Source organism: Pinus tabuliformis, chromosome 3_1, assembly GCF_031772625.1.
Source record: "Pinus tabuliformis cultivar Carrire ecotype Pingquan chromosome 3_1, CPIR1, whole genome shotgun sequence".
Taxonomy (NCBI): domain Eukaryota; kingdom Viridiplantae; phylum Streptophyta; class Pinopsida; order Pinales; family Pinaceae; genus Pinus; species Pinus tabuliformis.
Genome location: NC_142301.1, coordinates 563,574,568 through 563,862,925, shown reverse-complemented (window position 1 = coordinate 563,862,925; position 288,358 = coordinate 563,574,568).

Here is a 288,358-nt window from a genome sequence, read left to right as displayed (position 1 = left end):
CCATGGCCTGAGCCAACGCGACCACTTCAGACAATTTATTAATGTAAAAGAAAGAAAATTCACATAAGCTTCTCTCATGAACGATCACCTTATAAATGACCCTCCATGCTCTTTAACTAGAGATCATGGACCAATCAGGTGTTAATCCATGGATAAAGTGTTAGTAATACCGAGGAGAGAATGCACTGTTGGATCACTTCATGTCTAGAACATATCGTGACCGTCGGATTGTAAGTTACAAAAGTATAAAGTAAAGAAACACACTTTACCTAACTCTACACTAGACCAAGTTATTATTTAATTATTTCCTATGTGTCGGAATATCCTAACATCCCACCTTAATAACAAATTGGGATAGGATTGAAGGATGTACAAATAAGACACAATAGGAGAAGGAAGGAAGCATTAGAGCCTATCCCCCCTTAGTGACAACTTCCTAAACTCCAACCATAAATTGAAGTTTAGTAAACTTCACCTCTGTGAGAGCCTTTGTAAAGATGTATACAACTTGATCATCAGTTGAACAATATTTCACTTCAAGAACATGGTCATGAATGAGATTTTTGATGAAGTGCATGTGTAGTTCAATGTGTTTTCTACGTTGATGTTGGACTAGATCTTTGCATAGTTGAATGGCACTTTGATTATCACACCAAAGTGTAGTCTGATGTTGCTGCTAAAAGCCAAACTCTGACAGGATCTGACGAAGCCACAGGGCTTCCTTACTAGCTTCTATGATGCCACGATACTCTACTTCTGCTGAATAAAGAGAAATGAAACTTTGTTTCTTGCAAGCCCATGTAATAGGTCCAGAACTAAGAGTGAAGACATAACCTGTAGTAGACTTCCAATGATCAGGGTCACCAGCCCAATCGGAATTAGTGAAACCAACTAATAGAGGAGATGCTTCAGCACTGTAATGAATCCCAAACTAAACTATACCTCGAACATAATGAAGTATTCTTTTAGCTGATTTCAAATGACTTTGTTATGAAACTAGCTCAAGAAAAGATAGAAAAGATAGATCAACGCCTTAGAATTCAGCCTCTTCGAGGGGGCAACCTCCTTTACATTACATAAATGAACAATTATTGGATTATACAAATGAAAAGACCTCCTTTCTATATATAGGAGTCTAAGGGGTCATAACATAATTAGAGCCGACATAAAAATAATAATTTAAGGGCACAATAATAACAATATTGGGCTTCTATGGGGCACAATAGTAACAATATGGGCACTACATGGGTACATCAATATAATAAGTGGGTAATACTAATAAAAATAAGGGGTTACACTAGTAGTATAGGGGCCTAACATGCCCCTCTCCTTCAAAAAGCGTTGTCCTCAACGCTTGAGTGGTTCTTGATGCTTCTGTATAAAATTCTTGTCCTCCCATGTGGAATATTCAGCGGGTAAGTTCTTCCACTTGACGAGATACTCTGAAATTGATCGATTTCGTAGCTGTCGGGTTCTTGTTTCTGTGACTGCTCCTGGTTCCAATATGATTTTTCTTTCCTCTTCAATTTCTGGAAATATTGTTTGAATTGGGATCTTTTGCAACTTTTGAATAAGTGGCCATACTTCTTCGTCCTTCTTCCATTCATCCCTTGCTTCGTTTATCCAATTTGGTTGGATAATATAAATAGCACAAAACAATGTTTCCACATCCTCATCCTTGAAGAGTCTTCCCATTCAGTAAGGTCGCCATTTTTTAAGTGCATGTAGTATTGCCAACATTTCCTTCTCATAAATAGCTTGCTTGAGATGTAGCAGTAAAAATACCCAATCACCTACATCAAAACATTTTTCACTACGATGTTGATCTACCTGTTGTTTCGTTTGATTTTGCACCGAAGTGGCGTTATCCTTTAAAAGTTGGAGAACTTGTTGTTGATGCTCGATGTGATCCTTCACTGCTTGAACATTTTTCTTCTTGATATGTCCTTCTATCTCTAGAGTTTGAGGAGTGGTAATTTCTTCCAATCCTTTACAAGATATGGTCGGATTCATTTCTTGATGCTCGATGTGATCTTTCACTTCTTGAACATTTTTCTTCTTTATATGTCCTTCTATCTTGATAGTTCGAGGAGTGGTAATTTCGAACAATGAATTACAAGATATGGTTGGATTCATTTCTTCTTTCTCGACGTGATATTTCACTTCTTGCACCTTTTTCTTCTTGATATGTCCTTCTATCTTGAGAGTTTGAGGAGTGGTAATTCTTGCCAATGCTTTACAATATATCATCTGATTCATTTCTTCTTTCTCTGGGGTGGGGTCCTGGCATATATCTTCTTTTTTTGTTGTTTCTTGATCCTTTTCTTCCTCCTCTTCATATTCTATGTAAAATAATTTCTTCTCAGCACACTTATGACCTTTAGTGCATTTGCTATCACAATTGTAACAAAGCCCTTTTTCTCTTTTTTCTTCCAATTGTTGTGGTGTAACCCTTGTAGGTTGTGGAAGGCTAGGAGAAACAACACTTCCATCTTTATAGTTGTGAGGGGTACACTTCTTGGTTTCCATAATTTTGCTTTCCACTATGTCACAATGCCCTTTTACTCTTTCCAATTGTTGTGGTGTTACTTTAAAGAAGGTGTTGCTCTTTGTATCCTCATAATGTGCTATCATTTCCTCCGTGAAAATTGACCACATAACAAGTTGTTTACGAGAACAAAGCCCTTTGTACCATAAAAATTGATCTGGTTCTAAATATGAGGATGCAATACATACCTTTTGTAACAGTTGTACACCATGTAGATCAAAATATTGCTCCATCTAAGGTATCCAATTTACCGGATCCTTGCCATCATACTTCCTCATCTTACTTTTTCTTGATTTTAGGAGCTCGACCTTGAAACGACTGTAACTCTGTACTTTCGGATCTTTAAGTTCTGAAATTGTGATCTATAGTATCCCTCTGTGTTCTCTTTCCAATGCCACCAGTCTGATCCAAATTGGATTCTCCAAGAAATAGTTATGCACATCTCCCAAGATGACCTGATTATAGACTAGTTCAGTAAAGCGAACTTGTACGATGTGCCACGAGTCACTGTTTCAACCTTTGGATCTGAAAAATTCATACAAGAAACTAAAGTCCATCCTCTTTCTGTACCTTCTTACGAAATTTCAATCTGATCCCCAGAGAGAAAGTTATGACGATTTTCCCCAGGTCACCTGTTTTGAATGTAATTCAAGAGTCTGCAAAAAGACCAACTTCCTCTGATCATATCTCCGCAAATATTGCGCGAAAATCTCTGAAATTTGGACCCAAGGTTCAACGCAATTTCTTCTCAAATGGGTTTTTTTTGCAACTTCTGAAATGCCACAAAAAAAAAAGTTATAGCGAAAATGCCACGATGACCTGTTTGGAGCAGCAAAACCCTAGAATCCAAAGCTCTGATACCAAATGTTATGAAACCAGCTCAAGAAAAGATAGAAAAGATAGATCAACGCCTTAGAATTCAGCCTCTTTGAGGGAGCAACCTCCTTTACATTACATAAATGCACAATTATTGGATGATACAAATGAAAAGATCTCCTTTCTATATATAGGAGTCTAAGGGGTCATAACATAATTAGAGCCGACATAACAATAATAATGTAAGGGCATAATAATAACAATATTGGGCTTCTATGGGGCACAATAGTAACAATATGGGCACTACATGGGTACATCAATATAATAAGTGGGTTATACTAATAACAATAAGGGGTTACACTAGTAGTATAGGGGCCTAACAGACTTTCATGTGGGTTTTGCATAAACCGAGAAATAAGGCCAACAACAAAGGAAAGGTCAGGACAGTATGGTTCAAATACAAAAGTTTTCCTACAAGCTGACGGTATAAGGTAGCATCAACTTCAGGGGAAGTACAAGTGACTAAATTTTTGGCTCCAGACTGAAAGGGAGGAGGGGTTGGGTTACAGTCTTCCATGTGAAAGTGGCATATAATATCACAAGCATACTTAGACTAGGAAATGGAAATACCTTCTTTGGATTGCAAGACTTGAAGACCAAGACAATAATGCAAGTGTCCTAATTCCATCATTTCAAACTTATTTTTATGGTTGGAATTCACATGGTTTATAGGGTTGGGATCACTACCAGTAAGGATAAGATCATCAACATAAAGAACAAGAATGATAAGATACTTACCCACTTTCTTGGTGTACACAATATTGTTAGAATGACACCTAGAAAATCCAGTATCTAAAAGAAAGCTATCCATTTTGGCATACCAAGCCTGAGGGGTTTGCTTGATACCATAAAGGGGTTTCTTAAGCCGACATACAAGGCTGGAGTCTATTTGTATAAAGCCAAGAGGTTGTTCCATATAGATTTCTTCATGTAAGTCCCCATGCAAGAAGGTAGATTTAACATCCATCTGATGGACTTCCCATTTGAAAGAGGCAGCAAGGGAAAGAACAAGGCAGATAGAGTACATTTTGGCAACAAGGGTAAGTTCCCTAGATAGAACACCAAGGGACACCGCTCACAAATAGATCATAGATCAATACACTAGTATTCTTGACGTGGTTAAAATCCTCAAAGAGGGAAACAATCCACAACCTAAACCAACACGGCCACTTCAGGAAATTTATTAATGTAAAAGAAAGAAAATTTACATAAGATTCTCTCATGAATGGTCACCTTACAAATGACCCTCCATGATTTTTAAATAGAGATCATGGACCAATCAGGTGTTAAGCCACGAATCAAGTGTCGGTAATATCGAGGAGAGAATGAACCGTCAGATCACTTCATGTATAGAACATATCGTGATCGACGGATTGTAAGTTACAAAAGTATAAAGTAAAGAAACACACTTTACCTAACTCTACACTAGACCAAGTTATACTTAACTATTTCCTATGTGTCAGAATATCCTAACAAAAACTACATTTAAGACTAGACATGGGCTTTATTAATGGTTGGTTATGTTTTTTGGTTTATGCAACACTCCAGCAAAATTTATGAAAGTGATGAATGATGTGTTTCATCCTTTTCTTGATAAGTTTGTTATAGTCTGTCTAGATGATATTCTTATTTTTAGTTCAAGTTTGGAAGAACATGGAAAGCATGTTAAACATGTTTTTGATGTGTTGCAAAGAGAGAAACCGTATCTCAAATTTTCTAATTGTGAATTTGGGAAAACTTCCTTTGTTTATCTTTGTTACATAGTTGGAGGAGATCATCTAAAAATAGATCCAACTAAAATTGATGTAATCATTAAGTGGCCAAGATCTCAAAATGTGACAAAAGTTAGAAGTTTCTTGGATGCAGTTCAGTATTGGAGGAAATGTATTTCTGATTTCTCTTTTATTTCATCACCACTTCATGCTTTAACAAGTTCTAAGGTATCCTTCCCGTGGGGAGGAAAACAACAAAAATCATTTGATACTCTAAAGCAAAAAATTGTGACAGCTCCAATCTTAGCATTACTATACCTTCAACAGCCATTTGAAATATAAATTGATGCTAGTGGGTATGCAATGGGTGCATTGTTATTGCAAAAAGGGAAGCCTTTTTGTTTTCATTTAGAAACATTTTCTAAAGTAGTTGCTAACTATCCAACATATGATAAAGAATTATATGCGTTAGTGGAAAGTGTTAAAAAATGGAAACATTATTTAATGGGAAAAGAAACAATGATTCATACAAATCATCAGCCACTTCAATACCTTCAATCTCAAACTAAGTTGCAGCAGTCTCGACATTATAGATGCATGGGGTTTTTGCAACAATTCCACTTAGTAATTAAATATGAGAAAGGTACCACCAATAAAGTAGTTGATATGTTATCAATACCTTCTTTGAATGATTCAGTTATTCTTCAAAATAGTTCTTTAGCACATGAAGGATACATTGAATAGATATTGACTTCAAAGATGTTTATGAATCACTAACTCATGTTGCTCAAGTGGAAGAAGTGAGTTATCATGTTCATAACAAGTTATTGTACCATCTTGGCAAGCTATGCATACCACAGGGAGAAAGAGTGCTTGTGATCAGGGAATCACATTCTTCTCATATTTGAGGGCAGTTTGGTGTAAGACAGACAATGGCACAGTCATAAAGGTATTGCTATTGGCCTTAAATGAATGAAACAATTGCTAAGTACATCAAAGGTTGTGTCATGTGTTCAACAAGAAAACCAAACAACAGAAAGTTAGGTTTGTATATGCCACTTCTAGTTCCTTCTAGACCATGGGACAATATATCTATGGATTTTGCAGGAGGACTTCCTATGTCTAGAAAAGGGCATGATTATTTGTATGTTGTGGTTGATAGATTTAGAAAAATGTGTATTCTTGTTCCATGTAGAAAGAAAGTTACTACTGAACAGACTGCATAGTTATTCTTTCAAATTGTATGGGTTCATTTTGGGTTGCCTACTTCTATCATTTCAGATTGGGACTCTCATTTCATGGGACAGTTTTGGTCCACTTTGTGGGGACTCATGGACACTAAGTTGAAAAAGAGCACATCTTTTAATCCACAACCTAACGGTCAAACAGAGGTGGTGAACAGAAACGTGGTACATCTTCTTAGAGGCTATTGTAGCAAGCATCCTAAGTTGTGGGATGAATCCTTACATTATGTCCAGCATGCTTACAACCAAGCCTTGCATTCTTCTACAGGTAGATCTCCTTTTGAGACATGTTTTGGGTACCTACCAAAATCACCAATGGACTTCATGTTTGGTGAATAAGATAAGGAGGATGGATATGGGGATGTCGACAAAGCAATCAAGTTCAAAGAATCAAAATTATTCATGAAGCAGTGGATGATCAATTGGATAAAAGTGAGGCCAAGTACAAAATGCGCCATGACAAGCATCGGGTGGATCATCACTTCGAGGTTGGTGATTAAGTATGGCTACACATCAAAAAATAAAGGATGAAATATGAAATTAAAAAGTTGAAACCTATTAGGTATGGCCCATTTAATATTGTTGAAAGATTAGGCACAATCCATTCTAGTTAAATTTACCTCCATACATGCACATGTATTCAGTTGTAAATTTTGAAAATTTGAAGTTGTATGAACCTCCAATGATCATGGATCCAGAGGAAAATGTTAAAATTCCAACTGTAGATGGTTTTGCACCTGAATGTAGGACTGAGTTATAGGAAGATACCATCTTAGACAGGAAGGTATGCACTTCCAAGTGTGGAGATGTTGAGTATCTTCGAGTGGGGCTCAAAAGCATGAATCCAAGCAAGGCAAGGTGGATGGAGATCAAAAGGGTGAGAGAGTTTTACCCTCACCTCATGTTTGCTTAAAACCAAAATTTAGGTGCTCCAAAAGGTTCTAGTGGAGAGGAATGATCCAGGAGGATCCTCAAAGTTCTCAAAGTTAGAAACTCTCTGATTCCCACAAAACTAGCGCCAAGTTGAAGAGCTCCTTGTGTTGATTCCAGTGGTATATTTGGTTTTGAAAATGGCCTCCTTATGAAGGATAAAACACACTATGAAGTTTATGTCAAACAGATAAAAAAAATGAGGCCTTTGTAGGCCATGTGGAAATCTCACATCATGACACTTGGAAATTTAAATTAAACTATGTAGGTCAACTGGCAGGGTCAAGGCTCGAACCCTCAACCTCTGAAAATACACTACAAAACTTTACCAACACACTACCATAGTTTTTTGAATTACATTGGCGTAAATGTTATTTTAATGTTTATTGTATTATGTATTGGGGGGTTAGTTGGTGGAGCCCAACATATCTGGCAGGCCCGCCAACTTAAAAGATATATATATCGGCGATACCAAAGTTGGAGCAGAGTTGTTGAACCATATAATAATTGTATATATATATATATATATATATATATATATACCACTGCGGAGTTCGTTAACCGCCAAGCCAAGGGTCGATGGTTGGAGTTATAACAATGTTATATATGGTATATATTACCCGTTGGGCCTATGTTAAACTGTTGGTTCAAACCAAAACACCACAGGGCGGGTTATGGTTCCAACAATAACATCGTCAGTTGAAAACTATACCAACGATATATGTAGCCACCAGGAAAGTAACCGTTACTCTAGTAATAAAATGCCACAGTCAGATTCCAATTAGCTGCAAACCTAAACTGTTGTTCAACCATTAACAACAAATTCCACGGGGAACAATACAACAAGCACTAGTGTTTGAATATATATCCACTCACCTATGGTTTTAAACCATAGTCTATGTTTATATATTGTAAAACAAATATATGATATATATTCCAATGAATTACTATGTTTTCCATTCAAAATCTCAGTAGGTCCATAGGTTTGACCCCGGGACCTGCCCGTGGCCTTATAAGTTATTTTACATTACACCAGTGTGGAAGGAGTTGTACAATGAGTTTCAGGACATGGTTTTATTGGTGCCTGTAAATGCCTTTTTGGGCATAACTTGGTCATACTTGGGCCTTTTTTAGAATAGAAAGTTGCATTGGAGAGAAGAGGTTGAGGCCATCATTATAAAAATATCCATTGGTGCTTGCATGCACAGTCCAAAATGGCTAAATTTTATGTAAAGAAACTTTTTGAGCATTCCTAATTCAGCAGACGCCCACTTGGAAGCGGACCCAGAGATGTAGTCCAAGAGGGACGAACTCTGCCATCAAATATCTTGAGTTCGATTCTTATTTTCTCTGTTGTTTATGCTTATGTTCAAATTTCAAGCTTATGTTAAAGGCACTTAAAAAATCAATTTCTCTCATTCATTCACATAAAAGCAACCTTAGTTAATATTTGGTGAAATTGAGCAAATAGTCAATCCTGTGTTTTCGGATCAAATTATCACTATGACAAAGGTACATTTAAATCAAGTCTTTTATGGCACGCTAGATTTGGACACTTAAACTATGACATCCTTCGTTTGTTGAAGAAAAATGGTTTTACTGGTTTTCCAACTATTCCTAGGAAACTTAAGCAATGTGATGCTTGTATCTTAGGAAAGCACAACAAACAATATTTTCATGATTCTCATTCCAGAGCACATAGAAAACTTGAACTCATTCATTATGATTTATGTGACCCAATGCATGTTACTTCTACAAATGGTAATAAATATATGATGACATTTATTGATGACCACATCAAAATGTGTTGGGTTTATTTATTGAAGAACAAATCTAAAGCTTTTGAAACATTCAAGAAATTTCATGCATGGATTGAAAATGATGCACAATCTCATATTGGATATATTCATATTAATAATGGAAAAGAATATACATCAAATGAATTTGAAAACTATCTTCACCAACATGGGATCAAACATCAAACAACCTTGCCTTATAATCCCCAATAGAATGAAATAGCTGAAAGAATGAACATGACAATCTTAAATATGGTACGTTCCATGGTGTTTTTCAAGGATGCTAAACTGAAATTTTGGGCTGATGCAATTCTATGTGTTGTGTATATAAAGAATAGGTGTCCATTTAATTCTATAAAAAACAAGACTCCCTATGAAATGTGGTATGGCCACATTCCTTCGATGAGGCATATCAAGGTTTTTGGTTTGACCTATTATGCCTTGATACCAAAGGAACGAAGAAAAAAATTGGTGAAAGGAGTTACAAATGTATCTTCATGGGGTACTCAAATACCTCCAAAGCATACTTTTTCTATGATGAAGTGAATAAGAAGACTATAATATCTAGAGATGAGATCTTTCTTGAATCTTCCAAGACTGAAAATGTTGTTGAGCGACAACTTGATGATTTGGATAGATTCGGTCATGCAAAGTCTTTTCAAGGGTTTTATAATGATATTCCACATCTTGAAGGGGGGATTCCTACACTAGATAAATCAGTGGAATCTTCTTCTGAAGCACTCTCTCCCCTACATGAATCTCTAGACATTGATGACACTTTGAGGGATGTGATTGACAGAATTGGGAGACTAAATCTTGATTTATCCCCATCTTAGTCAACTGAACATCTTGGGCCATCTCAAAAAGGTCCTCCAAAATGGATAACAAAGACACTTGAATGTGTTTGTCCTGATGAGGTTGGAAAGAGAGGAACAAGAATCTCAACTAGACAGAATGGAGGCGATGTAGACAATTATGATTCACCTGTTGATATGGATTTTTCTTATATTGTGAATTGAATTTGTCGACAAAATTCTAGCCAACTTCCTTCAAAGAAGCCACTTCTCATGATGACTACAAATAATTGATGCAGAAAGAATATGATGCTTTGATAAAGAATGGCACCTGGAAGATGGTTCATCCTCCGTTGGGAACCAAACCAATCGATTGCAAGTGGGTCTTCAAAACTAGGTATAGAGTAGATGGCTCACTTAACAAGCACAAAGTCAGGCTTATGGAAAAAGGCTTTTCACAAAAGGAAGGGGTTCTTATGAGGAGACCTTTTCCCCCACAACAAAATGGGCTACCATCACAACACTCTTTGCCTTGGTAGCTCAGAATGGTTGGAAAGTCCATAAAATGGATGTAAAAAGTGCTTTCTTGAATGGATATCTGAAAGTTAATGTTTTTATGTCCCAACCAGAAGGATTTTTTGTGAAGGGTCAGGAACACAAAGTATGCAATATTTTAAAATCCTTGTATGGCCTCAAGCAAGCACCACGAGCCTGGTACGAGAAATTGACTGAGAATATTCTGAAACTCAATTTCAAACATTATGATCTAGATGATGCAACTTTGTTTTTCAAGAAATTTGGAAAAACAGTTGTATATCTTTTGGTTTATGCAGATGATCTTTTGATGACAGGGAACAATGAGAGCTACATTGCATCCATAAAGAAAGAATTGAGGAAAAGTTTTGAAATGACAGATTTGGGCTATGTTCATTACTATCTTGGTATTGAAGCAACTCAACATCCGAAATTTATATTCCTCTCTCAAAAGAAGCACATTGGAGATTTGTTGAACACATTTGGCATGGTTAAGTGCAATCCTTTGACTACTCCAATGGAACGAAACTTAAAGCTCACATCTAATGATTCAGATTTCGAAGGAGATAAGGAAACTGGATTATTTAGTTCTGGTTATATTATGAGTCTTGGATTAGGAACTATATCCTGAAGGTCACGCAAACAACTAGTCCCAACAGATTCCACAATCGAAGCAGAATATGTGGCAGCAGCTAAAGCAACAAAGGAAATTGTGTAGCTCAGGAAAATTCTAGAAGATTCGAAGGAAAGACAAATATATTCAACTCCTCTTGATTAACAACACTTTTGCAATAAAGTTGTCCAAGAACCTAAAGTTCCATGATAAAAAAAGCATATCAATACAAAATACCATCTGATTTGGCATCATGTTGAGGTCAAAACAATCCACCTACGACATTGTTCCACAAATGAGCAGATTGCAGACATCTCGACCAAAGCGCTTGGAAGGGAAAATTTTGAAAGATTCAGAATAATGCTTGGACTCACCAACATCACTTCAGATTAAGGGAGGGAATGTTGAACACCTAATATTTAGGATTAGGAATCCTATGTAAATATTGTAAATATCGAAATAAGAGAATTTGGAAGATAAAGAGACATTGGGATATGAGACCTAATAGTCTCCCTCTTCTTGTATATATTCATATGTTATCTTAATAAAAATGACACAAGTTATTCATAGAATTAATGTTGGTCTAACAAAATATAAAAAGAAACATAGAAATTTACTAAAATACACTTTGAAGATGATTTTGAAGTTTTTAATTTAATTTAATTTAAATTGTTTTTATTTTAAATATAACATTTTAAATTTAAACATTGTAGTCAGTGGCAATGAGTTTTTTAACTAAAATTATGAGCTTTTCAATTTATTTTCTGGAGTATCAAAAATTTTAAATTTATTTAGGTCATATTGACTTCAATGTTTAAAAGAGACTCTCGTTTAGTCATAGGCGGAGAGATTGCCTTTTGATTAACTCTATGCTAGTGTGGTCTTGTACAACCAATACTTTGTGATTACTTTGACCAAAATTGGTATTTTTTTTTTAATTTGACAAGAAAATTGGTATTCCACGTCCTTGTTTAAACGACATTTCATTTATTTAAGAAAGAAAGAAATAAATTTATTTTAACAGACGGGAAGATTTAATTTATCAAAATGGGATCTTCTTTTTTAGAAATTAGCTAATGGGAAGGTCTCCAAAGATTTGTGAGAATGTTTTTTTGATTAATTTTGTGTGATTGTGTTAATTTTCAGCCCAGTGGTGACTAGTTTTACGCCAATACGGTATCAATGATTTTATTGAAATGTAGTATTTTTTTCTTACTTTTGGAGAAAAATGGATATTTACCATCATTGCTTAAATGTCACAGTCTCATTTGTTCCAACATAAAACCAATATTTCTGGCTTTTATTTATGTGTGATCTTCTTTTTGGAAAATTAGTGACCTGAAGATCTCCAAAATATTTGGAAAAGGTTTTTCCTTTTGTTAATGTGATTTTCGTATGTGAATGTTGCTATATAGGTAGACTTAGAACTCCATTTTCTTACTTATCTTGAATCACCAAAGAGATGCAGATTTTTCATTTTGTTGTGTGTATTATGAGAATAGGGTGGCTGGTGGTCTTGCACCAACAAGAGATGGAAAAAAATTGGAAGAATCTTTATGGGTCGTCTTCAATCACGTCTAAAATAGAATGCATTGGTAGAATTGGAAGTTTGAGTGGGTGGGGGCGTGGAATACAGAGATGACAAGAAGGTGCTGGGAAATTGTTAAATAACTTTATTGAAACTTTAATCGCATCATTGTTTAAATTGTTCTTTTATTCAAATTGTTAAATAACTTTATTGAAACTTAAAACCTAAGTATCAATTTGCTCGTACAGAGTTATCAAATGGAAATATGGACAGCTCACGAGGTTGACAGGATCTTAGAGTTTCTGTACATCCCCTTTGTAACCCTCAACTTTCAAAGTCTTTGTTTACCAATTTAATCTCTCTCTCTCATTTTCACCATATACGTTACTGAGAATCTATTCTCTTTTTCCAACTCACATCATTACGCGGACAAAGGATTTGAAGAAAAGAAAACTTTTCGTGGATAACAAAAGAATAAAGATTGGTGATTGTTAGGAAGATGTTGGATAATATTTGGGCTAAGTAACCTCTATCCAAGAGCATTTAAGTCAATGCCAGTCAAAATCACCGAGGGATCACACTCAACCTGGGCCACATCCACACTTAGTGTGGATAGCATGGTTGGATTTTTTCCCACGGGTTTAGAAAGAGTGGTTTTTTTCACTACAAAGCATCTTAATAGAACACCCAACCACTTTCTATTCTATGCCCAATTATCAATATTTTATAAGATGACATATCTCTATATTTCTCATTTATTTAAACAAGATTTGACATTTTGATATCATCCTTACTTGAACCACTAATGATTATGGTTGGAGTTGGAAACAATTTTGAAGAGTATCTTGTCATCCATATCATTTATCTAGTTTAAAACAAACAAACAAAGCACACTTATACCTTTTCAGCCAAACATTTTATCTATTAATTATAATTAAAATGCACACACACACACACATATTCCATAACTATTTGAAGGCACACTCATTTATTTGGAGTTCAATGGGACAACCAATGTTTTTTTATTTGATTTATCTTGGTATGGTCTTCATTTTGGAAAATTAGTCCACATACAAATGATTTCTCCTTTTCCTTAATTTCATTCTATTTTGGTCAATGGTATCAATAGACTAAAAAACTTTATTTTCTTTTTAAATTAAAGAATAAAAATAGTTTTTCTGAAAAAAATTTAAGCTAAAAATAAATAAATATATATGTATGTAAAGTAAGAAATGTCATTTGAAGGATCCCTTGGTCATAAATCATCAAAGGCTCTTATAACAATAGTATGTTTGGAAGGTGGAAGATGATTAAGGGGTCAGAGTAATGGAGGCGATGTAGACCATTTCAAGCCGTGTCTATGGTTAACTGTGTTTTTTACCCTCTGTTTTTACTGTTGGTACTGTCACTCTCTGCTATTTGTTGCCTCCATTTCTCGCCTGTTGCTTCCCCCGTTAGTTACGGTCGCCCCGATCCCACTGTAGCATAGAGGAAATGGAACATGATGCGGTCGACTATTCTGTTGACCCAAACCCTGACCAAAAAATCTTCCAGCGACCTAACCCTTCGTCGGCCCTAACCGTTCACCGTAACCTAGCCGCATCTTATCACACCAGCTCGCCTCCTATGGTTACCTTACCTGGAACTTCCACCTCCCACCTCCATTTCTATAGCCTCTCCATCGATTTACCGGACCTGGATTACCTGCTGCTCTCACCTGTGACCCTCCACCTCCTTGTTACGTGCTCACCCTCCTCTCCAACTTTCGAACCCTCACCTCCCGGTAATTAACTCAGCGCATCTCACCTCCCCTCCCCTTCGGGACCTGCCCCTCCAGATGTGCCCGCACAGCAACCCCCGACATCAGGTTTTCCATCCACCTTAGAGGCGGTAGAATCCATGGCTTTACCTTCAGGGTGCTTCAAAACCTCAGTCATCAAAGTTTGTCACAGTGCACAAGGCCCTCAGCAAGAGACACAGGGTACATATGACCCTCTACTGGACCACCCAACAATGCCCAGATCTGGGAAAAGAAAGACAATGTGTGTGAAGGCCTCCGGGAAGGACTTCACCCTCAAGTTCAGAGAAGGTCTCAACATGGGCGAGGTGGTTAACACGGTCGGGAAAGAATTGGTGGGTAGGGTTAGAGGCTGCTCCTACACTGTTGAACGCCTCAGCCGTTGGGTCAAAGAAATATGGGGTAGTACTTTCAAGGACCTCCCCGAAGTACAGATCCTGCCCTGTGGCTGGTTTTCACTACACTTCTCTCTGGAAGAATACACCACCTTGGCTCTCTCCCGTTATTAGCACATTGAAATGGCCCTGATCTTATTGAAACATTAGAGCCCACGCTTCGACCCTAGTCAGGCTACTTTGGGTCAGATTACTTGGCCTCCCCCTGCAATACTGGTTTGAAGATGTCTTCGTCCGCATTGGAAATGCCCTGGGCACTTATTTGGATTATGACAAGTCCTTCATTCAATCCGAGAACAGAACATTAGCCTACATCTTGGTGCACCTAGACATGAGAGAAGGACTGGAGGAAAAAATCACTCTTCAATGGCGACATTTTACCAGAATACAAATCCTAGATTACGAAGGTGTCCCCTTTAGATGCCGAAGGTGCCACAAAGTGGGGCACCTTTACAAGGAATTCCCTCTAGTGCGTAAGGCCACAAACCCTCCTATGGGCACTGAAGACGCTGCAAGGAAGACCACTGCACCCACCTCGGGCTCGACTCCACCAGCTATTGCAGAAACAATTGGAATGGTAACTCCAACAAACCATGTTGCATCCAATGAACCACGCCCCCCCTCCTTGCCGATGACCAGATCACGGGTTGCTGCAAAGGTTGCTCGCTCCTCGGGTACTCCTCCTTCTCCGATCTTTTCTTTTATTTCTTCACATGCATTTTCTACATCGCATGTGCATTCTGCATCTGCATCGGATGGCACCCTCTCCTCCATCCCCTGTCCCCTTATCCCTCAATTACCAATTTTCTCCACCACCCACCCATCTTTCCCCCTCGACCTTCCTCCTGCCCCCTCATGCACCCCATCTCTCCCCTTTGATACTCCCCATCCCTACAACCTTAGGTCACACCTTCCCTCAATCCAGGACGACAAATCCCCATCTGGACTGGGCCTAACACCCTCTCCTCCCCCCCTCAAGTCCAACAGTGGCAGAAAATCACATCTATCCAAAGCTATTCTGATAGCTGGGGTGGAAGTTGCCTCTGGTATACAAGCCTCTCTTTACCATGTACTTAGAACTTTGAACAACCATGCATAGTTTCCCCCATGAAGTGCCTATCTTTCAACTGTAGGGGCATGGCTAGCTCGCCCAAAAAACTAGCCCTCAGAAGACTATTTGAATCTGAGTCTATTGACATCATCTTTTTACAAGAAACCTTGGGAGAAGCTGACCTTACCTGCCACACTCTCAGCTCCCTAAAGCCTGGCTGGATATTTCAATCCTTGGATGTAATAAGGTGATTAGGCGGTTTGGCCTTGGGATACAAACCTCGCACCATAAACCTGAGGGCCTCTTGGTGAGGGACCGGCTTCATCGGTATGGATATTTTCTCGTCTGAGTTGGGGATGGACATTCGCATTATCAATGTATATGGACCATGTCACAGCAATGAGGCCTTCTGGAATTGATTTCTCAACTTATCGATCACATCCTCGAAAAATCTCATCATCGGAGGTGACCTAAATTTCTCCATTGGATATGGAGAATCCTAGGGGACCAATGCACAAGTGGACATGCTCACTAAAACTATGGAGATGTTGCTCGAACAGCATCATCTGACGGACGATCCTATGATCAAACCTCCTCCTACTTGGAGAAATTGGAGAGTAGGTGAAGTTGCATTAGCTAGGAGGCTGGACAGATTCCTGATCAAGGACTCTCTGGTTCAAAAGCTATCCCTTTACAAACAATTGGTGGGATCAGGATTTCAGACCAATCCCCCATATTCATGGAGATCTTGGGTCCACAAAAAAAACCAGGGGCACCTTTCAAATTCAACTCCACCTGGTTAAAAGACCCATCCTACATCCAAATGGTGAATGATTTCTGGTGACTCCATCCGCCATCCAGAGGTGGAAATTGGGCAGAAGGGTTTTTATCCAACCTCACAATACTTAAAAAACCCTCTATTAAATGTGCCAAGGAAAAAACCAAGAGGGATGACAATACCCTCACTGAAGTGGAGCAATCTCTGGCATCTCTACAGGACGACCAAAATAGAGGTTTTTGCAACTGTTGATGCCAAGGCCCAACTAATCGAACTGGAAAATTAGAAAGCCAAAACACTGAAGGAATGGGAAGAAACTTGGTGACTCTGAAGCCAAGCAATTTGGTTACAAGCAGGGGATGAAAAAACAAAGTTTTTCCAAAATTATGCAAAAGGAAGGAAAATATCCAATACCATCTGGAATATGCCTACGGACGATGGAAGCATGGAAACTACCTTTAGACAACTCTCACATCTAGGGAATTCACATTTCAGACACCTCTTCATGGCCCCCAAGAGGCGACCATTGCTGAAATTGTTCAAATTGTAGGACACTTCCCCAGATTTGTGGATGAGGACTCGACCGAGGATCTCATTTCCCCGGTCACTTAGGCGGAGCTAGAAGGAACGCTGAAATGGTTCAATAAAGACAAGAGTATAGGCCCAGACGGATGGACTATCGAATTTTTCCTTGCCTTCTATGAACTCATTGGACTTGATCTACTTAAGGTGGTGGAAGAATGTAGATCTACTAGGCGTATGTATGAGGCCATTAACTCTACATTCATTGCATTAATCCCTAAATCCAACTCCCCCACATCCTTCAATGACTTTCGCCCTATCTCCCTATGTAAATTCTTGTACAAAATCATAGCCAAGATCATTGCAAATCAACTCTAACCCATCCTATCTCACTGGTGGGCTCCAATATTGTAGCAATAATGCTACAACTCCTGGAGCTTCCTTCTCTAATTTTATCAACCTGGTAGTTCGTACGAACTTGGAAGCGACGGTGCTGTATGCACAAGTACTAGCTCTTGTCGCAGCTGTCACTTGGTTAGCCGGCACAAGTCCGCTAGGGCTCAAGCCAACTTCTATATGCTCTCAGAAGAAGATTTATGAGTGATGGACGAAAGCTATCTCGAAGGAAATTAACCTACTTTGCAAAAATGTACTGAAAGCCAACAAAACATGGAAACCCTAGTAAACCCTAATTTGACTAGCTTAACCCTTACGATGCAAAAATGGGAATGAAACTTCTACCAATGATGCCATTACTTCTAGTGAGTTGGAATGCATGAGTCTAAGCTACTTGCATCTGAAAAGAACATGTTTTTGTATTTTTGCTTAAGTGGTTGGAGTTATTATGATTGTGCTTTTGACTAGGTTTTGACTGTGCAGGGGTGGTTCGAAGGGAAGGAAAGCTTGGGAAAGGTCAGGAGGTCTAGGAGAGGTCCCAGGGGATCCAAAACATCATTCCACAGAATTCCACAATGTTCAGGTGCTCGGCAACCGAGTTTGCAGGCTTCTACAGGATGCCTGCAGGGGATCCTACAGGAAACTCAGGATTTCTACAGGAAGTCTGCTAACTTCTACAGGATGTTCTACCGTGGGTGTTTTGGGTGATGGAGAAGTGAAGGAGCAGTATGGATGGATAAGTGAGATGGAAAGGGAGCTTGTGATGGCTCAGGGGCCAAGAAATAAGATGGAGAAAGAGTGCATGAAGTTGGTTGGTGGATAGAAGGATGGAAGCAACGAAAGGTCAAGAAGATGGAGCTACGTGAATAGTGGAAGAGTTGCAAGGCAAACGAGCTGAACAGAGGTCGAGTAGGTAGCTTTAGGCGTGGTTGAGAAGAAGAAGAAGATAGCAGAGTGATGCAACGCAGTGTAAAGGAAACAAATCTGCACAAAACCGAGGATTCATTCACCTATTCTAACTGTGTTATTAAACCAACGAACAACAATGTAAACTGTGGAGAAAAACTGTGCATGGTGTTGGGACGAAGAAGTATTGGTCAAGATCAGAATGCATGGACGGTTTTATGACTGAAATGACTGTGTTGCAGCTTGCATGAACTTATAAGACTGCTTTTTTTTGGTGGTTGGTACAGGCTGCACCCCAATCTCTAAACAGAGATGGTAGTGAAGGCACTATCAACCTTTTTTCGAAGCTCTTGATGAATGCTGATCCTCCTACTCTAAGCTACGCAACTAAAGGACTTTAACCATAAGCTAATCCTACTCAATCACATAAAATAAATTAATTCAGCAGACTGTGTTTTCGAAATGCATGTCAAAACAAAGAAACAAAGTGCTGAAAAGAAAGGCAAATAACAATACAAAGGAGAGGAGGTCTATTGCTTGGGCCCTAACCTGAGAGCTATAGCTCCCTTAAAAACTCAGAATTAGATCCAAAGCTGTCTGCCTTTATTGAATAATCATGAGTATAATATCATGCCAAAACTGGCTTACAAAAACAAACACCGAGTTGTAGCTCGTACTCAGAAATTGCAACAGTAGTTCAAAAGTTCAAAAAGCTCCTATCAAAGGCTACGGCCTTCATATTTATACATGAGGAGGATCAAGCTGGCTTCCTCAATTAGTGGAGCTTGGCTGTCCAACTGAAAGTTAAACTGTTGTTCCTGTAGAATCCGTTGGCTGCCTCTAAGCTCGGTGGGGAGAGCTGTTGGAGCTCGGAGTTAGGGTGGAAATCACGAGGAAGGTCATCAAGACTGTGGACAACCTCCCTAAAAACCCGCAATGCCACCTTGGCTGTCTCCTTGTCTCCATTTGCGTGGTATTTGCTCCCTTTAATGCCAAAAAACCTGAAATCATCATGTATTAGCCACATAGATATAATGCCTGCCCTTCTTCCTACAAATAACACGAATATACCAAGAAATGAATGCGTAAGTGATAAAAGATGAAGGGTTGAGCAAGGTAAGTAGGCCAAATGAGCCCAAATTGTTACCAAAAATTGGGGCTCATCATCACCCCCCAGCTAAAATATTTGCTCATCCTTGAGCAACTTTGCTCCAGCTCCTTGTCCTTGGCTGAGGACTAGGGCCCGGAACATGCTCTTTCTTTCCTACTCTTGGTGGCTCTGCCTCTTCTGCCCCTGGTGGTGACGAGGGTGGCGCTTCTTCCCTCTTCTCTGTTTCCTTGAGCCGGGATTCTGAAGCCGATTGGCCTATCCTTCATGTCCGGGTAGTTATTTTTGGGCTTCCCCCCTCGTGGGTGACCAATGTTTTAGAGGGGGATCTCTCACTGGGTGAAGTAGGGGCATCCCCTATAGTGAATTGGCTGCTGGGTGGAGGCTGCGGCTTGCTCGTTTTTAGTCTCATACTTCTCCTAGCTTCAAAATGTAGAGGGGTCTCCCTCTCTCTCTTCTCCTTTGGCTTTGGAGGTGTACTGAGGGCGGCCAGCGCAGCTGCTGCCTCCCTTTCAAGAATGCCAGCCTTCTCTTTCTTGCGTTTTGCTTTTTCAGGGCTTCCTGTAGAAGGCCCTTTCCCTTCTGACTTCGGGCTTCCTGTAGAAGACCCTGCTTTAACCACTTTCGGGCTTCCTGTAGAAGACCCTGTTTTAACCAATTTCAGGCTTCCTGTAGAAGACCCTCTTTCTGTTAATTTTGGGCTTCCTGTAGAAGCCGGTTTCACCTTTCCTGTAGACACAGGTGTCACCACCTTGGTTTGATCTACTGCATGAGTTTTGCTTTTTGGTTTGGTTGCAGGTGCTGATGAGGTACTTTTGCTGATGTGGACCTTCTCAGCTTTGTCTGTTCTGCCTTGCGACCTTTTCTCTCTTGCTGTCAAGATGGGTGTGTCATCTTTCTCCTCAGCATCCTTTTTCTCGTGCTTCTTCCTTTGTTCTTTCTTCTGCACTGTGGTCGGGGTCTTCTGGCCTGTTTCTTTCTTTCCCCTGGCCACTGATTCCTTCTCCTCACTGCTGGAGGAAGCACTTCCTTCGGTCAACATCCTTATGTCTCCATCTCTTGTCAAGTTCCTGAATGCTTCCCATGAGAGGGGAACCTTATATGAATGAAGCGCATCCTCCACAAGAAGTTTGATCAATCCATGGTGGAATACCTAATCTGGTATGCCTTCTTTTAACTTTGTGGCACACTCAATTAGAGACTGTAGCAGGAAATAAGGGATGCTCAGTTTATTTTCTACAGGAAGATCAATCTAGTGCCTCAATTCAGTGAGCAACTGAAAGTGATACCCGTACACGATGCTAAAACGGCCTTCACAGGTTATATACTTCATGATTGGCAGGCTAACTTCATTCCATGGTGGCAGCAAACTGGTTCTACGCACCCCATTTTTGTCCTCCGCGAATTCCTCCTCAGGTGGAAAGAATTCTTTCTTGGCCTGCTGGCTCAACTTCCTTTCTTACTTATCCCATGGCAAACCCATTGGAAGTTCAGTAATTCGACTGATATATTGTGGGGTGAGCTTGAGGATTAGGCCCCTGAAGTTCACGGTGGCCAATGTTTTGGATTTCGGCCTCAAAGCTTGTAAAAATTATTCTGCCACTTCGTCGTCATAACCCTGCAACTTGTCACAAAAGGATATCCATTGCACCCGTGTGAAGAGCTCCACCACCTCCTGGTTTTCCCTTAACTTGGTTGAATCAGTGGGTTCCCGTCTAATAAACCCACCCGGCATGATAAAAACTGTTGCTTTAACTAGAGGTGGCAAATGCGGAAGAAATTTGGTCTACTGAGACAGAGCGTAGAATTACGCTTCTGTCATGCACATAATCCACGAAACTTATCCCTGAGGACCTTAACATAGTTTAATTACACTGACATCCTGTAGAACGACAGTCTATGCACAGAAGGCAACAATTGCAACAACTTCTACGACCAGACTGTAGACGACGATTCTGCCGCCTTTAAAAACCAATTGCATGTAGAGTTCAGGGTTACCTTTTTAATCTGCCACCTTTTTACATGAGGAACTCGCCTTCCTGTAGAAACAGCTTTCCTGTAGGAGCAGCGCGCGATTTCTGGGAAAGACTGCAGTCAGTCTGCGCTCTCGGTGTTGCTTCACAGGCGTTCTGATGGCCAAAGGCTCGAAGTTTCGAACTGCAGAGGGATCCGGATGTTCACTTGAGTTTTAAATGGTGGATGATAAATGCATGCAGGCAATCTAGCCGATTAGATTTGAATCGGCGGAATCCGTGGCACAGGGGTGAGCTGTCCTCGCCGGACCATTGGATGACGTTGTTCCATCATTTGTCTGCGAGTTCACTTACTGCCGCATCATCCCCCAGCAGATCCGCCGCCGTCTCTTCTGCTAAATCCGTTTTTCCCGACGGGATTGCTCTCACGTGTGCTGCCCATTCCTTTTGTCACGGCCGCCACCCAAACATCCGACTGGACCATTAACCAGTCGACGTGGCCAGTTAACTGGCCATACAGCCGCTCAACCCATTCACCTCACACTTTGCAAAAAATTCAAAGTAAAATTCATGCAATCTGATGGAAGGAAGGGTCGAGACACTTACCTGCGCGGCTGCAACACGATTTTTCGGCTTTTGGACGATGATGAGTGGATCTATCTGCCGCTAATGAATTTGCACAGGCCCAGAGGTTCATGTTTACAGGTTGCTGACGATGGATTGGATGCTTTGGCTACATGCGCCCGCGTTTCATTGGATATGGCCAGCGCTGTGAATGGTATCCACTCTAGCGGGCTTAACTGTTACAGGACTCCCGCGGGATGTCTTGTAACAGTTCTTCCTCCTTGGGTGCATGCTGCACAACGAAGGATCTAGCCTCACGATCACGCTCCCGGAGCTTCTGGATGACTGGGATGGATATGGTATGAGATCTCAGCGTTTGTTTATCATAAAAATTGCTTTCTCCTTGATAACTCATCGATCTGCTCTGCTGGTGCAGGTAACTCCGTTGCATGTCGACAAGGATGGTGGAACAAGGTGACAACAGTGTGCAAGGGTGACAACAGTAGCTTGCATGCGTCCAAACCGATCCTTAGCCGTTAGATCTCCTCATAAAATGGATTCTGGCCCGTCCTGAACTTCTACAGGAAGTTTCCTGTAGGAATACAGAGCTTCCTGTAGAAAGTTTGCGCTTCCTGTAGAAAATCTGCATCTTCCTGTAGAAAATCTGCATCTTCATGTAGAAAACTCAAGCCGTGATGAAATTGTGCACATACCTTGGAGAAAAGGAGTATTCTTGGAGGAGGTTGTAGTGAGGCCTCCTGACAGCATGATAAGGATCCTTAGCTTTGAGTTGAGAGGCTTCCTCTTCTCCATAGAACACCTGCAACCTGCATGCAATTTTACATAATGAACTTGCTGTCCTTGTCTTCTTTCTTATTGTTTTTTTTTTTTTTTTTCTCTTTTTTTTGAAAGATAACAGGGGCGCCTCAATGAGGTTTTCACCCTTGCCATCTGCCTTAATCACCTCAGAGAGGTTTTCACTCAAGGATCTTTTTCAAATCTCCTTTTTTGAAAGACAATAGGAGCGCCTCAATGAGGTTTTCACCCCTACCACCTGCCTTGGGCGCCTCAGAAAGGTTTTCACCCAAGGATCTTTATTATTTATTATTATTATTATTATTATTATTATTTTAGATATTTCAGGGTATGCCCAAAGGGGAGGCAGAACCCTTCTCTATGACCAATACAGATTTCTCCATAGTTTTGATGAACTCTTGTCTTGAGAGAGGTCTCCTGTAGATCTTCAATCGATGCCCATTGAAAAGCATGGGGATGGCTTCCTCATCATGGTTCGAATAAGAACAGATCCATTGTCATGGCATTTTTCCACTGCATATGGTCCTAGCCATCTGGTTCTCAGCTTCCCCTTGAAATCTTTGTACCTGGAGTCATACAACAAGGCCCAATCTCCCGGCTGGAATTGCTTGTCATGGAGGTGTTGGTCATGCCACACCTTTCTCTGAAGTTGAACCACTTCCGAGTGAAGGAGGGCCTGCATCCAGTGCTCGTCCAGTCCATTCAGCTGCAATAACCTTTCTTTTTGTGCATGGCTGAGATCTAGGTCCAACTAAGCTGCCATCCTCAAAGTATTGTATTCAAATTCAATGGACAGCAAAGATTTCTTCCCATAGACCAGCTCATAAGGTGTGAAGCCGGTGGTGGTCTTCCAGGTTGTGTTGTAAGCCCATGTGGCCTCAACCAGGCGATCTGCCCAGTCCTTTCTGCTGCTGCTCACCACCTTAGTCAAGATCCCTTCTAATGCTCTATTGGTGACTTCCACCTGCCCATTTGCTTGAGGGTGATAGGGGTGGAAGTCCTATTCTTGATCTTGTGATGAGCTAGTAAGTCTTCAACCAAGTTGGATGTGAACTGGCTCCCTTGATCAGTGACCAACTCTCTTGGATAGCCAAACTTGTAGAAGATGTTTTCTCTTAAGAACTCGGCCACCTTTTCTTCTGTTGCTGCTTTGATTGCTTTGGTCTCTGCCCACTTTGTCAGGTAGTCAGTGCACACAATGATGTAAGACCTTTGCCTCGAAGGAGGGTTGATTGGACCCACAAAGTCCATACCCCACTTCTCAAATGGCTCAAGAGTCACTTGAGTTTGGAGAGGCATCTCATCCCTTTGAGTCGGTTTCCCCATTCTTTGGCATTGGTCACATTGGCTGATATATCTTCTGACATCTTGATGAAGTGTGGGCCAATAGTAGCCTGCCTACAGGATCTTGAAGGCATTCCTCTTTGCTGCAAAATGTCCTCCACAAGGCCCATCATGACAGGTGAGGAGGATATCAAAGACTTCCTCCTCCCTTACACAATGCCTTAAGATCTGATCGGGGCCAAGCTTGAACAGATTGCCCCCGATCCAAGTAAATGAGGCACTTTTTCTGATGATTCTGCTCTTCTCTCTTGAAGATAGGTGCGGAGGGAACTGAGCTGAAACAAGGTAGTTTGCTATATCAGCAAACCATGGAGAGAGTGCTGAGATAGCAAACAGATGTTCATCGGGCATCTGATCATCCACTGTTCCATCCTCATCTGCAGACAAATCCAATCTAGATAAAAAGTCAGCAACAACATTTTCTTTACCTTTTTTGTCAACAATGGTCAAATCAAACTGCTGCAACAAAAGTAACCATCTAATAATACGAGCATTCACATCTGGTTTATTCATTAAATATCTAATTACAGCATGGTCAGTATGTACAAATGTTTGATAGCCAGTGATATAATGTCGGAACTTGTTCAATGCATGGACCACAGCCAAAAACTCTTTCTCGGTTACAGTGTAATTCAGTTCAGTTTTGGACAAGTTTTTGCTAACAAAGTAAATGGCATATGGAAGTTTTTGTTCAACTTGTCCTAAAGCTACACCTATGGCTTTGTTCGAGGCATCAGTGTGGATGTGGAAAGGTAGGGCCCAGTTTGGACCTCTCAAGATTGGGGCTGACACCAACTTGTCCTTTAATTCATTCAAAGCCCTCGGACAATCGTCAGTCCATTTAAACTCCACATCTTTTGCCAACAGGCCAAACAATGGTGAGGCTAGCTTGCTGAAGTCTTTAATGAATCTCCTGTAATACCCTGCTAATCCTAAGAAACTCCGAACATCCCTTACCTTTTGAGGAGGTGGAACCTTCTTGATGAGAGCAATTTTGTTAGGATCCACCTGTAACCCTTGGCAAGAAATGGTATGGCCTAGCACGGTCCCTTCAGTCATCAGGAATTCACATTTTTCAGGACTAAGGGACAGGTTCATCTCAATGCATTTGGTTAGGACTTTTCCCAGATTGGACAATGCTTCCTGGAAGTTGGCTCCATAAGGAGTGAAGTCATCCATATAGATTTCCACTTCATCATGGACCAGCTCCGAGAAGATGCTTAAGACAACTCTCTGGAAGGTAGCAAGAGCATTGCATAGCCCAAAGGGAAGAACTCGGTAGGCAAAGGTACCCCAAGGACAAGTGAAGGTTGTCTTATCTTGGTCTTCTGGGCTGATTTGGATTTGATTGTACCCGCTAAACCCATCCAGGAAAGAGAAGAACTTCTTTCCTGCCAGTCCATCCAACACTTGATCTATGAAAGGTAGAGGGAAATGGTCTTTCTTGGTAGCTTTGTTCAGTTCTCGGTAGTCCACACAGATTCTCCATTTCCCATTTTTCTTGGGAACCAACACCAGAGGGGACACCCATTAACTATCTGAGATGGGGTAAATGAATCCGGCATCCAACATTTTTTGCAATTCTTCCTTGACAATGTCCTTAAGGGCTGGATTAATTCTCCTCTGGGGTTGCCTAACCGGTTTACAATCCTCTTTGATGTATATATGATGGGTACAGACCGAAGGATGGACTCCTTTCATCTCCTTATAGCTCCAAGCAAAATCATCTAGGTGACTGGCCAACAGGCTACACAACTCCTTTTCCTGGGAAGGAGATAGGGAGGAGCTGATCTTTAATGCTCTCTCAGGGCCGAACTCCACATTCTTGACTCTGGGAGTGACAGGGTTGGTTGTACAAAGATCCACTAAGGTGCTGGCTTGGGCATCCTCCACCAATTTCTCTAAGGATAGTGCACTGGAAGGTGGATTCTGGATCAAGGTCTCGAGCAAGCCATCCTCGGTTGGGGGGTCTCTTCTAGTGGTATCTAGGGTGTACAGAGGTGCTGAGTACACCTCATCCTCTTCTCCTTCCTCTAACCAAAGTGGTAAGTCATGCTCTAAGGAAGGTTGGGCAGGAGGGTATAGGACTAGCTGCTTGGACATAGGACCATTTTTTATGGTCATATTTCCTGCACGGCAACTGATGTAAGCATCTGCAGTGGCTAACCAAGGCCTTCCCAAAATGAGAGGATATCCAGTAAGCTTTGCCTTGAGTTGTAGAACCAAGAAATCTGCAGGGTACTCCCAAGAGTCGACAGAGACCAAGACATCCTCCACAATCCCTTCGGGAGTCACAGTGGAGCAATCTGCAAGTTGCAGAACTGTCGAAGTCTTCCTCAAGGAACCCTGAAGATTGAGTTTGAGCATGGTATCCCTAGTCATCACATTAATGGCAGCCCCCAGATCAATCAAGGTGTGAGGTATGATGGTGCCATTGATGTGGACATCTACTACAGGACTTCCAGGATCTAGGTACTTTGGGCAGATGACTTGTCCTAACATAAGGTCAGACAGTTGTCCTATGACATTGATCGTTGAAGCATCTCTCTTTCGCCTGCCTGGGTGTTTGAAACACTTTTCCTTAACCAGTTTGTTGTATATTGGCACATCCTTGATGGCTTGGAGAAGTGGTATTTTCACACACAACTGCTTGAGCTCACCCAGAAGCTCATCTTCTTCTGGGTTGGGTTGTGTGGTGGCTGCTAGTATCTCAGGAAAGGGTGGAATAGCCTTTGGTTCACTCTCCTGATTGTCTTCCTTGTCCTCTGGGGGAGGAGGTTGGCGATCTGGAAGAGTCTTTCTAGATCGAAGATTGATCTCCTGGATCTCCACAACATATGTAGGGCATGATGTTTCCCCAATATATACCTACTGGGCCTGTCTATTGTTGGGGTTCGGGTTCGGTTGAGCAAGCATTTGAGGTTGCCTTGGAGGAGCAGGAGGTAATGGTTGTGGTTGAACTGGTGGTGGAGGTAGAATGGCGGGAGGAGTGTTGTACTGGGGCCTCCACCCCGACTGAGGTGCATTCCATTGAGGCTGTGGCTGGGCATGTGAGTGATATGAATGAATAGTGGGTTGAGTAGGGTACTGAGGTGGGTAAGACCATGGAGGAGGCATAGACCAGGAAGGATGAGCAGGGGGACCCCAGGAAGGCATAGGAGTCGATTGGTTGGGGCTGTAATAAGCTTGAGGTGCCCCTTGCATCCCATGCTGGTAAGGTCTAGGTCCTTGTGGCCTCCTTTGGTTGATGAAATAGAGAGGTTCAGTGGGAGCTTCTGTCCCTTGGTACATGGCTTTAAACCCAGGTAAGGTTGGACATTGATTTGTGGGATGGTCCTCCTCACAAACGAAACACACTTCAACCGAATGCAATGGGCATTCGTTCTTAGGGTGTCTCCTTGTGCACCTAGGGCAGAAGATAGCCAAGGCTCTCTCAGCTTCTTCTTTCTTCTGCTGGATCCTGAATGTGTCCAGTTGCATGGAAATGGTCTGTCTCACCTCACTCTTAAGATCTTCTAATTGATTTGCAAACTCATGTTTGGAGAAAGGAATACCAGCTAAGGGGAGGTTTCCTCTACCTCGTTTCCGGGCTGCCCTGGAGTGGTTTCTAAACACAGTCTTGATGTCCTCATAAGGCAGTTGGTAAATATCCCCCCCAGCTAACATGTGAAGGGTATCTAAGAGGTCTTCAGGGACTCCTTGGAGCAGGACCAACTTGAGGGATTCAGGGTCAAGTGTGCACCTGGCCCGCTTATAGCTAAGTTGGAACCTCTCCTCATAATCCTCTAAGGACTCATCATTTCCCATGGTCATCTGAAAGATTTCTCCCTTGGTTTCTTTGGACCTACAGTAGTCCCGGTACTTGGTATTGAAAGCTTGCTGCATCTGAGCCCAAGTGGTGATACTATTCCCAGGTAAGCCCATGAACCAGCGTAATGCTGCATCCTTAAGAGTGGAAGGGAAGAGTTTCAGGTTCTGCTCATCTTCAGTATAGTCATAGGTTCTACAAAGGACAACAAACTCAAACAGGAAGGTGTCAGGATCTTCAGTAGTCAGTCCATGGAAGTGAGGTAAAGCGGAGGGTCTAATTTTCTTCATTTTCATCTCTCCATTGGTCTCTCTGATGGGGAAGGCACCTTCTATTCTCTCATCTTCTCCCCTATTGTCAGCCATAGCTTCAGATGGGATGGTCTCTAACTCTTCTTCTGCTATAGGATCTTTGTATATCTCAGGAGGTTCACCTATAGGTTCTTCTGGATCACTGTCACCAAAGAAGAGAGAAGGGTGACTCAGTGATCTGGTGGGGGTGTTGGGTAGGAATTTGCCTGTTTTATCTCGGTTCCTACGAGGCATGAAATGGAAAGACTTCTTTTTGATTGCTTTTTCTTTTTTTTCTTTGGTACCTGCAAAACTGAAACAGATTGATCTACAACTAACTATCTTACTGAAATAAAGATGCAGAATTGAATTGAAAGCAGGAAAGAACTAATCTACTTTGCTCAAATGAAATTGCAGGAATGGAAATGCTAGTCTACGCTTGCAGAATTGAAATTGCAGAATTGAAATGCTAATCTATGAAAGCAGGAAATGTCTATGCTACTTTTGCAGAATGGAAATGAAATAAACTACTTAGCATAAAGTAGGAGTAGGAAGGGAGAAGAAAAGAAACAATTACTAATACTCTGACGCTTCCCCGGCAACGGTGCCAAAAAGATGGTGGGCTCCAGTATTGTAGCAATAATGCTACAACTCCTGGAGCTTCCTTCTCTAATTTTATCAACCCGGTAGTTCGTACAAACTTGGAAGCGACGGTGCTGTATGCACAAGTACTAGCTCTTGTCGCAGCTGTCACTTGGTCAGCTGGCACAAGTCCGCTAGGGCTCAAGCCAACTTCTATATGCTCTCAGAAGAAGCTTTGTGAGTGATGGATGAAAGCTATCTCGAAGGAAATTAACCTACTTTGAAAAAATGTACTGAAAGCCAACAAAACATGGAAACCCTAGTAAACCCTAATTTGACTAGCTTAACCCTTACGATGCAAAAATGGGAATGAAACTTCTACCAATGATGCCATTACTTCTAGTGAGTTGGAATTCATGAGTCTAAGCTACTTGCATCTGAAAAGAACATGTTTTTGTATTTTTTCTTAAGTGGTTGGAGTTATTATGATTGTGCTTTTGACTAGGTTTTGACTGTGCAGGGGTGGTTCGAAGGGAAGGAAAGCTTGGGAAAGGTCAGGAGGGCTAGGAGAGGTCCCAGGGGATCCAAAACATCATTCCACAGAAGTCCACAACGTTTAGGTGCTCGGAAACCGAGTTTGCAGGCTTCTACAGGATGTCTGCAGGGGATCCTATAGGAAACTCAGGATTTCTATAGGAAGTCTGCTAACTTCTACAGGATGTTCTACCGTGGGAGTTTTGGGTGATGGAGAAGTGAAGGAGCGGTATGGATGGATAGGTGAGATGGAAAGGGAGCTTGTGATGGCTCAGGGGCCGAAAAATAATATGGAGAAAGAGTGCATGAAGTTGGTTGCTGGATAGAAGGATGGAAGCAACGAAAGGTCAAGAAGATGGAGCTACGTGAACAGTGGAAGAGTTGGAAGGCAAACAAGCTGAACAGAGGTTGAGTAGGTGGATTTAGGCATGGTTGAGAAGAAGAAGAAGATAGCAGAGTGATGCAACGCAGTGTAAAGGAAACAAATCTGCACAAAACCGAGGATTCATTCACCTATTCTAACTGTGTTATTAAACCAACGAACAACAATGTAAACTATGGAGAAAAATTGTGCATGGTGTTGGGACGAAGAAGTATTTCTCAAGATCAGAATGCATGGACGGTTTTATGACTGAAATGACTGTGTTGCAGCTTGCATGAACGTATAAGACTGCGTTTTTTTGGTGGTTGGTACAGGCTGCACCCCAATCTCTAAACAGAGATGGCAGTGAAGGCACTATCAACCTTTTTTCGAAGCTCTTGATGAATGCTGATCCTCCTACTCTATGCTACGCAACTAAAATCACTTTAACCATAAGCTAATCCTACTCAATCACATAAAAGAAATTAAATCAGCAGACTGTGTTTTCGAAATGCATGTCAAAACAAAGAAACAAAGTGCTGAAAAGAAAGGAAAATAACAATACAAAGGAGAGGAGGTCTATTGCTCTCAGGTTGGGCCCTAACCTGAGAGCTATAGCTCCCTTAAAAACTCAGAATTAGATCCAAAGCTACCTGCCTTTATTGAATAATCATGAGTCTAACATCATGCCAAAACTGGCTTACAAAAACAAACACCGAGCTGTAGCTCGTACTCAGAAATTGCAACAGTAGTTCAAAAGTTCAAAAAGCTCCTATCAAAGGCTACGGCCTTCATATTTATACATGAGGAGGATCAAACTGGCTTCCTCAATTAGTGGAGCTTGGCTGTCCAACTGAAAGTTAAACTGCTGTTCCTGTAGAATCCGTTGGCTGCCTCTAAGCTCGGTGGGTGTTATAGACATTTTTGTGCCTTACAGCATTAAGCATGAGATGTCCATAATATAAGGGATCCAAAGTCCCTAAAGATGTTGTTCCTACCCCTAGAGGAACAAGGCTAGCAAACTACAACAATTCACAGAAGTTCTCCACCAAGAAACACTCAAAAACATGTCAAATCAGGATCATGTCAAGTGCTCCACTGACCATTTGCACTGAATGTCAACTACTACATTGGCTACCTGCGTTGAATGTCAACTGGAACACTAGCTACCTGCGCTGAGCGAGATTGGACATGTGGCAGGCTCATTCCTCAAGGTGTCAGAACCCAGGAAGCTTCCAAAATGACACTTGCCTCAGGGAATTCGACTGGTGATGAGTAAGAGGTTCCAAATCTCCAAGTGGGAGCAAGAACCTCCAAGTGGAATAAAGAACTGACAGAGGGAGAGGACACTAGTTAGATCTCAAGCTGACTCATCCTCTCTCCAAAAATCTATATATGGATCTCTCCTCCATGAGATCTAGGGGCTGGAATGTTGTGAATGCAAAGAATTGCTGCTAGTTTGAGATTTGAATCATTGGGTGCTTAATGCTTTGAAGGGGGTGAAGATAGGAATTTCATTTGCTGGGAAGAGGCGCTGGATTGGAGCCCTTTGGGTTGTATCTCTTCTCAAACACTTGTTATTCATCAATAAAGCTATCTTGTTTTCTCCTATATGCTGATGTTTTCTTGATGTATGATTGCATTAGTGTATTTGATTTATCTAATCCTGAATCATTTGTGAATATGAATATCTATCTTTGAGTTGTGTTCTTCTCTTGTCGCAAGTAGCTGTTCTCTTGTGATCTCGCAGGTATCAAGTAGCTGTTCTCTTGAAGCTGGGCAAACGAGGAGGCAAGTAGCTGTGAACACCCAAAGAGAAGAGGATCTAGATCGAGGGACAAACGGAAGACATTGGTAAGTCCATTGATCTCTCCTCTCTTTCAATTCATAAAGGAAGAAATACTTAGATAGCTGTCTCTGTTTGTTGCTAAGGCACTGTCACACCTTAGGTGGATAGGATCGTCCTGCATAGGCATTTTTCCCCACAACAAAATGGCGACTCCACTGGGGATATCTGTTTAGTCATTTTATTTGTGTTTCTATCATTGTTTGTTTCATAGACTCAACAGCAACAATCGAACTGCATTCTCGGATGCAAAGTAAATAGTTGCTGCCTTGATCCTTCACTGGATTTTGTCTATGATCTGAACAATGGACTCACAAATGATTTGATGATCCTTTGTGATAGATCTTAGTACCCTCTCAAATCATCCCTTTGATTGTACCTTGCTTGTGTTTCTGATTTGGCCTGAAATAGTTGATTTTTGAGTAATCTCTGACCCAGAACCTGAGGGAAACAAGAGTTTCTCCTTTCAACGCAGACCCAGTGAAGGCAGTCTACATTTCAACGTAGTTCCCGAAGGGGCTACCTGCGCTGAATGTCAAACTCACTGTGTTGAGGTTGCGCTGAACCAGTTTGGCCTTGTGCTACTGGGGTTCTCTGCTCTCTGTTGCCCTGTTTTGATCTCTGTTTTTTGCAGCCTTTAACCAGCATAGGTACTGATCTGAAAACTCCTTTTCTCTGCTTGCATTCCGCCTCCTTTTGTACAAAAAGACTTTGAATGTTTTTATGTGTTTGTGGCGTCATTCAAAGTTTTCCTTTGCAATAGTGAAATAGTCATCCTGTAGCCCTTGATTCAGATCTGATTGTGATCTTAGGAGAGAGTTCATTGGCTGTTTGCAGATTGATTATCCATTTACTTTTGCTTATTGGTTTGAGTTTGTCTCTTTTGAATGTCAAAACAAGTATTCATTTCGAGAATCGTTAAGTGTTGTAATCTCTTATACCCTCTCTGATTTCGAAAAAGTAATCTTGTTTGTATTGATCATTTAAAAGAAAATTCAAAGTTGTACAAAAAGCTTTCTTTGTAGGCATCAATACTAAGAAAGCGGAAAACAAACACCTGCATTGTGCATTTTGCATTTTGATAGTTTGCATGTATGATTTAGGAAAAGTGCATTAGAGTGTGCTGATTGCTCATTGAGAAAGGATGATGTCTTTATTTTCCCTTTGTAGTTAGGATTTTCATCTGTTGAAAAGATTATAAAGCTTGCTTATCATCTTTAGACTGCATTTAGGAAGTTGTATCATACATCTCGTGGTGATCCATAAAGGCAAACTACTAAACAAGATCAACCTTAAAATAAACTGAATGAACTTAACAACGCTTTGTAACATAACGCACAACATAGAGGTCTAGGCTAGAGACGTGTTCCGGCGTCGTAAAACCTGGTATCTTACCGTCGAGTGGTTGGGTGATTCCTCCACGGTGAAGCGATAAGTATCAATACGGATTGTGATCCCACGTACCATCGCATATATATTGGGAGACCCCTATAGGAATAAAGCCTTTATCCATAGGAAGCCGTGTCGGCCGCCCTACGATTCGCAATGCAGTGAACACATCATTCACGAAGATCGACCGCCCGTACCCTAAAAAGTATTCTGTGGTTTTGCGAAAAGTTTGGCACACCCTCTACCTAGAACTCCAGAGCAGTTCCTTTTGGCCTTTTTCAGACTCTATAACAGAAAAAGTCCATCTGAGCATTTGTCACTTCGGGCTCGTTAAAACATCGAAGGAGACTAGAGTCATCTTTAGCTTTTTCTTGACTCTTTAAAACTGAAAAAGCAAGTTGTGTCTAAAGCGTTGTTAATAAAATTTATTTTAAACGGAACAAAATCACCTCCTATTCCTGCATTGATCTTTCGGTCGAGAAAATGGAGCACACCAACCAAGGAGTTCCCCTTGGTGGAAATCCTAGTCCCTTCTCCTCTTGGGGAGATGTTGGTGCGCCCCACATGGCCACATTGTCGCTTCCAGGACTGACAATTGGCCTGCCAGTCTGGCTCTTCTCGACCAATTTAGTTCAGAACACCACCATTCCTGAACAGTCGAATCGACAGCTAGATGAGTCTAAGGTTAACCACCAGCCTTCTACCTCTTCCAACTCTTCCTCTCCTCCTTCCTCTTCGCTTGAGGGAACTGGTAAAGCAAAAAACCAAGTTCCTAAGGAGAAGAAGGAGAAGAAGAAGAAAGAAAAGAAGAAGAAGGAGCCAAAAGTGACTGGGGGCAGACATGAGTCATCTAGAAAAAATCCACACACAGCACTGACCGGGCCTAAATCGCCATGTGCCATATGAAAAGGAGACCACTACCATCAAGATTGTCCCTGTATTCCCCGGATACTAAGGGACTGGTCCCCTCGATTGCACAATACGGTAGCATCAACCTCTGGTAACCATGTTGAATGCATTCCGTCAACTAGCGAGAGTGAAGGACAGAGAGGGAGAGCAAGATCTCCCTACAGACTGTGTGAAGGCAATCACGCCATCCACCGTTGTCCCTTCTTAGACGAAGCGAAGAGAGTTTTGGAAGATCGTCCGGTGTCACCGTTACGACTTCCTCCTGGATATAAAAAACTCGTGCCAAGTCTCTCATTAGTTGAGAATCCAGTTGTCCCGCTCAAGTGGTCAGCTGAAGCGTCAATCATTGAAAATGAACTTACTGAATCCATACCTGACGAAAGTCAAAAGGTTGAAACGGCAGTTGACTCGGTATTGCCTTCAGAAGATTCATCTTCGAATGATTCCATCACTGAAGAGAAAAAGGATGACACCATCCAGATTCTTTTCATCAACACTGACTCCGATGAACAAGGGGGCAACCCTCCCATTCCTTTATCGCAGGAAGGAAGTTCGTCAGAGCGATATCCGGCCGTCTATTCGGTCCCACCACCAAGCAACCTGGTTGTGTCCTTTGACTGGAACCAACTAGGCAGACCCCGCTTGCCAGCAAGCATACCATTCAGAATTATAGTCCAAATATACAGAATGGTTATGGCTGGCACCATCATTGATGAGGGGGTATCTATGAGTATCCTTTCCTCTATTGCTTGGAAAGCGCTTGGTTCGCCAGCGCTTTTGCCTGAGATGAGGAATCTATCAGGCTTTGATAAAGGAACCAGTCGACCTTTAGGGATTCTTCCCAATTGTCCCATAACATTGAGGAAGAAGACAGTTCAAATGAACGTCATGGTCATTCAAGGACCCTTGGATTATAACCTACTCCTTGGACGAGACTATGTATATTGCATGGGAGCCATTGTCTCCTCACTCTTTAGAGTAATGTGTTTTCCACACGAAGGAAAAATGGTCAAGCTCATAGACCAACTTTCATTTTCGGGATCACACATCGCAAATAGTCATATACCAACCCTAAATGGTCTATTCACTCAAGAAATGTCTCCACCCCCAGTTCTGCTTCCCGATGAGTGCGAGTGATTCGGAAAGATATAACTGGAACCCAGGGGGCATGCATCCTGGTCTGCTTTGGGCAGAGAAAACTCTGGGTATAGAGTAGGTTTCCGCGGGAGAATATGACTAGTCCGTACCCCGTCCGTGATTGGAAGAGGGGTTGTTCTAGAATAAGATTCTTTTGTCAAAGTTATGTGTTTGACGGAACAAGGTCACTCACCTTTGTCTATTTCGGTATACATCGCTGAAGAAATGTCTAGTTTGAAAGATTAACAGGACAATCTTTGGGTAACCTGAAGGAGGTAAATCTCTCTTGGTAAAACAATTGTTTTGGCGGAAAAGAAGTAGAGGTAACCTTGAAATCGTACTTTATACCTGGGGGCATGCAAACCTTTTGGAGTGCAAGCAAAGAGCGGTTATTTATCTGTTTTTTGGATTAGTCGTTTCCTAACTTGCATAAAGAAAGGATGCAGGAGCATAGCTTTGTGAGATGAAGCTCCGTAAAAAATAGAATCTCAAGGAGACATTATTATCTTATGACTGGTATATTCAAGCAGTTTTAGCACACAGTTCATGCTCGTTAAAAAATAAACGCAAGATCCGAGCAGTTTTAGCACATAGTTCATGCTTGTTAAAAAATAAACATAAGTTTGAGCAGTGTTTTGGCGCATTCAAGCTCGTTAAAAAATGAACCTATCCCGGTAAATAACCATTGTGAATGTAACCTTATCAACTATAAAAGCCTTGGTCGTGTTTGCACCGTCACCTCCACTTTTCATTCGGCCGATCATCCACCTCCATTTGATTGTTTACCCATTTTGAGGAATAGCTGCGAAGAGTGATTTCACTAAGCCATCCTTGTGACACTGTTGTGATTAGAATATTCCAAGCTGTACCTGGAATCTGCTGCTGCCCTGTTCATCACTCGTTCCTCAAAAGACGAGTCTTCTTTAAGCTCTTTTCAACTGACTCGTAAAATATGAAAAGATTGCCGAGTTTTGGCCTACCAGCTCGTTAAACGACTGGAAGAGCTATCCCTCCTCTAGATTTTAATCTTTTTAGACCTGAGGGATTATTGCACAAAAAGATCGAGCGCTTGTTTAGTTCGGCTCGTTAAAACTATCAAAAATTCATCCCTTTTGTATTGTTTTATACTTTTTCGGACTTAAGGGATTAGATGACGAAAAAGGAACTTTGGAGTTAACTTTATGTACCTTTTTAGACTCTCTAAAATTGAAAAGGACCGAGTTATCTTTGTCATTAGACTCGTTAAATGCATTAAATAGCGACAAACTTGTCTTTAGACGAGAACGAGTTTCCCTATCGCTAGGATCATTAAAACATAGCGATGGGCTTGCCCGAAGGGCAGGTTATAGAACAAGTATATGTTATCCTCCTCAAGCTTGACAAAAGTAAAGAGGTACTGGTCAGAAATGACTGGGGAAAAATTGGGAGAAACAAGAAAACTTTGATGGTAGCAAGTCGCTCTTGAACATGACACTTTTCCTCCGTACCACAATCGGGTTGGGTTGTTTCATTCACCGGTCCCATCACCATGGTCTCGCCATACCATCCACATATTGGGGTAATGCTACCGATCCATCGTATCAGTGTCGCCATATGTTCAAGAGAAGTTGTTTCAGAAAGAGTCAACCGTGTCCCATCCACTGCCATACATTATCCTTCATCCTTTCATGACCGCCACCCTGAATCATATTTCACATATCGTTTTCACCTCATCAAAATCATTAGCTCCGTTCTGTGTCACTGATGTGGGATTCATTAAGGCCCTCCTTTGACGGATCGCTTCTTGTCGACATCAGCTCATTATCCAAGAAGTTGATCTAGGAACAACCCCTTCAGTACTTTGAAGCTTGCATGCCTCAATGGCAAGTTTCTCACTTCCGGCGACAGTTATACATCAATGACCTTCGACCGAGAGATTTTGCGTGGTGTTCGACGCCAAGTCCTTTATTCACACCACGTGAATTGTACTGCAGTACCTTGAGGGTCATCATCCTTATCAGTGATTCCTCTCGCGCTTGTTAACAATTTACATCATTGACTGGTAATCAAGCGATGTCTTTCCATGTTCGACTTCAGCAAATTCTCACATGGATCGACTTGTACATCGAGTGAAGATCGGATGGGATTGAAGACCCCGGATCTAGTTTCATCCATCCGGGCTGCGATATATATTCAGGAAATAAAGACATTGACATGTACAACATTGCAGCAGATAATCATCCTACAGAAAAGGATGATGATTTCATCAAAATCATCAGTCTACCATCAGACGATTGTCTGTTCTATGTATAGAAAAATGAATTTATAAAGCTGAGCATGGGAAATGCCCGACTCAGCTAGATCATGAAAGAAGAATGAAAAATAATGTATTGTATTGTATTGTATTACAGGTCTCCTCCCAGCAATGAATGAACTTCGGATCCCCCTGATAAAGCATTTCGCCCGATAAACAGCCTCATACTTTAGGGGGCAACTGTTATAGACATTTTTGTGCCTTACAGCATTGAGCATGAAATGTCCATAATATAAGGGATCCAAAGTCCCTAAACATGTTGTTCCTACCCCTAGAGGAACAAGGCTAGCAAACTACAAGAATTCACAGAAGTTCTCCACCAAGAAACACTCAAAAACAAGTCAAATCAGGATCATGTCAAGTGCTCCACTGACCATTTGCGCTGAATGTCAACTACTACACTGGCTACCTACGTTGAATTTCAACTGGAACACTAGCTACCTGCGCTGAGCGAGATTGGACATGTGGCAGGCTCATTCCTCAAGGTGTCAGAACCCAGGAAGCTTCCAAAATGACACTTGCCTCAGGGAATTCGACTGGTGATGAGTAAGAGGTTCCAAATCTCCAAGTGGGAGCAAGAACCTCCAAGTGGAATCAAGAACTGACAGAGGGAGAGGACACTAGTCAGATCTCAAGCTGACTCATCCTCTCTCCAAAAATCTATATATGGATCTCTCCTCCATGAGATCTAGGGGCTGGAATGTTGTGAATGCAAAGAATTGCTGCTAGTTTGAGATTTGAATCATTGGGTGCTTAATGCTTTGAAGGGGGTGAAGATAGGAATTTCATTTGCTGGGAAGAGGCGCTGGATTGGAGCCCTTTGGGTTGTATCTCTTCTCAAACCCTTGTTATTCATCAATAAAGCTATCTTGTTTTCTCCTATATGCTGATGTTTTCTTGATGTATGATTGCATTAGTGTATTTGATTTATCTAATCCTGAATCATTTGTGAATATGAATATCTATCTTTGAGTTGTGTTCTTCTCTTGTCACAAGTAGATGTTCTCTTGTGATCTCGCAGGTATCAAGTAGTTGTTCTCTTGAAGCTGGGCAAACGAGGAGGCAAGTAGCTGTGAACACCCAAAGAGAAGAGGATCTAGATCGAGGGACAAATGGAAGACATCGGTAAGTCCATTGATCTCTCCTCTCTTTCAATTCATAAAGGAAGAAATACTTAGATAGCTGTCTCTGTTTGTTGCTAAGAAACTGTCACACCTTAGGTGGATAGGATCGTCCTGCATAGGCATTTTTCCCCACAACAGTGGGAAGAGCTGTTGGAGCTTGGAGTTAGGGTGGAAATCACGAGGAAGGTCATCAAGACTGTGGACAACCTCCCTAAAAACCCGCAATGCCACCTTGGCTGTCTCCTTGTCTCCATTTGCGTGGTCTTTGCTCCCTTTAATGCCAAAAAACCTGAAATCATCATGTATTAGCCACATAGATATAATGCCTACCCTTCTTCCTACAAATAACACGAATATACCAAGAAATGAATGCGTAAGTGATAAAAGATGAAGGGTTGAGCAAGGTAAGTAGGCCAAATGAGCCCAAATTGTTATCAAAAATTGGGGCTCATCACTCGCCACATCTCCTCCGAACAATTTGCATTCCTTTAGAATAGACAAATTCATGAAGCCGTTGGAACCGCTCAAGAAGCCCTCCACTTTATCATGCACAAAAATATTAAAGGAGCCATTCTCAAAATTGATCTTGCCAAAGCATTTGATAAGGTCAGTTGGCTTTATATCAAAATGATCCTTACCCATCTGGGCTTTCCCCCTCCCTTCATCAACTAGATCATGTGCTGCATCAACTCATCATCCTTCAGTGTCCTCATTAATGGCTCTGCCTCACATTTTTTTCATGCTGAGAGAGGCCTTCAGCAAGGATGCCCTCTTTCCCCACTTATCTTCCTGATTATAATGGAGGGCCTCAGCAGACTCATTGCAATAGTCAAGAGGGATGGTCAATTACACGGGATACAAATGAATGACCTCTACTACCTCACCCCTCTTCTTTTTGTTGATGATGTCCTCATTTTCCTCAATGGCAACCAACAGGACTCATCTACTTTCGATGAAATTCTCAAACTCTTTGCTAAGGCCACCGGCATGGAAGCCAATCATACCAAATCCACCATCACACTCTCATATACTCCCCCCTAAGAAGCCAAAATTACACATCAATTTTTTCCTTTCCAACAGCATCACCTTGAGGATGGCCTCAAATACTTGGGGTTCTAGCTCAAGCCCCACTGCTATCGAATTACGGATTGGATGTGGCTTGTAATTAAGATTGAGAAGAGGTTGAAAAACTGGAATCACCATTTCCTCTCAAGAGCAGGTTGCTTTGTCCTCATAAAATCTATCTTGGAAGCCACCCCTGTATACTGGATGACGTTGTCTTGGATCCCTAAAGGAATTCTTGCCCACATACAGAAGATTTGTTGCATATTCCTTTGGAATGGATATAAAGAGGGCAAGCCTTATGCATGGGTAGGATGGAAGCAGATCACTCTACCAAAAAACTGGCGTGGTTGGGGTTTAAAATACCTCTCTACATTTGCTTATGCATTAGAAGCTAAGATGGGATGGCCCCTGCTCACTTCACAGAACCTCTGGACCGAAGTCACATACCACAAATACATCTAGCCACAACATCTCATGGACTGGATTCACATCCTAATCTGGCCTCGCACAAGGATTTCTATTGTTTGGAAAACTATACTTCATTCTATGCCCAGCATCAGAGAGGGTCCAGTGGGGGCACATGCACCAGCTACCTCCAGAACTCATACATTTCCTGAACCAGAGGCACTTTAAGGTGATTGGCCAGATTGCAGACATGGAGAACAGTTCCATTTTTGAACAAGCCTGGTTATCCGCATGACACCTGGGCATTCCCGATCACTAGCACCAGAGCTGGGAAGGATATATAAATTCCCTTAATGAAGCACATGTACGCATTAAGGAGGGACCTGACGAGTTCATATGGACCCCGACTGAACACGGGAAATACTCACCCAAAGCAGGCTATCCAAACCTCCTCTTGGACTGCAAACCTCCTATTCTTCTGGATTGGTGGCGAAAAATTTGGAACCTCAAAGCACCTCCACGAGCTAGACTCTTTATGTGGAATGTTCTCAACAACAAGACACCTGCCGGAGAAAATATTATGCACAGATCTCACTATGGGCCGCATTGGTGTGTCCTATGTACTCATGTGGAGGAGACTAATGAACACCTATTTTTATTACGCCCATTCAATGTTCAGCTGTTGCAACAAGTAATACACCTCCTCTCCAAGCAGGGCAGATGCCACAGCCTCTTGATCACCGAAGCATGGAACAATTGGATTGTTGAGCAACAGGATAAGAAGACTCGGTTCTTACCTCTCCTCATTTGCTGGAAGATCTGGTTGACCATAAATGATATCATTTTCAAAGGATCTCTGACACGTTGGCCACTCATAACAACAAAGATCATTGCCGCCTATCATGAAATTCCTAACGAGCCCTAGACTACTACATCACAATCTCATACCACTGAAACTATTGATCGATCCATCCCATGGGCATACTTTGATGGAGCAGCCCAATCTCATGGATGTGGTGTCGGTATCCTATTATACCTATCTGAACAACACCATTACCAAATTAAGCTGGTTTTGGGGGAGGGTACAAACAATTTTGCAAAATTGATTACACTCAGACACCTATTGCATTTTGCACTGGCACACTCATGCAATAATCTACAGATATTTGGAGACTCCAAAATCATCATAAACTGGTTCAACAATATAAATAATTGTCATGCTCATACACTTAGAAACATTCTAGATGATATTGTGGTATTCAAGGCCCAATTTAACGCTATCATCTATCAACACATTTACAGGGAACATAATGAGTCTGCTGACAAATTATCCAAGGCAGCCTACACAACCCAGAGGCTTGTGGATAATACAAGAAAAACATAGAGCAAAACAATATCAGTATTACCACTGGCCATACATAGATAGAGCATATCCTTGGGTGGACAGGGCCTAAATTTTGAATGGGTATATATTTTTGTTGATACACAATACCATTATATGTATATATTTATTTTTTTAATTGTATCTGCATGCTAGACACGGATCACCCTGCGAGGTGAATATGTACAACTCTCTTTTGGTATGGCTTCGGCAAAACTTTTTATTTTTGATAGATCCTTGAACTCGCTTTGGCCAGCAGTTATGCATATGCCAATGGCATCTACTATATGTAATTTTTCAAAAATTAATGGAAGATTACGATTTTTCCTTGGGAAAAAAATAAATGTCAATTGAGTTTATTTTGGGTTTGGAAGGACTGATTATTATCCTCCCCACTAAAGTTCAATTCCCACAACTGACATGTTGATCTCATAATGAGTATATTATCACAATGAATTTGAGTCTTACAGTTAGATGACCTTGTACTGTAAAGAAGGTTCACATTTTAAAACAATCCTTGAAATGGAGAAAAATGCTCAAGATTTTCCCATACTTGTAACCTAGAAATATAAAAAATATATCCAGGTAAAAATTCTATTATATTTATGGGGTGGCAGGAGGAGGAAAAATTCTATTATATTCCTCGAGGCTTGGAAAAAGGATGAATAATTTGGCTGAAATGTATGAGCTCTTTCTTGGTCTTCAATTTCCCAAGGATGTGGAAATTTCTAGCATAGCAATCCTAAGAGATTCTCTTATTACCATTAAATATTTACAAAATGGCTCTCTCCCTAAGAACAACCATCTAAGTCTTCTAGAGCACATAATTCTTTGTATATTGGATTCCTTCCCTAACAAGGCCTTTTGTCACATTTTAGGAACTCAAAACAAGGAATCTGATAAGCTAGCAAATAAGGCTTGTCTCTTAGAAGCTAGAAATATAGTCATCAACAATAAGTTTGGATAGAAAAATTTTCCTTGAAGAGCCCTATCCAGATCTCTTTTCTTTGCTTCAAAAAAAAGAGTACATGGGTATGTACACTGAGAAATCCATTTTTTGGTGGACTTTATGAATTTCATTTATAAGTCCTTCCCTTCCCTCAACACTGTGAATTATAAATCAGTGGTTATGTGGTGTGGGTCTATTGCCATGGATGAGTTGGATGGAGGTGGGCATGCAGGTCACGTGTCCCTTTAATCCTTGCATGTAGTAATCTCAACTGTAGGATGATAACTCATTTATTTTTCGTCCCTCGTACCAGGATCGATGAAAGCTTTAGGGGGTGCAAGTCCATTGTATTCAAGGTTGATATGATTTATGTGAGTGTGAATTTTTTGGCCTTGAGGTTACATACATGGAGCGAGGGAGGGTGATCAATATGAAGGATTTTGACCTTTGGTGTTTGTATGAGAGTCTCGTGTGCCTTTTTGGATGCCAAATATTCTCCAAAGCTGTAGAGCAATTTTCCATTAACAAGGGATTCTTGTTCTATGTTACGCAACAAGTGTGGTATGGTAATTTAAGATTTGGATCTCCAGAGATTCTCCCACATGGTTTCGACAAGAAAATTTTATATTACTCAAAGGGGATTTGAGAGCTATTATTCATAAGCTTGCAAGTGGTATCTTAAGTGGATCTTGTGGACAATTTTGGGGACCTTCACGACAACTTTATTGTTCTCTCTATTGAAATTGGGGCCCTCTTCCACTCTATGTGTTCCCATCCCTCCTTTCTCTAGATAGAGGAGTTTATCTCATATAGAAGTTGTTGTGTGATAGATTCCATGCCAATTTGGGCTCTCTGGTATTACAAAGGTACCCAACTCTTAATTTTGAATTTCATTTCAATTATGCTCTTTGTGTTGTCCTGCTCTTGCAATTTTTTTAGGGACTTTGCACCTATGTTTCCTCCTATATAAAGCATTTATTGCACTTAAACTATCTTCATTATTCCCCAACTTTGATTATCCCTTCACGACTCTCCCTCACCTCTCATGTTGTTCCTTCAACTGCTTAGGGAGCCTCCCTCTTTTCTTGAGGTCCTTTTGGACAAACACTCTGGAGCCCTTGGTGGGTTGAGTTACTAGTCCTCAAGCCTTGGTTGGACAAACTCTTTGGAGCCAGGTGAAAGCTATGGGTTGAGTTACTAGCCTTGGAGCATTGGTTGGAAAAATGCTCTGGCGCCCTAGAAGGCTTGGATAAAGATTGATCTGGTGATAGTTTTGTGATGCCCAACCGTGAGGTGGAATCAATGTTTGATGGGTTGAGGTGGATGGCCTCTGGAAGCACTAGATGGTTTTTTTATTGATGTGTTCTATGAGATCCCACGTTCATGCTTGTAATATGGCACGAGGGTGAATGGCTGAAGAGATATTTGGCTCGACCATTCTACGGTCAGGCGGAACATGGAAGTCCCATCTTGGGTTTGGATTTTGCTTCATCAACATGAGGTTATTTATCCTTGTATTTATATGAGTATTATACTGGACTATATGTGGTTTATATGGTTGTGATTTCATTGGTATTTCTGCTACTATTATGTTGGTTATGTATGTGTTTTATGATAGTAGCTTAGATCTCGTCATGCTGTTATTTGTAAATTAATGGACAATGTATCTATGACCTAATGTATGAAATGGAAGTTGATGTGTTGATGCATCAATGTTACTTAGCGACTCTCAACTAAGTATGAGAGGTCAAAGCTTAGATTTTTTATTTATACATGTAGATTACATATTCGTGATATGTATGACGAAATACATGTCATGGCTAGTAGGGGTCCAGTCAAGGTGTCATTCAAGTGCTTGCATTTATACTATCATTTCCTTATTATTTTATTGTTCTGAATATGTGATTCAATTTTTGGTAGTGACCTGGGATCTGGGCCTGAAAACTGGCTCAGATCCTAGGGATGTTGGCACAACACTATGCAAAAGAGTCCCTGGATGTTGGCTTGCAGGACTATGCGAGTTTCTAGGGGTCCCTCGACGTTGGCATGCTCATAGCATGAGAATGTCCAGATATCAAGTGTTCCAAAAGCTTAGTGGGACCCAGGGGTTGTTTGGCTGAAAGATGGATTGGTTCCCGAGGGTCCTAATGTTGATGTTGGATGTCTTTATGGTATGTTTCCATTGGCTCCACTTGCTTAACATGACTTAGGATGTCGAATTATATCACAGTGGCCTCTCATCACATGTTTACCCTAGTTGGCATGTTGCTTGGGTATATGTGGGAGGAGGGGGATATAAAGACTATTTATAGCTTATGACATCCAAAACCCTAACTACTAGTAGTCCCTTGCATAACACATTTTAACCACTTTATTTATTAACTATGGCTCATTTATAACTAATTGTGCTCCCTTTTCTATAATGCAAGTCAACCACTTACAATTATTATTAATGCGGATAACCACTTACGGGATTTATTGACTCAACTACCTAACTATGACTCTGACCAGGCCCCTTGGGCTTATTACATAAATAAAGGGGTTAGGGTTGGACCCTAACATTGAAGCACGACTGAGGTTGAGTTCAATGTTACTCGCATGGCTAGCTATGAGGTAGGTTGAAGAAACTCTTTGGAGAGTTATTTTGAACAAATTATGGATGTGACAGTGATACATTATGATGATAAAGAGTGGGATCCAATTCGTAGAGAATCCCATATATATTTGGGACTGAGATATCTTCATATATATAGATAATGTTGCGGTACGAGACAAGCTTAAGCTTTTGGTTGTTGCCTCTGTGAGAGGGAGGATGAATAAGGTATCATTTTCTGATTTATATATTTGTTCTAATATAATATTTGATTTGATGTCCTTCATTAACAAGAGACTGTTTCTATTGAGACATTATGCTTGAAACCTTTAGTGAGTTTTTTAATTTGATACTAGATATTAGCACAATGATATTTTTCTCTTCTATATAAAGTATAACTGATCGAGGATACTGGGCCAAGTCTTCCCTCCTGTCTGAGCTCCCAGGGTAAGGAATTGAGATGGAGGGCTCCTAGAGTCAAGGGATCTATGGACAATAGGTAATCACCCGTATCTATTATCGATCGGGTTAGAGATGTTGCTCCCCTATATTGGTATATGCAAAGTATAACCCAGTTGGCATCATACCCACAAGCTGGACTTGTTGGGATTACCGCTCCATGTTTGGCCAACAAGTTGAGAGAGTGCTTGGAGGTGTGTTACCCAAGTTGATTATGATGCAAGTGTTCTACCACATGACTATTGAGTGTCATGGTTGGGAAGATCAACAAGGAATATGATGGTTGTGATCCTTACCTTGCATAGAAAGTTGTATCTCACCCACTGATTACATCATGGGATGGTTTTGATCGTTGCTTGGTAATTTGTATCTCGCCTATTGCTCGATGAGATGACATGGGGAGAGAGTGTCTAATAAGAATTTCCCCACTGTCATGGACATGAGGTGAGAGTCTCCAATAGGAAATTCCTCACTGTCATTAGATTTCATGTTGAGATGAGCTCCCCAATGCGGTTCCAAGTTGAATAAGGTTCCCCAATGATATGCTCTTTGATGTTTCCTGGGTGGTAGAATTGGGTTCCTCACTGGCAGTGATTCTAGGTGGTAGCAGTGGCACCCTGATGGATAGAGGGTGGTAGCTTGGGCTTCCCTCCAAATTCAAATTCTTCTTCTTTTAGATTGGAGATTGTTCAACATATGAGCAGAGAGAATGAAGAGATAAGAAGGAATAAGCAGAGATGAACTGAGATGAACAATGACGATATTTGATGATGAGATACTTGAGAGAAGACATGATATGATGACATGATTGGAATTTCTCCCTAGCTGAGAGGGAGTGTTAATTTGGAACCTTAGTGACAAATTCTAATCATGGGACTATATTCCTCTTTTCAAGAGGGCCAATTTTGACTATTGAGCTACTCAATTTGGACAAGGGAAAGTGCATTTTTGAATTGAAGCCCACATGTGAACAAAAGGACAAGTCGGCCAAAAAGAGAAATTGGACATCCATGGATGGCTATAAATACAAGTCAAGTGACCCTCATTTAGACATCATCATTATGATGATGATTCTTCTTTCTTTGGGTTTGGTTCACACAGGTCTAAGGCTGGGTCACGAAGGTTGGTTCGTATAAGTATGAGATTGTAGGGTCTAAAGCTTGCACATGTGTTTAGGGTTTTGGTTTCCAGACACATACATGCTTCAGGAAACTTTTGATTGCAACTGCAGGAAGTAAAGCTCATGTGCGTGGTTGGAGGGTTTCAGCTGCATGCACATCACTCTATGCGCATGGTTGGAAGTTAGGTTTTGAATTTTATAGTAGACCAAAGATTTCGTGAGTTGACCACAGATCTCAGTAGTTGACTGTAGACATTGACAGTTGATTGTAGGATTATGAATCATGGTTTTGATCATTAACATTGTTGGATTCATCTCATGGATGTTGTTTAGGTTATTTTTTTGGATAGGATTATGGTTGAAGATATGGATCATTGACTCTGTTTTGTTGAATCATTCAACGACAATCTAATAAGAAGAAGAATTTGAAATGGTTTTCCTTGTAGTGGGCTTTTCCCTAGTCTTTGGCAAATCCTAGTGTCTCTATGTGTGAATGTTTTTCTTCTATTTTTCCCTTATGTTCCATTGCATTGATGATGATATTATTCTTTCTATATAATTGCATATGTTGTTGAATAATGATGTAAATTTGAATAATGATATGATGTTGTGGGGTGAATTTAATATGAAAATGAAATAATGCAATTATCTAAAGCAAAGAACAATATTGCCCTAAGAAAATTTAACACCCTTAAAGGTTGGAAAATGAAATTTTACAAAACTAGGGTAGTCATATAAATTAAATCATTGATAAATGCAGATAGGCATCAATCCATATTCCATAATGAGCATCAAAACAATTACTTTATTATACATCTCACCTTGTTAAAAATAAAAAATACCATAAAAACTAACTAAACTATAAATTTTATTATTATTATTAAAAAATTGATATATAAGTTCCCCCAGGGGTGTAGCTTGTTGGCCATCGAGTGTACTGTTAAGGCATTCATGCCTCTATGCTGTAGGAATTTACAGGGTAAGTTCCTCAGACAGAACACCAAAGGACACCACTCACAAATAGATCGCAGATCAATACACTAGTACTTTTGACGTGGTTAAAACCCTCAAAGAGGGAAACAGTCCATGGCCTGAGCCAATGCGGCCACTTCAGGAAATTTATTAATAAAAGAATGAAAATTTACATAAGCTTCTCTCATGAACGGTTAACCTAAAAATGACCCTCCATGCTCTTTAAATAGAGATCATGGACCAATCGGGTGTTAAGCCATGGATCAAGTGTCGGTAATACTGAGGAGAGAATGAACCGTCGGATCACTACATATCGTGACTGTCGGATTGTAAGTTAAAAAATGTACATAGTAAAGAAACACACTTTACCTAACTCTATACCTAACTCTATACTAGACCAAGTTGTACTTAACTATTTCCTATGTGTCGGAATATCCTAACATCCCCCCTTAAGAACAACTTGGGACAGGATTGAAGGATTTACAAATATGAAACAATAGGAGAAGGAAGGAGGCACTAGAGCCTATCCCCCCTTAGTGACAACTTCCTGAACTCCAACCATAAATCTAAGTTTAGTGAACTTTGTCTCTATGAGAGCCTTTGTAAAGATGTCTGCAACTTGATCATCTATTGAACAATATTGCACTTCAAGAACATGGTCATGAATGAGCTTTTTGATGAAGTGCATGTGCAGTTCAATGTGTTTGCTGAGCTGATGTTGGACTGGATCTTTGCATAGTTGAATGGCACTTTGATTATCACACCAAAGTGTAGTCGGATGCTGCTGCTGAAAGCCAAACTCTGATAGGATCTGACGAAGCCACAAGGCTTCCTTACTAGCTTCTACGACACCACGATACTCTGCTTCTGCTGAAGAAAGAGAAATGGGACCTTGTTTCTTGCAAGCCCATGTAATAGGTCCTAAACCAAGAGTGAACACATAACCTGCAGTAAACTTCCGATCATCAGGGTCACCAGCCCAATCGGAATCAGTGAAACCAACCAATAGAGGAGATGCTTCGGCACTATAATGAATCCCAAACTAAACTGTACATCGAATATAACGAAGTATTCTTTTAGCTGCTTTCGAATGACTTTCATGTGGGTTTTGCATAAACTGAGCAACAATGCCAACAACAAAGGAAAGGTCAGGACGAGTATGGGTTAGATACAAAAGTTTTCCTACAAGTTGACGGTATAAGGTAGCATCAACTTCAGGAGAAGTACAAGTGACTGAAAGTTTGACTCCAGACTGAAAGGGAGAAGGGGCTGGCTTACAGTCTTCCATGTGAAAATGGCATAGAATATCACAGGCATACTTGGATTGGGAAAGGGAAATACCTTCCTTGGATTGCAAGACTTGAAGACCAAGAAAATAATGTAAGTGTCCTAAGTCTGTCATTTCAAACTTCCTTTTAAGGCTAGACTTCACATGGTTTATAAGGTTGGGATCATTACCAGTCAGGATAAGATCATCAACATAAAGAACAAGAATGATAAGAGACTTTCCCACTTTCATGGTGTAGACAGTATTGTCAGAATGACACCTAGAAAAGCCATTTTCTAAAAGAAAGTTATCCATTCTGGCATACCAAGCTCGAGGAGCTTGCTTGAGACCATAAAGGGATTTCTTAAGCCGACATACAAGGATGGAGTCTATTTTTATAAAGCCAATAGGTTGTTCCATATAGATTTCTTCATGCAAGTCCCCATGCAAGAAGGCAGATTTAACATCCATCTAATGGACTTCCCATTTGAAAGAGGAAACAAGGGAAAGAACAAGGCGGATAGAGTTCATTTTGGCAACAAGGGAGAAGGTTTCTGTATAATCAATGCCTTCAACTTGTGAAAAACCATTAGCAACAATACGAGCTTTATGTTTATCAACTTTCCCATCTGGTCCATACTTGGTTCTATAAACCCATTTGCATCTAACAAGTTTTCGTCCCTTTGGTAGAGGAACAAGATCCCATGTATCATTTTCCAATAATGAATGATATTCTTCATTCATAGCTGCTTCCCAATCTGGATGGCTTGAAGCTTCTGCAAAGGTGTCAGGATCATTATTCACTGAAGCTTGAGCCAGTAAAGAAGAGGCTCTCTCGAATTGAGAATGTGTACGTCGCTGATCTGTAGGATCACAGGCAAGATCACCTGCTGCATCCCGAGTAGCACGGACCCATTTTGGAAGCTAAGGAGCTGAAGGAGGATCCTGAGAAGGTGGGGGAGGATTTTCATCCTCGCTTTCATCATCTGAAGAAGAAATATTTTCAAAAGTAGAAGAGATAGGGAGAGGTGGCACATCCGCCGAACTAGGCTCGCAGGCCGATATATTTTCAGCAAACTTTACATCTCTTCTAATGATAACATTTTTGGACTTAAGTGGAATAAGTCTATATCCTTTGACATCTTCAGAATATCCAACAAAAATACATTTTTCACTCTTAAGTTCTAAAGCTTTATGTTTCTCATCTGGAATATGGGCCCATGCTTCACTTCCAAAAACACGAAAGTGACTTACATCCGGTTTGATTGAGCTCCATGCTTCTTCTGGAGTGATATTCTTTAAAACCTTAGTAGGAGTGCGATTTATTATGTAATTTGCACAGTTAATTGCTTCTGCCCAATAATTAAGACTAATTCCTTTAGATTGAAGCATACAATTAGCCATTTCCTTTAAGGTGTGATTCTTCCTTTCAGCTACACCATTTTGTTGTGGAGTATATGGAACAGTATGTTGCATTTGAATTCCATTCTCAGTGCAAAAGTTGATGAATGTGTTTTTAACATATTCTGCACCATTATCAGATCTTAGCTTAAGAATTTGATGTCCAGATTTTTTTTCAACAAAGGCCTTAAAGGCCAAGAACATGTTAAATACTTCACTCTTGAGTTTTAAGAAGTATACCCAAGTGCGTCTGGAGAAATCATCAATGAAAGTTAAGAAATACTTGTAGCCAGAGAATGAAGCAACTGGAAGTGGACCACATAAATCACTAGGCACGAGCTGTAAAGGGGCTGAGGCGTGCCAAGAGGCACGTTTTTCAAAACTATCCCGATGATGTTTTCCGAATACACATCTGGAACAAACACCATCTCTGCAAGATACCATTGGAAGACCTGTCACCATATTTTCTTTACATAGATTATGAAGAGAGCGATAGTTTATGTGACCAAATCGCTCATGCCAAAGTTTGCTCACTTCATCATTATGAGCAACAAATACTGAGGGAAGATTTGATGACCCAAAGTTGTGAAACTTATACAACCTTGTAGAATCATCAGCAATGCCAGTAGCTAAAATCTTTCTAGGATCTCTTAGGTCCTTAATTACAACATCGTGAGGTGAAAATTCAACGATTTTACCTTCACCTAAATGGGTTATCTGATATACAGATAGAAGGTTGCAGGATAAGGTTGGAACACATAATACATCATTAAACTGACCATTGTCTAGATGAATAGTTCCAATCCCTACAACATTAAGAGATCTATCATCACCAACATATATATTTTTGGTGTTACAATCATTTAAAGAAGAAAACATGGCTTTGTTTTTGGCCATGTGATAAGAAGCTCCAGAATCAATGAGCCACTCATGAGAATGAGAAGAAGAAGATACATTTAGTGCATAGCCAGACCGAGATGCTTGACAACCACATACAGAAAGTGCCATTCCTGAAGATGAAGTTGAAGTTGAAGATTGCTCCAAATGGATGTTATGCTTCTTCATTGCTGCTTCCAAGGCTTCCATCTTCTTAAAGCATTTGGATTCTAAGTGGCCATCTCGATTACAAAAGTTGCAATGTTTATTAGTCTTCTTCCATTTGTTTTTATTTGTCTTATCATTTTGTTGAAATGATTTTTCATTTTGAGGCGGAAATTGCTTAGGACCCTTGTTTGGTTTAGGACCATTCCTTTTAGGATATGACTTCTTAGGATTCTTTGAATTTGGTTGCTGCTGGGTGGCTAACGCTTTCTTAGAAGAGTTTCCAAGATGAAGAAGACCAAGGTGTAAGAGTTTTTCTTGTTCTCTTATTAAAGAATCACAAAAGGAATCAAAGGAAGGGGACTTGTAGGCTTGTCCTTGAGAAATGAAGGCTTCTCTTGTAGAATGGACTAGATAAGGCTACTATCTTCTTTCTTAACCTTAACACCTTCCAAGAGAAGTCTAAGGGTCTTGGACTTGGACAAAAAATCTTCAATGCAAGAAAAATTATTGGAGTCCAATGTAAGCAATTCATTTTCAAGTTGATGGGCTTTAAGTTCATTTTTAATTCCAAAGACTTTAGTAATCTGTTTCATTGCTTCATCAGGAGTATCGAGTTCTGCAATATGGAATCTAAGATACGGAGAAATAGACATCCCTATCAACCCACGTGCTTGGTCTTGCCTATTTTCCCATTTAGCTGCCTTGTCTTCATCTTTCGGTTTGGTCTCTTGGCCTATGGCTATTCTGTAAAGACCTTTACTTCTAAGTAAATCCATAATGTAGGACCACCATTGGAAGTAGTTGGTGTTGTCAAGAATAACTTGGCATGGAATTTCCATTTTAAAATAAAAATTGAAGCTATAGATGCTAAAACTAAGTGTTTTAATGGAAAGATCTCGAAAAATTAGGCTGTTTAAAAAAATACGATTCTGAAAATGACTTTCGGATGAAGAAGTTATGGCTTTTTGAAGAAAATTTGATGAAGTCGCTGACGAAGTGCGGGAATGTGCGGAAATGAAAAATCCGCCCCCACAAAATGGAGACTTGAACCCAAGACCTCTACTCTCATAAATTAGCTTTGCACGAGCTATACAAAAAGAGAGAGAGAGAGAGAGAGAGAGAGAGAGAGAGAGAGAGGTGCGGGAATGTGCGGAAATGAAAAATCTGCCCCCACAAAATGGAGACTTGAACCCAAGACCTCTACTCTCATAAATTAGCTTTGCACCAAGTGAGCTATACAAAGAGAGAGAGAGAGAGAGAGAGAGAGAGAGAGAGAGAGAGCTCTTTTTCCTACAAAACAAAAAACACAAAACCCAACACGGACATACAAAAAAAACGAAGTTAGCTTTAGCCGGAAACTAAATATTTTCCTCAATGTTTCTGATTTTCCGAGATCACACTAAGGCGTAGCGAAAAAGAGCATACGCATGAGAAAAATCCTTCCTTTCTGTTTCTGATTTGCCCAGATCGCACAGAGTCGCAGGGCAAAGAGCATACGCAGAAATGAAAGGCATAGATCCGGTAATAGAAAAAGCTAAATAAACCGAAAACCGAAATAAATAGAGAGAAAATAACTGTAAACTGCAAATAAACACTGTATACCTCCAGATCTTAAAAATGACGTAGCTAGGGCTACCAGAAACCTTTTCGCGTGAAAAGAAAGGGGTTCCTCACTGGAACAGATGCTCCCAACACAACAGAGCAGTCCTCTCGGCCCGAAAGCAGTCAAAAACAGTAGATCTAGGAAATGGTAGTCGGATGCAGTTCTACCGGCTTCAGATTTGGATCACCAACAGACACAGCCCTCAAATAGCTCTGATACCATGTAGGAATTTACAGGGTAAGTTCCTCAGACAGAACACCGAAGGACACCGCTCACAAACAGATCGCAGATCAATACACCAGTACTTTTGACGTGGTTAAAACCCTCAAAGAGGGAAATAGTCCACGGCCTGAGCCAACACGGCCACTTTAGGCAATTTATTAATAAAAGAATGAAAATTTACATAAGCTTCTCTCATGAACGGTTAACCTACAAATGACCCTCCATGCTCTTTAAATAGAGATCATGGACCAATCGGGTGTTAAGCCACGAATCAAGTGTCGGTAATACCAAGGAGAGAATGAACCGTCAGATCACTACATATCGTGACCGTCAGATTGTAAGTTATAAAATGTACATAATAAGGAAACACACTTTACCTAACTCTATACTAGACCAAGTTGTACTTAACTATTTCCTATGTGTCGGAATATCCTAACATATGCAAGTCACAAGTTCAAACCTCGCCTTTCTCGTGCACTATACTTGGGAGCGGTGTAGTTGCACCTGGAGGTTATAGTGGTAATCGTCGAGGATTGAGCCTGTATCACGCGAGTATGAGTGTCAGCGCGTTACCAATTCCACCAATCACAAATATATTTATAACTTAATTGATCCTCCTTTCATTTTCAAAGTCTTTTTTTACCAACTTAATCGCTCCTCCTTTTGTTTTCTCCGCATATGCTTTATGAAATCTATTTTTTATTCCAACTCACAGCATTTCATGGACAAAGGATTTGGACAAGAGAAAAAAATTCATGGACAACAAAAGAATAAGAATAAAGGTCTGTTATACTACAATCACGTTATTTGGAAAATTTATCAAAAGAATAAGAATAAATATCTGTTATACCACAATCACACCACAATCACATTATTTGAAAATTTATCAAAATTATATATGACTCTTCTAGAGTTATTCAAAGACTTCAAATTTTAAACATTACAAAAACAATTAAATTATGGTCCTGATGATGAACCACACTAGTTGGTTCAAAATGCATCGGCAAAAATTCCACTATGTGATTTCTACAAAAAGACTCTTCTCAATTACAAAAACATTTAGATTATATTAAAAAAAATATTATATATTTTTACGTAAAAAAAATATTAATAATAAATTAAAATCATTATCAATTCAAATAATAAATGGCTAAATAAATAAATAAACTCTTTATATATATATATATATATATATATATATATATATATATATATATATATATATATATATATATATATATATATATAGATATAGAGAGAGAGAGAGAGAGAGAGAGAGAGAGAGAGAGAATCAATCTTTCACAGAAAGAACGCTTACCTTTTAAAATATATCTATCTATACTTTACACATAAAATACCAAACTTTCTAGACAACATTCTCAACAAAAACATGATTAAGACATTATTATTGTCACTTGGTAGGATTGGATTCTGTTAGCGCTCGAATTTGCCTCAGGCTGAGGAAGGCAAAACTCAAGGCAACATCAAACCATGCTCAGCCTTGTAGCTAGCCCTACGAGGACAGGAGAGGGCTCTCTCCGGTCAATCTCGGCGAAAGGTAATAAAAAAGGCTTGAGATGACTGAATTGATGACTAATTTTAGGCTAGGTATGAAGTACAAGGACTATGGAATTGATTTTTTGAAGTTTTGTTGAATTCAAGGGAAAGGCAATTTTGGGTGCGGGGATGAGGCACAGCTTTTGCAGAGGTCTACTTGGGGAAAGATAGGAGATTGTCTTGATGTCTTTAAAGTGATTGAATGAATAGACCTGACAGGTGAGGAGATAAGGAGATCAAGGAAGTCTCAAGGATTCTCCTTAAACTGAAGAAAACATGGAAAATTAAACAAATTTAAAGGCAGAGCATAGCAAATTTATGGATTCTACCTTAACACTTCATTTGTTTAATTGAAGAAGATTAAATAAGGAAAGTGGTACACATACACAACTTACAAGTACTGAGAGAAACACACCATCAACACATAAGGCCACATGAATCCCAAATAGTGCTGCAAAACCCTGGTCTATCCTTTGCCAAAAATGCAAATAAAATATGTACAATAGTGTATCAAGCTATTCCCAAGAGTCCAACCCTGAAAATGACTAAGAAAATACATAATATAGGCAAGATAACTCATTTCCTTGCCTCTAAGGGTCGAGCTCATCATCCTAGGAGTTGTTTCAACCAATTCTAGACAAAGCACTACAATCTAGGCAGTCAAAACAACTTGCCTCTATAAGCTAGGAAACCAATTCATTCATTAAATTTTTGCTATTTTATGAATGAATCATCTAGAATAGGTAAATAAGTGTCAAGTAAACATAAAGTTCCATTAATTACAGCAAGAAGGGTGAAAAATCCCATCACAAGTCAAAACTGGTCAAACTGGCTACGTTTCCTGAGTTGAAGATGAAAATTGTGCCAAAAAACCCTGATGCGCTGCGCGCCTGAGCCCTATGCGCCGCGCGCCTTTCCACTTGCATTTGGGGCACTTACCGGCATCCAAATTGAGCTCAGGTTGGCTTGTTGGAAAGCCCTGGATGTCTACTTTCCAACCCAAGTGGAATTTTTCAATTTGATGTCCATTGTCCCCTCCAAAAGTGCATTCTCCCAAGGCTGCTTCCTGTGTGTCCAAAAAGGAGCAGTGCGGTCATGTTTTGCATGTTTTTTGACCTTTTGGGGACCCAAACCTTGATGAAATGCCTTGGAAATAGCTGAGTAGGTATATTTCATCATGACAAATCCAAAAATGTAAACCATTTGTGATTTGGACCTCTCAATCTTATGGGTTGCGCGCTACGCGTTGAGCCAAAAAACCTGTTTTTTAGAGCCAAAAATTCAAAATTGACAAAATTTCTTCCAAATTCCTTGAAATTTGGGCTGGGGGTCCCCAATCAAGTACTATGCTCAGCCAAAGAGGCTTCGGCCAAAATTCGAAGACGATCAAGCTCCTTTTGTCTTTTTTGTTTCTTGACCGCTTTTTTCAATTTTGCCTTAAGACTCCTAATTCCGCGCCTTGCAAACTAGGTTCCGGACCTTGTAATGCATAGCCATGTGTTTCAATAATGCATTGTCTCTATTGGCCTTTTTCAGCTGTTCCTCCAAGTAGATGTTGACCCTCTCGAGATTAGCCTCTCGATCCTCATTTACTTGTTGCTCTAGAGAGGTGAACTCAATTTCTTTATGTTGGGCAGCTTGGCGATTCTCACGGATGTTCTGTAGCTCTATGATCATGTGCTGGTCCTCAAGCTGTTTATTCCGCTGCTCTAGATACCTAATATATTGGGTCTTCTTTGATTCTAAAGTTGTCTCATCATCATGAATAGTAACAAAACCTGATGGCTCACCTGAAGGCCTCTCCTCATGCTTGGGCTTCTTGCCCTTATCTTGTACCTGCGGTGCTACTGTCGAAAGCAAGGCCCCTTCCACATGAGGTGGAGATAACACTCGTTGTGCTGATGAAGTCAACGAGACCCCTTCCACCCCGGGTGGAGATAGTACTCGTCGTGTAGATGCAAATAAGGCCCTGTAGCCTCGCTGGTATGTCACATATGGAGGATCACTTATATGCTCAGTCTCGGGAATGTCTGGCTGGTGTGAAGGTCCTCCCTACAAAACCTGATGGCTCACCTGAAGGCCTCTCCTCATGCTTGGGCTTCTTGCCCTTATCCTGTACCTACGGTGCTGCTGTTGAAAGCGAGGCCCCTTCCACATGAGGTGGAGATAACACTCGCTGTGCTGATGAAGTCAACGAGACCCCTTCCACCCCGTGTGGAGATAGTACTCGTCGTGTAGATGCAAATAAGGCCCTGTAGCCTTGCTGGTATGTCACATATGGAGGAGCAGTTATATGCTCAGTCTCGGGAATGTCTGGCTGGTGTGAAGGTCCTCCCTCATCATGAACTATCTCGGGAAGTGGTTGTAATGCTGCAAAGTAATCACGGGAGATGAAATCTTCCCAAGTAATGCCCTACTTTGCCAACTGATGCATCACTACGATTTTAATCAATGCATAATGATAGATGCTCTTATGCTGATGTGATGGGCTCTTCCTTTGTACTGAAGGCACCATCCTTTCTATGTTGCGACACATGAAAAATGGAATGTTCATCATACATACCCTTGTGAAATGCATCAACAAACGAACATGGTATGCATAGAGTCGTGAGAATCTGCCCTCGCAACTGAAATATCGGATGATGAGTTTCATCAATGGTGCATACTCATCCTTTAGGAATCTGAAAGGAAAAACTGCACTCAAATGTCTTATATACCCGGGCTTGATATATGGCTCATAGTAGAATCTGTCTAACTGCTGGCGTTTACTCCATTCCTCCCCTACATTTGGTATCCCAGTGGCCTGAGCAATAGTCTCGGGTGACAAGGTGAAATTCACTCCGGCAAGGTTTACATGACCATCCTGCAAATGTAGAACAAATAAACGGACTAGTTCCCTATGATGCTAGATTTGTGAGATCCGCTCACAGTATTAAAAACATGATTGATACTGAAAACATTCCATTGCAAGTGGACAGGCTTGCAATTGAGCCAAAGAGGTAGGCTCCTCCCTAAAATGCTGTCCACTTTTGCCACATTTGTGATACCTCTGTGGCACATTAGGTACATTTACCTCCGATGTAGTGTCACTATCATAATCCTGCTCATATACTGACTCAGTCTCTGACATGTTCTTTAAAACAAGGTAGCTGGAATATATATATGCTGATATACAACTGTGTGCAAAATTGACTGTAGACTTTTTCTTTTTCTCAAAATGCTGTGACCAAGGGGACACAAATATACAAGGGAATTGTTAAGAAAGGGAAAACATTAGGGAAATGGGGAAAATGGAAATAAAACAAGGAATTTAGGGAAGGGAAGGGGCATGGAAATCTTGAAGTTTTAGGGTTTGGGATGAGGTAGGGAATATATGTTTGTAGTAGAAGGGAGAGGTTAGGATTTGAGGGAGGATAGTGTAGGGTTCTATGAGGAATTATTGGGGAAAATATTGGTGAATATAGGGGGTGGGAAACAAAGGAAATAGGAAAACCTTGGCAACATTTATTTTTGAAAACCCTACAGCAATCTTGGCATTTAAATCCTTACAGCAAATTAATGGACAAGGAGGGTTTTTACACTTGGTTTTTTCATGGCAAATATAGCATAATTTCTTTACATAAACCTTTCAAAACCAAGAATGAGCCATGGATAAAAGCCTACCTGTGATTTGATGCGTGAGAAGAGGTGTTTAAGTGTGTTTTGGACAAAGTCTGGGCATAAACTTCAATGTGCCGCGTGCCTCACCCAACGCGCTGTGCGCTCCTGATGCACCGCGAGTGTGTAAGATAGCACTGGAATTTGCCGCCTGATGCGCCGCGCGCCACTGATGTGCCGCGCGCCCAACCTGATGCGCCGCGCGTCCTGGAAACGGCCCAATTTTCTCACAAACTCACAAAATCGCCTGAGAACAATGCTCTTTGCTCTTGGAATGTGGAATGGGTTTGAAATGAGGAGAAATATCTTCATATAGACTCCTTGTTGATTTTTGCTTAACCCAAAACCCATTTTCTTATGTTTGGTTGTTGACACTTTTTCAAAATTAATAGGCTCTAACCTTTTTGGTTTCCCCTTTAAAATTGGTTGAAATAATGATTTTCTCTGATAATTTTTTGCAGGGATAGCTCTAATATGCTCTGGTAAAGGAGACCAAGGCTGCACTTGAACGATTGAAGAACTGAAAATTTTGACAATTTTTACAAAAATGAGATGGCGACTTATCTTCAAAACAGAGTTTTGAAGAGAAGTCCTAATTCCACTGTACAATGATGAAAATTATTGAAGTGATGATCTATCAAAGACATCCCTCTGGCCTGCTGGTCTTCTAAGACTTTTCAAGACAAAATTGACTCAAACCTAGACCTAAGACCTCAAAATTTAAAACATGATTATAAATGACCTTTGAAGACTTATTTTAATAAACAGGCCTGAACCAGCAGTGCCAAGCACGAGGGGAATGAGTGACACAACCCGCTCCATCAGAGTTATGGCATGCCTAACGAAATGCAACTGATCAAAACTGATGGGACACCTAATCATGAAATGCAAAAGAGCTTTGATCTCTGACGGAGGGATAACTAGACCGACTCTAACATTGGCTCCAATGGGGATGGTAGCTCCTTGGAGATGCCAAGAACCGCAGATCTCTGTAAGAGCTAGACAGTGCCTTCATCCATTGGGCGATGGAGTCATTATTCCGACACAAAATCTTGAGAATTTGACTGAAAAACCAAAAACCGCTTTGACCAAACTAGACTCAAAACTAAAAGATTTAGACAACTGACTTGACAAACTTAGACTAACTAACCTTCATTTTCAGAATTATAGCCTTCACCTCGGGCCCCAGACTGAAGATGATAAGTTAGTTTACATGTGCAATAGAATAAAAGTAAAATGATATGTACAATGATGATGAAATGAGTAGAAAATATTCAGAAGTGGTATCTCTTTAACAGCCGACCATTAATCGGCCCTCCAGGACATTCATCTCCATTCATTTCTTTGAGAAGGAAAGATTTTTGGCCACGATATGCTGCAATCTTGTAAGGACCCTTCCATAAATTTTCAAAATTGCCATGCTTTCCCTTGTCTTCATGTCGAGCATCCCATCTCAAAACTACCTCATCTAGCTGAAATGTGTCCGCCTTTGCTTTCTGGTCATAAATCTTTTTGATGCGCTCCTGCAACTTGCAAGTGTTTTGAAATACCTCCTCCCGTGTCTACTGTGAATGAATCATCTGATTAATCCTTCTCTGCATAGGATCTTCCTCACTACCCGCTTCTTGAAGCAAAATGACTACCGGGACAGCAAGCGAAGTTGGAAAAACCGTGTCTGTTCTGTACACCAACTCGAAAGGAGACATGCCAATAGACTTTTTCTGACTCACGCTATCAGCCCATAGTGCATTTATCAACTTCTTGTGCCAGCCGTTTTTACTGATTTCCAACAATTTCTTAATGATATTGACCAAAGATTTATTAGATGACTCCGCCAATCCATTTCCTTGAGGATGGTATGCGGTTGAATGTCCCAAGCTGATATTGTACTTATAACAAAACTCAACCATCCTTTTTGACTTAAATGCTGCTGCATTATCTGTGATTAACTTACTTGGGCATCCAAAACGTGACAAAATATTGGTTTCAAGAAAAGAGATAATTACCGCATTCGTCGCTTGTCGAGTAGGAATTGCTTCAATCCATTTTGTGAAGTAGTCTGTGGCTGTTAATATCCATTGATGCTGTCCTGATGATGCTGGATGAATTTCCTCGATGAAATCCAATCCCCACTGCTGAAAAGGTGCGTTGACTTCGATTGGTTTGAGAGGCAAAGGTTGTAGTTTCTGCTTCCCTTCGAAAATTTGGCATTCGTGACAATTTTTAACAGCCTTATATACATCTGAAAATAATGAAGGCCAATAATAACCTGCCCGTAGATTCTTGTTCGCTGTGGTTTTCCAAAATAGATGGCCTCCACAATCATCTCTATGAAAGTCTTCCACAACTCTTTTGGCTTCCTCCTCTACCAAACAATTCAATAACATTCCACCAGGATCTTTCCAATACAATGCAGAATTTAGTATGCTGAATTTTGTAGCTTTCAATTTCAATGTTCTACTTTTGTTTCTAGGCATTCCGGGAGGTGAAGACAAATGCTGAAGTACATATAAAATGTCAGCATACCAAGGAGAAGAAAGAAACATTTCGGATACCTGAACGGATGAATTCTCCTCATCTTCATTAGACATGGCAGCAATCAAATTTATGTCTAGAACTTGCAAATTCGTTTCAGCCATTAACTTGGCGAGTCCTTGACCTTTGATTAGCTTGGTTGGTTTAATCTCCACATCATACTCTAACAATGCAGCAATCCACTTACCCCGCCTGCCTTCTGGATCTGCCTGTACTAAAATATCTTTAACTGCTGCATTAGGAACATAAGCTAAAATATGGGAATGTAATATATATACACAGAAATCTTTCGAGGCCTTTACAAGCGCAAGTGCTTGCTTACTCTTTTGGCTTCCTCCTCTACCAAACAATTCAATAACATTCCACCAGGATCTTTCCAATACAATGCAGAATTTAGTATGCAGAATTTTCCAGCTTTCAATTTCAATGTTCTACTTTTGTTTCTAGGCATTCCGGGAGGTGAAGACAAATGCTGAAGTACATATATAATGTCAGCATACCAAGGAGAAGAAAGAAACATTTCGGATACCTGAACGGATGAATTCTCCTCATCTTCATCAGACATGGCAGCAATCAAATTTATGTCTAGAACTTGCAAATTCGTTTCAGCCATTAACTTGGCGAGTCCTTGACCTTTGATCAGCTTGGTTGGTTTAATCTACACATCATACTCTAACAACGCAGCAATCCACTTACCCCGCCTGCCTTTTGGATCTGCTTGTACTAAAATATCTTTAACTACTGCATTAGGAACATAAGCTAAAATATGGGAATGCAATAGATACACACAGAAATCTTTCAAGGCCTTTACAAGCGCAAGTGCTTGCTTCTCAATGATGTTATATTTCAATGCTCCATCTCTTATAATCTGACTGAAAAAAGAAATGGGCTTTTCAACACCTTCCCTCTTCTGCATTAATACAACTGCCAAAGTGTGCTAAGAAGCAAATGAGAACAAAATAAAATCCTGAGGGTAGTATGAGCTGATCAAAATAGGAGCTGAAGAAAGAGCTAGCTTCACTAAATTAAATGATTTCACCGCCTCTTCGGTCCACTTTACCTGACTGTCCTTTTTCAACATGCTCGTGATTTCTCTAAGATGCTCTGCTAGATTTGGAATGAAGCGACGCAGAAAATTCAGTTTACCATTGAAGGACTATATTTCTTTCTTGTTCCGGGGCTGTTCAATTTGTTGAATGGCTTCAACACGTGCAGGGTCAATACGGATGCCATCTTTAGATATGATGTGGCCAAGAAGTTTGCCCTCATCCATGGCGAAAAGACTCTTTTTCGGATTCAGCGAAATGCCATATTTTCTGCACTTTTGGAAAACAATTTTCAAATGATACAAATGTTCCTCATCAGAATTTGAAAACACAGTTAAGTCATCAAGATAAACAACTAAAAATACATCTTTCTCATTGGCGAAAGCCATGTCCATTGCGCGCTGAAAGGTGGCTCCTGCATTTTTCAAACCAAACGACATCTTTGCATAATGAAATGTTCCCCATGGAGTGGTGAATGTTGTCTTGTCACGGTCATCTTCATGTACTAAAATCTGATTGTATCCTGAATAGCCGTCGAGTAGTGACATCCTTGATGCTCCAACTACTCGCTGCAATATATGGTCCATTTTGGGCAGCGGATAATTGTCTTTTAAGGACACCTTATTCAAATTTCTGAAGTCAATACATAAACGGATCTCACCTGTTTTCTTCCTTACTGGTACCAAGTTTGATATCCAATCTGAAAATCGGATAGGCACAATGATTCCTGACTTATACAATATGTTTACCTCTTTTTCAATTGATGGCAGTAGCTTCGGATTGATTCTCCTCAACTTTTGACGAAAAGGCTTCTGATTTGGCTTAATAGGAATAGTATGCTGAATGATATTTGTGTCATATGTTTTTAGATCTGAGTAATCCCATGCAAAAACATCAGAAAATAAAGACAACAATTTCACATAGTCTGCTTTTACCTTTGGTAACAATGACTTTGATAGCTTTACTCGCTTGGGATTCTCAGCTGTCCCAATGTTTACCTCTTCAACACCTTTTTCAGTCGGTCTTAATGTCGGTTTGCGGGCCACATCATCTTGGTCAAACAGCTCCTCTAAAGGAATCAATCCCTTAGGAATAATGTTGTCTTTAAGTTGCAGCACGTCCATTTGATTTACTTGTATATTATCACTACCATCATCATGTTCAGTATCTATTGAGGTATCTTTGAACTTACCCTTATTTTGCAGAAACTAATTGATCTCTTCATCATCTTGAAAGACTTGCCAACATCGCTGATTGTCTGGAATGGTGGGACGATGTTTCACATGAATCTCAAACTTGTTGCTAGAATTCATCGGAATTTTCAAATTGCTTGTTGCCTTAGCAAGTCCATCAGCAACACCATTTTGTATGCGAGGCACACATGTCAAGGTATGATAAGAAAATAACTTCAAAATATCTAAGACTGCATTTCGATATGCCCTCATACGAGGATGCTTGGCCTAAAACTCACCCTTAACTTGCTTTATCACCAACTCGGAATCACCATAGACCGCAATCTTCTTCGCTTTCAGCTTTCTAAGAATCTTAAGGCCAGCAATGAGAGCCTCATATTCCGCCTCATTATTTGAACAGTCAAATGCTAGTTTATAGGAACACACTCTCACCTTGCTTGGAACTTTGTCTTGAGCGGAAAAGGGACTTTGAATCCACACACCAATACCAGCACCATCACTACCTACTGCGCCATCAAAATCCATGGTCCAAAGACCATCTTCATCTTCTTCCAAGTGTTGAAATTGTGTTAGCTCTGTTTTTTCTGTTTGCTGCCCCTTATCTTCAGCTGATTGCTCCATAGTAGCTTGATTTTCTCCTCTTTCCTTTTGCAGAACTTCTCTGAAATTTTCAGTGATCTCTGGTATATCTTCCGCCTGAACTAACTGTATATCTTCCGCCTGAACTAACTGACTATCTAGATCATTAAAACTATCAGCAAATAAAACAAACGACTCCAAATCTGTATGTACATAATTTACAGGATGATTGATTGGCTTCTCTTTGCTGGTTATCATGTATTTCATCTTTTGCTCTCGATATAGCTTTCTCATTTGACCGAAGACTGGAATTGTAGCATAAGAAAAGTCTAACTGTAGAGTACCCTTCAACTTAGCCCCCCAAGATCTTGAAAGTAGCATACCAAAACGTGGAGGAATGTCCGCCACAACCACATCCATCAAGACATTCTTCGCTGGGATTTGGTCTAAGCTAACAACCAAATCTTTGATGAGCCCGATACATCTTACACGGCTGGAATCAAATGAATACAAATCATGATATTTCCTTGTAATGTCTAACCCCAGCTTCTCCATGATCGCCTTTGGCATCAAATTGTGCGAAGCACCCGAATCGAACATAGCATTGTGCAAAACATATTCATGCAATCTCAAACTGATATAAAAGGGAGGAACATCACTATCAGGGGACTCACCATCCAATGCTGGCCCAAATATCAATTCTGGCTGATCATCTTCAACGTTCACCGTGTCAAACATGGGATCAAAATTCAGAATTTTAGATACTTGACCTCGGTAGCTACTGTTTTTCATGATTTCAGTCAAAAGAATAAATACTTTTAATTTGGAAATTTCATTTTCCAAACTAAATGCTGAAACTTTGTTGACTTCTTTGACCGAAACTTCTCTCCTATCTTTGATTATACTTGCCTGATTTTTCCTTTCTGCTGCTGATATCTTGCTAGTTGTGGGATCAATTGTCTCCTTTCCTTTCTTCTGTGGTATCGGTGAATCCGTCTTTGGTGTTGTAGCTTCTTTTCTTTTCTGAATCGGATTGATGGGCACATCTCGGTTTCTCAATGAATACTGCTTCTGTTGAGTGGACAAGGCATTCAAATATCCTCTTTGGTAATCATCTAAATCTGCATCATTAGCTAAGATAAAATCTTCATCTTGCTGGGCGCCTGAACTTTCTCCATACTCTTCTTCTTCAGTGATGTAAATGGGCAGATCATCAGGAGTAAAGAAGTGATTTTGGTCCCCTACTACATCAGCATCTTCATCTGAATCTTGACTCACAAAATTCTGCAAAAGAGGAGTCTTGATCGGTTGCTGGGCTGCCGGCTCTTGTACTCTTTGTTCACGCTGCTTAATTCTGAACTGAGGTTGTTGCTGGCCACGGTAATTTGGATTACGAATCTGCAGTTCTGATTTTTCAAGGTTCATTCTTTTGAACATTTTTTCCATCTCACGAAGCCAAGGTGGTTCTGATGTAGATTCTTCCTTTATAGTCACTCTTTTCTCTGCCTTCAACCGTGCTCTCTTGTCATTCAAATTCGCCACAACATTAACAGCAATCTTTTGCATATCTTCTAAAGTAGGCGGATCTCTATCCCGTAATGAATAAGCCATCTCCAGATCAAAACCATCCAGGAATTTGAGAAGAGCTGATTTTCTAGATGGTCTTAAATCATCCGGAATAGCATTATAAACTGTATTGAACCTGATAATGTAGTCTTGGACAGACTCACCATGATTGCGTTTGATATTATTGTACTCGGCATTGATCTGAAGTGGATCCTTTCTGAGTTCCCAATGATCTAGAAACTGTTTCTGAAGTTCAGCCAACGTAGGTATACTTCTGGCTCCCAAGCCTCTGAACCATTTTCTTACCTCTCCTCCGAATGTTTGCACAAACAATCGCATAGTTACATCCTCTTCATCAATCTCATATAAATCACAAAAATTTTCCATTTTGTCTATGTGCTGCTGAGCGGACACACTTTGAGGAGTGCCATCAAATAAAGGAATATTACTCTGATAATCCGCGGGCATATCACGCAAATCTTGAGGAAGAGCGAGAGGAGAAAACCGAGCAGCCATTGCTCAAGCGAATTTGGTCTGGGAGTATTTGGTGGAGTAGATGTAACTGACGTATGAGGAGTATGAGGAGGTGTATGTGGAGGAGAAGCGACGTGAGATGAGGAAGGAGAATTCACTGCGGACTGTTGATATGTGATTATAGGTTGCAGGGGAATAGTGGGAATGAAAGGCGGTTCAGTGGGATTTTTCGAAGCGGAAGCCGTGACAGCAAATCCAATATTCGTAGATGTAGCTTCTAGGAAATCAGAAAGATTTTCAGCCTGAATGTCACTTTGAAGGTGCCTCAAGATAAAATTTTCAATTAATTTATTATGTTTTTCAACTTTAAGAGCTGCAGCAAAGTCAGGATTTGGAACGAGAGAATCAAGTGCACTTTCGGATTGAGTTTTAAAAAGCGACAATTCAAATTTCTCGTCAAATTCAAGTTCTTCAAGATACTCAAAAATTGCAGGACAAGAATGAGACTTAAACAAAGGGATTATAGAACTTTCTCGTCGGTGTATTCTTGCAATCAGATTTGGATTCTCATATACCGGAGGTGGATCTAGATCAGGATTTAATCTCGTGTATCTTCTAGAAGCCAGTGTGGAATTGTTCGGAACAATCAAAGGGACACAATAAATTTTAGCCTATCAATTTGCTAGACTCAACCATCCAAGGTCTAGAACAAATAAGTGTACTGGGGTAAATTACAAATGAAGTGCTATATTCACAAGCTCACCAGAGATCGACTGAAGCAGCGTTTATCTACTTTCACTTATGCATAGCAAAATCGTTTCGAAGGCTACCTGGCATAACTTCAGACTCCGTCTAAGACTCATGAAACAAACACATCAACCAGAAAACAATAACAATTTTATTTCCCCAGTATGGTCGCCACTATGTTAGCGCTCGAATTTGCCTCAGGCCGAGGAAGGCAAAACTCAAGGCAACATCAAACCACGCTCAGCCTCGTAGCTAGCCCTACGAGGATAGGACAGGGCTCTCTCCGGTCAATATCGGCAAAAGGTAATAAAAAAGGCTCGAGATGACTGAATTGATGACTAATTTTAGGCTAGGTATGAAGTACAAGGACTATGGAATTGATTTTTTTAAGTTTTGTTGAATTCAAGGGAAAGGCAATTTTGGGTGCGGGGATGAGGCACAGCTTTTGCAGAGGTCTACTTGGGGCAAGATAGGCGATTGTCTTGATGCCTTTAAAGTGATTGAATGAATAGAACTGACAGGTGAGGAGCTAAGGAGAGCAAGGAAGTCTCAAGGATTCTCCTTAAACTGAAGAAAACATGGAAAATTAAACAAATTTAAAGTTAGAGCATAGCAAATTTATGGATTCTACCTTAACACTTCATTTGTTTAATTGAAGAAGATTAAATAAGGAAAGTGGTACACATACACAACTTACAAGTACTGAGAGAAACACACCATCAACACATAAGGCCACATGAATCCCAAATAGTGCTGCAAAACCCTGGTCTATCCTTTGCCAAAAATGCAGATAAAATATGTACAATAGTGTATCAAGCTATTCCCAAGAGTCCAACCCTAAAAATGACTAAGAAAATACATAATATAGGCAAGCTAAGTCATTCCCTTGCCTCTAGGGGTCGAGCTCATCATCCTAGGAGCTGTTTCAACCAATTCTAAACAAAGCACTACAATCTAGGCAGTCAAAACAACCTGCCTCTATAAGCTAGGAAACGAATTCATTCATTAAATTTTTGCTATTTTATGAATGAATCATCTAGAATAGGTAAATAAGTGTCAAGTAAACATAAAGTTCCATTAATTACATCAAGAAGGGTGAAAAATCCCATCACAAGTCAAAACTGGTCAAACTGGCTACGTTTCCTTAGCTGAAGATGAAAATTGTGCCAAAAATTCCTAACTATTATTAGGAATTATTTTTAGGTACTAATCGAACATAACTGTTTAATTATTTTTAATATTTTAATTATTTATTAATATTTTTTATCATATTATTATTTTATTTAAAGGACTAGCCCCCCTAGGTTAACTTTTTTAGTAAATAGGGTTTTTGATCCCTGGACCTAGTCAAAAGTAGCTGTTGTCTTTTTAGCCGTTGGAGGCTTTGCTCTGTCTATTTAACCTGCTAAGCTGGATTTATTTCTTCAACTTGTCTTGACGATGAACCACACTGGTTGGTTCGAAACGCGTCGACAAATGATGTCTCATGTGATCTTCACCGAAAAATCCTTTGTAAACCCTGATGCACCGCGCGCCTGAGCCCTATGCGCCGCGCGCCTTTCCACCTGCATTTGGGGCACTTCCCGGCATCCAAAATGAGCTCAGGTTGGCTTGTTGGAAAGCCCTAGATGTCTACTTTCCAACCCAAGTGACATTTTCCAATTTTATGTCCATTTTCCCCTCCAAAAGTTCATTCTCCCAAGGCTTCTTCCTGTGTGTCCAAAAAGGGGCAGTGAGGTCATTTTTTGCATGTTTTTTGACCTTTTGGGGACCCAAACCTTGATGAAATGCCTTGGCAATAGCTGAGCAGGTATATTTCATCGTGAAAAATCCAAAAATACAAACCATTTGTGATTTGGACCTCTCAATCTTATGGGTCGTGCGCTGCGCGCTACGCGTTGAGCCAAAAAACCTGTTTTTTAGAGCCAAAAATTCAAAATTGACAAAATTTCTTCCAAATTCCTTGAAATTTGGGCTGGGGGTCCCCAATCAAGTACTATGCTCAGCCAAAGAGGCTTTGGCCAAAATCCGAAGACGATCAAGCTCCTTTTGTCTTTTTTGTTTCTTGACCGCTTTCTTCAATTTTGCCTTAAGACTCCTAATTCGCGCCTTGCAAACTAGGTTCCGGACCTTGTAATGCATAGCCATGTGTTTCAATAATGCATTGTCTCTATTGGCATTTTTCAGCTCTTCCTCCAAGTAGATGTTGACCCTCTCGAGATTAGCCTCTCGATCCTAATTTACTTGTTGCTCTAGAGAGGTGAACTCAATTTCTCTATGTTGGGCAGCTTGGCGATTCTCACGGATGTTCTGTAGCTCTATGATTACGTGTTGGTCCTCAAGATGTTTATTCTGCTGCTCTAGATACCTGATATATTGGGTCTTCTCTGATTCTGAAGCTGTCTCATCATCATGAATAGTAACAAAACCTGATGGCTCACCTGAAGGCCTCTCCTCATGCTTGGGCTTCTTGCCCTTATCCTGTACCTGCGGTGCTGCTGTCGAAAGCGAGGCCCCTTCCACACGAGGTGGAGATAACACTCGTTGTGTTGATGAAGTCAACGAGACCCCTTCCACCCCGGGTGGAGATAGTACTCGTCGTGTAGATGCAAATAAGGCCCTGTAGCCTCACTGGTATGTCACATATGGAGGAGCACTTATATGCTCAGTCTCGGGAATGTTTGGCTGGTGTGAAGGTCCTCCCTCATCATGAACTATCTCGGGAAGTGGTTGTAATGCTGCAAAGTAATCACGGGAGATGAAATCTTCCCAAATAATGCCCTGCTGTGCCAAGTGATGCATCACTACGATTTTAATCAATGCATAATGATAGATGCTCTTATGTTGATGTGCTGGGCTCTTCCTTTGTACTAAAGGCACCATCCTTTCTATGTTGTGACACATGAAAAACGGAATGTTCATCATACATACCCTTGTGAAATGCATCAACAAACGAACATGGTACGCATAGAGTCGTGAGAATCTGCCCTCGCAACTGAAATATCGGATGATGAGTTTCATCAATGGTGCATACTCATCCTCTAGGAATCTGAAAGGAAAAACTGCACTCAAATGTCTTATATACTCGGGCTTGATATATGGCTCATAGTAGAATCTGTCTAACTGCTGGCGTTTACTCCATTCCTCCCCTACATTTGGTATCCCAGTGGCCTGAGCAATAGTCTCGGGTGACAAGGTGAAATTCACTCCGGCAAGGTTTACATGACCATCCTGCAAATGTAGAACAAATAAACGGACTAGTTCCCGATGATGCTGGATTTGTGAGATCCGCTCACAGTATTCAAAACATGATTGATACCGAAAACAGTCCATTGCAAGTGGACAGGCTTGCAATTGAGCCAAAGAGGTAGGCTCCTCCCTAACATGCTGTCCACTTTTTCCACCTTTGTGATACCTTCGTGGCACATTAGGTACATTTACCTCCAGTGTAGAGTCACTATCATAATCCTGCTCATATACTGACTCGGTCTCTGACATGTTCTTTAAAAACAAGGTAGCTGGAATATATATATGCTGATATACAACTGTGTGCAAAATTGACTGTAGACTTTTTCTTTTTCTCAAAATGCTGTGACCAAGGGGACACAAATATACAAGGCAATTGTTAAGAAAGGGAAAACATTAGGGAAATGGGGAAAATGGAAATAAAACAAGGAATTTAGGGAAGGGAAGGGGCATGGAAATCTTGAAGTTTTAGGGTTTGGGATGAGGTAGGGAATATATGTTTGTAGTAGAAGGGAGGGGTTAGGATTTGAGAGAGGATAGTGTAGGGTTCTATGAGGAATTATTGGGGAAAATATTGGTGAATATAGGGGGTGGGAAACAAAGGAAATAGGAAAACCTTGGCAACATTTATTTTTGAAAACCCTACAGCAATCTTGGCATTTAAATCCTTACAGCAAATTAATGGACCAGGAGGGTTTTTACACTTGGTTTTTTCGTGGAAAATATAGCATAATTTCTTTACATAAACCTTTCAAAACCAAGAATGAGCCGTGGATAAAAGCCTACCTGTGATTTGATGCGTGAGAAGAGGTGTTTAAGTGTGTTTTGGACAAAGTCTGGGCATAAACTTCAATGCGCCGCGCGCCTCACCCAACGTGCTGCGCACTCCTGATGCGCCGCGCGCGTGTAAGATAGCACTGGAATTTGTCGCCTGATGCGCCGCGCGCCACTGGTGTGCCGCGCGCCCAACTTGATGTGTCGCACGCCCTAGAAATGGCCCAATTTGCTCACAAACTCACAAAATTGCCTGAGAACAATGCTCTTTGCTCTTGGAATGTGGAATGGGTTGCAAATGAGGAGAAATATCTTCATATAGACTCCTTGTTGATTTTTGCTTAACCCAAAACCCATTTTCTTATGTTTGGTTGTTGACACTTTTTCAAAATTAATAGGCTCTGACCTTTTTGGTTTCCCATTTAAAATTGGTTGAAATAATGATTTTCTTTGATAATTTTTTGCAGGGATAGCTCTGATATGCTCTGGCAAAGGAGACCAAGGCTGCACTTGAACGATTGAAGAACTGAAAATTTTGACAATTTTTACAAAAATGAGATGGCGACTTATCTTCAAAACAGAGTTTTCAAGAGAAGTCCTAATTCAACTGTACAATGATGAAAATTATTGAAGTGATGATCTATCAAAGACATCCCTCTGACCTGCTGATCTTCTAAGACTTTTCAAGACAAAATTGACTCAACCCTGGACCTAAGACCTCAAAATTTAAAACATGATTGTAAATGACCTTTGAAGACTTATTTTAATAAATAGGCCTGAACCAGCAGTGCCAAGCACGAGGGGAATGAGTGACACAACCCGCTCCATCAGAGTTATGGCATGCCTAACGAAATGCAACTGATCAAAACTGATGGGACACCTAATCATGAAATGCAAAAGAGCTTTGATCTCTGACGGAGGGATAACTAGACCGACTCTAGCAGATTCTCCACGACCACAATGGAGAATTATAATTAACAAAATACCTCAATTTACCAATCAGTAAAACATAAATTGATTGGATTCTAAACCTTAACTCTAACTTGAATTTAGCAATATGTATACATTTCTTAAAAAACTATATTATTCTTTATATATAATAGAATTTTTTGTACACAACGTTTATTAAATATTTTCAAACTTATTTGAATATAACTTGATAATATAACATTCAAGTATATATGGCACTTGCATAAATAATATTTGATGAAAGAATGTGATAGAAGAGATATGGTTACATTCCACACCATTTATCAAAATATATGACATGTTTTTATATAGAGGCTTAATTATACAATTTAATTTTAAAGGGTTATAAGCATTTGACATCATTTGAAACAACCAGAGTTAGAGTTTTAGTTTGATAGACAATTATTTCATACCTACACCCCTTTAAAGGTCAGTAAACGAAATTTTACAAACTAGCATAGCTATATAATTTAAATCGTTCATAAACATAAATACTCATCAATCCATAATATGCATCCAAACACTTACTTCATTATGCATATTGCCGAGGTAAAAATTAAAAATATCATAAAAACTAACTAAATTATAACTTCTTCATTATTATTATTATTATTATTATTATTATTAATTATAAAAAATAATATATAAGTTAAACATTTATACATTTAAATAAACATGGAACCTGATTTCTATATAGAATACTTATCCTCACTTTACTATGGAGATTTTAAATATGTAAATAGGCTTTGTTACAATACCATAGGTCAATACCATGGCCTTTCAATACCAGATACTAAAAAGAACAAACTTATTTAAATTAAATCATTGATAAACATAGATAGTCATCAATCCATAATAAGCATCCAAACACTTACTTCATTATGCATCTACTTATCCTCACTTTACTATGGAGATTCTAAATATGTAAATAGGCTTTGTTACAATACCATAGGTCAATACCATGGCCTTTCAATACCAGATACTAAAAAAACAAACTTATTTAAATTAAATCATTGATAAACATATATAGTCATCAATCCATAATAAACATCCAAACACTTCATTATGCATCTCACCCAGGTAAAAATTAAAAATATCATAAAAACTAACTAAATTATAGCTTCTTCTTCTTCTTCTTCTTCTTATTATTATTATTATTATAGAAGTTAAACATTTACCTTATCCTTACTTTACTATGTAGATTCTTAATATGTAAATAGGCTTTGTTACAATACCATGGGTTAATAGCATGGCCTTTCAATACCATATACTAAAAAAAAAACTTACTTATTTAAACCACATTTTTTTAATTAATCAATTTAATTAAAAGGAAAAAATAGCCTAATTACTTTGGAGATAAATATCAACAGATATTCTAAAATATAACATTAAAGTTATATCCTTGCCACCTCATAATTAAATAAAATTGTGTGTTAGGAAACCAGCTCACAAAAAGATAGAATAGATAGATCAACACCTTAGAATTTAGTCTCTTCGAGGGGGCAACCTCCTTTACATTACACAAATGAACAATTCTCGGATGATAGAAATGACTAAACCTCCCTTCTATATATAGGAGTCTAAGGGGTCACAATATAATCAAGCTGACATAACAGTAATAACATAAGGGCACAAAAATAACAATAGTGGGTTTCTATGGGGCATACTAATAACAATATGGGGACAATAGGGGCACAATAATAACAATAAGGGATACAATGACAATAGTAATGGGGGAATCACTAGTATTATAGGGGCCTAACATGCCTCTCTCCTTCTGAAGAGTGTTGTCCTCAACGCTTGAGTAGTTATGGATGCTTCTGTATAAAATCCTCATCCTCCCATGTGGAATCTTCAGCGGATAAGTTCTTCCACTTGATGAGATACTCCAAAATTGATCGATTTCGTAGTTGTGGAGTTCTTTCTTTCTGTGACTACTTCTGGTTCCAATATGATTTTTCCTTCCTCATCAAGTTCTGGAAATATTGTTTGAACTGGGAGCTTGTCACCTATAACCTTCTTTAAACATGAAACATGGAAAACTGGGTGCACTCGGGAAGCTGTAGGAAGCTCCAATTTGTATGCCATATTACCAATCTTTTGCAACACCTTGTACAGACCATAATACTTTGGTGATAATTTATTATCCTTCTTAGCTTGATTGAGGGACATTTGTTTATATGGTTGTAGCCTTAGGAATACCCAATCACCTACATCAAAACTTCTTTCGCTGCGATGTTGATCTGCCTGTTGTTTCATTCTATTCTGCTCCAACGTGAGGTTATCCTTTAAGAGTTGGAGAACTTGTTGTTGATGCTCGATGTGATGTTCCACTGCTTGAACCTTAGAATTTTCTCTTAAATATGATGTGATGGATGGTGGATGATATCCATAAAGTGCCATAAATGGGGTCATTTTTGCTACAGTACGGAAGGAAGTGTTATACTACCATTTAGCCAGAGGCAACCATTTGACCCATCGTGTCTGTTTATCAGATACAAAGCAACAAAGATATCCTTCCAAACATTTGTTTACTATCTTAGTTTTCCCATTAGATTGAGGATGATAAGATGAGATATGAGCTAATTGAGTACCGAGACAAGAAAGTAATTTTGTCCAAAAATTTCTAGTGAAAATGGGATCTCTGTCGCTTACAATAATCTTTGGGTTTCCATGTAGCTTTTGAATTGTTTCCATAAATATAGTAGAAACTATACTGGCTTTAACTGGATGTGATAATGCACAAAAGTGTGCATACTTGGTAAGTCTGTCAACTACCACCATGATGACACTCTTTCCTTCGGACTTGGGTAAAAATGTGATAAAATCCATTGAAACCTCCTCCCAATGTTGGCTTGGAATGGATAAAGGTTTTAATAGACCTGGGGTCTTAATTGTTTCAACTTTATTTTGTTGGCAAACCAAACATTCTACCACAAACTTTTGAATATCTGTTTTAAGGCCATCCCAAAAAAATTCATTCTTAACCCTATGGTAAGTTTTTAAAAATATTGAGTGCCCTCCTAAGGGAGAAGTGTGCAATTCCATAAGAATCTTTTGTTTGATTTGGGAATTCTTACATACGTATAAATGATCTTTGTACCATAACGAATCATTTTTCCATCTACATGTATCAGATGTACTGGGATCTTGTTGTAACTTTCAAATGAGTGCCCACACTTCTTCGTCATTCTTCCATTCCTCCCTTGCTTCGTTTATCCAATCTGGTTGGATAATAGAAATGACACACAACAATGCTTCCACATCCTCATCCTTTCTTGAGAGTGCATCTGCCACAACATTTTGCTTCCCTTTTTTGTAGATGATTTCAAAGTCATAACCCAACATATTTGTGACCCATTTTTGCTGCTCTTCAGAGAATAATCTTTGTTTTAAAAATTATTTAAGACTATCATGATCTTTTTTTACCTTGAAGTGTCTTCCCATTAGGTAGGGTCACCATTTCTTAAGTGCATGTAGTATTTCCAACATTTCCTTCTCATAAATAGCTTTGTGTAAATACTTTCCCTTGATTGGACGACCTTCGAAAGCAATGGGTCTTTTATCTTGCATTAAAACAACACCAATTCCATTTCCTAAAGCATCACATTCCACAATAAAGGTTTTTTTGAAATCTGGCATAGCTAAGACCAGTGCTTGGCACATTGCCTCTTTAAAATGTTCGAAGGCATTTGTTGCTTCTGGAGTCCATGAAAATGCATATTTCTTCAATAATGTTGTTAGAGGTGCTGCTATTCTCCCATAATTCTTAACAAACTTGCGATAATACCCTATCAACTCATGAAATCCTCGTAGATGCTTTATGGATGTGGGGATTTTCCATTCCTTAATGGCTTTAATTTTGCTAGGGTCTACCTTAACACCTTCATGAGATACAATATGACCCAGATATTCCACCTCTTGTACTCCAAAGAAACATTTGGAGATTTTTTCATATAATTGTTTCTCCTCCAATAGTTTGAGCACACTATCAGCATGTTCAACATGATCCTTCCAAGACTTGTTGTAGATTAGTATATCATCAAAAAATACTAACACAAGTTTTCTAAGGAAGGGTTTGAAAATGGAATTCATCAAACCTTGAAATGTATAAGGTGCATTGGTAAGGACAAAAGGCATGAACAAAAATTCATGATGACCCTCATGAGTTCTAAATTCTTTTTTTGGAATGTCTTCAGTCTTCATTCTGATTTGATGATATCCTGAATGAAGATCCAACTTGGTGAAGTAAATTGATCCATGCAATTCATCCAATAATTCATCAATGATAGGAATGGAAAATTTATCTTTAATAGTGAGCTTGTTGAGCTCCCTATAATCCGGACACATGCACCAAGATCCATCCTTTTTGTGCACCAATACTACTAGAGGAGGGAAAGAAATTTAACTAGATTGAATTATACCAGCCTCTAGCATTTCTGCAACCATATGTTCAATTTCACTCTTTTGGGAATAGGGATATCTGTACGGCCTGATGTTTGGAGGATCACTTCCTGGAATCAAATGAATAGCATGATCATGATCATGAATAGGTGGGAGACCTTTGGGAGTCTCAAATACCTTGGAATGATTGTCCAAGACTTTTTGGAGATCTAGAGAAATAAATTATTTCGATGTGGGAATCTCTAGAGAACATAATTGTGCAATTACACCTCGTTATTCCTTCTTTAGAAGCTTTGTCATACCGTTAGAGCTGACTACCTTTCCTGGTTTCCCTGCAATACCCCTTAATTCAGATTCCTTTCCACCCACACAAAATTTCATGAAAAGTTCTTGAAAATTAAAATCTATTATACCCAAGGATTGTAGCCATTGGACTCCTAGTACAACATCAGCACCACCCATTGGAATGGAAAGCATTGAGCTATTCAATACATATTCTCCCATGGATAGCTTGATATTATGGCACTTTACCGAGCAATTTATGGTTCCTCCACTTGCAACCATCACTTGACACTCTAGTGCTGGATATAGGAAGCAATTCAATTCCTTTGCTATCTTACAATGAATAAAATTATGGGTACTTCCCTAATCAATCAACACTATTACCTTTTTCTTCCTGATATGTCCTTCTATCTTGATAGTTTGAGGAGTGGTAATTCCAACAAATGCATTACAAGATATGGTCGGATTCATTTCTTATTTATCTAGGGTTTGTTCCTGGAGTATATCCTCTTCTTTTGACATTTCTTGTTCCTTTTCTTCCTCCTCTTCACAATCTATGTAGAATAATTTCTTCTCAGCACACTTATGACCTTTAGTGTATTTTCTATCACAACTGTAACAAAGCCCTTTTTCTATTTTTTCTTGCAATTGTTGTGGTGTCAACCTTGTAGGTTGTGGAAGGCTAGGGGAAACAACACTTCCATCTTTATAGTTGTGAGTGGTAGGCTTCCTAGTTGCCATAATTTGCTTTCCATTTTTCTTGCTAACCTGAATGCCTTCTCCAATGAATTAGGTTCCCAAAGAAGAACCTCATGTTGGATATTATCCTTTAAAGTCCCTATGAACACATCAATCCTATGCTCCTCTGGAATATCTTTTACCCTTATGTTCAATTTTTAGAAGTCCTCAATGTGCTCCATCATTGAACCCTTTTGTTTGAGATTTATTAATTGGCTAAAAAAGGTGTTGCTTTTTGTATCCTCATAATGTGATATCATTTCTTCTATAAAAATTTCCCAAGTGACAATTTGTTTACAAGAGAAAAGCCATCGATACCATACAATCTGATTTGGTTCCAAATATAAAGTTGCAATATGTACCTTTTGTGTGTTTTGCACATTATGGAGATCGAAAAATTGCTCCATCTGTAGTATCCATGTTCCGGTATCCTTGCCATCAAACTTCCTCATATCAATTTTCAGAACATGGTGGGTCTTCAATCCAACATTAGAGTCTATGAAATCATGATTAACATTTCTTTTGTTCTCATCATGGGTTTCCTTTACTACCCTTTCACCATTAATGACCATTTCTTGTAGGAACTTATTCAAATTTATCTTCAATTATTCCATCTTATCATCCATGCCATTCATCTTAGCATCCATGCCATTCATATTATCTTCCACACCATTCATATTGGCTTCATTTACCTTTAGTAAGAGTGAAATTTGTTGTACTTGGTCTTGTAATTTTGATATATCATGTTGCATTTCTTCCTCTTCTTCAGGAGTCATGCTAGAGCTTTCAAGTTGCTTACTACGTGTTTCCATTTTCTTTCTTCAGGTCATTAATTAATGCTAATAATTCTTCACTATTCACTTTGAATTCCTTCAAACTAATTTTTCAAACCAATCTTATGCAAAATTTAAAAAAACTACGCACCTTTTTTTTCACTTTGTAAGAGCTCGATATTGAATATGTTTTATCTCTGTAACTGTGAATCTCGAATATCTGAAATCTTGTCCTGCAGTAGCCCTTTGAGTCCTCTTTCTAACCCCACATGTCTAATCAAGATTGGATTCTCCAAGGAAGATTTATGCCAAATCTCCCACGGTGACCTGATTATAGACTAGTTCAGTAGAGAGAACTTGTACGACGTGCCACGTGTCACTGTCTCGACCTTAGTACCTTAAACTGATAAACAAAAAACTAAAGGTCATCCTCTTTCTGAAACTTCGTACAAAATTTCAATCTGATGCTCAAAAAAAGGTTATGACGATTTTCCCCAGGTCACCTATTTGTAATGTAATTCGGGAGTCTACAAAAACACTAACGCTCTCAGATCATATCTCCGCAAATATAGCGAGACAATCTCTGAAATTCAGATTGGAAGTTCAAAACGAGTTCGGCTCAAATGGGTGTTTTTTGCAGCTTCTAAAACGTTGTAGAAAAAAATTATAGCGAAAATTCCACGATGACCTGCTTGGAGCAGCGAAACCCTAGAATCTAAAGCTCTGATACCAAATGTTAGGAAACCAGCTCACAAAAAGATAGAAAAGATAAATCAATGCCTTAGAATTCAACCTATTCGAGGGGGAAACCTCCTTTACATTACACAAATGAACAATTCTTGGATGATACAAATGACTAAACATCCCTTCTATATATAGGAGTCTAAGGGGTCACAATATAATCAAGCCGACATAACAGTAATAACATAAGGGCACAAAAATAACAATAGGGGGTTTCTATGGGGCATACTATATATGGGGACAATAGGGGCACAATAATAACAATAAGGGATACAATGTCAATAGTAATGGGGGAATCACTAGTATTATAGCGGCCTAACATTGTGAAACCCAAAATAAAAACAAAAATTTATAAAAAAGATGTTGAACGCCTAATCTTTGGGATTAGGAATCCTACGTAAATATTGTAAATAGAAAAATAATAAAAGTTGGAAGATGAAGAGACATTGAGATATGAAACTCAATAGTCTCAGTCTCCTTATATATAGTCATATGCTATCTTAATGAAAATGAAACAAGTTATTCGCCCTGACATGGTATCAAAGAAAGCCCCCAAAATTTGTTTTCTTCATCATAACTCCTTTTAGTTTCCTACCCTATGTTCTTTGTCAAATCTCTGCATTTGGACAAACCATTCTCTGCATTCAATGAATTGTTGAATTATCTCTGCAATGACTGTATGGATTTATGATTTAATCTCTAGTTGAATACGTTGGTCCAGGAAAATAAAACACACCCTCATTTTTAATGAAATTTGGAAAGGAATTTATGAAGGAGACGAAGACAATGCACCTGAAAAACCTACCTCAAATAATGAGCTTGTCACTTGGGAAAACAACAACAAGACGGATTATGCCTTGATTGTAGCATCTGTAAATGAAGAGGTGAGTTGTCATGTTTTTCCATTTTCAAATGCCTTTGAAGCCTTAAATAAGTTGAAGGAATCATATGACTCACACTCTGAACTTGAATTTGTTCAATTAATGATTAAGTTTTTCAATCTTGAATTAAAAAATTATGACCCTTTTGTCTTAACATCAAAAGTAAGATCCATTATTCATGACATAAAATCCACTTGCGTTGAAATAGATACTCCTCTCATAGCTTATGTCAAGGAATTATATCCTTCCTATTCACATTATCTTGAGCCATTGCAAGCAAGTGGAACTCTTAAGGAGATTATCTTTGAATCCATTGAGAAGAAGTTTGTTGAGAGAGAGAAGCCTTTTAGGAAGAATACAATTCCTCGGGCTAATGGAGAAGTTTTGTTCCTTGCATAAAAAGAGAAGAATCATGCACAATATTCTTCTAGAGGAAGAGGTGGCCGAAGAGGAAGAGGAAGGAATAATTTTAGAGGTAAGGGGGGAAGACATTTCCAAGGAGAAAGGTCTGATATTCATTGCATATGATACAATAGAGATGGATATGGTGTTTCCACATGTAAGCTTCCTTGGGACATAATTGAGTAGGAAAGAAATGAAGGAAAAGATAAAACACCCGACAAAGGGAAAGGAAAAGCACCTGAGTCCCCTCATTATGTTTTGGCACATTGAAACATTGGAGTAACTGAAGACTTATTCAATGCTTCACTTTCTTCACAGAAATATACCTGGTTTCTTGATTTAGGAGCAACTTTCCACATGACTTTCAGAAGAGATTTCTTGGAAGAATTCACTGATAATGTTGATGAAGCAGTATACTTTGCAAGCAAGTTAAAACTCAAGCCATCAGGGCTTGGCACCATCATACTCAAACTACCTGGTCTTCTAAAATTTCGTCCACACGATGTCTTATACCTCCCAGAGTTGAGGAGAAACTTTTTGTCTTTGGTCCACATCCGCCAACAAGGACACTCCATTCACATATTTGAATGAAAAGTTGAGGTTAGAAAAGAATCAGATTACTCACTTGTCATGATTGGGATAGAAGAAGAAAGACTTTTGAAGTTGCAATGAACCGTTGTTCATGAACAAAGCTTTTCATACAGTTCTCACTAAGATGAAGTTACATTTCCATCAAGTATTTTATGGCATGCTATATTTGGACACTTAAACTATGAGAACCTTCGTTTGTTGAAGAAAAATGGTGATACTGTTTTTCCAACTATTCCTATGAAACTTAAGCAATGTGATGCTTGTATCTTAGGAAATCACAACAAACAATATTTTCATGATTCTCATTCCAGAGCACATAGAAAACTTGAACTCATTCATTATGATTTATGTGACCCAATTCATGTCCCTTCTGCAAATGGTAATAAATATATGATGAAATTTATTGATGACTACACCAAAATGTGTTGGGTTTATTTATGGAAGAACAAATCTGAAGCTTTTGAAACATTCAAGAATTTTCATGCATGGATTGAAAAATGATGCACACTCTCATATTGGATATATTCGTATAGATAATGGAAAAGAATATACATCAAATGAATTTTAAAACTATCTTCGTCAACATGGGATCAAACATCAAACAACCATGCCTTATAATCCCCAACAGAATGAAGTCGCTGAAAGAATGAACAAGACAATCTTAAATATGGTACATTCCATGGTGTTTTTCAAGAATGCTAAACTAACGTTTTAGACTGATGCAGTTCTATGTTCTGTGTATATAAAGAATATGTGTCCATTTAATGCTATCAAAAAGAAGACTCCCTACGAAATGTGGTATGGCCACATTCCTTCAGTGAGACATCTCAGGGCTTTTGGTTCAACCTGTTATTCCTTGACACCGAAGGAACAGAAAAACAAATCCAATGCAAGGAGTCACAAATGTATCTTCTTGGGGTAATCAAATACCTCCAAAGCATATTGCTTCTATGATGAAGTGAATAAGAAGTTTATAATATCTATATATGTGATATTTCTTGAATCTTCCAAGACTAAAAAGGTTGTTGAGTGACAACTTGATCATTTGGATAGATTCGGTCAGGCAAATTCTCTTCAAGCGTTTTATAATGAGATTCCACATCTTGAAGTGGGGATTCCTATACTAGATCAATCTGTGGAATCTTCTTCTAAAGCACTCTCTCCCCCACATGAATCTCCAGCCACTGATAACACTTTGAGTGATGTGATTGATAGAGTTAGGAGACTAAATCTTGATTTAGCCCCATCTCAGTCAACTGAGCATCCTTGACCATCTCAAAAAGGTCCTCCAAAATGGTTGATAAAGGCACTTGAATATGTTTGTCCTGATGAGGTTGGAAAGAGAGGAACAAGAAGCTCAACCAAACATAATGGAGGTGGTGTAAACAATTCTGATTCACGTGTTGATATGGATTTTTCTTATGTTTGTGAATTGAAGCTGGTTAATCCTCCATTGGGAACTAAACCAATCAGCTTGATCCTTCATTGGGAACCAAACCAATCGGCTGCAAGTGGGTCTTCAAAAACAAGTATAAAGCAGATGGCTCACTTGACAAGCACAAAGCCAGGCTTGTGGAAAAAGGTTTTGCACAAAAGGAAGGGGTTCATTATGAGGAGACATTTTCCCCCACAGCAAAATGGGCTACCATCCGAACACTCTTTGCCTTGGCAGCTCAAAACGGTTGGAAAGTCCATCAAATGGATGTAAAAAGTGCTTTCTTGAATGGATATCTGAAAGAGAATGTTTTTATGTCCCAACCAGAAGGATTTGTTGTGAAGGGTCAGGAATACAATGTATGCAATCTTGTAAAATCCTTGTATGGCCTCAAGTAAGCACCGTGAACCTGGTATGATAAATTAACTTAGAATCTTCTGAAACTCAATTTCAAACATTATGATCTTGATTAAGAAACTTTGTTTGTCAAGAAAGTTGGAAAAATAGTTTTATATCTTCTGGTGTATGTAGATGATCTTCTGATGAAAGGGAATAATGAGAGCTACATTCCATCCATAAAGAAAGAACCGAGGAAAAGTTTTGAAATGACATATTTCGGCTATGTTCACTACTATCTTGGTATTGAATTCACTCAACATCCAAAATTTATATTCCTCTCTTAGAAGAAGTACATTGGAGATTTGTTGAATATTTTTGGCATGGTTAAGTGCAATCCTTTGACTACTCCAATGGAACAGAACTTAAAGCTCACATCTAATGAAGGAAAATAATTTTAGGATGTAACAAAGTACATACAACTCGTAGGAAGTCTCAACTACCTGACTACTACCAGAGAGAACATTTCATTTGATGTTGGAATCCTCTCCATGTTTATGTGAAATCCTTGTGAGGGTCACTGGTCTACTACAAAAAGAGTTCTAAAGTACTTGAAGGGGACTTAAGACTTTGACTCAAGTATACACAGGTGGATGACTTCAGCTTCATTGGATACTCTGATTTAGATTTCGATGGAGATAAGGAAACTAGAGTATCTAGTTTAGGTTATGTTATGATTCTTGGATCAGGAGCTATCTCCTTAAGGTCACGCAAACAATCAGTTCGAACAGATTCCACAACTAAAGCAGAATATGTGGCAGCAGTAGAAGCAACGAAGGAAATTGTGTAGCTCAGGAAAATTCTAGAAGATTTGAAGGAAAAACAAATACATTCAACTCATATTTTGATTGACAACACTTTTGCAATAAAGTTGGCCAAGAACCTAAAGTTCCATGATCGAAAAATCATATCAATACAAAATACCATCTGATTCGGCATCATGTTGAAGCCAAAACAATCTACCTATGACATTGTTCCACAAATGAGAAGATTGTAGACATCTTCACCAAAGCGCTTGGAAGGGAAATTTTTGAAATATTCAAAATGATGCTTGGACTCACCAAAATCACTTCAGATTAAGGGAGGGAATGTTGAACACCTAATCTTTAGGATTAGGAATCCTATGTAAATATTGTAAATAGAAAAATAAGAGAATTTGGAAGACAAAGAGACATTGGGATATGAAACCCAATAGTATCCCTCTCCTTGTATATAGGCATATGTTATCTTAATGAAAATTAAACAAGTTATTCGTAGAATTAATGTTGGTCTAACAAAATATAAAAAAGAAACATATAAATTTACTAAAATACACTTTGAAGATGATTTTGAAGTTTTTTATTTAATTTAATTTAAATTGTTTTTATTTTAAGCACCGTATTTTAAATTTAAACATTGTAGTCAGTGGAAATGAGTTTTTTAACTAAACTTATGAGCTTTTCGATTCGTTTTATGGAGTATCAGATTTTTTAAATTTATTTAGGTCATATTGGCTTCAATGTTTAAAAGAGACTCTCGTTTAGTCACAGGCGGAGATATTTCCTTTTGATTAATTGTATGCTAGTGCAGTCTTGTGCAACCAATACTTTGTGATTACTTTGACCAAAATTTGTAATTTTTTTTTTAAATTTGACAAGAAAATCGGTATTCAGTTTCATTTATTAAAGAAAGAAAGAAATAAAATTATTTTAACAGATGGGAAGATTTAATTTATCATAATGGGATCTTATTTTTTAGAAATTAGCCAATGGGAATATCTCCAAAGATTTGTGAGAATGTTTTTTGATTAATTTTATGTGATTGCATTGAGAATCTTTTTTATTAATTTTGTGTGATTGAGTTAATTTTCAGCCGGGTGGTGACTAATTTTATGCCAATAGGGTATCAATGATTTTATTGAAATGTGGTATTTTTTTCTTACTTTTGCATAAAAATGGATATTTACCATCATTGCTTGAATGTCGCAATCTCGTTTATTCCAATAGAAAACCAATATTTCTGGTTTTTATTTATGTGCGCTCTTCTTTTTGGAAAATTAGTGACCTGAAGATCTCCAAAATATTTGACGAGCTACCAAGCATATGCTCCACAATCCGTAGCCTTAAAACACTAAGATTATACTACAAATCTTAACAAAGAGACTTCAACCCTTCCTATCCCTCACTCTCTGATTAAAATTGCGCTCATATCAGTTATACATAAACAAGGAAGGATTGGTTTTCAGAGTTTTGTGCTATACGGAATAACTAAGCGTGATTAAGGAAACATATGAGTATGTCAACCCTCTATTGCTCGAAACCCATGTGCTCGTTTACCTTCAGTGCATCTTGATGTGGGGGAATGTTGAAGGCGAGAACATGAACTCCTAAAATTCGATCAAAGACAATTCTAAATTAGCGTTGTGCTTCTGCAATGCTGGTGTGACCCTTCTGTCACTTGCGCAACCCATGGCACAACCTTTCTATCTCAGGCGCGACTCTTCTATCTCAGCACGACCCATCTGTTGTTGCGCAACCCACGACGTGACCCATCTGCTGCTGTGCGACCTTTCTGTTATTGGCGCGACCCACGGCATGACCCATATGTTTAATGGTGCGACCTTTCTCTTTTCCGATCTATAATTGGCAATCTGCGACTCTGATAAGGTCACACTCCTTATGCATAAGATCTACCATGACACACTGCACAAACACTTGATCTCAGGTCTCACGATCTCTGCAACAACCCACCAAATCACACTCTATCTCTTTATCTTTATCTATGGTTTAGATCAGCCTTAGTAAAGGATTCCATGCACATTCAAACTTCTCCTCTGTGTACATGGGCTTCAAAATGCCCTTCCTAACATTAGATCTTTGCATACATTTCTCTGCTAACCACACTATCTATGGCACCATGTGCACTAGCTTTGATATGCCATAAAATCAAACATAGTTTCTCTCCTTTCTATTCACATAGCTCATGCATACTCCATTATAACCAAAACAATGATTGATACAATGGAATGCCATTTAGACACAGTCTATGCATACAATGTGTTGTTGCTCAATGTGCACACACTTAAGCTCACTAAATTCATTACACATCCTTTCACACAATGTGCACACAACACTCTCGAATACACAAACATCAAACCATCCTTTGATCACTCCTCAAACAATTTCACCATTCACACTTCACCACATGCACATAAAAATGTATTTCATTAACTAGTTTCAAATATATACAATAATTGGCATGATTTCCAACATGGGCACGCAACCCTAGCCTTTTTCTCCACATTCCATAAAAACTGAACTGAAATCCACACACTAAGTATGCACATAAAAATATGAGAATAATTAATTAAATAAAATATTTACAAGAGAAATCATGGCCTATTCATGGCCTCTCACTCACTTACACACTTCTCCCTCTCTCTCATGCCTCACAGTTCTCCTTAATTTATACAAATGGATTAGAACCCAAGTAGGTTCTAAATCCCTTAACAAACTCCAACGATATCTCTCTTGATCCCTAAAATCTCTCATCCAAATCCTTATCCCTAGATAAGAGCTAATTAATTCATAAACCTCTCAATCCTTCCACAATACTCTCGAATCTTCTACTATTTATAATAATAATCATTTTCTCTTAAAAACTACAGGAAAATACAATAAATAATTAAATCCTAGATTTCTAAACTAACTCCTCTAATAAACAATTGACCTAGGTTAGATGCTTCTGCATCAGACTCCCAAAGTAGAAAAATAATTCATAGACTCATGTCTATGAGGTCTATCACTTTTCTGTAGTAATGTGACAGCTACAAGTCTTAATTACTTGCTACCTCCAGGATCCCAAACTTTGTTTTTTTGTTGGTCCTTCAGCCTTTCTTCTTCATGCTATTGTGTTTTTGTTCCTCTCATTTTTCTTTCTCCTGGTCACCAAATTTTATGTTGTAGCCTTCCTTTCATCTCACTGATCAATTATTTTATCATCATTTTCTTTCTGCTATTGTTTATCTTCTTCACATTTATGTACCTTTTGTTGGGTGCTTTCGTCATTAGCTTCTTTAATTTCTCAATTTCAACATTTAAATAATACTCATTTTGTTGAAAATTACTTATAAGAATTTCAAAATTCTTATTTTCATCTTCATCATACTTCATTTCATAAAAACTTAAGACATTAAAATGTCTTCTTACCTGTAGATTTAAAATAATTTTAAAGTTATTGTTTCTCATACTTTTCTACAAATTATCTTCATTTGTACCACTATTGTGTGGTCCTGCAATCTAAGGTTCTTTCTTTGACTCATATTCTTCCAGCAAATCTATTTTAGCATCATACCTCTCAAGCATAGCATATGAATGCTTTACTTCATCTGTGCTTAGAACGAAATTAATATTTTGTTCTTCTTCCTCTGTCTTCATATCAGCTATAGATGGTTTTCTTGCACCTGTAACAAAATCTTTACACAAATTATCAAATTTAAAATATAAGGCTCTCTAGCCTCATTTGATGTTTCAAACATCAAATATCTTCCAGCATCTTTTCCATTCTTTCCAAAGATTCTTCTTTGTTCTGGTTCACATTGTGATCATCCTTTACCTTTGTTTCCTTCTCTAATTGAGCTGAAAACTCAACTTCATGGAATGAAAAACAATCATCCCAATTTCCTTCAGGTTCACAAAGAACTTCTTCTTGGCCATAATTTCTTTTTGGATCTTTGCTATGATCATTAGTTGTCATAGTTTTCTTCTCCTTCTTAGAAAGAAAATCATCATTTGGTATTGTACCTGCATACATAAACAAGCTATCGGTTTTGAAAATACAAAACCTTTTGGCCTCGTTTGATGCTTCAAGCACCAATCTTTCACAATGGACTTTCTAGGTTTTAGCAAATTTTCTTGGTTGTGACTCAATTCCTTTGAGTCTCTCCTTCTCCAATAAAGAAATATGTCTTTGTTCAAGTTCTCTAAACTTGTTTATCAGCTTGGCATTCCATTTCTTTTGCAATAGGTTCCATTTGACCCATTTCCTCATTCTCCATCCATATCTTTGGTATTCATTCTCTTTCTCTTGTGGCCATTTATTTAGCATATCCAACTGTGCTCGTATCATTACAAGACTTATCTCACGCTCTTCATTACTCATCTTACCTTTATGGAATTTATTTGAACCTCTTCTATGATCCTCCATGGTAATTTTTCTCATGAGCTCATCCATGCTTATCTTGGTGATATGAAATTCTCCTTTGCTACTAAATACCCTAAAAAACTTCCTTTCTAAGCTTGATCTATTCCTGGGTATTCTCTCTCTTGGTTCACTCTCTTGAACCTTCTAGAGCTTCTTTGCTCTTTTACACTCAATCACCTCTCTCCTTTCTTCCAACCTCTAGTTGGATAGGTTCATCATCATCAAAACTTTATTTTTCTAGCTACAATCATTAAAATATCCTCATACTATTACTTGTAATCAGTAATTCATCAATAATTAATAAGAATACCATACCTCACTGTCCAATCTTTGTTGCATATGTTGTTACTATAGTTTCCTCTTCTGTTGATTCTACTTTTATTGTTGCAGTCATCAATGCTCTTTATACCTCAGAACAATCTTCTCAATCTGTCTTTATGGAAAATCTGATCTACTTTCTCTCAAAGTAGATTTTCCTTCCATCTCTCTTTACTGTTTCTTCAAGCTTAAATCATGCAATCATCAGTCTTCCAAATTCAATAAAAAAACAATATTTACCTCAATCAGATTCCAAATATGATTCCTCTTCTTTTCTGCTTTGCTTCTACTGCACCTCTGATTCTCTGAAAGCTTCTTCCTGCAATCATAATTGTATCTGCATATACAAATTCTGTTGAAAAGTGTGCAACAAGAAATGCTTGTTGAGAATGCAACAAGATGATGGAGCTTAGTGGAAAGGAGTCGCCTTCACTAAGTGGGTCCGCAGGCTATTTTTGGCGCAAGTCTATTTTTAGACTATCTCTATTTTTAGACATATGGATCATGTCTATGGATTGCAGGTTGCTGTTTATGGATGATTGGTCAAGTTGGGAAAAATAGATGGACTTCTTTTTTTAATGAAAGTGTGAGTGATCAAAGTCAAAAATTATTATCTCACAATAATATTTGGACTATAAACTTAATCTTATTCTCTTGGAGCACTTCAGGATGAGCTACAGATGTGGTACATGCAAATCCCAGAGGGAAATACGTGGTTACCTATGGGATGACTAATATTTGCATGCATGACTTCAGTTAGAACTCAATCAGTTGAGTTTGGTGGAGTTGATGGAGTTGTGTTCAGTTTAGTTTTGTTAAACTGGTTGTATTTAGTCTAACTGGAAAATAGACTAGAGATGAGTTGGGTGAATTAGTTATTAATTAATTCACAAGTTATTAACTCATAATAAAACTAATGAATACATCAGTTAACTCAGTTGCATGTCAGTGCATGTTCAGTTCAGCAGGGACAGGTGTTAGAGAATCAGATTGCTATCAGTTGTGACTATAGTTGTGCACCAGATCTTGCACAATAAAGGGATTGAGTATGCCAATGAGTTTTCTCACGTATTTGCCCACATTATAGCTTGTGCTCACGTCCAACAAAGTGTGAGTGATTATTTTGAGGTGAAATACGAGTTTGGGAAGCCATTCTCATCAGTTCTTGAGCAGGTATTGAGCAGTGGAGGCAGGCAAGTAGTGGGGGAGATTTGGAGATCAGATCTGAGCTGTATTGTGTGTAACAGGTGGAACTGGTACTGGATTGCTTGTGATAAGCATTGTACTTTGTAATGTTACATGATTCAATCAATATAATAAACAGATAGTGTGGGGTTTTTAGCGAGATGCTTTCCCCGGGATACATACTGTGTTTATGATTTTGATTGATGCTTCTATGTGTGCCTGTGAATGTTTATGCTTCTGTAAATTGATGATCAACTTAGAGGAGATTATGTATTATACATGTTCCGCTTATAATTGTATGATCAGGATAATCTCCATTGAATATGTGTTAAATTATTCAAAATTTCTACATGGTATCAGAGCTGTTGATCATCAGATCTACTATTCAGGAAGTGTCTACATTCTATTTCTTCAGGCAGAGTCTATAATCAGGCCAGGTAGCCTCTGGATTCATCCTTCCTTTGGAAGGTGAGATATCTGGTGAATGCCCATATAGTCAATCTCTGTACGAGAAATATTGTGTTCTCACGAATCTTAGATCCGAGGCGGTTGAGTTGGTTGCTGGTGGAATTCGAATTTGCAGCAGTTTTTTCTTGGTGACAACGCAGCAATGTCTTTCAACGAATTGCGATTGGAGTATGCTCTTGAGGGCAGCTCAAACTATATTGCATGGAAGGACAGGATGGAGGCAGTATTAGATGATAACGGGCTGAAGGAGTTCATAGATACGAATATCCCAAAGCCTACTGATGCTGCTGAGGCAGAAGTTTGGCAAAAGAAGACCGCAAAATGTCGAAGGATTCTGTTGGAGGGTGTGAAGGATCACATTGTGTCCAGCCTCCATGGAAAGGCTACTCCATATTTGATGTGGAAATCATTAACAGAATTATTCCAAAGCAAGAGCGATCAGAGGAAGCTGGCGCTCAAAGATAAACTCAGAAACATCAAATGCGAGAAGGGTGACAGTATTCCCAAGTATCTCACGAAGTTCACTCAGTGTCGAGATGAGCTGGAAAGTGTGGGGGTTACTGTCGATGATGAGGACTTGGTGAGCTTGGCTCTCCTTGGTCTTCTGAAGAGTTGCCATTCCTATCAGGACTCTGTCAATGGTCGGGAGAAATTGCCAGGATGGGAAAGACTGTGGTCAGATCTTGTGCAAGAGGAGATTAGACGGAGCACCAGAGACAGTTCTTCATCCATGCAGGATGAGGAGAACTGTGCCTTAGCGAGTAAGGCGAAGAAGGGGAAGGGGGAGGTTTCTCTTTCTGAATCCAGTTCTTCCAATGATGGGAAGAAGGTTGACAAGGCGAAGGTGAGATGCTTTCGTTGTCATGAGTTGGCTCATTATGCTACTAATTGCCCAAAGAAGAAGTCCAAGAAGGGATCCAAGGAAGGATCTGAAGGTGAGGCAGCCTCACTTGCTTCACAGTTTGAGTTGGACTTCACACTCTTCGCATGCATGGTTTCATCCATGGTGGGAAGTGGTTGGTTTCTTGACAGTGGAGCTTCTTTCCACATGACCGGTGACAAAAGTGTGTTCAGTACTTTGGAGGAGAAAGATCTCCAGATACTCATAGGGATGGGTAATGGTGAGAAGTATAGTGTCTCAGGTGTAGGCACGGTTATTTTTCAGAGGGAGCATGGAGCTCGCCTTACCTTGACCGAAGTCAAGTATGTACCAGGACTGAAGAGAAACTTGGTGTCGATCGCAATGTTGGAAGACAGAGGCTATGATGTGGTCTTTAGTAAGGGAAAGTTTTTCCTTAGACACATCATCACTAGACAGGTGAAGCAGATTGGTTCACGGGTCAAGAACCTGTATGCTCTTGAGGTTCAAGATGCATGCAAAGCCTTGAGCAACGAGGCAACTGATGGAGACTTGGTGGTTGAGAGGGAGTGTATATTACCTCTCAACATGCAGAGCCAGAAGAAGTCTCAGACGATTTTGGAGGAGCCACGATTGGTGCAGCAGCTTCAGGAGGTTGTGGAGGAGCCACAACAAGGGAAGTTGAGAGGAGATAGAGTAGAGACATCTACTCATCCAGAGACCTCCAATAGGGGGAAACTTCGAGCCAGATGGGCTGAAGGATCGCATGCAGGCATACCTCCAGGTAGGAGGTGGGGTGATGTGGATTGATTGTCCCAAGGAGGAGGGGCAGGATCCTTGAGGTACCCAACCTCTTGGATGAGACCTTGCTACGGGAGCCCCAATGTGTAGTAGCAGGAACTGACTGATTAGGTAGAGACAGATGCGGATGGAGCGGCAGAGAGAGCGACAGTGCAGGGAATCCTAGGACAGCGCATAGCTAGCAGGCTGCAGCAATGCGAGAGGCACAAGTGTTTTGCATTGCACAGTGCTAGGTGGCACAGAGAGGTGTGCAATGGTGCGAGATGCATGGAGATGTTGCAGTAGCACAGATGTTAGAGAGGGAACACTTGTCAACAGCAGGTAGAGCTTCAGCATCAGAGGGTGTTTCTATCCCAACAGGGAGGTCAGTTGGGAGGTGCAGTGCGGATGCAATGCTGGGAGATAGAATCAGCAGCAGCACGGATGCAGTCAGAGATCAAAGTGACAGAGGCTAGAGCAGTCAGATACTGAAGAGCACAGAGATGCAGAGTTTCAGTCGACAGAGGCAATAGCAGTCAGAGACTTTGATGACAGAGCAAGTGGACCGGCCAGATGTGTTGCATGGAGAACATTCCAGAGTTACAGGATCGGGTTTGAGAGGAAGCCTTTCTTGTTGAGAGGGAGTGTTGAAAAGTGTGCAACAAGAAATGCTTGTTGAGAATGCAACAAGATGATGGAGCTTAATGGAAAGGAGTCGCCTTCACTAAGTGGGCCCATAGGCTATTTTTGGCGCAAGTCTATTTTTAGACTATGTCTATTTTTAGACATATGGATCATGTCTATGGATTGCAGGTTGCTGTTTATGGATGATTGGTCAAGTTGGGAAAAATAGATGGACTTCTATTTTTGATGAAAGTGTGAGTGATCACAGTGTGAGTGATCAAAGTCAAAAATAGAAAAGTCAAATATTATTATCTCACAATAATATTTGGACTATAAACTTAATCTTATTCTCTTGGAGCACTTCAGGATGAGCTACAGATGTGGTACATGCAAATCCCAGAGGGAAATACGTGGTTACCTATGGGATGACTAATATTTGCATGCATGACTTCAGTTAGAACTCAATCAGTTGAGTTTGGTGGAGTTGATGGAGTTGTGTTCAGTTTAGCTTTGTTAAACTGGTTGTATTTAGTCTAACTGGCAAATAGACTAGAGATGAGTTGGGTGAATTAGTTATTAATTAATTCACAAGTTATTAACTCATAATACAACTAATGAATACATCAGTTAACTCAGTTTCATGTCAGTGCATGTTCATTTCAGCAGGGACAGGTGTTAGAGAATCAGATTGCTATCAGTTGTGACTATACTTGTGCACCAGATCTTGCACAATAAAGGGATTGAGTATGCCAATGATTTTTCTCACGTATTTGCCCACATTATAGCTTGTGCTCATGTCCAACAAAGTGTGAGTGATTATTTTGAGGTGAAATATGAGTTTGGGAAGCCATTCTCATCAGTTCTTGAACAGGTATTGAGCAGTGGAGGCAGGAAAGCAGCCGGGGAGATTTGGAGATCAGATCTGAGCTGTATTGTGTGTAACAGGTGGAGTTGGTACTGGATTGCTTGTGATAAGCATTGTACTTTGTAATGTTACATGATTCAATTAATATAATAAACAGATAGTGTGGGGTTTTTAGCGAGATGCTTTCCCCGGGATACATACTGTGTTTATGAGTTTGATTGATGCTTCTATGTGTGCCTGTGAAAGTTTATGCTTCTGTAATTTGATGATCAACGTAGAGGAGATTGTGTATTATACATGTTCCGCTTATAATTGTATGAGCAGGATAATCTCCATTGAATATGTGTTAAATTATTCAAAATTTCTACAACTTCAAGAGCATAACTCTGTTCTAGTTTTCCGCAAAGAGATTTTACTTCCTTTGATACCAAAATGATGACCTACCAGGCCTATGCTCCACAATCAGTAGCCTTAAAACACTAAGACTATACTGCAAGTCTTAACAAAGAGATTTCAACCCTTCTTATCCCTCACTCTCTGATTAAAACTGCGCGCATATCAGTTATACATAAACAAGGAAGGATTGGTGTTCAAATTTTTGCGCTATACAGAATACCTAAGCATGATTAAGGAAACATATGAGTATGTCAACCCTTCATTTTTTCGAAACCCATGTGCTCGTTTACCTTCAATGCAGCATGATGTGGGGGAATGTTGAAGGTGAGAACATGAACTCCTAAAAGTCGATCAAAGGAAACTCTGAACTGGCTCTACACTTCTGCAATGCTAGTGGGACCCTTCTGTCACTTGCACGACCCATGGAGCAACATTTATATCTCAGGCGTGACACTTCTATCTCAGTGCAACCTTTCTGCTCCTGGCACGACCCACGGCATGACCCATCTGCTGTTGTGTGACCTTTCTGTCTCAGGCATGACCCACGACATGACCCATACACTGTTGCATGACCTTTCTATCTCAGGCACAACCCACGATGCAACCCATCTGTTGTTGTGCGACCTTTCTGTTCCTGGCGTGACCCATCTGTTTAATGGCACAACCTTTCTATTTTCCGCTCTATAATTGGCAGTCTGCGACTCTCATAAGGTCACATTCCTTATGCATAAGATCTACCATGACACACTACACAAACAATTGATCTTAGGTCTCATGATCTCTGCAACAAACCACCAAATCACACTCTATCTCTTTATCTTTATCTATGGTTTACATCAACCTCAGTAAAGGATTCCATGCACATTCAAACTTCTCCTCTATGTACATGGGCTTCAAAATGCCCTTCCTAACATTAGATCTTTACATACATTTCTCTGCCAATCACACTATATATGGCACCATGTGCACTAGCTTTGATATGCCACAAAATCAAACATAGTTTCTCTCCTTTCTATTCACATAGTTCATGCACAGATACAATTCAATGCCATTTAGACATAGTCTATGCGTACAATGTGTTGTTGCTCAATGTGCACACACTTAAGCTCACTAAATTCATTACACACCCTTTCACACAATGTGCACACAACACTCTCGAATACACAAACATCAAACCATCCCTCGATCATTCAAACAATTTCACTGTTCACACTTCACTACATGCACATAAAAATGTATTTCTTTCAAATATATACAATACTTGGTCTGATTTCCAACATGGGCACGCAACCCTGGTCTTTTTCTCCACATTCCATAAAAACTGAACTGAAATTGACACACTAAGTATGCACATAAAAATATGAGAATATTAATTAAAGAAAATATTTAAAAGAGAAATCATGGCCGCTCACTCACTTACACACTTCTCCCTCTCTCTCATGCCTCATGGTTCTGCTCAGTTTATACAAATGGATTAGAACTCAAGTTGGTTCTAGATCCCTTAAAAGACTCCAGCAATATCTCTCTTGATCCCTAAAATATCTCATCCAAATCCTTATCCCTAGATAAGAGATAACTAATCCATAATCCTCTCAAACCTTCCACAATACTCTCTAATCTTCTCCTATTTACAATAATTATCATTCTCTCTTAAAAACTATAGGAAAATACAATAAATAATTAAATCCTAGATTTCTAAACTAACTCCTCTAATAAACAATTGACCCAGGTTAGATTCTCCTGCATCAATATTTGGAAAATCTTTCTCCTTTTTTTAATGTGATTTTCGTATGTGAATGATGCTATATAGGTAGACTTAGAACTCCATTTTCTTGCCTATCTTAAATCACCTAAGAGATGTATGTTGGGTGTGGAGCCTGATTATCTTCTGTATTCAAAGGTCTCAGCTGGATGTATACCCCAGGAAGACTATACACCCCTCCACGCGGGGGGGTGCGGGGGCCAGCGGTCCCCCGGCGGGGGTTTGGGGCAGCGCCCCCAAAGCTAAAAATAGATGCAAAATTTCCTTGTAAAAGTCTAGTAATTTCTAGTCAATCTGGGCTGTTCATTAGCTGGATGATCTGATGGTAGAAGTTATGTTTAATTTAGGGTTTTTTTTCCCTAGAAGGAAACCCCTCACTATATATGAGGGAATTGTATTGCGTTTATGTATATCTGTATTCTGAGTGAGGAAGAGAGAGGAGATTAAGAGCGAAGAGGGAGTTACAACAGATCTGCTGTGGGTTGTATCTCTTCAGTTTGCTGGATAATATAATAAAATAAGGACTGGTTGTTTCTCTGTGGACGTAGCCCAAACTGGGTGAACCACGTATATCTGTGTCTCTCTTGTTTTGTGCGTTTTCTGTGTTTATATTTCTACAATATTTTATGTGTTCCATTGCTTTGTAATATATAATTTTCTAACAACTGGTATCAGAGCCGAAGGTCTATTTTGCTGATAAACTCGTAGGAGAGAAGGGTTCCTGGTTCGAGTGGGAGCAATGGCGGAAGATGGTAGGTTGAGGGTCAAAAAATTCAACAGGTAAAACTACTAGCTGTGGAAGATGCAGATGGAAGATTATTAAACAAATTAAAGGAGAATATTCGACCAAACATCCTAGGATGAGAGCATACAAAAATGTTGTGCTAGACTTCTTAGAAAGTTTCCTTGAATATGACCTTTCTGCAATTACTAGGAAACAAAACATCATTCCAAACAATCTGGCTTTTTCAGCCAGCTCTTGTAAAATTCCTTATCCAAATCAAAAATATGTACTGGAAGTAAAACACAGACTAGTTGTACATGATAACGTAAGATATTGGCAGGTATTTGGAAATGATAAGTAGATTGAGAGTTTCATACAATCCAAAGATGATTTTCAAGATGTCAGTATTGATTTGGAATCTGAAGAAGATAGTCAAATTATTGAACATTTTGATCCAGAAAGGCAACCACATAATTTAGATGTAAATACTCCCTTAGATAACGTTGTATATAAACTAGAATTGCTTGAAATTGACCCAGGAAAAGAAGCATTTGAAACACTTCAGCTTAAAGATAATATTTTTCCTAGGGTTTTAGCTCCATTAGAAGAACTATTTGATTTCAATGATGTGGCTAAAAAGCCTAAGATTGAGCCCTTAGGAACAACAGTTGAAGATTGTAATTTAGGTACTGAAAAAGACCCAAACGTCATAAAACTATCTAAATCAATCCCAGTAGCTGAAAAACAAAAGTATATTGCTTTATTCAAATAATTTAATGATGTTTTTGCCTGGATCTATGAAGATCTTAAAGCATACAACATAAAATTCCAATCAAGGAAGATCAGAAACCTTTTAAACAAAAACTTCATAGGATAAATCCGATTATGATTCCTTTAATTGACAAAGAAATCAAAAGAATGTATGATTCCAAAATCATAGTTCCTCTTAGGTACTCTAAGTGGGTTTCCAACATTCTACCAACTAGGAAGAAAACAGGTGAAATCAGATTGTGCATAGATTTTAGAAACCTTAACAAAGTTTCCCTAAAAGACAACTATCCCTTACCTAAAATTGATCATATTTTGCAAAAGGTAGTTGGGTCTTCTAGGCTTTCCTTATTTGATGGATTCTCAGGTTATAATCAGGTCTTAGTTCATCTAGAGGATCAAGAAAAAATAGCCTTTACTACTCCTTTATGTATGTGAAGATGCCTTTTGGATTAATGAATGTTGGAGCCACTTTTCAAAGAGCAATGGATATCTCTTTTGCTGATGAAATTGGAAAATTTATTGTGATCTATCTAGATGACATAATTGTATATTCTAAATCTGATGAAGAACATCTTATGCACCTTACAAGAGTTTTTTAAAAGTGCAGAAAGTTTGGGATCTCATTAAATCCTAAGAAAACAATGTTTGGTCTTGAAGAAGGAAAACTTCTTGGTCACATTATATCTAAGGAAGGAATCAAAATTGATCCCAAAAGGATTGAAGCTATCCTAAAAATAAACCATCCAAGGAATATTAAAGAGCTTCAGTCATTTATTGGGAGAATAAACTTCCTAAGAATATTTATCCCTAACCTTGCATAACTTCTCAGAAATATCACAAACATGCTAAAATGAGACTCTAATATCAGGTGGAACATCGAAGCTAGGGAATCATTTGACCAGTTTAAAAAAGCATTAACAAAAGCACCAGTCCTTATTAGTCCTGATTTTACCAAAGATTTTATAATTTTTTCCTTTTCCTTTGAACATACTATTGCAACTGTCCTTTTGCAGAAAAATGTTGATGGATATGAACAACCCATTGCTTTCTTTAGCAAAGATTTAAGGGATGCTACACTCAAGTACAACATAATGAAAAAGTAGGATTTTTCACTGATAAAACAATTAAAGATTTTAGGGTATACATTCTTCATTCCCATATAATTGCTTATGTACCTAATGTTGTTATTAAAGATATTTTGACACAGAATGGACCAGATGGAAAAAGAAGTAAATGGACTGCAATCATTCTGGAATATGACATGGAAATCAAGCCAACCAAGCTCATCAAAGGACAAGGATTAGCCAAATTGATGGCTGAATCTAATTTTAATGATTTAGATATTAACTTTGTAGATGAATTGGATGATCAAGAGGAACAGGCGACTCCACAACTTGATGAGGCTTTCTTGACCTCACCCTAGTATGCAGACCTTATTTATGTTTTATTTAATTTAATGCTCCTCCTAGTCTGACAAAAATAAAGGCTATATTTCTGAAACTAAAAGCAGCTAGATTTTGCATCTTAGAGAATGTTTTATATTGGAAAGATGCTGGTGGTCTTCTGCTAAAGTGTCTTTTGAGTGATGATGTAGAAAGAATAATGCAGGAATTCCATGAAGGTGACTGTGGTGACCATCTCTATTGGAAAACCACTGCCAATAGATCCTTAGAGTTGGTTTTTACTAGCCTACACATTTTCGAGATGTCCATGAGAAGGTAACCTCTTGTCATAAGTGTGAAATCTTTAAGGGAAAAAAGAGAACTTTTACCTTTACCTTTGAAGCCCATATTTGTTGAGAGCCCTTTCCAACAGTGGGGATTGGATTTCATTTGAGAAATCCATCCTCCATCCTCTTCTAAACATAAATGGATCCTTATTGACACTGACTATTTTACCAAATGGATTGAGGCTATTCCTTCAAGACTAGCCACAAATGTTGTGATTATCAAATTCTTAGAAACCAACATCCTGTCTAGATTTGGCTGCCCAAACAAACTCATTACAGACAATGTTGCAGCCTTCAAGTCTAAGAAAGTGATAGATTTCTGCAATAAATACCATATTACCTTGGGGTATTTAATTTCTTATTACCCACAAGGTAATGGGCTGGTTGAATCTTCCATCAAAAGTAGCTGCTAGAAGAAAACAAGAAGTCATGGCAAAACATACTTATAAATACACTTTGGGTTGATAGGATCACTACAAAGAAATCAATTGGCATGTCACCATACCAATTGGTTTATGGAATGGATGTTGTTTTTCCATCCTCTTTGGGAGTCCCAGTCATGAAGTTGATTCAGGAATTGCAGGCTGAGCCCAATGAAATTCAAAGAAGGATTGATCAAATAATCTAGTTGCAACTATCTAGAGAAGAAGTTTATAACAAGGCTCAAGTCATTTAGGAGAATATTAAAAAAGTTTTTTATAGAAGAACAAAGGCATATGATTTCACCATTGGTGACAAAGTTTTAAAGTGGGATTCAAGAAGAGAAGATAAAGGGAAGCATGGAAAGTTTGATAACCAATGGATTGGTCCTTATGTCATTTATGCTTTCAGAGGAAATAATGCATTATTTATCAGAAATTTGGATGGGACAGAATTACCTGGTGGAGATGTAAATGAAAGGATGCTCAAACATTATTTTTCTAATCATTAGACATTTTATTACCATTTATCATTGTATATATCATTGTCTTTATGTATGGATTGGGTGACATGTTAGCAAAAATTGAAGCCTGCAGAGAAGGTCCCGAGCTTCTATTTGATGAGTTATCATAAATACTGCTACACACAAATTAGAGTTGGATACTACTGAAATAACAACTCAAGGCTACTGATCATATGTTCTTGACACCTCACAAGGAGAGTGCCATCCCCAGTTGGAGCAACTATTAGGGTCCTATAATTTATAGGATCTCAAGGTAGTTGAGTGATGTATCTCATGAATATTATTTTGTAAATACTTGTCATCTTCCAATGATTTCCAAATAAAAAGAAAAATAGAATAAAAAATGAAAAGAAGGTATAAAGAAAAAGAATAAAGAGAAAAACAAAAATACTAAAAAAAGAGAAGAGATCAAAACCCACCAGGAAAAAAAGAAAATCAAAAAGAGAATAAAGATGAAAGTGTGAAAGTCTAAATGCCACTACTCATACAAAGTTTTGCTTCATTTCTGTAAATAAAGTTGTGTGCAGCTTGTTCAAAATGCCACAATCACCTGCTTTAGTTTGGTCATACTACTTAATCATCGCTAGACTTCTTTAAATTTTTGCAAATTAGATAGAGAATGAAGGTTTATCCAACAATTTAATCTGGATAAATCATTATTTAGGTAGAAAATGACATTGACCCAACTGTTTAATCTGGGTCAATAGGAGAAATAAGGGATAGGTTAGATAGTTTTTCTTTCTGCATAAAAGAAAATAAAAATGGGTTTGCTAGTCTAAGTGCACCCTAGAGATTAAAATAAATAATGCTAGTCTAGCTAAGGGTAGGTAGATTAGGTGGGTTGCTTAAATGTCAGCGTGCATATATTTTATCCTAAGTTTGAGGATAGGGAAAGAGGAGAAAGTGAATGCTATGCATTATCTATTTCAAAAAGTTTATTTTTAATCCCTTATCCTAAGTCTAGAGGATAAATATGTGCAGGGATAAAGTATTTCATTTCCCTATTTTTTCCCCTATCCTAAGTTTGAAAACAAAATTATGTGAGCGCAAGTGGACAAAGCATTTTTTCATTTGTGGTTAAATTTTCTTCGCCTTCGACACTTCGGTATCAGGTCCCCCACTTCATCCATGACCAACATTCATTTTCAGTCCCCCCTTCACATTCTCCCTTTACCACCAGGGGGGGGGTTCGGAAGACAGTTTCTTCTGTCAGGCCCTACTCCCCACGTGGCATGCCCCAAAGATTTTGTACCCCCCTTGTTGATACCACTTAACACCCTTCACCCCCTCTAGAAACTTCCTGTCTTGCATTCGCTCCTGCCGCGCCCCCACCACTCCTCCTTTGCCACTCTCTGCCCACCACTTGTCCTGACCGTTGCTCCAATTAAATGCTTTCCCGCATGATACCCATTCCGCATTTAATTTTCCCAGTAACCGTTCAGTAATGGCCCTGTGCCATTTCCTACGGAAATGTGCCTCTGTGTTTAAAATATCCAGAGCCCGTCATTTCCATATTTCGATTCTCATTCTCTTTCTTCCATTCATGATTGCTTGTTGCAGTATCTATCAGAGCATCCTCGCCACCAACATCCTAACATTCCCCAATATCCCTGTTCTCTTCGCCTGACAAACTATTGTTTCAGAGCCCATTAAGCCTCCTTTGTCTATCCATTTTGCTCAGAAACTGCTCTAACCATGCCTCCTAAAGCCAAGACCCAGGACCAAGTGATTAACCCATTGATTCTGACTTCTATAGACCTGGATCACACACCATTGATAGACATAGATTACCGGATCACTGAAACACTTTGTGATTGTGATTTCCTCGAGTTATACTGCTGGTCAGAGGAGAAACACACTGATAAAACATATGAGATAGGACTCTGGGAGTTAAACCTTCCCCACTATATCTTTCCTGTGACCTTTCAAGCCCCAGAATTCAGGAGGATATGCCAAGCTTGCTATGTCCATGCTCAAAGAGCTATAATTTCACCTACAAGTGACATCCTTTTCACCATCACAGCCAAATCAATTGACCAAATGATGCTGGCCCCTTCTATGGAAAATGTTGCCCCTTTCTCCCTAGAAGCCCTCACCCAGCTTTATCAAAAGCTAGATTTTGCCACCAGAGCTAGGATTTTTGAATTTTTCTTTCCAGAGAATTACCAATTTCCCAAGAAGAATCCACCTTATCCTTCTTCCATTTTTCCTGATTAGGCCAAGCAGGTTATTTCCATCCTCTCTCACATTCTAGGCCACCATTCTGATTAGTGGGTGGATGAGCCTATCTTAGGATTCCTTTCCACATTTTCCACAGACAGCAAGCCCACTACTATTTTCAATTTCAGTCAATTATTCACTGACAATATCCATGAGAAATTCATCAAGTTTCCCACAGAGAAGGTGTTTAGCTACACTTCAGTTTTGATTTACATGTTCATCTATTATCAAGCAGACAAGTTTACTATTGCATTACAAGACTAGATGATGCAGATGACCAACAACCAGTGATCTTTTGGACCTCACTGGTCATGAAGGAACAACAAGAATTCACCTACAAGCAATTTATAGAAGACTTTGTTCATTCATATATGAACATTCTCTACAGTACAGTGCAACCCAAGATCAGTGAGGATATCAGATGAATACTACATCTATTAGACCAAGGCAAGACCGGAGATTGGTACCTGTACCAAAATTATATAGAGATCAGAGTCTATGGATGTGAATTGCCCCCCTAAAAGCTTCCCAAGTACCTCCCAATGAGGATCTTTGATTTAGAATGCATCAAGAAAATGTTAAACTCAGATTAAATCCATTTTGTAGTAGCAAAGAAGAAGGCACAATTTAGGATTAAAACATAGGTAGGCCCATTTGTCTGCAACACAAGAACTGTAGGGGAGGAGGCAGATAAGATATTGAAGGAGATGAAGTTCAATTTGAGATTCACATGTTCTTATGACCCCTGTGGCATTATTTCAAAACTCAGGGTGGACAATAAGAATACTCCCTATATTCATACTTCTAGGCCAGAGATAGAACAATATGAAAATTAGTTGTAGTGGGCAGAAAATACCCTGTAAGAAGTTGAAGAGCAGCTGGTTTCCACTTCCACTTTACAGACTCCTGTTCCTCAGGAGAAATACAAAAAAAGACAAAGAGAGGAAGGGTCTTCATCTAAAACCAGGGGTGAAGCCAGAGAATTTAGAATCAGTTACAGAAAGAGGGTCAAGGTGACTCACAAACCAGAAATAGATAAATAAATGGAAGACCAGGTAGCCATCATTATCATGGATTCTCCACCAGCAACCATGAAGTTCACTACTTCTCCTTCTGAACCTTCATCTTCACAAGGTCATAAGGAGACCGAGCTAGAAACACATATTGTCCAGACAGAAAAGGAGAAAACAATGTTTGATAAGTACAAGGAAATAAAGCTTAGGAATGAGATATTGAAGAATAACACCTACAACCAATCTGGAAGCAAACTTCTGGTTCACAAAGCAGACTTCTGTCAATATTTGATATTGAACATGGAAAAATGTAGATGGACTTTCTTAAGGCCAAGGCTTCACAACCTAAATCAACGACTGACTATAAGAGCACCACCTTTTAGTTCAACACAAAATACATACATCTCATTGATCAAATGGAGATGCACAAACAAACTAGTGAGATGATATCCTCCACTCTCACTAACACTCCCATGTCTTTATCCAAATTTTTGGTTTCTTTTGCTAATGTACAGTCAAAGTTGAATATGGAGAAGGTCTTGTCCTTGGCGAAAGACAATGGGATCAAATCTTTAGAAGACTTGGTGATCAAGATAGGGTATGACCCTAAGGATGTTATTGTTGTTGAAGAAATTATTAAGAAGGAAAACTTAGACATTGCAGCATTGAGGAAACAGCTCAAGCTGCCAGCTATAGAGGATCCAATGACCAAGGACATTGCAGAAGGTGAAGCTCAGAAAGCTGATGTGATGAAACTACTTATTGACCAAAACATAAAAATCAGGCAAATGGAAACAGAGTTAGAAAAGCTGATAAAGGAGAAGGAACAACTACTACACCTTCTAATTCTACTCAGACTCCCAGTGTTGAACGAGTAGCATAGACACTGCAAAACATGTCCTTGCAATCAAAGTAGATTGAGACCTTATAGAGCCAACTTAAATCTATGGAAGTCCAGAAGGCCAAAGTCGAAACTGCTCGAGCTGTCAAATTGTACAAAAATCAAAGACTTCTAGAAAAGCTGCGCCAAGTAGAGAGAGACACATCTATTGGCCAGACCTTGGACCACACCAAGGAGATAATTTGGATGAACATACTTGACTCAATGAATAAGATTTGGCCTTCCATTTATATTATATGAACAGAAAGAGTTAATAGAGAAGGCCATTGAGACCATTGTATAAGGAAGGAAAAAGCTAGGAGAAATGCCAACTGATGCTGAAAATATTATCAGGTTCTTAAATTCAAAGTCCAGATATGAGCTGGAGGAAGTGGGAGTCAGTGACAAAAATACCACCATTCTGGAGGTCAAGAAGGTCTTGACTTAGAGAAATCTTATTGACCAGTTGGAGGAAAGGTGTGAGACCTTGGAGCTACAGGTAAACAGATACACAAATAGGATTGAAGCCTTGATGCAGAAAGGGTTGTCCAGTATTCATGTCATCAATCACAAGCTGATCACTCAGGATTATTACATCCAGAAGATGAAAGAGGTAGCCAAGAGGAGCATCAAGTTCAGTGGAATCAAAGGAAGTATGACAACAAAAGATTTTCTGGAGACCATGTCAAATGACTTCCATGTATAGAATGAGGTAAAACACATCTTTACCATGAAGCCAACTTTTGCTAAGTATACAGAGGTAGATGAAATCTACCACAGGGTGACAAAGCTAACAGTTCCAGATGAAAAGAGATGGGAAGAGTTACTTGATTTACTGGACTAAGCAGTAACTAAGGATCAGTAAGAGATTTTGCCAACACAGCAGCCAGTGCAAGATTCAGTTCAGCATTGCATTTTGTTTTGAATGACTCAACAACAAAAACCACCCAAACAGGGCCACCGCTTTCCTCAACAACCTATGTGGCCTATTCTTTTGCCAAGATTAGATGATATTAGTTTGTAATTAGGCTAATAATACATTGTCAGTTTGACAACTGCTTTTGTAAAGGATTATTGTAATTTTTATTATAAATACTTCACTGTTTGAAGTATTAGTTGTTGATTTTCTGAATGTAATTTCTACGACATATTGTAATTTTGAAGTGTCGGAGCATCAATAATACAGGGACCTTTTATAGGATTCATGTTGTGTCTTGAATGGTGATGTGTTTCTTGTCTTTATTTGTTTAAACGTTGTTATTTCTTTCCTATGTTTTTCTAAATCTAAGTTAATCAATAGAAACTATGATAAATAGGATTCGTTGTGAAGAGCACCCTATTTTGGTTGTTGTTAATTTTAATGTTTTCTACTGAAGTCATGACAAATAATTATTAATTACTCTTTGTCCTCTACTGAACCTTACACATTTTCTTTTCCACCATCCATTTAAATTATGAAAAGATCCCTTTACTGCAACCTAGCTTGCCTTGTGAGAAATCCTTTAAAAATTGATGAACAAACTCTAGTTTTAATTTATAGACTCCATAGCCCATTGGAATTATAAAACTCAAATAAACCAAATAAATCAAGCAAAACAACACGTACAATCATAGCTAGCCTAAAATTTATCCATAAAACAAAGCTAAATTAAATAGACAGATCCTTCTCTGAAGCTCGCAAGGCTAGATCCCAGCTTCCAAAGTGGTTTTGATGTTGTCCTATGTGTTTACTCCCTCACCCTAAAAAATACAGAATGAAAACACTCTCTAGTAGTAGGATTCTCTGAGGCGGTTATGGACAACACCTGCTCTTTGGCCTCCTACAATGTGTTCTCTACCCAATCCTGTTGATTCATGTATTTCTCAATCTCTGGTCTTTGGGTATGTACATAGTTGGTTGTCTTTTGTTCCACCCTCAGCTTAGAAATTACCCCAAAGGGGCCTGTTGAGGGCCTCGAAATCGGGTCGAAAACAAGGGGGATACCCACCCGGTCCGGAACCTGGTTGGCGGCTCCTTGCCCGTTTGGTGTAGCGGGTCCGACTGGGGATAATGGGACCAGTTTCCCAATGTAAGGGGTGTGTGTGTGTGTAGAGTTTGATGGTGTTGATCTAGAAGTATTTTAAGCTAATTTAATTCTAACTTCTAAACTGACTCTATACTATTGTAATCTAATGAAACAACGCATCTAATCTACGCTAACCTGGGGTAGATTTCTTCTATTATGCGATCTAAAAAGATTTCGAACAATAACTGGTAATAAAGATCATTCAGCTATCATAAGAATAGAAATCAATTAAGACAAACCATTCTGCATAAAAAGTTAGGCAAAACAGTTGTGAACAGCATATCGCATAATTAGTTATTCATATGTCAAGCACAAATAAATGACTCCACCGTACAGAAGTGCCAAATGGTAATACACAAACTCATACATTAACATATAAAGAACTCAGCTGCATATCACTTTAGGAATATAAACAGAAATTAGTCAAGAGATAAAAGTACCATTTATGACTGATTTCACTAATAGACTTCAAGCAATAACGATTTATCTCTACTTGTTCTAATATCTACTAAGAGTACAAAAGTGCAACATCAGTAGCAGACATTAAAATGCGAACATAAATAAATCTTGATCCATCCATTCATCAAAAATCCCCTCCGAGGGTGCAAAAGTGCATGTTCTGAGGACAAGTTTTTTGACAGATTTCCGGACCCTTCTCCAAATGCCATGAGAAGGGTTAAATACTACTAACTAATTAATCTTAATTACACAAATTTAGGGAATGGCTTCAAATGACCGCCCTTTTACTAAAAGCAAATTTATTTCTAAAAATTGAATCTAATTTCTAACCGTTTCTGTATCTGCTCCTTAGTGCTGTAAGCAGTGCAACGTTTGCCTGGGAAGAGTCGGCTGGTTGTCTTCTCCTTTCGTTCGAGTGATAAAAGTAGAAATAACAAGAGCTGGCACCTCTTTCTGACAAACTAGAAGATATTTTCGAAAATCTTTCTCTAGCTGGGTGTATTCGCTGTGTGTATACTTAGTATAACCCAAATTTCTTTTGAACTGATTGTGCTATTGCTATTTTGGTTTCTGGCCGTGCGAATGACTCAATGAGTTAGGAGTTGCGTTTCCTGGACAATCCCCTGTGTCGAGAATATCTTCCGTTCTTTGTTCCAGGCTTTTCTGGAGCATCCTCCTTCTTTTGCGTTTCACTTTTTGCTTTACCCAGTCTGAGCTTCAGGATCTTTTGTAAACACGCTGCTTTTGTGCGCCTTTGACTCTGAGTCTTAGATAGTCTATTTTCATCAGTGTCTGTTGAGTGATACTCTGGAATCCGCAGTCCTGCTGCATGCGGCATCCATTTGCGGAGGCATCTTCTCTCTGTTACCTTATTGGCGCTTTCCCCTTTTCCTTAGATGTTTCCTGCATATTGATTTATATCAGTTGCTGCCTTGCAGTTTACGCAAAGAAGAAGAGAAATGACGAAAAGATTGACATGAAAGCATTAAGTTCTAATGAATGCATAATTATGACACTCATCATGACTTGACTCTTCGAAAAACGCGACACAATCATTCTTGGATACTCAAGCATGTGGTCATTAATTTCCCTTAAGGTGCGCGCTCAATTTTGGGTTTACCGGGTATGTCGAGAAATTCTTGCGATGAGTTCTTTCTGCGATTGGTATCGCAGTATCGAGGGTTGCGATGTCAAAAAGTGTTATCGTGGGAATTGATAGTCTTATTAATCGCACATCGCAGATCGCCAATATCGCAGATCGCAGATATCGCAGATCGCAGATTTTATTCAATCACTATGTGCTGCTTTATGCGATGTTGTGATATGCGACGTCGCATATCGGCCGTCGGCGGTTCCTTAAGGTTTTCACTTCAAGAGCGCTTTGAATGTATGCGACGCGATGAATTTCGCGTCGCTTCTTCGCAGCTTATTTATGCGCATAGGAAACACTTCGCTCTCTCTTCGCAATGCGATCAAGCCTTAGGGAGTCTAAAATACAAAAAAACTTTGACAAAAATATTTTGGATTTTTTGTTCAGGGTCCCCCTTTGCTTGGTGTTATTGCTAATATCAAACAAAGAGGGGGGTTGTTGGTGACCACAACAATGGCGATTCACTGTGAAGAACCAGTTATCTCTGCTTTTCTATTGCATTTTCACTTCCGAAACAGAAAAATTTTCGTATGTCTAAATTTTGTTATGGACAGATAGAGTACATTACCCCTTATCCTGTCAATGATACTTCGTCCCAACCTTTTTATTCTGATTGTCTGCTTCCTCTGGGTTAGTTCTTGCATTCACACCAGACATTACTCGGTCTTTTTAAAGATAAAATAAGGTCTTCTCTGCATACTGGTTTTTTAAAAATATGCTCATTTGTCGTAGGTAGAGCCTCTGCTGCCCACAAGCGTCCATAGCCTTGACAGGGTTACCATGTTATCCGGCAATGATCCTTTTTCCTGCTTGAGGTTATTTACAACATTTCAGAGAAAAATCCTTTTGACACTTTTTTTTTCTTTTTTATTCTCTAAAGAACAATGTCTTGGTTTGGTGGCCAAATTATGACACAGTCATTCACTTGATTTACACTTTTGCTGAACAAGCTGGCTCGTGATGAGACCCCTTGTCTTTTGATTGCAACAATCTTGAGTCGTTGCCCTGTTTTGATAGACAGTATTGGCAAAGTCAACAAGTTATAATATCTGTGATCATGATAAGCCGGCTCATGATGAGACCTCTTATTCTTTGAGATATAGTGTTTTCTCGGATTGTTTCTCTGGATGCTGTGATTTCCCTTAGCAGGGAGGAAGTCATTGTTTTTCCTTAAGAAAGCTCTGGACGACAATGATAGAGTTTGAAAACAACAACTTTACAAAGAATACTTATTTTATTATTGATGATACCTTTCATTGCGCTGACATAAAACAATTTTTTACCAAAAGTTGCTTTTATCCAAGTTTTTTGAAGTTGAAACTAACATCATATTTAGGCTAAAGTTAACTCTATTTGTCAATAATAAAAATCAGATTTTTCGAAAAGTTTTGCTATTTATACAAGTGAAATCAAAATCTGATAGAGAATTGGTGTGCTCTTTCATGAATCCTATTTATGATCATTCACAACCGGTCTTATTTATAAGAAAAGAAAAACAAAAATAAAAACTAAAACTATCCTACAAAAATAGAAGAATGATCTTCTATGGAAAATACATTTTAAGAATCTGTCCATTTACAGGCAGAGAATCTCTTCTACCTGTTAAATCCTGCAACACAAAAGTCGATGGGCCTATGACTTCCACAATCTGAAAAGGACCAAGCCATAGCCTCTGAAATTTCGTATGTTTGCCCTTTTCTTCATGAGCCTTATCCCATTTCAAAACTAAATCTCCCATCTGAAAGTTTTTTCTGGTCATTATGTTTGAGTCAAAAGAGGATTTTATTAGCGCTTGGTGGTGAGCATGGGTTTTCTTAGCTTGTTCTTGTCGTTCTTCTAGTTTGATTATTTCCATTTGTCTCAATTGTAAGGAGGAAGTAGGTACTTCATCGATGTATTGTACTAAGGACAAAGAGGGAATGACTAAGTGAGTTGGAAGAACCGCTTCTCTCCCATAAACTAAATTAAAGGGAGAAGTGCCGATAGAAGCTTTCTTCGTAATTCTATCTGCCCACAAGGAATTTACCAGCGCTTTGTGCCAATTCTTTTGGTTTTGGTCGACTGCTCTTTTAATAATCCTGATTAGGTTCTTGTTTGTTGATTCAGCCAACCCATTACCTTGCGGATAGTAGTTGGCAGAATACTTCAGTTTGAACCCTCTCTTAAGCGCAAACTCAGTCATTGTATTTCCAGAAAAATATGATGCATTATCAAACATTAAGGCCGTTGGCAATCCAAACCTAGTGATGATAAATTGATCTATGAATTCAATAATGTTTTCACAATTAGCTGTCTTGAGAGGAACTGCTTCTACCCATTTGGTAAAATAGTCAGTTGCCGTAAGGATATATCTATGCTGCTTAGAAGAGTGAGGAACGATATCACCTATTATGTCCAAGCCCCATTGACTGAATGGTTGCTCAATGTTAACCGGTTGTAGTGGCATGGATGACTTCTTTTGTTTTCCTGCAGCAGTCTGGCAGACTTGGCATTTCCTTACGTAATTGTATGAGTCTTTGAACAGCGTGGGCCAGTAATATCCTGCACGTAAGATTTTATGTGTGGTAGCTTCTCCAGCATAGTGTCCACCTGTTGGTCCATCGTGGAGTTCCTGCAAAACCTTTTCGGCTTCAGTTTTCTCAAGACACCTAAGAAGCATAGAATCATAATTCCTTTTAAACAGAACATCATTTATGAGCTGGTATTGTTTAGCTTTCAATCTCAGGGCTCTCTTCTTGGTGTGATCCAGGTGTAATGGAGCATACCCGTTCTTAAGAAAATAAATGATGTCAGCATATAATGATTCTGCGTCGTTTAGGCTTACCTCATACGTGTGTACCTCTTCAGATGAGTTCTCAGGAATTTGCGATGCTCCAGCTAACATCTTGCAGAAGCCTTGACCTCTCACGATGTGTGCTGGCTTGATCTCAAGATCGTATTCTTGTAAGGCGGTAATCCAATTCGCTCTCTTTTCGCCCACATCCTTCTGTATCAGGAGGTTTCTTACCGCTGGAAACGGTACTACGACTTTGGTATGGGATTTTAGCAAGAAAGGTCTGAAATATTTGATTGCTTTGAAAACAGCATATGCCTGTTTCTCCATGTCTGAATAATTGAGTTCAGCACCTTGTAAGTTCGACCTAAAAAATGCGATTGGAGCTTCTGCCTTTTCTTGATTTGCTTGAGTTAAAATCACAGCATAAGATTTCTCTGAGGCAAACGTGTATAAGATAAAAGGTTCTGAAAAATCTGGGGTTGCTAAAGATGGAGCGTTGATGATAGCTTGTTTGATCAAGTTGAATGCTTCATGCTCGTCTAGACCCCATTTAAAATTTGAATTCTTTTTTATCATATTTTGTAAAGGAGAAATAATACCTGAAAAACCCGGGACAAACCTTTTTACAAAATTGATTTGTCCAAGGAAAGATTGCATGGTCCTTTTGTTATGGGGCATGGATATTTGGGAAATTTCTTTGATTCTGTCAGGTTCAATGTGAATGCTAGATTTTGACACTATGAATCCTAGCAATTTCCCTTCACTTAATGCGAAAAAAGATTTCTTCAGGTTAAGTGAAATCCCATACCTTAAACATCTTTGAAAGATTTGTTTCAAGTCTTTGAGATGGTCGCTTCGCTTCTTGGAGTACACTGTTATATCGTCCAGGTAAATCACTACCGATTTATTAACTAAACCTTTAAATTCGATGTCCATGGCTCTCTGAAAGGTAGCGCCGACATTGATCACGCCAAATGGCATCTTCCGATACGCGTAGGTACCCCATTTAGTTCGGAGGGTGGTTTTTAACTGATCATCGGGATGTACCAGCACTTGATTGTATCCTGAAAATCCATCTAGAAAAGACATTAATTCTGAGCCTGCTACTGCCTGTAATATTTGCTCCATAGGTGGGAGGGGAAAATTGTCTTTCTGACAGTCTTTGTTGAGATTCCGGAAGTCGATACAGATCCTAATATCTCTGTTTTTCTTTCTAACGGGTACCATATTGGATACCCATTTGGAATGTCTGACCGGGAAAATTATTCTGGCTCTCAACAACTTATTCAGCTCAGTCTTTATCTGATTTTCCAAGTTGGGGTGGATTTTTCTGAGCTTCTGTTGGACAGGTTTTTCATTGTCAATCATAGGGATAGTGTGTTGAATGATAGAAGTGTCGTAAGTCTTCAGCTCATCGTAATTCCAGGCAAAAACGTTTTTGTACTGTCTCAGAAGACGGGTATATGCTGATTTTTCTTCAGGGGCTAGGCCGTGGCCTAGATTAACGTTTTGTGGCTTCTCATCGGTTCCTAGGTTCACTGATTCATAGTTCAGAGTTGAACTGTAGAGTTTGCTATTAGCTGACCTTTTGGACCGACTTTTCAAATCATATAAGTCTTCTAACTTGACCACCGATTTGGGTATAGCATTATCAGTGCTACTTTGTTGTATTTGGTGATCATGACAGTCCTCGTCAATTATCTGGTTTGAGTAGGATCCTTCAGAAGTGAGGAAACTTACGATGTCAGGATCGTCGTTGAATACTCTCCAGTTGGTGATGTTGTCAGGGATGGATGGTCTAAAGATTAATTCTATTGAGAATCTATCTGGACTGAAATCTTCGGAGGGAATAAGTCTAGAGGCTACGTTAGCTAACAGGTCTGCGCTTGCATTTTGGAGTCTTGGGACTGACGAAATATTGAATGCTATGAAATGTGCAGTCAGATCTTGTACTAAAGATTGATAGTGTTTCAAATGACTTGACAGGCAGTGTATGGTGTTATGTACCTATTTGACGACAATCTCAGAATCTCTAAAGACTTGAAGATACTTAATGTTCAACCTGATTGCTTTGTATAGGCCTTGCACCAAGGCCTCTTATTCCACTGTATTGTTTGTACAATCGAACTCAAGTCTGCATGTAAGCATGGTCTTATTTCCATCTGGGCTAATCAGAACGCATCCTGCTCCTGCTCCCTCATTGGATTTAGAGCCATCAAAATATAATTTCCAAAACAAAGATGTATTTACAGGGTTATCTAAAAAATTAACACATTTTGAATCATCAGTTTGGGAAAAGTTTTCTACTTGGGACAAAACTGAATTTTCCAAATAAGGTGAAATATGAGCATTGAAATTGCCGAGGAAAGAATCTACCGAGTAGTTGCCTATGATACTGCTGTTGTATGCTATTGCTTCATTCTCTCCTTCCAATTCCGTCACTATGTATTTTTGGTGCAACTCTCGTTCAACCTTTATTTGATTTGGTTTACCATTGTAGGGTAACCACATGTGCGACCAGTCGGTTGAGAAATATCCGTGGAGTTTTTCGGACCAATCCTTGCTAAGAATCAAACCATAGAATTCAAGGATATCAGCCACTAGAATGTCGATAACCTGGCATACCTTGGGGTTAGACGATAGTCTTATGGTCACTTGATTAAGTTCACCTATCACTTCGACTTGCGATCGATCAAGTTGAACTATGCATACTGCAGATTTTTGCGGTTGAACATTCAATTTGGCACATATTGACCTGGGTAAAATATTGGTTGAAGCACCAGAATCAACCAAGCAATTGTGTACATTTTTATTGAAAATTTCATAAGTGAGGAGAAAAGGAGGAGTATGAGATCTAGATCTTCGTCCAATCAAGGCGATGTCATTTGGATCAATCTTATTGATCGCGTTGGTTGGAGGTCTTCCCACATTGTGGGAGGCTACAGCTGTAGGTAAAGGTGTAGTAGGCACGGCATGTAATTCTTTCATCATTATTTTCTGTTGATGTTTCAATTTGCTCAACTCGTAAAGAGTGATATTAGCCCTAGTATTTTTCATGTCATCGATGATGTTATAATCCATTTCATCCGACACTATCAGTGTTCTTGATGGAGGTGATTGATTTGATTGGACTGGGCTAAATTGGGTCGCTCTAGTGGTTGTTTTCTTTGTTGCGACCTTATCTTTTGTTGCAGGGCTTGCACCCTTCTGTTTAGGGGTAGTTTGGGGAGGATCAAGTTGGTTTTTTCTTCGTGTGCTAACCGGAAATGCTTCTTGATCTTCTTCTTGTGGGAGGATGAAATCCCACATTCCTTGTAGTTCCACAACTTCTTCATCGTCGGTCTGTCCTTCGATGGTATTCTCTTCTTCTTCTTCTTCAGATTCAACGTTTGAGACAGCATTGGGTGGCTTCATCTCCATGGGAGGATTTCTTTTAAAAGTCCTGAAAGGTTTTTTCGAAGAAGTTTCTGCTACTTTTTTTCTTATGTCAATCATCTCATTGGACATGGCCTTTAACACTTTTTGTAATCCTTCCATATCGAAAGGATCTTTCATTTGTTTCTTCTTGGTGACTTCTTTGAAAGAGATTTTCTTAGATTTGCGTTCTTCAATTGCAGATCTGTTTTCTAGGGCTACTACGCACTTTTCTATTGCTAACGCCTCTGTCAAGTTTTCAACTAAGTTCGTCTTGCTTGCCCTATCTACGAAGATAACCAAGTTTGATGGTAAGGTCGTGATATACCATTCACATCTTACTTCCTCGCTAGGTTGAGAAGCAGCGGGAATTTTGTTGAGGATCTTATTGAACTGTAAATTGAAATCTTTAATGGGTTCTCTAGCCTCAGCTTTAAGATTGGATAGGTCATTGATCAGTGTCGTTGTTGATCTATCATCACCGAACTTGGTAAGGAATTGACTTTGAAAAATGTCCCAACTTGTGATAGACCCGGAAGGTAACGAAAAGTACCATGACCCGGCTGTTCCTTGCATTGTATAGGGAAAAAGCCAGACAACAGCATCTTCGTTGGTAACTCCGTTGAGATTAACAGAAAGCATGAAATTATTGATATTCTCTTCAGCTAGCATGCCTGTTTCTGGATTGAATTTAGGTAGCCATTTCTCAGGATGGGCCGGTATTGGGCTCAGGGGTGGAGGCATTAAAACCGCCCCAGGATTGTTCCATGGAGACTGGGCCATCGTTGAGCTGCTAGTTAATAAAAGTGCAGAAGATGATCCCTGATGCTGAGAAGATGGAGATATTATGATCTTCGATGATTGCGGAGGAAGGGTTGTGGAAGATGGATGAGTGATTTGGGATGAAGATGTGGGTGGCTGACTTCGCGGTGAGGGAGTTGAAATGGACGAGGTAGATGAAAGAGTCTCACTGTCGGACTCTGGAAGTGTTTTCCTTGCTCTTTTCCTAGTGGGGAGAGGGAGTTCAGTTGGCTGGATGCCAAACTTTTCACTCTTCAATCTGGTCAGGGGATGAGCAGGGTTGTACTGTGAAGTCACGCTGCTTTTAGATTTATCAGACCTCTGAGTAAAAATAGAGAATCCCTGGAGTTTACGAATCAAAGTTTGAATTTCAGGGGGATCAATGATAAGCTGGTCTGATGTATTAGGGTATGTAGCAGCGGTGGATGCCCGAGCGACTTCTAGCTCCGAGTTTAATCGTACTGGAGAAGTCGGGGGAGTTGGTGAGGGTGATTTACTCTCAGAATGGTATTTAGATTTTGATTTATGCGCCATTCATAGTTCGTGCCCTCCTTCTAGCGCCATTTATGTTGAGGGCCCCGAAATCGGGTCGACAACAAAGGGGGATACCCACCCGGTCCGGAACCTGGTTGGCGGCTCCTTGCCCGTTTGGTGTAGCGGGTCCGACTGGGGGTAATGGGACCAGTTTCCCAATGTAAGGGGTGTGTGTGTGTGTAGAGTTTGATGGTGTTGATCTAGGAGTATTTTAAGCTAATTTAATTCTAACTTCTAAACTGACTCTATACTATTGTAATCTAATGAAACAACACATCTAATCTACGCTAACCCAGGGTAGATTTCTTCTATTATGTGATCTAAAAAGATTTCAAACAATAACTGGTAATAAAGATCATTCAGCGATCATAAGAATAGAAATCAATTAAGATAAACCATTCTGCATAAAAAGTTAGGCAAAACAGTTGTGAACAACATATCGCATAATTAGTTATTCATATGTCAAGCACAAATAAATGACTCCACCGTACAGAAGTGCCAAATGGTAATACACACATTCATACATTAACATATAAAGAACTCAGCTGCATATCACTTTAGGAATATAAGCAGAAATTAGTCAAGAGATAAAAGTACCATTTATGACTGATTTCACTAATAGACTTCAAGCAATAACGATTTATCTCTACTTGTTCTAATATCTACTAAGAGTACAGAAGTGCAACATCAGTAGCAGACATTAAAATGCAAACATAAATAAATCTTGATCCATCCATTCATCAAAAACCCCCTCTGAGGGTGCAAAAGTGCATGTTCTGAGGACAAGTGTTTTGACAGATTTCCGGACCCTTCTCCAAATTCCATGAGAAGGGTTAAATACTACTAACTAATTAATCTTAATTAAAAAAATTTAGGGAACGGCTTCAAATGACCGCCCTTTTACTAAAAGCAAATTTATTTCTAAAAATTGAATCTAATTTCTAACCGTTTCTGTATCTGCTCCTTAGTGCTGTAAGCAGTGCAACGTTTGCCTTGGAAGAGTCGGCTGGTTGTCTTCTCCTTTCGTTCGAGTGATAAAAGTAGAAATAACAAGAGCTAGCACCTCTTTGTGACAAACTATAAGATATTTTCGAAAATCTTTCTCTAGCTGGGTGTATTCGTTGTGTGTATACTTAGTATAACCCAGATTTCTTTCGAACTGATTGTGTTGTTGCTATTTCGGTTTCCGGCCGTGCGAATGACTCAATGAGTTAGGAGTTGCGTTTCCTGGACAATCCCCTGTGTCGAGAATTGCTTCCGTTCTTTGTTCCAGGCTTTTCTGGAGCATCCTCCTTCTTTTGTGTTTCTCTTTTTGCTTTACCCAGTCTGAGCTTCAGGATCTTTTGTAAACACGCTGCTTTTGTGCGCCTTTGACTCTGAGTCTTGGATAGTCTATTTTCATCAGTGGTTGTTGAGTGATACTCTGGAATCCGCGGTCCTGCTGCATGCGGCATCCATTTGCGGAGGCATCTTCTCTCTGTTACCTTCTTGGCGCTTTCCTCTTTTCCTTAGATGTTTCCTGCATATTGATTTATATCAGTTGCTGCCTTGCAGTTTATGCAAAGAAGAAGAGAAATGATGAAAATATTGACATGAAAGCATTAAGTTCTAATGAATGCATAATTATGACACTCATCATGACTTGACTCTTCGAAAAACGTGACACAATCATTCTTGGATACTCAGGCATGCGGTCATTAATTTCCCTTAAGGTGCGCGCTCAATTTTGGGTGTACCGGGTATGTCGAGAAATTCTTGCGATGAGTTCTTTCTGCAATTGGTATCGTAGTATCGAGGGTTGCGATGTCAAAAAGTGTTATCGTGGGAATTGATAATCTTATTAATCGCACATCGCAGATCGCCAATATCGCAGATCGCAGATATCGCAGATCGCAGATTTTATTCAATCACTATGTGCTGCTTTATGCGATGTTGCGATATGCGACGTCACATATCGGCCGTCGGCGGTTCCTTAAGATTTTCACTTCAAGAGCGCTTTGAATGTATGCGACGCGATGAATTTCGCGTCGCTTCTTCGCAGCTTGTTTATGCGCATAGGAAACGCTTCGCTCTCTCTTCGCAATGCGATCAAGCCTTAGGGAGTCTAAAATACAAAAAAACTTTGACAAAAATATTTTGAATTTTTTGTTCAGGGTCCCCCTTTTCTTGGTGTTATTGCTAATATCAAACAAAGAGGGGGGTTGTTGGTGACCACAACAGGGCCATAGGACCATGTGAAGCTAAGCAGAGAATTCATTTATTTTAGTAGGAGGTCTGCATCCTCTCCTGTTTCTCTATTGTTGCAAATAAATGGCCCTATATGTGTTTTTATTCTAAACTGGGACTTCTTCTTGGCTGCCACAAAATGAATGTTATCTCATTGGATTATTTTCCTGATGTATTCTAAGGAAAATATCCTCATTGGAAGGTACTTTGGTAGTTTATAGGGTAGCAACTTGGAGCCATAAACCCTAATTTATGTAAATGACTGGTACAAATACCAATCTCCTATCTTCACCTGCTCACTGAGATGCAACACCTTTTGAATGTCCTCACTAATCATGGGAATCTACTAATTACTCAGTAAACAAGTTGTTGGATATACAAACTGATCTATAAAATCTTTGAACCTATACTCTTATGATTGTTTTCTAATAATTGAAGTCCAAAATATTATGGACTAAGGATCTTCTTGTTGATTGAGTTTCTTGACTACAAAAGGAAACATGTATGTTTGGAAGAAAACAAACATATGCATAAGAACGGAAGAATATCTAAACATTCCTTCAGTTAAAAACTGAAGGAATTGTTCATGTATTACATCTACAAGAAAGTGACCATAGTCAAAGATGACTAACAATCCTTCATCTATGGAAAGGGTGGATAGAAAGCCTAAAATAGGCTCATCTACCCATTCATTTGAGAATTACCCAAGTAGGAAAGACAAGACATAGATGATCTGGTTAGTTCTTTGGGGGAAAATAGAAGAGGGATAAGAGGGATTGTTCTTGGGCAATTAAGAATCTTCTGACAATAAAACTTAAAAAATCCTTGCTCTCTGGGGAAAGGTAAGCTTTTGGTAATTTTCTTTAAGAGCTTCAATGGAAAGAGGAGTCAAGGATTCACTGTGTGGGACCTGCAACATCAAGTTATATTCTCAGGGGTAAGGGTGAAAAGGATTTCACCATTAGGGGAAATGATGGCTCTTTTGCTCAGGAGATAAGAGGCATGGAACTTCAGGAAGAATTCATGGAAATAATAGGATTGGGGAGAAACAAATAGGGGTAGTTTAGATTTCCATAGCCCAATTTCATCTGACTGGTCAACATAGGTGTCACGAAACCAGCAGTGTAATTCGAAGAGGTCGAATTCACACTGTATTTCATCAATTTTATAGTCTCTGTCAGCTAAGGGAATGTGGTATCAATCCACAAAGGGAGAAATCATTTGGTTTATCACAGTGGTATCAATTTTGGTTTTGGGGGCCATTGTGATAACAGGGAAAAATTATAGAGGATGGCTATTAATTTCTCATGAAAAAGAGCTTGCAACGAATTACTCTGTCAGCAACAGTTGATAGGAAAGCAGAAATAGAGGATTGATAGCATAGTGAGAGTAGGAGAGTGAGGAAAGAGTGTAATTGAGGGTGGGAGCGAGGATTTATAGGTTCCCATAGGAGCAGGAACGTTTGGCTGAACGGTTGTTTGGGAGGAGCATTTACTCTGCAATGGAAAATCACAATTGGAGGAAGTGGTGAATGGGAGGTGTGATGCAGGAAAGTGTTCCCTCTGTAGACAGAGGCAACCCCTCTAGCCCTAGAGTGGGTCTAGTCACATCAAGGATAGATCAACAATAGATTTCCTTAAACAGTCATTGTTGGAGGCCTACCTCAACCGGTGGTCGATGAAGTTCCATTGCATTGCTCCAGCTTCCGCTTCCTTCTCCTCAATGAGTGATCAACCTAAAACAATGCAAAAGAAATACAATAAAGCACGTAACCGGAAAACAACAATGATCTCTTGACTCACAAAGTCAAGAAGTCATGAGCTATCAAGTAAATTACATACAAGACATAGGAAAACATCATTGATTGTATTAATAATGAAATAAGAGCAAGCTTACAACCAAAGTCTTGACGTCGCAAGACTTCTCAAAGGATCCATCCAGTATGTTTCTCAAGCATTCACTCTTTGAAGATGGATCTCCCAACATACAATGTCTTTCTCTCACTCATAAGCTTTAACACAAAGTTAAGGGCACTTCACAACCTTCCACAAGCTATCAAAAATGTCACACTCACACTAGCTATCTATCAAACTCAAAAGCACTAACAACACTGCTCAATCCAAGGAATTACCAACTAGCTGATCACATCAAAGGTGAGTGCTTTAATAGGAGAAGGAGTCTCCATGAAATGTGGAAGAGAGAGCTCATCCTCAAGGAAGGTAGCACAAATGATGGAACTACCATACCAGAGGAGGAAGGGCGACACAAACTATGTCAGCAACCAGGTCTGGAGACATCCAGAAGGCCGACTGTTGAAATGAATTTGCCCAAACAGGATCGTCGCGGGACATAAACTAACTACTAGAGACAACATCGTGAGAGGCAATGCACGTAGACTCACCGTCGCAAGAGACAACTCATAACCTCGCGCCGGGTCTAGAAATCCGACCGTCGCGGGAAAAAGATGTACACCTGTGACGGAGTCGTGATGAGACCATTATGGACACGGGAACGTCGCGTATATTAAGGATTTACTCACGACGAGGTAGAAACTTAAGGAATAAGGGTCATTTGCAGCAACAGAGAACATTTGCTTAATCTTCTTACACTAGTGGGAAGATATGAACATGTTGATTTGACACATGACACAGTAGAAAGACTGAAATGAGGACAGTGAAAAATTATTGTGTAACAGATGCCCCCTAAAGCGTGAAGCCCGAGAGAGTGGGAGGGGTGAAATGCTTTACGAAACTACCTGATTTGGAACCACGTTGAAGATCCTGCAGGCGCAAGTACAACTGATATCTGTGATAGTGAAATACATATAGTATAGGCATGGGCGCAGCCATCCATAGCACATATAAAACTTGGTCTGTGGTATGGACGTAGCCACCCAGTTGATAAGACCATAATAATGACAAAGGTATGGTCGCAGCCATCCATGATGGAGTCATATATGTAATCACAAACCAATCCACGCAGCCTGAACATCTATAATCTTAGCTTGAGGTCTTGAAACCCAACTGATCATAGTACAAATTCTATCATGTGAATGGATGTGTTGAAGTCGAACATGATAGAAAGTCGCTTGATTACCGGCCAATGATGTGAACTGTTAACAAGTGCGACAAAAACCACCAATAATGCCAATGGTTCTCCAGGTACTACCCAGTATAGTCCACTAAGTGTGAAAAAATGAGCTGAAGTCGAACACTCATGGAATCACCCAATCGAAGACCAATGAAGGAAGTCTGTTGTCGGGCATAAAGAACTTGCCATTGAGGCATGCAAGCTCCAAGGTACTGAAAGGGATCCCTAGATCAATCTCCTGGATAATGAGCTGATGTCGACAGGAGACGATCTGTCGCAGGAGGTCCATAATGTTTCCCCTAGCAACGACACGAGATAAGGAACAAGTGGTAGATGGTGGAACAGAGGATCAGAGGAGGAGGTAAGGGTGTAAACTGTAGAAGGATTATACTCTTGAACATAATGGTGACACGACTCTGGAATGTGGCAGCATTTTGATACCAAGGGATCAGAGGCTTGATGGAAGCAACATGGATCAGATGGAATGAGGTAAAATGACAACACAAACCCGCGGAAGGCCAAATGATGATGTATGGATATCCCAACCCAACAAGAAGCAAAAGTGTCGATGTTCAAGAGTGACTAGCTGCCATAAACAATCAATGATGATTTCCAAATTTTCCCCCACCATTACTGGCGACTACCCCAATTATTTTTGAAAACAAGCTTGAAGGGGATAGCATATGCTTGTAATATAAGTTCAACCTTCGTTCAAATCCAACCTAGTAATAGTTTAACGAGCCCTAGGGAGGAGAAGCTCGAGTCTCGTCATGGTGACGAGTCCAATGTCGTCAGGGTTTAATGAGTCCGACATAGGTAAAACTCGGAGTCCTTTTCATGTTTAGGGAGTTTGAAAAAGACACAGAAAAGAAAACTCCAGGGGGGGTCCTTTTTCGTAGATTTGTGTCCCTCGTGCCTGAAAAAGTATAAAATAATACTTGACAGAACCGCTTGATCATTACGATCAAGGAGTACTTTTCGTAATTAGTGATCTCGATCCGAAAGAGTAGAAATGTGTTCGAAGACACGGCGTTTCGTAACCAATATCGGACTTGAAACGACAAAAATCTGGCAATCTTTTTGCATTTATACGGTCAAAAAAGAGCTTAAAGCGGACCGCCTCTTATTTTGTTTAACGAGTCAAAAGGAATAACTCAGCAATCTTTTCGTCTTTTAAGTCCGAAAAGAGCTTAAAGAGGACTTTGAAAAATACGGACCAAGTGTGTATAAAGTAAGACATAACCTCGCCACCTGTAGTTCTACACAAAACACGTAAAACGTAAGACCCATTTGACATAAATAAATCATATACGTGGAAAATATGGTCTAAACCCAGAAAACCCTAATAAAAAATGCAATATAAATGGAAAAAATCCACATCCTAAAGTATAATTTTTAATTTTTTCAAAAAATTACTATAAAAAGGGGTGGGAGGTAATTCATTTTTTACCATTCACATTGCACGTTTTTACCTTTGGGCATTTGGAGCGCCAACCTGAGCGAATTCCTCAAGCTGATTCTGGCACCATTCGTCCACGGTTCAAATAGCTCTGATACCATGTAGGAATTTACAGGGTAAGTTCCTCAGACAGAACACCAAAAGGACACCGCTCACAACCAGATCGCAGATCAATACACCAATATTTTGACGTGATTAAAACCCTCAAAGAGGGAAACAATCCACGGCCTGAGCCAACGCGGCCACTTCAGGCAATTTATTAATAAAAGAATGAAAATTTACATATGTTTCTCTCATGCACCGATTACCCTACAAATGTCCCTCCATGCGCTTTAAATAGAATTCATGGACCAATCGGGTGTCAAGCCACGGATCAAGTGTCGGTAATACCAAGGAGAGAATGAACCGTCGGATCACTACATATCGTGACCGTCGGATTGTAAGTTACAAAATGTACAACGGTAAAGAAACACACTTTACCTAACTCTATACCTAACTCTACACTAGACCAAGTTGTACTTAACTATTTCCTATGTGTCGGAATATCCTAACACTCTCATGAATTTAGAGAGGGGTCCACAATTTTATCAAAAACAGTCCTCAAAACATGCACTTTTGTCCCTTTGAGGAAGTTCTAGTGAAATTAATGAACCGAAATTTATTTTCTATCTGATTTAGCATCTTCTACTGAAATTGCACTTTTGTACTCTTAGATACTGTTGAATGGAATAAAGATAGATCAATATTGTTGAAACACATGAGTAGGATGTATTATAAATGGTACTTTTATCTCATAATCTTTTTTCTTATGTATTAAGCAATGATTTCTTTTCGAATTGTTTATGTATGAAAGTCTGAATCTTGATTACCATTATTGCACTTCTGTATGATGATGATCTATATTTTATGTTGAATATATGAGTAATTACTTATGCGATATATCTTTCAAAATCGTTTCGGCTAACTTTTTATACGAAACGATTATTGTTAAAATAGATTGACTTCTCATCGCAATTGAATGATATTTATTACCAATTGCTTTCAGATATTGTTGTAGATTGCATACATCAATCTAATCACGGGTATATTTATAATTAGATAGTGCTTAAATTAGGATAAAATGCATCTAATTGTTAGTTAATATTAGATTACTTTTAGCTTAGACATTACTTTAAAAACATCACATATCACCCCATTAGCACAAGCATTAAATAGATTGGGAAACTGGTCCCATTATGCCCAGTCGGATCCACCACTCCAAACAGAAAAGGAGCTACCAACCAAGGTCTCGACTGGGTGGTTTCCCCCATGTTGAAATAAATATTTTCAAGGCTTCAAAAGGGTCTTCATATCTTTCTTCTTCCATGGATATGTCATAGCTAATTCTTCTAATTATCAAATGGTGGTCACCGATCTTATCTTACGTGACTATAGTTACACCTTTTAAAAATTCTTATTCCTTTCTTCGCATATTTCTTCCCTAAGAACATCTATACATACTTCCCTCATAATAGGAACCATAGTTTCCAACCACCTCATATTCTTCATGAGGTGATATTACGTTGATTCCACATTGTGAATATGTATAAGATTTCAACGCACATTGTCTACATGCCTTCATGCACCTTCCCAATAGAAGAGACTCATATTCTGTTAGAAAATTATATATTACATAGTAATGGAACACTTAAAATATTGCAGAAATATGAACACGGAAAATGCATAAAACAAGAGAGATAGTTATACGTGGTTCACCCAATTTGGGCTATGTCCATGGAGAAACAACCAGTCTTTCCTTTTATATTATCCAGCAAACTGAAGAGATACAACCTATAGCAGATCCGTTGTAATTCCCTCTTCTCTCTCACTCAATCTCCTCTCTCTTCTTGCTCAGAATACAAATCTACATAGACATAATAAAATTCCCTCATATATAGCAAGGGGTTGCCTTCTAGGAAAAAAAAACTCTAAATTAAACATAACTTCTACCGTCATATCTTCTCCTAATGAATAGCCCAGATTGACTATGAAATTACAACATTTTACAAGGAAATTTTACATCTATTTTTAGCTTCAAGGGTGCTGCCCCCGATCCTCCCACCAAGGGGGGGCTCCCAAAGGTTGCAGCCGCCTCCCCTTGGACCCCCCCTGCAGCATGTATTTTATGGGCAGCTTTACTGCCACATTATGAACTGGGGTCCAATGTGGCGATACCTCTATATAAAGAAGATAAACATGCTCCACACCGAACATGTTTATTAATTACGCTCATGAGAAAGATAATTTAATCATTTTTCTTCAACCATGTGATGATATGACTTTATATATCTATTATGAAATATATACATACCTCTTCCTTCATGTGGTCATCTAGACTTCCTTCAATAACTTCCTCTCCTTGCTTGAAGATAAAAATACTTCAACCAACTTGACATGATGCACTCTTTTTTCACCATACCATCATCCTTCTAAACAATTGATCCCACATAATGTGGAATGTATACTACTAACGAGACACTTTCTTCTTCCACGTAGAGTGATGAGTACCAGTATTGCAGCGAGAATGTTGCAACTCATGGGGCTACCAACTTTACTTTATCAACCTAGGGTTCATACAAACTTGGAGGTGACAGTGCTATATACACAAGTAGATGCAATGGGTCCTCTATTTGTCACTACTAAGCTAGAGATAGACCACTATGGTTTCTCAAACCAACCTTCTATTGATTCAGAAGAAGCTTGATTACCAATGAAGAAAAAGGGAAATTTACACTAAATGAACTCTTTTCTACTGTAGTAAGGAAAAAACTGAAATAAAATGGTTAAACACACTATTCATATAACTAACTGCTAAGAGTCTTTGCTTCAAAAGAATTCTAAATTAACATATGTGCAATCCTACTATCCTAGGCATGCAATTTGAAACATCCAAACATTCTACTGCTGTGCATGTAAATGAACAAAATAACTCTTTTTTCCTTTTATCCTTTTTTTGTGTGAAAATGTGAATGCTAACTTCTCTTGGTGATATGGCAGGTGGATTAGGGATGATGGCAAATGTTCAGATGGGTTGGGAGGCAAGTAAGGGTCTTCTCCTATCTTCCTAGGTTCTTTTTCCACAATTCGACCTCAAAATAGACCACTAAAGGTCCACCTATAGGATGTCCTAATTCCTCCTACAGGATGTCCTAATGCCTCCTAAAGTATGGCCTAATGCTCCTATAGGATCCCCTATATTCCTACAGGATATAACCATGAGCGAGAGGATGTAGATTTTAACCCCATATAGAAATTACTTGCATACGAATTCTAAAACACAAAAAATAAACAATGCGAGAGCATAACACATAAAACACATATACACAGAGATTTTCCCCTGGATCCCAAAACCAGGACTACCAGCTTGCTTTTTCATTATGTTGATTTCAATGTCATAATACATATTTATACATGCTGAAGCATCCAATACCATGGACTGAAAACCATCGCGTCCAAAAACATGTGCAAAAATCATGCACAAAACCATAGGCGGGTTCGCCCAACCTAACATAGGGCCCAAAACCAAAATTTTATGGGGTGCTGCCCTGAACCCCATAAAGTGGGGTTACGGGTACACCTCAAACCCCCTGTGACCCGCCCCTGCTACACAATTGACGTAATGAAGGGGGGGTTCTTCCCCCCCTCTAACCCCCGGGTTAACTACGTGGGCTAGTCGTGGAAAGAATATAACACAACCCAACATTATCCCACTTGTTGTTTTCTTTCCACAAGGGGGCCACAAGAGAGCTTAGTCATTTTTCCAGCCCTGAAACACCCATTGTCTCTCTACACCAAGAGAACTTCTCAGAGCTCACAGATTTTGTCAATGCATCTGCATTATTCTTCAAAGTGTCCACCTTTACTAGCATCACCTTTTTGTCTTCTATCATTTCCATCACAAAGTGATACTGAACATCAATGTGCTTTGTCTTTGAATGATATGCAGGGTTCTTTGCTTAAAAAATTGCACTTTGGCTGTCACAGTCTATCCTTATAGCTTCATGTACTAACCCCATACTTGAACACAATCTCTGCAATGAAATTGCTTCCTTGCTTGCATAAGTGGCTGCCATGTATTGTACCTCTATAGTTGATAGTGCCACTACAGATTGTTTCTTACTCATCCAACTGACTGCACCTCCAAATAGGTTAAACACATACCCACTTGTAGATATTCTCTGATCCAGGTCTCCTGCCCAGTCTGCATCAACAAATCCACGAATATCCAACACTATGTCCAATCCTAGTCTTCCTTGGTAGCACAAACCATAATCACTAGTGCCATGAAAAAACCTGAAAACCCGCTTCACTGTTGTCTAGTGCTCCTTCCCTCGTTTTGACATAAACTTGCTCAATACTCCCACTGCATGTGCAATGTATGGTCTAGTACAGACCATTGCATACATCAGGCTACAAACTGCACTTGCATATGGAACATGGGACATGTCCTCTTCCTCTTCTTGTGTCTTAGGACACTATTCAACAGAAAACCTCACACCTACAGGAATAGGAACCTTCATCGGTTTACTATCCTGCATATTAAACCTCTGCAATATTGTCTCGACATACTTCCTCTGGTTTAACTAGAGCTTCCTCTTTGCCCGATCTCTTTTAATTTCCATGCCCAAAATATAGTTTGCAGCACCAAGATCTTTCATGTCGAATTTGGAGGACAATTCGATCTTCAAATCCCGGATAATTTCTTTGTCATTTCCAACCAGCAACATATCATCCACATACAAGACCAAATAAATAACACGGTCACCAATTAATTTAAAATACACACAGTGATCTACTTTGCTTCTAGTGAAGCCAAGTACCCATATAAATGTATCAAATTTCTGATACCACATCCTTGGTGATTGTTTTAACCCATACAGAGACTTATTTAACTTGCATACCAATTCTTTCTTACTCTTCACCCCAAAGCCTTCAGGTTGCTTTATGTATATTTCCTCTTCCAGGTCCCCATGAAGAAATGTTTTCTTCACATCCATCTATTCTACCTCAAAATAACAAGCAGCAGCAATAAATAAAAGTAATCTAATAGAAGTAACCTTGGCAACAGGAGAAAAAATATCATGAAAATCAATTCCCGGCACCTGGGAATAACTTTTTTCTACAAACTGAGCTTTGTATTTCTCCACTTTTCCTTCTTCATTTGTCTTCTTCTTGAACACTCATTTGCTGCCAATGGTTTTCCTTCCAGCCGGAAACTCCACCAAATCCCAAGCATCATTTTTGTGTAAAGATGCCATTTCATCAACCATGGCCTCTTTCTAGAGCTTTCCATCCTCTGTATCTACTGCCTCCTTCATAGTTATGGGATCTTCATCAGTAACAGACAAAGAAAAATTTGAACAGAAAGCAGATGGAATATACCTTTCTCGCTGCCTTCTTTCTCGAATTGATCTTCTCACACCCGGAGTTTGTGGCTCTTCATCTTTTGATTCCTCCTCTGCTGTAGAGTCTAATTCTTCCTCCTTTAGCTCAAACTCTATCTTCACAGGTTCCTTTGGTTGGACTTCATGTTTAATAACATATTTTACCTCTCTGAACACCACATCTCAGTTGTACACAACCTTCCATGTGACTGGGTTCCAAAGCTTATAACCCTTCAAACCATCCTGATACCCAATAAAGGTGCACTTTTTAGATTTACTATCCAACTTTGTTTGTTTCTCCTTTGGAACATGTACATATGCATCACATCCAAATACCCTCAGATGTGAAAGAGAGGGTTTCTTACCAGTCCATACCTCTTGTGGAGTCTTATCCTCCAACACTGATGAAGGTGACATGTTAACCAGGTAACACGCAGTATCCACCGCCTCTGCCCAGAATTCTTGTCCTAACTCGGCACCACTGAGCATGCTTCTTGCCCTTTCCATCAACATCTTATTCATTCTTTCTGCAACTCCATTTTGTTGAGGTGTATATGGAGTAGTTTTCTATTGTGCTATACCACACTTCTTATAGAATTCTTCAAATTCCTTACTGCAAAACTCTCCATCATTATCTATCCTCAGCACCTTTATCTTCTTCTCTGTCTAATTTTCCACGAGAGTCTTAAATTCTTTAAACCTGTCAAAGGCTTCAGGTTTCTTCTTAAGGAAATATATCCATGTATTCCTTGAGAAGTCATCTATAAATGATGCATAGTACACTGACTTACCTAGTGATGGAACCTTCACAGGTCCAAACACATCACTGTGCACAAGATCTAATATTTGTTTCTCCCTCTTACTACAAAAGGGGAAACTCACCTGATTCTGCTTCCCATATACACAATTTTCACAGAAATCAAAATCGAGAGAGCTATTACTCATACCTTCTACCATACCTTTACCATAAAGTATTTGAAGGCCCTTCTCTCCAATATGTCCAAGCCTTTGATGGCACAAAATGGTATTCTCTCCAGAGACCACTAGATTTTCTGCTCCACTTTCAGGAACCACAAAACTGTTGCACCCAGCAACAACCATGCTACCTTGCAGCTTGTCCAGAGTTCCAATCCAAACTCCCCGCATCAATACTAGTGCTCTGCAAACCATCTTATAGGTATCCTTCTCGAACACTGTTTTTACACCTCCATCATCTAGCTTGCTTACAGAAATCAGATTTCTGGCCAATGCAGGAATATGCAAAACAACCAGAAGTGTTCTAACCCTTCCACCTTGCAACTTCAACTTTACTTTTCTCCAACCAATGATTATAGCCTTCCTATCATCCCCTAAGAAGACATCACCACCATCGTATTTCTCATACTCACAGAACCACTCTCTATGGGGAGTGAAGTGAAAGGATGCACCTGAGTCAATTTACCATGCCTCATGATCTACATGTGTACTTGAAGAATCCAAGTACACAACCCCACCTTCATCTGAGGTGGTTTTTGCCTCTGCAGAAGGACCATCATCATATCCCTTTCCTTTATCAAGAGCTTTAGATTTACTGTCCCTTTTGTAGTGTCTTTCCTTTCCGTATTTTCAGCACACCACCTTTACAGGTGTTCCTGGAGATTTAGATCTCCCTCTAGATTTATATCTCCCACCCAATGACTTATTTTTGTTTCTGTTCAGGGACCGTCGTCGTACAGACAAGGCATCACCACTCTGGCTCTCCATATTCTTGCGTCTCATCTCCTCCATCAACAGGGCTGAGACTATTTCATCCAACTGCAAGGCAGTTGCATTGCTACCTATTGCAATAACAAAACTATCCCAAGAATCTGGTAGGGAACACAACAAACTGATGCACTTATCTTCATTTGAAATTTTAATATCAACAGATGCTAACTGACTTAGCACAGTATTAAATGTGTTCATATGCTCTGTCACCGAGTCTCCATCTTTCATCCTCGGGTTATATAGCTTTTTCCACAGGAACAGTTTATTCACGAGAGACTTAGATTGGTACAAAGTCCCTAACTTGTCCCACAAAGCCCTCGTCGTAGCTTTCCTTGATACATTCAGCAATACTGAATCTGAGACACACAATCGTATTGTGCTCTTTGCCTTCCTATCCAAATTCTTCCATTTTTCATCGGACACTCCTGTTGGTTTAGTACCCGGATCTACCACGATCCACTGATCTTTATCCACCAACAGATCCTCCATCTTGAGTTTCCACAACTCAAAACTCTTACCATTAAATTTCTTGATCTCTATCTTTCCACTGCTCGCCATCTTCTTTCACCACCAGAATTGATCACGCAGATCTCCCACTGAATAGGGTTTACCACAGGTCCGAGCGAAACCCCTCAGCAACAAAGGCATCCCCTTGAAGGCAAAACTGCTTTGATACCAAATGTAGGTTTTAACCCCGTACAGAAATTACCTGCATATGAATTCTAAAACAAAAAAGATAAACAATGGGAGAGCATAACACATAAAACACATATACACAGAGATCTCCCTTGGATCCCAAAACCAGGACTACCAGCTTGATTTTTCATTATGTTCCTTTCAATGTTATAATACATATTTATACATGTCGAAGAATACAATACCATGGATCGAAAACCATCGCGTCCAATACCATGGACCAAAAACCATCACGTCCAAAAACATGTGCAAAAATCATGCACAAAACCATAGGTCGGTCCACGCAACCTAACATAGGGTCCAAAACCAAAATTTTCTGGGGCGCTGCCCTAGACCCCATAAAGTGGGGTTATGGGTACACGTCAAACCCCCTGTGACCCCCCCTACACATCGACGCAACGAAGTGGGGGTTCCGCCCCCTCGTTAACTATGTGGGCTAGTCATGGAAAGAATATAACAAAACCCAACAGAGGAGGGATTTCAAAGGTGTTTTAAGGCTTAGGGAAGGTGAATGGCGAGAAACATGAGGAAAAGGAGTCGCTAGGACTCCTTCAGAGCTCAAAATAGAGTTTGTGAGATGGTTGGATTTGCTCCACATGTTTGGAGAAGTATTCTAATGGAATGATGAATTTGGTGAAGGATTTAGTGGAAAACGTGATGATCATGGATGAATGAGGTTAGGATGTGATTGTTGGTCATGAAATCTCTATGTACTACTGAAACTCCTGCATTGCATCAATCATTAACATTTATCATAAGTCATGTAAACAAGACGGATTTCAATTAACTAAGGAAAACCATAAATATATTATCTAGTTGCATATTTAATGATTGGGAAAACTGATAGAATAATGTGAAACCTTTATGAGATCTAATGCAAGGCTGAAGACACCAAAAATGACACTTAAATCCTATTCTTGAAAACTAGTAAAATGCTGGCCTAAGTAACATAAAACCCTAAATTCCACAAGAAATCAGAATTTCGTCTTTTTGGGGCATCATAGGAGTTCTTTCCTCAAACCATGGTCCCTGAAGGGAGGAGTGAGGCCAAATCCACCTACTAACAGCTTTTTGATATTCCTTTATCTTCCTAAGCTACTACTGAAGCAATGCACAAATGGAAGCAAACCAATCAAATCCACAACTACTTGCAATGAAATAATGCTAAAGACAATTCAACCATTAATCTATGAAATTAACTAAGCATACAAATACAAGAAGAGGATCCTTTGCTACTAGGGTTGGGCCCTAACCCAAGGGCTTCAGCCCTCTGAGTCAACATAGTGCTGGATCAATGAAATTCTCATTCTCATTATCAAATCAGAAAATTACATAACAATGTCTTCCACAAATCTTGAACTTGAAAAAATTCTTAGTGATTTTACGTCAAAAATTCGAATCCTAATGAGGCTCTAGGCCTATTTATTTATACAAATGAAGTCTCCAATGACTTCCTTAAATATAGGGAGGCTTGGCTCCCAAACTCAATATGAAATGTCTCTTTAACTATCACTGGCTCGACTGCTTTTTGATCTTCTTGGCTCAGTTGCTTGCAACTCCAAGCTAGTGTGATTTGATGGAGGAATATTCGAATAAGTGAGGAGTAAATGAGGATGATCTACATCCTACAATGCCTCATTCGATTTTCTGCCCTTAATTATCCAAAATTGCCATGATTTTCTATCAAAAACCTACAATCAATACACATTAGTCCACTAGGCATAATATCTCACTTTTACTCATATCATTAAGAAAAATATAATCAAAATATGTAAGGAATTATGAGAAAAGTTCATTTAAATAAGCTAGGAGGTGTATTAAGGTCCATATAGTTACCCAATGATGAGGCTCATCATAGAGGTGAACCTTTTCATAAAGATTCTAGTGGAGGATCTTAATGATCCTCATTATGAAAATGCTCCTTTCTAATAATGATTATTTATGATGACATTTATTTATCTTATATCTTGTGAGATGACTTTCTTCAACCATATATATTTAAACTTCGGTTGTCCTTCTATGCTTTCAATGAAGATACCATGAGTTACTTTATTTCTATCATGATGGCTACTTTAACCACATAAACTTCTACTTCAACTATCCTTCGCTTTAATGATAATTTCATCTCCATCTTTCAATAATGCATCCTATCATACTTGTAATACTTTCTATCATCATCTATAACAGAAAATAACTAAGTGAAGGAGGTTATCTCAATCATAGCAAAGATCTTTCACTTCTTGCTTCTTTGATTTCTTCTTTTCAAGTTTTTCCACTTCTTTGGTAACACAAGCTTCATTTATTTCATTTATCCTTTTGTTGTCCTTCTTGAGTTTGGGATAATTCTGTTCAAAGTACCCATATTCATTACACTTATAGCATTGCATTTTTAATATAATGATCTTCTTCTTTTACCGAGGATCAAACTTTCCAAACTTTCCTTTTCTCTTGACCATGACTGCATATGCTTGAACTTGTTCATTTGATCCAACATCATGTTTTTCCTTCAACCTAGTTTCTTCAATCTTACATAATGACTAAAGTTCACTGAATGGAGTGGCTTCCTTCTTTTAATAAATACATAACACAAAGTTTCCCCATTCATCAGCTAGTGCATTGAGCACAATGTTGGTCATCTCTTTATCAGACATCATTTCTCCTAGTTCTTGTAGTTCATCTATTATTTGTGATACCCTCATAAGGTATGATCCTTACATACCTTGATTTTGTATAACTCGGTTCTCAATGATATAACTTCTCCTGCAGTTCTTACATATAATAGTTCTACCAACCTTTCATAGATATCTTTCAATTTCTTCAAATTTTCTATAAAAGGGATGAGGGAATCCTTGATTGATTCTATGAGGTTTATTTATGCCCTTATTTCTCCTTTCATATATTTTGATAGTTCTTGAGCTTGCTCTTGATATAGTTTGGAGATTGAACCCTTAACATATTCAATAACTTCATTCTCTATGAGGATCAAATATATACTATTTTTCCGTGCAAGGAAATTTGATGACCCAACTAGTTTATTACTCTCCTTCCATAATGAAGTCATGTTGATAAAAGATTTAGACATAAATATAAATATACTTATGTGAAGGTACTCCTAGATGATGATATCTTCAACATGATGCCTTCTTGATGATGTTGTTTCCTTGATGATCTTATTCAAGGATGTTTGAGATGTGATATTTTCTTCAATGTGATGGAGATCACCTTGATTATTTGATGATTATGTCAATGCTTATTCTTGCTTCCTTATATGACAATTATAGAATGTGTGAGCTTCCCAAGAATGCTTCATGTGTAGAATCCTTCTTTTAATGATCTAGGTTTTTGAGGTCTTATTCTCCTAGTGATGATGTGATCCTTGAGATTAGTACTCCTCCTTGGAGCTTCTTGCTTGGCCCTTATGTATCCTTCTTCAATGATGTGATATTCAAGGTACCTCTTTTTGTTTTTTTAGTTACCTCAACTCTGATACAATGCTTATAAGTCTACGTGAAACTATATTACATGATTTCTCTTACTTTGATAAGTACTTGTGATGTACTTTTACTTAAATTGATTAACTTCTTATTTCACTTGATTATTATTATCATTCCCTATCATCTAACAACTATCGAGTATTGAAGATCAATGAGATGAGACAAAAAATGTAGGCTATCATCCAAGGCCATTACCTCTCCTCTTGAGAGGAAAACCCACAAGAATACTTATCTTCTTATAGAATGTTGAGATGACGAATTCTAAGACTTAAGACCCTTAACAAAGACCCCTCCAAGACCAAGTAAAACCTTCTTCTTTGATGATATTTCCTTCTAGAAACTTATTTAGCGACTTCGATGCCAGCAAGTTCTCTAACAACTTTGACACTATTAACCTCTCCAGTAAATATGAATCCAACAAGTTTTCCAACATCTTCGACCCCAACAGTTTCTTCTACAACTTCAATCCCAACAGTTTCTTATACAACTTCGAAATGCATTTTTGATTCAAGTCATTATAAAAGGAAAGATGATTTATTAGATTTTCATTGACGAGGTTTCTTCCACCTGCATCATGTATGTTTCATGTTGGAAAGCCATTGTCTCTCCACCTCTCAACCAGTCCCAAAACACCTTAGAAGCCTTTGATGGCAGAGGCTCCCATCCTTATGTTATTCTCACAAGTTTTCCCATCACCTTAGAAGGGAAAACTATCAAGTTAGAAGTAGAAGTTCTGGATGAAAATTTGAATTACAACGTTCTATTTGGGTGAAGTTAGACTCATGCCATGTTTTTTGTGGTGTCCTATTTTTTCTGGGTGCTCTGTTTTACTCATTAGGGGAAAATTGTCACCATCGATCAATTATCCTTTTTCTCTTCTGGTTCTTCAAATGGCATCACCTCATATGTGGGAAATATTGATATTTAGTATGAGATCGTGGGAGCAGTTATTTTCAAAGATTCTTCTTTAATGGGAACTTTTTCTCTCCCACCTCCTCATGTTGCCTCGATCAACATGATCTCTACCTCCAATGATTCATGGATCATCCCTACTCCACATCATGTTTATTCTTTTGATGATGCTATGCCACTCAATCCTTTAGATCAATATTATTAAGAAGTTGTCTTAGCTCTAGCGACTACTTCAAAAAGTCATACTATTCTCAGTATGCACCTAGATATGTGTTTGTAATATCCTTGGCTTGGTTCTTGGGATTCTGCAGATCCCTTGAAAGAGATATTCCCAACCAATGAGAGTATTGTTGAGGTTATGTCTCTTAAAGAAACTCCTTGGAATGATGTCCATCATCGTTCCTTGTTTCTTCCAATTTTTAGTGAGATTCCTTAGTGTCTTGAGGATTTTGTTTCTTATAACCCGACACATCCACTTAAAACACCTATTTTGGTGCACGGATTTTTGTCTGAAGGTAATATGGGAAATATTTCTACTACCTTTCCCATTGACATTTCAGTCCAAACTAAAGTTGTCAAAATATTTTAATTAGAGGCATCTTCTTCTCGCCATGAGATTAAGATTTTCTCGTATTTTTTGATGAGATCTTCCCACCGAGTCTTTATCATTCGCCCATTATCGCAATGGGGTATTCATCCTATGACTCATAACCCTCACTCACCCGAGGGGCATGAGGATATAGGCATATATGTGCTCTATTCCACTATTTGGCCGAGTCAATGCTTACATGTCATACCAACGGTGAAACTTCAGTTTCATTCTATATTGATTGATTACCCGAGTCTGAAAATGGCATCCATCTGAACTTTTTATGCGTGATCATCCATGTAATTAATTTGGTACATTAGTGTTTGAATTAGTTAGTGTGTATTTTTATTTTTTGGTGTGATTGTTTGCTTTGCAGACATGTTTTTCCTCTGCTTACCTTGTGTTCCACTCGGTTTGTAGATGTCGTCAAAATTATGTTGATTTTGTTGACGGTGCTTGTCGTAGCACATAGAACTTATCTTCCGTGTCTTGGGAACTCTTTGCCCCAAATGGAGATTTGATCAATTTACAAGGTATTTTCCTCGGATGAACAACTCATAATATTGTCGAGTATAGTGTAGTTATTGAACTGTTATCAGAAGCAGTTTCCCTCGGAATTAGAAATTTGGTTGTTAAGTTAGATTCACAACTTGTTGTGCTTCAATTAAATGGTCATTATTTGGTAAGAAATCCACAAATTTTGTGCATGTATATACGTGTTTGATTACTGGAAAGAAATTCTGATTATATCACATATCAACACATTCCACGAAAATTGAATACACTAGCAGATGTATTAGCAAGTTATGTTTTAGATAGACATTTGTGTCACTTGTTAAAAAAAAACGATCACATCATCATGATGTATGAACACATAAGTAGACAATAGAAACATGAATATGTATATATATATATATCAATTTTGTGAAAGTTTGTTCATCAAAATCCCAAAAATAGTGTTCTAAGACACATTGCTTTCAAAGCCTACAAAAGTGTAGATAACATGACTAGGAAAAGGTTATTCACCCACATGATGCTCATGATAGCATGAGACCACTCTGATTACTCAGCCTAACAACCGACACAGCCTCATGGATACTCTTATTGTATGCCTTGGGTATTGCACTAGTACGTCATCTATAGTGGCATATTCTGGAATCCCTCGAGTAATCACTTCTAGATTTTGTTCAATTTATTCTATAGGGTCTAGTCCCTCCTCATACGGAGCATTCTCATCTATCTGACATGCTACCCGTTGTGCAATTGGAAACATGTCGAGAGGCCTTTTCGGTCCCACATCTGCAAAATTATCACAAGTAAACTCTTAGATACACTTCAAACAAAACAAAATTAAAAAATTAAAAAATTCTTCAAACAATTTTTACCTGCATTGGTCCACTGTGCACCCGGTGGTAGAGGACGATTTGTATCTCCTATAAAATCCATTCCTACATAGGCATATTCATCCAGGATGATTAGTTTCTAGCATAGCCAACCAAAGAACAGTGGAGGCAAATACATACGTTGACCTCCTCCTCGTCGAGGCATGATCTCACTCCATCTGAGCAACCTCGGATCTTGTGGAATTGGATCATCAACCTCTACCCACTGGTATTGAAATAGGGGCACACGCTCCAAAACTAAAGTGACCAAAATTGATCCAAACCCGAACTGCTTCAAGTTTCCCAACTTGCATTTGGTCATCTATCTCTTCATGTTAACTAGCAGTCCTTTGCACCCGTTGAACACTGTTGGAGCAAGGCAATCCATTGTGTATTGGAATTGTGATTTCATTGCCTCATGCAACACCTGTGCCCTAGCTATGCGAGCCATGGTGTGTATAATCATCCTCAATGGAAGGTTTTCAATGGTTGTTATCTTCACCTTCCCGCTCACAGTTGTCTCTGCACCAAGGAAATGCATTCTAATCAAGGTATTGGTGCTCTCTCCTCAAGTACGAGCTCCAAAGATTTGGACCCTCTTCCCTCTTCTAGAAAATCCAGTGATGAAGTAGATTTCAGCTACTTCTAGTTCTAGTTCTTGATCTCCAAAGATGAAGATCTGGTGATCATCATCCCATAATCTAATGAGATATTCTAACAGCTCATTTTGAGCTCTCAATCCTGGGGTTCGAAAGAACTTCAGTAATCCGTAGTCCCTCAAAGCACTAACACATTCAATGCTTTGAGAAACTTGGTGATCTTCTTCCTCGTGACCTCTTTCTTTCCATTTGATGGACATGTCTGTCAAAATTTCCTGCAAAACAACCCACAAACATCATTTAGAAGCCTTTCCACAAATGAAAATTTCGAAAGAAACAATTTAAAGAGAGGATTTCTCATTTTATTTTCTGCTCTCCATCCATTGCGACTTTCTAAATTATTTTCATGCTGGTAGTGTGATATCCTTTTGGGCTAAGGGGCGATCAGCGCAGATCTAATAATCAAACTCGCATTGATCACCCTCGATAATAAAAACGAAAATCCTCCCCTTCAGCAGAAAGAAAAAAAAAAAAAAACCTATGAAATGGCATGTAAATGAACTAAAAAGAAAGAGAAAGGAAATATCTCTTACCTTCAGCTGATGGTTCATGAAATGGTGCCTTGGATCTCCCACATTGCTTGCCTGAAGAATCAAGAAAATGGGATAAAATGCACTCTCCAATTTACTCCAAGTGAAATGGTAAATTGTTTTTACATTCGGTCTATTTATAAGTTTTTAAAAACACTTTTTCCAATATTTTATTAATTTTTCTCGATATTAGTGATGAGTGGTTGTCTTTGTGCAGTTACAAGATCTCTTTGGTGGTAACGGTGATTATTTTTTACCGATTCAACGAGTTTTTGTTTCATCTCTTTTTTGGACTTGTTAAAAATAAACGAAAAAGAAACCCCCCTAGAGTCTTCTTTAAGATCTCTTCTGACTCCAGAAATATGAAAAGATCTTAGAGTACTTGTTTTTTCGAACTCGTTAAATTAAATGAATTGATGTCACCTCAGTATACATTTACCCCTTTTTCGAGTTGGGATTGACTATTTACGAAAAAGGAACACCTTGGTCGATATGGTCAAGAGGTTCTCTCGAATAATGTTTTCTACCTGTTTGAGTTCGAGAGACAAATTACGAAAAGGGGCATGATGGAGTTTTCTTTTGCGTATCTTTTTCAAACTCTCTAAATATGAAAAATACACCGAATTATTCTTCCATTGGACATGTAAAACTTTAAACGAAAAAATACTTTTCACCATGATGAGACTAATTTTCTCCTTCCTAGGGCTCATAAAACTTACTAGGATGGATTCATTCGAAGGATGAACTTATACGAAAAGCATATTCTATTCCTTTAAATCTTGTGATTATAATAATTGGTATACTGTTATAGACATTTTTGTGCCTCGCAGCATGGAGCATGAAATGTCGATAATTACAGGGATCCAAAGTCCCTAAACATGTTGTTCTTACCCCTAGAGGAACAAGGTCAGCAAACCACAACACTTCCTATCAGTTCTCCACCTGAAAACACTCAAAAACAGGGTATTTTTGGATCATGTCAGCTGCTCCACTAAGCATCTGCGCTGAATGTCAACTGCTCCTCCTTGTACCTGCGCTGAAAGTCAAAACCAATGAAGGCTACCTGCGCTGGGCGAGATTGGCCAAGTGGCACAGTCATTCTGCAAGGTGTCAACTGCCTAGGAAGCTTCCAAACTGACACTTGGTTCAAGGAATTCGCCCTATGATGAGTAAGAGGTACTTGATCTCCATGTGGAAGAAAGGATCTCCAAGTGGACTCAAGAACTGAAGTTTAACTAAAGAGGGAGAGGACACAAGGCAGCTCTAGGTCAGTCTCAAGCTGACTCATCCTTTCTCCAAATCTCCTATATATAGAGCTCTTATATGAGGTCTAGGGAGGTTGGAATTTTGTGCAAAGCAAGGAAGTGCTGTTGGTTTACAGTTAGAGCTATTGGGTGATTGCTTTTATAGAGGGGAAGAGGAGATTTCTTGCTACTGGGGAGGTGCTGCTGGATTGGAGCCATTTATGGTTGTAACCTTCTCAGAACCTTTTTCTTCTATCAATAAAGCTTTGATGTTCTCCTATATACTTGTATTGCAATGATGTATTGTTTTTATCTGTATATTTGATTCATTCTAATCCATGCATCAGTTATGAGTACATGTTTCTTGTAGTTTCCCTCTCTTGTTTTTGCAGGATCTTTGTGTAGCTGGGCCGGCAAAGGGAGCAAGGAGCTGGGAACAAGAGGCAAAGAGAGAAGACAGGATCGACAAAAGCGAAAGACATCGGTTGGTCAATCTTTTTCTTCCTTCTCTGTACTTTCATAAAGGAAAAATATCAAAGCTTTACTTTCAGTTGTTGCTAAGGAACTATCACCCTTAGAGTAGGGATAGGGTCATTCCGAGTCGGATACTTTTCCCCACAACAAACTGGCGACTCCACTGGGGAGCCTAGTATCTTGTTGGTTTATTGTGTTTCTTGCTATTCATCTCATAAACAAGGAGAGCACCAAATCGAACTGCAATTGAGTCCTTCAATTGCAAAGTAGAGGGCAGCTGCTCTGGCTCAGTTTCTGAGCAAGTTTATGATTTGAAGAGCTGATCCACAAGGACTCTTGTGCTCTTTGTGATAGCTTTTCATCCTCTTGATCATCCCTTAGCTTGTACTTGACCTATAGTTTTTTATTTCAGCAAAAAGAGTGAATTTTTGAGCTTTTTATGACCCGGAAATCCTTGTAAACGCAACTCTCGTGTCTCAGTGCAGGCTGCCCAAAGGCAGTCTGCATTTCAGCGTAGGTACTCCCTTCGGGAACTGCGCTGAGAGTCAGTTTGACAGACCAGAGCCTGCGCTGAACCAGTTAGGCTATGTCTTCCTGAGGTTTCCCACTGAGTCTTGGCCCTGTTTTCACTGTTATTTTGCTGTTGATTGCTTGTCATTTGTACTTGCTGTAAACCAACTTTCCTTGACATTATTCCGCCTCAGTTGTGTGATGAAACTGTGATTGTTCTTTCAGTATTTCTTGTTTCAGTTACAGTTTCCCATTGTGAAAAGCAAACCAGTATAGCTGTGGCCCCTTAGATCCTGAACTGTAAAAGTGTCGTCGTGATCTTAAGAGCTAGTTTTATTACTGTTCATGGCTGTTTGAGTTTGTTTGTTTTTCATTTTATGGTTTGAATTCATACATTTTTAGTGTCGAAACAAGTACCTGTAAGGCGTCTTTTGATTTTAGACAAAACTTGTTTGTTTACGCTTCAAATTGAATTCGAAAATTATACGACAGTTTCCTTTTGTCTTACATCAACATTAAGGGAAAAGAAAAGAAATACATGCATCTTGCATTTGCATTTTTGATAAGTTTGCATGATTGATCTAGGAGAAAGTGCATTAGTTTGTGCTTTGTGCTCTGTGTGGAAAGATTATGTTTTTCTCTCCCCTCAGTAGTTAGGATTTTCAAAGCTAAAAAGATTGTAAAGCTTGCTTATCATTTTAGCTGCATTTAGGAATTTGTACCAATACATCTCGTGGTGATCCTGAAAGACAAACTGCTAAACAAGATCAACTTAAAATATATTGAATGAATCTAAAAACGCTTTGTAACATAACGCTCACAATAGAGGTCTAGGTAGAGACGTGTTCCGGCATCGTTAAACGTAGTGACTGTCGATCTCTACGAAGGTGGGTGATTCCTCCTGAGGGACGATAGCACTAATACGGACTTGTGCTCCCGCGTACCGTCGCGTATATTGGGAGACCCCTATAGGCATTTATCCTTTATCCTTAGGAAGCCGTGTTGGCCGCCCTACTGATCGCGATGCAGTGAACACAGCATTCACGAAGATCGACCACCCGTACCGTAAAACGTATTCTGTGGTTTCGCGAAAGGTTTGGCACACCCTCTGCCTAGATCTCCAGAGCAGTTTCTTTTGGCCTTTTTCAAACTCTATAACTGAAAAAGTCCAACTGAGCATTTGTCACTTCGGGCTCGTTAATACATTGAAGGCGACTAGAGTCATCTTTAGCTTTTTCTCGACTCTTAAAACATGAAAAAGCAAAGTTGTGTCTAAAAGCGTCTAATAAAATTCATTCAATACGGAAACATAATTCCCCTTTTGGTATTTTAGTTGATCAAGTAATCCGCAACCGTGGAGGAAAGTCAATTAAAACTCCTTCGTTCGAGGAGACTCACGAGTCAACCGTCTTTGTCTCCGGAATCGAGAGTAGTACGGATGAAGCGAACTCGCTTGACCGGGTCAAAATCTCCCATTAAAGTTAGAACAACAGTTCCAACAACATCTGAGATTCTGGTCACTCCTAATATTTCTGGAATCCCTGCCTCTATTGAAGAAGTTCAACAGCAACAGAGGGACAGTTGTACTGATCCTAGTCTGAGGACAAGTACTTGCATAACTGAACCAGTTCCATCTGAAACCGGTCCACAGAGTCTTGTTGCTCAAACAACTGTCGCTGTCGAAGCAACCCCTTCTTCGGCACCAGAAATCTTTTACGGACCTGACGGTCTTCCTCTTCCTCCTGGTCTGATTGCAATAGAGGAAATCGTAGAGGACCAGCAAGCAAATACTCCAACTCATTTTGGAGTAGGCGCCACTCTTTTTCCTTCTGCATCAGAAGTTTGTCCATCGCCACTGGAAGTTCCTGTAGAATCGTTAGGCAGTTTATTGGATAGACTTAAAATGTCTGAGCAACCGTCGACATCTAGGACTGTGCCAAACGACACAGGGACAGCAGAAACTCCTGCTGTCACTCCAACGATGTTTGCTGGCATACCAGCTGTCCCGACTAGCTCTCATTAGCTAGAAGGAGTCCACCCAGGGACTATTACGACAACTTGGTTTGTTCCAGTTTGTTCTTCCAGTATAATACCCGGTAATTCTTATGTTGAAACTAGACAAATTGATCCCTTTGGAAATCAGTTTGGGCCATCCAGTCCTCAAAGGCAATCTATACCCTTGAGTTCCGGATTGTTACCATATGGGGGGCAATATGCCCTTTCACTTCCCCTTCCGGGGGGATACCCATACGGCAGTTTTCAACAACATTCAGGTTTGACTGAAGTAACGACGAGTGGTTGGGTACCTATGTTACCCCAACAACCAAGAGTTGTATATTCCATGCAACAGTGTGTACCTATGTCTAGTATCCCGACGACGCCAACAATTGTAACCGTGTCGCAAGTTCAATCGATGCCTGTTGTATGTCAACCCCAAGTTGTAATGCAACAGCCCATTGAACCTACAACACAACCACAATCACCAACTACCGGGACGACACAGACACAAACGGGAACCATAACCCCGCATCTTGGTCCATCGGTTAGTATCGCACAGCAAAACATGGCTTCACAACCATGGATGGTGCAATACCAACAACCTCAGTTTCAACAGGTGTACCAGGGATCTGAACAACAGATCTTTGCGAATAGTGGGCAACCCTATATTCAGAACGGGTTAAATCAACCACTTTACAGTGGCCAAGCCCACCAGCCATATCAGTCATATCAACATCAGTTGCATTATGCCGGTATGCAAAGGCCTACTGCTCAGGCGATTCCATCGTATCCTGGGTACGCCTCGCCAAACCTGAATCAGCAGTTGCCATTCGTGGCAACTCTAGAATTACCAGATTTACATCGATTGACGAACGATCCAATCGCCTATGCCCATTGGTGGCCAGCGATTCCTCACAAACTTCCTTCGGACATTCCTAAATTCAATGGAAATCCTGGCGAAGACCCGTCGAATCATGTGATGACTTTCCATCTGTGGTGTTCGTCGAATACCTTGAATGATGATTCGATAAGGCTTCACCTTTTCCAGAGGACATTGACTGGTCCGGCGGCTAAATGGTATATTGAATTACCTAGAGCCTCTTTCGACAATTTTAGTTCCCTAGCCACGACTTTCTTAACACACTTTCAGTTACCTATAAGGTACGAAACTGGAACCGAGATCTTAACCAATTTCAAGCAGACAACGGCCACACATATATCAGATCATATACATGAGTGGCGTCGTCGTCGCAGAATGGTAAATACTTATGTTCCAGATCAGCTTTTAGCTGAGTGGTTTATAAAATCGCTTCTTCCTGCTATAACAGAAGATGTGGCCAAGGGAGGCGTCGTAACAGAGGAGCAAGTTATTGCTCGTGCCCAGTATCTAGACTTACTATATACTCAGTTTGGCACGCTCTATGACAAGATACCTGACGCCCCTAGACCGGAATTTTCAATTCCTCCCCCTCCTGGATCAAATAGTGACTCTCATGCCGGCGATGGTGTGATTGGCACTGCAAATGCAAAGTCAACACGGGATTCGTCTAAGAAAACCCATAAGACTTCGAATCAAAATGAAAATGAAGAACTTCTTGCCTCGGAAGTAAGTGCCGTGTCGGACGACAAGGGCAAACAACTGAAGCAACCAGGAGACAAGAAGAAAAAGAAAGGGAGAAAAGGGAAACCCCCTTCGGGGTGTCATATATGCGATGAGGATCATTGGACAGCAGATTGTCCATGCAAAGCTGAGCTTAAAAGATTCTTTAAGAGTCCGAAAACCTCAGCTGTGTTGACTGATCCGTTTCCTAATCCTGGTCAAAATCTGGTTGTTAATCAAAATGCTTCCCGATCCCAAGTGCTTATGTTGTCTACCTCAAACCAGCAGAATAATGCTTTGACAAGGAATAAAGATTACGGGAATCCATGGCTGTCAAATAACAAGGCTAATGAACAACCTAGTAGTTCGACGACAGCTTTGACCAAAGTTGTGCCACCCATCATTCCTCAACCAATGGTAAAGTTGCCAAAGGGAGTAGTACACAAATCGACATTTAATCCTCGTGCCAAAATAGCACAGAATTATAATATAATAGAGGACCTGGCCCAATCGCCGTCCGCTATGTCGACACTTGAGGTACCGCAAAATTGCCCCTCCCAAGAGCAAACTTTATTATCAGCAATAGGTGGGATTGGCCCAATGGATTCCAATCTTGTGGCCTTTGATCATAAAGGATATGACCCTAAGTTACCAGCTCAACTAGCTTTCCTTATTCAAGTGAAAGCCCTCAACAAAACTGTTCATCGAACAATTATTGATGAGGGAGCATCTACATGTCTTATGTCGATGAGTTGCTGGAAAAATTTAGGCTCACCACCCTTGTCGAAATCGTCAACGACCTTAAAAGCATTTGATGGACGATCATACACTCCCTACGGGATTTTAGGTAACTTGCAAGCTGAACTGGGGGGCAAAACAGTAGAAGTCGATGTTGAAGTAATTGATGGAAACCTCGATTACAACATCCTACTAGGAAGGCCCTGGATATATGCCATGGCCGCAGTCGTGTCGACCTACTTCAGGAAGATTGCATTTCCCTTTCAAGGAGGGATTACAGTCGTCGACCAACAAACTTTCCTCCCCGACAGTTCACAAGTTACGGGAAGCATTCCAATGACACATGGAAGCGATCATTCGCTTCAAAATATTGGAGTAGGTCTCCTAAAAGACCCTGCCTTAATGGGTACTTTTTCCCTACCGCCTGCAAGTAATCTGGCGGAGGTGGCCACAGTGGAAACCTACAATATGAAATCTTCTATATCTAATGGATTCGGAAGATTCCTAAACATTTTGTCAGCATGGATCATCGCCCTAATAGAAATACTGTAAATACAGTGGGCTTCGAGGATAGTTCCTATATCATGTCAACCTCGTTAAAAAATGAAACAAATTCCCTTTCCAAATCTCAAAGGTAAACCTTCATTCCAACCACCGAGTTGAATGCAATGAAGCTTGGGGGGCATGCACCTCGATTTTCATTATTATGCTGGGGGCATGCAAACTTATCATCGAGCATTTTTAGCACATAGTTCATGCTCGTTAAAAAATAAACGCAAGATCCGAGCAGTTTTAACGCGGTCTTCATGCTTGTTAAAAAGTAAATAAAAGCAGTGAGCAATGTTCCCTCCGAGTTTAAGCTCATTTTTATCTAAAAAAAGAACCTATCCCGGTAAATAACCTTTTGAGATCGTAAATCCATCAGCCATAAAAGCCTTGGTCGTGTTTGTGCACCGTCACCTCCACTTTTCATTTGGCCGATCATTCACCTCCATTTGTGTGTTTACCTCTTTTGAGAAACAGCTGCGAAAAGTGATTTCACCTAGCCATCCTTGTGACACTGCCGTGATTGGAGAATTCCAACCTGTACCTGGAATCTGCTGCTATCCCTGTTTATCACTCATTCCTCAAAAGACGAGTCCTCTTTGAGCTCTTTTCATCTGACTCGTAAAATATGAAAAGTTTGTCGAGTTTTGGCCTTCCAGCTCGTTAAACGACCGGAAGAGCTATCCCTCCTCTAGATTTTAATCTTTTTTGGACCTGAGGGATTATTACACAAAAAGATCGAGCGCTTGTCTTTTTCGGCTCGTTAAAAGTACTGAACACTCATCCCTTCTGTATTGTTTTATACTTTTTCGAACTTAAGGGATTAGATGACGAAAAAGGAATTTTGGAGTTAACTTTTTGTACCTTTTCAGACTCTTTAAAAATGAAAAGGACCGAGTTTTCCTTGTCGTTAGACTCGTTAAAATGATTAAATAGTGACAAACTTGTCTTTAGACGAGAACGAGTTTCCCTATCGCTAAGCTCGTTAAAACATAGCGATAGGCTTGCCCGAAGGGCAGGTTATAGAACAAGCATATGTTATCCTCCTCAAGCTTGACAAAAATAAAGAGGTACTGGTCAGAAATGACTGGGGAAAAATTGGGAGAACCTCAAAGCTTTAATGGTAGCAAGTCGCTCTTGAACATGACACTTTTCCTCCGTACCACATCGGGTTGGGTTGTTTCATTCACCGGTCTCATCACCATGGTCCTCGCCAAACCGTCCACATTTGGGGTAATGCTACCGATCCATCGCATCAGTGTCGTTATATGTTCAAGAGAGGTCATTCTGAAAGTGTCAACCGTGTCCCATCCACTACCATACATTATCCTTCATCCGTCCATGATCGCCACCCTGAATCATATGTCACAGTTTGTTTTCACCTCCACTAAAATCATTAGCTCCGTTTCGTGTCATTGATGTGGGATTCATTAAGGCCCTCCTTTGACGGATCGCCTCTTGTCGACTTCAGCTCATTATCCAAGAAGTTGATCTAGGAACAACCCCTTCAGTACTTTGAAGCTTGCATGCCTCAATGGCAAGTTTCTCACTTCCGGTGACAGGTATACATCAATGACCTTCGACCAGAAGATTTTGCGTGGCGTTTGACGCCAAGTCCTTTATTCATGCCATGTGAATTGTACTGCAGTACCTTGAGGGTCATTATCATTATCGGTGATTCCTCTCGCGCTTGTTAACGGTTTTCATCATTGACCGGTAATCAAGCGATGTCTTTCCATGTTCGACTTCAGCACAATTCTCACATGGATCGACCTGTACTTAGAGTGAAGATCGAACGAGTTTGAAGACCCCGAATCTAGTTTCATCCATCCGGGCTGCGATATATATTCAGGAAATATAAAAGCATTTGTCATGTACATCATTGCAGCAGATGATCATCCTATTCAAAGGATGATAATTTCAGCAGAAAATTATCAGTCTACCATCAGACGATCGTCTGTTCTATGTACTGAAATGTATTTATAAAGCTGAGCATGGGAATGCCCGCCTCAGCTAGATCATGAAAACAGAATGAAAAATAATGTATTGTATTGTATTGTATTACAGAGCACCTCTCAGCACTTGAATGAACTTCAGACCCTCTGGATAAAGCATTTCACCCGATAAACGGCCTCATACTTTAGGGGGCAACTGTTATAGACATGTTTGTGCCTCGCAGCATGGAGCATGAAATGTCGATAATTACAGGGATCCAAAGTCCCTAAACATGTTGTTCTTACCCCTAGAGGAACAAGGTCAGCAAACCACAGCACTTCCTATCAGTTCTCCACCTGAAAACACTCAAAAACAGGCTATTTTTGGATCATGTCAGCTGCTCCACTGAGCATCTGCGCTGAATGTCAACTGCTCCTCCTTGTACCTGCGCTGAAATTCAAAACAAATGAAGGCTACCTGCGCTGGGCGAGATTGGCCAAGTGGCACAGTCATTCTGCAAGGTGTCAACTGCCCAGGAAGCTTCCAAACTGACACTTGGTTCAAGGAATTCGCCCTATGATGAGTAAGAGGTACTTGATCTCCATGTGGAAGCAAGGATCTCCAAGTGGACTCAAGAACTGAAGTTTAACTGAAGAGGGAGAGGACACAAGGCAGCTCTAGGTCAGTCTCAAGCTGACTCATCCTTTCTCCAAATCTCCTATATATAGAGCTCTTATATGAGGTCTAGGGAGGCTGGAATTTTGTGCAAAGCAAGGAAGTGCTATTGGTTTACAGTTAGAGCTATTGGGTGATTGCTTTTATAGAGGGGAAGAGGAGATTTCTTGCTGCTGGGGAGGTGCTGCTGGATTGGAGCCATTTATGGTTGTAACCTTCTCAGAACCTTTTTCTTCTATCAATAAAGCTTTGATGTTCTCCTATATACTTGTATTGCAATGATGTATTGTTTTTATCTGTATATTTGATTCATTCTAATCCATGCATCAGTTATGAGTACATGTTTCTTGTAGTTTCCCTCTCTTGTTTTTGCAGGATCTTTGTGTAGCTGGGCCGGCAAAGGGAGCAAGGAGCTGGGAACAAGAGGCAAAGAGAGAAGACAGGATCGACAAAAGCGAAAGACATCGGTTGGTCAATCTTTTCTTCCTTCTCTGTACTTTCATAAAGGAAAAATATCAAAGCTTTACTTTCAGTTGTTGCTAAGGAACTATCACCCTTAGAGTAGGGATAGGGTCATTCCGAGTCGGATACTTTTCCCCACAACATATACTCACTAGAAATAGTGGGGAAAAGTGAAAGTGAGACATCTCTTGTATAGGCAGCATGTCGCTCTTTAACATGACACTCATTTGTTTTTCATATCGCGTTTTGGATATCCTCACTCAGTCACTTGTCCTTCCAAGTTTGGGTGATCCATTTTTTCTTCTCATCTGACTATTCCACTTTTTCATCATGACCCTTGGTCCTATGTTGAGTCAAATTTTTCCACACTCTCTAGTCATGTCGCCGATATGTTCAAGAGAAGTCTTATCTATAGTTTATTACATATACATTGTCTAACCTTTTCTTCTACAGTCTTGGATCATACTCGTTTATTCCACTTTATTCCTTGTTTTGTGTCGATGATGAGGGAATCATTATGCCCCTCCTTCGATGGGTCAATTCCTGTCAACTTCAGCTCATTATCCAGGAATATTAATTAGAAACTCCCTTTCATTACCTTAGAGTTTGCATGCCTTAATGGAAATTTATTTGCATCTGATGACATGTTTTCATCATTGGCCCTTGATCGGATGATTCCATGAGTGTTAGACTTAAGCTTTATTTTCACATTCATGGATTATATTGTCCTACCTTAAGGACCATTATCATTATTGGTGGTTTCTCTCATGCTTGTTAAATGGTCCACATCATTGGTTGATAATCAGGTGGTTTTCTAGCATGTTCGACTTTGACAAATTCATTCACATTTTAGAATTTGTACTTTGATTGGGTTGGGATGGAGTGAAAGACCCTGAATTTTGTCTGATATAACTCAAGTTGCATGGAGTTATGTATTCTTCATGATTGTATACATGTTTCCTCTATACATATGGTTGTGACCATGCCGTGGGACCTTATATCTATGATGATGATGATCCTTCTATATCAGGTGGTTGTGTCCATACCTTAGATCTTAGATTTCCAGACGATCCTTTTCATTTGGATCGTTGTGACCATATCGTGGATCTTTTCACATGGTCTTTTGTATCCGGATGGACGCGTCCATACCATGGATTCATGTTTTGATATCATATATGTATATGTATATGTGTCCTTGATTTGTAGGTCTCATGACAATGTTTGTTCTCATCATTGCAAAAGCTCATAAAGCATCTCATCCATCACTCCTTGTTCTTCCTTCATGCTTTAGGGGGCATCTGTTACACAATATTTTGTCACACCTCCTGCACTTCCCTGTGATATACCCCAAAGTGCCCAAAACTTGGAAACTATGCAGTATACCCATCCTGATATCCTTGATGAAGAACTAATGAAAACATGCCTTGAGCCTTCCATGAAGAAATGAAACCAAAACCCTAATTTCAAGGCCAACGCGACTGTGACACTGCCAACTAGTGTTGATGGTAGGTTGCACCATATTAGCCTCGCACTGCTAGCATGGTTTTTGATTGGATACTCGCTCTCATCCCTAAATGGCAAGTTTTCCCAAAGAGGACTAGAAGCTTCGTGATCTATAGGCTTCCAGAATGATGAGATAGAGGTTGTTCATTGTGGATGTGGTCAAATTCTCCCAATATTTCCCTTTGATAATATCCCTATGATCTTCCTCCTTGAGATTAGGACCTTCCCATATCTTTGGAGAGATCCTAACTCCCTCTCCCTACCTATATATTCATCCTCTTCCATTCCCAAATGGTTGTCTCTGGTTATTTTCACCCTTATGGTAAGATAGTGCCTACATGCTATTCACTTTGGCTTGGAGAAGGAGTTCTTGGAGAGCTTGAGCTTGGACTTGGACATTCACTCAAGGAGGGCTTACTAACATCAAGGCCTAGGTTGTATGCTTCCTCTTTTATTTCTTAATATATACAAATATTGATTCACTTTCCATAAAATCTTGTGTCAATGCATCATTTATCTTAATACTCCTTGATCTATTAAGTGGATTACATTCCATTATGCTTATTGCAATTGTATGATTTTTTATGTCTTTGGTATCTTGTGCAGGTATTCAAATGTTGTGAACAGTAAGGACTGAGCCTGAGGAGAAAGCGATCAAGATCTTCAACAAAGGAGTGTGTTATAGCATCAGAATGAGGTAGGTCTCCTTCCTATTCTCTCATTTTGATTGTAATTTAGGAAAGTGTCTCCTAGATTGTCATGTTGGTTGCTAGTCCCACTCATTGGGCTAGAGGGATTATCTATGTCTACCGAGAGGATTTACCTAGACAACAATCATTATTTCTTTTCAATTGTTACTTTTACCAATTAGATCACTTATATTTAGAACACAAAATGAACAATAAGAATAAATTATTTTATTAATTTCTTATTTATAATAAATCAAGTACAATATATGTAGGGCTCCAACCCTACAAGAGGACACTGATATTCAATCTCCTAGGCTCCAACCTGTAATATGCCAAGCACCAACTTGGACTTACAAGCCTCTGACCTTGTCAATTTTGAGGCATCAACCTCAAGGGCTCCAACCCTATATCTGGTTCTGGCTCCGACCTCATTTCTTGAGCACTCCGATCCTCTAGGGCTCCAAACCTATCCTCCAAGGCACCAACCTTGTCTTTTCAATGCTCCAACCTCCTGGGATCCAACCCTTAGTTTACTTTGTCAAGATATATTTTGTTATACTTCACCGCTCCCAATGTATTTTTCAACAGGCCTTATCAATCTTCAACAATCCCTTCAATTATTCTCCATGTCACGTCATTAATAACAACCTTGATCTTCACATGAAGGTGTCTCCATTGTTCTTCATGATACCCAAAACAAATATCTCTAAATTCACCTCATGATTGCTTCAACACATCGTAGTCTCCAATAATATCTCCAAGATTAGCTAAAGCTTCTCAACAAGATGTCTTCAAATAGCTGCAAGACAAATCTACAAAGGCTTCTTCAATATGCTTACACACCACTCTTAGAGTGCTCTTTAATAGGTTATCAAACTTTAAGTGTCCTTCAATTATACTTCAATATAGGATTAACCTTAAATCAAGACTCAAGTTTGCTTCACACAAGCTCGAAGATCTGATCTACTATAAATCCACTTTGAAAAGGTCTTCAATGTGCTACAAAATGGCACCTTGGTATTGTTTCAAAAACACTTTCAATTGTTGGTACAACTGGACCAAAAATAGCTTCTAATACCCTTAAAAGGTGATCCACAAATACCTTCAATAAACTTCTATAAATATCTCTCCCAAATTTCCTTTTAAGTTATAGAAACACTGCTTCAATATGGTTTTAAGGTCTGCTCTTTAGTTATGCAAAAAATTGTTCCAAGGTGAGACTAATCATAGGTGGCTCCCACAACTTTCTACACTAGTAGCAGTCTTCTGTGATTGAAGACCAAACTTCTTTAAGTGATTTTTCTCGCATTCCGGGAACTTAACAAACTTGCAGATCCTAGTCTTCACAAAATATTGTCCAACCACTTCTCCATGGTGTAATTGTTCTAAGATCTGCACTAGTCTATAGACCATAGGTCTAAAATATCATAGACAGAATTGCAATCCAAGTTTAGGTGAGGTATGTGCCTTATCACAAGTGTTTGTCTAGGAGCCTAACACATTCACACGTCCTTGTTGTAGTGACCTTCCAAAAAAAAGGTTATGTCCCTAATTCTGTGATCTGAGCTATATATTTTTAGCTTTGAATGTCAACTCAACAAAAAGATCAGCCCAAGTAGTAGACTGTTATGTCTTCTTGGCCTTCTGTACAATTTTTAGCTCCTTCTTTGAAATGATCACTGAAATTGTTGATGAGAAATGAAGTCTGAACTGTATATATAGTGTTTTTTGCAAGCGAAAGCGAAGAGACACGTCATTGTATGGAGGCCAACTTGAAAGACAAGGTGCAGGTCAACTCACTGTTGAAAATATATTTTTTAACTTGAAAATTAAATATCTGACAAGGAAAGTAAGGGCTCATTGGAAAGAGGAAAAAATCCTCTTTAAGATGGTCTAGGTTCCATGTTGAAAGATTGCCTCCAAGTTTCCCAATTTTATTTTTATTTGAGACTTTCCTCAAATTTTGTGCATAAAATGTTTGGGATAGTATAACTTCTCCATTGTTTGGATTCTTCATCATCATAGGATCATGTAGGAGTGCAGTATCCATGTCATCACATATCCAATAATATCATTATATACTAGTGTAGTGATATGTTATAGTGCAACATCATTAGGAAAGTTCCAAAGTAGTCTTCCAACCATGTCATCAAGAACATTATCAAGTGTGGTCATTCAAGAGTATGGCATCATCATGTGTATGAATTCATCAAGTATATTTCCCCACATCAAAGACTTGCATATTGGCACTCAAGGTCTAAATCATCAATCAAGGCACATGATTGACAATTTGTAACATCATAGTTAGTTCAAGGACTTGATTAGTGGCTTGAGATATTAATAGCTTGAAATCTTCATTGATGGAATCTGTAGGTTTTAACCCCATACAGAAATTACCTCCATACGAATTCTAAAACACAGAAAAATAAACAATGCGAGAGCATAACACATAAAACACATAATCACAGAGATTTTCCCACTGGATCCCAAAACCTGGACTACCAGCTTGATTTTTCATTATGTTCCTTTCAATGTTACAATACATATTTATACATTCTGAAGCATCCAATACCATGGACTGAAAACCATCGCATCCAAAAAAAACGTGCGAAAATCATGAAAAAAACCATTGGTGGGTCTGCCCAACCTAACTTAGTGTCCAAAACCAAAATTTTCTGGGGCGTTGCACCAGACCCCATAAAGTGGGGTTACGGGTGCCCTTCAAACCCCTTGTTAACTACCTGGAAAGAATATAACACAACCCAACATTCTCCCACTTGTATTTTTCTTTCCACAGGGGGGCACAAGAGAGCTTAGTCATTTTCCCAGCCCTGAAATGCCCATTGTCTCTCTACACCAAGAGAACTTCTCAGAGCTCACAGATTTTGTCAATGCAACCGCAATATTCTTCAAAGTGTCCACCTTTACCAGCAACACCTTTTTGTCTTCTATCATATCCCTCACAAAGTGATACTGAACATCAATGTGCTTTGTCTTTGAATGGCATGCAGGGTTCTTTGCCAAGAAAATTGCACTTTGGCTGTCACAATCTATCCTTATAGCTTCTTGTACTAACCCCATACTTGAACACAATCTCTGCAACCAAACTGCTTCCTTGCTTGCATGAGTGGCTGCCATGTATTCTACCTCTATAGTTGATAGTTCCACTACAGATTGTTTCTTACTCATCCAACTGACTGCACCTCCAAATACGTTAAACACATACCAACTTGTAGATCTTCTCTAATCCAGATCTCCTACCCAGTCTGCATCAACTAAGCCACGAATATCCAACACTCTGTCCAATCCTAGTCTTCCTTGGTAACACAAACCATAATCACAAGTGCCACACAAATACCTCAAAACCTACTTCACTGTTGTCCAATTCTCCTTTCCTGGTTTTGACATAAACCTGCTCAATACTCCCACTGCATGTGCAATGTTTGGTCTAGTACAGACCATTGCATACATCAGGCTACTGACTACACTTGCATATGGAACATGGGACATGTCCTCTTCCTCTTCATGTGTCTCGGGACATTGTTCAACAGATAACCCCACACCTACAGGAATAGGAACCTTCACCGGTTTACTATCCTGGATATTAAACCTCTGCAGTATTGTCTCGACATACTTCCTCTAGTTTAACCAGAGCTTCCTCTTTGCCCAATATCTTTTAATTTCCATGCCCAAAATATAGTTTGCAGCACCAAGATCTTTCATGTTGAATTTGGATGACAATTGGGTCTTCAAATCCTGGATAATTTCTTTCTCATTTCCAACTAGCAACATATCATCCACATACAGGACTAGATAAATAACACGGTCACCAATTAATTTAAAATACACACAATGATCTGCTTTGCTTCTGGTGAAGCCAAGTCCCCGTATAAATGTATCAAATTTCTGATACCACATCCTTGGTGACTGTTTTAACCCATGCAAATACTTCTTTAACTTGCATACCAGTTCTTTCTTACCCTTCGCTGCAAAGCCTTCAGGTTGCTTCATGTATATTTCCTCTTCTAGATCCCAGTGAAGAAATGTTGTCTTCACATCCATCTATTCTACCTCAAATTCAAAAGCAACAACAATAGATAAAAGTAATCTAATAGAAGTTTCCTTGGCAACAGGAGAAAAAATATCACCAAAATCAATTCCCGGCACCTGGGAATAACATTTTGCTACCAACCAGGCTTTGTATTTCTCCACTTTTCCTTCTGCATTTGTCTTCTTTTTGAACACCCATTTGATGCTAAAGCATTTCCTTGCAGCCGGCAACTCCACCAGATCCCAAGCCTCATTTTTGTGCAAAGATGTCATTTCATCAACCATGGCCTCTTTCCAGAGTTTTCCATCCTCTGAATCTACTGCTTCCTTCATAGTTTTGGGATCATCATCAGTAATAGATCAAGCAAAATTTGAACAGAAAGCAGATGGACTATACCTTTTAGGCTGCCTTCTTTCTCTAACTGATCGTCTCACACCCGGAGTTTGTGGCTCTTCATCTTCTGATTTCTCCTCTATTGTAGAGTCTGATTCTTCCTCCTTTAGCTCAAACTCTATCTTCTCAGGTTCCTTTCGTTGGAATTCATGTTTAATAACATCTTTTACCTCTCTGAACACCACATCTCGGTTGTACACAACCTTCCGTGTGACTGGGTTCCAAAGCTTATAACCCTTTAAACCATCCTTATACCTAATAAAGAAGCACTTTTCAAATTTACTATCCAACTTGGTTCGTTTCTCCTTTGGAAGATGTACATATGCATCACATCCAAATACCCTCAGATGTGAAAGAGAGGGTTTCTTACCAGTCCATACCTCTTGTGGAGTCCTATCCTCTAACGATGATGAAGGTGACCTGTTGACCAAGTAACATGTAGTATCCATTGCCTCTACCTAGAATTCATGTCCTAACCTGACACCACTGAGCATGCTTCTTGCCCTTTCCATCAACATCTTATTCATTCTTTCTGCAACTCCATTTTGCTCAGGTGTATATGGAGTAGTCTTCCACCATTCTATACCACACTTCTTACATAATTCTTCAAATTTCTTACTGCAAAACTCTCCACCATTATCTATCCTCAACACCTTTATCTTCTTCTCTCTCTAGTTTTCCACCAGAGCCTTAAATTAATTAAACTTGTCAAAGACTTCAGATTTCTTCTTAAGGAAATATATCCATGTATTCCTTGAGAAGTCATCTATAAATGATACATAGTACATAGACTTACCTAGTGATGCAACCTTCGCAGGTCCAAACACATCACTGTGCACAAGTTCTAATATCTGTTTCGCCCTCTTACTACCAAGGGGGAAACTCACCCAATTCTGCTTCCCATATACACATTTTTCATAGAAATCAAAATCAAGAGAGCTATTACTCATAACTTCTACCATACCTTTACCATGAAGTATTCGAAGGCCCTTTTCTCCAATATGTCCAAGCCTTTAATGCCACAGCATGGTCTTCTCTCCACAGACCACTAGATTTTCTGCTCCACTTTCAGGAACCACAGAACTATTGCACCCATCAATAACAGTGCTACCTTGCCGCCTGTACAAAGTTCCAATCCGAGCTCCCCACATCAATACCAGTGCTCCCAAACCATCTTGCAGGTATCCTTCCCGAACACTATTTTTACACCTACAGCATCCAGCTTGCTAACAGAAATCAGATTTCTGGCTAATGCAGGAATATGTAGAACACCTAGAAGCATTCTAACCCTTCCACCTTGCAACTTCAACTTTACTTTTCTGCGACCAACGATTCTAGCCTTCCTATCATCCCCCAAGAAGACATCACCACCATCAAATTTCTCATACTCACAGAACCACTCTCTATGGGGAGTGAACTGAAAGGATGCACTTGAGTCAATAAACCATGCCTCATGATCTACATGTGTACTTAAAGAAGCCAAGTACACATCTCTACCTTCATCTAATGTGGTTTTCGCCTGTGCAGAAGGAGCCTCATCAGATCCCTTTCCTTTGTTAGGAGCTTTAGACTTATAGTCCCTTTTGTAGTGCCCTTCCTTTCCACATTTTCAGCACACCACCTTTACAGGTTTTCCCAGAGATTTAGATCTCCCTTTAGATTTAGGTCTCCCACTCGATGACTTATTTTTGTTTCTGTTCTGGGTCCACCCTCATATAGACAAGGCATCACCATTTTGGCTCTTCATATTTTTCCGTCTCATTTCCTCCATCAGCAAGGATGAGACTATTTCATCAAAATGTAAGGCAGTTGCATTGCTACCTATTGCAATAACCAGACTATCCCACGAATCTGGTAGAGAACACAACAAACTGATGCACTTATCTTCATCTAAAATTTTAATATCAACAGATGTTAACTGACTTACCATAGTATTAAATGCATTCAGATCCTCTGTCACCGAGTCTCCATCTTTCATCCTCAGGTTATACAGCCTTTTCCGCAGGAATATTTTATTCACCAGAGACTTAGATTGGTATAAAGTCCCTAACTTATCCCACAAAGCCTTCACCGTAACTTACGTCAATACATTCAGAAATATTGAATTTGAGACACACAATCATATTGTGCTCTTAGCCTTCCGATCCAACTTCTTCCATTCTTCATTGGACACTCCCGTTGGTTTAGTACCTGGATCTACTGCGATCCACTGGTCTTTATCCACCTACAGATCCTCCATCTTGAGTTTCCACAACTCAAAACTCTGACCATTAAATTTCTCAATCTCTATCTTTCCACTGCTCGCCATCTTCTTTCACCACCAGAATCGATCTCGTAGATCTCCCACTGAACAGGGTCTACCACAGGCCCGAGCGAAACCCCTCAGCAACAAAGGCGTCCCCTTGAAGCCAAAACAACTCTGATACCAAATGTAGGTTTTAACCCCATACAAAAATTACCTGCATACGAATTATAAAACACAAAAAAATAAAAAATGCGAGAGCATAATACATAAAACACATATACACAGAGATTTTCCCACTCGATCCCAAAACCGAGACTACCAGCTTTATTTTTCATTATGTTCCTTTCAATGTTACAATACATATTTATACATGCCAAAGCATCCAATACCATGGACCTAAAACCATCGCGTCCAAAAAACATGTGCGAGAATCATGCACAAAACCATAGGTGGGTTCGCCCAACCTAACATAGGGTCCAAAACCAAAATTTTCTGGGGCGCTGCCCCGAACCCCATAAAGTGGGGTTACGGGTGCCCTTCAAACCCCCTGTTAACTATGTGGAAAGAATATAACACAACCCAACAGCATCTTTATCAAACAAGATTTTGTTGAACATGTACCTCATCATCACCTAGAACCAGGCATCTCAAGCATACTTGTCATCTTGGCCAATGCCTTATTGCCATTAATGACAACCTTGATAACAATCTCCCCCTTTGTCATGGATGACAATATTCTTTCCCTTCCAACATTCTCTCCCCCTTTGACATCAATGGAAAATGGGGTGCCCATGTACTCCCCCTATTAATTTTCTTCTTTTCTTTAATAGTAGTAGTTTTTCATAGGTATGTTAACCCCCCTAAGCCTTTGCATGCCTTCATGGAAATGGATGAGGTAAATGATCAACTAACTTCCCCTGCCTACATAACCTTAGTTAGCTCTTATTTTTTCTTTAGAAAATAAATATTGCATCCTTGTGATCAAGTGGAAGACATATTCAACAATGGTCCATCAGGTGAGTAAAGGATCATATTCTTCAATGGAGATGATCTTTCAAGATTTTCCATGTGTGACTCATCAAAGGTTTCATAGTGCCCTTTCACAGATAGCTTCTGCAAGAATGATCACAAGCTCCACCTAACTATATGCATGGTCTCCCTTTTCACAAAGTCTCATCATCAAACACTTGGGATATCACATCTTGATGTCTTCATCAAATTAACTACATGTGTTGTTGTCTAGAGTGTCCAAGAGACTTTCGGATCCAATTTGCTTCTTTCTCCATATTTGTGTAACTTTCTTTTCTGGCTTGGTTGACATAGTTTTAGCTTGTTGAGGGACCCAAGTCAAGTTACAGTCATGTGCCATATGTCCAATTTTATGGAAATTGAAGCACTCCATCTTGTTCATGAATAAGAAATCATGACTTCTTCTTGAAAAATTGCTTCTAGGATATTGATGGGGACCATTATATTTGTCTTTGAGATATGCCCTACAATATTTTGACATGTGCCCAAAGTTTGTAAAAGAATAACAATAACCAAGAAATATACTTTGATACCTAGGAGATGAATATTTCCTTAATGTATTTCTGAAGTATTTTTTCCTTGGGATTCTTTGATGATATTCATTACCTTTTGTATTCTTTACACCATCTGCAAGTCTCCTTGGAATAGGGTTTCTTCCATTGTTTTCTTGACCCTTCTCCTTTCCTTTGTTGGAACTCGGAGCATCAACATTTCTTCCTAGCTTCCTCACATCCTTCTCGTTTGAAGAATTATCATTCTTGCTTGAGGATTCACCTGCATAGCCAAGACCTGATTTATTGAGGGGAGACCTTTGATGACTTAGGATGTCATCTAGGGTTTGAGAAATTTTCAAGTTCTTATTTAGCAAGTCAACTTCCTTTTTAAGAAAGATAATTTTTTCCTTCATTTTCTTGCATTCTTCATCCTTTTTTGATAAAATGATCACCATTTCTTCCTTCATCTTGGTTGCTTCACATGATTACGCCTTAAGAGAAGTGATTTTTGATCTTAAATTGATGATGTCATCATCCTTTTCTTCTAGTTGGCATATCATGGTGTTTCTATCCTTTTCTTCTTCATCAACTTTCCCTTCTATGAATGCCAAATCTTCCATCACCTTCTCAGCTCCTTGTGATTTTTTTCTTGCTTCTTCTATTTGAGATATAAGGGAGGAGACCTCTTCCTTGTATTGACGAATTTCTACTTCAAGTTTGTTCAAGATCTTGAGAATTTGTTCAAGGTGGCTTAACAAAGTTTATTCCATTTTCTTTTCCTTATCAAAATTATTTTTCATGGATACAACTTCTTCATGATGCTTTATTTTGTTTTGATGAAATTCCTCCCTATGTTTGGTCAGCTCCTCATCTCTTTCTAGTACTTGAAGCTTGAAAAGGTCGACTTCCTTCCTTGTCATGTGTTGGTCACGATCTTGCACTTTCTTCTTAAGTTCCTCATTTTCCTTTTTCAAACTGTTAATCTCTTCCTTTGAAGCTATAAGTTTAGTTAGGAGATCTTCTTCCAAGTCTTCTTTACTTTCTTCTTCTTCTAGGTCTTCTTTGGCCTTGATGTTATCATTCTTATTTTCATCTTACTTGATGGGTTTTGAATTTCCTTCTTCTTGATTTCCATCGTCTTCTTGACTAATGGTCATGGTTAATGATCCTTTTGAGTGAAGTTCATGAAGTTTGTCCCATATACCCTTTGCTCACGAACATTTTTCCAAATTGGCCTTTATAGAATCTGGTAGCCCATTCAAGATTGCCTTCATCGCTTTTGCATTGTACTCCTTAGATTCTTCGTTCATCATATTATCAGTAACCACTTATTCCCATACTTCAACGCCTTGAACCATTAAGAAATTTCCCATTCTTACCTTCCATACATCAAATTTTCCATTGAACAATGACACCTTCGCAATTTGATTGTCTTCATTTTTTCACGATTGAGGAAGAGATATATTGAGGAGGATTGGGAGATTTCTTCCTTGGGTTTGCCATTTGTGTTCTAAGGATCAACCTTCAGGCTATTAGGCTTGTAAGTGAAGGTTCTGGATCTAATACCAATTGTTGGAAATACTGAGAGGGGGTAGTGAATCGATATTTTTTTTTCAATTGTTATTTTTATCAGTTAGATCACTTATATTTGTAACACAAAATGAATAATAAGAATAAATGATTTTATTAATTTCTTCTTTACAATAAATCAAGTACAATATATGTAGGGCTCCAACCCTAGAATAAGAAACTGATCTTCAATCTCCCAGGCTTCAACCTGTAATATGCCAAGCACCGAGTTGGACTTCCAAGGCTCCAACCTTGTAAGTTTTGAGGCACCAACCTCAAGACATCCAACCATATATCTGGTTCATGTTCTAACCTAGTTTCTTAATGACTCTGATCCTCTAGGGCTCCAACCCCATCCTCCAAGGCACCAACCTTGTCTTTTCAAGGATCTAACATATTTCGATCCAACCCTTAGTTTACTTCGTCAAGATATATTTCATTATACTTCACGGCTCCCAATGTCTTCTTCAATGAACCCTGTCAAGCTTCAGCTATCCCTTCAGTTAGTCTCCATTGTTCTTCATGATACCCAAAACAAATATCTCCAAAGTCACCTCATGATTGCTTCAACGCAACATAGTCTCCAATAATATCTCTAAGATCAACTAAAGCTTCTCAACAAGATGTCTTGAAGTGGCTACAAGAAAAATCTACAAAGGCTTCTTCAATATGCTTACACACCACTCTTAGAGTGTTCTTTAATAGGTATTAAAAGCTTGAAGTGTCCTTCAATTATGCTTCAATATAGGATTAACCTTCAATCAAGACTCAAGTATGCTTCACACAAGCTCCAAGATCTAATCTGCTATAAATCCAACTTCAAAAGGGTCTTCAATGTGCTACAAAAGGGTACCTCATGACTATTTCAAAAAGACTTTCAATTGCTGCTACAACTGTTATACAGGAAAATGACCTCCTCATCAGCTCAGAGGATAAAGACATGATGACTAAAGGACTGACCAAGTTCACAGGCCCAGTTGTCAAGCTAACACTTCCTAAACACTAGCAACCTTCTTTATAAAGCTTCCTAGCAAGGCTAAGGGTGAGTTAGTGCCCAAAGTAATTTTGTTTGCTATCTCGGGAAGAGAGTTAGTGAATCCTAATGAGTTTCTATGGGTCAAGGGAATGAGTTGACTAAGAAAATATCCCTAGATTCTCTCCTATGCCAGCTCATAAAAGCAGGGAAACATCAGAACTTGACCTATTTGGGGGATTTACTAATTACTAATGGAGTATGAAAATGGGAAAGAGAACTAAGGCATGGAAAAATCACTGCTTTTGCCTAATGGAACTCGTGAAGGACTTGGAAACCCTAACCTTACATGCTATATATGCAAAGCTTGGCCCATTGTGAAAGAGGTCAAACCATTCGAAAGGATTTCCTATTTGACTGTCAAGTAGAGTCTTAGACTAAGGCATCAGAAGAGGTTAATAAGGGAGAGAGAGAGGGGAGATGGAGGGGTAAGGGAAGGATGATGCAACTAATTGTTGTAATCACTCTTTTTACATCAATATAAAACTGCAGTTGTGTTGCCCACTCCGAGATGTTGATAGTGTGACCTGTTTGTATGCTTATTCAATATTATCAGCATGAGTGGCTTAGTTATATGTGTTAGAGCCTAGATTTGTCTCAGGCTGAAAAGACAAGGTTCTAGGTCCACATCAAACCACGCTCAACCTCGTACCTAGCACTACGAGGACAGGAGAGGGCTCTCTCCGGGTCAATCTCGGCAAAAGGTGATCGCTGAGGCTCAAGATGACTAAATTTTAAACTGGTGTTAGGCTAGGTATTAAGTGCAAAGGGTTTGATTTGAGTTCTTTAGGGTTTTGTTGAGAAAATGGGAAAGGCAAATTTGGGCTCAGGGATGAGGCAATGTTTCTGCAGAGTTCTGATTGGGGCAAGGAAGGCAATCGTTTTGATGCTTTAAAGTGAATGAGATGGAAAGATCAGACTAGCGAGGAGCTAAGGAGAGCAAGAGAGTCTCAAGAATTCTCCTTAAACAGATGAAAACATGAAAATTTAAACAAATTCAAAAGCAGAGCATAACAGTTATGAATTCTACCTTAATCACTCATTTGCTCAAATTCAGAAGAAGAAAGCTTTGAAAATGATACACATAACACTAGATAAACTTACAATTACTCAGAGAAGCACACCATCAAAACATAAAGCCACATGGATCCCAAACAGTGCTGCAAAACCCTGGTCTTTCCTTAGCCTAAAATGGAGGAATGAATGTACAATAGAGTGCCAAGCTTTTCCCAAGAGTCCAACCCTGAAAATGACTTAGAGATTACATACTATAGACAAGCCAAACCTATTCCCTTGCCTCTAGGGGTCAAGCTCATCATTCTAGGAGTTCTTTGAACTACTTCTAAACAAGGAACTGAAAAATAGGTAGTCAAACAACTTACCCCTATATGCTAGGAAACTGATTCATTCACTCACATTTCACCTTTTGGTGAATGAATCTTCTAGAACAAGTAAATAAGTGCCAAAATAACATCATGGTTGTCAAATTACATCATGAAAAGTCAAGAATAACTTCAAGAAGCAAAATTGGTCAAAACTGGGCGAATTGTTGAGCTGAACAGTGAAAAACAAGCCAAAATTCTCTAAGCGCCATGCAAAAATCTGTATGTGTCACGCCACTTTGTAGCTGATTTTGAGGCACTTCGTGAAGTCCAAATTGAGCCCAAGTGTACTTTTTGGAAATCCTTGCCTGGCTACCTTCCAACCCAAGTGGAATTTATGAATTTTGTGCCCATTTGCCCATCCAAAACTTCAATCTCCCAAGACTGCTTCTTGTGTGTGAAATTAGGGGCAAAGAAGTCATTTTTAGGGTGTTTTTGACCTCCTGAGGACTCAAAACTCTCCCAAACTTGTTGGCCATGCACCAAAAGTCATGATTTTTCATGAAAAATCCAAAACTATAATTTTTTTTTTCATTTGGAGCCTCCTATCGTAATCGCGTGCCACGTGGCGCGACGCACAGGGAGAAAAACCTTTTTTTTTGCACAAAAATACCAAAAATGCCCAAAATTCCATTAAATTTGGGATGGAGCTTCTTCATCAAGTGTCATGTTGGGCTAAAGAGGCCTCGGCCAATATCTGAAGACTATCAAGCTCCCTTTGCCTCTTTTGCTTCTTGATTGCCTTCCTCAATTTCGCCTTCAAATTCCTATTCCGGGCCTTGCACACCTTGTTTCGCGCCATGTAGTAGAAAGCCATGTGTCTCAGCAAAGCATGGTCTTTGTCAACCTTGTCCAACAGCCTCTCTAAGTGCATGTTACTCTCTCGAGATTGGCCTCCTGATCCTCATTAATCTCTTCATCTGATCACGTGAGCTCAACTCTTCTCCTTTGCGCAGCTTGGTGATTCTCACGAATGTTCTATAGCTCCATGATTGCCTGCTGATATTCAAGCTATTTTTTCCTCTACTCCAAGTACTTCATGGTCCACTTAGCCCTCTCCAAGTCAAGGGATAAGGCTTCGATCAGCAGTCGTTAGTTGGCAAGGTCTATATCTAAGCGGTAAATTGGCAAGGTCAAATAAAGCATCAGGCAGGCCTGAGTGGGACAGGCTTCTCCTCTCCCTTTGGTCTTTAGGCCTTACTAACCTTCTTTCCTCACCGACCTTGTCTTATCTCAATCTAGCTGCCCCCTGAAACTCTGAAGGAGTCATTGGGTGAGACAAGTGCTTAGTCTAATTCAGGAGCTAGTCTAGTGGGCGAGGCGGGACCACGCTGGAGTCCATCCAATAACTTGAGCTGGATTAGTGGAATGGATATATAGAAGCAATGGATCCTCGGGCCTTTCCTCAAGCTCTTAAGAGTCTTTCCATCCAATCCTTAACGCCCACGGAACCGGGTCTTTCCTCTAGTTCCCTCCGTTTGCTGCTCCTGGATGATCTTTCTAAGTTTAGCGCTTTGTGGACCTGTATCTGTATCTGTATCATGAATGAGAATGAAGTCAGTCTCTCGTTCACCTGATGGCTCACCTGAAGGCCCCTCACCCTACATTGGCCTCTCGTCTTAGTCCTGTACCTATGATGCTGATGGAGGAAAAAAGGCCCCTTCCACCCAGGGTGGAGATAACACTCGCTTTGCCGTTGCAAACAAACGTCTGGTGCCTTTTTGATATGTGATGAATACTGGCACACTAGCAGTCTCATGGTGCTCATACCAATGAGAAGTCTCACCCTCATGCCTAACCTCTGATAATCTCCGTGAAGCTCTGAAGAAGTCACAAGAGATGAAATCATCCCAAGTGATGCCCTGCAAACCAAGCTGATGAACCACCAAAATCTTAATAAGAGAAAAATGATAGACACTATTAAGTTGCTGCTAAGGGGTTTTATGCTGTATAAAGGTGGTCATCCTCTCTATATTCCGGCAAATGAAATATGGAATGGTCATCATCCGTACCCTGGTGAAATGCATGAGCAACCTGATGTGATAAGCATAAAGACGAGAGAACCGTCCCTCACAGCCGAAATATTTCATGATCAATCTCATTAGTGGAGCATATTTATCTTTCAGATATTGGAACGGGAACACTCTCTTGAGCTGACTCAAGAAACTGGTTTTAATGTATGGCTCATAATGCTGCCAGTCAATCTTCTGTTTCTTGTGCCATGGTTCACCAATGTTTGGTATACCGGTTGCTAATGAGACAAATTCTGGTGTAAGTGTGAAGGTGACACCAACCAATATATCTTGATCTTCATGCAAGTGCAACACAAAAACACAAGCCAACTCATGATGAAATTGGACACTAGCCACCTTTTGACAAAACTCATAGCATGACAGATGCTGAAAACACTGCATAGCAAGAGGGCAGGCCTGCAATTCTGTGAGGGTGATTGGTTCTTCCCTAACATGTTTGCCACTTCTATGAGGTCTACGGGGTGCCTGTTCTTCCAAGGGAGAGTCACTTTGGGTTTCCACCTCATAGTCCGATGAATGCTCAGATGCCATGACTGTTGGAAAAAATACCTTGAAGACAAGATGCTGCTGTATATAAACTGTACTTGGACTACTCTTTTTGATGTAAAAACAAATTGTTGTGTTGTGATTCTGGCAAATTCACGTAAGGAGTGAGAAATTTGGTGAATTTTCATGCAATATTGGGCTTTGGACTATATGCGCCGTGCCAAGAGCCCAGTGCACCGCACACTCTATGTGCGTCGCGCCCGTTCAAATTAACACTGGGCAGAAACTCCCAGTGCACCGCGCCACCTGTTATGTGTGCCACCTTGGCATGCAGAATAACTTTCATCTTCATGGAAAAACCTTTATAAAGACATAAATTTGATTTTTTGTTCTCCAAAACCCATTTTTGTAATGTTTTGCAATTGACACTTTTTCACAATTAATAGAACTCTCACTTTTTGTTTCCTCCTTGATTTTTGGTTGAAATGATGAATTTCTTGGAAATTTTTGCAGGGATAGTTATCATGGAATTTGGAAAAGGAGACCAGGGCTACGCTTGAAGAATTCAAGAACTGAAAATTTTTAAAAATTATTACAAATAACAAAATGTTGACTTTTCTTCAAAACAGAGTTTTGAAGAAATGTCATAATCCATCTATATGACGATAGAAATCTTTTGAAATAACAACTTATCAAGGACCTCCCTCTGGCCTGCTGGCTTTATTAGACTTTGTCGAAGACCAAATTGACTAACCCTAGACCTAATGACTAAAATGACTGTTATGACCTAGAAACTGCAACAGGACTGCAAATGACTTTTAAAATTTGATTTTGATGGACAGACCTGAACCAGTAGTGCAAAGCATGAGGGGAATGAATGACAAAGCCCTTCTGTCAGATTTAGGGCATGCTTTTAACGAAATGCAACTGACCAAGAGAGATGGGATACCTAAACATGAAATGCAAAAAGAGTTTTGATCTTTGACGGAGGGGTGACCAGACCGACTCTAACATTGGCTCCAATGGTGATGGTAGCTCCTTGGAGGTGCCAAGAATGGCAGATCTCTGGAAGAGCTAGACCGTGCCTTCATCCATTGGGCTATGGAGTCATTATTTCGACAAACAACACAATATTTCGGACTCGATTTATTTGACTAAAACTTGACTCAAACTGACTCAATGCAAACTAACATTACTAAAAAAACTTGACTCTAACAAACTAACTCAAAGTGACTAAGACCTGAACTTAAAACTTAAAGCTTGAGGGTAGTACATGACCACCTGTGTTTCTTACAAGACAATATACCATCAAACTATATCAATATGCCAATGTAACCAATCAAGCAGATGCCTTCTTGATTGATTCTCCCAATCAGATGTCCTAGTCAACAACAAATAATGGTAACTAGGCATCCAAAAGTAGAATTGACCATGATCTCCTTCATCACTGAGTACTGCAATAATCACCTTCACTGCTGACTGCAACAGATTTTCCAGTGGATCCTAAAAAACATGAAGTATTTCCTCCTGCCGAAAGAGCAAGGTGTCCTTTTCTTTTGATTCTGATCTTTCTTCACGATGTACTTCAATAAGAGTATGTCCCTAGTCCTGAAAAGATTCTACACAAGTAGAGGAGCATATTTCCTTTTCAAAGAACATTTGAAAACATGAAACATAGGAAGAAGAATATGAAATGGAATCCTGAATGGTCTAATCTTTGGTAGTCTGAATATATTGTAGGTCATCTTCATATGGTATGATAGCCAGATTCTCATTACATTCATCAATCATGAGAAAATAAACTTCAAATGTTTCGTGAAACCCATCACTAACATTTCTATCATCTACCATAAATTCATTCAGAGAAACCTCTTTACTTACATGAGCGAAGATCTCATCTTGTTGTTCATGAACTGGCTGGATTACCTCGTTATGAAGGCTGTGTTCTGATGAGATGAGGGCAGTTAGGTCTATAACTCTGTCTTCTTCATTTGAGGCAGCCTCAATAATGCAATTCTCTTCTATGAGATCCGGAACAACATGTTTTTCCTCATCACAATTTGTCTCTCGATCTGATTTATCATCATCATTTTTTGAGATTGGAACATCATTTTCCTACGTATCCTCTTTTATTTCAACCAAATCTGAAATAAAACTTCTTCTTTCATCATTTTCAGCCATATGGAAATCTTCAACCTGCTGATTTTGATCTTGTTGCAAAGTTTCCTCTAAGAGTTCTTTGTGCTGCTGAAACGGATTTTCATACAAGGCTTCCATGATCTCATCATCCATGAAATTATCATCTTCATAATATTTCTCAAGGCTTTCAATAAAACTATAAGCATGCTTGCAACAGTCCTGAACTAAATTTAATGATTGATAAGATTCTTTATACCTTTCAATGAACATGGCATGAAAATCCTTTAAACAGTAAATACAAGCAGGCGGAAAACTTTCCTACCGAAATTGGGCTTCACCTTCCAGAGTGGCCGGGAATATCTTCATCAAGCAATCTTCAGGAAAATCAACCTTCAACTTGCGAATATGCATGTGAAATCTAATCAGATGTAAAGCAGCATCCTTCCTACCATCATCTTTAAACGTAGGCAAATTCCTTGACCAATCTACCATCAGAATTTTATTTGGGAAGCCTGGAATGTGATCTCTGCTCATGCGAGCGTATCTTCTTGCAACCTGTTCCATCTTGAAAATCTCAAAGCTACTGATCTCACTTCAGTGGAGTCACCATGAAGCATTGATTTCTGGATTTTTCAATGAATGGAGTCGCCAGGTGAATGATTTTAGCCTCCTTATGTCTGATCGTTGTCCACCATCAACAATCAAATTTGAACTTGATACATGTACTAGGGAAATTAACAAGTTAGATGTCATGTTTACAAGGTAGACCGGAGATTGACTGAAGAAGCGTTTATCTACTTCCGCTAATGCAAAGCAAAAGCGTTTCGAAGGCTACCTGGCATAACTTCAGGCTTCGTCTGTAGCTTAGAAAACCAATGACACCAACAAGCAAACCAATGTTAGAGCCTAGATTTGTCTCAGGCTGAAAAGACAAGGTTCTAGGTCCACATCAAACCACGCTCAGCCTCGTAGCTAGCCCTATGAGGACAGGAGAGGGCTCTCTCCGGGTCAATCTCGACAAAAGGTAATCATTGAGGCTCACGATGACTAAATTTGCAACTGGTCTTAGGCTAGGTATTAAGTGCAAAGGGTTTGATTTGAGTTTTTTAGGGTTTTGTTGAGAAAATCGGAAAGGCAAATTTGGGCTCGGGGATGAGGCACAGTTTCTGCAGAGTTCCGATTGGGGCAAGGAAGGAAATTGTTTTGATGCTTTAAAGTGAATGAGATGGATAGATCAGACTGGCGAGGAGCTAAGGAGAGCAAGAGAGTCTCAAGAATTCTCCTTAAACAGATGAAAACATGAAAATTTAAACAAATTCAAAGGCAGAGCATAACAATTATGAATTCTACCTTAATCACTCATTTGCTCAAATTCAGAAGAAGAAAGCTTTGAAAATGATACACATAACACTAGATAAACTTACAATTACTCAGAGAAGCACACCTTCAAAACATAAAGCCACATGGATCCCAAACAGTGTTGCAAAACCCTGGTCTTTCCTTAGCCTAAAATGGAGGAATGAATGTACAATAGAGTGCCAAGCTTTTCCCAAGAGTCCAACCCTGAAAATGACTTAGAAATTACATAATATAGACAAGCCAAACCTATTCCCTTGCCTCTAGCGATCGAGCTCATCATTCTAGGAGCTGTTTGAACTACTTCTAAACAAGGAACTGAAAACTAGGTAGTCAAACAACTTCCCCCTATATGCTAGGAAACTGATTCATTCACTCACATTTCACATTTTGGTGAATGAATCTTCTAGAACAAGTAAATAAGTGCCAAAATTACATCATGGTTGTCAAATTACATCATGAAAAGTCACGAATAACTTCAATAAGAAAAACTGGTCAAAACTGGACGAATTGCTGAGCTGAACAGTAAAAAACAAGCAAAAATTCTCTATGCGCCGCACCAAAATCTGTATGCGTCGCGCCACTTTGGAGCTGATTTTTAGGCACTTCCTAAACTCTAAGTGTGCTTGTTGGAAAGCCCTACCTGTCTACTTTCCAACCCAAGTGGAATTTTTGATTTTGCTGCCCATTTGCTGCTCCAAAACTTCAATCTCCCAAGACTGCTTCCTGTGTGTGAAATTAGGGGCAGAGAGGTCATGTTTAGGGTGTTTTTGACCTCCTGAGGACTCAAAACTTTCCCAAACTTCTTGGCCATGCACCAAAAATCATGATTTTTCCTGAAAAATACAAAGCTATAAACTTTTTTGCATTTGCAGCCTCCTATCGTAAGCACGCGCCACGTGGCGCGAAGCACACGGAGAAAAACCTTGTTTTTTGCACAAAAATTTACAAAAATACCAAAAATGCCCCAAATTCCTTGAAATTTGGGCTGGAGCTTCTTCATCAAGTGTTATGTTGGGCTAAAGAGGCCTCAGAAAATATCTAAAGACGATCGAGCTCCCTTTGCCCCTTTTGCTTCTTGATTGCCTTCCTCAATTTCACCTTCAAATTCCTGATTTGGGCCTTGCACACCTTGTTTCGCACCATGTAGTGGAAAGCCATGTGTCTCATCAAAGCATGGTCTTTGTTGGCCTTGTCCAACAGCCTCTCTAAGTGCATGTTAAATCTCTCGAGATTGGCCTCCCAATCCTCATTAATCTCTTTCTCTAATCACATGAGGTCAACTCTTCTCCTTTGCGCAGCTTGGCGATTCTCACGAATGTTCTGTGGCTCCATGATTTCCTGCTGATATTCAAGCTATTTGTTCCTCTACTCCAAGTACTTCATGGTCCACTTAGCCCTCTCCAAGTCAAGGGATAAGGCTTCGATCTCTGTTTGTTGCTCTTGGATGATCTCTCTAAGTTTGGCGCTTTATGGACCTGTATCTGTATCTGTATCATGAATGAGAATGAAGTCGGTCTCTCGTTCACCCGATGGCTCACCTGAAGGCCCCTCATCCTGCATTGGCCTCTCACCTTGGTCCTGTACCTGTGATTCTGATGGAGGAAGCGAGGCCCCTTCCACCCCAGGTGGAGATAACACTCACTTTGCCGCTGCAAACAAACGTCTGGTGCCTTTCTGATATGTGATGAATACCGGCACAGTAGCGGTCTCATGGCGCTCATACTGATGAGAAGGCTCACCCTCATGCCTAACCTCTGATAATCTCCGTGAAGCTCTAAAGAAGTCACAAGAGATGAAATCATCCCAAGTGATGCCGTGCAAACCAAGCTGATGAACCACCAAAATCTTAATAAGAGAAAAATGATAGACACTATTGAGTTGCTGCTGAGGGTTTTTTATGTTGTATAAAGGTGGTCATCCTCTCTATATTCCAGCAAATGAAATACAGAATGTTCATCATCTATACCCTGGTGAAATGCATGAGCAACCTGATGTGATAAGCATAAAGACGAGAGAAATGTCCCTCACAGCTGAAATATTTCATGATCAATCTCATTAGTGGAGCATATTCATCTTTCAGATACCGGAACGGGAACACTCTCTTGAGCTACCTCAAGAAACTAGTTTTAATGTATGGCTCATAATGCTACCGGTGAATCTTCTATTTCTTGTGCCATGGTTCACCAATGTTTGGTATACCGGTTGCTAATGAGAGAGATTCTGGCATAAGTGTGAAGGTGACACCAGCCAAGATAGCTTGATCTTCGTGCAAGTGCAACACAAAAAGACAAGCCAACTCATGATAAAATTGGACACTAGCCACCTTTTGACAAAACTCATAGCATGACTGATGTTGAAAACACTGCATAGCAAGAGGGCAGGCATGTAATTCTGTGAGGGTGATTGGTTCTTCCCTAACATGTCTGCCACTTCTATGAGGTCTACGGGGTGCCTGTTCTTCCAAGGGAGAGTCACTTTGGGTTTCCACCTCATAGTCTGATGAATGCTCAGATGCCATGACTATTGGACAAAATACCTTGAAGACAAGATGCTTCTCTATATAAACTGTACTTGGACTTCTCTTTTTGATGTAAAAACAAACTGTTGTGTTGTGATTCTGACAAATTCACGCAAGAAGTGAGCAATTTGGTGAAGTTTCATGCAATATCGGGCTTTGGACTATATGCGACGCACCTAGAGCCCAGTGCGTCGCGCTCTCTATATGCGTCGCACCCGTTCAAATTAACACTAGGCAGAAACTCCCATTGCGCCACGCGCTTCCAGTGCACTGCACCACTTGTTATGTGGGCCGTGCCAGTTGGTTGCAAACGATGTCTCTCCAAAACACGCACTACTCACCCAGATTCGCCCTGAAATGCTTTTCTCCAACCTTGGCATGCAGAATAACTTTCATCTTCATGGAAAAACCTTTATAAAAACATCAATTTGATTTTTGGTTCTCCAAAACCCATTTTTGTAATGTTTTGCAATTGACACTTTTTCACAATTAATAGAACTCTGACTTTTTGTTTCCTCCTTGATTTTTGGTTGAAATGGTGAATTTCTTGGAAATTTTTGCAGGGATAGTTATCATGGAATTTGGCAAAGGAGACCAGGGATGCGCTTGAAGAATTCAAGAACTGAAATTTTTTTAAAATTATTACAAATAACAAAATGTCGACTTGTCTTCAAAACATAGTTTTGAAGAAAAGTCATAATCCATCTATATGATGATATAAATCTTTTGAAATAACAACTTATCAAGGACCTCCCTTTGGCCTGCTGGCTTTATTAGACTTTGTCAAAGACCAAATTGACTAACCCTAGACCTAATGACTAAAATCACTGTTATGACCTAGAAACTACAACAGGACTGCAAATGACTTTTAAAATTTGATTTTGATGGACAGACCTGAGCTAGCAGTGCAAAGCATGAGGAGAATGAATGACAAAAGCCCTTCCGTCAGATTTATGGCATGCTTCTAACGAAATGCAACTGACCAAGAGAGATGGGACACCTAAACATGAAATGCAAAAAGAGTTTTGATCTCTGACGGAGGAATGACCAAACCGACTCTAACAATATGCAACTAGATATCTTTATATGTTCATGCATTGTTTATCAAGGTTTTATGTTGTGATATTACGCTTATCTTTGATATGTGCATGTTTTTATTTGGATATGGCTCAAGGGTCTTCCAAATAGCTACATTGCGCTCTCTAGCAACACCACATTAAGACTCGAGGTAATAATTCCTTCTCGCATTGATATTCGTTTGTTAAACATAGATATGCATGTATCTTTGTGACAACTGCATCTAATCTGACTGTCTACCAAGGATCTTGGGAAGATCCTTGAGGTTTTATACATCATCAAACACTCGTGCATTAATCCCTATAGTAGCATTGGCGACTCTGTTGGGGACTACACTTAGTTCCTGGTTTTTCCCAGAAAGTTCCTAGATATCTCTTTCTTCTATGCCTTCCTGTACATCTTCATTCCCTTTCTGACCATTCGGGACCATACATCACCCTTCTCTCAGTGCCCAGCCTTAGATCTAATCCCCACAACCCAATTTTTGAGTATTTTTCCTCACTAACGCAAGTTACTAGTGAAAACAATGCTTTATAAAGCATTATGTCGTCACAAACGGAGTGTTAGTGCTGGAACTAACTCTCTATAGCCTCTAGTACAGAGCATTAGTCAACCATTTCTTCATAAACAACTTGCAATGTGACCTCATGGGTTAGGAAATATGCATGTAGACTGATCAGGGATCTGCAGTTGCACTTGTTTGACTGATCTGTGTCCTAAACAATTTTTTTTTAAGAAAATAGCTTTACTTCTTAAGGATTTTGTTTTCATTAAAGAAAAAATACAAAAAAGTTTATTATTTTGCTTAGCTGGTTAGATTTGCATTATTTGGTTTCAATAGTTGTTAGTGAACATTGAAGTTCTGTCGGTTGTGCTAGTGTTTTACTGAATAGGATGCATGGTATAAATATTGATGTATGAATGACTCTCCTTTTGTAGAAGCAACTTATTCATCGAAAGTGAAAATTTACGAGCATTGTTTTTGCATGTTTTGAGTCAAAGTCCCATATAATTTCATACCTCAACACCCCTACTGAAGACTCTAATGAAGTACATTTAAAATCTACCTTGTAAAATCAATCAACAACTCTTTTTAGATTAAAAACACATTAGTCTAGGCTAAGATGTTGGGATAGACAGTGTGAGTTAACTGCCCAAGATCATACACCAAAACTAGTGTCATTAAAGAGAGAAATCCTTCTACACTCATACTATCCAGGACCACTCCAGTAAAAGAGGAGCTAAATGCAAGACAACATTAGACTGTATGTGGAGTTAGCCCACCTTTTCTTACATCTCCTTCGGGTATTATGTGTAACGGTGATCCCTTCGGGGATATCGAAGCTGAGTCGGGGACTCAGGTATCCTGCCCACATAGCATACTGTCTGTGACTATGTCCCCCCCGGTGGTGTGTGTGATTTCAGTTATCCTTATTGGCCATACTTTTAGGGATGAACACAATGTGACTGGGGTAGGCTGCCCTGGTACCTAACACAGACGAACCTATGCTGTCTTTGGTTTTTTGGACGGTGCTCATCTTCACGAGAGTACTTGGCTCCTTAATCTATGGTTTGTGAGAAGCTCAAGAGTAATCATAATTGTACATTTTGTTGGCTCTCTCTGTTATTCATTGTGATACTGGGTTTCATCTCTAGTGATTGGTGCTTATCAGATAAGGTCATTTCCCTCAGTTTGCTGATTGATTGCCTTAGTGTATTTTTTTTTCAAGTGCCACAGTGTTATCACCAAGACTTTAATAAAAATTACTGTAAAATTTATTAATAAAAATTATCGGCCACCATGACTACATCCGGCCCTCGTCATCAATCTAGATAGTTCTTAGGACTTCCTCCACTCACTATGGAGGATCCTCTGAGCCCCAATGAATTGGATTACCCATCTTTGGGAAATCAGTCTTCGAGATCTAACATAGAATCAGATTGGACATCCCATGATTCAGGCTTCGCAGAGAATTTCTTTACTCAAGGATTTCTTCCTCCATACAATCCTTCGATCACAAATCTGTTGGGACCACTCTTCATTCTGGTTGCATTTGTACCTCCTTTATCTTTCGTTAGAAAATTTCCAACCATCCCATCGATGACTAACAGGTCATGGGATTTTGTGGACAATTTTGGTCCACCACCACCTCCCCAGTCGATAGTCAGTACCACACCTCTAATGGTGAACCTCGTTATCCCATCTTTCCCAGGTTCAAACCCTACCGTGACACCCACCACGAGTGGAATCCATTACGTTCCGGGTTCCACCCCTTTTGTGTCAACCCCTGGACCTATGACAAGTGCTACATATAGCGCTCCTTATAATAGTCAATATAGCACAGTTAGCACGGGTCCCTTTAACCAACTCTATGGTTGGCATCCATTGTATAGTTCTAACCCCCAGATTTAGGTATGTGGGGGCACAGTTCCTAGTATGCATATATCGTCAGGGAGCGTAACAATTCCCCCTCCATTTTCAGGTCTCCATGGTTAGTAATTGATTGACATGAACCCTCCTTATGTTAGTCAAGGACCTATTGTTAGTTATGTGGCAAGTGGGAACCCTCAACAAGGTCCCAATCAATCCATAGGGGTACCCTACTGACAACCTCAAATGAGTCAAGAGGGCACTCCTTATCCTAGGGGAACTTCCATCCCTTAGCCTAATGACCCCTATGGAAACCCACAATACAATACTATACCCCAAGGCAATTACTATACCATGCAACCTATGTATAATATTGGAAACAACATGATGGGAGGACTGCGAGGATCCTCAAGTCATATGTCATCACCTTGGTCCGATTCAGGGGCATCAAACACCTTGCCTTTCTTGGAAACGCTTGATATCCCTGGCTTGTAAAAAATTACAAATGACCCAATCTATCACAACTTACTTTGGCTGCCAATCCCGCATAAAATACCGACAGACATCTCGAAGTTCGAAGGGAAACAAGGGGAGGATATGGGTATACACATCACCACCTATCATCTATGGTGTGTTTCTAACTCCATGGTGGATGATAGTATTTGGATGCATCTCTTTCCCCGCACCCTTACTGGCAATGCAGCCAAGTGGTACATCGAGTTACCATGCGCGTCAGTCAATACCTTTGGCACTTTAGCGATGGAATTCTTAAAGCACTTCCAGCTACCCATCCACTATGAAACTGGGATGGAACTCCTCACTTCATTACGTCTTCATACTTCCACCCACATCTCTGATCATATACATGAATGGAGAAGTTGGTAGTGGTTAGTCAAAGCTCCCCTCCCAAGCTATCTATTAGTGGATTGGTTCTGCAAGTTTCTACTCCCCCAAATCGCTAAAGATGTCATCTTAGGCGGTGCAGTCACAGAAGACCAATCCATTCATCATTCCCAACACTTAGAGCTGATATATTCGTAGTCTGGCACTTTATACGATGTTATTCCCAATGCCCCTCACAACTCCAATGCTCACTTAGATCTGATATATTTGTTGTCTGACACTTTATACGACGTTATTCCCAATGCCCCTCGCAACTCCAATGCTCTCGCTACTGAGCAACCCGAAGCGCATGCCAATGGGATTATCAGTGCAACCTTCGGGGCTATTGTAAAACAACTCAGTGGCCACATTGCCCAGATGTCAGTTGACCCCTCTACCAAATTGACTGCTCTTCCTACCACCGTGATAAACTCTGTGCAGTCTATACAAAAACCCGGTGGTAAGAACAAGAAGAATAAGAAAAAGACCGCTCCTTCTGAAGAGTAGTCAACAAAGCAGTACAACCCGGAGCAGAAGTTTGTTGTGCCCTATGATGATGGAAAGGATAAACCCCCTAGATTCCCTTGAAAAATCTGTGCTGAAGACCACATGACCTATTGTTGTCTAGGTCTTCAGGAATGCACTAATTTCATTACTAAAAAGGACACTGGTAGGACCCCTGCTATCCTTAATAATCCTTTCCCTACTTAGCAGTAGCAACACCTTATTGTAAACCAACCCCAAGCCCCGTAAGCAGATAATGGTGGTTCGCAAAATCCTTCAGCTGGTGAAGGACCATCTACCATTTACACCTTTGAAATGGTAGATCTACAAACCAAAGCCAAATCTTATGGAGCTCCAGTCGCTCATTTAGAGGAACCCTCCTCAAGTCAAAACCAACCACCTTCTAATGATCTTCATATCGAAAGGCTAGTTGTTGATCTTGTGATTCATCCCCCCAGAAGGGGCATTTCATTGCACAACACATAATGCATCTGCACGTGCCACCCAAAACTAAAATATTGCCGAAGATTTGGCACAAGCACTGTCGGTTATGTCGGTGCTCGAAGTATTATAAACCTGTCCAGCACAAAGGAAAGCTTTGCTTTCGGCTATTGGTGGTATCGACCCCCAGGATTCCATGCTTGCAATTTTTGACATGGAAAAATGTAAACCTCCCCTTTCACACCAGCTTTCATTTCAGGTGCAAATATTTTTGAAAGGGAAAGGAATACATAGAACTATCATTGACGAAGGTGCTTCAACCTGCGTAATGTCGACTTCATGTTGGCTCACTTTGGGTTCTCCAACCCTATCCCCATTGTTGAATTCCCTTAAAGCTTTTGACAGCCACACTTTCATCCCAAAAGGTTACCTAGCTAGCTACCCCATCACCTTGAACAGGATAACAGTAACGATGGACATCGAAGTCGTAGATAGAAAGCTCGACTATAATCTATTGCTGGGTCGCAGTTGGACTTACACCATGACTGCCATTATGTCTATTGTCTTTTGCATCATCGTATTTCCATTGGATGGAAAGATAGTCACAATGGACCAGTTTTCGTTTTGCACCCATAATTATTCCCCATTACCCAGCGGTTCTGTACCCTTAGTGGGTGGTGTACCTGACTCTTACGTCAATATAGGTACTGGTCTATTGAAGGGCTCTTCCCTGATGGGTTGTTTCCCTCTTTTGCCACCAGTGGTTCCACAAACAATCAATATGGTTTCATCCATTCCTCATGAACCGACCAATCCTTGGATCCTACTAGCCCCTTCAGACATTGACACTTACGGAGAACAAACGTCGTTGTCACCAATTGAATTGGCATACCAGGCCATTCAATTTGAATCCAAATCTCTAGCCACATTTGTCATGGCAAATGGTACCACCTCCTCTCCCATAACTTCTCCTTATTTTGATCTCCTCAATCAAGTACTACCTTCAGACGAAGCTATTAGAGAGATCATGTGTTTAGAAGAATGACCTTGAGAGGACTCCCACCATCATGTTTCGATATCTGATTCGAACACAATGGCTATTCAAATCCTGTCATTTGACACAGCTGAAATGTTTCCCTCGCCTTGTATAACTATCCAAACTTTGGAATCGGACAGGAACATGGGCGATCTTTGAAAAACATTTCTCATCAATATTTCAGTCAAGCCAGACATCGGGGAAAATATATAGATTGGAGCCAAATGCAATCCTAAGGAAATTGCGAGCTTCACCTACCCTTTTAAGGATTTCCACAATGCTTTCCCTTGGTGTTATGAGGAAATGCATGGCATAGACCCTTTTATTATCAAGCATGAGATCAAGAAGTATCAAGCATTCTTTTTATGGTATTTTTCTTGCTCGTTAATCTCAAAATTCCTTGACTCTCCTTCTTCGGGATCATTAAACTACCATGAAGAATATAGAGAATTCTTTTTATGGTATTTTTCTTGCTCATTAATCCAAAAAACCTTGAGTCTCCTTCTTTGGGCTCGTTAAACTACTACAAAGAATATATGAGCGTGTTCTCTTTTGTGACTTTTTCTCGCTCTTGAACTTAAAAATCCCTGAGTTTTTCATCGTCAGGCTCATTAAACACTTACGATGATGATCTGAGAAACTCTTTTTCCCTCTTTTGCTAGCTCACTAAACTGAAAAAGATCGATTGAGCATTCTTTTTTGGGACTTTTTTCTCACTCATAAAATCAAAAAAACCCCAAGTTCCTTATTCAGGCTCATAAAAAATTTATGAAGAATCTCTAAGCATTATTTTTAGGAACTTTTCTCTCTCGTTAAATAGAAAAAACCCTAAGTTCTCGTCATTGGGCTCATTAAACATCTATGACGATGATAGAGAACTTTCTTTTTTGGGACTATTTCTTTCTCTTAAATCAAAAAGTCCCCCATTTTTTCCCGTCTTTGGGCTCATTAAATCTACGAAGAATGAATGAGTAGTTATTTTACCTCTTTTTCTTCGCCCACTAAACTAAAAAACATACCTTGATTTTTCTTCATTTGACTCATTAAAATTCAATGAAGGTATTGATTTTGTCATCGCATGACTCATTAAAGTTTCAAGACAAAAATCGATTTTATTCTGTCTCCTCGTACTTGTAACAAAATGGGGCAAACATCTATTGAGCATAGGTTTCTCTTTATTTGAACTCAGTAGATTAACTTACAGAAAAGGAACCATTACGGGTATACTATTAAACCTTTGTCGCACCTGGTTAAAAACTATGACAAACGGACCACCTTAGAGTCATTCTTTATGATCTTTTCAGACTCTCAAAATATGAAAAGACCACCGATTTGTCTCATCTAGACTCACTAAATTACACAGATGAGGAATAGAGTCGATATTTTTACGATCCTTTTCAGACTCTTAAAACATGGAAAGATCCACAAGTTTTCCTGTCTGGACTCATTAAACTAATAAGATAGGGCATATAGTCGCTCTTTTTACGATCCTTTTTAGACTCTTAAAACATGAAAATATCGACAAGTTTGCCTGTCTGGACTCATTAAACTAATCAGATATGGCATAGAGTCACACATTTTATGGTCCTTTTCAGACTCTTAAAAAATGAAAAGATCGATGAGTTTACCCGTCTCGACTCACTAAACTAATCAAATGGGGAAAGTGGACAATACAATTGCATTATGTTCTGTATTTTGAAAGAGTTTTTTGGCAACACTCACTCCCTTGAACATGGCACTCCGTCAGATAAACCTTCCTTGTGATGGCCTTTCAGTATGAATCTTACCATCCTATGAGTTTAGCCTATATACCCTGATGTTCTTTCATCTCTGTATCCTAACACTCTTTCATGTTCATGAGTCTCGTGCTGCATGGTTAAAACCATTGTCGTGCCTTCTATTTTTCAAGGGAAAACCTTTATCTTCTATTTCCTCCATCAAACCATCAAGCATATCCTACCATCATGCCCTCTATCACTTTGACCCAATGCTCAAAAGATTCCTAAAAAAAAAATCATTCTTGTCCCCTTTCGTGTCAACTGATGTAGGACTCCTTATTTCCTACCTTTTGACATGTCTCTTCCTATCGACTTCAACACTCTATCTAGGAAAAAGACCCAGAAATAGTTCAGTTCCTTGTTACTTGCAGACATTAGTGGCAAGTCACCTTGTGTTTAGTCAGGAATTTTCATTATTGGCTCCTAGCTAAATGATTCTACGATTGTTTGTGTCCGTTAATAGTCTCCATTATTGATTGGTAATCAGACGATTTCATGCATGTCCAACATCAACGCCTATATTCACATGTATCGATCTATGTTGTTCGGTGAAGCAGAAATCAAGACCTTGGGTAAAGGCTTGCATCACTCAACCTTGTTTCCTCTCCCAAGTTGCATTATTGTTTTTTGGAGACAGCTTATCAAAATGATCATATTATGACACAGGTTCCACATTTTTCTTATCGGTGTCCAACATCGTCATATCTCTTTTCTGAGAAAATCGCTCTAACATAGCTACTGAGCGTGGAAATTCCCAAATCAAGACATGATTTTAGTTGTTTTATATATATGCGTTGTATCAGGTTTCTCATACTGCACGAAGCTCTAATCCTCTCTCTATTTTTTTCCAAAGAAAAGGATAGTTGAATATAAATTATTTCGGCCATCATCATAGCCTATGATCTCACACATTGGGGGGCATTTTTTATACAGGAAAATGACCTCCTCATCAGCTCAGAGGATAAAGACATGATGACTGAAGGATTGACCAAGTCCATAGGCCTAGTTGTTAAGCTAATGTTGCCTAAACACTAGCAACCTTCTTTATAAAGCTTCCTAGCAAGGCTAAGGGTGTGTTAGTGCCCAAAGTAACTATGTTTGCTACCTCGGGAAGAGCGTTAGTGAATCCTAATGAGTTTCTATGGGTCAAGGGAACAAGTTCACTCAGAAAATATCCCTAGATTCTCTCCTATGTCAACTCATAAAAGTAGGGAAACATCATAACTCGACCTATTTGGGGGAATTACAAATTCCTAATGGAGTATGCAAATAGGAAAGAGCACTAAGGCATGGAAACATCACTCCTTTTACCTAATGGAACTCATGAAGGACTTGGCAACACTAACCTTACATGTTATATAAGCAAAGCTTGGGCCATTGTGAAAGAGGTCGAACCATTTGAAAGGATTTCCTATTTGACTATCAAGCAGAGTCTCAGACTAAGGCATCAGAAGAGGTTAATAAGGGGGAGAGAGAGGGGAGCTGGAGGGGTAAGGGAAGGATGATGCAACTGATTGTTGTAATCACTCTTTATACATCAATATAGAACTGTAGTTGTGTTGTCCACTCTGAGATGTTGATAGTGTGACTTGTTTGTATGTTTATTCAATATCATTAGCATGAGTGGCTTAGTTATATGCAACTAGATATCTTTATATGTTCATGCATTATTTATCAAGGTTTTATGTTGTGATATTATGCTTGTCTTTGCTATGTGCAGGTTTTGATCTAGAGCTGGCTCAGGGGTCTTCCACCTAGCTACATTGCGCTCTCCAGCAACACCACACTAAGACTCGAGGTAATAATTCCTTCTCGCTTTGATATTCGTTTGTTAAACATAGATATGCATGTATCTTTGTGACAGCTGCATCTAATATGACTATCTACCAAGGATCCCAGGAAGATCCTTGAGGGTTTATACATCACCAAACACTTGTGCATTAATCCCTATAGCATAATTAATGACTCTGTTGGGGACTACACTTAGTTCCTGGTTTTTCCCAAAAATTTCCTAGATATCTCTTTCTTCCAGGCCTTCCTGTACTTCTTCATTCCCTTTCCGACCATTCAGGACCATACATCACCCTTCTCTCAATGCTTAGACCTAGATCTGATCACCACAACCCATTTTTTGAGTATTTTTTCTCACTAACGCAAGTTACTAGTGAAAACAGTGCTTTATAAAGCATTGTGCCCTCACAAACAGAGCGTTAGTACTGAAACTAACTCTTTTTAGCCTCTATTACAGAGCGTTAGTAAGCAATTTCTTCATAAACAGCTTGCAATGTGACCTCATGGGTTAGGAAATCCGCATTTAGACTGATCACGGATCTGCAGTTGCACTTGTTTGACTGATCTGTGTCCTGAACAATTTGTTTTTTTAAGAAAATAGCTTTACTTCTTAAATATTTTGTTTTCATTAAAGAAAAAATACAAAAAAGTTTATTTTTCTGCTTAGCTGGTTAGATCTGCATTATTTGGTTTCAATAGTTGTTAGTGAACATTGAAGTTCTGTCGGTTATGCTAGTGTTTTACTGAATAGGATGCATGCTATAAATATTGATGTATGAATGCCTCTCCCTTTGTAGAAGCGACTTATTCATCGAAAGTGAAAATTTACGAGCATTATTTTTGCATGCTTTGAGTCAAAGTCCCATATAATTTCATACATAAACACCCCTACCAAAGATTCTAATGAAGTAGATTTAAAATCTACCTAATAAAATCAATCAACAACTCTTTTTAGATTAAAAACACATTAGTTTAGGCTAAGATGTTGGGATAGGCAGTGTGAGTTAACTGCCCAAGATCATACACCAAAACTAGTGTCATTAAAGAGAGAAATCCTTTTGCACTCATACTATCTGGGATCACTCCAGTAAAAGAGGAGCTAAATACAAGAAAAAATCAAACTGTAAGTGGAGGTAGCCCATGTTTTCTTACATCTCCTTTGGGTATTATGTTTATCGATGATCCCTTCGGGGATATCGGAGTTGAGTCGGGGACTCAGGTAACCTACCCACACAGCATACTATCTGTGACTATGTCCCCCCTTTTGGTGTATGTGATTTGAGTTATCCTTAGTGGTCATACTTTTAGGGATGAACACAAGGTGACTGGGGCAGGCTGCCTTGGTACCTAACAGAGACGAACCTACTCTGTCTTTGGTTTTTGGGAGGGTGCTCGTCTTCACGAGAGTACTTGGCCCCTTAATTTGAGGTTCGGGTGGAGCTCAAGAGTAATCTTGTACATTTTGTTGGATCTCTCTGTTATTCATTGTGATACTCGATTTCATCTCTAGTGATTGGTGCTTATCAGGCAAGTTCATTTCCCTCAGTTTCTTGATTGATTTCCTTAGTGTATTTTTTTTAACTGCTAGAGTGGTATCACCAAGACTTTAATAAACATTACTGTAAAATTTATTGATAAAAATTATCGGCCACCGTGGCTGCATCTAGCCCTCGTCATCAATCTAGAAAGTTGTTAGGACTTCCTCCACTCACTATGGAGGATCCTCCGAGCCCCAATGAATTGGATTACTCGTCTTTGGGAAATCAGTCTCCAATATCTAACACATAATTAGTTTGGAAATCCCAAAATTCAAGCTTACCAGAGGATTTCTTTACTCAAGGATTTCTTCCTCCATACAATCCTTCGACCACGAATCCATTGGGACCACTCTTTGTTCCCGTTGCATTTGTACCTCCTTTGTCTTTCGTTGGAACATTTCCGCCCATCCCATCGACGACTAACAGGTCATGGGATTTTGTGGACACTTTTGGTCCACCACCACCTCCCCAGTTGATAGTCAATACCACACCTCTAATGGTGAACCCCACTATCCCATCTTTCCCAGGTTCAAACCCTGTCATGACACCACCACAAGTGGAATCCATTACATTCCGGGTTCCACCCCTTTTGTGTCAGCCCCTGGATCTTTGACAAGTGCTACATATAGCGCTCCTTATAATTCTCAATATAGCATGGTTAGCACGGGTCCCTTCAAACAACTCTATGGTTGGCATCTAGCATCGTCATATCTCTTTTCTGAGAAAATCACTCTGACATAGCTACTGAGCATGGAAATTCCCAACTCAGGACATGATTTTAGTTGTTTTATATATATGTGTTGTATCAGGTTGCTCATACCGCCTGAAGCTCTGATCCTCTCTCTATTTTTTCCAAAGAAGAGGATAGTTGAATATAAAGTACTTCGGCCTTTGTCGTAGCCTCTGATATCAAACATTAGGGGACATTTGTTATACAGGAAAATGACCTCCTCATCAGCTCAAAGGATAAAGACATGCTGACTAAAGAACTGACCCTGTTCACAGGCCCAGTTGTCAAGCTAACGTTGCCTAAACACTAGCAACCTACTTTATAAAGCTTCCTAGAATGGCTAAGGGTGTGTTAGTGCCCAAAGTAACTCTTTCTGTTACCTCGGGAAGAGCGTTAGTTAAACCTAATGAGTTTCTATGGGTCAAGGGAATGAATTGACTGTGAAAATATCCCTAGATTCTCTCCTATGTCAACTCATAAAAGTAGGGAAACATCATAACTCGACCTGTTTGGGGGAGTTACTAATTCCTAATGGAGTATTCAAATGGCAAAGAGCACTAAGGCATGGAAACATCATTCCTTTTACCTAATTGAACTCATGAAGGACTTGGAAACCCTAACCTTACATGCTATATATGCAAGGCTTGGGCCATTATGAAAGAGGTCGAACCATTTGAAAGGATTTCCTATTTGACTGTCGAGTAGAGTCTCAAACTAAAGCATCAGAAGAGGTTAAGAAGGGAGAGAGAGAGAGAGGAGCTGGAGGGTTAAGGGAAGGCTGATGCAAATGATGGTTGTAATCACTCTTTCTACATCAATATAGAACTGCAATTATGTTGTCCACTCCAAGATGTTGATAGTATGACTTGTTTGTATGTTTATTCAATATCATTAGCATGAGTAGCTTATTTATATGCAGCTAGATATCTTTATATGTTCATGGATTGTTTATAACGGTTTTATGCTTTGATATTATGCGTGTCTTTACTATGTGTAGGTTTTTATCTGGAGCCAGCTCAGGGGTCTTCCGCCTAGCTGGATTGCGCTCTCCAGCAACCCCACACTAAGACTTGAGGTAATGATTCCCTCTCACTTTGATATTCATTTGTTAAACATAGATATACATGTATCTTTGTGACAGTTGTAGCTAATCTCACTGTCTTCCAAGGATCCTGGGAAGATCCTTGAGGGTTTCTACATCACCAGACACCCGTGCATTAATCCATATAGCAATAGTTGGTCCAAAACTAGCTTCTAACAACCTTAAAAGGCACTCGAGAAATACCTTCAATAAATTTCTATAAAGATCTCTCCCAAACTTCCTTTTAAGTTCAAGAAAAACTGCTTCAATATGGTGTGAAGGTGTGCTCTTTAGTTATGCAGAAAATTGTTCCCAGGTGAGACTAATCATAGGTGGCTATCACAGCTTTCTACAATAGTAACAGTCTTCTGCAATTGAAGATCAAGCTTATTTAAGAGATTTTTCTCACAGTCTGAGAACTTAACAAACTTGTAGATCATAGTCTTCACAAAATATTGTCCAATCACTTCTCCATGGTGTAATTGTTCTAAGATATGCACTAGTATATAGACCATAGGTCCAAAATATCATAGACAGAACTAGAATTCGATTTTACGTGAGGTCTGTGTCTTGTCACAGGTGGTTGTCCAAGAGTTTAGCGCATTCACAAGTCTCTACTATAGTGATCTTCCAAAAAAACAAATTTTGGTCCACAATTCTATGATCCAAGCTATATATTTTTAGCTTTGAATGTCAACTCAACAAAAAGATCACCCCAAATAGTATATTATTATGTCTTCTCGGCCTTTTGTACAATTATGTGCTCCTTCTCTGAAATGGTCATCGAAATTGTTGAGGAGAAATGTAGTCCGAACTTTATATATAGTGTTTTTTCCAAACCAAAGTGAAGAGACGTGTCACGGTATGGAGACTGACTTGAAAGACAAGGTGTAGGTTGGCTCACTATCAAAAATATATTTTTTAACTTGAAAATTCAATATCTCAAAATTATTTGGAATTTCGGGGAAAGTAAGGGCTCATTGGAAAGAGGAAAAAATCCTCTTTAAGATGGTATAGGTTCCATATTGAAAGATTGCCTCCAAGTTGCCCAATTTTATTTTTCTTTGAAACTGTCCTCAAATTGTGTGCATAAAATGTTTGGGATAGTATAACTTCTCCATTGTTTGGATTCTTCCTCATTATAGAATCATATAGGAGTGCAGTATCCATGTCATCATGTATCCGAAAATATCATTATATACTAGTGCACTTATATGTTATAGTGCAACATCATTAGGAAAGTTCCAAAGTAGTCTTCCAACCATGTCATCAAGACCATTATCAAGTGTGGTCATTCAAGAGTATGACATCATCATGTGTATGACTTCATCAAGTATTGTCCTCCACATGAAAGACTTGTATATTGGAACTTAAGGTCTAGATCATCAATTAAGGCACATGATTGAAACTTGGTAACATCATAGTTAGTTCAAGGACTTTATTAGTGGCTTGACATATTAATAGGTTAGCATCCTCATTGATGGCATATTTATCAAACAAGAGTTTGTTGAACATGTACTTCATCATCATCTGGAAACAGGCATCTCAAGAATACTTTCCATCTTGGCCAATGTCATATTGAAATCAATGACAACCTTGATTAACATATGCTAACCAACGTCTGCACTAAGAGGCTTAGAAACAAGGGTGTGCAAAAGGGTTAACAATATAGGAATGGCTAGAATTGACTCAAATGTGGGAAAATACGCTAATAGCACAAACTACATAAATTAATATACTTAAATATCTATATACATACAATTATTTATAATTTTGAATGTCAAACACATATTTCATTATAATTGGAAAAATTTTATATAAAAACATCGCTAGAATTGAGTTTTTTGGTTATCTTGAAATTCTAGATCCATTATTTAATTTCAAATTTAATGAAATATGTTAATATATATAATATTAATATTGAAGTTATTTAATATACTAAGATAATTTAATTAATAATAAATATTATTAAAGTGGTTGATATCATATATCATGCTTAATAAAAAAATAAGTTAAATACTTTTACATTATTTAAATTTAAATGATGTATCCCATGGAACATAGAGTAGATGGTGACAAGTTGTTATGTTAATGCACTTTGTGGTATAAAGGTCAATGATTCGAAACTCTGTTGGAAAAAATCTAGTCATGCTAAGTGCTTGTGTGGCCAAGTATAGGTGCAATCCCTAGCTGATTTTGACGGCTTAGTGATGGGCCTCCAAATTAGACATAAATTAAGGCCCATATGACCATCCTTTAGCACATTAAACCTCTCTTATTGTAATAGATGACATATTTTTAGCTGTAATATGTTCATTAGGAAGGTTTAGAGATAATTTCATATTTGTGCCTAATATTATTTATTTTTGTAGGATATTTTTTATAATATTGGGCAAATTATGAAGATTTGGAGGAGGCGATAACATACGAACTTGCTCCATGATATATGAGGATCAATATTGGATAATAAATGAAAAATATATTATGAAATTATTTCATAAATTCTGGAGCTCTAGTGATTGACAAAATCTAGGAATGTGTTCCTTGTCATTTAATGAAAATTCCTAGTGTTATAAGAAGAGTTTCGGCGAAAATCACATGAAGAAAACCTTTGTCAACGCGTTTCGAACCAACCAGTGTGGTTCATCATCAGGACAAGTTGAGGAGTCAGATCATGGCTGCAAAATAAATAGGGAGAGTAGATCTTCAAACGGCTAGGTTTACCATCAACGGCTATTATAATTGATATGGATCACAAAAGCCTCATTTCAATAATTCCTAGTGTTGGGAAGTAAATCCACTTTTTGAGGGATTTTGGAGGGAAAAGTTGCCTCCTTTAAAGAAGAATGCTTCCTCATCACTTTGTATAAGTACCAATTCGAATTTTTCTCTAGATACATGCATTCTTAGTCTTCTTGTAGAGAAAACTTGTTATTTAGCAGCTCCACTTTCATTTCTAGCACGGATGTACTTGGATTGATTCAAATAATGAAGTTTGGTGCCATTTGTAGCTTCTAAAGCTTTGTTTCCTTCATAATCCTTTGCATTTCCTTGGTTTTTAACATCCAATGAGCCTCAAAAATCTCTTGTAGAATTTCTTTATTTCCTTTGAATTTCTTTTTCACTTGCACCTCTTACTTGCGCATTTATTGTTCATGTTTCTTTTGTTGTAGGTCATATTGGTTAAATGATAGAAGTGAGATATTTTCCCAGTTATTGATAGAGTCACAAGCATAATTCATCCTTAGAACAGCTTTGAAAGGTCATATTCATCATTGAGCTACTTGGATTGGTTTACTAGTTCACAAATCTAGAATTTTTGGAAGTCCCTTGTAGAAAACTAGTAGTAATTTTATGCTATTTTTTAGAACGTGTTAATGAGCTTAATTTGAGTTGATTCCACTTGTATTGGGTCATAAAAATATTCAAGTTAATAAAAAAATTACCCCATAGCATTTTCAATTGATTAGGTTATGCATTTCATAGGTTAACTAGATCACTAGTTCTTGAATTGTTGGTTTTTAGAGTAGTAATTTTATGCTATTTTTTAGAATGTGTTAATAGGGTTATTTTGATGTCATTGTTATGAAACCAGCTCACAAAATATATAAAAGATAGATGAATGCCTTATAATTTAGCCTCTTTGAGGGGGCAACCTCTTTTACATTACACAAATGAACAATTCTTGGATGATACAAATGACAATATCTCCTTTCTATATATAGGAGTCTAAGGGGTCATAATATAATCAGAGCCAACATAACCATAGAAATGTAAGGGAACAATAATAACAATAGTGGGCTTCTATGGGGCACAATAGTAACAACATGGGGACTACATGGGCACAACAATATAATAAGGGGGTGGTACTAATAACAATAAGGGGTTACACTAGTAGTATAGGGGCCTAATAGTCATTCCAATTGGAACAAAGTCCTAGGAAATCGTAATTAATAAAAAAAAAATTCCCATGTCATTTTAATTTTATTTACTTTGGCATTCAACAATTTATCTCACTCTTGTACCAAAACAAGGCCTCCCGTAGCACCTCTTGTAGCACTCTTGTAGCACATGTAAACTTGACCAGATTTGCTCCAAATGCTTGGTTTTTACTTCTTAGGCTTGAATAATAACCCCTAGGCTATAAAACCATGATTGAGTAAGACCAAAAACCTCTTAAGCCTTGTCTATTCTCCATTGCAGTTCACATATGCAATTATGGTTAGTGGATAGAGTCATGACTTGAAGAGCATAATGATGATTACTTTATGAAGCACCTTATGAAATTTGTTGAAAACATATCTCTTGAATTCAGCGATTGAAGAATGTTTTCATTTTATACATATTAACCTATGTTTTCCATTCCTAACATTTCTATTTCTATTGCATAGACTAGGCTTCCTTTTGATGTATGATTTACACTCTCCAAATAGGATAATGTTTACATTTCTACAAGTAAGATTATCATTTACATTCATCAAAAGTAGAATAGTCTTTCCTTTTAGAAAAAGTAACTAGGATTTCCTCTATACAAAAGTAATTAGGTTTCATTCCTGCAAACAGAGTAACATTTCCATTTATGCTATTAGTTTAGGATTGACTTTCATGACATTCACTTCATTGCATGAAGTCAACGAAATAATGACAAATTGCATGTTGCACATATAGTGCCAACAACTCTTAAGTTTGTACGAACCCCTGGTTGATAATTTAAGCTGGTAGCCTTAACATTTGTAGCATTCTTGTAGCAATATTGTCACTCATCCCTTTTTGGTGTCATTGTCGGGGAGGTGTCAAAGTTTGCATTTTTCTTCCCTAGTTGATCCATTTCTTGAAAAACAAAAAAATTGCATTAGGCAAATTTCATTTCAAAAAATTGCATTGCATTAGCATTCTTATTAAACTTTTTTATAAAATCACAAAAAAAAATTCTCCAACACAAAACTCCCCCATTTGATCATGTGATGCAATAAAAATCACATCACCATCCACTTTTGCAAGTAGAAGAAGAATAGGTGGCAAAGAAGGTAGAAGAAATGGATGGAGATGATGACATTGAGGAAGATCCTCTTGGATTTCACATTCAAGATACTAATATCAATGTCCATATGAAGAGAACCTCTCAATCTTTCCTTCCCAAATTCCATGGTATAAGGTAAGAGGATCCATAAACCTTCTCTTTGAATTTTAAATACTTTGTAGATCTTATGGTTACTTATTAGACACTCAAAAATTGAGATTGCTTTCAGCAACATTGAAGGATAGAACTCTTAAATGTTTCATGAGTATAGGGACTAATTCAATAATATCATGGAATCATATGCAAAATATTTTTTTAGAAAAATATAAATATGATGATCTTAAAGAAGAAATATTTAGAATGAATCAAATAAAAGATTAGAGCCTTGAGGATCTAGTAGACAGATTTATGTAAAATGTTAAGAGGGAAAAATTACAGTGTTTAGGATCTGACACATTAAAAACCATCTTACATAGAACAATTATGGATGAGTGGATTGATATCCTTGATCTCATGAGTAGAGGTGATGTATAGCAATTATCATTTGAAAAAAATTGTGAAACATGCAAGCGCATCTCAAGAGGAAGGGAAAGGGTAAGTAAATCAACATCAAGATTGGTAAGTCAAGATGGAGTTGGAAATTTACTTGATAGCTTTAAAGAAAAATCTTGGCAATCTAAGTGAACAAGTATAAATGTTAAGAATGCAAAATGAACAAAAAGAGGATGTTGATATTTTTTTTATCCATGCAAAATCACAGGCTACTAAATATTTCCCATCATTATCAAGGTTGAAGGAAGTTTACCAAGAGGACAATGGCCTAGTCAACTTGATATGATGCAAGAACCTAATTCTCAATTTCAAGGTTATGTGCATCCATCTCAAATTAATTGGAACACACTCTTTCATTGGAAACCTTGGCCATCTCAACCCCAAAAACCAATCTTGGCAACAAGGTTGGAAATGAACTTATGGGAGAAATCCATAATATCCTCAATATTTTCCTGAATATCCTCCATACCCAACTCCATGTTGTACCTACCATCCACCTCCACCACAACCACAACCTCAACCACATCCATCTCAAATATCCACTCCCACTCAACTACCTGTACCACCATTTCCAAATCCACACAAGGAAGTAGCTCAACCCACTGACGATGTTGAGGTATGTACTTCCAAATAACTTCTCTTGATATAAATGGTATTCATCTTATATCAATAAGGGTATTCCAAAAAATAGATTTTCCTAATGTCATTGAAGAACAACATATAGAAGACGAAGATCCAGAAGCATCATGTATCACATTTTATAGAGAGCAGCCATTGGAGCCTGATATTGAAGAGTTTCTGATATGCTTATCATAAGATCCTTTATGTGTTCAAGGGAATAATCAACACATAGTAGAATATTTGAATGGAATAGAAAAAGAAGACATGAAGGATGATCCAGATGAGAAATTGAACCAAGGGAATCAAAGCTATATTGAGGTTTGGTTTCATAAAATCAACAAGATGGAGCATCACTCTCTTCTTCAACAATGTTTGATATCATGAAAGTCAAAGCATTTGGTCTCTGATATTCAGGTACATGAAAAAGCATATATCTTGATCTTACACATGAGTTTATTTTTCATCCTGTTATGCACATGCCTCCATTAGAAGTATTCCTACACTTGAAAGAGATTTTGTTTTTTCAAGTAGAGTAGGATAGAAAAAAAAATCAAAAAGAGAAAAACAGAAGAGGAAAAGAATAAGGTCTTAGGTAAAAACCTCTTTTGAGGCGCCTAAGATTGGCTCATTTATTGAAAACCTCCATGAGGCATTCAATGGGTTGGAAAAAAAGGAAAAAAAAAAAAAAAAAAGATCCTAGGTGAAAACCTCCTTTGAGGTGCCTAGGCAAACCTACCAGTTGAAAACGTCATTAAGGGAGCTAATAGGATTAATAAAAAATGAAAAATGAAAATTTTATTTTCCTCATATATATACATATGAGTGTGTGTGTGTGTGTGTGCACATGTGATTAATGTAGGTGCTCTCCAACCTTTGCAAGCAACAAGAACAATTTAGCACCAAAACGTTGATCAAAAACCTAGTCAAAGGAAGCCAAACTTGGGATTTCTCCTCTTTTGATTAGATGCTCCAATAGGAATAAGGCCATGTCAATCCATCACCCTCATCTATTTCCATCATCCACCCATAGTTTCCAAGCCTTTCCCATTCATTTCCATCGTTTTCCTAAAATGCTACAGGAAGGTTATGTTTTGCTATAGGAGGCCAAAATACACAGGGAAGAAAATTCTTTTTACCATATCTCAAAAAATATGCATATTTTTGTCTATCTATTTCATCAGGAGATGCATATGGATGATGGTAACACACTCAATAAATTTCAGCGAATTCCAGTGCACACTTTTTGAGAATTTGGTCACCATCATCTACCACCATTTTTATTTTTTCTCAATATTTATGCATCCATTGGAAAAGATGTTTTATGGGGAGATGCATATAGATTATTAAAACATGATCCAATAATTTTAGGTCAATCCAATAAACTGTTTGAGAGATATTGATAAACCAGTTCTGCTACAGGAGTGTTCCAAAATTGCTACAAGAGCATCTAGATTTGCTATAGGAGTAAGATCTACTTCGGAAAATGACTCAAAATTCATGTTTTCCCTTGGGAAATTTCAAGAGAAGTTCATTAAACCTCCTTCACCTCTCATCCACTCCATTTAACCAACTTCTTCTCAAGATTCCACCTTTCTTCTGAAAAAAAAAAAAAACAAAGAAAAGAGACTTTGCTTTCACCCCTTCTTCACAAGCTTTCACCACCAGTAGAGCTTTTTTTCTTGTCCCTAGGCTCACCATGATTCATCCAATTCATTGAATTTATTCCAAGAAGAAACATAAGGATTGAATTAGGTTTTGGGAAGGGACAATGTGACTGCTACAAGAAGGAGATCAATCCTATAGCAGCCTGCATAGGTCCAACAAGATCATAGACAAAGTACTGTTGTAGCTCTAGAACGAAGATTTGGCCACCTTGATGCATCAAGAGGCCATCCTAGAGGCTTATAGAAGTCAAACCATCCTCGAGGAGCAAATTCAAGATCACCAATTCAGTCAAGAAACAACATATAAAACACTAGAAAAGACCTACATGAAAGAGAGATTGTATTAGTCAAATACATCATCATATTATTGACGACTTCTCCACAAGCATGAAAATGAAATATGGCACCTCCAAAGGACATTTGATCAATCATCAGCCCTTTTATCACTCAGGTTGTTCCCTAGGAAAATTCTAAGGATGGAATATGGCCGAGGTAACCACTAACCAGTCTTTTAGCTGCAGATTCTAGCCAATCTGCAACCAGAGAGGGCTCTCTCTTTGTAATTTAGCTTTGTTTTGCTATATGTTAGGCTAGTTATGAGGCACAAGTTTTTGTTTGGTGTTTGGAAGGTGACATTCAATAAAACAGGGCTGCAAAGTGTGAAGAAGTTCAGACCATTGGGTTAATGGAGTCAATGAGAATGAATTACTGGGTATGGTTTCTTAGGAAAAAGGAGGACTACAGAGCAAGATAATTAAACATAGAACAATTTTTAAGCTGAATAAGATGAAATGAAGTCAGGGAATGAAAGGTAATTAAGAATCTTTCATTATGCTAACAGAGGGAAAATGAGTAAATATTACCAAGGATCAGTTAAGAATTCCTTAATTATATTTAGAGTGAAAGAACCAAGGAGACAGGAGCAGTTAAGAATTCCTGCCTATGCTAGTCCTATAGAAAACATAAAACATGACAGGAATTGAACACAGAGTACAACAAAGTAAATTTTGGGCTATTTTTTTTTCCTGTAATTTAGAACATGATATATGGATGATATGTAAAACATAAATATAGTAAAACGATAGTTTAAAAAGACTTATTGATCCATGAAGTAACACAAGAATTCTGCAACATGTTCTTTTGCCATTAATTCCACAACTAGCAAGTTCATCAGCAAAGCATTCCAACAATCTTTATTCAGAAGGGTTCTCAAAATTTACAGCGCACGTCCAGAATGATATTCACCCGCCAACAATAATACATCTCTAAGGGAGGTATTTATACAAAAAGAGTTACAAAATATCTCATAGAGAAAATATCAAGCATTAACTTTATCCATCTACTTCTGCAAAGGAAATAAATGACATTGAAAACAGAGCACAATGAATGTAGGAGTAACTCCTGCTGTACTGGCTGCCTTTGGTGGTCTGATATATTTGACTTTTAAACTCAACAAGTCGGTTGGTAGCTATCTCTTTGATTTGCGTTCCTGCGTTGCTGTCCCAGCCCTGTCATCTGTGCCCAAATACGCTTTAATGTGTTCTGTCGTGCCTTCCTTTTTCTGTTGTTTTCATTCTCATGATGTATGGCATGTATACTGAATTTGATTAAATGCAGATGATTAAAAGAAAGAAAACCAAAACTACCTTGGTAAAACCTGTAACATGCCCTACCACCATTGGTTTGTTGGCAATTGGTGTCTTTGTAGTTTTATTAATGTTTCATCAGCTTCAGTATACCTGTAGTAATTGGGCTGGACTTCAAAAAGATGTGTTATCTCATGCTCAATGTAGAACAGATTTTCCAATTTATCATATAAGCTCTGTCCAGAGGGAGGTACTATGTCTTCTGAAGTGCTTGATGATGTTGTGATCTGATTGGTGACATATGTATTCACCCTGTGTGCATATTGTTCATGTGTCAACAGTCTTTGATTGCTGGTCAATAAGTTGGGTAACCCTTTGCTCTGCAAGACTGCGAACTTCTCTGTAAAGGCATTTATTTCTGTCTACATTTCTTGGCACTTTCTTTCCAAGTTTTGTACAAAATTCCTCATGGTCAACACCTTTTTCACTGTCAAAATGGTATTTGTTCTGTCCCTAATATCCAGGGCCGCTAGTTGTAGGAGGAGCTGTTGTGCTTATTGGAGTTGTTTCTGGTGGCTGGGAGGCCAATTCTCCTTGTTTTCTTTGTAATGCTATCTCCAATGCCTTCTTTGTTTCTGCCAGTCTCTCATTCATCCTCATTAGAAAACTCACCACGTCCTCCTCTTCTTTATGTTGTGCAACTTCTGTGGTTTGAGGGTGCATTGTAATTGGCAGCTTCAGCTGCTTCCTGAGAGCTGCAATATTTTCTTATTTCTTTTTTATTAAGGCCTATATGCCTTTGGGATCCTTGGGATCATGTCCCAGCTCAATGATAATTTCCTCCAAAGATTTGATCCTGTTATCCTTGGCTAATGAGGAGGCCTTTTCCAATTCCAATTGGGCAGAAGTATTATGTAGTGTGTTGAGCTAATTTATGGTCCTAAATTAACACAATTATTTCTTATCAATCTGGGTTGTTCATGCTTTGAGGCAAGTTCACTATATGTGAAGATCAGATATAACCAAACCTTGAAAGATAAGTTATTCAAAAGCTAAAAATAATATATCTATAACTCTAATTCAATCAGCTTAAAAAGAGAGAAATATTGAAAGGGTTCTTGACCTCAAGAAGTCCACCTTCACCTCAATTATCACTTAATGAATCAGAGATTGAAACCAAAAGCTCAAGATGGATAAATTATAAATGAAAGAAGCTCTTAACTTAAGAGACACATAAGATATTCCATCATAATTCATTCATCTCAATATCTAAATCTAAATGGAAATAAAACCGCTTGCATGTAAACAAAAGAAACTAGTTTTGATTCATCATTTTAGCAGAAGAGATGCCCAACTTGAACACCTATTTTTCCAACTCAATAAAGTGATGAACAAGCTATTAACAAATTAAATCAATCACTATGCATAAACCATAAAGAAAACTGAAATAAAGCTTTGTAAAACTAGTGCTACAATAAACCAAATTACAAGGAAATAAAACTAGTTTAACAAGGAAGTGTACTTAGCTTGGAGTGGGGGCCCTCCACCCTTGCCTTGCACACTTTGAGAGGTGATATCAGAAGCTTAGATCAGTCACACATCCATAGCATTGCACAGCAAAATAATAATAACACAAGTCTTCAAATTAACTTCTCAATCCAAAGATGTCACAGCATAAAAGTATATCACAAAATCAATACATAAGCCATCAAAGTTTTGGCTTTAAATAAGAAGTCTCATGAACAAACTGATCTATATTCACTCAAAAAAACCCATCTACTCTCATCCACCTATGCAAGTTGAATTCATTATCCCCATCCCAAGAAAGATAACCATTCCTATGAAATCTCAAAACAACCCTATTTCTATGGGATTCCTGCATGACTAGTCATAGTTGACTAGCACCAAATGGGCCTAATAAAACTTGTTCTGTTCGAACTAAGCATTGCTAGCTTAGTCCTAGTTCCCAATCTGTCCATCCATGCATTCCATTCGTGCCCAAGTGTCCTGCAACCATATCAACCATAGAGCTATTACGGGAATTTCTGAATCTGCCAATTTTGCACTAAAAACCAAATTTTCATAAAAACTTTAGAAATTGAAAAATTAAAATTAAATACCTGAATGGATATCAAATATACATCAAAATGGGATAAATGAAGGGAAAATGGATGGAAAATAGATGGATAAGTAAGTTTCTTTGAGCAAAAATAAGACCAAAACTAAGGCTCAACATCTCTCCCTTGCTTATCATCAAGCATGTCCCCATGCTTGCTTGTTCCTCTTTGACCTTTGCCTTTCTGTAGTAGATGTTGTACCTGTAGATGCTTCCTGCTGAGCTGCCCTGGCTGAACAATCCAAACCTGTATCATGTCTCTCCCTAAACAAAGCTGCTTTGACCTTTTGTTTTTCATATTTTTCCTGCCACATATTCTTTTCCTTTAGCCACTTAAATGCTTGCTTAGAAAGTAGATCATTTTTCCTTTTTAACCTCCCCAATTCTTCATTCAGTTTCTCATTTGCCTTGACCAATTTAGCATTATCTTTCTTATTTGCCTTGTTTTCTTCTTTTAATTGCTTCTCTAAGATTTTGCTAATTTCCAATCGGTCAGTTAAATCTCTGATTCTTCCTAAATTAAGTTTTCTCTCAAAATCTTGTGTTATTTTCATAAGTGATGTTGCTGCTGCACCATCATAGGAAGAATCCTTCTCAAATGCCTCTTGTTCAAAATCATTTTCTTCTTGCTGTCTTGGGGAATATGTTTCTACTTCCTTCTCTAAGTCAATGGGACTCTTATTCCTAAATCGCCTAGGAATTGACATAACAGATGTTTCATTTTCTTGCATGGCCATGCTATTCTGTTGTTTGGCTCTTGTTCTAGGATACAAGGGTGAGTTCATCAATCCTTTGTTTTCCTGCTCTGTTTTATCCTGTACCTCATGAACCTATTCAATGAATTGATTTCTAGACATGAATTCTCGCCACACTATGCCCTGTGATCTCACCTGATACTCAACTAGGATTTTGATTAATCCTTGGTGGTATATCTGTCCTGCTTTAGGCCTGTTTTCATGTTTGACTGTTTCAATCATTCTCAAAAGGATCCTATATAGGAAATAAGGCAATTTTATCCTATCCTCCCCTTTTATATGCTGTAGAAGTCTGACATGATACAAGTGAGCCATGTTATACCCCCTATCACAGGTCAAGAACTTTTGGATAACTAAAACCAACTCACCCCATGGTTCATTAAACCATTCTGTGGGTATCCCTTTTGTTCTGTCAAATGTCCCCTTCCGGTTCTTCTCAAGAAAGAAAGTCCAAGTTTTCTCTTTAAAGTGCAGGCCTTTGTAATACTTCTCACCTATCATGGGCAGATCTAAGGCTTGGGAAAGATATTCCTGGGTTACAGGAATAATGACATCTCCCACCCATGTCTGGTCTTGATTGAAATTGTTTATAAAATCCCCGGTTATTTGTTCAGAGTGGCCATCAAATTTTTGTAGGAAACTTATCATCCCTGCTTGATAAAGTTTTTCTATAGTTTCCTTCCCCCAATTCTCTATCTGGAATTTTGGCTCTACTCTGATTGACATTGCTTCTATAAATCAATGAATAAATTCCTCTGCTGTTACTAATTTCATTTTGAAAGAAAGATGCAATTATTTGTTTGATTTCGAGATGAAATTTTTGAAGGCAAAGAACCTTACCTTCCTCTTTTCAATCAACTCAATTCACCTCTGTTTGACTCTGCCCTCTGCAACAACACTGTTTTAGTCCCTGTTCAATGCAACAAATGCCTGTATACTCTGTCAATATTCTGCTCTCTGTTTTTGAAAACAAAAATACACATACAAACAATGTTCATACATGCTGCTGGCCTTATTTTGTTTACCAAAATTCAAATGATTGATTACTGTGTATGTTTAACCAGGAAAGCTGTGTAGTGCACATACATTTGGCTCTCGGCCTCTCCAACAAATGACAGAGCAATGAGCACGAAGGCAACTTAACCTTAGCATGGAAACTAGAGGGCTATTCACATACGCTCAGCCTCTAAAAATAAATAAACACAATGCATCATGCTCGCGGCCTTATAAACAAATTACAAATACCCTGGCAAAATACAATCCTCGGCCCATCAAAAGTTTAGAAAAACCGCTCTCGGCTGTCTCATAAAAATTCTCGGCCCAAAACAAAAACAAACACAGCATATTCAAATGATTTTGACATACAATCCCTTCATCAAAAATGGCGTTAGGCATTCAATATTTAAAACATATCAATCCTCTATTTTGATGTAAATCAGTGCGCAGCAAGGGATGCATGTTGTTTTTGACTGTTTGTTTTTAAATCGGCGCACAACTATATGACAATGCAAATGTAGTGCGCATTCTACAGCGCTCCTTATTAACATTCACCGCCATTCATCATATAACAACACTGCACTGTGTGTTTCCTTAGTTCATGGGCTACGTTATTGACACGGCACAGCATACAATTCCACATTCATTGCCAAAATCTACGTGTTGACCATGCAAACCCTTTGCATTTAAATGAAACCTGATCCACTAAGGATTCATACCAATTTTTATGCAGCAAATCACCGAGTTGGGGCTACGATTTCGGCTTACCTTAGATCACTGAGCACCTGGAGGGATATCGACGCTCCAAATCTTGGTTTAACCATTTCAATTTGACTGGTGGCAAGACAAACAATTGTTATCATAAATGACTGAGAGTCTAACTTCGATTCACTATGCCGAGCTTTAAAACAACCAACAGCTTACCTTAACGAATCCTTGAAAATCTGTTATTTCAAACATCAATCCCGGAACAATTTGCCTCTTTAAATTCTCCCGACTCAATTCGCTTCTCTTTTCACTGGGCGGCAGCTTCAAACACCCTTTTTCTGAGCTTATGCAGCGATGAGGATCATGGTTTAACATGACACAGGGTTATTGTTTGAACTGCTCATGAGCTCGAGTTCATGACCGTTTCAGGCTGTACCGAAATGTATATTCATTGGTGTTTGAAAAGTCATGGCTTACATGGTCGTCCCATTGACCAGTCGCCCGACTGTGTCATGAGGATGCCAAGTCGTGGCTTGGTATGCATGATCCCTGCTTGGTGTATCAACCAATGGGTAAAAAAATCACCATGCCACCGTGTTAAGTGCTGGCCGGTTGTCGTATGGGATTACTTATTTGATTCATTGCAATGGTTTATCATCATACCCACCGCCGTATGCTTCCATTACCATGTGTTCACTGCTTGCTGTGTAATGATAGGTTATTCAATGATGTTTGAACACCATTTCCCACCGTAATGTTCTATTGTTTGTTCATTCACAGCCATCCACCATATTTCATTAACGTCGATGCATGAACCTTTGCTTGTGACTATGTTATATGCCATACCTTATACCATATGCGCGTTTAACAACACATATATACCTTTTACCATATACCATTTGCGCCTTTGGTACTATTCACTCCTTTTGTCAACCTATGGTATATATATTGTTTGATATTTCCATATATATTATGGTATATATATTCTTTGATTTCCATATAGCGCATTTTTTTTTTACTTTATATAACATAGTTTTATAATTTTAAAATGACCATTGGGGTCATGTTTAAAATTATTACCATTACTAATGCTCTGAGTTGCATGAACTTGTATGTGCAGGTTGAAAGTTGTCCTAGTTTGGCCTTTTTAAGCTTGCAAAGAAAAATACTTAGGGGTAGTAGGGTTAGTGAAAAGAGGGAAATGTATGGAAATGAAAGGGAATAGGGTTATAATGTATAAGGGTTATAGGAATATAGGATGTAAATAATAATGAATATCCCCGGGTACTAATTTCAACTTAACAAAAACTAAAAATTTCTAAGAAAAATTTGAATTTTTAAAGCACAAAATGACCACATATACTCCCCTGGATGATGGCTGTACAAGTAGGATGAATTGATCAGATGTTGTAGATGGATTCAAATGTAAACTTTATTGCTGCTCGTTTTTCTTCAGGTTCTCATTCTTGAATTGATAATCAGGTCCCTCTGTAATGATTCATCGTTTCAGGTCCCTCTTTCTGCTTACAAAATATGCACATGTTGTGTTGACATTGGCAGGTCTTTCAGGTCCCTTTGCAATGATTTGGTATATCAGGTCCTTCTATTGACAATACAAGTCTTGTTTCCAGCTAAAGAGCTGATGGTTGCAACTTCATCTGTCCACTTAAAGAGCAAATGCAAGTCTCCCCCCTTGTTGAAGAGATGACTTGTCCTCAAGTCATTAGTTGGTGGAGTGTACCTGCAGTAAAGATATCAGAGAACTGTAGAACAAGTAGAAAGAATTCATAGAGTCCAAGTTGCCCTGGTTTTCCCCTATGAATTCGTGCTTGCAATGTGCCAATTGCCTGGTTTTCACTTGCAAACAATTTATTTATTTTGATTTTTTTTTTTATATTTTTCTCTCTCTTTTTTTTTTTTTTTTTATTCAACTAGTAGACTGGAAGATGGCGAATCCTGCGCCATGAGTTCCAGTTCTGTGTCTTCGATCAGTTGTTTCATAAATTCTTCTTTACCGATAGGCTTATTATAAACTTTGAGCCTATGTCCATTAACTATAAATGAGGTGGAATCCTGGTCGATTGTATTGATCCTTACTGCTCCATAGTCAAAGATTTCATCAATTTCATATGGGCCTAGCCAGTGTGTTGTGAACTTTGCTTTGAAGTCTTTGAATTTGGAGTCGAAAAGCAATGCCCATTCTCCCTTGTGAAATGTCTTTGTTTTGATGTATCTGTCGTGCCACTTCATTCTTTGTTGTTGCACTAATGTAGTATGTTCCATAGCTTGCTGACGATGCTCATCTAACTAATTCAGTTCCATGATCCGCTGCTGTTGTGCTTCTGTCAAGTCGAGTCCTAGTTCAGCTGCTAGTCTGTATGTATGTATCTGAAACTCTATAGGTAGTAGAGCCTCCTTCCCATATACTAACTGGTATGCACTGAAACTAGTTGTTGTTTTCCAAGTGATCCTATAGGCCCAGAGTGCATCTTTTAATTTTTCAGACCAGTCTTTTCTATTCATCTGTACTGTTTTTGTCATAATATTTTCCAGGACTTTATTTGTTGATTCGACTTGACCATTTGCTTGTGGATGATATGGTGTTGATTTCCTATGCTTGATCTTGTATTTCTCTGTGAGATCTCGTACCAGCTTTGATGTAAACTGTGTTCCTTGATCTGTTACAATTTGTCTAGGTACTCCATATCTGACAAAGATTTCTTCAAAAAGAAAGGTGACCACTGTATCTTCTGTTGCTCTGTTAACTGCTTTTGCTTCTGCCCATTTGGTTACATAGTCTGTACATACTAAGATGTACCTCTTCCCATTTGATGGTGGATTGATAGGTCCAACAAAGTCAAGTGCCCACTGCTCAAATGGTTCTATGAGAACCTGTGGCTTCAATGGCATTTCATCTGATGTTATTGGTCGTCCTGTTCTCTGGCAGCTATCACATTGCTTGACATATTTCTTAGAGTCTCTGAAGATGGATGGCCAGTAATAGCCTAGTTGCAGCACTTTATATGCTGTTCGTTTATCTGCAAAATGGCCACCACAGGGTTCATCATGACATGCTCTTAAAATGTCTAATATTTCATCTTCTCGTACACATTTTCTAATTATTAAGTCTGAACCAGTATAAAATAAATCACCATTGACCCATGTATATCTAGAGCTTGCTCTAACAATTTTGTGTTTTTGCTTTTTAGTGAATTGAGCTGGAAACCTTCCAGATGATAAATAGTTTGCAATATCTGCAAACCATGGTGTTTTGACTGTGATGGCAAACAAATGTTCATCAGGAAAGTTATCTACAACTGGATTTGGATCAGAGGGTGAGTGTTTGCGGGACATAAAGTCAGCCACTTGATTTTCTTTTCCTGACCGGTCTTGTATTGTGATATTAAATTCTTGTAGTTATAGTAACCATCTTGTTATTCGTCCATTGGTGATTGGTTTGTTCATCAAGTATTTGATTACTGAATGATCAGGATGGATGGAAACTTGATATCCTGTTATATAGTGCCGAAATTTATTTACTGCATGTATAACAGCTAACATTTCTCTTTCTGTGACTGTGTAGTTCATTTCTGCAGGTGTTAGATTTTTGCTGATGAAGTATATTGCATAAGTAAACAAGTTTTCTTTCTGTCCAAGAGAGGCACCTATCGCTGTATCAGATGCATCAGTTGAGATATGGAATGGTAAGGACCAGTTTGGTCCATGAAGAATGGTGGCAACAGACAATTTCTCTTTCAGAATTTGAAATGCATTTTGACAATCATTTGTCCAGTGAAATTCAGTGTCTTTTGCTAATAATTTGAACAGAGGTTGGGCTATTTTACTAAAGTTTTCAATAAATCATCTATAATAGCCTACATATCCTAAGAAACTTCTAACCTCTTTCTGTGTTGTAGGAGGCATTAAGTTTACTAAGACTTGGATCTTGGCTGGATCCACCTTTATTCCTGAAGTAGAAATGTGGTGTCCCAGAACTATTCCTTCTGTCAACATCATATAGCATTTCTCATTGCTTAATGACAAATTTGTTTCAATGCATCGTTTCAAGACTTTCTCAAGGTTGTTTAAACAATCATTGTATGTGTTTCCGTAAACAGTGAAGTTATCCATATAGACCTCTACACATTCATGAATTAGATCAGCAAATATTGCAAGTACTGCTCGTTGGAAAGTTGCAGGTGCATTGCATAGACCAAATGGCAAAACATTATATGCATAGGTTCCCCATGGGCAAGTAAATGTTGTCTTGTCTTGGTCTTCTTCTGCTATTCTGATCTGGTTGTATCCGCTAAACCCATCTAAGAAGGAGAAAAATTTCTTTCCAGCTAATGAGTCTAATACTTGGTCAATGAAAGGTAGAGGAAAATGATCTTTGAGTGTAGCTTTGTTTAATTCCCTGTAGTCCACACATACCCTCCACTTTCCATTTTTATTTGGCACAATAACTAGTGGAGAAACCCATTGACTATCTGAAATAGGATAAATGAATCCAACTTCTAACAATTTTTGCAGTTCTTCTTTCACTATTTCCTTCATCATAGTATTCATTCGTCTTTGAGGTTGTCTTACAGGTTTAAGTTGATCATCTGTATAGATGTGGTGGAGACATGTGCTTGGATGAATTCCTTGCATATCAGTATAATCCCAGGAAAAAGCTTTTGAATATTTCTGTAATAGTGCAATTACTTCTTGCTCTTGTGCTGGTTGCAATTCATTTCCAATGTTTAGATATTTTCCAGGATGAACCTCAATTGTTTTAATTGTTGGCTTGGAGACTGTGTTTACAGGAAAGATGTCTATAAAAGAATTCTGCAAAGTTTGAACAGTACAAGTTTCCTGAAAACATTGATTCAGAAGTTCATTTGCAGCTTCATATTGAGCTTTCCTAAGCTGCTCTGAAATACTTGGTTCTGAAATGAAAAGATCCATTAAGTGCTCATTCCCTTCTTCTTCTCTAAAATCCAAGAATTGATTTATACTTAAAACTGATTTTGTTTGTTGCTTTTCTTGAGTTTCAAGTATTGATTCTAAAGAAGTGGATTGTGCAGGTGAATAAAGAGTGATATGTTTCCTTTCATCTCCATGTGAAATAATCATGCTTCTAGATCTGCATCCTATGAAGGCATCAGTAGTAGCTAACCATGGTCTACCTAAGATTAGAGGATGTCCTCCTAAGTTTGTCTTTGGTTGCAAGATCAGGAAGTCAACAGGATACTCCCATGAATCCAAGGAGACTATGATATCTTCTAATACTCCTTCAGTAACAACTTTAGATCTATCTGCTAGTTCCAAGATTGTAGAAGTTGATCTAATGTTGTTTAATTGCAAAGTTTTCATTGTCTCCATTGTCATTACGTTTATAGCTGCTCCCAAGTCTATTAATGTATTTGGTACTCAGAAATTATTTATTGATATGGTAACCATTGGGATACCAGGATCAATATATTTTTCTACTATGGTTTGTGTAGACATGAGGCTTACTAATTTACCAATGACTTGGATTGTTGTAGGATCCTTTTTCTTTTTCTCTGATTTCCGAATGCACAATTCCTTTATTGTTTTAGCATATATTGGTATTTCCTTAATTGCCTTCAACAAAGGAATTTTTACATAATCATTTTTTAACTCATCTAAGATATCAAATTCGGGAAGGATTATTTTGTTTTGTTGTTCCACTAATCTTTCAGGATAAGGTGGTGTTTGTGTTGTAACATTTGTTCCTTTCTGATTTTGTATCTCAGTTTGTGATGTTTCAGATGATTCTCCTTGTTCAGTTGGTTCTTCTATAATTGGAGGAGAATCCTTTTTAAGAACTTTTCCAGACCTTAGATGGACATCATCAAGAGGAAGGATCGAATATGTAGGAAAACATGCTACTTCCTCCACAGTGTATGTAGATTTGTCCATCTTATTATTTGGATTGGCCATTGGTTGGGCTGGTAGTTGAGTTGGTCTAGGTTGATTTGTAGGTAACTGTAATTGTTGTGGTTGGGTCAACAACGATGGTGGATTCTGCTGTGGAAATGGGATGCATGGCGGATATACAAAATGTTGTTGTTGAAAGGGTATGGATTGCAGATATTGTGGATATGCAAATGGTTGTTGGTATTGTTGCTGGTATTGTTGTTGATACTGTTGAGGCTGCTGGTTTCCGTAACCATATCCTCTCCAACCTTGTGCAGGTTGTTGTGAATATTGTTGTGGAGGCCAAGCTTGCCATGTCATTGGAGGGGTCCAAGGATTATAAGGTGGATAGGCATAATTTTGTTGAGGGAATTGTGGCTGATTTGGTTGAGGTATCCTAGGTTGCCATGGTCTTTGTGGTGCAAAATAATAGAAACCTTCTGTCCCTGGCACTTCTTCCATTGAGTTCATTTGTAATTCTTTCAATGTTACACAATTCTCTATGGAATGATTGCTTGTACAAAGACCACAAACCTGAATACTATCCAAAGGACAGTCTCTCAAAGGATGTTTCATTTTACATTTGGAACAAAAGATTGCTAAAGCTTGTTCTTGTTCTTCTTTCTTCTTGTTTGCCTTTAGCACATCCACTTGTGTCCCTAATGTACTCAAAAGATCTTTTTGGAAATTTTCCAATAGACGTCCTATTTCAGCTCTTGTTATCGCTCCTGCAGCTGACTTTGCTGCTTTGGAACTCACTTCCCTTCTTCCGGTTTTTGATCTTCCTCTAGAATATTTCTGACATAACTCGACAATTTCATCGAATGGAAGGTTTGAAATATCTCCTTTACCCATCACATTCAAAATGTCAAGGTATTCATCCCTTACACCTTTGAGGAAGATTGTGCGAACAGTTTCTTGATTTAGAGAATGTTGTTTAGATTTCTGAAGATTATATGCAAATCTTTCCAAATATTCTTCTAAGCTTTCATCTTCTTGTTGTGTCATTCTAAAAACATCTTCCTTTGAATATCTAGATCTACAATAAGCTTGATATTTCTTAAGGAAGACAGTTCGCATATCATCCCAAGAGGCTATTGTTTTTTCTCCTAAACCCATAAACCATTTTAAAGCTGCTGCTTTTAATGTTGCAGGGAAAAGACGAAGTTTATGAATGTCATCAGTATATCCGTATGTTCTACATAGGATATCAAATTCAAACATAAATGCATCAGGATCTTCTGTAGACATTACATAAAAGTTTGGCAATACAGAAGGTGGAATATTTTTCATTTTTACTTCTTCTCCTAATATTGCACTTGTATCTACTATTGGAAAACCAAAAGTAGTTTCTTGATCAATTCCATCTTCTTGTCTTTTCCGGTCGTTTTCTAGCTTCCTATCATTTTCTTGTTTTGCCTCTTCCTCTCTCTTTCTTCTCCATTCTCTTTTTTGTCTTTCATATTCAGCTCTTTTTTGTTCAGGATTAAGATGAACGGATCCATGTCCCTCTTCTGCCATTCTTTGATTTATTTCAATTTCAAGTGGAATTTCAAGTTGTTGGAAGATAAGAGGATTTATGGATGGAAAGACAGGTTGTTTTCCTTTTTCTTTTTGTTTTCCGGAAGTGGAGAATTGCTTTTGTTTTTCTTCCCAATCTAACAAAGTTTTCCTTTCAATTAAAGTTAATCTTTGGCCAGTTCTTTGTTTTTCTACCAACTCCTCAATTATTGGATTACCAGTAACTGGAGTGTGTGATGATCCTATTTCTACTTGTGGGGGGTTTTTGATAAATCTGCCTTGAGGATCTCTATATCTAGGCATAAAGAAACATAACTTAAAAATGGAATGTAACTAATGTTTTTGTGGTTTTTTGAATTTTATCTTTCTATTGACTATGCCGATATTTGCCTCCCCGGCAACGACGCCAAAATGTTGAGGTAATTTATGGTCCTAAATTAACACAATTATTTCTTATCAACTCGGGTTGTTTATGCTTTGAGGCAAGTTCACTATATGTGAAGATCAAATATAACCAAACCTTGAAAGATAAGTTATTCAAAAGCTAAAAATAATATATCTATAACTTTAATTCAATCAGCTTAAAAAGAGAGAAATATTGAAAGGGTTCTTGACCTCAAGAAGTCCACCTTCACCCCAATTATCACTTAATGAATCAGAGATTGAAACCAAAAGCTCAAGATGGATAAATTATAAATGAAAGAAGCTCTTAACTTAAGAGACACATAAGATATTCCATCATAATTCATTCATCTCAATATCTAAATCTAAATGGAAATAAAACTGCTTGCATGTAAACAAAAGAAACTAGTTTTGATTCATCATTTTAGCAGAAGGGATGCCCAACTTGAACACCTGTTTTTCCAACTCAATAAAGTGATGAACAAGCTATTAACAAATGAAATCAATCACTATGCATAAACCATAAAGCAAACTGAAATAAAGCTTTGAAAAACTAGTGCTACAATCAACCAAATTACAAGGAAATAAAACTAGTTTAACAAGGAAGTGTACTTAGCTTGGAGTGGGGGCCCTCCACCCTTGCCTTGCACACTTTGAGAGGTGATATCAGAAGCTTAGATCAGTCACACATCCATAGCATTGCACAGCAAAATAATAATAACACAAGTCTTCAAATTAATTTCTCAATCCAAAGATGTCACAGCGTAAAAGTATATCACAAAATCAATGCATAAGCCATCAAAGTTTTGGCTTTAAATAAGAAGTCTCATGAACAAACTGATCTATATTCACTCAAACAAACCCATCTACTCTCATCCACCTACCCAAGTCGAATTCATTATCCCCATCCCAAGAAAGATAACCATTCCTATGAAATCTCAAAACAGCCCTATTTCTATGGGATTCCTGCATGACTAGTCATAGTTGACTAGCACCAAATGGGCCTAATAAAGCTTGTTCTGTTTGAACTAAGCATTGCTGGCTTAGTCCTAGTTCCCAAGCTGTCCATCCATGCATTCCATTCGTGCCCAAGTGTCCTGCAACCATATCAACCATAGAGCTATTACGAGAATTTCTGAATCTGCCAATTTTGCACTAAAAACCAAATTTTCAGAAAAACTTTAGAAATTAAAAAATTAAAATTAAATACCTGAATGGATATCAAATATACATCAAAATGGGATAAATTAAGGGAAAATGGATGGAAAATAGATGGATAAGTAAGTTTCTTTGAGCAAAAATAAGACTAAAACTAAGGCTCAACATAGTGAATTTTGCAGTTTATGAGCCAATAACGCTTTGTCTGCTAAGGTGGAGTACACCATTTCTCCGGTTTGTTTATGTAATTCAATCTGGTCCATTGGGAGGATGTCTTTAGAGAGGACTTCCAGATTGGTCCTGATATAATCAGTAGCTGACTGTGGCTTCTGCATTGTGGGCCTGAAGTGACTAAGGGTCATTTTCCCTTCCTGAATATCATAGGCTGCCATTAGCCTTTGTTGATTTGTGGGGGCCATTCTCAGCAATTGATTGTAAAGTTGGAACCTTACTGGCTCATTTCTAGCCTTTATTTCAGTAAATGCTTTCTTGATATCCGAGCCTTGCTTTCTCTGTTGCCTGGTGGATGTAACCTCCACACCATGCTGCCTCTCTTGCTCTTGCTGATATGAGCTAGTTGATGTCTCCAAAATTGGAGGAGCCTGTTGTTCAGTTCTTCCTTCACCTCTCAGGTTTCCTGCTGTCTCTTCTGCCAATTCTTCTTCAGAGTAAGGATTCAACCTTTGCCTCTTTTCCCATTACTATTCTGACGATCCACCTGTAGGTGTGTCTTCCTGCCTGTCCCTTTTCTTGGCCCTTTCCTCATTGAGAGGAGTTTGTAGCACAGGGATTTCAGGCATCTTTGTTTGTCTTGAAGGGCCTTTCCCCTTTGATGCATCTGGCTGATCTGCCATTGTTTCCTACTCTGAATGCAGCACTTCCTTGCCTTTGGATGTCCTTGCAGGTGGAGTACTCTCTTGGGCAGGTTGTTGCGAAGTTGTAGCAGATGATGTGCTCGCTCCAATGTGTTGAGGTAGTATGAAAAGGACCTGTCCAAAAGAGTCCAGGTCAAGTGTTTTTCAATCCCTTTCATTTCTTTTTCTAGTTTCTCTTCTTCAGTAATCTCTTCAACTAATGTACCTTCTACCCATTCTTGTTGATTAGCATATTGTTGAATTTCAGGGATTTTGTGGTGAACATATCCTGTGAGCTTGTTTTTGACTCTTATAAAACTTATGAAATGTTCAGGGTCATATGGTGACCAATGCAAACTTTGTTTCATCATAAGTTGATCCCTTAAAATCTTATCTGCTTCTTCCCAGGCTTCTTCCCTTTTATTGAAGATAAAAGGGCCCAATTGATTTCTTATCTTGAGCTGTGCCTTTTTCCTAGCACCATAGAAATGAGTCAAATCTGAACTACTAAATTGCCGGAAGTATTCCAGGGCAAAGAGTCTCATAGGGACATACTTTGGTAGCTTGTAGGGGGATAATTCACAGCCATAAATCCTGATCACTATGTGTTTTTGGTAAAAATACCAGTCTCCAATACTGTATTCTTTTGATAGATGTAAAATTTTTTGCATTTCAGTAGAGAGCCTGGCACGAGGAGTTGTCATCAACAAAGAAGTGGCTGGATATATGAATAGGTCAATAAACTCACAGTATGTATAAGGAGAGTTGTGGACTTCATGGAATACTGAGGTTCAAAAAATTACAGACCTCCTTTCACCTTTGAGGTCCAATCTTCTAAGAGGAATTTGGAAACTATCAGGTTGATAATACAGCAACAAATGATATAGGTAGGATGTGTATTTGAACACTCTTTCTCTGTCTAAGTTCTTGAATTGCTCATGGATTTTATTTGCTATGAAGGTGGCATAATCATACTTGACAGCAGGGGGCTGTCCTAGAGCGAATATGGACATCAATACTAGAACAGTTTCATCAATATGCTCACTGGTTTTGAAACCCAGAATGTAGGAAATCATATCAGTAATGAGTATACCAGCCTCATTGAACCAGACTTGATTAAAAGGAGGTGGATGCTTGGGCTGGCTTTCTGGTCTCATGAATAATTGAGCTATTCTGGTAATCTCTGAACTGGGCAGTTTGGCAGCTTGGTCAAGCAAGGATTTCATGGTGAGAGGAGCTAGAGGCTAAGTTGGCTTAAAGTTCAGCATCTCATTTAGGGATTGAGGAATAATATAGAAGAGGACAGTCCCAGATGGAGCCACAACTGCTCTTTGTGTGGGTTCATAATTTTCACAGCATAAATCCATGAAATCAGGGAGCACATTCACTGAAGGGAGGTAATAGATAGGCATGTTGGATTCCCAAATTCCCAAGACATCACCATTGCTTCTATAGCTATTTCTAATTTCACAAAAGGCTTGCAGGTGAGGCTTCTCACCCATCATATCCTTAATCTGGAAATCCCTGTCAGCAAGGGGTATCCATTCCAATTCCTTATGTGGTGTATTCAAGGGGGCAACATTCAAGGCCACTAGAGCTTCCATGCTTCAACTGTCTCTATTTATAATTGGAATTTGGGTCTGTGCAGCAACAGAAAAACAGAGTACTGGCTCTGGGGTTTTTTCCTAGGAAATTTGCAAACTAAGTTTTATTTAGAAATCGCCTCACTGGGTAAAATTCATAGAAAAGACAAAGTTTGCAGAGTTTAGTTTGAGAAGCTGGATAAAACAGTGGAAATGGTGCTCTTTTTGCAGGTGATTTGACAAATTTCACTCAATATTTGGGCTTTTTTGGAGATTTTGCAGGAGGAAAAAGCTTGAATTTTAACTTAATGGGTAATTTTGTAGAGGAGAACAGAATTCACAAGATTTCTTTGGAAAAAAGGGTAAAATAGTGATTTATAATGCAGAGGTTTGTAGGCAACAGTGCATTTTAAGTTGAATTCTAGTTCTTCGGGTGCTTTTTACAGAAAACTTTGGAAAAACAGGGTTTTTAAGCAAATTACAGGTAAATACATGTTCTATGGGTGCCTAGTGCGAAATGTAGGCAGAAGACTGAGCTGAGGGGCCGAGTTGTGGAGTGAATTCCTCTGGGTGGTCAACTGTGCAGCAAAATGGCGTTTTGGACGTCGAAAACCATGCAAAGCTCACACCAAAGGAACAAAGAGAAATGGACAAAAATGTCGTTAAAACGACTTTTTAACAAAAATTTTCATTTTAGCGGGTTATTGGTGTGCTTTGGTCAGGTGACATCAACATGACATCATCTTTGTCGGGTAGCGGGGGGTACGGAAGGTGACTTGGCGCTGAGGTGGCGGACATGGCAGATGGAATAGTGATGAGGTGGCAGCTGACGTGGGCAACAACGTCAGCAGCGGGAAACGGGAGGCGGTTTATGGTTTCATCGCACCACCTTATGTACGATGGTGGTTTCTGGCAGAACAGACGCAATAAGCTATGGGGGCGACACGCGTCCCGTAGTACGGCGGGAAAACCTATTTTTATCGAGGCATAACGTTCGGTCATAGGGGCGCCTCTAATATTGACGAGAGTCGTCCGATCTGAGGGATTGGATGCGACAGTCGATGGAGGGGTAAGTTGGTGGAGGTTTATGACACGGGGCCCGCCCTTATATTAATGTTTTATAAAGTGTGCAGGGCGGGGGGGGGTGTTGGAAATAATACTGAGAGGGGGGGGTGAATCAGTATTATCACATTAATAAAACTTTTTCATTTCCATAATCAGATTCATATATGCTACTTCCACAGCTTCTTATGATTAAGTTAATTTATCTTCAAAGAGTGCATTAGAACATTATCAACCATATTATCAGATAACAGATGCAGTAATAGAGAATAGATCATCACACATAAGGCACACACATGAACACCATGATATAAGGTGGGAACCCAATGCGGGAGAAAAACCACCTGCTGCAAGTCATCTCAATCTTCTTCTTAATAAGAAAATCCTTTTACAATATTTGTACTGGTGCAGTCTTATACCAGTACGGGAGCTACAACCCCCTTTGCTCTTGTACTAGCCGATCCATTTACTAGTACGCAGGCTGCTACCTGCTACAATGCTCCAAAGATCACCCTTAGCTTTTGTACTAGCTTAGATACTAGTACATAGGCGCTGGCCTACAATCTTCTCTCCTCCAGGTACCACGTTTCATCAATTTTCAGACTGGATACACTGAAGCACAACACATAATCTAAAAGGCCACCTTTCATCCAATTTTCATACTGGACCCAACAACAACATTGAAGCTCATAATCAAACAACCTTCTGAATCACCCAATCACCAGATCCATACATATACAATGATATTATGAGATTTATCAACCAGATCTAGTACATAAAGATAAGTCATTAATCATGTTGTTATCTGAACTCAATACCAGTAAGCAAACATTAGTTATGCACCCAAAACCCTGCAGAATAGTCAAAGGCAGTTAAAACAAATTTTAAGCCGGGATCGCAACTTCACTGGTATAGATCTGTGGATATCTGTACTACCTCCGCACCTGTGCCTTCTGTGGCGCCGCGACCACCGCACCTGCACCTTCTGTGGCACCTCCGCACTGCGCCTTCTGTGGCGCCGCGACCACCGCACCTGCACCTTCTGTGGCACCTCCGCACTGCGCCTTCTGTGGCGCCTCTGTGGTGTCTCCGCACTGCGCCTTCTGTGGCGCCTCCGCACTGTGCCTTCTGTGGCGCCTCTGTGGCATCTCCGCACTGCGCCTTCTCTGGCGCCTCTGTGGCATCTCCGCACTGCGCCTTCTGTGGCGCCTCTGTGGCGTCTCCGCACTGCGCCTTCTGTGGCGCCTCTGTGGCATCTCCGCACTGCGCCTTCTGTGGCGCCTCCGCACTGCGCCTTCTGTGGCGCCTCCGTGCTGCGCCTTCTGTGGCGCCTCTGTGGCGTCTCCGCACTGCGCCTTCTGTGGCGCCTCCTCACTGCGCCTTCTGTGGCGCCTCCACACTGCGCCTTCTGTGGCGTCTCCGCACTGCACCTTCTGTGGTGCCTCTGTGGCGTCTCCGCACTGCGCCTTCTGTGGCGTCTCCGCACTGCGCCTTCTATGGCGCCTCCGCACTTCCGTAGCTGCAGCGCTCGAGAGATCACCCTTCATAGATTTGCTTTCAACTTCCCTTTCATAGATCAAACTTTTAAAACAATAACCCAATATTTCAGATCTTAAGATATTCGATTTGCAAGAAAATGAATTAGCCAAGTGATCTCCTTTGCTTTATATAGGCAAGCTTCTTCCTAAAATCATGGATCAATACCATAGATAACCAATACAAGGGGCCCAAAAACATGGGGCTCAATAATACCAAGGACTAACCACCATGGACCAAAGGTAAGTTCTCCAACATATACACACTTTTAACGAGGTACCATGGTCCAAAACCATAGGTTCAAATACCAAGGACTAACTACCATGGACCAAAGGTAAGTTCTCCAACATGAAAGTGCGTGAACTTTTTCTCTACATGAAATAAACTTTTCTCTGCATAAAAGTGCATGAACTTTTCTCTACATGAAATAAACGTTTCTCTGCATATAAGTGCGTGAACATTTCTCTACATAGAATAAGCTTTTCTCTGCATATAAGTGCGTGAACTTTTCTGCACTATAATTTATCATCTGAGATGAGTGGGTTGCCATCAAGTACAACATATGTATCATAAAGCCATACCAGAATCATAATGCCAACAATCTCCCCCTTTGGACTTGATGGCAACAAAAACCAATCACTCTCCCCCTTTGACATCAAGGGCAAAGGGTTATGCTCCCCCTAAGAACATGCTCCCCCTGACTATAAACCAGATCTGCAAAGAAGAACCATAATCCATGACCATGAAAGAGATAGATTGCAGCAATAATCAGACCAGCATCCAAGATCTCCTTCTGTACGTCCTCCATAATGCCAACAATGCATTATAAGCTCCCCCTGAGTACCTGTTGAAATCTCTGAATGAGCTCCCCCTTTGTATATGTCATGGTGCACCAATCTGATCATGCTCTTTCTGAGAACAAGCTGAAATGTCTGCTCTGCTATATAGTGTTGTTCATGCTCAGGCTCCCCCTGATTGTAAGCAAGGTCTGCAAAAGGATTTTCTACATCACAAATGACCTTCCTAAAAGATTCAATACATACATCCATCACCCAACCAAGTGGGGATATATCAGAAAAATGAAAACCAAATACATTACATCTTCATCCCAGGCATAGTGGGGCAACCAACATAGGTCGTTACATGACCTGAAGAGATGACACTGTTACATCATGAGTCTTGATATGACATCACCTAAATAAGATGAACATCAGCAACAACACTTTATGATCTGCTCCATAGTATCTGTCAACAGCAACTAGACCAGCAACTTGTATTAGTGCATGAATCATCAAGGTATGTCTGCATCAACAGAATTTCACATTCTATGTGAGAAACATCATAGCCATCCAGATCTACATGAATCAAGTATCATCAATTGGGAATATCTGCATTAATCAACATATGTATGAAACAATCCTATCATCATATAGATAAGAGCTCATTATCATCATGTCTCCAACAATGCAACTTTGAATAATCATCCCTGTATCTAGCCAACAATCCTCATCCATTTGTGCCAAGAATGAAAGGAATCATAACTGTAATATATGATCTTTATGCATATGACGACAGCAGCATATGAGTGACTCAACATCAAGAAGATGTGAATTCAAGCTAAGTGCTTCCCATGCAAGCATCATTAGAGAATCAACCATAAATCTGATCCAAGAACCATGTGAACAACTCATAACCATAGCAAGATGAATCTTTTATCCATATAAGTATCATCACCAAGGACTATTAACCATAATGCCAATAATGCATTAAGTCCATATGCTCCCTTTAAACCTGTGCCATATGTCTGATCATGCATATCAATAAGAAGTATCAAGACATCATCAATATCAAGTTAGAACCAAAACACTTCTAACCATCATATCCACACATCATTATTATTAACTAGAGCAAAACTAATCCTTCTCTTGAATCTGTCCCTACTGCCTTTCTTCAAACAATCATATACGCGACTGTGCAGTAACTAACTCGCGTATATATGCAACTTTCCTTTATGGAGTTTGCATATGAGATTCAGGACACTGAAGTTTTGTACTTTCAGCTCCCTCTGATTCTGGTATGTCTGTACGTTGTGCAGTGCCGCCTTTTTCTGACTGTACTTCCTTTTTCCTCCATATCTTCAAGCGTGATGATGATATTTTCTCCTTTTGATATGGTGCCCACACTTTGTTCCTGCATTCCTTAGCTATATGTCCAAGCTTGTTACATGCATAACATCTTACATGTTTCATATTCCTCCTGTAACAATCAGCAGCTTTGTGACCAAACATATTGCAAGCAAAGCAATATCCATAAAAGTACCTTGAATGTGATGATCTTTCTGCATAATGGTCTTGAACCGTTCTTCTTCTACATTTAGCTGCAACATGTCCAAGATTATGACATACATAACATTCAACATTATTCATAGGAGGAGTAAAGGATTTTCTTTGAGGAATCTCTTTTCTTGGTTGATGATGAGATTGATCTTTCATTTCTTCGTTGATCACTTTAGATTTATCTTTAGAGTTCCTTGCCTCACCTTGTGAACTAGATTCACCTTCAACAGATTCATGGAAACCAAGACCAGTCTTTATAGCAAGAGACCTTTGACTACTAAGAATATCATCCAAGACGTTAGAACTATCTTGACAACGTAAAAGCTTATCCTTTTCTTCTAGTTTACCTTTCAAGATATTTACCTCAACCTGAAGCTGTTATTCCTTTTCAAGAGATTGCTTTTTCAAATCTTCTTCAGCTTTCCTTCCTTCTTCCATTTGTTCCCTTAGTTTGAGAATCTCCTTTTCTTGTTCTTCATTCAGATCCTGCTGCATTTGACGAACTCGGAAGGCACATTCTAGTTGAGATTTTAAGCTGGTGACTTCGTTTTCTTGTTTTGTAATAGCTTGGAGTAGATCTGTATTCTGCTTCTTTGATTCTTCAAGATCTCCTTTTAGTGAGAGGATTGTAGCTTCAAGATTTTCATAGTAGCTGGATCTATCTTTGAGTTTCTTGATGGTTGTGCTTCTTTCGTTGACTTCTTTTCTTAATGATGTCACTTCATGCTGCAATTTTTGACATTGGTCTTCCTTGTCCTTGAGTAGCTTTCTTACCTTGTTTCCTTCTTCTAGTTGGGCTTTTAGTTTGGTATCTTCTTCTTTGAAATCACATTCCCTTTTGTTCAATAGATCTTGTTGATCTCTAATTTTGTCTGTCAGCCTTTTAAATTCTGCCTCTATTTGATATCTTTCTTGTTCACCCATAAGAGAAAATTCAGTAGTTTCGCTATCACTTTCATCTCTTCCAAAAGGAAAGATAGTTGGAACATCAGAGGATAATATATTCATACCTGATAATGATTCTGAAGAGCTTCTTATACCTAATCCTCAATCGATTCTCCCACTGTCATAGTTATTCTTTTTCTTAGGTGCTTTCTTCTTAAGCTTCTCTCCCATTGTTCCACGGATCTCCTTCAAGCGATCAAGCTTCTATCAAAGGACCTGCTCTGATACCAATTGTTGGAAATAATACTGAGACGGGGGGGTGAATCAGTATTATCACATTAATAAAACTTTTTCATTTCCATAATCAGATTCATATATGCTACTTCCACAACTTCTTATGATTAAGTTAATTGATCTTCAATGAGTGCATTAGAACATTATCAACCATATTATCAGATAACAGATGCAGTAATAGAGAATAGATCATCACACATAAGGCACACACATGAACACCATGATATAAGGTGGAAACCCAATGCGGGAGAAAAACCACCTGCTGCAAGTCATCTCAATCTTCTCCTTAATAAGAAAATCCTTTTACAATATTTGTACGGGTGCAGTCTTATACCAGTACGAGAGCTACAACCCCCTTTGCTCTTGTACTAGCCGATCCATTTATTAGTACGCAGGCTGCTACCTGCTACAATGCTCCAAAGATCACCCTTAGCTTTTGTACTAGCTTAGATACTAGTACATAGGCGCTGGCCTACAATCTTCTCTCCTCCAGGTACCACGTTTCATCAATTTTCAGACTGGATACACTGAAGCACAACACATAATCTGAAAGGCCACTTTTCATCCAACTTTCATACTGGACCCAACAACAACATTGAAGCTCATAACCAAACAACCTTCTGAATCACCCAATCACCAGATCCATACATATACAATGATATTATGAGAGTTATCAACCAGATCTAGTACATAAAGATAAGTCATTAATCATGTTGTTATCTGAACTCAATACCAGTAACCAAACATCAGTTATGCACCCAAAACCCTGCAGAATAGGCAAAGGCAGTTAAAACAAATTTTAAGCAGGGATCGCAACTTCACTGGTATAGATCTGCGGATATCTGTACTACCTCTGCACCTGCGCCTTCTGTGGCGCCTCCACACTGCGCCTTCTGTGGCGCCTCCGCACTGCGCCTTCTGTGGCGCCTCTGTGGCATCTCCGCACTGCGCCTTCTATGGCGCCTCTGCACTGCGCCTTCTGTGGCGCCTCCGCACTGTGCCTTCTGTGGCGCCTCTGTGGCGTCTTCGCACTGTGCCTTCTGTGGCTCCTCCGCACTGCGCCTTCTGTGGCGCCTCCGCACTGCGCCTTCTGTGGCGCCTCCGCGCTACGCCTTCTGTGGCGCCTCTGTGGCGTCTCCGCACTGCGCCTTCTGTGGCGCCTCTGTGGCGTCTCCACACTGCACCTTCTGTGGCGCCTCCGCACTGCGTCTTCTGTGGCGCCTCCGCACTGCACCTTCTGTGGCGCCTCTGTGGCGTCTCCGCACTACGCCTTCTGTGGCGCCTCTGTGGTGTCTCCACACTGCGCCTTCTATGGCATCTCCTCACTACGCCTTCTGTGGCACCTTCGCACTTCCGCAACTGCAGTGCTCGAGAGATCACCCTTCACAGATTCGCTTTCAACTTCCCTTTCATAGATCAAACTTTTAAAACAATAACCCAATATTTCAGATCTTAAGATATTCGATTTGCAAGAAATGAATTAGCCAAGTGATCTCCTTTGCTTTATATAGGCAAGCTTCTTCCTAAAATCATGGATCAATACCATAGATAACCAATACAAGGGGCCCAAAAACATGGGGCTCAATAATACCAAGGACTAACCACCATGGACCAAAGGTAAGTTCTCCAACATATACACACTTTTGACGAGGTACCATGGTCCAAAACCATAGGTTCAAATACCAAGGACTAACTACCATGGACCAAAGGTAAGTTCTCCAACATGAAAGTGCGTGAAATTTTTCTCTACATGAAATAAACTTTTCTCTACATGAAATAAACTTTTCTCTGCATAAAAGTGCGTGAACTTTTCTCTACATGAAATAAACTTTTCTCTGCATATAAGTGCATGAACTTTTCTCTACATAGAATAAGATTTTCTCTGCATATAAGTGCGTGAACTTTTCTGCACTATAATATATCATCTGAGATGAGTGGGTTGTCATCAAGTACAACATATGTATCATAAAGCCATACCAGAATCATAATGCCAACAGGGGGGGGGGGGGGTTTAAACTTTGGTTTATTGGGGTTTTATGCGGTTTATATTGGCAGACTTGGTTATTTGTTTAACCAGAGGTTTAAACAAATCCCGACGTAGCACGTGGAGGGTTGTTATTGGCCCCGGGTGGACCAATAATCCCGACAAAATTTAAAATATGGCTATAACTTTAGCCGCGGGGGGATATTTATGATTTTTTTTGGGATTTTTATGTATATTTTTATAAAAATAGGGGTGGGGATACCTTACAAAGGAGCTATACAATAAAGTTAATGTTAATATGGTTTTTATGAATGTAGGAGGCTAAGTTTATAAGGTAAAAAAATTAGGTTTTTTGGGAAATGAAGGGGAAATGGAAGGATCATTTTACACAAGAAATGTGGCTTGTATTGGCTAAGTAAACACAGAGTTCCACTTAGTATTTTTCATGAAATGAAGTGAACTAAGACCATTGAGTAGATCTCAATGACCTTGAGGGAATGTTAGTAAATGTTCTTGGGGAGATGAGGGGGGGAAATTAGTCATGCTCCACCTGTTTTGCAGCCACTTTGTCATGGTACTTATGATATCCATGAGATAGAACATATTTCAAAGGACACCACTGATCACCAACTAGCTTCTGCAATGTCAAACTGCCTACCCAACCTATAGACTTAACATTTTTTCTTCCTTTTGATTGGGTGCATTTGAACTAGCATACCCTAATTCTCTTCTTTTCTTTTAGCTACCCTCCTATCTAAGTCTACCCTTATCTCTTCCAGGGCTCAAATCTAGCTGTTGAGCACCCTTGCTTCTCTACCTAACTAATGATCTGCCAAGCTTGAACTGTTTGAACATACCTTATTCTCTGATGCTAAAACAAGAAATTTAGACATGGATTGGCCAAGATTGAGCTGTTTGGCCATCCATCAAGTGTGACAGAAGTCATTGATTGCACATTCCTAACTTGTTTTCAAAAATAACACAGTAGTGGCATTTTGACTAGCACACTCTCCTGGTCTTTTCTTTGGGGTTCATTTTCTTTGTTTTCTTGACCAATTCATTCTTTTTGCCCTTTGATTTTTCTTTTAGGGCATACCCTCTTTACATTTTTATTTTTTGGAAAATATGGAACCTTTGCAGCATGGAAAGGATGATCATATTTGGCATTTCCACAGTCAATCATGAAATATGACACCTATTGGTATAGGAACCTAACGAGTCCAACAGAAGAATGCATGAATCTAAAATAGCTTGACAACAAGTAGGAACGGGTATGCATTCTTCTTCACCTCTCCTAATGAGAATATTATGGTTAGAAAAAGATTTTTTCAATTCACATGATAGAAGGTTTTATAAGCTTAATGTGGCCAGTAAACTTGGCCACCCTTGACTAGTAAGACTACAGTTTACTCAAACACCCATGAATCATCGAGAAATCAAAGAGGTGAAGTGATAATTACAAGGAAAGAGGACTAGATCACCAAGCGGAGCGAGTCCACTGCCACAAAAATAAATAAAAGAACAAGGCTCAACTTAATTTGTATCGATGCTCATTTCCAACACAGTTAGAGAGGCTCATTAAGGCATTAAAGTTTGAGCTAGATGCTACCAATGGCTGCCTAGGGTACTACAAAAGAGATACATAGTTTATTTACAGGTTCTACAGGATCGGGCATAATTGCTATAGGAGAAACATGTCTACTACAAGAGAAACATGGCTACTACACGAGATATATACTCTGTGCTATAGCAGACAGATCAGGTGTTATAGGAGGAAATCTACCTACTATAGGAATGTTCCAAGAGGAAAAAAGGGGCCTTGTGTTGAGAATTATTAGCTTCAAAACCCTATAATTTTGAAGGAGTCTTGAAGGAAGGGGTAAGTACTTGATATCTCACCCCTTACAAAAAACAATTATGAGATTTTTTTCAAAATTCATCCACTAAACATCCTGTAGCAAAACCCCGAGAACAAAAAATTTTGAAGTGTTGAGTTTTCTTGTGAGGATGAGCATTATGATGGGAGAATAAGCTGTTTTGAAATTGGCATACCATTTTTCACGTCACTCATCAGTAGGAAGCACTCCTCTTGCCATAAGTTGAAATCCTAAGTGCTCTAAAATTGATAATTGGCAGCAGAGTTCCCTTGCACAAACCTTGTGAACACATGGACAAATTTTATTGACATGGATAGAGAATCTTTTTTAGACTTGTAGAGATAGCCAAGGATGACTATGTAGAAGAAGAAGAGGGTGGAAAAGACAAAGAAAAGGTTGAAACAAAAGAAAAAGTTCCTGAAAAAAAATCAGAACGAAGGATAAAAGGAGAATAAGAAGAAAAATGAAGAGATAACCTCCCTCCAAGCCAAAATAAAGGAGCCCCGAGCCTTTCAAAAGAAGCCAAGAAAAAAGGGAGCCATGACCAAACAACTGAAAGAGAATATTCACTGCTACAGGAAGGCATAAAGTTGCTACATGAAGGAAGAAAGTTGCTACACGAAGGCAAAAAGTTGCTACAGGAAAGTGTTGGACAGCTATAGGACAGATCAGGGAGGCCACCACGACCATGAATGAGGCATAATTAGGTTGCTAAGTTTCTTAGAGGAGGAGAAACACTTTCAGTAGGGGGCTATTATGGGCCTCCAAATTAGACATAAATTAAGGCCCATTTGACCATCCTTCAGCACATTAAACCTTTCTTTTTGCATTAGATTACAAATTTTCAACTTTAATATGTCCATTAGGAAGGTTTATAGATAATTTCACATTTGTGCCTAATATTATTTATTTTTGTAGAATATTGTGAGAATATTAGGCAGATTATGAAGATTTGGAGGAGAAGGTAATTTAGGGACTTGCTCTCTACTACAGGAGGATCAAGATTGGATTATAAATGAACATGATATTATGAAATTATTACACAAATTTTAGATCTCCAGTGATTGAGAAAATATAGGAATGTGTTACCTGTCATTTAATGAAAATTCCTAGTGTTGGGAACTAGATCCACTTTCTAAGGGACTTTGGAGGGGAAAGATGCCTCCTTTCAAGGAGAATGCTTCCTCGTCACTTTTTATAAGTACGAATTCGAATTTTCCTCTAGAGGCATGCATTTATTAGTCTTCTTGTGGAAAAAACGTGTTATTTAGCAACTCCACTTTCATTTCTAGTAGGGATGTAGATGGATTGATACAAATAATGAAGTTTGATGTGATTTTTATCTTATAAAGCTTGGTTTCCTTCATAGGAATCTAAATTTCCTTGGGCTTGGCCATCCCAGGAGCCTCAGAGCCCTCATGTACAATTTATTTATTTCCTTTGAATGCCTTTTTTACTTGTATCTCTTATTTTTGCAATTACTATTCGTTCTTCTTTTATTGTAGGTCATATTGGTTAAATGATATAAGTGAGTTGTTTTACACATTATTTAAATAGTCACAAGCATGATTCATCCTTATATCATCTTTGAAATTTCATATTCATCATTGAGCTAATTGGATTGGTTTACTAGTTCACAAATCTAGAATTTCTGAATTCAGGCTTGTGTGATCCATATTACATTAAGAATAGTCTTTTCGGTAGAAATCACATAGGAGAAAAATTTGTTGATGAGTTTCCAACCAACTAGTGTGGTTTATCATCAAGACCAGATTAAGATGCAAATCATGGCATAAGCTAAAATAGAGGGCAATGTAGAGACCAAAAGATCATATAACGGTGAGTTTATGAAAATTAATATTTTAATAATGATTATTAAGACCAAATAATATTCCTATAATGGCTAATATAACGACTAGTTTAAGAATAATAATTAAGATATCAAAAAATTAAAATAATAATAATAATAATTAAGAAAGATTGTAAAACATAAAAATTAATAAGAAACAAACAATCCAAGTCAACCAAACACAGGGAACAGAGTAAAAGTAAATAAATAAATACAATAAAATAAAGAAATAGGAGTCAAGACCTGATTAATGAGTCAAGATCCTATAATAAAAATAATAATTAAAGGAGACAAAAATTAAAACAAAGAAATCAAGAGGGAGAGTAAATTTATTATTATTATTATTATTATTATTATTATTATTATAGCTAGTTTATAAAAATAATATTTTAATAATGATTATTAAGATCAAGTAATAATCCTATAACGGCTAGTTTAAGAATAATAATATTATATTTTATAATAATTATTAAATAATAAGAAAAACAAATATATATATATATATATATATATATATATATATATAAAGATCAAAAAATGAAAACATTAATAAGAAATAAACAATCCAAGTCAACCAAAGATAGGGAACAAAGTAATATATATATATATATATAAAGAGGAATCAAGACCTCACTAATGAGTCAAGATCCTATAACAAGAATAATAATTAAATGAGTCTAAAATTAAAACAAAACAATCAAAACAGAGTGATTTTTTTATATCTTAATTATTATTATAAATTATAATATTATTATTCTTAAACTAGCTGTTATATTAGCCGTTATAGGAATATTATTTGATCTTAGTAATCATTATTAAAATATTAATTTTCATAAACTAGTTGTTATATGATATTTGGTCTCTACATCGCCCTCTATTTAAGCTTATGCCATGATCGGCATATTCATCTCGTCCTAGTGATGAACCAAACTAACTGGTTTGGAATGCGTCAGCAAAATTTTCTCCTATGTGATTTCTACTGAAAAGTCTCTTATTAAATCTAGAATTTCTGGAAGTCCCTTGTAGAAAACTAGTAATAGTTTTCTGCTCCTTTTTAGAACGTGTTAATGAGATTTTCTAAAATCGATTCCACTTGTATTGGGTCAAAAAACATTCAATTCAATAACGAAATCTACCCCATACCATTTTCACTTGATTAGCTTAGGCATTTGGTAGGTTAACTAGCTCACTAGTTCTTGAATTTCTCATTTTTAAAGTAGTAATTTTCTACTATTTATTAGAACATGTTAGCAGGGGTATTTTGGAGTTATTCCACTTGGAACAAAGTCCTAGGACATCCTAATTAATAAATAAATAATTTCAATCTCATTTGAATTTGATTTACTTGGGAATTTGGCAATCATGTAGAAAAACAGGGCCTCCTATAGCACCTCCTATAGCACTCTTGTAGCACGTGTAAACTTGACCATATTTTCTCCAAAAAGTTGCTTTTTGCTTCTTAGGCTTGAATAACGATCACTAGTGTAACAACCCTAGTGAAAATTCCATGTAATAAAAGTTATAATTCCAAAAATAATAACCACGGTTGATGGGAAACTTATTCCAAGTTGAATATTGGGCAAGACATCCTAGGGGGGTGTTTATTTGGTTATTTATGGCTAAGGAAATTGGCAAAGGCAATGCATAAGGATTTGGGAAGGAAAAATCATTTTTTTGGCACATTTATTTATGAAAATATTGGAAATTAGGAGAAAAGGGAGGTGAAAGGTCACGTGTTACATGTGAGGAGGAAATTGAAGCAAAATAATGGAAAATGAAGAAAATAGAGGCCCCATTCATAAAAAGGCTTATGTGGATGAGTTGGTAACCTTTTGTTAGTTGAGTTTTGGAGTTCTCTCATTATTCTCTCTCTCACTCTTGGACACTTAGAGTTTCTTGGAGAATTTTGGCATTGGAGCAAGAAAGAAAAAGAAGGAAAGAAGAAGAAGATATCAGGAAGGGAAAGGGAAGGTCAAGAAGCTACAACAAGATTCTTTGTAGGTATCGATTTTCATTTGTATTTTCCTTGCTAGATTTGGCATGCATGGTATTGCATGTGGTTCCTTTGTTGTTTTGGCATGGGTTTTTCCAGGTGTTACAGTGTTTTCAGCGTAGCCTTACCATTTCCGGATAGCCATGGTGTGATGAGGTTCTCATGTTTTGGTTGAGATGGATTACCGGATGGATTCGAAGCTGAGTAGGGTGGATCTCTGAATCATAGAGCACATGGACTAGTTTTCCATCAACCGGACTGTGGATCAAGGTAAATCCACTGGCCTAGTGACCCCTAAGCCAAACTGTGGGTTGGGTAAAGCCAAGATTTTGCTGCCTCAGTGGGCCTAGGAATCCTTGCCAGTGAATGGAAGGATGTACGATAAAGCCAAGAGGTGGTTTTCTCTTTGTTGGGCCTAGTAATATTGAGTTTGGGATATGTGGTAAATCCTAGAGAGTGGGTCTCAGTTTAGGGCCTAGTGATCTGGGTTTGGATTGTAGTAAATCCTGAGAGACTAAGAGACATGAAAATTCCTCACAGTGTAGACGGAGAAATCCGATGGCATCCATGCTTTTATGACCTAGTGATCGGATGGAGATCACGATAAATCCTATTATGATGTGTTCATTGTGTTGGCCTAGTGATTGGGGATGGATTATAGTAAAGCTTGGTTTTTATTAATGAGGGTGAGGTGGTTTAGCCTTGGTATTCCCTAGTTGGATATTTTGGTTTGAGTCCCACATTCATGCTTGGAATATGGCACGAGGTGAATGGATGAAGAGAGATTTGGCTCAGCCATTCTATGGTCGGGTAGAATGTGGAAGTCTCATTGCGGGTTTGGATTTTGCATCATTAATGAAAGGTTATTTATCCTTGTATTTCTATCAGTATTTTGATGGATTATATGTGGTCTATATGGTTGTACTTTCATAATTATTTTTATTGTTATTATGTTGGTTATATGTGTGTTTCATGACAACATCTATGTATGGCTCTCAACATGTTTTTTCTTGTAAATGAATGGATAATGTATCTATGGCATAATAGATGGTAATGCAGCAAATGGCATGAGGGAACAATGGTTCATAGTGATTCTCAAATAAGTAGGATATCCCTACACTTAATTTTGTCATTTACACCTGTAGGTTACATGTTTAAGATATGTTTGACAAAATGCCTGGCATGGCTAGTAGGGGTCTGATTAAGGTCTTGTTTAACTTATTTCATTTGCATCATTGTTTCCCTATTCTTTTATTGCTCCTAAGTTATCATTCCATTCTAGGCAGTGACCTGGGATTTGGGCCTAAAAAAGTGGCCCAAATCCCAAGGTTGCAAGCATAACACAAGTAAATTGGGTCTCTAGATGCTACCAGGCAGGCCTGTGAGACTGAATTTGGGTTTTTGGACGCTATCATGCCTATATCATGAGAGTGACTGAGACTTAAGATGTCCATAACATCAGTAGCACCTAGGGACATGATGTTTGAGTGGTTGACATGTATCCTAAGGTTTTTATTGTTGATGTGGATAGGTTGGTTGATGTATTTCGTTGATTCCACTTCCTTAAGGTCACACAGGAGGTTGAATCCAATCATAGTAGCCTCTCGTCACATGTTTACCTCGGTTGGCTAGTTACTTAGGTAGATGTGGGAGGAGGGTGCTATAGATTGGTATCAGAGATGTTAGACCCCTCAAACTGGATGGGCAGTGTGTGTTGGTGATGCATGCATGTCACTTGGATGTGTGTCTCTTACACTTGAATTCTATGTGCTTTTTACATTTTCTTGATGTTGATCATGATGGTAGTAAGGTTTTCATGAGGAACTTGATGTTGAGTTTGTGGAATGCATCATCATGAGTATATGACTGGTTACATATTGTTACATGTCACTTACATGTTGATTATATGTCGCCTACTTACATCCTTGTATGTTATGCTACATTCTTGTAGGTTGGTTACAAGAATTGATCGCTTATGATGGATTACATGCGTCCATGTGTATGTGTAGTTGATTTGGCATTTCTTATGCATGATTGATGGTTGCATGTGGCAATGTGTACAGTGGAATAATGGTTGTTTTCACGCATGAGGTCATAGCATGCATTGTTGATATGGCCTTGCATTGATGACTAGACCCTAACTAGAGTGATGTTTATGTGTTGATATGTCTATTTGTGTATTTCTATATGTTTTTATGTTTATGATATACATGTATCACATTGATTTAATGATCTTGTAGACAAGGTATCCTCCCCAAATCATACTAAGGTACATTGATTTATTGTGATTTGGTTTATCTGACATATTATGCATTGCAAGAAAGAGATCAAATGGATAGCAAGGTAGTAGACTACATAGAATATCCCTATGAATCAAATGGGCAGCATGGTGTGGGGCACTCTTATGATTTTTCAGACAAATTAAGAAGCTTGAAGGAAGAGATAAGGAGTTGTAAGGTAGATAATGATCAATTCATACAGGCACAAGAGAAACAAGTAGAGGTTATTGCTATACTCCTTCAAAGTTTATCAGACTTGCAAGGATAAGGGACACTTCGAATAAGCCATAGACATGAGGATAGAACTAATGGGGGATATGGCATTAGGTATCCTAGTATACAAAGGTTGGATACATCTGACACAGTGAAAGATGGCAGGTTTTTGGATACTCCGGATAGGAGAGGCGATGGATATAGGTACTATTCTAGTTCTGGTTCTGATAGACATCATGATCGTCATCGCTATCATCCTTATAGAAGGAATGATAGGGGATACTTACCATATGAGTTTAAGAAAGCAAAGCCACCTAATTTTGATGGCGATATGAAGAATCTAGAAGATGCAGAGGCTTAGATACTTGGGATGAACAAATTCTTTGAGTTTCATAATTACACAGATAACATGAAGGCTAGAGTAGTGATCTTCAGCTTGAAAGGTAAAGTAGATATTTGGTGAGAAGATTGTAAGTGGGTCAGAGACATTAGGACAAATGATTTGAGTTGGAAGGAGTTCAAGAGGCTTTTCAGGAAGAAGTACTTGTCAGAGAGGTACTACGAAAGTAAAGCCAAAGAATTCTATGAGCTAAAGATGGGATAAATGACAAATGAAGATTACACGACCAAGTTTCTTGAGCTATTGAGGTATTTACGTATCTTACTGATGAGAAGGCTAAAGTTTAGAGATTTGTCAGTGGTTTCCCATTAAAATTTAGATATCAAATTGAGTATGATGAGCTTCGGTCACTTGAGGAAGTTATTGGGAAATTGAAGCATTTCTATTAACAATCAAAGCATAATAATGAATCTCAGCAAGGATGGAAGGGAAAATACAAAGGTAAAGGTAAATGGAATTCTAAGAGGACAAGGCCTCAACATGCATATGAGAAAGAAAATGTGGCACCGTAAAAAAGGTTTAATTCAACTAGACAGGGACATGAGTTGCAACAGCAGAATAGAGGTGTTGGTATTGGTCGGTTGGAGTATTGGACATGTGGCAAGGAACACCTCAAGGGAGATTTTCCATAGAATCAGGGTGGTAGACCTCAAATATATTGTGCACAGGAGGCACAGACTATTGGGGATGTTTATCAGATTATTCCACGTATCTATGCAACTGTGGACCATAGGCAGGTAGACCATCAAGCATCTATCATTGAGATGGACAGTAAGATTTGTGATCAAGTTATTTTTATTTTTATTGACCCTAGATCTAATTATAGCTATGTTAGTCCTGACTTGGTGGATAAGTGTGTTTTGAATAAGGAATTTCATGCAGAGTCTTTGTTAGTGGATTTCGTTATAGGTACAAAGAAGTGAGTTCATCATTAGGTAAGAGCTTGTGCATTTTATTTAAATGATATGCCTACTGCAACACATCTAAATGTATTACCGTTGGGATCATACAGTATGTTGTTGGGAATGGATTGGTTGTATCTTCATAGAACCAAGATAAACTATTATGACAAATCCATTGAGTGTGTTGATGACAATGGAGAACCAAGAGTCTTGCAGGGTAAGAAGAAAGCCACATCAGTTAGGATGGTGACAACTATGCAAGCAAAGCGTAGTCCCAGGAAAGGATGTATGCTATTCACAATGCACATTTATAGTGACGAGGGTAAGGAGGTTGAGGATGCAAATGTTATTGAGAAGGTACCCAGTTTTGCAGCAGTTTCAGGCTATATTTCCTGAGGAAATTACAAAGTTGCCACCTCACAGGGAGGTAGATTTTTCTATTGAGTTAGTGTGAGGCACAACTCCAACATCAAAATCACCTTACAAGATGAGCACACCTGAGTTGTTTGAGTTGAAGCTACAGTTGAAGGAAATGTTGGAGAATGGATAAATTAGGCCAAGTGTATCACATTGGGGCGCACCTGTATTATTTGTGAAGAAGAAAGATGGTACTGTCATATTATGCATTGACTATAGGTAGTTGAACAAAGTGGCCATCAAGAAAAGGTACCATTTTCCAAGGATTGATGACTTGTTCGATCAGTTGAAGGGAGCAGCAGTGTTCTCGAAGATTGATCCGAGACCCAGATACCATCAGTTACGCATCAAAGAGGAGGACATTTACAAGAAAGCGTTCAGGACTAGGTATGGGAATTATGAGTTTGTTGTAGTTCCATTTGGCTTAACTAATGTTACAACTACATTTATGTGCTTGAAAAATAGTATGTTGCGTCCATATTTGGATAAGTTTTTTATTGTGTTCATTGATGACATATTGGTATATTCTAAAAATGAGGAATATCATGTCGAGCATTTAGCAGTAGTGTTGAGATTTTTTATGGAGAATCAGTTGTATGCTAAGCTCAGCGAGTGTAGTTTCTTTTAGACTGAGGTACATTACCTGGGGCATGTTGTCTCCAAGGAGGGAATTGCAGTAGATCGAGAGAAAATAAGAGCTATCATGGAGTGGGTAGCTCCTAAGAGTGTGGATGAGGTGAGATATTTCATGGGGATAGTAGGCTAATATAGGAGGTTCATCAGGAACTACTGGAAGGTTGCTTATCCTATTGCATCATTCCAAAAGGAAAGGTAAGGAGTTTGAATGGAAAGAGGAGTGTGAGGCTAGTTTTGAGAAGCTTAAGCAGTTGTCAACACATGCACCAATGCAACAGATTGCAGATCTAGAAAAAGATTTTGTAGTATGCACAAATGCTTACAAGAGAGGACTTGGTGGAGTCCTTATGTAGGATGGATAGTTGGTATGTTATGAGTTGTGGAAGTTAAATGAGCATGAGTAGAACTACCCAACACATGATATTCAGTTAACAACAATCCTACATCCATTGAAGGTGTGGAGAAACTATCTTCTTGGAAGGAGATTTCTACTTATTAGTGATCATATTGGGTTGAGATATTTATTCGACCATCCAAATCTAAATTCCAGGTAGGCTAGATGGTTGGCCACGATCAATGAGTTTGATTTCGAGATCAGGTATAGGTACAAGTAGTGGTATAGGTATAAGTAGTAGTACAGGTATAGGTATAGGTGAAGGTATTGGTATAGGTAGTGGTAATGGTACAGGTAGAAGTACAAATACAAGAACAGGTACAAGTACAGGCACACATGCAGGTGCACAAGCTATGGATTATTGTCTTACAATGGATGGATTGGTCAGATTGAAAGATAGGATATATGTACCAAATAGTAGTGAGCTCAATAAGGTGATCTTAAGAGAGTTTCATGAAAAACCTTATTTAGGCCACCCAGGTTATCAGAAGACATTGACTGCAGTGAATAAATTATATTTTTGGCCAAATTTGAAGAATTATGTAGCAGAGTTTGTGGCTAGATGTTTTGGTTGTCAGCGATTAAAGGTAGAGTGTAAACATCCAAGTGGACAACTACAACCGATTTTGATTCTAGAGTGGAAATGGGAGGTCATTTCCATGGAATTCATCACAGGGTTTCCAAAGACAGTGAGACAACATGATTCCATCATGGCTATTATGGACAGGTTAAAAAAGGTTGCACATCTCATTCTGGTGAAGTCTACATTCTCAGATAGTGATGTGGCACAGGTATTCATCAGAGATGTGGTCAAATTGCATGGTGTCCAGAAGAAGATTGTGTCAGACAGTGATGCAAAGTTAACTTCCAAGTTTTGGAAGGATTTATTTGTAGGTTTGGGCATAGAGTTGGAATTCATCACAGCTTATCATCCACAAACAGATGGATAGACATAAAGGGTCAATAGGATATTTGAGGACATGTTGAGGATGTATGTGATGAATCAACAATGGAAGTGGGAAGAGTATCTCCCCTTGGTAGAGTTCACATACAACAACGGTTATCAAGAGTCATTGAGGATGAGTCCTTTTGAGGCATTATATGGGTAGAGTTGCAATACTCCCATTAGTTGGAGTGATCTGGTTAAAAGGGTATTGATTGGACCAGAGATGTTGGCATACATGGAACTGGAAATGCAGGTTATAAAGAAAAATCCAAAGGTAGCATAGGATAGGCAAAAGAGTTATGCAATTAAGAACATGTTGTTCAAGGAGTTCCGAGTTGGGGAAAAAATTTACTTGCGCATCAAATCGAATAAGAGGTCCTTGTATATTGGATCATGTGCCAAGTGTTAGTATTTGGTAGCATCAAAAGTGCTCTAGCATTGAAAATTGGTGGATAGGATAAGGCACATGAGTTCTAAAAAACCAGAAACCATTTGGTGAAATTCCACCGGGATTATATTTTATTAAAACAATTAATATTTTTAATGGAGTTCCTAAGTCTAAACTTAGGGAAATTAAAATATTAATGCGTATTAATCAAAATATGGGTGAGAATGATCTAGAAGGCAGATCAAGTCATGTTTTAATCTTAACCGTTGATTAGAGACTTAATCTCGGCCATTGAAGATTCAACAGGAAAAGTATAAAATGGAGGCTTCAGGTTCATTTGGAAACACATAGAGAGAGATTGAGGAAATAGATTTTCTGAGGTGAGAAGTTCTCAGGAGGAAAATCGATTAGGGGGATCTTGTAGCTGAGGGGCAGAGAGAATCCATGAGAAGGAATTTCTAAAGAATACAGCAGAGAGGTGGAGAGAGCTTGCAGAGAGGTAGTGTAGTAGCCAGGAAAGGTTGATGATGGGCCAGTCTAGGCCCATGCAGTCCTTACGTACAGCCAGAAGGGCTAGTGCGGAGTAGAAAAGTTGCTTATCATGCAGAGTCCAAAACTGCCAGAAAAACCAGAACTGCTAGGAACTGCCAGAACTGTCGGAACTGCTGAGAACTTCCAAGATAGCTGGGAGAGCTAACGGAGAGAGAATAGAAGGTGACACAAGGCGGATGTAAATCCAATACAAAAATAGTCGGGGTTAGCCAGTCTTGTGCGAGATCAACCGAAATTCTGCCTAAATTTTGCCAGTTGAAGTGAGGTAAAACTCACTCAGATTTTCCTCCAGTATTTTCTTTGTAAAGGATTGATAGATGAACATCCTAGAGTTGTATTCAGATATTTCTCTTGCATAATAATAAACCCTTAGAATTTCCGCATTGGTTTTCCTGCATTGGGTTTTTCCAGGGACTATTGTGTCCAAAAATAAGTATGTCCTATGTATCTTGTTCTTTGCTCCCTTTTCTATTTCATGAGATCAAATATTTAATTATTGTAGTCTACAGAAGTAATTTGCTTCAGTATTCAAAAGAATAACTTGATGAATGTAATTTAAGAAATCAGGTAAGTGAAGTAAATTCAGATTTGTTGCAGTAGGAGTTCCTTCAGTGTAGGAATTTTCACATGGTATCAAAGCATTGATTTTGAAGCAGGAAGAGAAAATCCAGTGTTGAGCAGTGAGGCTGAAAGCTGCACTTGGTAGCAATTTGAATCCCCTTGAAGGGATTGCACAGTCCTTGTCAAGAAGCAGATTCGAGGAAATCTCTCTCTGACTGAGACAACAGAGACGTGCGATTTCCAGTTTGTGAGTTTGTAGAGGTAGAGGGAGTGATGCAAAGCCTCAACATAGTGCTTAAAGGGAACAATTTTTGTCGGGGAAGAAATCCACTGGAAAAGAACGAAGATACATAGAAGGGGAATTTTCTCCTCAGAGGACTTCCAGCTAAGGAGTTTGAATTTTCACTTGTTGAACAACAACGGAGAGGGGAAGATCTACAAGTTCTAGCAGGGAGTGCATAGGACAATCTAAGTGGTGTCCAGAGGATAGAGGAGGTCATTTGACATTTATATTTGGCAGAGATGGTAGCGCATCTCCAGGAGGGAGGTGGGGTGATTCAAAGTTGTAGTTCGAAAGAGCTACATATGGGAAGGATCATTGAGGAGTCCACCTCTTGGACCAATTCCTTACTACGAGAGCTCGAGATTCAGCAGTAGCGAGATGGACTTAGTGTCAGATGATGTTGTTGAGTGTTTGGAGGATAGATGCAGTAGCTAGGGACCAAAGAATGATCAACGCAGAGCAAGGTTGGCAACAGTGCAGTTGGAAAAGTGCAGGAGTCAGCAGCAACATAGAAGATTTAGAGGATCAGAATTAGCAGAAGTCAAATTCCAACTTTCATTGTATTATACTAAACACATTTAAGTTCAACTAATTTTTTATATTTTACAGTTTCTTCTTTCAGAAACTGAGTTGCAGTATGAATGCAATGTTAGCAGTGGCAGTGCTAGTAGCATAGCAAATGCAATGTTTGATAGGGATATGTAGTATAGATCTAGTAGTGTCAGTGTCAGTGTCACGAGCAAGTAGAAATTTCACCTATAGAACAAACCGATATATGCAATGTCCTAAAGCATAATACTTGTTATACTTCTACAAAACATTAAACAGAAGCATAATCGAAATCATGAGCAACATCAAGTAGAAACATGCATAACTGATCAAGAGAATTAATCACACATAACATAAGATATATCCAGGAAAAAGCACCAGCATAAAACCCCAACCATGTATTATCAATCAAGTGGAAATCCTCTTCACAATACAAGAAGGATTACCTCTCAAGCTATTCAGTTCTCAATGAACCATGAAGATATGAATATATGTCTCATGAACCACCCAAGCCCTGTTTATATGGGCTTTCCCTATGGTCCTTACATAGTTTTCTTAGGAAGTTATAGAAAAAGCATATGCTATTAATTCCAACATACCAAAAACAACCAATGGTCCAACTACGTATTACTTGAGAACACTACTTCCTCAACCATGCAAAAACTACTTACTAGAAATAGTTAAGCATCTGATACTGCACTGTCCCACATCTGATCTCAACTGGGTCTCTGACAAAACTGACATGCAACAGTTATCCATGAGTGAATCCTCAATGATCTAAAATAATAGTTGTCACATGCATGCAAGCACTAAAAAACTATATTTTATTATTTTAACAACTTGTTAAAATAATCTAACTGGACTTGACTAGTTAGAACTAAGTCAACTGATTCTCTCATTATAGAACTCATGCTTATTCCCTCAATCAGTGGAGGAAACTCATGTGCATGCTCACAAAGAATTCAAATTCGAATTTCCTTAATTAACTAACTCAACTGAATTAATTAGTTAATATTTCAAACTGCTGTTAAGACCAAAATTAATTTTACTTCCTATAGATAGACTAGGGACTACTATAAATAGGAAGGGACCCAGAAATTCTATTTTTAGACATCCTATTTTAGACGTGCTATTTTAAGCGCATTCTAAATTTAGCATTTCTTGTTGCACACTTTTCAACACTCCCTCTCAACAAGAAAGGGATTATCAGCAACCCCGATCCTGTCTCTATGGAACTCAAACTTGCCCTTTGACAATGCCCTTGTCAAAATATCTGCATCTTATTCCTCAGTCGAAATATACTGCAACATCATGATCCTCTTGACCACACAATCTCGTACATGATGATATCGGATATCTATATGCTTGGACCTATCATGAAACACTGGATTCTCAGAGAGTTTAATGCAACTCTGATTATCACAATATATCACTGTCGGATCCATCATCTGACCAAACAATCCCACTAGGATATTCCACATCCAGATGGCCTCAGATGCAGCCTGACTTGCTTCCATGTACTCTACCTCCCCTGGGCTAAGTGCAACTGATCTATCTTTCCGGCTATACCAAGAAACTGCAGCTGAACCAAGGTTGAAGATCCCTCCAGAAGTGCTCTTCCTGTCTGATGGACTACCTGCCCAATCTGCATATGTGAAGCCTTGGAGCTCCACTCCCTCTGTATTCTTGTACCATAATCCATACTGTGTAGTGCCTATGAGATATCTTAGCACATGCTTTGCCACCTTCCAAAATAACTTGGTTGGCTGAACCATAGCTTGACTCAGCTGGTTCACTGCAAAGCACAAATCTGGTCATGTGTTCACTAGATACATGAGTGAATCACAAGCTGCCGATAAACCATAGCAGCTACTACCTCACCTGAAGTAGCATCCTCCTTCCTCCAATTACCTGCTATAGGAGTCTCCATGGGCTTGCACATATCCATGTGGAAGTGCCTCAATATCTCATCGGCATACTTTCCTTGAGAAACAAATACTTCCCCATCTCTCTGCCACACCTCCATGCCTAGAAAGTAGTGCATGAGGCCCATGTCCTTCATCTCAAACTCTCTTGCAATATCCTTCTTGTAAGACTTGATCAACTCATCATCACCTGTCAAAATCAGATCATTGAAATAAAGTACAATAATCAATAGCTTACCGTCTACAATGATGTGCTAGAGGTTCGCATCCGCTTCACTCTTGGTGAAGCCCAACCCAGTGAAATAGTTGTCGATCCTGGTATACCAAGCATGGGGTTCTTGCTTCAACCCATACAATGCTCGCTTGAGCCGACACACATGTGACTCATGATTTAATGTCTCAAATCCTTCAGGCTGCTCAATGTATACCTCTTCCTCAATCTCCCCATTGAGGAAAGTTGTCTTCACATCCATCTGACGGATCTTCCAACCCATCTGTGCTGATAGTGCCAGAATCGATCTGATCAATGAGTACCTTGCAACAGGAGCAAAGGTCTCATCATAGTCAATCCCCTCAATCTATGAGAAACCACAGGCAACAAATCTTGCCTTATGTGTCTCAATACTGCCATCAGCTGCCCGATTTACCTTGTAAAGCCATCGGGAAGTAACCAATGACTTGTCCCCCGGTCTAGGAACAACATCCCATACACTGTTCCTCATGATAGAATCATACTCCTCTACCATCGCATCCATCCAAACTGGGTGTTGCACTGCCTCCTCAAAAGAAGAAGGCTCGGTCGCTACACACTCCCCAACCAGGGCCATGTAGCCAGTGCATCTATCAGGAGATCTCCTCTATCTATGATGAGAGGATGGCTACCCCACATTCTCTCTCACATCCTGCATCAATATGTCACCTTCCCGAGAGAATTTCCGCCCCTCTCTGGAAGACTCTCCAGTAGTGGTGATCTCCACCACTGGAATCTCTACATGTGGCTACTCCTCATCATCAGGAGGCTCCTCCTCCTTAGGAACTAGTAGTTCCTCATCATCACCATGCAACTTGTGCTCCTTCTCAAGTGACTTTCACATGGCTCGTTTCTCATCAAAATTCAGATCCCTATGCACTACTGTCCTCTGACTGGTAGGAAGAAACATCTGATAGTTGTGAGGTGTATCCGTATACCCCACAAGTATTCCCAACTCAGTTGTTGGGTCTAACTTCTTCCGAGCATCTTTGGTCACATGACAGTAAAATGGTGATCCAAAGATACGGAAGTGACTCACATCTGGCCGCTTCCCTGAAAAAGCCTCTATAGGTGTCTTCATCCCTAAAATACGATGAGGACTTCTGTTCTGAAGATACATTGTTGTATTGCATGCCTCAACCCACATATGAAGTGGTAGGCTTTGGTCATGCAGCATTGCTCGAGTTGCTCCCACAATAGATCTGTTGTTCCTTTCGGCCACCCCATTCTGTTGTGGGTTATGAGGTGTCATGAGTTCCCGTTTAATTTCTTCTGAAGAACAGAAGTCTTTAAGATGCTGGGAAACATACTCTCCATCTTTATCACTCCACAAGGCCTTTATCTTCCTCCCTGATTCTTTCTCTGCCAAAGCTTTGAACTCACAAAACTTCAAGAAGGTTTGATCCTTCTTTTGCATGAAGTAGATCCACATCTACAAGAAAAATCATCTATAAAAATAACAAAGTACCTTTGCTTCGCGGTGGAGGCTGTAGAGAAGGGCCGACATACATCTGAATTAACTCGATCCAGAACTGCTCCTACTCTAACATCTCGATCATGAAAGGAAGCCTTCGCATACTTACCCAAAGTACAACCTTTTCATGTTCTTGTCTGCTCCAGTTTGCACTTGGGTAATCCGATAGAAATTTGCTGCATGATCTTCAAGGCCCCATGATGCAAGTGGCCCAGTCTCCTACACTATAACTCACCAATATCTTGGCCATGCACCACTTCTGCCTTGGAACTCAGAGCAGCACAATCTTCTACCTGTAACTTGTAGAGATTCTTAATTCGAATGCCAATCTGTTTGGTCTGTCCAGTGTCGATATGCCTTAGGAAAACCTTTCCCAAACTAAAGACTACATCATAGCCTCTATCCTCAAGCATAGAAATAGACACAAGATTAATTTTCAGCCCTGGTACATACATAACATTAGAAAGAGTGAGGGGAGAACCATGCTCCCTCTAAAACATAACCGTACCTCTACCCGAGACACAGTACTTTCTGTCATCGCCCATCTCGATCTGTATCTGGAGATCCTTCTCCTCCAAAGTGCTGAAAAGATTCTTGTCACCTGCCATGTGGAAAGAAGCTCCACTGTCCAAATACCAAACACATCCTATGCTAGATGAAACCATGCATGCAATAAGCGAGAAATCCATCTCAAACTTTGAAGCTAGTGCATCACCATCAGATTCCTTGCAGGAACCTTTCTTCTTGGACTTCCTCTTTGGGAAATTATCAACATAATGATCCAACTCATGACAATGAAAGCATCTCACTTTCGACTTGTCAAACTTTTTCTCTCCTTGAGAAGACTTGGAATGGGATGCCTTCCCTTTCCCTTTCTTAGCTTTAGAAGCTAAAGCCAAGTTCTCTTCATCATCATGTTTTGATGAAGAAGCTCCATCCCTGGTGCTCCGTCTGATCTCCTCCTGCATCAAATCCAACCATAGTTGTTCCCAATCTGGCAGCTTGTCCCTTCCATTCACTGAGTCTTGGTAGCTATGCTAGCTCTTAGGAAGGCCAAGGAGTGCTAGACTCACCATATCCTCATCAGCTGTAGTGAATCGTACGCTTGCAAGCTCATCTCTGCAGGTGGTGAGCTTGTTCAAGAATGTAGAAATAGAGTCACCCTTCTCACGCTTGATCTTTCGAAGCTTTTGCTTCAGTGCCAACTTCCTTTGATCACTGCTATTCTAATATAAATCTTTCAATGTTTTCCACATTGCAAACAGAGACTCCTTCCCATGGAGGCTTGAAACTATGTGATCTCGAACACCCTCCAAGAGAATTCTCCTAGCTCTAGCCACATACTTACCCCATTCCACTAGCTCAATATTATCAGTAGGCTTAGGGACTTCTTAATCAATGAAATCCTTAAGACCATTGTCTTCCAAAACTGCCTCCATGCAACCCTTCCAAGCGATATAGTTTGAGCTGCCATCAAGGGCATACTGAAGCCTCAAACCATTGAACACCATCGATGAAATAGATGTGATAAGAACTTGAGATCTATATCAAGAATAAGAAACTTTGAATTCCTCCTGCTAGTATACTATTCTTGCTTGATCACCTGTGCTTTGATACCATGTAGAAATTTCACCTGTAGAACAAACCGATATATGCAATGTCCTAAAGCACAATACTTGTTCTACTTCTACAAAACATTAAGCAGAAGCATAATCGAAATCATGATAAACATCAAGTAGAAACATGTATAACTGATCAAGATAATTAATCACACATAACACAAGATATATCCAGGGGAAAGCACCAGCATAAAACCCCAACCATGTATTATCAATCAAGTGGAAATCCTCTTCACAATACAAGAAGAATTAGCTCTCAAGCTATTTAGTTCTCAATGAACCATGAAGATATGAAGATATGTCTCATGAACCAGCCAAGCCCTATTTATATAGGCTTTCACTATGGTCCTTACATAGTTTTCTTAGGAAATAATAGAAAAAGCATATGCTATCAATTCCAACATACCAAAAACAACCAATGGTCCAACTACGTATTACTTGAGAAAACTACTTCCTCAACCATGCAAAAACTACTTACTAGAAATAGTTAAGCTTCTAATAGTACACTGTCCCACATCTGATCTAAACTGGATCTCTGATAGAACTGACATGCAACAATTATCCATGAATGAATCCTCAGTTATCTAAAATAATAGTTGTCACATGCATGCAAGCATTAACAAACTATATTTTATTATTTTAACAACTTGTTAAAATAATCTAACTGGACTTGACTAGTTAGAACTAAGTCAACTGATTCTCTCATTATAGAACTCATGCTTATTCCCTCAATCAGTAGAGGAAACTCATGTGCATGCTCACAAAGACTTCAAATTCGAATTTCCTTAATTAATTAACTCAACTGAATTAATTAATTAATATTTCAAACTTCTGTTAAGACCAAAATTAATTTTACTTCCTATAGATAGAATAGGGACTACTATAAATAGGAAGGGACTGAGAAATGCTATTTTTAGACATGTTATTTTTAGCACATTCTAAATTTAGCATTTCTTGTTGCACACTTTTCAACAGTGTAGTAGTAGTAGAAACAACACAGTGTTTGTGGCAGTAGCAGTGCATAAAGGAGCTGCTTCAGAAACAGAGCAGCATGCAGGTGGACATTGTTGCTAGAGCACTTTCCTTGCTAAGAGGGAGTGTCTCGAAAGTTTTCTAGCCTTTAAAATTAATGGAAAAGTTAAGGCACGTGTGTTCTAAAGAACCCAGAAATCGTTTGGTGAAATTCAACCCAGATTGTATTTTATTAAAGTAATTAATGTTTTTAATGGAGTTCCTAAGTCTAAACTTAAGGAAATTAAAATATTAATGGGTATTAATCAAAATATGGGTGAGAATGATCTAGAAGGCAGATCAAGTCATGTTTTAATCTTAGTCGTTGATTAGAGACTTAATCTAGGTTGTTGAAGACTCAACTAGAAAATTATAAAATGGAGGCTTGGGTTTCATTTGGAAATAGACATAGAGAGATTGAGGATATCAATTTTCTGAGGTGAGAAGTTCTTAGGAGGAAATTTGATTTGGGAGATCTTGTAGCTGAAGTTCAGAGAGAATCTGCAAGAAGGAATTCCTGGAGAATACAACAGAGAGGCGGAGAGAGCTTGTAGAGAGGCACTGTAGTAGCCAGGAAAGGCTGATGTTGGGCCAGTCTTGGCCCACGTAGTCCCTACACAGAGCTAGAAGGGATAGCAAAGAGAAGAAAAGGTGCATGTGACACAAAATCCAAAAATGTTGGAACAACCAGAACTGTCAAAACTCTCAAGAACTACCAGAACTTACGGGAACTGTCGGAACTGCCAAGACCTACCAGAATTTCCGAGAACTACTAGAACTACCGGGAACTGTCAGAATAGCTAGGAGAGCTGACACAGAGGGTAAATAAGTTGATATAGGGATGACATAGATCCATCACAAAAATAGCTGAGGTTAGCCAGTCTTGTGTCGAATCAACCAAAATTCTGCCAAGTGAAGTGAGGTAAAACTCACTTGGATTTTCCGCTAGTATTTTCTCTGTAAAGGATTTCAAGATGAGTATCCTAGAGTTGTATTCAAATATTTCTCCTGCATAATAATAAACCCTCAGAATTGTTGCATCGGTTTTCCCACATTGGGTTTTTCTAGGGACTATTGTGTCAAAAAATAAGTGTGTCCTATGTATCTTGTTCTTTGCTCTGTTTTCTATTTCATGATATCAAATATTTAATTAGTGTAGGCTACAAAATTAATTTTCTTTAGTATTCAGAAGAATAACTTGATGAATTGTAATTTAAGAAATCAAGTAGGTGATGTAAATTCATATTTGCTATGGTAGGGGTTCCTTCAGTGCAAGAATTTTCACACCAAGTTGGCACCACAATTTTGTGGACCCTTTAGTATCATTGAGAGGATTGGACCAGTAGCCTATCAACTTGCAATGCCTCCGACAGTTAAATTCCATGATGTTTTCCATGTATCATTTCTTAAGAAGTATGTTAAGGGTGTTGATCATGTGATTGACTAATATGTATTGTAGGTGGAACTAGATGGAGAATTCCAGCGGGAGCCTCAGTGTATATTGCATAAAAAGGTTCTAATGATCCGTAACCAAGCAATCGATCAAGTTAAAGTGTAGCAGAAGCACTTTGGGCCCAAGGAAGCTACATGGTAGATGGTAGATTAGATGTAGGCTATGTATCCTTCCTTGTTTTCCGGTTGAGGAAAAGCAATATTTGCTTGGTGTTTTGGTGTGATTTTGGTATATGATTTGGTATATGTTCCAGTATAAGTTTTGATGACTTTTCTATATGTGCCTATGTATATGGATGTAAATATCACCATGAGCTATGTTATAAAGCTCCAATAAGCAGTATGGGTGTCATGTCATTATTTTGTCATGTTGTTATGATGTTGGTTTGATTTTCAATAGGGTGGTCATTTGTAAATACTGCATCGAGCTATGTTATAAAGCTCCATGGGTAGTATGTTTTCTTTTCAGTGGTTTTGATGAGGTCTTGGTGTGGTCTAACACCAAGGACGGTGTTCCCCAAGGGGGAGGGTTCTCCAACATCCCTGGTGAAAATTCCATGTAATAAAAGTTAATAAAGGAAAAATTAATTACCACAGTTGATGGGACACTTATTACTAGCTAAATATTGGGCAAGACATCCTAGGGGGTGTTCATTTGGTTGTTTATGGCTAAGGAAATTGGCAAAGGAAATGGCTAAGGTTTTGGAAATGAAAAATGACATTTTTGGTACATTTATTTATGTAAATAATGGAAATTAAGAGAAAAGGGAGTTGAAAGTTCACAGGTTGCATGTTAGGAGGAAATTGAAGGGAAATAATGGAAAATGAATAAAATAGAGGCCTCACTAATCAAAAGGCTTCTGCGGATCAGTTGGTAACATTTTCTTAGTTGATTTTTGGAGCTCTCTCATTATTCTCTCTCTCACACTCTTGGACACGTAGAGTTTCTTGGAGCATTTTGGCATTGGAGAAAAAAAGCCAAAGAAGGCAAGAGGAAGCAAATATAAATTAGGGAAAGGCAGGATCAAGTACCTAGAGTAGGATTATTTGCAAGTATCGATTTTCATGTGTATTTTCCTTGTTATATTTTTTATGCATAGTATTGCATGCGGTTGTTTTGTTGTTGTGGCATGGGTTTTTCCAGGTGTAACAATGTTTTTAGCCTAGTCTTTCCATTTCTGGATAGCCATGGTGTGATGGGGTTCTCATTTTTTGGTTGAGTTGGATTGCCAGATGGATTCAAAGTTGAGTGGGGTGGATCTTTGAATGATAGAGCACATGACCTAGTGGTCCTTAAACTATATTTTGGATCACGGTAAATCCACGGGCCTAGCGGCCCATGAGCCAGACTGTGGGTTGCGGTAAAGCCAGGATTGTGTTGCCTCGGTGGGCCTAGAAATCCTTGTCGGTGAATGGAAGGATATACGGTAAAGCCAAGAGGTGGTTTTTTCTCCGTTGGGCCTAGTAATCATGGGTTTGGGATATGTGGTAAAGCCTAGAGAGTGGGTCTTGGTTTAGGGCCTAGTGATCTGGGTTTGGATTGTGGTAAAACCTGAGAGACTAAGAGACATGAAAATTACTCACAGTGTAGGTGGAGAAATCTAGTGGCATCCATGCTTGTTTGGCCCAGTGATTGGGTGGAGATCATGGTAAATATTGTTATGATGTGTTAATTATGTTGATGATCTAGGTGGATATTGGTGGCCACCTGCCAAGTCCACTTGGACCACCACCATTGTTTCTTTCAGATTTTCAGTTTCCTTAATTGTAGCACAATTTACTATTTTTAGCCATTTTTCAGGTCCTGATCTTCCAGAGCCGTTTTGAGGCCCTAAACAACATTTTTTGGGAAACCTGGGAGCACGAACTAATTTTTCTCTTCCCAAAGTTGTAGTTCTCTGATAGATCTTTCTAACGAGATATTGTGCGCATCAAACAGAGATCATATACCAAAGTCACGACCCCGGGAAGTTGACATACCAATTTACCCAAACATGGCTCATAGTTTGGTGTTTCATCTTCTAGGGTTAGGTTTTTGGATGTTTAGGGTTTTCCATTGTTTCTCAACAATAAATAGGCCTTCGAGCCTCATTGTAACACAGTTCAGAGGCATGTAGCCGCCACATCTCTTCTCAGAGATAAGCTACCGTTGCCCTAGCTAGTTTATTTCCATTGTTGTTTGTAAGCATATTTCAGTATTTTACATTAATAAAATGAAGTATTATTTCCGCTGCATCTCTGTGTTTATGGTTATCTCTGTAATTTGTTACGTTCCTGTTTAAATTTAGATCAGTGGCATTAGAGCGGTCCACTTTTTCTCTATTTTTCTTTGCATTTCCCCAATGAGGTCAGGATATAAGGAGTTCGGGCTTGAACTAGTCGAACCTTTGCAAGACCAGCCTCGCAAATCCCGATGACCTCCCATGGTGGATGAAAAGAAAGATGAGGGGGCAGGATATCCTACCAAAATCTTGCTCGAAGAAGCCCTCGAGAAACAAAGGAACTCAATGATGGATATCTTTGCCCAGATCCTTCAGTGGCTACCTAGGGGCAACGCACCGACTTCCAATAGCTACTCTGGAAATGGCACACCATTTAAGGTACAAGTTAATTTTGAAATCCCCATATTCGAGTGTCAGATAGACGTATATGCCATCGATAAATGGTTAAATCTGCTAGAGGGTTATTTTTCTATTCATGATTTTTCCAGTCGGGAAAAGATTATTTTCGCTCTTCTCAAAGTAGCCCCCCACATCAAGGGCTAGTGGGAAACCTACTACGAGCATAAGCATGAAAGTACAGGCTCACTATTTTTAGCCGCACCCACTTGGGATTCATTCCAGGATGCCATCAAGGAGTAGTACTACCCTATTAGAAGCTATGAGGATCAATACATAAAGCGGACCACATTGCGATAGGGGAGTGACCAAGATGTGCCAGAGTTTACCAATATTTTCCATACCCTTCACACAAAGTTGGGTATCAAGGATTCAGAGCATCATTTGGTACTCAAATACCACGACTACCTAAACAAGTACATCCAGGAAGAAATAGAATTCCTGAACATCCCCTCGTTCGGCACAACATACCGACATGCCGTCAAGGTCGAGCAAAATTTTAAACAGAAGAAGAGAGACTTTGGACCTACGAATCCAAAGCAAGGGAAAGGTGCCCACAAATTTTAGAACAAAGGACAAAGCCAAGGTGGGGTGGCCCAAGACAACCCGCCAAAGCTTCAAGCAAAGAATAGCGACGCGAAGCCGAAAAAGGACACGGGAAAGTGGTGTGAGTTCCATAAGAGCTCCACTCACAACACAATTGAGTGTCAGGCCAAGCAGTCACTAGTTTTCGAGCTAAAGGTTTTAGAATCAGATGCATGTTCTGACTCTGAGTCAGAACTCGACAAGGGGAATGACAAAGGGAAGCAAATTATCAATGTTGATCCCAATGCCATCGTTGCCACCATGAAGATACAGAAGGAGGAACCCAAAGATCCAGAGGAGGAGGAGCATCTCTTCCACTCCTAGATGTGGGTAAAGGGCTCCCCGTTACAGTTCATTGTCGACAACTGGAGCCAAAAGAACCTCATTTCTACAGAGGTCATGAAGCGGCTGGGCTTACCGACCACAGCACATCCACAACCATACACCATCATGTGGCTTCACCAAGGACGGGATCTTCGCATGAGCCAGCAGTGTTGCCTTCCATACAACATCAAGCCCTTCATAGATGAGGTATTGTGTGACATTGCTTCCCTTGAAGTCTGTGATGTATTATTAGGACAACCATACTTGTGGAAGCGACATGCTATGTCTGAATCAAGGCCCCGTGATGTTATTTTTACTTTGGGAAATAAGTTGCACAGGATACCGGAGCTAGCACCGCCTACCACCATCTCTTTTGTTACTGCCAAACAGTGCAGTAAGCTCATTTCCAAAACTAGGAAATTTGTTTTCCTAATGATACACCCTCAAGGAAAGAAGAAGATGGTGGCCACGACCTCCAGACAGGGCCCCTCTTCACGACAATTACAGATGGAAAAGGTCATGGAGGAGTACGATGACATCTTCACTGCCCTCGCAGGGGTTCCTCTGCACTGCTAGGTCAAGCACTCCATCAATCTGACCCCAGGTGCACCGCTGCCCAATGGACCAATCTATTGGTGCTCCGTTCTGGAGAACGATGAAATCAAGAGGCAGATTCAGGAGCTGCTGCAAGAAAGTCACATCCATCCGAGTTCATCACCCTGTGGGAGCCCGATTGTGGTGGTACAGAAGAAGGATGAGACTTGGCGACCTTGTATTGACTATCGGGCGTTGAACAAGATCACTGTCCATAATAGGTACTCAATCCCATGGATTGATGACCTCCTGGACCAACTAAAAGGGGAAAAATATTTCAGCAAGATCGATTTGAAGTCAGGATATCACCAGGTACCAATCAAACCCTCTGATGTGTGGAAGATTGCCTTCAAAGCTAAGGAGGGCCTTTTCGAATGGTTGGTTATGCCTTTCAGATTGACAAATGCTCTTGTAACCTTCATGAGGCTAATGGATGACATGTTATGGCCGTTCACCAACTCATTTGTAGTGGTATACTTGGATGACATCCTCATCTTCAGCCAAATTTGGGAAGAGCACCTCCACCACATCTGACACGTTCTCCAAACACTGCAGCAACACAAGTTATGTGCAAATTTGGAAAAATGCACTTTTGGCATGACCCAGGTTTAGTATCTGGGATACATTATTGATGAACTGGGGGTGCATGTGGATCCAGACAAGATCCAAGTCATTCGAGATTGGCCATCTCCAACCACTCTAACAAAGCTCCACAATTTCTAGGTCTTGCCAACTTCTACCGCAGGTTCGTGTTGGGATTTTCTCATATCACTTAGCCCTTGAGTCAAGTCACCAAGGGAGGAGCGAAAGAAAAATTCTTTTGGTCTGAATCTCAACAGAAGGCATTCAAAGAGTTGATAGATCGCCTCTGCATGGCTCCAGTGCTCACATTACTAGACCTACAACAACCATTTGAGGTCGAGACAAATGCCTCTGACTATGCTATTGGGGTAGTCCTTACTCAACATGGGCATCCAATGGCATATCACAATGAGACACTTTCAGACAAAGTCCGGAAGTATCCCACTTATGACAAAGAGATGTATTCCATTGTGCAGGCCTACCAACAATGGAAGAATTACATTTTGGGGAAGGAAACGGTCATCCACACAGACCACCGATCCCTGTAGTTCATACAGACCTAAGGGAAATTGCAGAATGATCGCCATCAGAAGTGGTCCACATATCTGCAACAGTTCCATTTGAATATCAAGTATAAGAAGGGCAGCACCAATAATGTTGCAGATTGCCTCAATCGACCACCGATCATGGCATTAACCAATGTTCTCAACTCTTGTGGGCACGAGATTTTTGATTGGCCACTTCTCTAGAAAAATGACCCAGAATTCACCCACACATACCAGACACTCTTGGAGGGTCAGCATGTTCCAGATATTCACCTTCGAGATGGCCTGTTATGCCACCTGGGTCACCTTTATGTTCCTTCAAGCGAGCGTGCCAAGATGATTTGGGAAGCACACTACAGTCGGGTTGTTGGGAATTTTGGGGTCGAGAAAATGGTGGCAGTACTGCAGAAGCATTTCTATTGGTAGAATCTTCAACAATATGTCGAGAGGTACATCAGATCATGCACTGCCTATGCCATTTCCAAACCGAACATCAAGAAGCAAGGCCTCTATACCCCACTGCCTACCCCTAGTCGACCTTGGGAATCCATCTCCATGGATTACATGTCAGGCCTTCCTTCCACTAAGCATGGAAACGACTTTGTTTTTGTGGTCATCGAAAGGTTCACGAAGATGGCCATTATGGCGGCCAGTAAGAAGAATATCACAGCAGAAGCGACTGCTAAATTCTTATTTGAACAAGTGTGGGTACACATTGGGATCCCACAGTCTATCATCTCATATCGGGACAACAGGTTCCTCAGTACATTTTGGTCCAGCCTCTGGTCAATGCTAGACACCAAACTCACTAAGTCCACAGCCTTCCATCCTCAAATTTATGGCCAGACTGAGGTTGTCAATAGGATGATTATACACATTCTGCGCATGTACAACTCAAAGCATCCACGCACATGGGACAAGAGCCTCCCCTATGTTCAACATAGCTACAAACAGGCTCTTCATAGCTCGACTGGCCACAACCATTTTCAGGTGGGCTTAGGATTCCAACCACTATGTCTCATTAATGTGGCCATGTCTTTTGCAGCTACTCATGTAGATTCGGCTCATGTCCAGTCTGAAACAAATAAGGAAACTAGCTTCATTGAGCACATCCAACATATTCGCCAGCAGGTCCATGACATTCTGGAGAAGTCAAATGCCAAGTACAAGAAGCGACATGATCAACATCGAGTGCCACACAAGTTCTAGGTGGGCGATGAAGTCTGGTTGCATTTGCAAAAGGAATTCCTTACCGGAGCCTATTGGAAACTCAGACCACTCTGAAATGGTCATTACACCATTACCAAGGTTGTGGGAGACAATGCATTTGAGCTCAACATTCCCCCATTCCTTGGCTTGTACCTAGTGTTCAATGTGGATCGCCTTCGGCCATACTTTCCACCATTACTAGACACATCCGACATTACAGAACAACTCACACCCAGAGTGTTAAATCCAGATTGCATAGAACAGGCTGCAACTGATCGGATCATGGACACACAGATCAAGCACACTTGCCAACAGAATATCCAACTATATCGAGCTATCAAAGTAGGCCAACTCCTTCACAAAGGCAAGTGGTTCACCAAGGACCAAGTTCAACAGAAGTTTCCTCATCTCATGGAGGAACTCAACACAATGGGGACCATTGCTTCCTAAGGGGGGAGGAATGATCCAGGTGGATATTGGTGGCCACCTACCAAGTCCACTTAGACCCCCACCATTATTTCTTTCAGCTTTTCAGTTTCCTTAATTGTAGCACAGTTTACTATTTTTAGCAGTTTTCCCAGGGTCCTAAACTTCCGATGTTGTTTTGAGGCCCTATACGATGTTTTTTGGGAAAACTGGGAGCAACATGGGTCCATAGACCGATGTTTCTCTTCCTAAAGTTGTAGTTCTCAGATAGATCTTTCTAATGAGATATTGTGCGTGTCAAACGGAGATCATATGCCAAAGTCACGACCCCGGGAAGTTGATGTACCAATTTACCCAAACAAGGCCCACAGTTTGGTGTTTCATCTTCTAGGGTTAGTTTTTTGGATGTTTAGTGTTTTCCATTGTTTCTCAATAATAAGTAGGTCTTCAAGCCTCATTGTAGCACAGTTCAGAGGCATGTAGCTGCCACATCTCTTGTAAGAGATAAGTTACCATCGCCTTAGCTGGTTTATTTCGATTGCTATTTGTAAGTATAGTTCAATGTTTTACATTAATGAAATGAAGTATTATTTCCACTACATCTCTGTGTTTATGGTTATCTCTGTAATTTTTTACGTTCCTGTTTAAATCCAAATCAGTTGGCCTAGTGATCTGGGATGGATTATGGTAAATATTGGTTTCTATTGATGAGGGTGAGGAGCTTTAGCCTCGGTATGCTTTGGTTGGTTATTTTGGTTTCAGTCCCACATTCATGCTTAGAATATGGCATGGGGGTGAACGGATGAAGAGAGATTTGGCTTAGCCATTCTATGGTCGGGTGGAATGTGAAAGTCCCATTGTGGGTTTGGATTTTGCATCATTAATGAAAGGTTATTTCTCCTTTTATTTCTATGAGTATTTTGATGGATTATATGTGGTCTATATGGTTATACTTTCATGAGTATTTCTCTTGTTATTATGTTGGTTATATGCATGTTTTATGACAACAACTATGTATGGATCTCAACATGTTTTTTCTTGTAAATGAATGGATAATGTATGTATGGCCTAATAGATGGTAATGCAGAAAATGGCATGAGGGAAAAATGGTTCATAGCAATTCTCTGATAAGTATGATATCCCTAAGCTTAATTCTATTGTTTACACCTATAGGTTACATGTTGATGATATGTTTTACAAAATGCCAAGAATGGCTAGTAGGGTCTGATTAAGGTCTTGTTTAACTTACTACTTTTGCATCATTGTTTCCCTATTCTTTTAATTCTCCTAAGTTGTCATTCCATCCTGGGCAGTGACCTGGGCTCTGGGCCAGAAAAAGTGGCTCAAATCTGGGGTCACTGGCATAATACTGGAAAATTGGGTCTCTCAATGCTGGAAAGCAAGCATGTGAGAGCAACTTTGGGTTTCTGGATGTTGTCATGCCTATAGGATGAGAGAGACTAAGACTTAAGATGTCCAGAAGATCATTTGGACCTAGGGACAGGATGTCTAAGTGGATAACATGTCTCCTAAGGTTTATGTCACTGATGTGGATAGGTTGGTTGATGTGTTCTGTCGATTCCACTTCCTTAAGTTCACATAGGAGGTAAAATCCAATCATAGTAGCCTCTCTTCGCATGTTTACCCCAGTTGGCTGGTTAGATGGGTAGATGTGTGAGGAGGGTGTTATACCTAGGCTATGAAAACATGATTGAGTAAGACAAAAAATCTCTTAAGACTTGCCTCTTATCCATTGGAATTCACCTCTACATTTATTGTTAGTGGATATATTCATGACTTAAAGAGCATAATGATGATTAATTCATGCAGCACCTTATGAAATTTGTTCACAAAATCTCTCTTGAATGCAATGATTGAAAAACGGTTTCATTTTATACATCTTAAGCTATGGTTTCCATTTCCAGCATTATTATTTCTATTGCATAGGCTAGGTTTCCTTTTGATGTACCATTTACACTCTACAAATAGGATAATGTTAACATTTCTGCATGTAATATTAGAATTTACATTCATGTTGGCTTGATGGGGCCTAACTCAGGTTCAACTTTAACTGTGCCAGCCAACAAAACCCTAACTTTTGGTCCTTTCGGCAACAACTCGGGTAGCGTAGGTTGCAGTATCACCCGAAGCAATATTGGGGGATGCTAGAACCAGGTTTCTGCATCAACAATACAGAGGCCAATGTGATGTGTTCCTGTAGCTTTTATGGTTTAGATCTACCTTCGCGCAACTTTATCCCTTCCTAACAGACAACTACTGCAAATCTATCTAAATGACTTTCAGATCTTCGTGAAGGTACTTAATTATACTTATCATGCGTAAATATTACAAATTTACCAATTTCGCATAGTAAATAAGCATTAATTCACATAAAACATATCACAGAGTGAAGATACATAAACTTTGCAGAAGTAAATGATAAGACACAGATGCATCAATTTTGGCCCAAAACAGTATTTATTAAGTATAAATGTTCCATTACACACTTCTTCATCCTGAGCACTCAGCTGCAGGGGCCCGCACACTTAGCCTGTGGACTTACCAAGGTCTCCGTGCACTCAGCTGCAGGAGCCTTCCCCTATCCCCTAAGTACAAGAAATAAACCTTTCCTACCTTAGCACCTTGCACTTACAATGATTCTTCTCTAATTGATTACTTCCTAGACTCGCTATGACTCATCTATTTATAGCATCTGCTTTAAAATACCATGGTTTGTGGACCATAGGCAGGTCTCAAAACAACTCTATCACCTAGCCAAATAAGGGACTAAAGCCCCTTTGACTTCTACTAGCTTCGCAAACCGCTTCCACATTTCACGGAGACTTTACATTCGTTAGAAAAAGAAACTACAAAATTTACTCAAAATTGACTCAATTGACCCTAGGGACCCCTTCCCAACAATTCATGCAAAGTAGAATAACCTTTCCTTTCTCCAAATGTAACTAGGTTTTCCTCTCTATAAAATTAATTAGGTTTCCTTTATGCAAACAGAGTAACATTTCCATTTCTACAATTAGTTTAGGCTTGGGTTTCATGACATTCACTTCATTGCATCAAATCAACGAAAGAAGGACACATTGCATGTTGTACATATAGTGCTGACACCTCTTAAGTTGGTACAAAGCCCGGGTTGATAATTTAAGTTGGTAGCCTTAGGATTTGTAGCATTCGTGTTGCAATACTGGGGTTCATCACCTAGGTATCCCTAGGTCATGGTTACTCAAGCCACATGTTAGGTATGGTAGTTGATGGCCCTCAGTATTACAACAAGAATGTTGGAACTCCTGAGGGGCTCAACTTTAATTATCAATACGAGGTTCATACAAAGAGGTATCAATGCTATATGGAAAATAGACAATAAATTCTACTTAGGTTCATTTGATTCAGTGAAGAGAGGTCAAGATGCACAATGACCACTATGCTACACGGAATGCTTGGAAAATTTAGTGAACAATAAATATATCTATTCTAATTTGCAAGAAAGGAAAGAACTAAAATAGACCCTATTACATTACAAAAAATTGAATGATAGAAAGTAAACCCTAATCTAATTACAAGAATTTAAATGACAAAATGTAGTTCTACCCTCCTTTGTAGAAAGTAAATATTTACTATTGTATGAAAGGAAATGATTGAATTAAACCCTACTCTACTTACAAGAAAGCAAAGAAAATACTTCAATAATGCTAAAGGAAAATAAATCCTACTTTATGGTGCATAACATATCAAAGACATCGAAAAAGAAGCAAACCCTAATTGAAGGAAGGAAACTACAACTATTAAGGAAAAGTTCCTAAGGGGTCTCTGATCCTCTAAACTCCATCTTCAAGGTCTAATGGTCATTGTTAAATGCTAAGGGGTGATGGACAAGCTTTTGGTGCAATTTTGGAGGTGTTCTAAGGCAATCTACGTATTGCTACAAGATGCCCTATTTTGCTACAAGAAACATTCAAGAGCAACTTTATGAAGTTTAGGAGTGGTTTGGATGGTGGAAAAGGTGGTTGAAGGTTGTGGAATGGAAAAAGGGTCCTTACCAAGTTCAAGCACACTCAATGAGTCAATTTATAAAAGAAACAAGACTAGGGGTTTCATGTAGCTCGTTTGGGAGATTTTGGTTTATAAGTAGTTGACAGAGATGTAAAGTAGTGGGTGAAAAGGTCATGATGTGAGTGATCCAATGCATGGAGACAATGCTAATTTAACCTATGAAACAATACCATCCATTTGCAAGCAAAGTGCATGTCTAATTGATAAAAGACAAATTTTTAAACAATTGTTAAACCACTAATTGCATAAAGTAAAATAATAGTGGAAAGGATGAGTTGAATTTAGAATTAAAACTAATATTGCATGAACTATTTTTGTGGTTATTAGAACAAGGTACATAAGCAAACTTCAGTAAGTAGCTCACTTATAAACCTTGCAAAGACAATACTTTTCTTAGAAATAAAATTGCAAAAAATCACAACTACATTAAATGCATGGAAAAGTATTGTACATGGAGGGGCCTAAGCACTTGGGTTGGGCCCTAACTCAAGGAGACTCAGGTCCCTTAGAAGAAAATCATACTAAGAACAATTAAATTATTTTCATTATTCTGTAAAAGTGTTTATACATAAAACATGACAACTAAAATGATAAGCAATAGCCTTTCTCTTGTAGTGAATATCATTCTCCTAGAATTCAAATACCCTACTGGGTTGATAAGGCCCTTTGTTTATACAACAAGTGTTTAAGGGGAAACCTCCTTAAAGGGAAGAATGTTTCCCTCCAAAATCCCTAAAAATGTGGATTTGGTTCCCTAGTGTTCTCGTAGCAATAGGGAAATAATGAATGTCCATGCATCAGCTAAGTTGTGATTAGCATGTAGCAAGGAACAAACCCCCTAATCCTTTCATACTGGTCTTTTTTATGATATGCACAATAAAACCTCAATATCGTGCACATTTAATGTATTAGGCACACATATTATAGCAAATATCTCTTAACATTCCTATGAACACATTAATGTTTGAAAAATAAACTATCAAATGCAAAAAAAAAAGTTAACTATGCGAAAAGATTATTAGATAGGCTTTAAATTATACTTGTTTGGAAGTTCCATCACAATTCATCTTAAAACTCACACAATATTGAAAACAAAAATAAAAAGAAATTAAATAATATGAATATATCACTTATATACACATTTATTTTTAATATACATAATTTCTATAACTTAAAATTAATTTTTCATCTTAAAAATAAAAAACAATATAAGATTTCCCAAAAAAAAATAAAAATGGAAATATGATTTAAAATTGCTTGTTTTTTTGGAGTGTTTAACGGCTTTTCTTAAGAAAATAAATCAATCAACATATGGAAGAAGTGAATGCTTAATCATTTAAGAATATTTTAGGTGGTGTAAATATTTTTACCAACCTTTTCTTATGGTCGTAATGATATGAATCTATATCCATAATATGATATTACGGAAACACCCAAACATAAGTTATTGCTCTTGGAATCTTACCGACATTGTTTTTCAATCAACCAACTCCTCCTTACCCAATACGTCTATGCGCTTCTCTTTACGTCGCTTCTGACCGCCCAAAGCGATGGGCGGGTTGGACGTCGCTTCAGGGGCTTCTAACAGGCCTTGATAATCGTCCCTCTTGGGGGCCCTATTTCTAGCCTCACCAACCATTGGGCCTGTGTGGAACCCCGCAACCGTGGGGACCGTTTCTTTTTGCGCCAAAGATAATTCTTCTTCATTCGAAAAGAAATTCCAAACTTAAAGGTGTCGCTTAAATCTTGAACACAGTCACGTGGGACGGAATCTCTTTCTTAAAAGAGATCTAATTATTATCACTACCATTGCTCTTTCTTCTTACCAATTTCTAAAAGGTAATTGACTGAGAATGGAAAAGCTTAACTTCGATAAGATTGATAGAATGGATCTCCTTTGTATAAATGCGTCAACTGTTCTTATTTTCCAAACTGGAATTACACTAGACATGGGCGGAAATCTTAACCATGTACTTTTTGTCAAGCCCTTTATACAAAAGGAGGATCCCATTCGATTAAAATAACACACTGTTCTTTAAACAAATAAAGGTTTCACTTCAATCATTTTTCTGGAACATTGAATGCTTGAGGATGTAAAATTAAAATCAAGCTTTAAAAGTATTTTATTAAAATTTATTTTAAATAATCTAATATGTTAAACATTTTTAATAATGGTGAAAAATCAATTTCAATGCATCAAAAACCTTAGCGGATTTAATAATTTATTCTATTTTAATCGCAAAACCACAACAATACAAAGTTATATAATATATAATATGGATGTGCTTATCCATGAAAGGACATCCGAAGGATATCATGCTTGCCGTGATACATGTGATATGTCAATTCACGTGGAATAGAATTCGTAATTTTCATTGGAGTAGTTTAACGAGGTGGAGAAATTCCCTGGACAGCAAAAAGTGGCCGAAATCCGGGTAAAAAAATTTCAAAAAATCTTGTAGAGAAAGTGTTTGAATCGTGTTTTTAATGGTGGAAATGGATTCAGCTTTATCAAAAACTTCTATGACACCTAAAATTTTGAAATTTAACAACTATAACTTGGATTTACAAAAATCCTTACCAAATTTTCTCTAAATATAACCAGAGTTTCCATAACTTTCTGAGCAACTCCTCCATTAGACTACGCGATTTTCATTAGTGCGTCTCTTTCTTCTTACCAATTTCTATTCTAAAGTGTAATTGACCCACCATGGAAATTGTTATCTTTCCGTTCTTATTTTCTAAAGTGAAATTGCACGTTGCACGAGATACGAGTGCTTAACTTTTGATAAAGACATAAATATCTTTTTACAAGAATGTACTTACTGTCATGCCCTTTATATAACCAGAATTTCCATAACTTTCTGAGCAACTCCTCCGTTAGACTACCCGATTTTCATTAGTGTGCCTCTTTCTTCTTACCAATTTCTATTCTAAAGCGTAATTGACCCACCATGGAAATTGGTATCTTTCCGTTCTTATTTTCTAAAGTGAAATTGCACGAGATACGAGCGCTTAGCTTTTGATAAAGACATAAATATCTTTTCACAAGAATGTACTTATTGTCATGCCCTTTATTTTCATGCCTTTTATATAACCAAAATTTCCATAGTTTTCTGAGCAACTCCTCCATTAGACTACACGATTTTCATTAGTGTGCCTCTTTCTTCTTACCAATTTCTATTCTAAAACGTAATTGACCCACCATCATGGAAATTGTTATCTTTCTGTTCTAATTTTCTAAAGTGAAATTGCACGAGATACAAGTGCTTAACTTTTGATGAAGACTTACAAGAATGTACTTATAGCCCTTTATACAAATAGAGAAACCCTCCCAATTAAAATAACCCGTAGTTTTTGCACAATACAAGATTCTTTTGTAATAATTTTTCATTATGGAACATCAAAATAGGGATGGTTTTATATTATAAAATTAAATAACTATTTTAGTAAAATTTATTTTAATTTATTAATAAATATGGATACACATCAATATATGAGAAGTATATATAATACATTTTATATTATAATATTTATAATTTTATTTTAAATAATAATATTATTAATAAATAATAATAAAATTAATACATAGGTTAAATATACCCATTTTTAAAATATTATAGAAAAATATTTTAAATCATGATTTATTATCTTTATTTTATTATAAAAATTTTTAATTTATAGATATTTATGAACCAATACTACTGTTTGTCAATATCATATTGTCAAAAAAAACTCTCACGTTTTTTTGGCACTTGTTTATATATTTTTTTCTTTTAATTAAAAAAATACTTTGAAAATAAATCTCAATTTTATCTATATTATTATAAATATTTTGTAGATGTTAAATCTTTTTCATCTACCTAATAATTTTCTATAACTAAACTAAAATTCTAAAACTACTCTTTCAAAATAAACACACCTATCACATAAATATATTAAATATTTTTAATAACTATAAAAAAAAATAATTTCAAAAAGATAAAACTGAAATTTTATATTCACGTGGTACAGAACCTCCCATTTTTTTTAAAGAGATGTCATGATCATTATTATGCCTCTTTGTTCCTTGTCATTGAAATTGAAGGGGCATCCAGACGATAATTTGATTAGATGTGTTCATACGCAACCTTGTAGGTGCTCTGCGTGCAAAGGATTATTATTATTTTTTTTTAAATGCAAAAGTAAGTTGAACCTGAGATTGAAATCATCTTTTTCGAATCACAATGGAATTTTTATTTTTATTTTTAATATAAGAAAGGGATTATTATCATTAAGCAGTACAGCAAATAATGGGAATTTCTGTATATTTTTTTAATTTCTAAATTTTTTGGAAATTTAAGTTATGAATGGAAGAGGAATGACCTATTATAGAGTTTTATGAATCTAACTTTTCGGACTATTAAATGATTATGGACTAGCTTGGTAGTCCAAAATATTGGATTCATAAAACTCTATAACAAGTCATTCCTCCTCTATTTAAAACTATCTTCTCCTATATAGATTCATTATTTAACAATTTAAATTATGGTTATTAAGTTTTAAATTCTTTTAATATTTTATAGATTTTTTATAATGCTATATTTATTTCTATCATAAAAACAAAATTTAAACATTTTCGCTATAAAAAAAAATTAATATATAATAATATATATAAATGAAATTTAAAATCTATATATATATATATATATAAAAATAGAGAAATTAAAAAATTAAAAATATAATTAAATTAAAATGATTGAAATCTCTTTTCGAGGAAAACGGAATTTTATTTTTATGATCGTTTCTTGTTATCTTTGAAGTAAAGGTGAACAACGTTCGCTTTGGGTGAGGTGGATGAACTAAATTATTTGTTTCAAAACTAAGTGATTATTGTTATCCTCTTCTTTGTTTCCACAGCTTTCCAAATAAAAACTTACTAACCAGCTGAAATATTTACTTTTTTTTTTTTTTTTTTTTTTTTTTTCTTTTTTTTCTTTTTTTTTTTTTTTTTTTTTTTTTTTTCCGAAGGTGGCAAAACCTATCAAACTCAGGTGTCAAACCAACAGTGAGGACAGCCATCTCTGGCTGCTATCCGCGAATGTCGGTTTGACTCATCACCGTTATCAAGGAAAACCACGCCACCTGTAATAACCCGCTGGTGGTCCGTAAGGGAGCAGGCTTTCACTCCTGCCAGATGCCTCTGGGTCTTGGGCCGTTAACCTGTTTCCTTACGTCCGAGGAAGACGAGCTCTTAGCCAAGCAGAAGCAGTTGAAATATTTACTTTTGATTCCATTAATGTATTTATAATTTCTTTTTATCTGCTTTTTTATAAGCCGAAAAGTATTTTTATTTTGGTATTACTTTTCAAATTCAAATTGTATTCCTTAATATTATTTGTTATCCTCTTCTTTGTTCCTACAGCGTTCCAAATAAAAACTTACTAACCAGTTGAAATATTTACTTGTGATTCCATTAATGTATTTATAATTTTTTTATTTGCTTATTTTTTAAGCGGAAAATTCTTTTTATTGGGATATTATTTTCCAAATTCAAATTGTGAATATAAGTGAAAAATGAATATATTATTTATTTTTTAAACCCTTGTTAAGTAGTGAGACATTTTCTATTATTATTAATAACCAGGTTATAACTTAATTAGACATTAAATTAAGTTCAAAACTTCCATATTTATAGGATAGGGAACCTTTTCGTTGTTGGTTTTTTTCCTTTTAAAAGATGAACTTTTTTTTATATTTCAATATGAGGGAAATGTGTAATTTTAGGTTAATTGTAGCATTAATGCTTAGTATATATATACACATGTATATACATATTTAGATTTGAATTTCAATGTCACGCTAAGATGAGTTGACATAAAGATGTTGAGTCTTGGCTAAATAGAAGAGAATGTCACTTTGCAAAATATTGATACCATTAGCAACATTATGGCATCTAAATTTTAGAAGAAATTCTAGCATGATTAAAAATAAGGGAAAATAATTATGATATTATAAAGAGATGGGTAACTTCAATATAGAAGATCAAAAATGCCTTTTTGTTTAGCTATTTTAAAGAAGAAAATCAATATTACCAAAATAAAAGGGAACTTTGACAAGTTCCATAGTGAATAATGCCATGTGACAAAAGAAATTTTCGTCATTCTAATCCTAAGAAGGTGGAGGATGAAAATCACTTTCTTTTCAAAATGATCCATGCATCGGTCATTAAATCTCAAATTCAAAACATTCTTAACAATACTAACTTTCTTGCACTATTAATTCATTAAAACTATGGAGATTTTAGAAAGAATGTTTTCAATATTTTCAATCATAAAAGTAGAATTTTGAAGAAAATCAATTAATTTATTACAATTTCTTAGTGTCCTAAATGGGAACAATCTCCCTCTCTCACAAAATTGAAATTAGTTAAAAGTAAATAAATTTATCAATAGCTAAAATATTTATGCCATGTAGAGATCAAAGAGTAGCCAAAGGAAAAGCTAAAAATTGAGTAACCTCAAAAGAAATATTATTGAAAGTGAATACGCATATACCAACAAAATTAAACATCAGTTTTAATTTAGATAATGCAACTATGTCTCTGGAATTTTGATTCTTTAACTATTTAAATTTGGTTAGAGATTTTTTAGCTCCATATCATCTAAATAAAAAAAAATAAAGTTGTAAAAAAATGTTGTCCTGCAATATTTATAATATCTAAGGCTCAATATTCATGTATTATCTAATACTCATACACAAAATTAGAATTTTTGTATATTGGTAGTTCTCTAATAAACCATCAAACTTTATAAATCTATTCCTTGTTTTTCAATACAAATAACTTATTTTTGAAATAATGTTTAAACCACATGCATTAACCATAATTAGAAATCTGAATAACAAGGTAATATAAAAGTATCCAAATGAAAGAATTTATATCATGAATATGTAATTAAAATAAATTATTAGACATCATTAATACATAACAAAAATAAAAATAAGCCAACAACTTATATAAACCATTCAACTAAGAAATCAAAGAGGTAAAAAAGATTTTAACCTCATACTAAGAGTTTTACTATTAGAATGTTCATGTATTTTGAGGATTTATTGTGAAGCTTCCCCAATATGAAATTTTAAAATGGTATCCTTTATACTTTATCATTTTCCAAAATATTATTTTTATATTGTTTTTAGATAATCCATCTTCATGCTTTCCCACATGGTTTGGAATCTCTTTATCATCAACGTGAGTAAATATATTTTTTGTGATTTTTTGTTTTTCAAAATAAATTTCTGAAATAAACTCCTCCCATAACATCCACTTTAGTTTATCAAACAAAATATTTGTTGGTGCACTGGGGTGACCAAGACTTCGGAGTTAAGCCAACAAAACCCCCTTACACATCAAAATTTTCAATGCAATGAAAAAGGGGAAACAAAGATTACTCGGCTCATAATACCCAATCTAAGCTATTGCATTTGTCATATTTCACAGATATATCCATTAAAAGAATTACATTTGAAGACCTTTACAACATGAGTTGAAACATGCCCATTAAATTATGCCATACATTGGTCAATAAAAAACACATTGTATAACGAGAAAACTAACTATCTAGGATAAGTTTGATATGCAAACTCAAAGCTAAATCTAACATAATATAGGAAATATTGTTTTATTCATACACACACACTATCACTTACATAATATGTCAACTACAACATATCAACATATGACATTTTCCAAGAACTTCTACCAAGTATCCATCATTCATTCATTTACCTAACCATTGGTATTAAAATGAAATATAAAACAACCATAAGAAATTAGCATAAAACCTCTAGATACTTCATATTAACAACAAATAATAGTAATACACATTACAATGGGGTATCATACACCCAAATGAGACAAATAATACCATCATTGTCCATTTTGTATTAGCAAGCCAACCTAAGTACAATTAGTAGTATAAGTGTTTAGGAAGGTGTCAGAAAGAAATAACATGAAAAGAAATATCATTTGAATAAACACAATATATAGAGAACCATCCTCAAACTAATATTGAAATAACAACAAACTAACAATAGAACAACAATAGCAGAAAAATAGTGTTGGTTGCAGTATAGGGTATATTAATGGACCAATATTTAATGTCAATCTGGGGGTCTATGGATTTCAAGGCACAACTCTGGAAATGCTAGAGAAGGACTTCTAGAAACTGAAAAACATAACCCTGGACTGCCTGCTCACACCTTGAGTTCCTGTACTAATCAATCCCTACTTTAATCCTATAGTCAAAATCAATCTTTAAAATGAGATCGTAAACACTAATACTACAATCAAAAGCATTCATTAGAAATAAAACCCTTATTATTGCAAACACCAATCCTGCAATTTTATCAATAGTTGAAAGAAAATTGTAACTACTAATAACCAAAAAGTAAACCCTAATTGATAATTGAAAGGAAAATACAAACCCTAGCAACTAGAAACCTGAGCATCAACTCCTTAACTAACTGAAAAAATCAAACATAAAGGATGTTTTTGGAAAATCCTAGACAAATCGTGTACTTTTCAGGCCAAACAAAATATTCAAGACAAAGCAAAAGAAAACGTTGGGTATAAATCTCGCACTCTCATTATTTCTTCACTCAACTCTGTGTATAAAAATGCAAGTAAAGATCTACCTAAAGTGAAATCAACACAAACTAATGCGTCAATTATATGAGCAAACATTGTGTGAATGAATAGGAAATAGCCACTATCTATCCCTTGCGTCCACTCTCTAACAAATAACTTTTCTTCCAAATAAGATCTTGATGATGGAAATGTTTAAGTTATTAATGTTGGTGCAGGAAAGATAACTTGGAGCAAACACACACTTTTTAATCTTAGATTTACAAGCCAATGTCCTACAGATAAATATCCAAAACAAAGCTATCAGTATATTGTTTAAAAGATCAAATCCTCCTTCATCCAATAGGCTTCTCTGTAATCATTATTCATCAAATATTGTAAGTGCATAATTTTAAACCACTATTCCAATGATTACAAGTGCAAGCTCTATAAATAAAATTCACAGCAAAACATGCAAACTTGATAAACCACGTAGTCATAATAATAAATTTTGTAGACCATGTTTTCACAATAATACAAAATGAATCAAATATTGTCTCAGGGTTTGAGTTCAAAATATGTTGAAATGTGGCACCAAGAATATTCCAATTTTAATTTGTCCTTGAATTAAAATTGAGAATTAAAATTTGAATTTAGTCTCACCAGCAGCTTGAAAAATAATTAATTAATCATCTTGAGTTAATTAGTTGGAGAAATTAAAGCTAGAAGTCTTTGCGAAGTCATGCAACAGTTATCCCTTAAATTAAGGAGATTATCCCTTAATTAAGGAGATAAGGATGAGTTGTATTTGAGTTTTAATTAGTCCAATTAAATTAGTTCCAAATAGTTTGAGGAACTAATTGTGAGTTTAGTCAGTTAATGCATGCATGCATCCAACTAGTGTACTCTAGATAACTGAAGATTCTTTCATAAATAACTCATGTATGTCAGTTCAGACAAAGACCCAGTTGAGATTAAAGGTAGAGACAATGTATTATTAGTTGCAATAATTTTCCTATAAGAAAATCTCTTTCATGCAGAAGGAATTTGTTCCTTGAGATTTGTGCAGTTTTATAGTGTGTTGGAGCAGTGTGTGAGATCAGTGTCACACAAGATTATAGTTGGATCACCCTAGGAAATCTGCGCAAGGAAATAGGAGGCTTAGAGGGCAGAGGAGAAGGAATATGAGCAGTCTATTCTATCTATGAGCAATGTGAGGGATTTTACTAAGAGTTGGATAGTTGTGACAGCTAAAGCTGTGTGTAATCTTGAGATCTTTCCACTTGTATGATAATACAAATAGTGGGGTTTTTAGCTAAGGCTTTCCCCAAAGTATTCTTCTGTGTTTCATGTGTATTGATTCTTCTTCTCTATTATATGTTTTCTGCTTGATCTTGGTCAAATCTATTAAGCTTCCACAAGTTTGATTGTAGAAGTAGATTAAGTATTTTGCTTTAGTTATATTGCATAATCGGGTTAATATACAGTCATAATTTCTACATGGTATCAGAGCAAAGGTTATCGAAGTTGTGAACAATATACTTAGATGGGAAATTCGAAGTTTGAAGTTCTTGGTTGCAGGTACAAAATCAAATTCTTATCATACTTCAAAGTTCACCAATGGCGTTCAATGGCTTGAGACTCGAGTATGCTTTAGATGGCATCTCGAATTACATAGCATGGAAAGATCGCATGGAAGTGGTATTAGAAGACAATGGTTTGAAGGATTTCATTGATAAAGAAATCCCAAAGGCAACTGCAGCTAAAGCACAAGAATTGGCTTAATGGAAGAAGTTGTTATAGACATATTTGGGCACTGCAACCCCAATCACATATGTCGATAAACCAAGGGCTCTCAAACCATAAAAGTTCCATTTCACACCCTAAAAGATCAAGGTCAACTGATTACATCATTTCCCAGAAGTTCTCCCTGAAAAACTACTTAGAACTGGTCAAAACTGGACCATATAGACTGCTCCATGCTGAGGGTGCGATGCATCTCACCTGTTACACACAACGGGTATGATACATACTGAAAGTCCCTTCTATAGGGTGCGATAAGCGAGAGCAGACAAATGGCAGAGGCAGTTTGCTAGGTGGAAACTCAGAGAATCTTCTAGAAACTACTCATATGACACTTGCCTCTCTGAATTCACCTAGGGATGAGTAAGAGATCATGAAATCTCCAAGTGGAACCAAGAACTATTAGTGAAATGACACTAATCAAAAACCTAGAAACCGACTCACCCCTTTGAAAATATCTATAAATGGATCCCTCATCCCAAAGATCCAAGGGCTGGAATTTTGTAATTTGTAAGGAAGTGCTATTGGTTTCTCTTTGAGACATTGTATTTTTGGGTGATCTTGTTTTTACATGAGGTGAAGGGGGCTTTCATGCTGGGAGGATGATGTTGGATCAGACAACTGGGTTGTAATCCTCTCTTCTACTTCTATTATCAATAAAGTTATTTGAGTTTTCCTCCATATACCTATGCACTTGTAAATCTTGTGTTTGTGAATGCATTTCTATGGTTAATGTACATCTGATTCTGCATTGTTTATGGCATTATAGATCTCTATGCTTTGATGGTATTTTGTTGCTTTGCCTCTATCGGTATTCTTTGAAGCGGGACAAGTGAGAAAGGAGTGGCAAAGCTCTATCAAAGGAGAGAGGAAAAAATCAAGGAGCCAAGCGAAAGATTGAGGTTGGTGCTCTCAGCTTCTCTTTTATCTATCATCCATAAATGAAAACACAAGTTGCTTTGAATTGTTTGTTTCTAAGATAGCTACCTATCTTAGTGGGACTAGCAGATCAAATAGTGACACTAGTTTTCCCAGAAACAAAATGGCGACTCCGCTGGGGATCGAATAGTTTGTTTGTTTGTTACTGTTGTTTGATTTATAAACTAGAGACGAAGCCTGAAGTTAAGCCAACTAGCCTTCTAATGCACTTGTTATGCGAGTGCAAAGTAGATCAACGCTGCTTCAGCCAATCTCCGGGTTGGTTTATGAACTGAACATCTGACTTGCAAACGTCCTAAGTGCCCTGGTGGTAGCTCAAAAACCTTAAAAGATCATACCCCTATACTTTTTGTTTACTTTCTATCATAGCTTGACTGAAATAGCTGAACTTAGCTGCAAATTTTGAGCAAAAACCAAGCTTAGTTTCGTTCTCTGGACCATCGCACTGTCTCTCATTGGCAGTCTGGATGCATCACACCTCCCATGTGCTGCAGGTGAGATGCATCCCTATTTCCCTTAAGGACAGGTGCGATGATTGAATGAGACTATTTCTCTCTCCAGAAATTGGTTTTTTCTTCATTGTTTTCAGCTCTATTCAGTAGTTTTGCAGCCTATGATCAGTATATCATTGTTGAAGCCTTCTTCCTTTACATTATTCAACCTCCATTGATAAGGAATTGTGAATGTTTTTTAATGTATTTTTCATCATTTACAGTCCTCCTTTGCAAATAGTAGCTTAATCGAACTGTCGTCTTTTGATTCCAAAGTGTCGCAACTGTCATTGTGAGTCGAAAAGAAGAGTGTCGTAAAGTCTTCCTCTTCTAAATAGTCAATTGTACTTTTGCCATTATATTTGATTTGAATTGTCAGTATTTGAAGTGTTGAAAGCAGTTTCCCATTCGAAATTTAAAGTGTCCTCTTAGTCTTGCTTTCGTTTTTGAAAAGAAATTGCTGAAGTGTCGCTTTGAACAAAAGTAGTTCAAATCTGTACTTAGTTTTCTTTTTGGCATTCTCACATTAAGGAAATGGAAAAACAAATACATGCATATGCATTTGCATTTATACTGCATGCGGAAATTGATTTAGGAAAAGTGCATTTAGCGTGTGCTCTTTGCTCTCTGTTGAAAGAATCGTACTCTTCTTTCCTTACTAGCTAGGATTTTCATTGCTAAAAGAAAACAAATGACTGTTTTTCATTTTAAATTGCATATTTAGGAATTTTACATCTACATCACGCAGTGAACCTTGAAAGGAAAACTTCTTAGAAATATCAACTATAAAATAAACCTCAATGAACGCAAAAACACTTTGGAACCTAACGCACAACATCTAGAAGTCTAGGCTAGAGATGTATTCCGGCATCGTAAAACCTGGTAACTATCATTTTCATCGAAGGTTGGGTGATTCCTCCTTGTTGTGGTCACCAACACCCCCCCTCTTTGTTTGATATTAGCAATAACACCAAGCAAAGGGGGACCCTGAACAAAAAATCCAAAAATATTTTTGTCAAAGTTTTTGTGTTTTAAACTCCCTAAAGCTAGATCGCATTGCGAAGAGAGAGTGAAGCGTTTCCTATGCGCATAAGAAAGTTGCGAAGAAGCGACGCGAAATTCATCGCGTCGCATATATTCAAAGCGCTCTTAAAATGAAAAATCTTAAGGAACCGCCGACGGCCGATATGCGACGTCGCATATCGCAACATCGCATAAGGCAGCACATAGTGATTGAATAAAAAAACTGCGATCTGCGATATCGCGATTTGCGATTTGCGATTTGCGATCAATGAGACTATCAATTCCTGCGATAACACTTCTTGACATCGCAATCCTCGATACTGCGATGCGAATTGCAGAAATCACTCATCGCAAGAGTTCCTCGACATAGTTTGTAAACCCAAAATTAAGCGCGCACCTTAATGGAAATTAATGACTGTACGCCTGAGTATCCAAGAATGATTGTGTCGCGTTTTTCGAAGAGTCAAGTCATGATGAGTGTCATAATTATGCATTCATTAGAACTTAAAGCTTTCATGTCAATCTTTTCGTCATTTCTCTTCTTCTTTGCGTAAACTGCAAGGCAGCAACTAATATAAATCAATATGTAGGAAACATCTAAGGAAAAGGGGAAAGCGCCAATACTAAGGTAACAGAGAGAAGATGCCTCCGCAAATGGATGCCGCATGCAGCAGGACCGCGGATTCCAGAGTATCACTCAACAGACACTGATGAAAATAGACTATCCAAGACTTAGAGTCAAAGGCGTACAAAAGCAGCGTGTTTACAAAAGATCCTGAAGCTCAGACTGGGTAAAGCAAAAAGAGAAACGCAAAAGAAGGAGGACGCTCCAGAAAAGCCTGGAACAAAGAACGGAAGAAATTCTCGACACAGGGGATTGTCCAGGCAACAAAACTCCTAACTCATTGAGTCATTCGCACGGCTGGAAACCGAAATAGCAACAACACAAACAGCTCAAAAGAAATCTGGGTTATACTAAGTATACACACAGCGAATACACCCAGCCAGAGGAATATTTTCGAAAATATCTTCTAGTTTGTCAGAAAGAGGTGCCAGCTCTTGTTATTTCTACTTTTATCACTCGAACGAAAGGAGAAGACAACCAGCCGACTCTTCCCAGGCAAACGTTGCATTGCTTACAGCACTAAGGAGCAAATACAGAAACGGTTAGAAATTAGATCCAATTTTTTTTTAGAAATAAATTTGCTTTAGTAAAAGGGCGGTCATTTGAAGTCGTTCCCTAAATTTGTGTAATTAAGAATAATTAGTTAGTAGTATTTAACCCTTCTCATGGCATTTGGAGAAGGGTCCGGAAATCTGTCAAAAAACTTGTCCTCAGAACATGCACTTTTGCACCCTCGGAGGGGGTTTTTGATGAATGGATGGATCAAGATTTATTTATGTTTGCATTTTAATGTCTGCTACTGATGTTGCACTTCTGTACTCTTAGTAGATATTAGAACAAGTAGAGATAAATCGTTATTTCTTGAAGTCTATTAGTGAAATCAGTCATAAATGGTACTTTTATCTCTTGACTAATTTCTGCTTATATTCTTAAAGTGATATGCAACTGAGTTGTTTATCTGTTAATGTATGAATGTGTGTATTACCATTTGGCACTTCTGTACGGTGGAGTCATTTATTTGTGCTTGACATATTAATAACTAATTATGCGATATGCTGTTCACAACTGTTTTTCCTAACTTTTTATGCATAATGGTTTATCTTAATTGATTTCTATTCTTATGATAGCTGAATGATCTTTATTACCAGTTATTATTCGAAATCTTTTTAGATCGCATAATAGAATAAATCTACCCCGGGTTAGCGTAGATTAGATGTATTGTCTTTATTAGATCACAATAGCATAGAGTCAGTTTAGAAGTTAGAATTAAATTAGCTTAAAACACTTCTAGATCAACGCCATCAAACTCTACACACACACACACCCCTTACATTGGGAAACTGGTCCATTACCCCCAGTCGGACCCGCTATACCAAACGGGCAAGGAGCCGCCAACCAGGTTCCGGACCGAGTGGGTATCCCCCTTGTTGTTGACCCGATTTAAGGGCCCTCAACATATTTGGCGCTAGAAGAAGGGCACGAACTATGAATGGCACATAAGTCAAAATCTAAATACCATTCTGAGAGTAAATCACCCTCACCAACTCCCCCAACTTCTCCAATATGATTAAACTCGGAGTTAGAAGTCGCTCGAGCATCCACCGCTGCTACATACCCTAATATATCAGACCAGCTTATCATTGATCCCCCTGAAATTCAAACTTTGATTCATAAACTCCAGGGATTCTCTATTTTTACTCAGAGGTCTGATAAATCTAAAAGCAGTGTGACTTCGCAGTACAACCCTGCTCATCCCCTGACCTGATTGAAGAGTGAAAAGTTTGGCATCCAGCCAACTGAACTTCCTCTCCCCACTAGGAAAAGAGCTAGGAAAACACCCTTAGAGTCTGATAGTGAGACTCTTTCATCCACCTCGTCCATCTCAACTCCCTCACCGCGAAGTCAGCCACCCACATCTTCATCCCAAATCACTCATCCATCTTCCACAACCCTTCCTCTTCAATCATTGAAGATCATAATATCTTCATCTTCTCAGCATCAGGGATCTTCTTCTGCACTTTCATTAACTAGCAGCTCAACGATGGCCCAGTCTCCATGGAACAATCCTAGGGCGGTTTTAATGCCTCCACCCCTGAGCCCAATACCGGCCCATCCTGAGAAATGGCTACCTAAATTCAATCCAGAAACAGGCATGCTAGCTGAAGAGCATATCAATAATTTCATGCTTTCTGTTAATCTCAACGGAGTTACCAACGAAGATGCTGTTGTCCGGCTTTTTCCTTATACAATGCAAGGGACAGCCGGGTCATGGTACTTTTCGTTACCTTCCGGATCTATCACATGTTGGGACATTTTTCAAAATCAATTCCTTACCAAGTTCGGTGATGATAGATCAACAGCGACATTGATCAATGACCTATCCAATCTTAAAGCTGAGGCTAGAGAACCCATTAAAGATTTCAATTTACGATTCAATAAGATCCTCAACAAAATTCCCGCTGCTTCTCAACCCAGCGAGGAAGTAAGATGTGAATGGTATATCACGGCCTTACCATCAAACTTGGCTATCTTCGTAGATAGGGGAAGCAAGACGACCTTAGTTGAAAACTTGACAGAGGCGTTAACAGTAGAAAAGCGCGTAGTAGCCCTAGAAAAGAGATCTGCAATAGAGGAACGCAAATCTAAGAAAATCTCTTTCAAAGAAGACACCAAAAAGAAACAAACGAAAGATCCTTTCGATATGGAAGGATTACAAAAAGTTTTAAAGACCATGTCCAATGAGATGATTGACATAAGAAAACAAGTAGCATAAACTTCTTCAAAAAATCCCTTCAGAACTTTTAAAAGAAATCCTCCCATGGATGTGAAACCACCCAATGCTGTCTCAAATGTTGAATCTGAAGAAGAAGAAGAAGAAGAGGATACCATTGAAGGACAGACCGATGATGAAGAAGTTGTGGAACTACAAGGAATGTGGGATTTCATCCTCCCACAAGAAGAAGATCAAGAAGCATTTCCGATTAGCACACGAAGCAAAAATCAACTTGATCCTCCCCAAACTACCCCTAAACAGAAGGGCGCAAGCCCTGCAACAAAAGATAAGGTCGCAACAAAGAAAACAACTGCTAGAGTGACCCAATTTAGCCCAGTCCAATCAGATCAATCACCTCCATCAAGAACACTGATAGTGTCGGATGAAATGGAGTATAACATCATCGATGATATGAAAAAGACTAGAGCTAATATCACTCTTTACGAGTTGAGAAAATTGAAACATCAACAGAAGATAATGATGAAAGAATTACATGCCGTGCCTACTACATCTTTACCTACAGCTGTAGAATCCCACAACATGGGAAGACCTCCAACCAACACGATCAATAAGGTTGATCCAAATGACATCGCCTTGATTGGAGGAAGATCTAGATCTCATACTCCTCCTTTTCTCCTCACTTATGAAATTTTCAATAAAAACGTGCACAATTGCTTGGTTGATTCTGGTGCTTCAACCAATATTTTACCCAGATCAATATGTGCCAAATTGAATGTTCAACCACAAAAATCCGCAGTGCGCATAGTTCAACTTGATCGATCGCAAGTCGAAGTGATTGGTGAACTTAATCAAGTGACCATAAGACTGTCGTCTAACCCGAAAGTATGCCAGGTTATCGACATTCTAGTGGCTGATATCCCTGAATTCTATGGTTTGATTCTTAGCAGGGATTGGTCCGAAAAACTCCACGGATATTTCTCAACCGACTGGTCGCACATGTGGTTACCCTACAACGGTAAACCAAATCAAATAAAGGTTGAACGAGAGTTGCACCAAAAGTACATAGTGACGGAATTGGAAGGAGAAAATGAAGGAATAGCATACAACAGCAGTATCATAGGCAACTACTCGGTAGATTCTTTCCTCGGCAATTTCAATGCTCATATTTCACCTTATTTGGAAAATTCAGTTTTGTCCCAAGTAGAAAACTTTTCCCAAACGGACAATTCAAAATGTGTTAATTTTTTAGATAACCCTGTAAATACATCTTTGTTTTGGAAATTATATTTTGATGGCTCTAAATCCAACGAGGGAGCAGGAGCAGGATGCGTTCTGATTAGCCCAGACGGAAATAAGACCATGCTTACGTGCAAACTTGAGTTCAATTGCACAAACAATACAGCGGAATACGAGGCCTTGGTGCAAGGCCTATACAAAGTGATCGGGTTGAACGTTAAGTATCTTCAAGTCTTTGGAGATTCTGAGATTGTCGTCAAACAGGTACGTAACACCATACACTGCCTGTCAAGTCATTTGAAACACTATCAATCTTTAGTACAAGATCTGACTGCACATTTCATAGCATTCAATATTTCGTCAGTCCCAAGACTCCAAAATGCAAGCGCAGACCTGTTAGCTAACGTAGCCTCTAGACTTATTCCCTCCGAAGATTTTAGTCCAGATAGATTCTCAATAGAATTAATCTTTAGATCGTCCATCCCTGACAACATCACCAACTGGAGAGTGTTCAATGACAATCCTGACATCGTAAGTTTCCTCACTTCTGAAGGAGCCTACTCAAACCAAATAATTGACGAAGACTATCATGATCACCAAATACAACAAAATAGCACTGATAATGCTATACCCAAATCGGTGGTTAAGTTAGAAGACTTATATGATTTAAAAAGTCGGTTTAAAAGGTCAGCTAATGCTAAACTCTACAGTTCGACTCTGAACTATGAATCAGTGAACCTAGGAACCGATGAGAAGCCACAAAACGTTAATCTAGGCCACGGCCTAGCCCCTGAAGAAAAATCAGCATATATCCGTCTTCTGAGACAATACAAAAACGTTTTTTCCTGGAATTACGATGAGCTGAAGACTTACGACACTTCTATCATTCAACACACTATCCCTATGATTGACAATGAAAAACCTGTCCAACAGAAGCTCAGAAAAATCCACCCCAACTTAGAGAATCAGATAAAGACTGAGCTGAATAAGTTGTTGAGAGCCAGAATAATTTTCCCGGTCAGACATTCCAAATGGGTATCCAATATGGTGCCCGTTAGAAAGAAAAACGGAGATATTAGGATCTGTATCGACTTCCGGAATCTCAACAAAGCCTGTCAAAAAGACAATTTTCCCCTCCCACCTATGGAGCAAATATTACAGGCAGTAGCAGGCTCAGAATTAATGTCTTTTCTGGATGGATTTTCAGGATACAATCAAGTGCTGGTACATCCCGATGATCAGTTAAAAACCACCTTCCGAACTAAATGGGGTACCTACGCATATCGAAAGATTCCATTTGGTCTGATCAACGCCGGCGCTACCTTTCAGAGAGCCATGGACATCGCATTTAAAGGTTTAGTCAATAAATCGGTAGTGATTTACCTGGATGATATAACAGTGTACTCCAAGAAGCGAAGCGACCATCTCAAAGACTTGAAACAAATCTTTCAAAGATGTTTAAGGTATGGGATTTCACTTAACCCAAAGAAATATTTTTTCGCATTAAGTGAAGGGAAATTGCTAGGATTCATAGTGTCAAAATCTGGTATTCACATTGAACCTGACAGAATCAAAGAAATTTCCGAAATATCCATGCCTCATAACAAAAAAGCCATGCAATCTTTCCTCAGACAAATCAATTTTGTGAAAAGGTTTGTCCCGGATTTTTCACGTATTATTTCTCCTTTACAAAATATGATAAAAAAGAATTCAAATTTTAAATGGGGTCTAGACGAGCATGAAGCATTCAACTTGATCAAACAAGCTATCATCAACGCTCCATCTTTAGCAACCCCAAATTTTTCAGAACCTTTTATCTTATACACGTTTTCCTCAGAGAAATCTTATGCTGCGATTTTAACTCAAGCAAATCAAGAGAAGGCAGAAGCTCCAATCGCATTTTTTAGCTCGAACTTACAAGGTGCTGAACTCAATTATTCAGACGTGGAGAAACAGGCATATACTGTTTTCAAAGCAATCAAATATTTCAGACCTTTCTTGCTTAAAGCCCATACCAAAGTCGTAGTACCGTTTTCAGCGGTAAGAAACCTTCTGATACAGAAGGATGTGGGTGAAAGGAGAGCGAATTGGATTACCGCCTTACAAGAATACGATCTTGAGATCAAGCCAGCACACATCGTGAGAGGTCAAGGCTTCTGCAAGATGTTAGCTGGAGCATCGCAAATTCCTGAGAACTCATCTGAAGAGGTACACACATATGAGGAACTCCATGATGGACCAGCAGGTGGACACTATGCTGGAGAAGCTACTGCACATAAAATCTTACGTGCAGGATATTATTGGCCCACACTGTTCAAAGACTCACACAATTACGTAAGGAAATGCCAAGTCTGCCAAACTGCTTCACGAAAACAAAAGAAGTCATCCATGCCACTACAGCCAGTTAACATTGAGCAACCATTCAGTCAATGGGGCTTGGACATAATAGGTGAGATCGTTCCTCACTCTTCTAAGCAGCATAGGTATATCCTCACGGCAACTGATTATTTTACCAAATGGGTAGAAGCAGTTCCTCTCAAGACAGCTAATTCTGAAAACATTATTGAATTCATAGATCAATTTATCATCACTAGATTTGGATTGCCAACGGCCTTAATCTTTGATAATGCGTCATATTTTTCTGGAAATACAATGACTGAGTTTGCGCTTAAGAGAGGGTTCAAATTGAAGTATTCTGCCAACTACTATCCGCAAGGTAATGGGTTGGTTGAATCAACAAACAAGAACCTAATTAGGATTATTAAAAGAACAGTCGACCAAAACCAAAATAATTGGCACAAAGCGCTGGTAAATTCCTTATGGGCAGATAGAATTACGAAGAAAGCTTCAATCGGCACTTCTCCCTTTAATTTAGTTTATGGGAGAGAAGTGGTTCTTCCAACTCACTTAGTCATTCCCTCTTTTTCCTTAGTACAATACATCGATGAAGTACCTACTTCCTCCTTACAATTGAGACAAATGGAAATAATCAAACTAGAAGAACGATGAGAACAAGCTAAGAAAACCCATGCTCACCACCAAGCGCTAATAAAATCCTCTTTTGACTCAAGCATAATGACCAGAAAAAGCTTTCAGATGGGAGATTTAGTTTTAAAATGGGATAAGGCTCATGAAGAAAAGGGCAAACATACGAAATTTCAGAAGCTGTGGCTAGGTCCTTTTCAGATTGTAGAAGTCATAGGCCCATCGACGTTTGTGTTGCAGGATTTGGTAGGTAGAAGAGATTCTCTGCCTGTGAATGAACAGATTCTTAAGATGTATTTTCCATAGAAGATCATTCTTCTATTTTTGTAGGATAGTTTTAGTTTTTATTTTGTTTTTCTCCTCTGATAAATAAAACCAATTGTGAATGATCATAAATAGGATTCGTGAAAGAGCACACCAATTCTCTATCAGATTTTGATTTTGCTTGTATAAATAGCAAAACTTTTCGAAAATCTGATTTTTATTATTGACAAATAGAGTTAACTTTACCCTAAATATGATGTTAGTTTCAACTTCAAAAAAATTTGATGAAAGCAACTTTTGGTAAAAAAAATTGTTTTATGTCAGCACAATGAAAGGTATCATCAATAATAAAATAAGTATTCTCTGTAAAGCTGTTGTTTTCAAACTCTATTATTGTCGTCCAGAGCTTTCTTAAGGAAAAACAATGACTTCCTCCCTGCTGAGGGAAATCGCAACATTCAGAGAAACAATCCGAGAAAAAACTATATCTCAAAGAATAAGAGGTCTCATCACGAGCCGACTTATCATGATCACAGATATTATAACTTGCTGACTTTGCCAATACTGTCTATCAAAACAGGGCAACGACTCAAGATTGTTGCAATAAAAAGACAAGGGGTCTCATCACAAGCCAGCTTGTTCAGCAAAAGTGTAAATCAAGTGAATGACTGTGTCATAATTTGGCCACCAAACCAAGACATTGTTCTTTAGAGAATAAAAAAGGAAAAAAGTGTCAAAAGGATTTTTCTCTAGAAAGTTGTGGATAAACTCAAGCAGGAAAAAGGATCATTGCTGGAAAACATGGTAACCCTGTCGAGGCTATGGACGCTTGCAGGCAGCAGAGCCTCTACCTGCGACAAATGAGCATATTTTAAAAAATCAGTGCGCAGAGAAGACCTTATTTTATCTTTAAAAAGACCGAGTAATGTCTGGTATGAATGCAAGAACTAAGCCAGAGGAAGCAGACAATCGGAATATGAAAAAGTTGGGACAAAGTATCATTGACAGGATAAGGAGTAATGTACTCTATCTGTCCATAACAAAATTTAGACATACGAAAAATTTTCTGTTTCGGAAGTGAAAATGCAATAGAAAAGCAGAGATAACTGGTTCTTCACAGTGAATCGCCATTGTTGTGGTCACCAACACCCCCCCCTCTTTGTTTGATATTAGCAATAAAACCAAGCAAAGGGGGACCCTGAACAAAAAATCCAAAAATATTTTTGTCAAAGTTTTTGTGTTTTAAACTCCCTAAAGCTAGATCGCATTGCGAAGAGAGAGTGAAGCGTTTCCTATGCGCATAAGCAAGCTGCGAAGAAGCGACGCGAAATTCATCACGTCGCATATATTCAAAGCGCTCTTAAAATGAAAAATCTTAAGGAACCGCCGATGGCCGATATGCGACATCGCATATCGCAACATCGCATAAAGCAGCACATAGTGATTGAATAAAAAAACTACGATCTGCGATCTGCGATATCGCGATTTGCGATTTGCGATCTGCAATCAATGAGACTATCAATTCCTGCGATAACACTTCTTGACATCGCAATCCTCGATACTGCGATGCGAATCGCAGAAATCACTCATCGCAAGAGTTCCTCGACATAGTTTGTAAACCCAAAATTAAGCATGCACCTTAAGGGAAATTAATGACTGTACGCCTGAGTATCCAAGAATGATTGTGTCGCATTTTTCAAAGAGTCAAGTCATGATGAGTGTCATAATTATGCATTCATTATAACTTAAAGCTTTCATGTCAATCTTTTCGTCATTTCTCTTCTTCTTTGCGTAAACTGCAAGGCAGCAACTAATATAAATCAATATGCAGGAAACATCTAAGGAAAAGGGGAAAGCGCCAATACTAAGGTAACAAAGAGAAGATGCCTCCGCAAATGGATGCCGCATGCAGCAGGACCGCGGATTACAGAGTATCACTCAACAGACACTGATGAAAATAGACTATCCAAGACTCACAGTCAAAGGCGCACAAAAGCAGTGTGTTTACAAAAGATCCTGAAGCTCAGACTGGGTAAAGCAAAAAGAGAAACGCAAAAGAAGGAGGACGCTCCAGAAAAGCCTGGAACAAAGAATGGAAGCAATTCTCGACACAGGGGATTGTCCAGGCAACGAAACTCCTAACTCATTGAGTCATTCGCACGGCCGGAAACCGAAATAGCAACAGCACAAACAGTTCGAAAGAAATCTGGGTTATACTAAGTATACACACAGCGAATACACCCAGACAGAGGAAGATTTTCGAAAATATCTTCTAGTTTGTCAGAAAGAGGTGCCAGCTCTTGTTATTTCTACTTTTATCACTCGAACGAAAGGAAAAGACAACTAGCCGACTCTTCCCAGGCAAACGTTGCATTGCTTACAACACTAAGGAGCAAATACAGAAACGGTTAGAAATTAGATTCAATTTTTTTTTAGAAATAAATTTGCTTTAGTAAAAGGGCGGTCATTTGAAGCCGTTCCCTAAATTTGTGTAATTAAGAATAATTAGTTAGTAGTATTTAACCCTTCTCATGGCATTTGGAGAAGGGTCCGGAAATCTGTCAAAAAACTTGTCCTCAGAACATGAACTTTTGCACCCTCGGAGGGGGTTTTTGATGAATGGATGGATTGACATTTATTTATGTTTGCATTTTAATGTCTGCTACTGATGTTGCACTTTTGTACTCTTAGTAGATATTAGAACAAGTAGAGATAAATCGTTATTGCTTGAAGTCTATTAGTGAAATCAGTCATAAATGGTACTTTTATGTCTTGACTAATTTCTGCTTATATTCTTAAAGTGATATGCAGCTGAGTTGTTTATCTGTTAATGTATGAATGTGTGAATTACCATTTGGCACTTCTGTACGGTGGAGTCATTTATTTGTGCTTGACATATGAATAACTAATTATGCGATATGCTGTTCACAACTGTTTTGCCTAACTTTTTATGCAGAATGGTTTATCTTAATTGATTTCTATTCTTATGATAGCTGAATGATCTTTATTACCAGTTATTATTCGAAATATTTTTAGATCGCATAATAAAAGAAATCTACCCCGGGTTAGCGTAGATTAGATGTGTTGTCTTTATTAGATCACAATAGCATAGAGTCAGTTTAGAAGTTAGAATTAAATTAGCTTAAAACACTTCTAGATCAACACCATCAAACTCTACACACACACACACCCCTTACATTGGGAAACTGGTCCCATTACCCCCAGTCGGACCCGCTATACCAAACGGGCAAGGAGCCGCCAACCAGGTTCCGGACCGGGTGGGTATCCCCCTTGTTGTTGACCCGATTTCAGGGCCCTCAACACTCCTCTTTGATACAACAAGTGCGAGTACAGACTTGTGCTCCCTTGTACCATTGAGTATATATTGGGATACAACAATAGGATGATATCCTTTATCCTTAGGAAGCCGTGTATGCTACCCTATCGATCGCAATGCACTGAACACAACATTTAAAAAGATTGACTGCCGTACGTAAAATCCTTGGTAATTTCTCTTTAATTTACCACCAAGGTGTATATTGCAGTTTTGCGATTGGTTTGGTAATCCCTCTGTCTAGATTTCCAGAGTAGTCACTTCCATTCATTTTTGACTCCTTAAAAGAAAAGGTCCATCTGAGCACTTGTCACTTCAGGCTCATTAAATATCAAAGGTGACTAGAGTCACCTTTAGCTTTTTCTCGACTCTTAAAAATTGAAAAAGCAATTTGTGTCAAAGCGTCATAAAATTCATTTAATTCAGAATAACATTTTCCCCTTTTAATTTTGAGTTGATCAAGTAATCCATAATCGTGGAAAAAAGTCAATCAAAACCCCGTTGTTTGTGGAGGCTAACGAGTCAACCGTTTTTTACTCCGGAAGCGAAACCATTCCGGGCGAAACAGTCTTGTTTAACTGGGTCAAAATCTCCTGGTTTATTTCAAACTTGTGTTTCAACATCATCAGAGACTCTAGTTACTCCAATTATTTCCATTACATCTGCCTTTACAAAAGAAGTTCCGCAGTTACAAGAGGACATTACAACTCATCCTAGTGTAATGGTAGACACCTCAATACCTGAAACAGATCCATCTAGAGCTCGTCCAAAAACTGAAGTTCACTCACCTGAACATTTGGGAGTTGAGTTCCAGAGTTCAAAAGGTGTCATCCCTCCTGTATCTGTCGCTACAGAAACTATACCTTCTTCGGCCCCAGAAATATTTTATGGACCTGATGGTCTACCTCTTCCACTTAGACTAATTGCTATAGAAGAAGTTTTAGAGGATCTCCCATCCAATAATCCATTGCATTTTGGAGTTGGGATCCACTTATACCCTTATATTCCTGAAGTTAGTTCTTTCAATCATCCTTCATCGCAAGTTCCTGTCGAATCGCTAGGAAATCTTTTGGATAGAGTGAATATGTCTGAACAACCGTCAACATCTAGGACTGTGTCATCCGATACAGCTATAGTAGAACCTCCTGCTACCACTCCTATGATGTTTGTCGGTATACCATCTGTTCCCATTAGTTCTTTTGGGACCCTATCTGGCATTTCTTATGTTGAAGCTCAGCAAATTGATCCTACCTACTAGTTTCAATTTGGGCAGCCCATTCTTCAAAGACCCATCTATCCTTTGAGCACTGGATTGCCGCCATACGGGGGGCAATATGCTTTTTCATTGTTCCCTCCTAGAGAACAACTGTATGAGAGCTCACAACAAAATTTAGGCCAAACTGGAATTACATTTGGTGGTTGGATACCAGTACTGCCTCAACAACCAAGGGTTGTATATTCAATGCAACCAACCCTACCTGTGTCGAATATCACCACTACACCTGCTATTGTGACTGTCTCGCAAGTACAAGCACAATGTGTTATATGTCAACCTCAAATTACTCAGGTTGCAGTACAATAGCCTCTTGTCTCTATGACTCCGCCACAATCTCAGATTAGTGCTTCCTTAACCGAAACAACTCAGGCTCAAATAGGTGTTATGACTACGCATCTTGGTCAATCATCTAGTATTGGGCAACAGCAAATGGTTCAACAACCCAAATTCTAGCAAGTTTACCAAGGACTTGCGTAACAAGGTGCTTTAGGTAATGGACAACTGCATTGTCAAAATGGTTATCAGTAACCGTTCTATACTGGTTATGTCCATCAACATTATCAAAGTTATCAGCATTAGATACATTATGCTGGTATGAAAAGACCCACTGATCAGGCAATCCCATCTTATCTTGGGTATGCTTCACCAAACCTGAATCAACAGTTGCCCTTCATAGAAACTTTCGAATTACCAGATTTGAATCGGTTAACCAATGATCCAATTGCCTACGTGCCTTGGTGGCCGGCGATTCCTCATAAAATTCCATCAGATATTCCTAAATTCAATGGAAATCTGGGTGAAGATCCATCGAATCATGTAATGACCTTTCATTTTTGGTGTTCATCTAACACCCTCAATGATGATTCGATTAGGATTCTCCTTTTTCAGCGAACATTAACTGGTTTGGTAGCGAAATGGTACATTGAATTTCCTAGAGCATCATTTGATAAATTCAGTGCCATTGCCACTACCTTTTTAACCCACTTTCAATTACCCATAAGGTATGAGATAGGAACAGAACTCCTTACCAATTTTAAGCAGACAATAGCCACTCACATATCTAATCATATTCATGAGTGGTGATGATGTCATCGAATGGTAAAGACCTATGTTCCTGATCAGCTTCTAGCTGAGTGGTTTATTAAGTCATTATTAACTTCTATTACAGAAGATGTGGCGAAAGGGGGAGTTGTCATTGAAGAGCAAGTCATTGCTCGTGCATAATATTTGGACTTGATTTATACATAGTCTGGCACGCTCTATGACAAAATTCCTAACACTCCTAGACTGGAATTTTCTGTTCCTCCCCCTCCTAAATCAAATAAGGACTCTAATGCTGGCGATGGTGTGATTGGAACCTCAAGTATGCAAACTGCAAAGGCTCAAACTGGTAAGTCCCTTGTATTTTCCAGCAAAAAAGCAAATGACAAACTCCCTGCCTCGGAGGTTAATGATGTGTCCTCCAACAAAGGTAAAGAACCAAAGCAACTAGGGGACAAGAAGAAAGGGAAAAACAAAAAGAACAAACAGGAAGATTCACCTTCTGAAAAATCTTCTGAAAGCCCTACTGGGCGAAAGAAACTAGGTCAACCATTCTTCATATGAAATGAGGACCATTATACAAAAAGTTGTCCACATTGAGCTGAGGTCAATAAATTTTTAAAATCTTCAAGCACCTCAGCAGTGTTGACTGGTCCATTTTCAAACCCGGAAACCAATCTGGTTACTGTCGATAATGCTTCCCCATCCCAAGTGCTTATGTTATCCATGTCGAAGCAGCAAAATGATGCTTTGATATCGACGAGGAACAAAGATTATGGGAATCCACAGATGTCGAACAACAACAAGGCTAATGATCAACCTAGTAGTTCGACAACAACTTCATCAGAAGTTGTGCCACCCATCATTCCTAAACTAACAATAAAGCCACCAAAGGGAGTAGTACATAAATTGGCATTTAATCCTCGTACTCGAGCAGCACAGAATTATAATCTAGTAGAGGATCTGGCCCAATCGTCATCTACTATGTCGACACTCGAAGTACTGCAGAATTTGCCCTCCCTAAAGCAAGCTTTATTTTCATCAATAGGTGGGATTGACCCAACGGATTCCAATCTTGTGGCCTTTAACCACAAAGGATATGAACCTCAGTTACTGGCCCAACTCACTTTCCTTATACAGGTAAAAGCCCTCAACAAAACTGTTCATCAAATGATCATTAATGAGGGAGCATCCACCTGTATAATGTCAATGAGTTGCTGGAAAACTTTAGGCTCACCACCCTTGTCACGATCATCAACGACATTAAAAGTTTTTGATGGAAGAACATACACGCCGTATGGGATATTAAGTAGCTTACATGTCGAACTGGGGGGCAAGACAGTAGAAATTGAAGTCAAAGTTATCGATGGAAACCTCGATTACAATATCCTACTGGGAAGGCGCTAGATTTACGCTATAGCTGCTGTTGTGTCAAAATATTTTAGAAATATTGCATTTCCTTTCCAAGGAGGAATTACAATCGTTGACCAGCTAACCTTTCTCCCCAACAGTTCACAAGTTACAGGAAGCATTCCAATGATCCATGGAAGCCCTCAATCACTTCAAAATGTCGAAGTAGGTCTCCTAAAAGACCCTGCCTTAATGGGTAATTTTGCCATACCGCCTCCGAGTAATCTAGCGGAAGTGGACATGGTGGAAACCTATAATATGGTATCTTCTATATCAGCAAAGATTAAGAAGATTTCTGAACATTTTGTTAACATGGATCATTGCCAGGTATTGCCTCCAAGCCCCATAGAAATTTTGTAGCAATCAATTTTCTTGGCCTAGGTGGCAAACCCAAATCAACGCTCATCAAGTGTTTGGATAGATAGGTCTCAATAATATGGCACCTCTTCAGATCCTTGGTCGCATGTACAATCTACAGACAAAGGAATCATTCAATCAATGATGATAGGAGAGGCACCATGGGAAGATTACCACCATCATTCCCATCTTTAATATAACGACAGAGATTATTCCAGTGACCTTGATCATCCTTTAGTTTTTGATTTTCTATCAAATACTGTAAATATAGTGGATTACAAGCGAAATCTATCCAATATTGAAGAAACTATCGCCATAAATATCTCGACCCAACCTGATGTTGTAGAGAATATTCATGTCAGAAAATCTTGCTCTTCTTCAGAACTAGAAATATACTTTGCTCTCTTTTGTGAATTCAGAAATGTCTTTGCATGGTCATATGAAGAAATTCCAAGCATTGACTCCAGCATCATTGAACACAAAATCAAGATTTATCTAGATGTCAAACTAGTACGACAATGGCTTCGACAGGTTCACCCGAAGAAAGCCACTACCATCAAGGCAGAATTTGAAAAGCTTTTACATGCTGGTTTTATTTACCCTATTCCTCTAACTAATTGGGTATCGAATATTATTCCTGTGATGAAAAAGCAAGGAATGATTAGAGTGTGTGTCGATTACAGGGATGTAAATCAAGCTTGTCCAAAGGACAACTACCCTACACCCTTCATCGACCAGATAATTGATGAATGCACTGGATGAGAAATCTTTTCATTCATGGATGGATTTTACAAATATAATCAAATAAACATCTGCCCACAGGACCAGTCAAAGACTACATTTATATGTTCGTGGGGCACATTCATGTACCGTAAACTACCTTTCGGTTTAAAGAACGTAGGGGCGACTTTTCAGAGGGCAATGAACTACGCCTTCCATGACATCAAACACATCGTTCAACCATATCTCGACGATCTACTGGCTCATTCACGAAAGCGGACTGATCATCCGCAGCATTTGAGAGCTATATTTCTACATTGCTGACACTACAAGATACGACTCAATCCACACAAGTGTGTGTTTTGTGTCAGTTCTGGTCATTTACTTGGTTTCATAGTTTCTAAGGACGGGATTCGACTCGACCCATGTAAGGTTCAGGCAATCATCGACATGCCTCCACCTTCAAATTTGCTTCAGATTCAGAAACTCCAAGGGAAAGCAAACTTTCTAAGGAGGTTCATTCCAAATTACACCGAACTTGCTAAAGGTTATACACATCTTTTGAAAAAAGAAGTGCCCTTCAACTAGGATCAGGTTGCGCAAGCTTCCTTTGATGCTTTAAAGGATTCCCTAATAAAAGCATCATTAATTTACGCTCCTGACTATCAAAAATACTTTAACATGTACCTTGCGGCAGTGGATACGACCATCGCAATGGTTTTAGTACAAAAAGACGACGGAATTGAACATCCAGTCTATTACTTAATTTGAAACTTAAATGATACAGAAATCAAGTACTCCTATGTTAAAAAGCTGGCTCTAGCAGCTGTTCAAGTAGTACAGAGATTTTGACACTATATCCTCTTTCGCAAAATGACCATTCTGTCAGATTGTAACCCTATGACCTACATTTTGTCGCGTCAATTACTAGGGGGCAAATATTCAAAATGGATAGCAATTTTTCAAGAGTTTGATCTGGAATTCACAAAATCCAAATCAAAGAAATCTCTAGTTTTCACGGAGTTACTACGCGACCTCCCATCATCGTCCAACAATTCAACATCTAAAGTGTCAATCGTGGAGGAATCTTTGTTTATGATATCATCAAGCGATCCATGGTATGGAGATATATTAATCTATCTCCAAACCCAAACCTTTAGGCCTAACACCTCTTTCTCTAAACAACGACATACTCAATACCAAGCAAAAGACTACATGATCGTCGGTGATAAGCTTTACCGTCGTGGTGTCGATACAGTTCTGCGAAGGTGCCTCACCCATGAGGAGGCCGAAAAAGTTCTAAATGACTATCATTCAGGTGCGTGTGGGGGGCATCAATCTGGTTAAGCTATGGCACAAAAGATCTTACGAGCAGGTTACTTCTGGCCTACTATAATCAAAGATTGCATAATCATGGTCAGAAGTTGCCATGCGTGTCAGATCTTCGACCATAAAACCAGGTTACCACCCACACCTCTGCATCTAGTAGTTACTGTTGGGCCATTCGCCAAATGGGGCATCGACTTCATGACATGTAAACCCACCTCGACTGAGGATCATGGGTATATCATAGTCGCAGTCAACTATTTTACAAAATGGGCCGAGGCGATGCCTACATTAAACAACAGTGGAAAAATGACTGCTGTTTTCTTTTCCAATCATGTAGTCTCTAGATTTCGTGTTCCACAAGCTATAGTCACAAATCATGGATCGCACGTTTTCAATCACATGATGGTTGAATTGGCTGCTAGATTAGGACTATCCCACGACAATTCTACTCCGTATTATCCGCAAGCTAATAGACAAGTTGAGGCCATCAACAAAGTCCTGAAGCACATGCTGCAAAGGATGATTGGAGTCCACAAATGGAGTTGGCACTTAATCCTGTACTCAGCCTTGTGGGCATATACGACATCGATGAGAAATGCGATTGGGTTCACATCCTTTTAGTTAGTGTATGGCCTAGAAGTGATCTTACCAATTTAGTGTGAAATTTCATCTCTCAAGCTCACAGTTGACCTACTCCCTAGAACTTCGGAGGAAGATGCTCATTTCTTGGAACTAATCTAATTGGATGAAACTCGTTGTGATTCCGCTTTGGCTAAGAAAGCTCATAAGAAATGAGTCAAAGCGCAATTTGACAAGAATGTCAAGCCCAGTGTCTTCTCAGAAGGTGACTTGGTCTTACTTTACGATGAGGAATCCGATAAATTGGGAGCAGGTAAGTTCCAACCATTGTGGATGGGTCCCTACATTGTTAAGTGAGTATTAGCAAAAGGAGCCTACGTGCTAGTAGATTACAATGGGATTCCATTGTCGCAACCCTGAAACGGGTTGTACCTTAAGCGGTGCTATGCTTGATTAATTGTAGTAATCTCTTTATATGCTTTTGTTACGTTTTTTTTTTCGTCAAGAGTGATTGTTTTGGTTAGGTAATCCACTTTGCATTTGTTGCAAATGTCAGACCTGTTGGAATCATTCGTTGGATATGCCAACGAAGCTAGTCGTAGTATGCAGAATCTATCTTCTGTAGCCTGGGCCATTTTTTATCCAAGCGGTGAGTTAGTGAGTTTCAGAGGGATATGAATTAATCAGTCAACAAACGAAATCATTGAATACAGTGTGTTGATGGAGCTTCTCTCTGATACCATCGCACATGGCATACACCGACCTGTCGTCAGGCTAGATTCACAACTCGTCGTCCTACAACTTACTGGCGTCTATTCTATTTGGAATCCAGCTATCTATAGTATGTTCCTAAGGGTCAAGATTTTGGAAAGTGGTGGGCTCCAGTATTGTAGCAATAATGCTACAACTCCTGGGGCTCCTTTCTTTACTTTTATCAACCCGGTAGTTCGTAACAAACTTGAAAGCGATGGTGCTATATGCAAAAGTACTAGCTCTTGTCGCAACTGTCACTTGATCAGCTGGCACAAGTCCGCTAGGAGCTTAAGCCAACTTCTATGAGCTCTTAGAAGAAGCTTTTAAATATGATGCATGAAAGCTAACTCAAAGGAGGCTAATCTACTTGCAAAAAGAATCGGAAAGCTGGAAGGAAATGCAAACGCTAGCAAACCCGAGTTTTACCCATTAACCCTACTGGTGCAAGAAAAGAGATGAAAGCTATAGAAATGGATGCCATTGACTTCTAGAAAGGTAAAATTCATGTTACTAAGCTACTTCTGAAGAGAAATATGAAGAAAACATCTTTTTTCATTTTTGAGTAATTTCGCAGAGTTATTATGCATGTGCTTTGACTATTTTTTCTGTGCAGAGGTTGATTGGATAAAGGAAATGCTTGCAGGAGGTTGGGAAGGTGAGAAGAGGGCCTAAGGGGTCCCTAGCACCCTTCGAGAGAGTTTCACAGTGTTCAGACCTCAAGAAACCGCTTTCGTGAGCTTCTACATGAAGTCTGCAGGGGTTCTACAGGATGTTCTGTGGCTTCTACAAGATGTTTCTACAGGATGTTCCGAAAGAGAATTTTGAAGGGCTAATGGTGGAAAAAAGGTGAAGAAGTGGGTATGGAGGTGAGATAAGGGTGTGAGGAGGTCTAGGACTTGGTGAATGAGGATGAAGAGTGGTTAAGGCGATTGGGTTGGTTCAAAGATAAGAGAAGCAATGTTGTGCAAGAATGTAGGAGCTAGGGAAAAGTGAGAAAACGTGGCAAATGAGAGCCAAGAATCTGAGTTAGAGGACGAAGCAGGTTGCATTGATGGAGGAAGGGTAGGTAAGGAGGTATCACAGGTGCTCTGCACATCATTTTCCAAACTGATCAAACGAAGACTAGGAAAACCAAAGATCTAGCTACTTTAACCTAATTTGACCTAATTACCAGAAATCATGATGGACAGAAGTTTATTGGCAGAAAATCATGTAAAACAACTATGGAAACCAAGCAAGAATGGATCTAAGCATGTAATCACAACTGGTACTAACTTTTGCAACTAAGAATCTAACACTAGAAATTGCATGGAGAAGCAAGAACAATGTTTTTATGGCAACAAGGACACCTTGGTCTCAGCTCATCGTCCCAAGGAGGGAGAGGTGAGATCAAGGGTTGCTTGATGGCCTTTTTCAAAGATATTTTCTATTACCAACCTGTTAAATCACTTGAAACATGAAAAGCTATTTTAATCATCAAAAGCAACCTAAGTAACAAAACAAGATTTAATCTAAATAATGGATTTTATTCTAAGAATGCAGCAAAGGCACATAAAATTACACAAAGGAGGTACTAGGCACTTGAGTTGGGCCCAACCCCAAGAGCTACAGCCTCCTAAGGAAGATTAGAACTGGTGCAAAGCTGGATTCATCTTTGTTGAGCAAGAAATAATAGCTACATCCCAAAAACTGTCCACAAGAGAAAGCTAGAAAATGTGCTGAAATGTAGAGCTAACCTACTGCCTAAAAAATGACTAAAATCGAACTTCCAACTATCTAACTAAGATGAGGTCCTAGGCCTTCTTATTTATACAAATTGAAGACCCCAACAGCCCTCCTAAACTTTTGGAAATCGGCTGCCAAAACTTGTAGTTAACAGCAACTTTACTAGCCCTTGCTCAGCTGCCCTTGTGATAATCGATGTGGTGGCCCTTGAACTCTGAGCTAGTGGTGGATAATTCGAGGTAAGAGCTCATAAATGAAGGGGACACCTTCCTACAAATCCTCTCCACGAATTTGGCTGCCAAGTGCTCATTTAAACCTTTGATTTTGTCTCAAAATTGACTAAAAATCTGCATAAAGCACACATTAGACTTGTTGGCATAATGACTAACCCAATTCACTCTATTAGCATAAATATAATAAAAAACATGCAATAAAATAATGATAATGGTGGATTAAGTCAAATTAGGAGGCTGAATGAGCCCATATAATTACTCATTTTTGGGGCTCATCATCACCCCCCTACTGAAAGTGTTGCTCATCCTCTGAGCAACTAATCTATCTCTTCATCTTTGATGGCCCTGGTGGCCTCCTTATCATCCCAAGCTTCTGATGTAGTCTACTCATGTGTGCCATAAAATTCTGCCTTCTTGTCCATGTCCTTCCACTGCTTGTGCTCCTCTTCTTCTGTAGCTATTTTGTTAGCGCCTCAACCTCAGCCTGCAGCTTGTCCTCTTCTTGTTGTCCAGCAGATGCTTCCTTGCCTGATGGAGGTCCCTCTTGCTGCTGCTGTATCCTCATTTCAACATCAGGTTGTGTATCTTCCCTTGGCTGCTGTTCCTCTACTATTTCCTAACCTGCGAGGGAACCTTCCTGTAGTTTTTGCTCTTCAGAAATCTGTGTTATGTCTGCCCTTTTGAGTTTCCTGTAGAGAATTCTCAGCTTCCTGTAGAACTGTCTTTGAGTCCATCATCTTAATTTTCTCTCTCTAGTGAAGGTTTTTGGCTTCCTCGTTCATAGGTGATGGTTATCTTTGAAGGAGACTCCTCCTTTTGTTTAGTTGTGGTGTCCTTAATGATAATTGGCTCCTTTGACTGTGGTTGGGGTCTGCCCACTTTTATCCGTGTGCTCCTTCTTGCTTTAAAGTACATGGATGTTTCCATTTTTTCGCCTCCCTTTTTGTTTTGGAGATGTGCTTAGGGCAGCAAGCATAGTTGCTGCCTCCCTAGCCAATATCTCGGGTGATTTCTCCTCTTGCTACTCTTTTTCCCCGCTTCCTGTAGAAATCCCTGTGCCTGTTTCTACCTGTTTTGCTGACTGTGTTTTTCTCCTTTTGTTTTTGTGCAGTTACTTTGGCTATGACAACTTTCATTTGGGCTTTCTCAGCCTTTTCTGCCCTACTCTGCATCCTCCTTTTCCATGGTGTTTGTGCTGTTGTCTGCACCTTTGTTTTAGGCTCAGCAACCTCGCCCATTTCTCCTTTTCCTCTCTGTTCTTGTTGTGCCTGGATGTCTTGCGGTTTTTCACCATCATTTTTCTCACCTTTTTCAATGTGTTCTTCTTCCTCACCACTGGATGGGGTGATATCTTTGGCCAAAATTCTGATATTTTCGTCCCTAGACATGTTTTGGAAGATTTCCCATGATATGGGGACAATGTAGATGTGCAGGGCATCTTCTACTAATAATTTGATGAGCCCATGATGGGCCATCTAGTCTGGAATCCCTTCATTCATTTTTGTCCCACATTCAACCAATGACTGAAGAAGAAAATAGGGAATGCTGGTTTCAAGACTGCTGTGACTTAGCTCTCATCTATCTGGTTATGAAAGGAAGAGTTTTGTTTCTACAGACAGAGGACAGAGATCAAGTTTTCTTCTCAGCACACAGACAGATATGCAAATTCAAAATTTCCATACATAGGCTGGCCTCCACAGCTGCATATATCTTCCCTACAAGATATTTTTTATTTTTTTTAAAAAGAGGAAATGTGGAGGAGAATTTTGATGCCAAAACAGCTAGGAAACCCAGTGCAATACACAAGCAAACGTTTTTCTTCCAATTCACAGGCATATTTTTTCTCTGATTCCCCAATCTGATGCCGTTCAATTCACCACGTTTTCAAAACATACCATGCATAGAGGATTTTTTTCGAGCCTACCTCGTTTGGAGCTCCAAATTCAACGAACATCCTAGGTTTTCCTACTCCGTAGCTATTCTGCCTTTCCTATAGAAGCCTTCCTGTAGACGGCTCTCGTTTCCTATAGAACGAAATAGTGCTTCCTGTAGAATGCCGATAAGCAGGAGGGTTTTGAAAAATGGCCGAGAAAGATTGGTTTGCTACTATGGAGCTAGTATGGAGCTTGTTGCAGCTGCAGGGATGATGATAAAATGGAAACAACGGAGGTGAGAGTTCGATTGGCTATTTATGGAGACTTTTGTTGATGGAGGGTGAGCTGGCCAAGTGCACGTTGGCCCCATGTAGACCATTTAAACAGCCACCACTAATCACATCCATCACGTTCATCAGACTATTTGTTCTCTGCCTATAATCATGTCCATCAATCACGCTGGAGTTTAAACGGTCACCACTACCTGTTTTTAGATTTCTTCCTGAGATGGTTGGGCACACGTGTCGATTGCACCCACCGAGCACTATTTGAACTGGATGAGGGTGGCCAGTTCACTGGCCACTGAATTCTTTAATCACAACCATCTCATTGTTCACGCAGTTCTCAAATTACATTCATGCAATAGAGGAACGAGTTTAGTCACGTACTTGGAAGTCGAATGCATTTGCTATGAGGTTTTGTGGCCTTTCCTTCTGCTGCATGCCTTTGTTTCTATGGTTGCATGTTGGCTTGGTTGCTAATTCATGGCGATTTTTCTTGTGCAGGTATTCTCTAGCTAGACCTATGCTGCAGGAGCCTGCTTCAACGTTCACATTTGCACCCTTAGGTTGTTGACACTGAATTTTTACAGGACCGCAACTTGTTTTCTCCATTGCTCCCAAACGATAGATCAGATTGATCTAAAACTTTCCGCGCATGCTTCTATCATTGTTATGCACCTTCCATAGGAAAATTGTGGTCAATGGATGCACGGATATCGAGAAAAACTACAAATGGCTGAAGATTACAGGGGTCAATTTCTCGGAAACCGTGCATCGGAATTGGATGAAACTGCTTTGGTAGGTTACTATCACCTATATGCATCTCCTCATGAAATAGATTTTGAAATGGATGCATGGATATGGAGAAAATGCAAAAATGGTTGAAGGAGATGGAGGCCGATTTCTCGGAAATCGTGCATTGGAATAGGCTGAAATTGCTTGGGCATGTTGCCATCATCCCTATACAACTCGCCATGTAACGGTTTTACAAATGGATGCACGGTTTTCAAGTTAGGGAAAAAACAAATTTCAGCACTATGTATTTTTGCTTCCAGAAGCATTCTGCAGTTTCTTGCATGGTAAGGAAAAATGAGCTTGGACTGTGATGCAGGTATGGAAATGATGGAGGAGAGAGGTTTGAGGATTGTAGGAGGACTTATGAGCCCTTTAGGAAGCTATCATGCTCGCCAAACTGCCTTTTAAAATCCATTCCTAGCTTCCTGTAATTTCTACAGGAACTTCCTGTAGAACACCCAATTTTTAGGAAAGAAGCATAATGAGATGGAAAAAATAATGGAGAAGGGTGAGGGATGGAAACATGTATGTGTGCAAGCCTCATGGACATATTCCCAGTCTTCGGGTCCTCTTCATAGATCAATTTTGGCTTGTTTGTAGGCTTCCTGTAGAAGACATAGAACTTCCTGTAGAAGACATAGAACTTCCTGTAGAAGGCACAGAACTTCCTTTGTCTTTGTTTTGAGCGATCCTCCTAACCTGCAATGTCCTTGCTACAACCTACAATTATTCAATGGAAATTAGGTTTATTCTTCTTTTTCTCTTTTCTTCTTTTTTCTTCTTTTCTTTGAAAACAACTAGGGCGCCTCATGGAGGTTTTCACCCTAACCGCCTGCCCCGGGCGCCTCCAAGGGAGGTTTTCACTCAGGGATCTTATTCTCTTTTCCTTTTCTCTTTTTTCCAACCCATTGACCACCTCATGGAGGTTTTCAATCAATGAGCCAATCTGAGGCACCTCCGAGGAGGTTTTCACCTTAGATTTTTATTTTCTTCTTATTTTCATTTTTTTTCTTTTTTTCTACCCTACCCTACTTGAAAAACAAAATCATTTTCAAGTATAAGAATACTTCTAATGGAGCCATGTGCACATCGAGATTAGAGACAAAATTATGTGGAGGCTTGAAATGCATGCTTTGACAACTATCTAGATTTTAGAGACCAAATGGTTTGACTTTGAAGGGATCAAACATAGCTGAGGAAGAGAGTACTGCTGTAACTTAGTGACCATCTGGAACCATATCTCAATATAGCTCCGATATCCTTGGTCCTTTTGCTGATCTGGATCATTCTCCATATCTTCTTCTATCATGACCTTCACATCTTCCTCTTTTTGCTGATTTTCTCTTGACTACATGGAGGATTTGATGGTAACCATGAGGGAGCTTTCTCGATCTCTGATTCTGATCTCTTCTCTTCATCCAGTGCAGCCCATGGTTCTTTGATCTCCTCTTTTGAATCTTCTTTTGCTGGATGTGATCCTTCAATGCTGTCAATATAATCTCTTTCTTGTAGTACTCTTCTTGAGCTATGGTGAATATCATTGAGCTCAAAAGGAGTTGTTTGGAAATGTTGTACCTCAACTTTGCAATTGGGTTGAGCTACTCCAATGTGCGAGTTTGGAAATGGTGGTACGGGTAGTTGAGTGGGGGTGTATATTTGAGATGGATGTGGATAGGTAGGTGGTGGAGGCAAAGGAGCGGGAGGAGGGACCTCCACCCCTAATGAGGTGCATTCCACTGAGGCTGTGGCTGAGCATAAGAGTGAAATGAATGAGTAGCTGGTTGGGCATAATATTGAGGAAGATATGACCAAGGAGGGGGTGTAGACCAGGAAGGATGAGCAGGGGGACCCTAAGAAGGCATGGAAGTGGCTTGATAGGGGTCGTAATAGGTCTGGGATGTCCCTTGCATTCTCTGCTGGTAAGGTATGGGTCCATGTGGCCTCCTTTGGTTCATATAATAGAGTGGTTCAGTGGCTCCTTTGGCCCTCTGATATGCAGCTTTAGTTCCAGGCAAGGAGGGGCACTGATTTGTAGAATGGTCTCTTTCACAAACAAAACACACTTCTATGGAGTGCAATGGACATTCGTTCCTAGGATGCTTTCTAGTGCACCCGGGACAAAAGATGGCCAAAGCCCTCTTGGCTTCCTCTTGCTTCCTTTGGATCTATAAGGTATCTAGTTGCATGGCAAGAAACTGCCTCACCTCACTCTTGAAATCTTCCATCTCATTTGAAAAATTTTTTTTGGATAAGGTATTGCTCCCAACATTTCTGCTTGTAGCCATCTACTCCAGAGGGATGTTTTCTTCTTCTTCTCCCCTAGAGGTTCTCCAAATATGTCTTGTTGTCCACCTAGGGATTCTTCTTAATCACAGTCATTGAAGAAGAGAGAAGGTTGGCTGTGTGAAGCAATAGGGGTGTTTTTCAAACATTTTTTTGACTTATCTCTACTCCTACAAGGCATGAAAGGAAATCTTTTTGGTTGATTCTTTTGTCTTTTTTCTGCTTGTACCTGCAAAACTGAAATAGATTGAATTTCAACTAACTAGAATCTTTCTTGCTAAAATGAAAATGCGGAATTGAAATGAAAGCAGGAAAGGACTAATATATTTTGCTGAAATGAAATTGCAGGAATTGAAATGCTAATCTACGCTTGCGGAATTGAAATGCTAATCTACGCTTGCGGAATTGAAATGCTAATCTATGCTTATAGAATTGAAATGCTAATCTACGCTTGTAGAATTGAAATTGCGGAATTTAAATGCTAATCTATGGAAGTAGGAAAGGTTTAATCTACTTTTTCAGAAATGAAATTGCAGAATGGAAATGAAATAAACTACTTAGCAGAAGGTTGTAGTAGGAAATAGAAGAAAAGCAGCAATCATAAATACTTTGACGCCTCCCTGGCAACAGTGTCGGCCGGATAAATCGTTCTTGCGGACAAGACCGATCTCCCTAGTATGTATGGATATATAGCGACAAGAAAACCAAACAAATTCTATCTTTCTCTAAATATTGTGATTTATAAATAAAAGCCAATAGA